The 288,358-nt window shown below is 42.5% G+C and overlaps 3 protein-coding genes and 3 long non-coding RNA genes across 21 annotated transcripts in view; 2 read left to right on the top strand and 4 right to left on the bottom strand.

Annotated features, from left to right (window-relative positions):
• The window catches only part of LRBA (LPS responsive beige-like anchor protein), a 424,097-nt gene extending 406,549 nt beyond the window's left edge, over window positions 1–17,548 (bottom strand). For all 6 annotated transcript variants that reach the window (XM_074867473.1, XM_074867476.1, XM_074867474.1 and 3 more), the window contains exons 1-2: window positions 17,301–17,548; window positions 16,455–16,954 (exon numbers count right to left, since the gene is read on the bottom strand). In XM_074867473.1, the coding sequence (XP_074723574.1) occupies window positions 16,455–16,685 (231 nt within the window). In that variant the 5' untranslated portion in view covers window positions 16,686–16,954; window positions 17,301–17,548. The remainder of the gene's footprint in view (window positions 1–16,454; window positions 16,955–17,300) is intronic.
• Window positions 17,549–40,691: 23,143 nt separating this feature from the next.
• LOC141943029 (uncharacterized) lies at window positions 40,692–47,829 on the bottom strand. 2 transcript variants are annotated; one of them, XR_012628815.1, is made up of 5 exons: window positions 46,189–47,829; window positions 45,096–45,590; window positions 43,082–43,686; window positions 42,320–42,778; window positions 40,692–41,306 (listed from the first exon to the last, which is right to left on the bottom strand). It is a non-coding gene; the product is annotated as an uncharacterized LOC141943029 (long non-coding RNA). The 2 variants fall into 2 exon arrangements; XR_012628814.1 differs by lacking the exons at window positions 40,692–41,306; window positions 42,320–42,778 and having other exon boundaries at window positions 43,016–43,686.
• On the top strand, window positions 43,105–45,632 carry LOC141943030 (uncharacterized). Of its 2 annotated transcripts, XR_012628816.1 has the most exons (4): window positions 43,105–43,227; window positions 43,837–43,913; window positions 44,092–44,163; window positions 44,969–45,632. It is a non-coding gene; the product is annotated as an uncharacterized LOC141943030 (long non-coding RNA). The 2 variants fall into 2 exon arrangements; XR_012628817.1 differs by lacking the exon at window positions 44,092–44,163.
• An 11-nt stretch (window positions 47,830–47,840) lies between the features above and the next one.
• On the bottom strand, window positions 47,841–56,298 carry LOC141943031 (uncharacterized). 2 transcript variants are annotated; one of them, XR_012628818.1, is made up of 3 exons: window positions 56,133–56,298; window positions 55,179–55,289; window positions 47,841–47,965 (listed from the first exon to the last, which is right to left on the bottom strand). It is a non-coding gene; the product is annotated as an uncharacterized LOC141943031 (long non-coding RNA). The 2 variants fall into 2 exon arrangements; XR_012628819.1 differs by lacking the exon at window positions 56,133–56,298 and adding an exon at window positions 56,013–56,107.
• Window positions 56,299–56,566: 268 nt separating this feature from the next.
• On the top strand, window positions 56,567–81,205 carry PPM1K (protein phosphatase, Mg2+/Mn2+ dependent 1K). Its single transcript, XM_074867468.1, has 7 exons — window positions 56,567–56,634; window positions 59,974–60,501; window positions 61,085–61,185; window positions 68,626–68,791; window positions 69,333–69,477; window positions 70,535–70,669; window positions 71,243–81,205. The coding sequence occupies exons 2-7, from the start codon at window positions 60,062–60,064 to the stop codon at window positions 71,372–71,374; spliced, it is 1,119 nt and encodes a 372-aa protein (XP_074723569.1). The 5' UTR covers window positions 56,567–56,634; window positions 59,974–60,061; the 3' UTR covers window positions 71,375–81,205.
• Window positions 81,206–85,728: 4,523 nt separating this feature from the next.
• On the bottom strand, window positions 85,729–270,833 carry WDFY3 (WD repeat and FYVE domain containing 3). 8 transcript variants are annotated; one of them, XM_074867445.1, is made up of 68 exons: window positions 270,708–270,779; window positions 250,341–250,401; window positions 234,550–234,638; window positions 213,246–213,456; window positions 206,955–207,078; window positions 197,966–198,075; window positions 196,801–196,962; window positions 194,752–194,944; window positions 191,136–191,322; window positions 188,099–188,265; window positions 184,768–185,235; window positions 183,236–183,334; window positions 179,479–179,672; window positions 176,862–177,319; window positions 174,706–174,789; window positions 169,180–169,357; window positions 167,210–167,424; window positions 165,480–165,592; window positions 163,177–163,408; window positions 160,404–160,504; window positions 159,125–159,343; window positions 155,328–155,509; window positions 153,610–153,841; window positions 150,464–150,624; window positions 149,290–149,401; window positions 148,694–148,884; window positions 147,065–147,217; window positions 141,765–141,838; window positions 141,501–141,662; window positions 140,032–140,126; window positions 138,208–138,328; window positions 136,448–136,665; window positions 133,570–133,805; window positions 132,167–132,301; window positions 130,109–130,288; window positions 127,200–127,433; window positions 125,143–125,242; window positions 123,081–123,241; window positions 122,274–122,503; window positions 121,299–121,408; window positions 120,250–120,432; window positions 118,173–118,330; window positions 116,685–116,762; window positions 115,431–115,658; window positions 114,516–114,569; window positions 112,056–112,224; window positions 111,676–111,839; window positions 110,770–110,918; window positions 110,376–110,496; window positions 109,916–110,001; window positions 109,474–109,554; window positions 108,888–108,942; window positions 108,415–108,534; window positions 107,487–107,604; window positions 106,216–106,322; window positions 105,279–105,432; window positions 102,651–102,742; window positions 102,106–102,318; window positions 99,251–99,398; window positions 98,027–98,181; window positions 97,426–97,584; window positions 95,709–95,888; window positions 94,412–94,594; window positions 93,387–93,483; window positions 92,047–92,376; window positions 90,873–90,984; window positions 90,331–90,528; window positions 85,729–89,524 (listed from the first exon to the last, which is right to left on the bottom strand). In XM_074867445.1, the coding sequence occupies exons 4-68, from the start codon at window positions 213,423–213,425 to the stop codon at window positions 89,404–89,406; spliced, it is 10,584 nt and encodes a 3,527-aa protein (XP_074723546.1). In that variant the 5' UTR covers window positions 213,426–213,456; window positions 234,550–234,638; window positions 250,341–250,401; window positions 270,708–270,779; the 3' UTR covers window positions 85,729–89,403. The 8 variants fall into 8 exon arrangements, 7 of the variants coding, with proteins under 7 accessions (XP_074723546.1, XP_074723547.1, XP_074723545.1 ...); XM_074867446.1 differs by lacking the exon at window positions 270,708–270,779 and adding an exon at window positions 251,980–252,147; XM_074867444.1 differs by lacking the exon at window positions 250,341–250,401 and having other exon boundaries at window positions 234,550–234,644; window positions 270,708–270,833.
• Between the last annotated feature and the right edge of the window lie 17,525 nt (window positions 270,834–288,358).

Raw genomic sequence — 288,358 nt, 5'->3', positions numbered from 1 at the left:
GAGTCACAACAAATACAATTAGAGCCTTAATTCAACATCAGCCCCCAAATTCAGAATGGTACCAGCAGAACTAGTTTATTGTTCTCTTTCAAAAAAAAGATAAAGACTGACACTACTCTTCTTGGGACTTCTAATTAGGATAATTTTTATGCTACTATATCTTCTGGTGAAACTCAGGAAGATCAGTTTACTAGGGCAAGTGCATTGAAAAACTAAAAAGATTGTTTTCTCAAAAATTAAATTAGTCTTTGTAACGCATAACTGACACCACTTTCAGCTGTCTCCTGAAAGAAGAGGTTGTTTCCAAGGAAGGTTGACCAGTTCCTTCTCTCAAGCTTCCAAAACTAAAATGAAAGATGAGGATTACCTCATTCATTAAACATTTCAAATTACCAAGATATTTTCAGGTCTCGGCACATACAGTGAGGATGAAGAGTCCAGTTCCCTAAAAAGGGCATTCTCCCTGTCTAAGAAAAGTTGCCTTTTGCAGTACTATTTGGAACAACAAAGAATACTCTGCTGAAGCAATACGAAATGAAGACAGTAGCAGAAGGCACACAGAGGCTACTATTGACTCACGGAAACAATAAAGCTATCAAAATTTTGAAAAATATGACAGGACTTTGGAGAAAAACTTAAGTCAGAGTTTGAACCCTTTAAGTGCCACTGGAGTTACAGAAACAAGCACCCCAGCAGGTAACAGGACAAAGATAACAGCCCAGGTATCACTGGGATCAGACTATCTCATGGGAGGCCCTGCCTCCCTCTCTCTTCTCAGGACTTGAGGCAACTGCAGAAGGAGGGAAGAGAAACGTTAATAGAGCTACACACTATCCCATGAAGACGGCTGTAAGACGCACAAATTGGATAGGATTTCCCTTCTTCCTTTTAAAGGCAAAAGGAGTTCAGGCTTCACATAAAAACACATAGTAAGGCAGCTTTAGAGCCAGGTACTAAACAGTCTTAACCCTCCTTGGTGCTGAGTAGGAAGCATAGTATATATAACCTGGCGGGCTGAGAAGGGGGAAGCCCAATACAATTGTCCTCCTTTCTGAGCTCCCAACTCCACTTCCTAAGCACCTGACTCCACCCAGCAGAACACACACATTTGCTGCTGCTTTGAAAGGAGCAAGACTCTGTGCATTAGAAGAGTTTATCTGAACAAAGGCTGAACCCACACGTGTCTCTGGGGCAGTATCACACAGCAGCTGCAAAAAATGAGTAGAGCTTCAGAGAAAATCCTTGAAGATTGCTTAAAATGGAAGACATCGGGTCATCTTAGTGTATGAATCACTGACTCTTGAGAACAACTTTTCAATTATTTTAACATCTTTTCTAGTTTTCATTTTAAAATCCTGAAATTCCATCTTGAGGAACCAAACTGATTCTTCCTCATTTTCAGAGTTTAATCCTGAAGATTTGAAGATTTAACCTATGTGATGCAGTCCAGTAGAAGATGCCATTGACTCACATCTGGACCAGTTCACAGGGAGAAGAAAATGGACATAAACTTTCCAGATGTTTCTGCTAAATAGTTTATTTATGAACTCATAAAAGCTTTTCAAGCTCAAGCTTTTTACTGCCAACACCAAATCCACATTTTGGATTGTAAGAACAAATGATACAAAAATGCAAAGACAGAACTTCTCATTGACTTATGCTGCCATTAGAAGAAAGAAGCAACTGTGAAATCTCTTTTGATGGAGCAGCACAGAAAGTGCAGCCCTGGAGGAAGGTATCTTCCAACAGCAGTGACTGCTGCACACAGTTACCCTGAGGCGCTTTAGTTTGCAACACCTATCCAAAATTATTACTAGCTTCAGCTCTGCCAGTTCTGTGCAGTCCTATACATGAATGCTTCCACAGCAGGTGGCTCCTGTACAGAAGTAGCTTTTTCTAGTCCTTTGCTACTCTATGCATCCTTACAATCTTGCAGAAAAATCTGGACCTTCAGTCCTCTTCCTAACAAACTTAAATTTAACTAGATGTGCTGTATCAGTCATGACCACCTACCTACCTGGAGCAAGTAAGACTTGATTCAGTCTGCAGAAACTTTGTTGCACCTAATGGATGAAAAGGAAAGAGCCCAGCCTCGCTTTTAGGGGCTCTGCTATGTTTACAGAATTAGCAAATAAAAAGAACACTTTCTTCTCCTTGCCTTTATACCACCCATCTTTGCTATGGAAATCATTCAAGCAAGAGGCATGAATACATCTCAAAGAGGAGCACGCCTCTTCGTCATAACAAACGCAGTGACTGTACAGACACTTTACTGACTCACAGCACCAGAACATGGAACCACACCATCCAGAGATCATGACTACAGCATTACACATTACAAAGCACTGCCTGAAGAAAAAAAAAAAAAAAAGCATGCTTGGGTAACTAATATTTAATTAACATACTTGCCATACATACATTTCATTATTGTGTTTTCCTTAACTCCATAGTTAATTTAATCAGAAATGGTTAGCTTGCATGCTGGTAACTGACAAGAGCTCCTCTCAGCCAAACTGTTAACAAAGGCATCATGGCCTCCAAAATTCTGGATTAAGACAGAGGTCCACGCATCTTTTAATATAGGAATTTACACATACAATTACTGCAGTTGAGAAATCCTTTACTTTGCTTTGATCTCACTGTTATAGCGATCAATACCTGTTTTAAGAATCCATATATACTTTCAAGCATTTTTTTCCCAAAACACATGGTAATGTCACAGGCAAACAAACCCATTTAGAGGTATCCTTGATAAACAAAACTAAACAGAGTTGAGAAACAGAATTCTAACTATATCTCTAGCCTCGTAACTGTAAACAATAGATCTATAGCAAATATTAAAGCTGACTCTTGAAAGTTGTGAAATTGAGTACTCAAGTGGAAGAAGAATATAAATAAGCATTTAAAGCTGTTCACCTCCTTCCCCGTAGAACCTACCTTTAACAGGAAATTGAAGCATCAAGCTCACTTCTAATCACTGCCAACCCACAAAAGACACAGAGTAAGCATACTCCAAAACTGAAAAGCTATTCCACAAAATAGGTGTCACGCATGCCAAAAAATGGTCATTAAGCCTGTGCCTAACTAGTCCTATCGTCAGTAATGTGACATTGCTACACTGAAATGCATAGAAATATCCTGTTTAGGATGATACTGGGCTTCAGCTACCACAGTAGAAACGTTAATAGGAATGAGTCATGAAATTCTCATTAAAACCAACATGTCAGTTAGCAACAGCTACAGGACTAATACACAGTGTCACACTACAGAGCAAATGAAAACACAGATACTAAACAATACATGACAGAGACAGGACAAGTCAAAATCCACTGAAATAATTCTCCCTTCCCTTGCCTCCAAATGTATGTTTAGCTTAAACTTCTGGCACTCTTGTGTACTTCAAAGTGATTTTTCCCATAGAAATTAACAAAGAACCATAGAATCACAGAATGGTTTGGGTTGGAAGGGACCTTAAGTTTATCATCCAGTCCCAACACCTTCCACTAGACCAGGTTGCCCAAAGCCCCGTCCAACCTGGCCTTGAACCCTTCCAGGGAGGGGGCAGCCACAGCTTCTCTGGGCAACCTGTGCCAGGGCCTCACCACCCTCACAGGGAGGAATTTCTTCCTCAGATCTCATCTAAACCTGCCCTCTTTCAGTTTAAAACCATTACCCCTCATCCTATCTCTACACCCCTGATCAAGAGTCCCTCCCCACCTTTCCTGTAGCCCCTTTCAGTACTGGAAGGCCGCTCTAAGGTCTCCCCGGAGCCTTCTCTTCTCCAGCTGAACCCCCCAACTCTCTCAGCCTGTCCTCATAAGGGAGACGCTCCAGCCCCTTGACCATCTTTGTGGCCTCCTCTGACCCCGCTCGAGCAGGTCCGTGTCCTTCTGATGTTGGTGCCCCCAGGGCTGGACACAGCACTGCATGGGGGTCTCACAAGAGCAGAGCAGAGGTGGAGAATCCCCTCCCTCAACCTGCTGCTCATGCTTCTCTTGATGCAGCCCAGCACATGGTTGGCTTTCTGGGCTGTGAGCGCACATTGCTGGCTCACAGTCAGTTTTTCATTGAACTCCATGAGGTTTGCCCAGCCCCACCTCTCCAGCCTGTCCAGGTCCCTCTGGATGGCACATTCCTTCCCTCCAGCATGTCCCCACACCACACAGCTCGGTGCCGTCAGTGAACTTGCTGAAGGTGCCTCAATCCCACTGTCCATGTCCCCAACAAAGATGTTAAATAGCGCCAGTCCTAACACCAACGAATACCACTTGTCACTGCTCTCCACTTGGACATTGAGCTGTTGACCACAACTCTTTGAGTGTGACCATCCAGCCAATTCCTTATCCACCAAGGGGTCCATCCGTCAAATCCACGTCTCTCCCATTTAGAGATAAGGATGTTGTGTGGGACAGGTTCAGATGCTTTGCACAAGTCCAGGTAGATGATGTCAGTTGCTCTTCCCTTATCCACCAGCACTGTAACCCCATCATAGGTCACCAAATTCTTCAGGCACAATTTGCTCTTTGTGAAGCCATGTTGGCTGTCACCAATCACCTCCTTATTTTCCATGTGCCCCAGCAGAGTTCCCAGGAGGATCTGCTCCATGATCTTACGGGGCACAGAGGTGAGACTGACTGACCTGTAGTTCCCTGGGTCTTCTTTCCTTCCTTCCCTTTTTAAAAAGAGGGTTATGTTTCCCTTTTCACTGGTAACTTCTGCCACAACTTTTCTAACATGATGGACAGTGACAAGATATGACATTTAGATAGTCAGGATTTTATTTCAAAACTTTGAATTTGAAACTAATAGTTTATAACCAAGTTTTATTACAGCACAGTTACAGTGATTAAACTAGACTGTTCATTCGTGATGTTATTTTAAGACAATTTCTTTGGGCAGTCAGGTTGCTCCTCTAAAATTTTACCTCTACCTCTATTCATATGACTGGAATTGAAAGAGTTCCCAACAACTCTGCACAGATAGTTAAAAATCCCTACGGACACATCCATCCTTAAAGTGCTAAGAAGAACTGCAAAAGCATCAAGATTAAGTTAGCTCTCCAGTGAAATTTCAATTATTCCCCCCCCCCCCCAAACTTCCACTTTGTATCCAGTTTTCCAGACTTCTCAATTTGCCACATAAAACCTAGCTGAGGGAAAGCCTGGATGGACAAGTTTCCTCGTTACAGACATCTATATCATTTGGCAATGTGAAAATTATTTCTCCCCCACTTTTGGGGGGGGGGGGGTACACAGACAATACATGACACTAACTTGTATCTGGAAGTGTTACGTGATAGTTTTGCAGCTTTTTCATGGCTTCTCTCAAGACAGAACACAGAAGTACTAAGCACACCCCTAAAACAAGATCTAGTTGGAAATTAGGATGTCACTCATCTGCAAAATGACAGGACCATCCAGAAGCAAGAAACCCAAGCTACTGTCATCTAAATTCTATCTTTTTGAAATACGTCTAGCCAATTCTAGTAACCTTTCAGTCACCAGACAAACCCTTCCACCTGAAGATAATTCACCTTCCAGGAAGGGCTTCTGTACACCACAAAGAAAACTTCACTAAAGCCCTAATATGTGGGCAAGAAATCCACTGCCTTCCAGCTCCATATCTTCCTCTCATACACGAGTGACTGGAGAACCTTATTCAAACACCTTAATCACGAGGTCTGAGACTTGTTTCTTTCCATGCCTTCTCTCCAGACCCACAGATCTGGCACTCTTCAATGAATAGGAGCCTAGTCTTCACAGAAGAGGTGTTAGAAACATCCCCCTGCAAGTCACTCACGCCACCATCGCTATGCACTCCTGACAAATGGCAATTTGAATCTCTTCCTGTGAAAGACAGAAATCAGGGTGGCTTTCATTTTCTGCAGAGGTGAGACTTTACCAACCCAGCAAAATACCCAACGAGCAATATACGTTTCACTCTAAAAAGCAGTACACAGGAAGGGCAGGAGTCTTTAGTGCCAGGTCTCAGATGAGTCATGGACTAAACATCTCCCCAAAGGCAATACTCCTGCCAACTAGCTGATCCACAGCAACTGCAGCACACGGTGGCATTCGCAGCTGCCCAGCCCACTACGGAAGCCAGTGGGTGCACAGGATTCCCGTTTGCTGCCCAGGATGAAGGCAGGAGGTGGAGCACAGAAAGGACAAAGCAGAGTATCGTGGTGTGAGGTTAAACAGTAGATTATCTAGCAAGGTACAAGACTGGGACCTTACTTTTGAGGAGGAAACGAGCAAGAAAACAAGGCAAGCTTTTCCCCACGAGCATTTACTGATTTGCATAAAGATGGGAAGCTGCCCATATAGTTTCTGTGCCTCGGAACCCTTTTCACAGCACTTTATTGCAGAGTTGGGCACCGCTGCTACCTCGTTTAAATCAAGGAAGTCTGAAGTGTTAAGAACACCACAGCTTCAGAAGGTGACCCCTGCCTGTAGATTACAAAGTGGACGGAGAACCTTTTTAAATACCAACTGAAATATCCATTCCCAGCATCTCACTGTTCTCCCATTCTGTAACATCAGCAATATATTAAACACACATAGCCCCCCATCTCACATTAGCTATTTCAAAACACATTCTAAAAACACAGTCACAGTTACTCAGTTTCATACTCCATACCAGATACCTGAAAGTCAGGCATTACAGCACCTAAATTATACAATGGAACCAAATCATACAGTATAGCTAAGCTCCCATTACAGAAGGGAAAAAAAAAAAAAAGCTTGCAAGTTCTTTTCAATCAAGTTCACAACCAAAACTACAGACAAATCACATGCTTACTTTCAACAAAAACATTAGCAGGAGGCAGATGCTGACTGGACTGATAGTTTCCATTTGTTTATTTAACAGTCATGCACCATTACCAACATTAGTCATTTAGTTCCTACTCCCCCTGCCCCCCAGTTGCACTGTTTTAAGGTTTATCAGTAATTATACTTCTGTATCATTGGCCATTTTTTTTTTTTAACATGTCTATGATTCTGCATAAAGAACCTTTTTCGGGGTTTTTTGTCGGGATTTTTTTTTAAGCATTGCTTGATTCCAAGGTCCACCTGAATCATTAATAATCCTGCAAAAAACAACTGTCTTTAGGAATGCAGTTCTAATCCCAAGAAGGGCAAAGAGCATAAGTTAAAGACTTATATAAGACATATAATAATGGACTACTAGAACTTAAAAGTTGCAGGATCTTCAAAGCCTTTATTCAGCAATTCTACAGCAACAGACAGGGTTTACCTTATTCTACCAAACAGCTCCCCACTCACCCCCATCCCAGTCCTGGGAAAGCAACCAGTACAATCCCCACCCAAACCTTCACAGTTTAATAAAGGAACCCATTTGTGAGAGATTTATCTAGCAAACATTCAGCATCCTGGACTCCATAACCACATACTTCCCAGTCCACTGCAAAATACTACAGGTTCTCTTCCTGCTTTTTTACAAGAGAAATTGCTCTCCCACTGCAGTGACCATTTAACCTGCCACTTACTGGTGCCTCCAGCCTTTCAGCATTCCCATAAGAAAGAATAAATAAGCTACACGTCACCCTATGCACTGTTACAGTTACTGTTTTACAGGACTAGCCCAGTATATATATGGGTGTATATATATATATACACGAGAGATTTGGAGTATCTAAGTGGGGCAAACAGAATAGACTTCATTTCACTAATTTATTTCTGTAACTTCTGTCCACACAACAGAGAACAACTGCTGATGGCAAAGGGGAGAGGCGGCGGGGGTGAGGGGGTGTGACACGAACATGCATAACACACTTTCATAGAACAGATGATTCCTAAGTGATTACTCTGGTTTTGATTTTTCAGTTGCAAAGGAAAGCTAACCCAGTAGCTCTTTAAGTGTTGCCTTCTTCAGTTGCATCAACAAAATAGAATAGGTTTTTGCCTGAACAACTCACTTCCAGCTTTTCAGTCACACCAAAATAATCTGAATTTGCCGTGTAGTGCATATGAGATTTTTTTGCTAGATGTGTGTAGAAAAACATCAATAGAACTACTCATATGCAAGCTGCAGTAAAAAGACTTGCAGAGCACTTCACAGGAGGCAACAGAGCACATCCTATTCCCACTAGCCATCCTCATTTAAATATCATCTCAAGGCAGCTATTAACAAGAAAATCATGCCTGGGACAGAGCTGCTCCCAGCTCCCTAGTTATTACTAGAGGAATCCAGCGCAGTGGAAGGCATTAGGTTTTCTGCTCCACAAATTAGTTTCTATTTAGAAACTACTTATGCCTATTTGTGAAGCTTGGGAATCCAAAGCACTGCAAGCTCCTCACAAATTACAACAAGCTTCCGGTGTCAGCACAAAGACTACAGTGTCTCAGGAAAAGGTACAACTGCAACTCATGCAGCATCATTCTTTAGCAAATTTGATTACAGCAGTTGTGCAAGAACGCATCTCGATTGCTATCTGCTCTAAATATGGAACACTGCATACTGGAAACTACAGTCTCCACTGGCCACACGTGGTATTAAGAAAAGCAGGTGGCAACAGTATCCTGTTTTATGTAAATCAGTTAGAGCCCTCAGATTCCTGGCAAATGGCCAGAGCTCCCATACAAAGTCTGAAGGTTTCCCAGAGGGGGGAAAAAAAAAAAAAAAAAAAAACCCAAACTAGTTTTTTGGACAGGCAATAATATGCCCTAGCACGATACCAAGTCTAACAGAAAAATCCAGAATTAGTTAAAGCAGGAATGTAATCTAAATTAGGACATCAGTAATTAGGTCAAGTTAATACTAAAACCCATCATGCAAAATGTTATGAAGAGGCCAGCAAGGCCTCTAGGGGCTGGGGAAGACACTTGAATGGCAGAAAGTTAGCTAACTGTAATTAGTGATTATGAACAAAAACTTTCTTCCAGATTGACCCATTTAAAATAAATAGAAGTTCTTTAAAAAGATATGCATAAATTTAATGCATGCAAGACTGATTTTGACAGAAAAGATTCTTAGAGGGTTTTATACACAGAAACACCTAAGGTAGTAAGTAGCTATTTCACATCCAGTGACTGAACTGTAAAGCTTATTTAATCTCTGCAACAGATTAAGCTTCATCCTTAAGGTTCATAAAGAACTTCATGACCACATAAAGACAGAAGCTATAAATCCTTTAAGTTACCAACTTATCTAATTAAAAAAAAAAAGTCAGAACACCATGTCAAGTGGTATACAGTTCAGAATGACTGCAGGTTCCCCAAGAGATGGTAAAACAAATATACAGATAGTGATAGAAACCACAAAGAAAACTCATTTTTACCTTTCATGAGACTTGAAATCTTAACACACAAAACCAAAAAAAAAACCCCAAAAAAAACCAAAGTCACATGATGATTTTCAGAAGACTGGGACTTCTCAGCAAGCTTGTACATGCATCTGCATGTACAACTGACTAGCCACTGAGTACTGAACACCATACCAAACCAATACTGCCTTGAAAAAGAATTAAGCAAATACCTCATCTCTGATTTTCCTCAACCACCAGTATTCATCCAGTCCAGCCACTTCAAAAAACTTCTCTTTACTCACACTTCTCTTGAATCTGCACCCTTTGATGCATCCCTCCAATAATCTCTTTCAATGGACATGAATAATTATCTATTTTTATCCCACTCTGCAATGCCCAGCCTTCACAGCAACCTTAATGTGCCATCCACCTATTTCCCTGATGCTTTTGACTAATTTCATTCTATTCCCTAATCCGCAAATGTTTTTCCTGAGCCAGTCCATATGGCCACTCCGTTCCTGTGTTATCTGCACTACTGGGTCAGGCCGATGGTCCATCTAGCCCAGTATTGGCTGACAGAGGTGATACAAAATACTCCTGAGAGAGAGAGAGAGAGAGGGAGAGAGAGAGAGAAGCAACTACAACAGATACCTGACTCTCTCTGCTTTGTTACAGGACACCAACTAGAAAAATCTGTCATTGAACTGATGCATTCCCCTATAAAGGGGAATTCTAAGTATGCTGTGAACACACTGTAAACAGGCTTACTTGTGGACTGCTAATTAAAAATTGTCTATCAAGACAATTTTTTTAAGACATGTTATTAAGACATAATATACGTAAAGGCCTGCTTCAGCCTTGCTTTTTTAGCTTTATTTTAGGTTTGTACAGGATGCCAACACTTCTGGAAAACACAGAGCACGTCATTTACAGGCTTTCAGACACCTGAACCTTCAGATTGGTCATCAGAAGCTATAAAAATTGGCCAGTTAAAGGACAAGTGAGAGAATCTGAACATTTTCCTGGGCAGTCTTAAGATTTTGTCCTCAATATTTTGTCACCCTACAGCGCATTTTAAGTTGCAGTCGCAGAAGTTGATACCACAGCCAAAGTACAAATCAGCTGCTCTTCATAGTCTAGATTGTCAGCGTGTCTAATTCAAGACTGCGGTTACCACCTCACTTACTACATTCCATGCCTTTCTCAGCTGACCACAAAATTCCCCTAAATTCCTACACTTACTACACAGGGTGATACTTTCACTAACTACAAAGTAGTGTCCAAGTTGTGTGGGTACCTAAAAAAAACCAAATACACATTATTTCAACAGTAAGTGTATCCACACCTGCTCAGAATACACTGTAACAAGATGGAGGTCTGGAATTCTTATTTTAAGTGAAGGACAAGTGACTCCCATTATTCAATAATTCTGAACTAGGTAAAGTCTGGTGAAAGACATCTCTCGGCCTCATTTAGTCAGCTAAACTTACCAGAATAATCTTTTACCAGATCCCAAATTAGGCGTCTTCAAAACCATGAAGACGACTTGGAATCAAGGAGTCTGAATTCATTCCTCAAACTGGGCACAAGCCTCCCACTCTGAAGGGGCCAGCAAAAAGTAAGTTTGCATCTGATGTATTTTATAAAAAGGACATTGAGACAGATTTGGAAGCATTACAGACCTTTTGCTGAATTCCACTCATTCACCAAGAGTAAAACCACTAAGACAGCTGACTGTCCAGTTTACTATGACTTTCTTTTAAAAAAAACCTACAAGTTTGATGCAGCTAAAGCCACATACTTACCTTATCATCTATCCTGTGAATGGACAGAAGTGACTGAACTAGGATAACTGTAGCCAGAGGTGTACTTACTGGGAACCTACTATGGAAAACTGCCTATATTAAGAAATGCGCAACATTCACTGATGCTCTAGAAACCGTTTGGTTACTCTCGTTATCAGCATTTATAAATGTATATAGAAAATAAATCCTAGCATGCTCTAAAAGCATACAGTAAGGTAATTAAAACAATGCATTGTTATGAAGACATTTATGGTGCATTTTTACTACTGCGACACATTTAATTCTATCGGCATTAGCTTTGGGGGTTTTCTACAAGAAGGTACATGCAAAAAAAGTCTACGACCAGAGATTAAAAAGGGGGAATTTCTACTTCATAAAATCCACTGTGTTTCAGAAGCATTCATATCAAATTAGAAACCTAATCAGCAGGTGATGCCATTAGCTTTCAATATGAATAATGATAAAGAGTTTATAGTGCAGAAACCATAGCATTGGCATGACAAAACGAGCAGAGGGCACATGAGAAGGTGGTAAACTAGTGGCAGTCCTGACACTTACCTCAGATTTGTTCTATAAAACAAGCCAAGTGGGGTTGGGTGAGAAGGTTACTTTAAAAAGAAGAAACAAGGAAATAAACAGTAAGAATTTTTAAAAGTTATGTTGATTTTTGCCTGTGGTTTTTGTAAAGTCTGGCAGAAGTGAGAGAGTTGACAAGTTAAGTTGTTCAAGTACTTTTAGTCTTTGCTCCTCAGATCCCATTATTTTACCTCCAAAGGTGACAAAAACTAAGATTTCTTTATCATTTCCACTCCATCACTAGGGGACTCTTGGCGAGGACCTTATAATCCATGAACAGAATCAGAAGGAACAGCACATTCTCCTCACCAAAGAGACAGACAGAACATTAAAAAAAAGCCTTTGCAACACAGATCAAGGGGAAAAAAAGGAACCGAAACAAATAACTAAATCTATATTACAGTCAACAAAACAATTAGAAGTGTCAAAGCTTTTTAAAACAAAACTGGCTTAGAGCAAGGCACAGCATTTCTTTAGAGAAGAGCAGAAACTCTAGAATACCTGTTGTCTCCACGCACTAGTCGACTTGAGACCTCAGTAAATTCTACCACGAGGTCCCCAAACTGAATTATACCAACACCACAGAGAAAGACAATAGTTGTACAGTCATCTGCTTGAAGTATAGCAGAATTTTGCCAGAATATCCATTTCCCATTCAAGCCTAATAATGCAGCATTAGTTAACCCCAGCGCATACAGCATTCATTATGAACACACTTGTCAGTGAGAGCCCTTTACCTACTGAAAGACAAGGGTATCCAGTGACCTAAGCTTTATATATGAACAAGAAACTTGTAATAACTTGGAAACAAGACAACACTGACATATGATACAGGACAAGTCCGTTTAGAACGGAGTAGACCAGAAGCTCCACCCAGAATTTTAATCTGGAAAAGATTTTGCAGGACCTCTTATATATCTGATGGAGGTTGCACAGCCTTCAGAACTGAATTCGTTCTCTACACCTGAAAACTTCAGATCATAAAAATCTTCTCTGGCACTAGTAGCACAGTACTGTAATTAATTTTACATATATATACGGTTTTGAGTTTTGACAACTGCTGAATTATTTCTACTATTCTATCTGAAAGTTTCTTCATTAGTAGGAGGTTCTCTTTTACTATGAAAAACACATAGTTGTTTTAAGTTAGTAACAGATCCCACTGTAAATTATTTATTTTTCCAATCCATCATCTTCTCCTACCAGGAGGTTTTTTATTTTCATAAACTGGGAGGGGAGAGCAGGTATGAGGTAATGAACAGGAATTCACCTGATTTGTATACAGAGGAAATGCAAGGAGTTATTGCTGCCCAAAGTCAATTAAAAATATAATTCACAATGCATGAAAAATATATACCCATAGTTTAGCTTACTGTCTGTCAGAAAAGTAACAGAACAGATTAATGCTTGAACAAAAATGTGCTTTCAAAGCTTTCCACAGAATAATAAACTTCTTCAAAGTCAGTATTTTCCTTCTCTGTTTTAAGAAGTTCTGAAATACACACAGCCATATCTAACATGGGCTGGAAAACTAGGTTCTCAGAGAACCCTGACCAAAACAAAGCAGATCAATTTGAGTATTTCTAAGAGCAGAATTTCCAGAGACAATAAAATGAGACTACTAGGTTTTTGATGCATGCGCACTGTTATGCTGCTGGACAGAGAAGATGTTACAGGTGGTTCTCAGCTCCAAGATCCAACACTGCTGGACTGAACAAGTTATTTGCTCAAGTAACCAGGACTACAGAAGCTTAAATTTCTTTAATAAGGAGCGGGTCAATTACCGTGCACTTCAGATTTTTTGCCTTCTGAGTTTTTCCCATATAAAGCATGATCACCTCTTAAATCCTTAGAGATGATGAATATCACGACAGCATGTGGGATGTCTCTTGACTCTCCATCACAGACAAAGAAATTCACCATAACTTCCATATGCTACAGCAAGCTTGAAGAGCATAATTAAAAGCAACATGTTTGCTCAAGAAATAAAAATTAGGTCAGCTAACCTGCCTTTTTAAAAAAAATTAACTCTTTACATTTTGGGGTGGTTATGCTATGAAGAATAAGCATGTAAAAACACCTTTCAACACAGATTTGCCCAGCCCTCCTTCCACTCTGCTCTGAAGATGTCTCACTTTGGGGAACAAAAAATCCTCCAAATGCCGTCCATCTCCTCCTTTCAAAGTACAAGCAGTGAGCTAGCTGATTTCTGCTAATGCGACTGAGCTAGCGCAGTTATGAGTCACCAAACTGAATGAAACCCAATAGGAGGGGATATGTTGAGCTTAACCCCATTAGTAACTACAGATCACAGCATGACTGTCATACCGCCAACTGAACCTGCACACACATGAGTAAACTCGCTCCAAAAGCTACTCGGAAAGAAACCACCAGAAAAGCGATAGCTAAGAATCACTTTTTCATATAAAAGTTAAATCTTTTCCGTGTATGCGCACAGCAAAGTAGGTACACCATTGCTAACCAATACTTCACATGACTTAAATTATGATCAGTGTGATTTCAGAGGTATTAATCGCCAAAACGAAGAGGTCACAGCTAACAACTGAATGGAGGGAGAACTCAATGACAGATGAGTATTGCTTTGTAGGGAGACTTCATATCCCAGAAAGCTCTATTAAAAAGTCAGCTTAACAGTTTCTTTAAAAAAAAAAAAAAATCCAGAAAATAGATGCTTTCTGTAACAAAAACTATGAGTTTGTTGGCTGGTTTGATTTTTTTAAGCATTCCAGTTTTAATAAAAGCACAGAACATTGAGACATCTTCTCCTTCCAAATTAGCCACCAGTAGTTGATGTTTTCCCAGGACTCACAGAAACTGAGGGACCTATTTTTATATTTTTTTTTATATTACCCAAAAAGTTGCATTTTGTTCTCACGTAATCCAGGCAAAGTGTCCTTACTACCAAACTATTGATTGTTTCATGATAGCTATCAACTGATGACTACTGCTCTGATAAAACAACATGGTGCAGAAGCATGAACTTTAGCCTCCCACATCGTAGGCAGGTCTGCTGGACCAGCTGGGGAATCATCTTGCAGAGGTCAGGAAGGTTGTTTCACTTGCAGAAAAAGTGAAAACACAGTTTCAAAATTTTCCAGGGCCAGAAACTCTCCTCTACTTCAATTTGGAAAATGAAGATCCAGGAGAATGCAGTCCACAGGCCAAATTCTCCAGACCTCTTAAATCTAAAAGTCAAAGATTCTCTGAATCAAGCTGAATTTTTCGATCCTCTCTTGTCCAAAATGGAGCAGAAAAGGAATCCCAGGATCAAGGAGCCTCTACCTTTTTGATTTTTGATTATTCTGCTGAACCTCTTTCCACTGCTGCCGTAAAATACACCTCCAATACACCACTCAAAACACCATGCTAGAAACAGAGCAAAATATAACACACTCACGCACAATTTCCCCTCGCACAAGTGTCCTAAATCGTAAACTATTTACCAGAATTTCCTTTTGAACCTCATGGCCATATAATCTGAACACCGGATTTTGTCAAGGACAATTGTCAAGTGGACTCTAAGTAACTTAAATCACTTGAAGCATCCACAAAACCTCTGATCTGCACTTCATTTTTGCCAGTACTGCTATTCCTCTGTATTGAGACTTTCATCCAAACAATTTAGAGCATTACATTCTGTCAATATGAAAATATTCAAAAAATAAACATTTATCATAACCCAAGAAGATAACATCAAAAAAACATTAAACAGACATAGCACACACAAATATTTAGTGACCATTATAACTTGCAAGTAGCAAATACTACTAACAAAATAACCGAAATGCAAATAGCACTTAAAAACCAGTATGCTTTTTGTGTCAACTTTCCTTGTTACCGAGGTTTACACTATTACACACTCTCACTTCCTGGTTTGTCAGAAACCACGCTGCTTTAAAGTCAAAGGTGCTCACTAAAAGGAAGAAGGAGGAACGAAGAGTATTTTTAAGAGATGTTTTGAGATCTCTGATAATAGCAGAGTATCTTTGTAAACTTTAAGACAGTTTTTTCTCCTAATGTTTGGTCTCCTTCAGCAAGCAAACATTAACAACTAGCCTAATTGTTTTAAATGTAGCCCAAGAAGTTCAGGGTGTATATTATGTTTGCAGCTTCAACAGGAAAAGTTGTATCCTCAATTTTTAGTGAGATCTGTTACAAAGTATTAAATAAATCCATTCTGTATTCAGCAAATTGCAGCCCACTACCTAATTCATGAATAAAAAAAAAGGACATTGAAACCACATTCTACTCTTCCCACTAAGCAGAGTAAGTAAAGCACTTGAATGAACTGCTCCCCGACACCCCCAGTCCCTGTAGACCGAACGTGAAAGTTCTGACTACTTCCAAAGCAAACAGAAAGCAAAAAAGGGACATAAACAACTTCACAGGAAAAGTTGTTTTGGCTAAAAGCAACAACATGTGTGTTTTGATGACAGTTTGAGTTACTAAATCAACATTTAACTTTCTTGTTGAGTACACCTGTTGAATGTTTAAACATAACTATACACTTATCAGTTCTAAATAAAGCAACAATTTCTCTGAGGTAAACGAAGGAGTATGCTGTTTAGAGTTGTTTCAGGCTTAAATGTAAATATTGAGGCTCACATGCTTTATTTTCAGCTTTTGTGATCCATAAGCAAAAAGAAACTAGCTGAAATGTAGTATGGTGAAAGTGCCAACGTGTAAAAAATTACTGACAGAAAAATACCATCAAAAAAGCACGGGATTCTTCCGCACACATATGCTGATCCTTTCTCTCATGCCCAAAAAGGCAATCAACTTACCAGATTAAACACAGTTTCGACTATGTCTCTGTTGGAGACTTCACCAACTTCCACCAGTCCTGTCAGCACAGCAAATTTCATCTTGATGCCTCGAATGGGGACTCCTGGATTCAAAGGCTGCAGCACACTTCCCCCTTCGGCAGCATTTCCTTCTTTCCCCGCTCCTCCTCCATTACCTCCTCCTCCATCATCACCTGTTGGCTGAGCAACTTGTTTGTCTTCACTCGCCATGGCTAGTTCACTTCAGGTTACGACTCTCAACGCCAGTCGCCGCGAAGAAGGAGCGACTCGGGCTGCCGGGGAGGTAACCGGCGGCCCGTTCCTCCTCTCCTTCGGCTCCGGCTCCTGAGGAAACCCGCGGCCGGCGGGGGCGGCAGGCAGGGCGGCAGGCAGGCAGGCAGGGCGGCAGGCAGGCAGGACGCGCCCTCAGAGTCCCAGCTCCCTCCTCAGCAGGAGGCGTCTGTCAGCAGCTCTCTGCCCCAAGGCAGGTATTTACAGCCCTGAAGGACGACCCGAGAGTCGGTTTTTCCGATTCGCGGGGCGTCGGGCGCTCCCCACAAACCCGAGGCTCCCACCTCCAGCCAGCGGCCCCCGTCCCCTGCCCCGCACCGGAGAGGCGGCAGCGCCCGCGGAACTCCCCGCAGCCCCGCCGCACGGTGAGGGCCGCGCTCCGAACGCGGTCGTGAGGGGTTTAATCTTTTTTTATTATTATCATTATTATTAAATTTTTTTTGGAAAAGGGAATACGCTTCTCCTTCCCGCCCAGCTCCCTGTCCGCCGCCTCCTGCCCTCACACCGCCGGCCGGACAGGTGCAGCGACCCGCCGCCGCGCAAGTTCGCACTCACCGCTGCCTGCCCGGTGCCGCCGATGAGGGGACGCGGGCTGCCCTGACGCCCGGCTCCGGGAGGGCCGGGGGGCGGATGTTCCGCTCCGCTCTGCCCCACTCGCCGGCTGCACAGCACCCACCCCTCTCTCCGAAAGGCGCCTGAACTTTCAGCCGCCGCCGCTTCACGCCGCCGACGCCTCCATCAGCCCCGTCGCTTCCTGCCGCCCGCTGCCGCCATGACAGCGCGGAGCCCCCGGAGCGCCGCCGGCTGAGGGAACGCTGCGACTGCGCCTGCGCGGGGCGGGGCGTCAGGCGCGCGGGGCTGGCGCGCGGCGGCGGGGGCTCGCGCACGCCCAGGTGCGCCCAGGTGAGCGGCGCGCGCGCGCCCGCGCGGGAGCGGGACGGGGCGGGGCGGGGCGGAGCGGGGCGGTGCCCTCCCTCCTCGCGCCGTTCCCGCCTCAGCCGCGTCCCCTCAGGGGCGCCGCCGGTCCGGCCGCTCACCTGGGGCGGGGGCCGACTCGCCCTGAACTTTCTCGGGCTGTTCCGTAACTCTCGGAAGTCTGTCGTTGCTGAGAAGTTTTTATTTTGAAGGGAAGCTGCTACAAGTGTACTTGAAATTGCTAATGTACAGGGACCTGTAAAATTAGACATTTAGTTTTAACGTTAGATATCACTTGTGTTTTACTAGCTTTTATTTTTCCCGTATTTTACTGCAATGTATGTAATTTCATTTATACTTTTTCCTAACTACCCTCTGTAGTCACTACCCACTTGTAAGATGTTTTGAAACCTTTAACTCCTTGCCTAGTGAAGATAAGACAGACCTTGGACAGTCTGAAAAACTCCCTGAGTACATCCCTAATAGCACGAACCTAAGAAACAAGGGTCTAAGACGCCGCCAGTGTCAAGATAAGTGACTGGAAGCTGGTCTGAACTAACCTTCTTGGAACAAACAGGAGCTGAAGGACGGATGAGGTCACTCTATGACATATGGACACAAGAAACCTAAGGAAGGCTGTGTGGACCCCTAAGGAGGGGAGAAGACCCTCACTCTATTTTTACTACGCATGCTCAGGCTATGTAAATGAATTCGGAGAATCCATTAGCATAAGACTGCCTTTTCTAATAAATCTGGTGCATACGTATGCTTTTTGTGTATATTAGTCAGAGTTTTGTTAGTAAGCGCGGCACTTGTTGTGGGAGCGATCCCCAGTGCTGCCCAGCGCTGCGAATAAAGAATCCCTGCTGAACAGTTAGACTCAGTCCTGACTGATGAGTAAAGCTCTTTGTTTCAGGGCGAGTTTCGGTTTTGGTTTGGGGGGTTTTGAGGGGTTTTTTTAAATAATAAAAGCCACCATACGCGAACAGCGGAACCTCCTCCTCCAGGCGCTGCTACGGGCGACGGGGGATCTCCGGCCAAGCAGCGCTGGGCCGTCGGGAGGCAGCGGGCGGGCTACCTGGGGTGAGGCTGTGACTACCTGCGGGCGGCGGGGAAGGCAGGGCGGGTGGCCCCGCTGCTGCCCCCTCCAACCCGCCCTTGTCCCTGCGCCCCGCCTCTGCCGGGACCGGCTGTGGAGGTGAACTAGTCACAGCGATCGAAAGGCAGCCCAAGGCGAGCCGAATGCCCGCTGCCGGAGGAGGGGTGTCACATTTTTAAAGGTGGGGACCAGCCTCTGAAGGCAGGGACGGACCTGCCATCGCGTGCACGCGTTTGCACATGCGAATTGTTGCCTAAATATCCCATTGGTAACCTCCACGTAAAACCGCGGGTCCTGGCGGTTTTAAAGTACGAGAATTGGTGCCCTTTCTGCGCTTCCTTCTAAGGTGACGTGAGCAACAAATACGCGTCTGTGTTGACTCAAATGCAAAGAACCTTTTGTTCGACCTTCTAAACGAACCTCTTTGATATTAATCTGAATACCTGCTAATAAAGAATTAAGAGGGTCTGCTCCTCCGAACTTGTCATTCAAGGAGTCTTCAACTCTGCACTTTTATTCAGACCGCTTGTGTTAATAAGGAGTATACATCCTAAGAACCGCGGGATCTCCTACCAGCTGTTTAATAGACAGGCAAATGTATGAATTTTATTAACAAAGTATCACAGCAACATGACAGCATCAAAGATTTCCAAAGGAAGGATCATTTCAGGGATGTGGGTATAACTTGCAAATAGATAGATAGAGGGAAAAAAATATAAATGTATGTACATTTTAATGCTTCACAAATATGCTTAACATCCTCTGTGATATAAAAAGCTGTCATTTGTTTTTCTACAGAGGGAAAGGGAATGGATCTTTGAATCCGTAAAAATTTCTGTTTTGAAATCTGACTCTAGTGAAACTCCTAAGACAGCCAATGGGTGTTTTGCCTGGGAAATAAAAATTGCACCTTATTCTTGATATTGCACCATGTTCGGGACAGAATTGTTTGCATGTATGCCTCCCTGGCTGTGTTTACACAACAGAGGTACAAACAGAACCAAACCACAGGTTTTCTGGAAAATGGCTTTCTGAAGTGGCATGCAATGTTCCTGATAAGCATGCTAAAGAAGATTGTAAATATTAACTATTATTCTAACTGGATATATTAATATTAAATAATGTTTGAACTTGTCTGTGGCCTCATTTGGGAATGGCATAGGTTGTGTGTGCTGGTATCAAATTTCCTATGGTTTTGGGGTAAAAAATAAAAGACACTCCGGAACATTTTCATTCCCTTCTGACATAATTTTCTTACATTCTACAGATAAATGTAACAATGTATGTCAAGACTAGAATATTTCATAGCTGCTTTTCTGTTTGAATTTCCAAGTCCTAAGAAAGGAGTAAGCTCCTTTTTTTCTCTTTCTTTCGTCTCCCTTAGTTACATGCATGCATTATTAGGAAGAGATGATAATCTCTAATTCAAGTAGCAAACATCTGCAGTTTCTTCCTTAGAATTAGAAATCCTTAGAACTGTAATGCTGACACATTCAGTCTCTGTGAAGCTACAGTGAGCTTGTGTGGTTATACACATGCTGTGTAATCTTGACATTTTAATCTTAGAGTTTCCTGATGCCAGTGTTTTAGCTTTCTCACATCTATTGCTTGAGCTTCCCTGTCTTTCTGAGTCACCTGTAGTTTCCTAAAGTATCCCCTTCCCTCTTGTAAGTAAGAAAGAATTTCTATTTGAACCTTTAAACTGGCTAAGTACACATTTTTGCACATCAGTTTTACCTGCCTGCTTTTAAGTATTCCCTGTCTCCATGGTTGGCCTTTATCTTTAAGCTCTTCATCAGGCTATCCGCCACCAGGCAAAAGCAGCAATGAAATAATGTTTGGTCTTTTTTCTGCACCTAGTGAGTTGGAGTACAAGTTCTATTTGTGGCCCCTCCTGTTAGCTGCATAGAATGCAACATTTGTTGTTAATCTTTTTCTACTTTATTCTTTGTTTTAACACCACATTAGAAACAAATAAAATAAATTAATTGCTAAAATCCAGCTTAATGGATTTCAGATGTTTTCATCCAAACTGCGTATTCCAATAGCCAGCAAACCCCGTTTGCCAGTGAAGACAGCACTGTCACATTGAATCCTGTCAGACCTTCCTGTATTTTCTTACCGATAAATAAATACTTCTAGACTGGTCTTGATTGTTAAAGGCATCAGTCAAGGCAGGTAATGTTCAGCAGACTGCCAGTTTAGGATTCCAAAGACAATTGTTTTAATTTGATTTTTCATAGAATCATAGCATCATACAATGGTTTGGGTTGGAAGGGACCTTAAATTTATCATCCAGTCCCAACACCTTCCACTAGACCAGGTTGCCCAAAGCCCCGTCCAACCTGGCCTTGAACCCTTCCAGGGAGGGGGCAGCCACAGCTTCTCTGGGCAACCTGTGCCAGGGCCTCACCACCCTCACAGGGAAGAATTTCTTCCTTAGATCTCATCTAAACCTGCCCTCTTTCAGTTTAAAACCATTACCCCTCATCCTATCTCTACACCCCTGATCAAGAGTCCCTCCCCACCTTTCCTGTAGCCCCTTTCAGTCCTGGGAGGCTGCTCTAAGGTCTCCCCGGAGCCTTCTCTTCTCCAGCTGAACCCCCCCAACTCTCTCAGCCTGTCCTCACAGGGGAGGTGCTCCAGCCACCTGAGCATCTTCATGACCTCCTCTGGCCCCACTCGAGCAGGTCCGTGTCCTTCTGATGTTGGTGCCCCCAGAGCTGGACACAGCACTGCAGGGGGGTCTCACGAAAGCAGAGTAGAGAGGGAGAATCCCCTCCCTCAACCTGCTGGTCACGTTTCTCTTGATGCAGCCCAGCACACATTCTGGGCTGCGAGCGCACATTGCTGGCTCACAGTTAGTTTTCCATCCACTGATACCCCCAAGTCCTTCTCCTTGGGGCTGCTCTCCATCCACTCCTCGCCCAGCCTGGATTTGTGCTTGGGATTGCCCCCACCCATGGGCAGGACCTTGCCCTTGGCCTTGTTGAACTCCATGAGGTTTGCACAGGCCCACCCCTCTGGGTTTCACCCAGATACAACCTATGTTAAATTCTCCAGGTGATCTATTCTCCATTTGGACTGGTTTTATGTTCAAGCAACCATGGTAGTTGCCAAAAACCCACCACCCAAGATTTTGAGAAATAGACTACATTAGGTAAGTTATTTAAAGTATAGCTGAGAATTGGGAGTAAACCCTGTCTTAATCCTTTGCCCTGAGCTTCCCAAGTGTGGTTACAAGTCTAATGCTGGTTCTGCCTTCCACAATCAAACTGGAAGCTTTGAGCTAGGGAAGAAAAAATGACAGAAAGTCTTCTCTAAACCTTACAACCCAAAAGAAAATCACAAAGCATGTATTAAAAATTAACTTAAACCCCAGACTGGGAATGAACGCCGTAAGATTTTATGGAAAGTACCAGTAAAGTCTCTGAACCCGGTTTTAAGAACAATATACTTTCTGTTTAAATAACCTTTTAAAGTATTACCATGCACGCTGGTTTAGAAGCTCTGTTCAAATCCTCTGAACCCTCTCTTCAGCACCAGTCAGACCCCATCTGGGATGCTGTGGCCCATCTGGGCTGCCCAGTACAAGAGATGGGCATACTGGGGCAAGTCCCGTGACAGGCCACAGAGGTGGTAAAGAGACTCAAGCACCTGATGTGGGAGGAGAGGCTGCGAGAGCTGGGACTGTTCAGCCGGGGGAGAGAAGACTCGAGAATATCTTTCCAATGTGCATTAATAGCTAGTGGGGGTAGCGAAGGGTAGCAGCTAAGGAGCAGGCCCACTGACAGCTTCCTTGCGTCTGTTGCAAGAGGAATTTTTGGCAGCTGAAGTCATTAACCTTTTTAATTGCTGCAGCTAAATCTGAACAGTGCTCAGGGATCAGATCTTTTACATTAAAAAAAAAGGTTTAGTTCACACAGGATAAAAAAGCAAGCGTTCGTAATAACTCATAACTTCCTTCTGCTTACACACTCTAACTAAATTGATGTGTTCAGTTTTGTTGGGATTTTGGGGGGGGCTCATCCATCAATGTCAGGAAAAGTTTTGAATTAGATACATTTTAGCAATAAAATACTCTGCCTTTAAGCAAAATGAGGGAAAAGAAATAACATAATTTTACAACTTTTTATGACAAAATGGTCCTTGATCTTGAGTATTGGATGAGAAGTAATGGCCTCAAGTTGCACCAGGGGAGGTTTAGAATGGATATGAGGAAAAATTTCTTCACCAAAAGGGTTACCAAGCGTTGGCACAGGCTGCCCAGGGGAGTGGCTGAGTCACCCTCCCGGGAGGGCACTTAGGGACATGGCAGTGTTAGGTTAACGGTTGGACTTGATGATCTTAAAGGTCTTTTTTAAAAGCAGCTTTTTTAAAGCTCTTTTTTAAAAGATGTTTCTAAAAGCACTGAATTAATAAATGAATGCTTAATGAGTCTCAGCGAGGTGACATTAGAAAATGCATTTCCATTCTCTAAGGAAATTACGCTGGTACTGAGCTGAAGAAGCTGCTTTAGCTCATTGCTTTAGTTCCTTTAGCTTAGAAAGGATCTTCAAAACGTCAGTGTAATTCCTTACACTATCAAAGCCATGTCAGGAAATACCTCATTTCCACCAAAGGAAATACGAACTTTTACCACAGCAAATTCTGAACAAACTTATGAAACAGCACATTGTGCACTATTTTTAATGAGCACTCCTTACTTTTCCTTTTGAATCATGCACCCTTATTTTGTTAGCCTTTTTTTCCACTCTCTCATTTGTACTAAAAGATGTCAGTGTTGTGAAAGTCCTCTTAAGAATCCAGTTCCTGGCAGCGCAGTAAGACGTTTACTTTGTTTTCTGCTTTGGTAGCAAATCCTATGCTGTGTTTGGGCAAAACAAGGATGTATGACATCAGCACACAGAAGACACCACAAATCATGTTTCTTCACAAAGGCCCCGATCACCGGAACCTGGGTTTAGACGCCATATTCATCAGCTACGGTATCTGTAAGCTTGCAGGATGTGCTGGAGGGAGCTGGCCTTGAGCCTGCGCTTACCTGCCTTGCTGGGCTGGACCCAAAGGATTCTGCGAGCTTGTGGAAGCACCTGCTCCCCACCTCCTCACACCCGGCTGGCGCTGCAGTCATTTCTCACATCCTGTTCGAACTACCCAGCCAAACCCGGTTTTGCTATTTAAAATGCAGAGTCCAAAAGAAGCAAAAAACCTAAATATAGCTCCATATTAGAGTTTGGAAAGGGATTATGAGATGTTTTCTGCGTAAAACTCTACTATGATCTCAGAGGATGTCTTGAAATCCCCAACAAATTGCTTCTCACAGAGGCTGGAGGCTGGATTAAGATCTGTGGAATAAATGCAGTTATGGGCCTGTGCTACATCATAGAAATAAATTAATAACAAAAACTTGATGGTTTATTATTATCACTTATTGTTGTTGTTGTTATTATTGAAACAGCTCACTCTTGGTATGTACCGTGATGCTTCAGTCTTTCAGCTCTATTGTATAGTTACAACTGCAAAGATTAGAGATGCTCCTGTAATAAACACATAAACTATATAATCTCACTCTGGCTTTTAGTACTTCTCTGGATCACAATGCTGAAGTAAAAACAGTACGAAGAGAACAGACAAGCCTGAGGATTTGGGCTAAGTCATTGTTTCCCAGGTACAGCAACTGGTGGCTACACAAGAAGAAAAGAAAATGAAGGGGTGGGAGTATGGGGCTGGGGGGGGGGAGGGGGGGGGCTGGTGTCTCTGAGAATTAACGCTGTGTTTGTTTTTCTTCTTTTTGAAAAGCTTTTATACATTTTGGATACTGTATTAATTTTAGCTCACCTGAAACTTTTATATTATAACTACTAATTAACTTTTAATCTGTCACACATTTTTTTATTATCTCATTTTCTTTTCAATATAACTCCCCCTGAGGAGATACTTGTGTGGGATTCAGAGGGACGAGGCTCTGTTGGAGGGAGAAAATTTCATAGGGCTCTATGTAGGAGGATGAGCAGGACAGGGAAGAGGAGGTGATCTTGGTGTTTTGAAAGGAAGGACAGGGACTGTATCAAAATAGTGAGGTGACTTAGAGAAGAGCGGAAAGTGAAAGGACTGTTCTAACAGAAACAGGGATCAATGGTAAGGGGGTGTACAGGGAGACAGTCCATGCAGAGCACCAAAGAATCAAGGGAATTGGTGTTACAGGAACGTAATGAAAACAGAAAGATTTAGAAGATTGCAGCATTTATCAGGCTCTTCCAAACTTAGGTGTCTTTCATTAGAATATTATAATAGCCGTGTACAGAGGAACAGTCTTTTAAGTATTTACTTATTTTAAGAAATCACAATAAACTAAAGTGATCGAGGATTGTCTGCATAGATTAGCTGTGGCATTTTGCACATCGAGGCACTCAAACTTGACTACTTTGCAAGGCAGCCAGGTGCTGGAAGACAGTAGTTTACGGTTAAGCATCAGGCACTGTGGAAGTCAGTATTCCCTGAAGATACAAATCTTTTGCATAATCCTTTCTATATTATCCCCTACATCCTATCCCCGCTGCATTTATGAAACCGGAGATCCACCACTGATCCGATTACTCCAGTTAGCACCAACTGATAACAAAAAAAAAAAAAAAAATCATACCTCCACCTCAGACTGCTGTGAGCGTCTAGCTAACTCTTGGGGGAAATAGGAGCTCCGGAGAAAATCTGGAATCTGGCAGCAGGGGCTGCCTGTGGCATTAGGATACGGCAAAATGTTGACTGAACTTAAGATATTAATTGAGCAAAGGTAGATCTAAACCATTTCTATGGCATTATGTCCATCCTGGTTTGGTAACACCTGACCAGTTGTAATACATTGGTAAGTGGTGCTGCTGATGTTACAGCAAGTTGGAAATGCCAGCAGGGAGCACAAAGCCAGTCACGGCTGTTACCTAGATGAATACTCACTGAGAAATTTATTTTCTTTATGTTAATAAGAGGTGAACTGTGGGACAAGTCAATTGAGTTGTGTAGTGACTTAAAGATGTCAAATTGTCACCCCAAACTGTTGATTACAATGTTACTAGTGAGAGCTTGACCACTATGTCTCTGCAGCTGCCAGCCACCTACTCACCTACCTAAGTGATAAGCTGATCTGTTTCTGTTAATGAGGATTAGCCACCGTTATGGAAACTACTAATTTGCATATGTACAGATAAATTAAATTAAACTTGTGATATGCTACTGTATTTTATTTAAAAAATCAGCAGTATGCTAGCACTTGGAAAGCTTGCAAAAATTCTGAGCCAGACTCTTGATATGGTGCAGCCACGTTGTCCTGATGGAGTATCTAGAATTATTTTTCATTACTGCTATCTACTGCAGAGTTTCACATACCTACTTAAGGACTGTTTCACTGCGCTGGTACTACAATCCTGATAAATGCAAAAAGGCCCCAAAATCCACATTTTTTTTCAAAACTTAGTCTAGTGCTTCTCATAAATCCTTAATTCACACAGAGAAAACCTTCCTGGGAGACTTTGGTTTTCAAATTCACGTCTGGAAGGCTAGAGAGGTGTTCAATAGGATTGTTTTAATCAAGGATCTGCATCAGATGAAGAAGCTGTACACTTCAGTGAAAAATGTCAAAGGAGGAGGACAAAAGAGTAGGGGGTTAGCAATGCACATCTTATTTTCTTTATTTCTGGTCTATTTAGGAATGGTCATTTTTCACATGGGAGAAGAAGCGATTCCCTAACAGCAGAGTAGGCACCGGAAATCTTTAGCCAGAGCTTCACAAACCGTGGCCCATGCCAGTGCCGGCACACAGCCCATTGCCAAGCAGCGTGCCGTCCAGGAAAGAGCCAGGAGCTGCTTTCAACAGCAACTTCAGCCATTGCTCTCCCTCCTGGTCAGGCCTGGCCAGGTCGCCAGCGCGCACTGCCGGAGGTCTTGGTATTGGAATTTAGGGAATCCACCTTCAGTTAACACTGTACATGTGATCCACTGCCAGATGCCTCATATATTGGAGGGAAGATTAACAGTCTAGGCTACTCCACATTCTGCACTTTGATAACTCCGAGGTAAAACCATTATGTCCAAGGTAGATTTTTTTTCAAGTGTAGGTAATGTTGCACTATAATAATATTTTTTATTATTCTTAATTAAGACTCTTGCCTTTTTTGAATTCCAGTTTTTTAATTACCCTGTCAAATTCACCACTAATGGGTTCCCTTTATCCTAAAAAAGCTAGCTTTCCTCTTCGTGTTTCCATCCCTTTGTTATGTTCCTATGAGCTTGCAAATCTGTAAGCACTTTCCTCCATTTGCAGGCCAATGCGGGGAGGTCAGGATGTTTATAAGGACCTGGAATTCCAAAAAATTCATTTTGTATTTTAGTTTTGATGATTGCCACTTAAGCATAATGACAACATGCATCCAGTTAAAAGTTTGGTTTCATTGGAAATTGCTTTTTTTTTCCAGTGAACCACTGCTAATCAAAAATGTATGAGCAATGCTTTCATAAGTAAAAAACTAGTAAAATAGTCTCATAAGTAAAATAAAGTAAAAAATGGAGAGTGAACAACTTTCTGTTCTAACATGGCCATCTGTCATTTATAAAGACATCACCCCATTAACCTGTCTAATCAACTCCATTCTTTTTTCAAAGTTGGTTAAGTAAGTTTATGAGGAGACGTAGATGTTCTCTTGATTAAATCTGTTGTAAAAGGGCCTCCCCCATGTTCTGCTTTGTGTGTATTTACACGTTTAAAGGTAATTACAAGTACATATCACTACTGTAAATTCCATGCTTGTCATACTACAGTACATGACATTTTCATTTCCTCCTGGTGAAAATGAAGCCTGATATTTTCTGTTCAAGCAATAATGACCAATTAGAATTTGTTATTATTAATGTTTGTCCTAAAGTGCTCCAAGTCATAAGGTGGTTTCCTCCTAAGCAGTTGAATTTATAATGTGGAAAAAAGGGGTTTGACATGTTGCTATACCACCTTCAACCATTCCTTCTCAAGACTGGTTATTCTTTCAACAAACTGAGAGATCCCTGTGGAGAACCCACAATGTAGGGAAGAATATTACTGAGTTCAGGTTTCAAGTGGAGAGTTGAAATAACTGATTCTCCTCAGGAGAAATTTCTGAAGTCTGTCTCTGACCTTTCCTCCCTGACATTTTGCTTTTATCACAGGGTTGTTTTGCTGATTAAGGATACCAACTGAACTCGGACACCAGAGTGAAAAGAGCAGGCGTATTTTACTGGGGATAACTAAATAATGTAACAGAGTAATACAGAAAACATGCAGTAAGAAAAGGCAGAATAATGCACTTAAAGCAAACGAACAGGGAAATACAGGGTAATGCATCAAATCATTACTACGTGAGAGAGAGAATAGCGATGAAGAAAGATCCCTCACCACTTGCACCCGTTACCATCATCCAGACCCGCAGGCGCTGGGCAGCCCCGGTTACAGCGAGGATTTGCAGAGCCTGTCCCGGCAAGTGGGAAACCCTACACAGTGCCTCCACCCATAGCTGAGGCATCCGAAGTCACTGTGAGCGGGTCCAGCCTTATATACCAAAAATCAGCAAGCCAGAATAGCTGGCACCTTTGTTTTGAGCAGAAAATCTCTGGTTTCATTCTCCTGTTGGATTCCACCCAAAGCCTGGCCAGGGCTCGGGGGGGAAAACCAAGGGAGTTTCTAACAAGGCCAAACACTTGGGCTCTCAGCCTTGAACAAGGCTAAATCGGGAAGTTGGATACATTCTCTCAGCATTTCATCCTCACTACTGATTATATTCTGTCCAAGCTGCATCTTTCATTAACGAGCATACGTATTCCACTAATGATTACATACTAAGTCAGCAGCTTCGGCTCGGGGCCTGTTGTTCAGGCTTCAATACTTCACCACTTCAGCACTTTTTACATCAGCAGAGGTGGTTTGTTATAACCCAGCACAAGCCCTACTAGCACAGTGGTTATCGGCTATAAAATGTACAGGATTCATCTACAGGTCAGCTCTTGGGCCTGTTGCCCAAGCCTTGGCACTTCAAGGGTCCAGAGTCTCTTGCAAGTGAACGCAGCTCTGCAGAAGTCAGCCAGTTAAGTTGCATCAGTTCTGATGCAATGTGGTCAGCTATCTTCAACGGGATTTCTCCAGTGCCCTCAGATTCTACCAGTAATGGGGAAACTATTGAAAACTGACCCTTCTTCTTTAAGAACTGCCCAAGGAATGAATTCAAATAACTCTGCTACGCCTGGGAAACACAACAGGAAGGCTTCTACAATACGCAGACAAAGTTTATGTAAACAGCTGAAACACTGAAAACATTTTAAATGCTTTACTACTCACTTAGATAAATTCCAAATAGGTTATATTTGATTAAATGACAGTTTTATCACTGCCATTTTCAGCATTTGGATAATTTTTTTAATACCTGATTCTTCTTTTGTTTAAAATAAAATGTGTCCTCAAATCCTGAGATGAGTAGATTTAAGCATATGAAGAATTTTTTGTAAAGACCCTGTAACAGTTATGGAAAGCATGCTTATTTTTAGAGCACTGACCACTTGGTTTGAGAAGCAAATCTCTTTACATTATATATGACATCTTCCCTCTAGAACATTTCCTCTCTAGAGATAACTGGAGAGACAGGCGACACACAAACCCACAGCGAAGAGAGGAGAGAAGACAATTCTATATCATCTGGGGGGGAGAGAGGGTTAAAAAAGAGCAAGCAGTTGGAATTATGTTGTGACAGGTCACACTATGGAAAGCAGATGACAACTTTTGGGGTGCTCCATTTGGAAGATGGAAATGGATCTGCTCTACCCTCACTGAAATGCCGTGGAAGAGGTTGGTAAAGCATCGGCTGGGGAGTGTTACAAATCAGGCAGTGGCCAGCATGTCTCTTGACAGATCTCACAGTATTAGAAACTCAAAGGCAGCTTAAAAATATTCAGACAAAAAACAAATACCCATAACCTTAAGCACAGAGCCAGAAGAATGGAGAATTTCTTTCTGAATCTGGCTGACCACGTTTTTTCATAAGCACATGTTGCATAGTCACAGACATAAAGTGGCAACTTTTTCATCACTTTTTTCTTTCCCTGAAGAAAAGAGACACTTTGAAAAAGAAGGAGTAAGCTTATGCCACCTTTACAGTCTGAAGGCAACTGGTTGTAATACCAAGCAGCAGCTAAAATTCTAATCCAATGTTGGCAATTTTTAAAATTGAGTGGTTTTGCGCAGTCTGAGATCTCCTTTACTGGCTCTTGCCTTCCAAATTTTTTTTCCTCAAAAGCGAAGGGAGCTACTAGTAGCAGTAACAAAGCGTAGAAGCAGCAGTGGCAGACTAAAAACTTTGAACTTGTTCGGGCAGCTAGCAGACAGGATCTCAGGGGAGGGTGCTCCAAGGGGCAAAGGGCCACCGAGAGCTGGTCGGTCTTCGAGGAGCACAAAAGGACGGTCCCTCCTGTACTGCAGGAAAGTGGGTGACCATAGCAGGTGACCTAATTTAAACTTAATCCTTACTGTTTCATTTCTGGCAGTCTTTCTTTTCAAATTGTGTGAAATTTCTGTACCACTATGTGGGTTTCTTCTCTGGAGGGGTTGTCAGTTTTCAAAGCAGAATCTGCATTGTCATGAGGACTTTAAAGATGGAAACTATTAACAGACTGATTTAATGTAGGCCAAAATTGTTTTTCTAAAGAAATGCAGACCAGAGGCTACCTTTCAGTTGTTTCTTTCTATGTATATAGGCAGTTTATAAAAGGATAATGTGATAGTTTAAAATGAGAGGGATTTTATAAATACCAATTATAACATTGGTAGTTATAAAAAAAGAGGTTTACAAATATTTTTTGATACCCAGTCACATGTGCTGGGTTTGTGTGTGTGGTGGGGTTTTTGGTAGCAGAGGAGGGGGCTACAGTGGTGGCCCCTGTGAGAAGCTTCTCAAAGCTCCCCTGGCTCTGAGTCGGACCCACCTCTGGCCAAGACCGAGCCAATTAGCAACGGTGGCTGCGCCTCTGTGATAACGTATTTAAGAAGGGGAACCTGGGAGCAGGAGTTGGAGTGGTGAGGAGAACATCTGTGGGAACACCGAGGTCAGCAGAAGAAGGGAAGAGGAAGGCGGGGGGGTGCACTGGAGCAGAGACCCTCCCGCAGCCCGTGGGGAGAGGGCAGGGCCACCCCCTGCACCTATGGAGGTCACCAGGGGAGCAGATGCCACCTGCAGCCCGTCAGGACCCCACGACAGCACCTGGAGAAGGCCGGGACTCTGAGGGAAGAAGCCCCCACTGTTGTAGTTCAGCACTGGGAGGACTGCAACACGCGGGAGTAACCCACACCTGAGCAGCCTGGGAAGAGCTACAGCCCGTGGGAGGGACTCAAGTCAGGGAAAGTTCATGGAGGACTGTGTCCTGTGAGAGGGGAATCACACTAGAGCAGGGGAAGAATGTGAGGAGTCCTCCTCCTGAGGGGGAAGAAGCAGCGAGACTGACTGTACCCCCCCATCCCCTGACCCCCTGTGCCACTGAGAGAGAGGAATTAGAGAAATCAGGAGCAGAGCTGAGCCCAGGAAGAAGGGAGGGGTGGGGGAAGGTGCTTTTAAGATGTGGTAATGCTTCTCACTGCCCTACTCTGTCTGTTAAGTGTTGCTGTTACTGCTTGAACTAAATTGATGTTCTTTTTCTTCCGCTAACGAGTCTGTCTTTTGCCCGTAACCATAATGGGTGAGTCATCCTTCTGTGTCCTTGTCTCAATCCCTGAGCCTTTTGCTTTATTTTCTCCTTCCCATCCCTGAGGGGAAAGGGGTGAGCGAGCAGCTGCATGGTGCTCAGTTGTCTCCTGGGTTTAAATCCACGACACGCATCAGAGGGAAAAAAAGCCCCTGTGTGTTAACATAATCAAAAATACACAATTTTCTGCAACATTCACTGCCCTCTATTCAACAAGTTATATAAATGGGTCTAAAAATATTTATAGTAGGGAAGTGGACTAGATGACTTCTTGATGGCACTTCCTGTAAGAATTTCTGTAATTTCTTTGTCAGGATGTCACATTGTTACCGACTGGAGCCCAGGGTTGAGAAGTCTTTCTGCATAAGCCCATGCCTGTTGAAATGTACTGAGGCATCTTTAGTTAGAGCATCATAATTATCTGAAAGAGATCCAAAAAAGAAGGGCTAGGTGCAGAAATGAAGGTTTACATGTTCCCGTACTGCAGCTGGACTGGATTTGATGACAATGCCACGGGTGGTTTTTTCCCCCCTCTTTTCAAGTACACTTCCAGTAGAACGGCAAGGGGATTTATCCATTTCAGAAGGATCTCTCTTTTTTCAACTTAAGTTTGTATCTTAAAAGGACACAAAATTAAAATAGGTGCTATCATTTAGTTGCATACAACCTCACTCTGTGATTTTATAAATATTGCAAAATGGACTCTTGCTTAAAGAAAGGAGCAGAAAATTGAATAAAGGGTGTGGGATTCAGCTGTAGAAAATAACCATAAGTATCCACACATTTTTAGAGGCTTGAATCCCAGTGTTACAAGAGCGTGAATGTCATTGGGGACTGGATATAGTATTATTCTAGTGATAAGTCTATTTTCTGCTTTTTTGAAAAAGGATTTTCCACTAAGATTATGCCTGCCAGATTTCCTACACCATTGGCTACCCTCAAATATTTTGGAGGCTCCCATCAACTCAATACAAGTTGTAAAAGGGATGATTTGGCCCTGGACCGTGTACATGCCAGTTACTATTGCCACTTCCGACAGCTGGTAGTCTGAAGATCACAATTTGAAAACCCTCATGTGAGCAAATAGCCATGTTCTCCACTTACTAAATTAATTTAACTAGCCACATTGTAAAATTATACTGCAAGCCATCCATGATCCTTGAGATGAAACATGTTACTCTTCAAATAATGCTTCACAGTAGAATATTTATTCCTTGAAGGGGAAAAAAAAAATCACAGAAATATCTTAACTGTGGTATCTGACCTTTCATATTTCTAACATAACCATCCAGTACAACTGATGATTGGTTAAATAGATATTCAGCCATATGCTTTTCAGAGAAAAACTTTTAAAGTCATATTGTCTTAATTTGAAGTGGGTGATGGATAAAATGCACGAGGAATGTCAGATTTTTTCTGCCAGCTACAGCGTAGTGGAAATCTTCTTGCATAATGAAGTGTTAACTAAGTCATGCTTTTGCAGAATGATTTAAAGTGTGATTCCACCACCAAGAGACTGTAAAAAAAAGCAGGGCTCCATGGTGTCTCAGTAATTTCAGCATAAGATATGCTGAGTTTGCAAGGAAAAAAGGTGGGAATGTTTGGTTTGGGAATTTTTCCCCTTCTAATTTCCAGTCCCCCAAACTCCTTCTTTGGGCTTTTTACATCTCATGCATCATTAACTGCAATAAATTATCATCAGACTAAATCGCATGATTAACGATAGCTGAGTTGGCAGTACCCAACCATACCCGCTGACCGATGCCCGAGCAGCGATCCGCCCCTCCCGGCCCCCTCCTCCAGTTTCTGTGTCCCTTGTGATATGGAATAGCCCTCGGGCTAGTTCGGGTCAGCTCTCCCGGCCATGCTCCCTCCCAGCTTCTTGTGCACCTCCTCCCTGGCAGAGCACGGGAAAATGAAAAATCCTTAACCTAGGATAAGGGCTACTTAGCAGTAAATAAAACATCAGTGTGTTTTCAACATTATTCTCACACCAAATTCAAAACACAGCACCAGCTACCAGGAAGAACATTAACTCTATCCCAGCTGAAACCAAGACACCTCACTAGGGCACTTTTATAAAATAATCTTCTATAGAGGAATCCGAGCTTTAAGAAAAGCGTAATAATGAGATAAAGCAAGCTTGTATAAAAAGATGCATGATATCCCAGTTTCGGGAAAACTCACTACAGTCAGAAAATTACCAGTTTTATGGATAAATTTCAGACTGTTCTAGAAAATACCAGGGAAAAAAATATGGGAGAACTGAGAAACACACAGATAATTAAAAAAAGTAGAGAGAACAGATTTTTTGCAATGCACAGAAATGTCCTAAACAGGTAAATCTGAATAATCCACTGAAGTGTAATCTAAAAGGGTAGAAGATTATAGAGCACAGGAACTATCTGCCCCTCAACCCCTTTAATTTGCAGAAGTAAGAAATGAAGAGGCAGCGTATAACATCTGGTCTCTATTCCCCACAGAGGGAATTTAATTGCTCTTCTAGAAAGACCATGATTTTTGTCTAAACAGCTTTCTGCTCTATAAAAAACCTCCAACCTTAGTACTCTTCTTATCTTGGCTCTGCCTGCACAGAATCTCTCCAACCCACCCTCCAGAGCAGCAGCAGCAGCAGGAGGAGATGACTGGTGATTTTCTGGGGGGCGGGCAGCCATGGCCCCTTGACACCCCCCTTCCCTGCCCCTTCCCCACTGCTGGGGCAGGGGCAGAGCCACGGCCAAAGGCTGCGACCACAGCAACTAAGGCAAGAGGTGAGAGGGGCTGGAAATGCAGCGTGCTACCCTCTTATTATGAATGCCAGCAGCAGTTTTTTCTTCATAATTTATGTGCTATGCCATTGCTACTGTGGGATTCAAACTATTCAAAGTATTTTTCACTAACGAGGACCCACAAAGGAAGAAAGCTCTGTTTGTACAAGGAAATAGGACAACACGGAGGTTCTCATGTGAGCCAGGCTTCTAAAGAAAAAATTGTCACTGAGGGATAACGCTGCCTGCATCAAGACTTACACTGTGGTGTAAATACTTAGAGCTAGCTAAATAACGTAAATTTGAAGCAAAATAAAAAGCAGAACATTAACCAGGCTATAGCAGTGCTCTGAAAAAGCAGATGCCCACCAACTGCCTGGGAAAGCGCTCAGAGCCTGATTTTTTTCTGCCGAAATTACACCTGAACTGTTGGCTAATGTTACTGCAAATGAAATTCGGGTTTGATTAATCTATTCCTTAATATCTGATCGTTGTAGGAAAAAGTAAACAGTTATACAGAAGGAACCTAAATATTTTCCCTGAATTAGAGGGTTTTATGTGTAAAGTTAATTTGCCATGGAAGCAGGTAGCGTGCTGTGCAGGGATACAGTCAGTTTTGCTTTTTTGCTATGCAAGTTATTTCTGTAGATTTACCTCGTCTATAAAATTTGCTAAACTGGAAGTGCAAAAACAGTTGCAGGAGTTACCTAAGAACAGGAGAGGGGAATTTAAAACAAAGAGCTTGTGTTTTACTTTGCTTGTAAGGTAGAAGCAAAGGGAAATTTGGGGATAGTGCGCATTATGTACGCTTTATGACAACTAAAATAAAAGGGAAGATTGCTTTTTTACATCTAGAAAGAATACTTTTCCTGATTTAGATATTAAGTAAACCGATGATAATTCCTTCCTCAAACATCAGTACATAAATAAGTTATACCGGAATACTTATTTTGTTATGCAGTATATTCACAAATATTAGACAGAAAAAAAAAATCTCAGTTACAGAAAGCAACAAAAGCTAGTGAGGTCTCTTGAGTTTTCCTTTTATTAAAATAAATCAGTAGTCTCGCTTCAATTCTTAAAGATAATTTATGTCCAGAAGTTAAACATGTTTAAACAAATTGACTGCATAGATCTTCCTAAGAAAGAAAGGCCCAATACTACAGTCAGATTTTTGGAGAAAGTTTCCTGGTTTTATTCTGGTAGGCTAAAAAGTATATGTTAAATAAAGCATGGTTTCTGCGGATTACTTGATAATAGTTTGTATGATCTCTGCATAAAAAAAAAAAAATAAATGCTGGTTTCTATAAAAGAGTCTGTTTTGGTAGGAACTGCTAGTTTTCACTGGTGGTTTAAAAAAATAAAAAAAGGTACCGCAAGGTTAAATTTCTTTGGAACACTTTAAAAAAAACCTTTGCCACATGTAGCAAGAAGAAAGTGTTATTAAAAGGATGATCATTTAAACAGAATTAATAGAAATCCATTTTGTTTAGACTGGAAACCTGAAAGGACAAGACCTAACACTACTCTCATGCTCCTATTTTTTTAAAAAAACCAAACAGTCATCCCCTGAAGTGTTGGCTGAGCTGTATACTGTTAGCTCTTTAAAGGTGCCCTTCACTTCATCTGCACTGTGTGATAAGGATAGTGACTTCTCCTTTCTTCTAACCTCTAGAAAGATCCTTGGGACAGATTTGATTTAGGGAAGCTGAGAACGGGGGAGTTTCTGATACACTCTCCTTATCTCATGTAACAATTAGTAGAAAAGGGTACTACAGAACCTCTTCATGCTGAGGAAACTGCAAAGGCCAGTAATGCTGGGTGATAGAGACAAAATTGTAAAGTGGTTAAGCAGTTTCATGGGAAATGAAGAAAGCTAAAGGAGAAGACAGGACATGTTGCTTCCTTTCCAAAGATTTAATGTAATGTAAAATGTCCTGGCTTCTCAATTATGACACCACATTTATTCCTAGGTGGAGGTTGCAACCCCTTCCAATGAAGCAAATGCCCCCCTTTCCCACAAAGTCTTCCTGCTACAAACAGAGGTGCTAGACCTTCATAATTAAGGTGAGAACTTCTTTCCACTTTATCTTTCAAACCCAGTTCTAGTATGACTTTCATAACCAGTTCTGGCCATAGGAAATTATTTCATTTTATAAGGTGGATATAAAAACCATGTCGCAGAGCTCACCTCCTCTTCTGTCTACTGCCAGTTGCCACGCATCTCCCCCATGGGCCAGTCTGATGAGCCAGTGGACAGGAGCACCTCTGCTTCTCACAGGCTCCGGTGGAAACACCTTGTGTGGGGCAGTAGCGAAGTCTAATGATCCTTCCCCTCAGCACTGGTGAGGCCACACCTGGAGAACTGTGGCCTGGATTTGGCCAGCAGCAGGTCCTTCTTGTAGCCAGCTGGACCTGGCTCCGTCCACCATGGGGGCAGCTCCTGGTGTCTTCTCACAGAAGACACCCCTGAAGCACCACTTCTACCAAAAGCTTGAGACATAAACCCAATACAGAAACATAGAAAGAGAATTTAAAAAGCGAGAGGGTACAAGAAACACAGGCAAGAATTAAAAAATAGGGACATTGAACACGTAGAGGGAGATGTTGAAAGAAAATTTTAAAAGTGATAGGCAACGATACATAGGAGGGGGAATTCACTGATGATCTGGACGAGGGGATCGAGTGCCCCCTCAGTCAGTTTGCAGACAACACCAAGTTGGGTGGGAGTGTTGATCTGCTCAAGGGTAGGGAGGCTCTGCAGAGAGATCTGGACAGGCTGGAGCGATGGGCTGAGGACAACTGTATGAGGTTCAATAAGGCCAAATGCCGGGTGCTGCACTTGGGTCACAACAACCCCCAGCAGTGCTACAGGCTTGGGGAGGAGTGGCTGGAGAGCTGCCCGGTGGGAAAGGACCTGGGGTGTTGGTCAACAGCCACCTGAATATGGCCCAGGTGTCCAAGAAGGCAATGGCATCCTGGCTTGTATCAGCAATAGCGTGGCCAGCAGGGACAGGGAAGGGATCTTACCCCTGTGCTCGGCACTGGTGAGGCCGCACCTCAATGACTGGGTTCAGTTTTGGGCCCCTCACTCCAAAAAGGCCATTGAATGACTCGAGCGTGTCCAGAGAAGGGCAACAAAGCTGGTGCAGGGTCTGGAGCACAGGTCTGATGGGGAGCGGCTGAGGGAACTGGGGGGGTTTAGTCTGGAGAAGAGGAGGCTGAGGGGAGACCTCATCGCCCTCTACAACTGCCCGAGAGAGGCTGTAGCGAGGTGGGGGTCAGTCACTTTGCCCAAGTAACAAGCGATAGGACAAGAGGAAATGGCCTCAAGCTGCGCCAGGGGAGGTTTAGATTGGATATTAGGAAAAATTTCTCCACTGAAAGTGTTGTCAAGCATTGGCACAGGCTGCCCAGGGGAGTGGCTGAGTCACCATCCCAGGAGGTATTTAAAAGACGTGTGGGTGTGGCGCTTGGGGACATGGGTTAGTGGCGGACTTGGCCGTGCGGGGTCGGCGGCTGGACTCGATCATCGCCTAAAGGCCTCCGCGGTTCCGTGAATCAAGGGGCGGGCGGGAGCTGCGGAGGGCACCGCCCCCACCGCTGCCATTCCGCCACCAGGCGGCGGCAGCGCGGCCGGCAGCGCCCCCTTGCGGCCACCAGGCGGCGGCGGCAGGGAGCGGGCGGCGCTTCCCCCGGCGGTGGCACCGGCGCTGCCGCTCCGCCCTCCGGCAGCGAGCAGCTGCCCACACCCCGCGCCCGGGCCGCCGGCGCCCCTTCCTTAACCGGGAGACAGCAACGAGGGCGGCGGGTACCGCGGTCCGGCGCTGCCGGTACCGGCGGACGGCCACGGGGAGGCCCGGCGGCGGCGCCTTTGCGCATGCGCAGCGCCAGGCCCCCACAGTGCGGCCTAGGCCGCGGCGGCGGGGCGGAACGGCTGCGCTGCTTTACCGGGAATAAACGACTGCTCCCGGCGTGCCCCGGGGCTGCGGCTCTCGGTAGGCCGCGGGCCGCAGCCTTCCGTGCCCGCCCGCCCCCTCCCCCAGCCTCCGCGGGGCCTTCCCACCGGTGGGTGGCGCGATCCCCGGGAGGGCCCGGGGAGCAGAAACGCGTCGGGAACAGCAACAGCAACAGCTCAAACCGCAGCAGCTTCTGGGTTGTCCTGCGCTAACCTTACCGGGAGGAGGGCGTTCCGTTGAGAGCTGGCCCCCGGAGCTCCTTCCCGCGCCCCGCCACACGACATTAAACATCCACTGGTGCTGCTTCATCACCTCCTCCGGGCGGGGAGAACTTCCCAGACCCCAGGGCCGAGAGGGGAGACAGAGGAATGAAGTGATTGACAGGTTTGGCAGCTGTCACGCAGCTCGAGGACGCGGCAGGTAGTTCTGCTGGACAGCATTAAGGGACATAAATACAACCTGGTCTCTCAGAAAGATGCTGCGTTTCACCCGATGTTAGCAAATTCCTGACACAGCTTGCTCTGGCATCCCAGCACCGCACTGCAGAAGTGCAGCGCCACAACTACTTCTTTTTTCCTCCAGAACAGGCAAGGCAGATGAGTGTTACCATGCTCAAGACAGTTCTTACACAGTAATTACTCTAAGATACTTAAATCCCCATTCCCAAGGCGCTGAAAAATTCCTGTTTCTACTAGAATATCCTCAAGTGCTTTATTATTTTTCCGCTGCTTGCTACAGGAGCACTGCAGCATTGTTTCCGCCCTCTCACTTTACTCGCTGGGGAGTTCAGTTCTCCACCTTCTCTCTGTAAAGCGAGCAGTGCAAGATGTGCCATCCAAGCAACTTTTTGGGGCTTAACCACAGCTTTCTCGTGTCCTGGTGAGCCAGCTGTGTGGGGATGACCCTCCGCGTGCCTCGCACAGACCAGGCAGCCTGCACGCAGAGCCCCGACCTTCAGGCAGCTGCATCCCGGGCGATGCAGTGTCTTGGGCTCACCTGGCCTTAGACTGGTAGTCCTGGGCACACCATGGGGATCTTCTGGCTCAGACATACGTCTCCAGGGGTTGGCACAGTGTTCCAGCTGCCTCACACCTGTGAGGATGGTTTTGGGTCTGCAGTCCAGAGAAGGAAACCTTTTTCAATCTAATCTGGTAGAAAATAACTACAGGTGGTAGGTACCAGTAGTACTGGTATTACTTGATATTCTTGGTATTACTTGATATTCTTAAAATAAAAACGGCTGGTAGTGGTGTAGTAATGACCCCAGTAGTCCATCTCGGCACATTATGTAGTGAAACACCTCATTTCTTCAAGCCAGGAAATCTTTTTAGTCTCAAAATGAAGACCTAAGCCCGGTCCACCTGTATGGAGACGTTCCTCTGGAGGCGTGATGGCAGAATCACAGAATCATCAAGGTTGGAAAAGACCTTGAAGATCATCCAGTCCAACCATTATGGCGTCGGCACGTCTTTCTCCTGGGCTGTGTTCTCCAGGATGAGCGTGATCTGCTCAGCAACCACCAGCCGACACACAACCCTCCCCTTCCTCAGCGGGTCCATTTCACAACCACGTGCCGTCGGCCTACATCAGTCTTGGAGGCTCTGGCAGGGAAGCACCGGGCTGCTGGCTCGCCAGTTCAGAGCCCACGCGGCACAGAAACGCCCAGGCAGCCCACCCCACTTTGTAGACAGCTTGACTGATGTTTATTTGCCCAGCCAGGCTGAAAGGGCTGCTTGATTCAACATCAGCGTGCCACTTCCCAGCACGGTAGTTTGTATTTCTAGCCAGAAAGCAGTACTTTTCTTCACAGGGCGCGGCACAGTGCCGAGCTCAGTGACTTAAGCTCGTTTGGCTTAACGCAGGGTGTGCGACCTCATGTTGGAAACGCAGCAAGATGTAGAGACCAGGAGGAAGTTTCCTACTTCAGAAGCAAAAGGGCTTCCGAAGAAGAAAAGAGTGTGGCGAGTGCTCTCTTCCTCCTTTGTTACGGAGTTGTAGTACAACTGAAGCCTCTGTTGGAGTAGGAAACGGGCTCCCTCTCCAGCTATCTGTGCGTTGTTCGACATGGACTCAAAAAAATCTGCACAATACAGGCCACAGGTTTGAACTGTTTGCCCCCTGTAGTGAATGCAGTGTTTTCCATTTGATTAAAATGTCTCTTCAAAAAAAGACATCCAATTTCTCTGTGAAGAGGCAGAGAAAAACTGCCATGAACCTGTAATTTGTGAAACAAAAAACAAGAAGCATGGGAGCGTGTAACACGATGCACCATCTCAGCACACACGAGTAACACACCCCTTCCTTCCCAACCTCTCTGCCAGAGAGATTTTAGTATTAAAAGCTCATTACTGCTACAATTAGCAGTACTTAGGTTTGTTATTATGGATTCTGTGACTTTTAACAGTTGGAATTTTTATAGAGTGTCAAAAAATGCTAGTTTACTACCAAAGCCAGGATTTTATTTCAAACCTTTTGGTGGAAGTCATTGTCAGCTGGGCTTTTTGCATGCATGTTCCATGAAAATGCAAGAATTCACAAGTGATCACCTAGTGGTGGTTGCTTTTTTTAAAAAAAAAAGTTCAAGTTATTAGAGTAGGAAATGAAATGGCCTATGAGATAGTTTTACCTCTATAACATTTTTTAAACGAGTTTGAGTAATTGCTTCTTTAAGAGATGAAGCAGAAATACCACAAGTTACAGACTTTTCCCTCTTGTGGTTTTGCAGCGGGCAACTATGCTGAGGAGAAATCATGGTCTGTCTCACCTCAGGGAGGACTTGCACCACCTCCAGCTGCTCTGAAGGAGGGAACAATACAGGACTTCTACAACACCAAACGTTTACATCAAAATATCCCAGAGAAGAATCTTGGTTTTGAGCACAAGCAATCATCTTTCATGAGAACCCAAACCCAAAGGCAAATGACTCCCTGACTGGGCTGGGACTTACCCAGGCAGTGGTCTGAGGCTCTGGTGCCACCAAAAAGTGCTGCTGCTGAACGTCGGATGTTTCTGCTGCGCTTGAAAAGCAGCAGGTGCAGGTCAATGCACAATACCGCTTCTCCCCAGGCTTCCAAAACTGATCACGAAAAGAATCACAGAACCATCTCAGTTGGAAAAGCCCTTGAAGATCCTCCAGTCCAACCATTAACCTCACACTGACCGTTCCCAACTCCACCAGATCCCTCAGTGCTGGGTCAACCCGACTCTTCGACCCCTCCAGGGATGGGGACTCCCCCCCTGCCCTGGGCAGCCCATTCCAACACCCAACAACCCCTTCTGGGAAGAAATACTTCCTAGTGGCCAGTCTAACCCTGCCCTGGCGCAGCTTGAGGCCATTCCTTCTTGTCCTGACGCTTGTTCCTTGGGTCAAGAGACCCATCCCCCCTCTCTGCACCCTCCTTTCAGGGAGTTGTAGAGGGCGATGAGGTCTCCCCTCAGCCTCCTCTTCTCCAGACTAAACCCCCCCAGTTCCCTCAGCCGCTCCCCATCAGACCTGTGCTCCAGACCCTGCACCAGCTTCGTTGCCCTTTTCTGGACACGCTCGAGTCATTCAATGGCCTTTTTGGAGTGAGGGGCCCAAAGCTAAACACAGTCATCGAGGTGCGGCCCCACCAGTGCCAAGGACAGGGGCAAGATCCCTTCCCTGTCCCTGCTGGCCACGCTATTGCTGATACAAGCCAGGATACCATTGGCCTTCCTGGCCACCTGGGCACACTGCTGGCTCCTGTTCAGCTGGCTGTCAATCACCCCCCCAGGTCCCTCTCTGACTAGCAGCTTCCCAGGCAATCCTGGTTCAGTGAAGCAGCATCCAGCAGTGTCAGCAAACACCGGACACCTTCCCTTTGCACAGGAAACCCAAACCAAGTAAAAACATGTTGGAGTGCCTCAAAAAAATCAACTGGTGCAGGTAAGAGCAAACAGGCAGTCTCTGAGTCCCTGAGGTCTGTACGCTGCTCTCTGAGGGATCCCTTTTGGACCTGGGAGTTCTCAGCAAGCCTCAGGTGTTCTGCTACCTGGCTTGGTCTGGCTGTCCCCACAGGGTGAAGCGGCCCCCCTACTGTATTTGGGTGCCCCAGCGCACAGGAATACCTCCGCTTCTTAGTCTCGGGGGAAGCCACCTCGCTTGGGGCTGTAGCACAGTCTCATGATTGTCCCTGCATGGGTGGAGACCTGAAGCAAGGGTTTTGGTGAGGCAGAGTTGTCCTAGAGCAGGAGATGCGGGGAACGCAGGTACCTGAGCTACTGCCTGTGGGCAGTGCTGCTCCAGCACCGCCCTGGGGGGTTTCCTCAGACACCAAACTGGAGCAGAGAATTTAAAAAGGGGTTTTCCAACCGTTGGCTTCTGTGGTGCTGGATAGCTGAGCCCTGTGAGAGCTGCTGGTGAGGGGAAACCACAGCCCTTGCAAGGCACCGGACGCAACAGCAAAGATCCTGTCTGTCACCCACGGGCTGCAGAGAATCTCAGCAGGACTGGGCTGGTACTCATGCATTGGGCTCTTCTTTATGGAGTTTGCACTTGCAGAGTCTTTTCAATAAAAAGATATAAAACTGAAATTAAAATAAAACTAAAATTACAAAATTAAAACAAAAATTAAAACTAAAATTAAAACTAATGAAAACTAAAAAACCCCTAAAATTTAAAAAGCTAAAATTAAAAAACTAAAACAAATTAAGACTTAAAAATAAAATTAAAACAAAATGAAATTTTAAAATAAAATTTAAAATAAAATTAAAAATAAAAAAAATTAAAATTTAAAATAAAAATTCCAATATGAATCAGTGCCATAGAAATTGCAATGCGATTTATTTAACTGACATGCAGGTCTCAGGTTACATGGTTTATTTCTGTACCAGAGTCTGAGGTTATATTTAATGTGCCCTTTGGATTCTTGCTCGCAACGAGGAAAGCAGATGAGCAAAGATGCATCTCAGAAGAACCGCTGTTTTCAGAGCTGGTCGTGATTACTAGCAGCAAGAACATGACAGGAATTTTGTCAGTGAGTCATGCCTTTGCAAAAATACTGCGTTTCCAGGGGAGCAGGCAATGACTCCCCTGTACAGACCAGGGCACGAGGGAGGGGAGCTCTGTGGGGAGACAGATTTTTGCCCGTGTTATAATTCAGGGAAGGTGCATTACAATAACTTGGCAGCCCCTGCGCCACCTCACCGCCAGCTTTTGCTACTGGCCAAGGTGTGTATGAGCTGCAAATACCCCGATACCCCTTAGTTTGGCTTTCTTCCTTATCAAGGCACTTTTGTCTTCAGTCCTCCCATAAAATACTTCCCATAACTGTGATTTTGATCGCAGCACATTGAAGGGCGTGGGCATCGAGCTGGTGGTGTCCAAAGGCGTGAAGCTGTAGTGCTGCTTTGCCCCCAGGCTGCAGGTAAAGCCGCAGGCTCATTTTGGTGAAGTGCCAGTGACCCAACCAGCCTTCAGAGTAGCCAGGGAGCACCTGTGAACGTGATGAAAAGCTGACTGGATGCCATCGTGGTCTTGCATTTGTAATTCTATGCCTGGTTCTGTGAAAGTCCCTAGTTTTTGAGAAGAAGGTGCAAGGAGGTCCCCTAACTGCAACTTCTTAACCAAACCTACTCCCCTTTAGCACCCAAGAAGAGAAACAGTGTGAGAACTGAAAGGCAACGTCTTCACCCATCAAGCCTGCAAAAAAACCCCAAATGGGTAAGTTACCTGAAAATCTCCACAGTGATCATTCCAGGTAAATGCCTGCACAGCACAACAGACAGGTTTTCACGGTGCTGGGCAATTAAATCTCTATCAAGGTATAAATTAAACCACCAGATTACAAATCATCACAAAACATTGCCAGAGGTTATGTTTCCCTGTTTCTTTTCTACAGTTTACCAACCTGGATTTTTCTGGAATGTGCTCCTTTAGATGTGCCAGAGAGTAAGTCAGAAATTGAATTCAGGTATATAGATGAGTCTTAAAATTTTGAAAATAGTATTGTGAACATTTGTTGAGGCTACTTGTGCTTTCATTGGTTGGATATTATACCCGCTTGAATCTGTTTTGTATTATTCTGCGGATGTATGCACAGACATAAAGCTGTCAGATGGGTGACAGCTACTCGTTGTGTTTGCTTTCGAGACGTCTAAAGGTCTGTCCTGTCAGCTGGATCGTCCACCTGCAACTGATACCACCCCCCTCCCTGATTTATACATGTTGGGAAAGTGCCCAACGAGGAGCTGGGCCATCTGCAACAGCTGTCTCACGTCTCGATTTCTTACTGTCATATGCTGAGGTCTGTGACATTCAACTTTGCTGCACTACAGAATTACTTAAGTGCATTACCTTGCCCTTTGAGACAAACTAATTAAATTTGCTACTGATGATGTATATTGTGTTGTACTGGGCACACTGCCTTCTCTTTATTCCAGCCCTACGACATCAAAGCATTCATGGAAAGAAGATGGTATCATACTGTCTGCATTAAATGACATTTCACTGTGCGGGTCACACTGGAGTCCTATTAATTTCCATCTTCCTTATGTTGTTTCTAGTCAGAAGTTTTAGAAATTTCAGTCAGAAATATTTTGTATGGCTTTGTCAAATATTTTGAATGTCGTTTGTGCAAAGGTCAGGTGTCCCTGTGTGGTCAAGAAGTGCGAAGCAACATTTAATAACGTGCCATTTAAAAAGAGTTACTTAAAAGACAGTCTAAAAGTGCTGCTTTTCCAAAGGCTCACACAATAATACACTGAATCCCGAAACAGGTACATTGTGACAGCTGTGGGAAGTGGAGGCCTCAGACAGCGCAGAGGCCAAGCAAAAAGAGACAAGAGGCACCTGTGGAGAAGAGGAGGTATAAATCTTGCAGAAACAGCAGCCAACTCCCCTTACCTTGAATAGGGTATTAATGGTGACCCTAACAGCTGGTCTGCTGGTCTTGGCTGCCCCGAAATGAAGATCCAGTGTCCACGTCTCCTGTGTGCCTGCAGTACTGGTTATCAGCCCCTGTAGAGGTGTCCTGGGGAACGGCCGGGTCTCCTTCTCAGCTGCCCAGAGTCTGCCCAGGGACGTGGAAACGAGAGGAAAGGAAAGGATCCTCCGCTCCACTCTGCAGTTTCAGCCCAGCCCTAAAGCAGCATATCGGAATAGATGTGCTCTAGCTTCTCATTCCCTGTTCACACAGTGATTTAGGTTTGACAGCTGTTAAGACTGAAGCAGTGGGTGTAGATGTTTCTGTTTGTTGCGAGGGTGTTTAAAAACAGACCTTGTAAAGCCTCGAATGACGGGGGTGATGGCAGGGTGCGGCCGCAACGCATCTCTGTGTGAGATGCAATTCTGTCCAACCGTAGCGGGAGTGTGATGATGGCAGGGAGGAGAGAAATGGGGCTGGAGAGGGGAGAGGTTTAATAAAAGTTAAATGTACCTTCATGGAGCATCTTGGCTGGTTCTGTTCTACAGTAAAAAACTATTGGTGTCAATAAGAAAATTCCTGTTGATTTGATTGCTATGAGATGACCTCCCCTCCCCCCCCCCCCAAAAAAAAGTTCTATAAAAAAACAGGAGGGTTTTTTTAAATGACTGAGCATCACTAATTCCCCATGGAAGTACATTGTTGAAGAAGCATCATGGCTTGTGGCCTCGAGTGCTAAATAAAAGCACTGCACTTAGAGCTGAGAAAGGTACACAGGATGTGCCTGATAGTACTGTGTTTTGCTAAAGAATGGTTGCACTTCCATACGTCCTGTGCCTCTCCAAAACCCTACCTGACTGTGGGCCGACCCATTCATGCATTTCCTTATATGTGGCACCAAGCATAAAACATGGTTTTGCTTATTTCAATCCATGGATCAAGCCAGATTAGAAAATCAGTTGTTTCATGGTGGCGTAGAAAAAGATGAGATCTTAAATACAGGCTGGGGACAACCCGAAACCCCAAATGAAAGAGTGTAATCACGCGCAGATGCAGCTGCACAAAATGACTCACCTGGAAGGTGAAGACAGACAGGGCGAACAGCTCCCAGGGGTCTCCAGGAGCAGAGACCCGAGGTGTGTGGAGTTAGGACCTGTGAGACCCCATGAGGGAACACTTCTGTTAACGCAGGTTTTCCCAGCTGACTGAATAACCTCCAGCGTTTTGGTATTCACCCAGGACAACATCTGGGCCAGGCTTGCCCAGAGTTAGAACGCAATAGGTGACAGACTGAATCAGAATGTGCTGACCTCCTTGAAATGAGAATTCCCTTAGCTAGATGCAAAAAAACAGGTGAACTCTGCCACCTCTTGTCACAGTAGAGCCAAGAATTAAGGGGCTGTTCTTCATTTTTTTGTCATCAATACTGTCGTATGTGCCAGTCTTCAAAACTGGCTTCTGAATTACCCTCCACTTGGTCTTGAAAATATTCAAATAATATTCCTAACTATTATCCCAGATAGTTTATCCTGCTCAGCTGAATAGATGCAAGAGGAGTAAGCACAGCCTGACATTTAACCATGTCACCCCCACTCCTTGAACAAAGCCAAACACAAATACTATCTTTCCTCTTCCTGTATTGTGTCACCCTGAAAACTAAACAGGCCTTTTCCTTCAAATGCTGAAAATATCATTCATTTCTTTGTGCTGAAGAGATCAGGTGAAAAGGCAGAAGCAGGATTTATTTACCGCTGCGGTAAGGGGGTGGAGTCCTGTTGATTTCAACGGAGCTGTGTGCACTCTTCCATCAGTGGGGAATTTGAACCTGAAGCTGCAAAAGCATTTTTGAAGATGAAACTGATCTTCTGAAAACAGTGAAATGTTTCCATAGAAAAGTAACTAACTGCAGGGAGCTTGATGACTTGGCCGAGCCATCAGCAAATCCTTCCAGCTTCAAAACATTTTCAGGATTTTTTTTCGCCCATAAACAATCATTGTTGCTTACTACCACAATTACTGTGAAGACCTGGGAGACCGTTGTCTTCTGCACTGCACCGAAGGCCACTTGGAATAAACCCCAAGCTAATGTCTGCTCACTGTCATCCATCAGGATGAGACTAGCTCGTTTTTCCCATGTGACACTACGCCTTTCTAACGTGAAAGGGTCATCTGTCTGGCAGTGGCTGGAGAACGCTGGGATGGTTTTGTGTCAGCAGGCACCAGGGAGGGATCAGCACAAATTCTGGTGCTCCAGGCAGCCCAGAGGCCGTACATGTTAGACAGGGTGCTCCAAAAGTCCTCCTCAGTTCTTGAAGGAAATCAACAGTGGCAAGGAAGGTGCCCCGCCATTTCCGCAAAGCCTCATATCAGCTATGCACAACGGTGACAAGATATGGAGATACATGCAATGCAGTAACGAGCTGGCTGCTCAACCTCACGCTGCTCAGGGACCGGTACCTTCCTCGACAACTAGCCCAGGAGCTAGTCCAGCCTCTGCTGAGCTCATCACCAACGCTCCTGTGATCACCCTCAATGCAGAGAAGTCTTTTTGCTCCCACTTTGCAGATGAGAAGCGGAGATAAAGCCATGACTATGAAGTAAAACAAGGACTTGGCCACAGGCTTAGATCTTCTCGCTTTTAATTAATGCTTCACACCTCTGATATCTGAGAAAAAGAGATGATCATTGCAGCTGAACTGACAAAATAACCAGTTTATGCATCTTACCTATTAAGAATCACAGAATCATCTCAGTTGGAAAAGCCCTTGAAGATCCCTCGATACGCTCGAGTCATTCAATGGCCTTTTTGGAGTGAGGGGCCCAAAACTGAACACAGTCATCGAGGTGCGGCCTAAGGTAAAAAGTAAATCCAGTAAAAATTGCAATTCCCCATAAAAATTGTCTCAGCGGTAGACTCAGTTCTGGTTGTTCTCAGCATCCTTTCTCCATGTGTCTCCAGCTGTTTGTCTCTACCATCCACCTCGTCCCCCAGGAATAATCATCCGATTCCTGCACTAAACTGATCTGACTTTTAAAATAACCAAAAATGGCAGAAGATGTCAGCAGCAGATAGTCTGTAAGTGCAGAATCACAGCAACTACGCCGCACCCCAGATTTCCACTAACTGTAATGGGCCCACACAGAAGGCAGATGGCAAAGTAGGCAAAGGTTGGGCATCCAAAGCAGCAGGATGCTGCTTACACACAGTATTGCCACGGGACTTGAAGATTACACACTGCTGAAGTGCCGGATGTGATTTTGAACCCATCCATCTTCCTGTGGACCCAACACAGCCCATGCTAAGTCAACATGAGGATTCTTAGAAGTTTCTGTCTGCTTTGGGTCAGACACTGTAAGCTGACAGGTTCACCTGTAAACATGAGATTTTGTGAAATTGTCTACAAAATGATGCTACAGGATTTCATTTTGCATGCGGGCCCTGTGCTTTTGTTTTTTTACAAACGCATATTTTAACTCGAATACTGCGTTAAGTTTTTGTCGTATAGAAGAGGCATGGAATCTAACGCTGAATGCCTATTATCCTATTTTTCCTATTTGCTCTTAGGATGAAGTAGTAACCCTTTCTGTAATAGCAGGCAGTGGTTGTATTAACAACAACTAAGCAAAGATGAGTACAGCATCAACAGGAAGTAAAAACTACTATTAAGTACAATAGTATCACAAACTGGGTCACACGTGAGCTGACTTCTGCATGTTTCTACCTTCAGAATTTTCTGCTGATTTCTGCCTTCAAAACCATGAATACAAAATAGCAACCACTGTCAAAAAGCACTCTCTTTTCCTGTGGAAGTTCTAGAAATGCCTTTCTCTTGAGAGTTACAGAAAGAAAGCATGGCCAAGCAAGAAGATATTCCTACAGAGCAGGCTTACCTAGAGAAACCAAGTATCAGAATACTCTTACTTTTAAGGAGGCGTGTCAGGAATTACTTCACTTTACCACCCTATTTTCCAAGTCGCCTGAAAAAGGCCACCACAGCCCGGCTCTGAAGCTCAAGAGACGTGGGCTATTTCAGACCAACAACGCAGTGAGTGTCAGAGACGCGGGCACTGGCAGTCCCTTCTCGGATATCTACTCCGATTTTAGCTCAGGCACAGAAGCCATTGAAGCTGCCTGTCTCTCAAAACAACATCCTGATTAATTCACATAGGAATTTACTGGTAGGACTTGGCATTTCCCACCGCATGTAGAAACTCAGACCTCCTGGGTGCCAGGGTAGAGTAAAAGAAGCCACCGTGCTCAGCTCTGTACACGCTGAGGGCACGGCGGGCAGCTTGCACGTGCTACACTAGGTCTGCCCCTGCACCTTGGAACAGCTTTAGAAAGAAGCCTCACACTGAGCCTTTGCGGCAACCAAATCCCAAGATAACAAAGGCCCAAAGTGAAACGGCATCAGGAGAAAAGGACTCTTACTCCTTCTTATTCTGTAGCAGCAGGAACAAGCTCTGACCTTCCAGCCAGAAACAGATATCTGCCCCCCAGAGCCCCCAGCACTGCTGGGGCATCCAGTCAGGCTCTCACAGGGCTGATGACAAACCCAAGGTGAATGCCCTCCATTAGGATCACTGTTAAACACATTTCCTCTGAGGAGCATTTGTTTTCTTTAAGATTCCCAGGTCAGTTCTGCTAAAGCTGCCTTAAATCCCAGCTGTCCATAGCAAATAGGGAAGGCCATCCAAATCAGAATAAATAACTGTAAAGCTTAGGAGGAGAGCAGAAAGAGGGGCTTCTTTATGTAATGACACCTCCTGGATTCTCCGCCGTTAACCCTGCTTCCCATTCCTGTTGATCATGAACACTGAATATGGGATCAAAGGGAAAATTATCTGATGCCCCAGACACTGGAGTTAAAAGACACAAAAAAAAAAAAAAAAAAGAATACGAGCTGTGCTCAGTTAAGAGCGGTGGTTGATACCTCTTTAAAAGGGAGGGAATCACAAGCATTTTCCTGGGCGTGGTGGGTGGAGGGGTGGATGAATGAGAAATAATCCCGCCCCCCAATTCTCACAGTTGCTGGATGAGAGAGCAGCCAATAGTGAGTGGGGCCAGCTCCTCCACCCGTCGGGGCGCCTATGCTAGCTCAGCACCGAGAGGCGTGTCCTTGCACGGCTGGAAAAAAGTCTGGCAGGCAGCAAACTTCCCGCTATGCTCCGGGGCTGTGGGACGGCAAGGAACTGCGCATGACCTGGCAGTGTTTTAAACAAACGTCTTTAATATTGCCAAGCTGATCTGAACCCGGCGTGACACTTCATAGCGTCTCTGAGGAAGAGTGGTTGCTAAGGAAACCACTTAAAAGCCTACCTTAAAATAGTTGCAACATATTCCAAAACCAGAATAGTTTCCTGCTGTCAGATTACAACAGCTCTTCAAAGGTCATTAGGAATATTCTTTAATTGTTAAAATAGAAATATGCTTGTGGTTCTTCTCGGCAGACAGACAGCTGAATTCTGATCTGGGATATTACCTTTGTAAAACTGAAGTCACGTCACTGGGAGGTCACAAAATCAGCTGTGCTACTGCGCAGCCATTCCAGAGATCATGTTTTTCAGCTACATATTTCTAATACAAAGTTACCGTGTCTGACATGCAAACCTTCTGATGTATCACAACTTCTGATACTTCACAATGGTTCAAGGACAAATTCAATTTGCACAGCTAAAATGTTATAAATGGAGGATGTGAAAGGCACGATATGAAGGACTAGGAACATTCTGTTCTAGCTCACTTTTTCCTGCATTTGAGAGAGCAGATTCTTCACTAAGGGCAAAAAAGCTCAGCAAAACCCTTTTTTTTCTCTTTCCAAAAAAACTGCCTGAATACTCAAAAGCCATTTAAAGTTTCAGGATAAACAAGATAAAAAAAAAAAAAAATTTTTTTTTACTTTCAGAAAACATGGTGTCCTGAGTCTGGCTGGGATGTAGTCAACTTTCCCCATAGTAGCCCTCCCAGTGCCGTGGGTTGTGTTTGTAGCTGGAGTGGTGTTGAAAACGCACCAGTGTGTTGGCTGCTGCTGAGCAGAGCTGGCACTGCTCACTGAGGAGGGGGAGTGACACAGCAGCTTGGTGGGCACCTGGTGGCCAGCCAAGATTAACCCACCACAGCCAGGATCACTAAGTACAGAAGCCGGACTTTTGTTTTAATCACATCTAATCACAGAATCCCAGAATCATCTCAGTTGGAAAAGCCCTTGAAGCTCCTCCAGTCCAACCATGAACCTCACACTGACCGTTCCCAACTCCACCAGATCCCTCAGCGCTGGGTCAACCCGACTCTTCAACCCCTCCAGGGATGGGGACTCCCCCCCTGCCCTGGGCAGCCCATTCCAACGCCCAACAACCCCTTCTGCAAAGAAATACTTCCTAAGAGCCAGTCTAACCCTGCCCTGGCGCAGCTTGAGGCCATTCCCTCTTGTCCTGGCGCTTGTTCCTTGGGTCAAGAGACTCATCCCCCCTCTCTGCACCCTCCTTTCAGGGAGTTGTAGAGGGTGATGAGGTCTCCCCTCAGCCTCCTCTTCTCCAGACTAAACCCCCCCAGTTCCCTCAGCTGCTCCCCATCAGACCTGTGCTCCAGACCCTGCACCAGCTCCGTTGCCCTTCTCTGGACACGGCTCGAGTCATTCAATGGCCTTTTTGTAGTGAGGGGCCCAAAACTGAACCCAGACATCGAGGGGCAGCCTCACCAGTGCATGCTTTTGATCTGACCTTCCCAGAAAGTGTACAGTGTTTAGATACAGGAGTTTATTTTCCATCTTTACCGGGACAGAAGCAAACCATGTCAACTGAATTGAGAGAGTCCTGTGGCAACAGATGTGCAGCTGACTCCTGTCTTTCCTAGGACTGAGAACTGGTTCAGAGCCAGCAGTTTGATGTGGGTGCTCCTGTGAATCTGCTCAACTTGCACCATAAATGCCCTGTTTCAGAATGCCTTCTGGCTCTGTTTAAGTCACGGGTCCCACATGAGACAGAAACTTGTTGAGTAAGATAACCAGAGCAAACAAGACTATCATATCCTAAACACACAGGGGATGTCACATCGCCCATAAAACTATAGATCGTGAGTTTGAGAAGTGGGCATCACACATTATTTGAACAGTGCCAACAATAATATGGTTTCACTTTTCTATTTCTTGTTTCCAGTCAGAACACTTATTAGATTTCTTATTATTATTTGTGCAAGGGCAATACCTGGCAAGAGTGCCAAAAAGCACATTTCCCCACAAGAAGGAAGACACTTTTTGCCCACCCCCTGAGGACTGTGTGCAGTCCTTGTCAGCAAGGAGAAGCCTGGGCAGGCAAGCTGGGGCAGGCTCGACGAGGCAGGCAGGGACCTCACTGACAGCCCCACGGCACCCCAAAAGGAGAGCCAGGCCAGCTGGTGACAGCAACAGGGGTCAGCCACAGTCCAAGGAGCACCAAACCTGACCATAGAGACAAGACAGGTTCAAGGTCAAGCCAGGAAGTTACATCAGCAGGAAGTAACATCACAGGACCAGCACTGTACGCAGCCAGGCACGGGCATACCTACAACATAGTTTGGGCAAGGGCCCGAGCTTCAATTCAGCTACTGAGCCAAGGGACAGAGATCCCCAATAAGGTTTCCTGCAGCTCCTTTCCCAGCACCAAGGTCTGCGCTGGCCACGAGCACAGGCAGCCCACAGCAAGGGTAGAGCCTGTGGGGCTTCTCACAGAATCACAGAATCATCTAGGTTGGAAAGGACCTTGAAGATCCTCCAGTCCAACCATTAACCTAGCACTGACAGTTCCCAACTACACCATGTCCCTAAGCGCTATGTTGACCTGACTCTTAAACACCTCCAGGGATGGGGACTCCACCCCTGCCCTGGGCAGTCCATTCCAACACCCAACAACCCCTTCTGGAAAGAAATGCTTCCTAATATCTAGTCTAAACCTCCCCTGGTGCAACTTGAGGCCATTCCCTCTCCGCGTGCTTCGGGTCTGACAGCAGCCACACACGCCTTTCTCACATTAGCTCACCCGATTTTGAAGTGCCACTTTTCAAAAGTGCCGTGAAAAATGATAGCTATTGCCAATTATTTGAAGGTCAGTGTTAAGAGGGTGGCTACTTCCCTTCACTACAGCCACGGGGTGTTTTATGGTCTCTTCTGATCTGTTAGCAAACCTAGAGAGCACAGACTGATACTTAGCTAGGAGAGTAGCGTAGGGAATAATTTTTCACTTACAAGGATAGAAAGCATGGTGAAAAAGTAAGTTCTCCCACTTGTGATTCAGGCATTGCAGAGCACATCGTGCTGGTGAGAAAAGCACAGTGTTCAGAACCAGTTTGCTCTGCATTTCTAGCCTGAGCTGAGATCCAACACATGGAGTTTGCAACGGACATTTCTTTTCCACCCACCCAAGAATCACAGCTGCTGTGTGTCCACTCACAACGCTGGGCAGCGTGCTAGCACACTGGCAAACAACCTCCCCCCGCCCCAGGTAGTTTGGTTTGTTTTCCAGCTACATGAGACAGTCAATTAAGGTTTTAGAATCTGAAGATGAAAAGAAGAATGAGTGAAAAAGGGAAGAGAGGTAGCAGGAGGGAAAAAAATCACAGCAAAATCTGTGCAAATTGTGAAGGAAAAGGAGAACAAAATAAAGCAGAACGAGCAGTGGGGTAGGGAAAGGTCAGGAACATGATGGAGAAGCAAAACCAGAGGCAGTAAGACAGAAAAGAGTGAGAAAGATAATCTTGCAGGAGCGGAAATTCCTTGTTAGGAGAGCTGGAATCTAGAAAACTCAACTCATCCTTTAGGGAAAAAAAATGCAAGGGGAAAGTCCAAATTAACTGCTTGCAGTCGAAAACAAATGTTGCATAGTACAAGTTTCTGCTCTTACTGTTTCTGAAATTTTTTGCCTCGTGTCCTCCAAGTGACATCAGAGGCCCCTCAAGGTACCAAGTGCTGCACCGCAGCCCACCTCCCCGCCCCACACCCCCACCTATTCCCCTGCTGCCTCCTTTTTCCTGCCACCTCAAATTCCTGGTGCTGCCTCTTCAGCTGCCTCCCGCTTCCCTTTCAAAACTCTGTCAGTGTAAGAGTAGTTCCTCTTCACATAAAGGCTCAGCATGAAACATATATAATTTCCGTGCTGGCCTTCACCGCACACTATCAAGGGCAGAAATTGTCTCTCAGCACTTGTGCCTAATAGCATAGAGGTCCCTGACGCTTCGGGGAAGCCCCTGCTGGTACCTGGAAAGAGCAATACTTGTTTTACAGGGTAGGTACTCTTTTCATTCTCGAAAAATCACTGCGCTAGTTTGGATACACCCCTGTACGGATCACTTCTGCTCAGGAGAACTGCCACTCTTTGCCTGATGCCAGGAGACCGGGTTTCCACAGTGTATTGTTTTAATTTAGTCTGACTGAGGACAGACGGGAACCAGGGAACAACCTGCAGTGACTGATGACAGTGTTGCCATCCCCGAAAGACTCGCAGCGTCAAATTTCATTCCAAATGCGGAGTGGGACACCACACGTCTGGAAACCAGAACAATCTTGGTAGGTGCTACCATGCTTACCTAACCCCTTCTTCTACAAGTAGACAGTGAGAGCTCTGAGGGGTTTTCCTGCTGCTTTTCTGGCCAGAAGCCGAAGGATTTTGCAGTCGAGGCACATCGTGCAGCGGGCACTAGGACTGCTTAGCTGGCCCTTACCGAATACAGAAGGGAAACAGCTGACATCAGGCATTCTTCAGGACACAGTAAAGATGATATTGCAGTGGATGATAAATATTAATGGCAGCTTTGACAGGTTAAGGATGCCACCTAATAACAGCACTAGATAGAGATACATAGGTCCAAGTTTTTAGCAATCTGTTTTCATAACCTGGACACCTTGGTATCCTGAAATACTGGTACCATTGTGAGGTCCCTAGTTGGGAAATTGAAATGGTCACCCTGTAAACCTATAGGTCCAGTGTCACATTTTAAAGGGCATTTTATAAGGTAATGTCAAAATCAATCACGAAGTTAGAGGAGATAAAGCTCTTGAAATTTAAAAAGAAAAAAAACGCAGAAAATTTCTTACCTCATGAATATCTGGGGTAAATTTGACAGTGACCTCCTTAAGCTCCTACGGAAACTGTGTCGGCTCGCGTTTTTCTCTTCAGGTTTCTGTTTTCATGCACGCTTGTCTCTGCTGGAGAGCGTGAGGTCAGTGGGAAGGTGTGCTTCAAAGGTTTTTGTAATTAGAGTAATCCGATTTGCCAAGTTGCGTCAAAGGTCACAGACTGTGCCAGTAGCACAGCGCCCTGCAAATGATCTCTTTAAACAGCCATTTGGACACGGGTCAAATAAGAAGGAGGCGGCAGGGTTTTTTCCAAGAAACAGCAGCCTTGGAGCAGCACACTCAACCATATTTTAAATCTATTGCTGTGTTTTTCCTTAACGCCACAAATGCTTTTTTCTAAGGCCCCCCACGCGTGGTAGGTACAGACCTGTGTGTCCTTGCAGTCACAGAATCCCAGAATCATCTCGGTTGGAAAAGCCCCTGAAGCTCCTCCAGTCCAACCATGAACCTCACACTGACCGTTCCCAACTCCACCAGATCCCTCAGCGCTGGGTCAACCCGACTCTTCAACCCCTCCAGCGATGGGGACTCCCCCCCTGCCCTGGGCAGCCCATTCCAACGCCCAACAACCCCTTCTGCAAAGAAATACTTCCTAAGAGCCAGTCTAACCCTGCCCTGGCACAGCTTGAGGCCATTCCCTCTTGTCCTGGTGCTTGTTCCTTGGGTCAAGAGACTCATCCCCCCTCTCTGCACCCTCCTTTCAGGGAGTTGTAGAGGGTGATGAGGTCTCCCCTCAGCCTCCTCTTCTCCAGACTAAACCCCCCCAGTTCCCTCAGCCGCTCCCCATCAGACCTGTGCTCCAGACCCTGCACCAGCTCCGTTGCCCTTCTCTGGACACGGCTCGAGTCATTCAATGGCCTTTTTGGAGTGAGGGGCCCAAAACTGAACCCAGTCATCGAGGTGCGGCCTCACCAGTGCCAAGTACAGGGGTAAGATCCCTTCCCTGTCCCTGGGCTGTCTGCCCGAGGCTTCGCGGGGCGAGGAAGCCAGGGGGAGGACGGAGTCAAGCGAGAGCTTGAAAAGCTGGCTAGAAAGGCGAGAAGGCAGGCGAGGGACCGCCACAACGCCTCAGGGCCCTGCTGCCCCCTCGGCCCGCCGGCTGCCGCCCGCCCCCCGCGCCCCCGGGCTGCCACCGCCTCTGGGCGGCCCCTCACGGCCGCGGGCCGGGCGCGCGGCGGGGCGGGGCGGGAGGCTCGGCCGCGGCGGCGGTCGCTATTGGTGAACACGGGGGGCAGGGCTGCGGCGGGACGGCCCCCGCCGCCATTCGATTGGTCCGCCCGGCCGGCGGGGCGGGGCCCGGGGAAAAGCCAGCGGGGCGGCCGCGGGGCCCGCGCTCGGCAGCTCGGCCGGGGGAGGCGCCGCTCTCGCAGCGCTGGGGCGCAGCTGGCGGGCGGCGGTCCGGGCGCGGGAGGAGGTAAGGGCCGCCGCGCCCCCGGGGCAGCCCCTGCACGGCCGCAGCCCGCCCGGCGGCCTGGGGTGGGGGTAAGGGAGGGGGAACCGGCCGCCGCTGCGGCGAGCGAGTACGGGGCTCGGAAGCTTCTCCCTCCGCTCGCCCGTTTCGGCGAGGCTGGGCGGCGCGGGGCTCCGGGCAGTGCCTGGGGCCGGGCCTGCCCCGGGGGAGGAGGGAGCCGTGCTCCGCTCCCGCTTACCGGCACCGCTTCTGCGGCGGCGGCAGGTGCTCTCCCGAGCCTCGGGCGGGGGAGGGCCGGGAAACCGGTGGCGACCATCGGCGCCTCTGGGCGAGCGGCCGCAGGGGTGGGGCGGTCACTCGCCTTCCTCAGGTCTCTGCGGTCCCTTCTCCTCCGCCTGCGGCCGCTGCGCGGGGCTCGGCTCTGCCCGCCCGGCCCGCTGAGGCAGCCGCGGCTGGGGCCCGGCCCGCGCCGTTAGGCCGCAGCCCGGTCCTGCACGGAGCCGGGGTGTGTGTGTGTGGGGGGGGTGCGTATGTGAGGCTCGGTGCTGCCCTCACGGCGCTGCCGGCCCCTGCCCCGAGCCGGGGGGAGAGGCTGGAGCGGGGACGGGGACGCGGGCTGGTTCCATCAGGCTTTCCTCAGGCTGCCCACCGTAACTGCGGGGCTTGGGGCTACACGAATAAACCCGCCCGGGCTGTCAGGGGCCGTGCGCTAATTCGTAATTAGCAAATCGCAGCGCAAACCTCGTTAAATTGCTGCTGCCTGTGCGGTTTATTATCCAGGCAGGGGGTGAGATTATATTGTCACAGATTTAAAAAAAACCCTCTGATTTGAGACAGGCTTAACCTACAGAAGCATACAGTACTGCCCACAGCTGTGGGGTCTGCCAGGCAAGTGCGCTTACAGGCGTTCAGAGTTTCAAATTCCTTTTTAAATACGTTTAATCCCCTGGGGCAGCAGGCATGCCTTCTGCCTTCTCTTTCTTCCGGGTTTCTTTTTTTTTTCCCCCTTCTTGCAATCTGGAAAATTTCCATCTGCCAAGAAGCAGCCAGCCTGTAAAAGGGGCACCACGCGCGTTCAACTGCCATTTAATCACTCACTTCATTCACTTTAAGCATTGTATTTCTGGGTCTGTCTGCAGAAACTGTTTCTTTAAATTAGATGTGTACAGATTAACAGGATCAGAATGAGCACCTCAGAACAGATTTCCATCAATAACTGCCTGTCTTGGACTTTGGCTTTAATGCCAGTGCCCCCCTTTTCAATACCTCAGTCTTGTTTTGCCCAGCGTTTGCAAACATACCAGTTAGGAGAGCCCAGGCTGTTTGTTACATGTCCAACTGAAAGCGTAACTATTGACTTCACAGAAACTAAAGATCAGGTTCCTACTCCTGACTTGCAGAGACACTTGAAAAGCAAAACTGTCATCAGTACTTGCCTGGAGAAAAAAAAAGGCCTTTTGAGAGTTGAATTTGATAGGGAACAAACAAATTAATTAGCTGGGGATTTTGGATTAATCCTTTGATTCATGCTGTGGATCCTGGGAATCTAAGTATAGCTAACATTTCACGTTCTCCTTTCAAGCTGACAGAAGTGAAACTGAGTGTGGGTTTTTTTAATTGGCTGGCTTTCAATTTGGTCGTGCTGTGTTTCACAGGAGGAAGTTAACATACTGTTGTTATGAGTCAAGGGTAACAGAAAAGAAAAAGCAACTCGAGGAAGGAAATCCGTTTTTAAATACCTGTAGGTATACTGAAAGAAGGATGTGATGTTGCTGTCACCCCACAATAAAATGGAAAACCTTAAAATTCCAAGTGGTCGGTCCCATTCACCTGGGGCCTAGTCCACATTTGTCTGGTGCAACAACAGTGATTCCTGGCGCGTTCGGCCTTTTATCAAGTTGACAGTTACTCCCTAAGCGCTGAGTAAAGAAACCTTTCATCTAAGAACTGCATGAGAGGTAAACCAAGAGCATATAGAGCAACATGCTTTGAGCTGTGAGTGACAAGTTGGATGGAGGCCTCCAGAAAGTGCATGTCACGGCCGTTGTCTACTAAAGCAACCGCTTATTAAATTACCTTTGCCTGCGTGTTTTTGCAAGCACCTGGATTTTCTCTAGTAATTAAAAAAAAAAATAGTTTTAACAGATATTTCAGATCTACAGATGCCATTGTGATTGACATGGGGAAAGTACAGTGGCAAGGCACTCCAGCCCAGAATTACAGCGTCTCTGGGGTACGTGTGTTGCTCTTTGCTGCTCTATTGTGTCAGACCACCCTGCCATCTTTTTTACTTTTTGGCATTCACCGTGAGCCTGCGTATTTTTAACTCCTTTGTTATGGCATATAATACCTTTCTCTCATAATTTTTCTCTCAGCAAACTTCGAGCAATTAAGTTAGAAATCCCTCACTTAAAATTTAGCGTGGTTAGTTACAGCCATCCAGTTTAAATTACTACTGTGCAACAACATGGACTTACTACAGACTGCATCCCAGCCTGTTGGACTTTGATCAGGTTGGGTGATACTCTACAAAAGGTTGCATAAGCCAATCTTTCTACATTTTTCAGTACGCTAGATGAATCATCGTTAGTGAATTTTTTATCTGTGCTGAGCCAAGTGGTGTGTTTAATTTATCTGGGTTGGAAAAGACATCTGAGAAGCCAGTAGAAGATCGTGCTTGCCTGCATTAGCCCAGGAAGCCCATTTTGGGGTTAGGTGGCAGAGAACTTCAGGCCAGACAAAACAGCAAAGAGACGCACAGGGTTTTCTGGGGGGAAGTTTGTGTGGGCAATTGTGTATGTCCATGGGTACACTCTTAGTGGTCTTTTTTAGGCAGCCTAAGAAAATCACAGTTTACTTCACTGTGTTGAAAAGTATTTTTCAAGTCCTCAGTAAGCGTGACAGAACTGAATGTCACATGCAGATGACAAAACTCTAAAATCTAAGCAAATATGTTTCTCCTGCCTTTGCACCCTGGGAGCCACACTGTGGATGTTTGAAGAGCGTGCACTCTAAGCTCATTTTCATGACCTCACCTCATATTTTTGCTGACACGGAGCAAAGTCATTATCACTCTCATTTGCTCCGTCACAACCTCTTCAACCTGTGAAAATTCAGGATATAATGTGGGCAGCCAGCAGAAATGCTTTACCTTGATCTGTCTCCCCGTTAGATGCGGGCCGGTCTGGGTAGGATTGTTTCTCTGTGAGTCATGCAGCTTGCTCTGTAGTTTTTTTTAGGCAGTGCTGTGCTATGCGTGATTAACGGGCTCCAAGAGTGACATTGTTTCCTGAATGATGTAACTGAAAATTCCCTTTCCTGTGCTTCTTGTTTCCTGATCAGTTTTCTCTTTGTTCCCGAAGACATTCCAGCAGCCTCGCATCTTTTATCCCTGATCTTTTATTCCCACAAATCTCTGTGAAGACAAGTTATGTCAACAGCTACTTTAATTAATTTGGTACGAAACGGAGGGTATCAAGTCAGAAGGAGAGCTCTGCTGACGTCCCGCCTCTTGCAAGAGGAGAAGCGTCCGACAGCCGCCTGCTACAGCTCCACCTCCGAGCGCCGCGCTTCCCGCTTCGATCCAGACGGCAGCGGGCGACCTACCACATGGGACACCTTCGGCATCTGGGACAACCGCATTGACGAACCTATTCTCCTTCCACCCAGCATAAAGTATGGGAAGCCGATTCCCAAAGTCAGCCTGGCCAACGTGGGCTGCACCAGCCATATCGGGAAGCGTAAGGAGAACGAAGACCGGTTTGATTATGCTCAGCTGACGGAGGACGTCCTGTACTTCGCAGTGTACGATGGGCATGGCGGGGCAGCAGCAGCAGACTTCTGTCACAAGTACATGGAAAAATATATTAAGTAAGTGGGCGTTGAGTGAACACGAAGCGAATTGCAGGGGAGTGGTGGGTCACATGTTGTTGCTAATCCTGCTAGGTCATCTAGGCACCCTCGCCCAAGGGGACAGCAGGAACACTGGACTAAGGGGACAGTCCATTACAACAGATGTGCTGTGAACGACTTATTCTGTAGGGTTCTGCCTACAGAACAGTGCAGATATATTCTGCCCCATTGAGCAAGCCCGCAAAGACAAGAGAGGAAAATACGATTGTACTCACCTTCCAGGAAAGGATTGGGAACACAGAGAGAGTGTGAACTGGCTGTTTTCAGATGGGGTCACTGTGATGGCTGACCTGCAGCTTGCTTACACTCTTCTCTATCTCTGTGTCACATCCCTAGGAGTTGGAAGAGGAATTTTACCTAATTGCAAAATTACAGGATTATGCTTCCAGTGCAGGTCATTAGTACAATCATACTACCTTTTCACTGAAATCCAGCATTATTCAATGTACGCAGGGAGGAGATAAGGCTGTGGAAGAGATTGATCAAGATATATCTTTCTGGGAAAGAAGTTTAATTTTTTTGTTTGCCTGTTTGTTTCCAGAGAATTTCTTGCTGAGGAGGAGAACTTGGAAAATGTTTTGAACAAAGCTTTTCTAGAAATAAACAAAGCCTATGAAAGGCATGCTCATCTGTCTGCTGACGGTAGGTAAAAAAATATTCAACTTGTATGGGTGTGGAGAATAAGGTTTTTCTTACTTGCTCAGTAGTTTTGTAGTAAAATGTCCAGAAAAATGCTGGAAAACAGTTTTACTTAACATAGGATTTTGCACTGATCACTTACTGCAAATGAAACAATTATCCTTTACCTTCTTAAAATGAAAAAGCTATAAAAAGTCCAAATCAGATTTACTGGGGAAGTTATTAATCTGAATGTTAGCATAATTGTCAATGAATTTCTCTTAACGTGATTCTGCCAAGGAAAGTGTTGGTCAAATTAGCAAAGAGTGGTTTAGATTTGCAAGGAGCATAACTTTACCGTGCAAGAAACCTTGAGGGGGGGTGGGTTTGAAATTTTTTTTTTGTGGTTTGGATTTTTTTTTATTTGTTTGTTGGGGGGGGGGGGGGGGGGTGTGTGTTAAAGCTGTCATCAAATGTTCCCCTTTCTAACTTGGCTGCTGCACCTGAGGAGGAACGTAAGCCAAAATTAATACAATTGATATTGCTTCTGCACAAACAGAATCACAGAAGTAGCTGTGTGTGAAAGGGAAAAAAGCAGTGAAGAGGAATACAAGGTTGGCTGTGGTAAGGCTGTGGTAAAGCTGGCACCAGCCCTTTTAGACTCCTTAGTCCTGGCTGTTAATCAAGTTCTTTGTATGTATGTCTAGAGACTAAGCACATCTGAAGTTCCAGCAAGTGGAGCTTATAGAGAGTAACCTGGGGAGATAGAGGTCCTTGTCCCAGTTCTGTCACAGGAGTTTCCTCAAGTGTGAGATACAATTTTAAGAGTCAGTTTAGCCAGTCTTAAAAAACCAAAACAAACCCAATTAAAAAAAAAAAAAACCCACAACAACAAACCAAACAAAAAACCTGTCCCAGTGCTGGTGCAGGTGCTGGCAAAATGAGTGAGGTAATTTCAAAAGAACAGAAACTGTAGAAGTTTCCTCTCCAAGAAAGACTTGAAACCAACAAACTGAAGTGATACTGTATTCTCTCAAGCTACCTTTTTAAAACAATGAATCAAGTCATCAAGTAACGGAGTGGCTTCCTGCACTTTAACTGCTAGATGAATCTAGGTAGACTCAAGCAGGACCAGAAGCCCGACTGTTGCAGCACTGTGAGGCACACCTTTCCTCTTACCTGGTACCAGCTAATGTATCAGGGGTATCAGGAAAAAAGCCTTAAATCTTGAAATGCAGCCCTTAAAAAAGGGGGATTAAATCTATAAAGCTTATTTCCCCATTATATGCCATTTTATTTTTTTATATTGAAATCCTTTAAAAAAAAAAAAGTCCAGAGTCACTTTTGACCTGTGGGATGAGTTCTAACTGAGCTCATGAGACACACATCAGTAGAGCAGATATGCTTTTTATCTAAGAGCCTCCTTGCAAATACTTTTTTTTAAAAGCCCAAATTCAAGAAAGCATCTGAGTACAGGCTTATGTGCTTCCCTGGGTCAGTACCTTTCATCTTCACTAACATGAAGATCTGTCACATTTGTCCCCCCCTGCCCACCCCTCTGTTAGTAGGACAGCTCTTGGTTTGGCTCATTCTAGTGACCTCTGTTAAGTGCCAGAGCAGCTCCTCGAGGAGAGGGATTGGGAACTGCACTTGGTATATTATTCTGTTATTCTTAAAACGTTTTCTGATTATAGCATTTCGTACATGAGACTAACGGAACTGGGTAACAACAATATTTGACAGACAAGTTGGGCAGCAAGCTGAGCATTTTGGAACTGCTTGTAGGGGTTTTTTCATATCATTTAACTGACTGGTGCTGCTTAATGAATATAATGCAAATGCCAGCAAATTTACATAACAGTTACCAAGGTACTGGACAAACCCTCTTCATTAAAAAAGCTTGAGGTCAAGCAAAATAGAGGGCAAAAGCATTGTCAAACGTCCACAGGGCCCACGCTCTGGCAAGCACTCAGTGTTTCTCAGGTAGGCTGAGCACCTGCAAGCTCTTGCAGGAGCCAGTGGGATCTAAAAGTGCCCAGACTGGTTGCCCAGCTGAAAATCAAACTATAAGGCAAAGAGTGGAGTAACAGGGTGCAAAGACAAGTGCGGATTTCTGAACAAATTAAACTTTTTGCATATCTGTTGTTAAAATAGTTCAATACTATGTTGACTGCTTGGTGTGGATATTTTTGTTGTTGCTGCTGTTTTCAAAGTTGCTTAAAATTTCAATGCTTGGCATGTATCCTTGTTAGAAGCCTACTTCCAAGCTGATTCAGTTTGCCAGCAAAATTTCTGATGAATTGTGGCTATTCTAGAGGTGACAGTCAAGACTGTTGCTGAAGTATCTTGAAAATGGTGGCTGGTTGTGTAACACCGGGTATCTGGGATACACTGGATGCTCCCCAAGACTGACCTCCTTTTGAAACCTGGCCATAGCTGACGAAGTGGAAAGTAATAGCTTAGTCTTGTTCCAGGAGGTGACCCTGCCAGGGTTCACTCCTTTCACTGTATCTGCAAAAAAAACCGCAGTGCACGTTCAGAATGTCCAGGTCTTTACTAACACATGACCGGCTTTGAAAGTGTGTGCCTGGGCGTTGGAAGGAACGTAAGTCCTGAGACAAATCCCTGCAGCCAAAATTGCATGGATTTTGCTTGACGCATTGTTTATAGTACTATTTAAGAGGTTAAAACCTCACATACATACAAATTTAACAAGACTGGAGATGTGCCTTGTTGCAGCGCCTTGCTATGTCTTCAAGGGCACGGCCCTTTGTAGATTGCTTTACAATTACAGAATATTTGAAATTATAGATGGATGGCATAATAGTCTCTGTGAGCTTTCAATTAAAAAAAAAAAAAAGGTATATGTATGTGTTCCAGGTACTGCTACTGTGTCTGACATGCAGTTCACTAGTGCTGTACTGGCCCGCTGGGGACTGGTCCAGTATCCCCTCTGACAGTGATCTGTTGTTTCACACAAAAGCATAAGAAACTTGCTGTAGGCAGATCTGGGATAATCTGTCCTCCACCTAAATCCTTTCTAATCATTGACAGTTTAGAGATATGCCTGAGCTCTGAAGCGTGGTGTTTGATATCTCTTCAAAAATGCGTTTTCTTTCACTTCCATGCATTTAAATATATCCAGTCACTTCTAAATCATTGCTAAATATAGGTATAGGACACAGTAAAGGAAGCTCACGTCCAACAGATATGTCATTATCCATGGGACAACTGTTAACACAGATGGACAGAATTTTCTGATCTTTTTGACCAGCCATAAAAAACTGAAATGTCAAGGCTGCATAGCTTTGCTCAGCAAGGACAGAAATGAGGAAGTGAATCATGTGCTTGAGGAAATTTGAGCATCTCTCTGGAGAAATGTCAGACAAACCCTCTCCTGGCCTAGTGCAGTTCTACAAGGTACTGCTACTGCTTCTGTTCACTGCGATCCACTACTCAGAGAAAACAACGGGGAGTCTTCCCATCAACCTCCACGTTCAGTGCATCCAATTCTAATCACACTGGGCGCTCACTTCTGGAATAGCCATCTTATTAAAACACAGCCAGGTATTAACTGATGTCTCTATGTTTGAAAGGCATTCCTGGAATCTTACTGTGCTGAGCAAACAGCAAAAGTTATTTAAAAATAACTAAATTTAAAAAGCAGTGGGGTTTGGTTTTGTTTTTTTAAGTTACCATTCAAACATACAATTTTTATTTCTTTGAATATGTTAACCTGCAACACTGAGGAAAAGGGAGAGCTGCAGAAATTGTACTTAAGTATTTCATAAATCCACCAACATTACAAAGGCAGCCTTTTTATCCAAGGGTCCTGATTATTACCTGATCAAGTTAGAAGATACTAATTACAGTGTTAAAGGGGTGTTTATTTTGCATATTTTCCCATGGATCAGAACAATTCGTATACTTCTATTCAGTGCCTTTAAGATGGCCCCATTTTACTTGGCACCAGTTTGAACTCCTTGTTTTTGTGTTGTATGTAAATATATATATACAAATAAATTACCTTGAGGAAACAGATTGGGCCATATTCTGTACCAAAGATGTTCTTCAGAGTGGCCGCTCTTGCCATATATGAGACAGCTGGCCCTCTAAAATAAAATTCTTTGGTTGATTTGTTGTTTGGTTACTTACGTTCACAGGAAAAAAAAAAAAGAAAAAAAAAGCTTTTATCTTGGCTGAATTTAAACTGGTTTTGTCACACAGTTTTAGCGAGAAGGCAGGAACGGTGGCAATTCCCCAGAAATACCAAGGCTGATTTATCTGTGGCCAAAGATGCGTGTGTAAGCTTCAAGTACTTCCTATACGACCTGCAAACCATGGTGCAGGCAAACCCAAAGAGTGACGGCTTCCCCTGTTCTGCAGCCCTTGTTCTTTCATCTCCAGTGTTGCAGGATATTTTGTTTGCACAAAGTCCCTGGGTGAATTTCCTCTTTGCCTCTGTGTGCGTGTTATTTGTGGCAGACACTGTACCTGGTCAGCAGCTCTAGAACTGGAGGCCCTGGACACTATATGCTGGGCTTCAGTGGAAAGAGCAATCTGCTTAATTTTGTCCCAGGTGAAGGAGTCCGGCGGTTCCTAGCCTGGACTACTGGAAGGTTCCCACATCCTCTTTGTCCCATTAGTTGAGATGACTTGCAGTAGAAGTTGTCCAGTGAGTGTTAAGAACCTATTGAAAGATCTTAGTTTTATAGTGATATTGTTAGGAAAACAATTTAAACTCTTTAATTGTTAAAACCAATGTATTTGCTGATGCAACGTATTTTGATATTATTAAATAACTGTACAGCAGTTGTAGTAAAGCCTTAGAAATGTTATCCCATCATCATTCCTGTGTTTTTGAGCTGTGCTAGAAATCCCATAATGCTTGTAGTCTAGCTACACCCATGGGCTGGCACCCCTACCCAGATCATGAACTGGTCCCAAGGTAGAGAGCATGAGCAGCATTTATTTTTCTGGGAGTGCTATTTAACCAATAAACGTATCTAAATCTCAAGTCACTATGTCCATTAGCACAATTCTGGACAATATCTTGACTTGTTATTTAGCACCATCTCTTGATTTTGCAATAGTAGCTCTTTTTCTTTGAGAGTTTGCACTTGAAAGATACAGATTCACCTGAACGTCCAACTGCATCCCATCATTTAAGAATTAAAGACTACGGATCTTAACTTTTTCAGAAACTGCTTATGTTTGTCAGCAGAGTTCCAAAACCAAGGAATGAAATGGGAGAGTAGCAGCAGTTCTGCATTAATTTTAACATCTAAATAGAATGTATTTTCTGTAAAATAAAAAGGTAGTTTTACATAGGTTCTCCATTTCACATCTTTTAACTGTTGGCTAAAACAGGTATTTTACTGGTTCTACTAAAATTTCTAACCGCACTGGTACTTGTTAGCATCTTACTTTCATAATGTGCCTTAAAGTGAGCCTGCACTGGACTAGTCCTTGCTTCAAATCAGAAACAGGATGTCAGTGCTTACCTGAATAGTCAGAAGCTACCAGCATCTAAATAGTTTTGAATATCGTGGCCTGCGTGGCAGCCATAGTCCAAGGTTTGACCTAGGTCACCATGGTTGATCTTCACGATTGATGTGTTGGTTAAGTGTATAGCTAAACCAAGTCCTCACTGCAGTAATAATACCTGTTTTAAAGAATAACACAAGCTGAGTTTTGTGAGGTGTTTTTTTTTTTTTTTTTTTTGATTCATCAACTCACTGCTTCTTTTGCTGCACAACAAGGCTCAATGCATCTTTCAGGGCTTTGTGCACTTCAATTTACTCCCAACCCTCTTTTACTTACGGGGTGCTGAGACCTCACAGGGTCGGGGAAAGAGGTCACCAAGATCCCAGAGCACTCGCGTTTCTGTTGCTGCCGTACGCAGGCGGTCGTCATGTGTGTTACGCCGTTTGCTGGTCAGAGGTGGGGCTGGCTGGCATTGCTCGGGCTCAAACACGCCATCCTGCCTCAGGTCCATCCCACCTCCTGGGCTCAGGGCTGCAGGGCCAGGGGTAGGAGTGCATGGAATTATAGCTGAGCTCTGCAGGAGTGGTGGTGGAAAGGTCTTTAACTGTTAGTCACCTGAAAACAGGAATATAACTGGGGATTCTCATTCCTAAATTAGCCCCTCTCAAATTGTCTTGCCTTTAAAACCTGGAAAAACTGGAAAATCCCAGGATGCAGGAGGGCCTTTCAAGGGGATTTTTACTGGCTGTGAATGCAAATGAGTTACAGGCAATAGCTTTTCCTGGCCAGATGCTTTACTGTAATCATTCCAGTCAGCAGGAGTTGCCGCTTTCCAGACACTTCTCACTGGGTTACCTGTGTATAATTTGCAAGAAGGGAACATACTTAACTGTAAAATGAGACTGCTCCTTTCAAAAAGCAAACAAAAAAGGAAACCTGGACAGCTCTTCTGGCATTTTCTTCACCACAGATAAAACGGCAGACCTTTTCTGAAATAGTCAGACTCGCATTTCTCCTGTTCAAACACTTCTTTTTTTTCCAGAGCATTGTAGAAATTGAAATGAGAAGCCCTTACATTTACTTGCACCAGTTAATTCAGCCAGGTCCCTGAACACAGTCAGTGAGCTCAGCTCACTCCCTTACCCTGTAAGAGAAGGAGGACAGCACGGAGACCTTTGTTTTGCCCTCTGGGCAGTCCCCTGTCAAGCCAGCCCAGTGCTGCCCAGGGCAGACTGCCCGCAGAGCCACTGCCAGCCTCTGCCAGCGTTGGTTTGCAGGCACAAGGCAAGGCAGAATCCAGCTTCATCTTTGCGTTGGGACTTCCAGCAAGTTGACAGGGTCTGAAGGGAGCAGCATCCCTTTCTGAAAAAAGCCAGCGGCCTGCTGGCTGAACCCTTCGTCTCTTGGCGAGGCTGGGGGAAGCAGAGGGAGATGGTAACAACTCCGACAGCAACAGGAGGATGCCACAGACTGGTGTAAAGGTGCGATCTAGGGTTTCTCTTCTGGTGAACTATGTGGAGCTACAATTACTCAACTGCCCACTTCATCACCTAACAGAAGGCAAGAGCCATCAGCTTTATGGTGGGCTACCCGTGCAGTCACTGTGCCCGAGGATAAGGACAATAACCTTGTAATTTAAGGTGAACTAGTGGGACAGAAAAACTCCCAGCTACAAGCTGAAAGGAAGCCACCATACCTGGTACCGCTTTTATTCCACTTGCCCTCTTTGCATGGAGCCATGTTGTTGCACAGAAATACTTATCCTTTCCACTTCCTCTCTCTCCCCTGAGTCCTACATGCATGCGTGTTTGCTGTATTTTTTGTTTTATATGTAGATTTAGTTTAAACTTAAAAGCAGTTACTGGTAATGTAGAGCACAAGTTGTCTTTATTTTACCAACTGAAACTGTTGCTGTTATAAATGGTCCCACACTTCGAGGCAGTGCTAAAACCTCTCTCTTTGATATGATGTTTATAGCAACTCTGATGAACTCTGGGACCACTGCAACAGTGGCTCTGCTCCGGGATGGTATTGAGCTGGTTGTGGCAAGTGTGGGAGACAGTCGTGCTCTGCTGTGTCGAAAGGGAAAGGCCATGAAACTCACCATTGACCATACTCCGGAGAGAAAAGAGGAGAAGGAAAGGTACCTCTCGGCTGATGATGTGGCTTCCTGGGGCATGGCCTCGGTCAGGATGTGTTTGTGTTCTGCTGCCCGGTTGGGCCTGAAAGAAAGCAGAGAGTTGAACGTAATGCCCCGAGACCACCTCTGAGCTGTCAGAAAGCGGCACAGCTCCAGTGAATCCATTTGGTTCTGTTTAGAGGACTGGGGATGTGGAAAGCCCTGCGTGAGCATAAACTGTCTCAGCAGTAAGATCGGCGTAGCTAGGACTTGGTACACAGCTCTGACCACATGGGTTAGACTTGTCCAAGACTGCCAAGTTCAAGCCAAGGCCTGAGGCAATGCACTATGGTTCCTAGGTCAGGACTGAGCCTGCCAAGCCACATCCCTTCTGTGGAGCCCTTCAAACAGCAAAAGCCAACCCTCAGAACCCTCAGTCTCCCAGCTGAGATCCTCTGTACCTCATTCCCCATCAGTAGCTAGTGACAGAAATTGCAGATAGAGACAGGGGTAATGGTGTGAAGCAGTAACTCATATTTGCTTTTTCTTTTGTGCCTCTGGACAGGATTAGGAAGTGCGGTGGCTTCGTTGCCTGGAACAGTTTGGGACAACCTCATGTGAATGGTAGACTTGCAATGACGCGGAGCATAGGAGATTTGGATCTTAAAAACAGTGGTGTCATAGCCCAGCCAGAAACAAAAAGGGTTCAGGTAAAGGAAGGCCTGGTTAACGGGGAGAGCAACATTCGGCCTAAGGGGCATCATAGGAATTTGATGCAGGTGGTGGTACCCAGGTGAAGCCTGATGGCCAAGCGTTGCTTTTTATTTGTGGTGAAGTAATTGGAGACCAATTCTAATTAAGCCATTTCAGATTAACACTAACAGGACAGAAAAAAATCTGGCCCCGATACTAAAGTCAACCAGCTCAACTTCTAAACCCCATTTATCGCAGTACGATATAGGATGGGGGAAGAAAGATAACATGTGATATCCATTACTGAAACACAGAGGGGTTAGTCTGTCTGGGGCTTGTGGTCAAATGAATGATTTTGATGTTAATGCTGATACAAAACCATCACTGAGAACTAGGTGGGATATGGATGGGCTGTCATCAAAAAGAGTAGAATACAGAGAGGTTTGCACACCTGGGAGGAAGGGAGGAGGAAAGGGCAACTGCATGCATCTTACCATAGCTCTGTAGTTGTCCAGAAAAGAAATTAAGCACCCAAAAGGCATTCGGCACAGCTGCCTTCGCTTTTGCAGGAAGGCTTTCCTCTCAGCTCATGTTCTGTTTGTTACTTTTCCCCAGTGTACCTCCCGGGGCCCAGGGAACTTATATTCCTTTGGTGCTAATTAAACACTACCCATTAGGCCTGAGGGGTTTAGGGAGGTGACCACAGTGCTATCATGTCTTCCTTGAAATCCTCAGTTTAAGGAAGCGTTTTCTTTACTGGGTAACATATGGATCTGGTCTTTTACTTCAGTGTATTCAGAGGGCTGCTTCCTAGAACTGGAAGCACCTTAAAATGTTCTCCTCCAGTACAGGGAACAGTCTGTGTGACTGATGGATGTGCTGGAGGATTCAAGGGGCAGCCTTTGGCTAGCTGAGGGTTTGGGGGTTCCAGTTAGTCCTTGCACAGAAAGCAGGAGAGCACGTGGCACCCCCAGAAAAAAGTGCTTTGCAACAGAGAGTAAAAAAAACGAAGGCAGTTAATCTGCCTTGCAGCACTTGCCCCATCGTTGTGTTTACTGTGTGCCTTTATTGCAGTTGCATCATGCAGATGACAGCTTCCTGGTCCTTACTACGGACGGTATTAACTTCATGGTGAACAGTCAGGAGATCTGTGACTTCATTAAACAGTGCCATGATCCTGCTGAGGCTGCCCACGTTGTTACTGAGCAGGTAATGCCAGGGCTTCTCTTGGCATCAGATGCTCATTGCTGGTTTTGGGTTGGTTTTGTTTTAAAAAAACCAAGTATGTCACCACACATCCCAGTGAACTGAACTGTGCTGGTTGAGACATTCATAGCGCTGAGGGATCTGGTGGAGTTGAGAACGGTCCGTGTGAGGTTCATGGTTGGACTGGAGGAGCTTCAAGGGCTTTTCCAACCTAGGTGATTGTGTGATTCCCTGGTGCTGCCAGCTAGCCTTTTCCTTACCCTGGGTCTTGCCACATCATTGCTGGGCATCATTTCAATTAACTTCCTTCGCTCACGATCCGCCGAACTGCCTGGGAGTGTAACTGCAGTTTATTCCTGTGCTGAATATGTCATCAGCAGAGACAGGAATGGCTGGTTTCTCACCGGGGTTCTGGATGGTGACACATCCTATGGAAAGCTGGGGACATACCGGAATGCAGTGTCAGGGCTGGGAAGGGGCAAAAAAAATCTTGGGCGTGCTGTCCCACGTGGAGCTGGGCACTTGTTTCCTTTTCCAAGCAAGACGATGATGCTGACAATTTGTTTCTTCTCTCAGGCGATACAGTTTGGCACTGAAGACAACAGCACTGTTGTCATAGTGCCGTTTGGAGCGTGGGGAAAGTACAAAAACAGTGAGATCAACTTCTCCTTCAGCCGCAGTTTTGCTTCCAGCGGGAGGTGGGCGTGAAGACCTGCCACAGCCATCTTTTCCTGCCATAATCTGGACACAGCGTGCGACAGGAGAACACATCCATCTGTTCATAGGTTGACTCGGTGTCTTGTCCATCTCCTCCGTTCCCAGTGTTGTAGAAGATGCCACTGCTCCCTCGGTGCGTAATGCCCCATCGTCGCTTATGGGTGATCGCATTTTGCTGCGTTTATTTATTCCAGTCGGCGTTGAGGCAGCTATTTCTTTGGGTTTGTAGTCCCGTCAGCTCTGCACATCCCTTTGTTCATGTAGATGAGGCTCTGGGCTTTCACCTGAGGCTGGAGGCGTTGCACAATTGTTTCATACCTGCTTGTATTACTCAGCAGTTACCTGGCAGCTGTGTAAGTCTGAGTCTCTGAGCCACACGCTGGCTTCTTTGTACGTTAATACATGGGGGAACAAAGGCACAGTGTTCTTTTAGGTAGACAAAAAGCGGGTTTGTTGTCTTTCTCTGCTGTGCAGCCACCCAAAACTCCCCTGTGCTTCGGGAGAAGCAGGTGAAAAGCAAGGGAGAAGTTTCAGAAGCGTTAAGTTCTGATCCCAGTGGCATTTGGCGCAGCTGAACAGCTTCCTGAGACGGCTGCTTTGCGGGGCTTTATGTTCTCACTGCCATCATCCACGATCCTCTCGCTCCAAGGAGACGGAGCAGGCTGGAGCCACGTGCCCTTGGACAGATGGGAACATTTCTCCACTGGGTCCAAAGCCTGTATGGTCTCTGAGGACCACGCAGCAGCCCCGTGCACTCTCTTCTCTTTGGTGTGCCTGTGCCTGACAGGAGCACAGAGGAGGGAAAAAGCTGCACATTTTTGCTATCCAGAGACTCTCATCAACTTGAATTTTTTTTTTTTCTTAAAAAAACCCCCAGCTGATTTAAGAGTTTACTAATCAAGATGTGTAAGACGGGGGAGTTTATTTCTTCATAATATATGAGGATTTTCCCACCCTGTGCTGAAGGCTTCTTTCAGTTAGTCATGATCTCCCATCTCTCTTCATGGTGTACAGGGAGCTGTGAAATGCCCAAAGGAAGCAAGCTAGAGAAAGGAGAGAACATTACAATAACATAAGGGAATTTTTGTAAGTTTTGGGTATTGTTTCTAGCAGGTGTCAGATATTCAGACACCAGAAGGTAGTTTTATACTTCAAGGAAGGAGTTCCACTTCCCTTTCTGGAGGGAGTCTGCATCCAGTGAGGCATGGGGGGGGGCAGAACTCTGAGTCAGCTGTGACTCGGGCTGCAGGGGATGTGTTGGCAGACAGTGAAGGTCTGTCCCCTCATTCAGGCCTCCTCCTTCCTCCGCTCCACATCAGGTGTGCAGCTCCTCCGGCCTGCCAGTCACCCTGTCGCGATGAAATACAGGCAGAGAGGAACTGGGCTCTTCTCGGGCTTGCTGCAATATTTTTCATTCTGTGGATGTTTCAAACAGCACACTTGTAAAAACAAAACAAAAAAAGTGAAAGAAGTTGCCTGATACTAAATCACCTTGAGATAAGGAAAAGTATTTCTGAGATGCCTGGCCTGATTTCTCATTTTCCAGTGTGAGGTACTAATCTTCATTACTTTTAGCCCTTTCCTTTCATTCCACGTTTTTCCTTGCCTCTGGTTGAAGGCCTGGCAGCACCCAGCAGAGCACAGTGTCGTACTGACAGCATTAAGTGTTTAGAGAGTATGCTGTTTTCATCTGATTACCTGGTGTATATAATGTGTATATTTGGTTTATAAGTACAAAGAGCTTGTGAGTCAGTGTATGTAAATCTCTGCTGCCCAGGCCTCCATAACGAGCGCATTGTTGGTTTACAACAATAATCCATTCTCTCTCCTCAGATTTTCCCCCGGGCTGGGGTTCAATCTTCACCTGAGGTCAGAATGTTTGCTGGTCCTGGTCCTGGGCTCAGCCTTGCTTACCTGAGGCAGAGGGGCACTTTTAGTTGTTACCAGTGACAGCAGGTTCTCAGTCTGTGGCAAATTTGAAGATTCCCATAATGCATTTGTGGCAAAAAAGGCAAAACGCAGCCTCTCCCGAGCACTTGAGCAGAGGTCACACCTGAGAGAGGGTCGGAGAGCTGCTCTGGGAATGTGGTTAGGACTGGTTTGCGCTGCAGCATGAACAGCTGACAGCTTTTTTCCTGCCAAAGCAGTGACCTGCTGAAACAGAATTCTTCTAGTTCCTAGCAAAGGGTTAACCACAGCCCACAGCAGCCTTAGAGTCAAGCTCTGGAGAGGGAGTTGCTTTAGTATCAAGTGTCAGACAGGCCTGAGTGGTGCTGCAGGGATTTGGACAAGCTCCATCGACACTGTCCTGTTCCAGATGCTGCTCGTTTCTGTTTGGCCAGCCGTGGATTTTTTGGAGCAGTGCTGGATACTTGCCAAGCTGAAGACACAGTATTGAACGCAGGCTGCTAATGGAAAACACTGCAAATGAAGAGCAGGTGCTCTGAGGAATGACCTGGCAGTTAGTTAAAGGAGCTTCTAAACACTGACCCAGATGTAACATAAAATCACAGTTTTTCTTCTCTTTAGAGGTTTTGGGGCATTTTTTGTTTTATCCCTATCTGGGTGCCTGATACAAACAAGTGGTTGGGGGCTTTTATTTCTTCTAACAGTGGTTATCCTCTCAGAGGAAAGATCCATCCATAGCTTTTAAATTTTATGAAAGAACAGATAAGACAAAGCTTTGCAAAATCAAAGATGATTAGATAAAGGTGTCTTGGCGGTTGCTATTACTGCCTTTATACAATCACAGAAAAACTTAGATTGGAAAGGACTTCTGGGTGTCATCAAGCATAGCCTCCTGCTCAAAGCAGGGCTAAATTAAGAATTGTGTGCTGCAGTGAAGGGATGTCTCCTGACATGGAAATGCAGCGCCTGAAAATGGGTGGGAGAAAGAATTTAGCCTGCAGTGGGGTTTACCTGCGGAACCACTTAACATACAGTTAGGAAGTTGAAAACTTACCAGTATTTAGCAGGCACTTTGTATAGCTACCAACAAATTTCTCAAATAAATTAGCACATACATAAAACTAAGATCTGAGCCATTTTGCTCTAAGCAAAAGTGAATTGATAACTGACAGGAGATTACAGAGGTGCATTTCTTACGCAGGGGTTATTCCCTGCCTGTTCACTCTAGTTTTATGCATCTCATTCTGAAGTAAATGAGCTACTGATGAAGATGAAATGCTTTGCCAAGTGGCCCCTGTTTCTCCTCCCATTCAGAACAGAGGTACCTTCGCACTGGTTTGGGTGGATTCCTTACTTCATGCTGCACATGGCAAGACTCTGAGGGCCAGCTTGAAAAGTGCAACATTTTTGTAGAAACACGCCATTACCAAGACCATTGCTCTCTGCCTCTGAATCACAATACTGCTTTTTCCTACCAAGATGACAGTGAACTTCCCTAAGATTTAGTGGCAACTGCACCAAACCTTGTTTTTCTCCAAGAAGTTGGGGGAAAAAAACCTGCAGTTTCCTGGGTGATGGATTGTCCATCATTTGACAGTTCTCACTGAAGAGTCATGAGAACAAGTCCCTGCCCTTGCATTTCAGTTTTGGGGCTGTTTTGACACTGATACCGCGTTGGCAGAGTGAACTTTGCCAACACGTTTATGTGTGGAGTGGGACGTAAGTGGGTGGCACTGAATTTGCAGTGCACAGACTCTGGAGCCGGTGTATCAAAGCCACATTAAGGAAAATGGAAGTGGTTTGTTGTAGCTACCAGGGAATCAAATTAGCAGTGCCCTGGTAACATCTGGCCAGCAAACCTCTTGGCATAGGGTTTTCCACCAGAGCTAGGGACTACTGTGCTGTGAGGAAGCTGTACTTTGTGGTGGGTTGACCTTGGCTGGATGTCGGGTGCCTGCCAAGCTGCTCCATCGCCCCCCTCCTCAGCAGGACAGCACGGGGAGAAAATAAGACGGAAAACCACTCGTGGGTCACGTTAAAGGCAGTTTAATAAAGCAAAAGCAAAGGCTGCGTGTGGAAGCAAAGGAAAACAAAAATTTTATTTGCCACTTCCTGGGAAGTAGGGTTTCAGCACACGTAGCGGTTGCGCTGGAAGACAAATGTCATAATAACTAATGTTCCCCACCCCCACCCCACCCCAGCTCCTCCTTTCCCTTAGCTTTTATCGTGGAGCAGACGTCGTGTGGTGTGGAATACCCCAGTTTGGGAGGGGAGGCAATGTGTCCTCCCCCGCCCCAGCCCACTGGTGCTGAGGGAGAGATCATGGGTGTGTTATCCACAGCGCTCTAGTAACCGGTACCTGGAGCAGCGCTGTGAGGGCTGCTGTGGAGAAAATAACAACAGCCATTGCAGCCAGCCCCAATCTCCACCCCTTATTCCATACCATTTGCATCATGCTCAGGTCCCACATAATGTAATGCATCTCTCTCTCTCTTCTAAGCATCCCATTGTATTTAATTCTCATTACTGAAATCCCTTCTTACCAACACTTACAACTTAGGCTACGTACTTAAACCAGCTTTCTGCCCAATGTACAGATTTCTACATTCTCATTAACTACTATCCCCTGTCCTTTAACAGATAGATATTACTCTCCCATTCCACGGGCTTCCTCCACTCCTCCAGATGTTCACAAGCAGGCTATGACTTGGGTCCTCTCTGCCAAGATGGGTGCTCAGGACTGGAGAAGCAGTATGCTCAACTGTTCGGCTTGGTTTGGGTCATCATTGCACTCGCCCAGTTCCTTGGGAAACTCACTCGTTGTCGGTGCAGGTTATTCCTGTTACATCCTACAACATACAACTCACATCACAGATAAATTTTCTCCCAAAGGTTAAATCTCCTCTAGGAACACACCGGATCTCCCCATCCTTCCCCATTACCCACCAAGTAGACCCATGTCCTTGGGCGAAGACAATCCCACGAACGGGTTTGCCTCTTTCCATGAGAGGAGAAATCCACACCGCCCTCCCTAGCTGCTTCCCGGTGTGCACTACAGGGACCTTCTCTCTTTTGTCTGGGCAGGACCAGGATGGTTCGCAGATCCTCTGGTGTTAACCAGCCAAGCGGCTTCTGCTAAATTTGTATCCCGTTGCCCAATGCCCTCAACAGTCTTTAACGGTCAATTATAGCTTTCAATCTTTCCAGAGGCTTGTGGGTGATAGAGGGTGTGATCCACCCACTCACTGTGTTTCTTTGCCCAGGAGTTACGAGATTATTTTGGAAATCAGTCCCACTGTCTGATTCAGTTGTTTCTGGGGTACCATGGTTGCCACAGAATTTGCCTTTCAAGGCCTAAGGTGGTTCGGGCAGTGGCGTGGTTTATGGGGCACGTTTCTAGCCAACCAGTAGATGCTTCCACCGTGATGAGTGTGTAGCGCTTGCCTTGGCGTGTTCATGGCAGTGATCCAATAAAGTCAATTTGCCAGGCTTCGCTGTATCGAAAACCCAGCCACCCTCTGTTCCAGGGAGATTTTACTTGTGTGACTCGGGTGATTGTGGCAGACATTTCACATTCATGAGTGACCTGTGTGATGGCCTTTGTGGTCAGGTCCACCCTTCAGTCACAAGCCCATCTGTATGTTTCATCTCTCCCCAGATGTCCTGTGGGCCCATCGAGCTACAAATAAGCTCACCCTTATGCTCCCAGGCCAGGCCCAACTGAGCTACTTCAATTTGGGCAGCCTCATCTACCTATTCATTGTTTCAGTGTTCAGAGGTGCAGCTTTTGGGCACGTGAGCATCTACATGACGTATCTTTAAAGCCATGTTTTCTGCCCGGGCAGCGATGTCCTGCCACGATGCAGCAGCCCAGATGGATTTGCCCCTGTGCTGCCAGCTGGTGGCCTTCCACTGCTGTAGCCACCTCCGTGGGGCATTAGCCACCATCCAGGAGTCAGTGTAGAGATCGAGCACTGGCCAGTTTTCTCGTTCAGCAATCTTTAGGGCTAGTTGGATGGCTTTCACTTCTGCAAACTGACTTGACTCACCTTCTTCAGTGGCTTCAACAACTTGTCATGGGGGACTCCACACAGCAGCTTTCCACTTCCGATGGGTTCCCTACTACACAACAGGATCCATCAGTAAACAGAGCATAACACCTTTCATCTTCTGATAACTCATTTTATGGTGGAGCCACCTCCTCAGGCAATGCTCCAAAATCTCTGCCTTCTGGTCAGCCCGTGATCTCTTCCAGGATTCCTGGGTGCTTGGGCTCCCCTGGTTGAGCTCGTTGCTTGATCAACGCTACCCACTTACTCCATGTAGCACTGGTTGTGTGATGTGTAGAGGGGACGTTTCCTTTGAACATCCAGTGTAACACAGGCAGTCATGGTGCCAGGAGGAGATATGCCTCTGTGCCAAGAACTTCTGAAGCAGCTCAAACTCCCTCATATGCTGCTAGTATCTCTTTTTCAGTTGGGGTGTAGTGGGCTTCTGATCCTCAATACCCTCTACTCCAAAACCCTAATTGTCAACCTCAGGTTTCTCCTGGTGGTTTCTGCCAGAGGTCCCAGGTGAGACCATGCTCCCCAGCTGCAGTATAGAGCACATTTTGCACAGCTGGTCCTGTCCGGACAGGCCCAAAAGCTATCACACGAGCTATTTCCTGTTTGATCTGCTCAAAGGCTTCTTGTTGCTCAAGGGCCCACTCAAAATGGTTCTTCTTTCAGGTTACTTGACAGAGAGGGCTCACAAGTTGACTGTAACCTGGAATATACATTCTCTAGAATCCCACAAGGCTTAGGAGAGCTTGTGTTTCCTTCTTGTTAGCTGGTGGAGACATAGCTGCTATCTTGTTGACCACATCCATAGGCACATGACGACATCCATACTGCCATTTGATTCCTAAGAACTCCTGTGCCGGTCCCTTGACGTTGCTTTTTTTTTTTTTTTTTGGTGGTGAAACCATCTTTCAGAAGAATCTGAGCTACTCTTTTTCCCTTCTCAAACACTTTTTCTGCCTCATTGCCTGACACAATGTCATCAATGTATCGGGCATCACCCTTTTCCGGTGCAGTTTGGATTAGAATGGTGGGGCCGTGTTTCCACCCATGGAGCAGTCGATTCCAGGTGCCCCTCCACGTGAAAGCAACCTGTGGCCTGCTCTCTGCTGCCAAAGGCGTTGGAAAAAAAACCCCGTTGGCACGTGGCTGCCTTCGACTCCACAATAAGGGGTGGAGACTGTCCTGGTTTCAGCATCCTCCCCCTGGTCATGTGGGAAGAACTGGAGCGTGCCACACAGCGTGTGCCCGGCCCTCCCTCTCCCCCTGACCAGGGCGGGAGGGGACTGATTTCTTGGGACACCCCTGACAGCCAACATGCCGGCCTATAGGTACAAAGGTTTTCTTCAAAGTTTTGGAGCCGAGAAGATGCTCCTCTCCACAGTGGGTGTATCCATATCTGGGCGATGCGTCGCTGCCAAGCTGTTAGAATATGACACTGGGGCACTTTGAATCACCTTCCTCCACGTGGCCGGCGTGCACAGGACATCCTCTGGGTCTTTGAGACCTCATCATTGTCTAGATCATGTAGAGGGCTTCCAGCACCGCTCATTCCCTCGGGTACTGGATGCCTTCATCTGCAGAGGTCCACTTTCCTGGGGAGTTCACAAGATCTTCCCTGAATGGATCTCTTGCCCTCACACTTGAGAGGAGCCGTCCAAATAGCTGCCTCTTTTCCAATTCCTCTCTCAATTCCCCAGTTTCTAACAAGGGATCCCAGCTGTTGGGCTTCACTACCTTCCAACTCCTGACCATCAGCCCCATCACCCCAGCGCCGGAGCGGCTGGGCAGCAACCCGCTGCCGCCTGTGATCTTTCTGCATGTCTCAAAGTTCCGATGAGGGCAGGGATCGGGTAGTTTCTGCTTCCTGTCAGAATTCTCTCACTCCTTCCTCCAATTTCTTTGTCGAAGGACCGGCTTCTTGAAGAAACCTTTCCTCTTCTTCCTCCTCCCTTATTAATGGGTGATACGGACCCGTTGTTTTCCTTGTCCACTGTTTCATTTTCACTACTAGGGCAATTATGGAAAATAAGACGGAAAAAAATGTCATGACTCAAAATAAAGACAACTTAATAAAGGCTTCAGTTCGCATAGTGGTTGCTCTGAAAGACAAATGTAATAACAAATACCCCCCCACTCCTTCTGCTTAGCTTTTATCACTGAGCAGATGCCATAGGGTATGGAATACCCCTTTGGGCAGTTTGGGTCAGCTGTCCTGGAGATGTCCCCCCCCCCAGCCCACTGGTGAGGGGGGATGTTGGCGAGACAGCGACCGGTACCCGGAGCAGCACTGTGAGGGCTGCTGTGGGGAAAATAACTCACTTCTAAGTTTTCTTCTATCTAGTCAAGAAGCCTCCTGCTGCCTGTAGCAGCTCTGCAAGCAAACAGCTTTACACCCCAGGGACCAGCAAAATTCTCTTGCCTAGCAGAGAGCTCCTTCCAACTCGAGGACAAAGAGCAAATTTGTCCTAACAGCAGCAGTTGTCTATCAGAGAGGTTTATTGAAGGATCACTAGAGGTATCTTACACTTCGAATGAAATGAAACAGAATCTCAGTTTGCTCTCTAGTTCCCTGTGCATCTGCTGTTTCAATGAAAAGAGTATTTTTTGTTTATTATAAACTGAACTGAACATTAAGGGTGACCTACTGAGCAAACCGTAACAAGCATGTGCTTTTTTCCTGAATTTTAGGGATGGATTCTGACCTCTGCTGCATCTGATAAGGGTATTTCCTTGCCTGCGTGCTCCCCTGGGAGCAGTGGTATTTCTCACTGTACAGGCACTGCAGGAGGGTGGGCTGTGGGTGCAGAAAGGCCAAAAATGCTGCCCAGCGAGATACTCATTTGTACTGTGAGGATATGGAAGGTACGGGGGAGCCCTTGTGCGGCTGGAGGATTTTCTAGGAGAGGTGTCAAGACTGCAAGCTGGAGTTCCAGCTCAGTCTCCCCACCACCTGGAAAGGGACGTTTCATGCTTTGGAGAGGGAACTTGCTAAAATGGCATTTGCAGCCTTAGATTGAGGAGAGCTGGTCTCGCTGGAAGGGGAGCGTGGTGCAAGAGGCTGCAGAGGGGATGAGATCCAACAGTCCGTTTGATACAGGGTCCTCAATGCAATCAGTCCTTTTTGCTTGAAAAGCTCAGGGTTGGAAAATAATCCTGGAGCAGAGTTTGAGGTTGAGAACGGGTGTGGGGAGAGAAATCAGCACTATTACTGCTTTTTACATACTGGGGGAAAATGAAAACTGTGACGAGCTTAGACTGACCGCAGGGTTTCTGTTGACTTCCACAGGATCAGGGTTACCAGATCCCCTTTTCTGTCTCAGCAGGTGCATGTGCCATCTTCAAAGGCATTGGGATTTCTAGCTAAGGGAGAAGCACAAAACAACAAATACCAGTGAAACTGGTTTAACATTAATTTTTCTTAGAGAAATTCAGCCAGGCGCTGCTAGGCCCATTGGGCACTCACCCAACAAGCTGAACACTCCAGGTATTCCTTGGTTCCAAAGCTGCTGTGCTCAACACAGAGACACCCAGCAGGGTGTCCCCTTGACCCAGGGTAGGGAGTGCCTGGGCAGCGGCGTTTCTCATCACTTTCTACAGACTGAAGTGCAATTGTGTACATTTGTTACATAGTTTGCCTTAGGACTGCGTATAATTCCTGTGGTTTGATGTTTATGTTTGGTGTAATCAGCATCCTTAATTCATCTACTACTTAATTTTATAGAGGTGTCCATCTTGCCTTTTTTTTTTTTTTAAAAAAAATGTTTGTCTTCATCAACTCAAAGCTACAGTAGAGCAGATAATTCTGTACTGAAATGCTCAAAAGATCTTTTAATAAAAATTGGCTTCTAGAGTTGCGTCACTACAAATGGATTTTTCTTCTTCCACCGCATTACAAACTACCAGAAAAACTTCTGCATGTCAAGCCGTGTTGTGACTGTCCGGTGAGCCCTGGGCCTCAGTCCCTGCCATAAAAAGCTTCTGATAACTGAGGCTTTGCCTACAAAAACATTCACCCAGTGATACCCAGCGCAAAGCACCTCCTATCTCTGAGCTCCGTCAGTGTCCATGGGCTTTTCTGCATCAGGGCAACATATTCTAACTTGCTATTTTTGTCTTTTATATTTTGATATATTACAATACCGAGAAACCAGAAAGCCCTCTCTCGAAAACAAGTCAGTCTTAAAAAAAATAGCCATTTTGTGAAGCAGGAAAGCACCCTGCATAGTTGTCACGGTGAGTGATGGCATCCTGTGACACAGTGGAAGGAAACAATCTGGGTCTCCTCAATAAAAGAATGTATTTAGTTGACTTTTTAGTTGAAAGAACTAAGATAAGGAGAACATAACAGCTGAGGGTTTTAACTCATCCACAGAAGTAACCCTGAGATCACTGTTATTTTGAATTATTACTGCTTTTACAGCTGAAGTCAAACCTACTTTTACCCTCTCTCCTTTGAAAGGAGCAGCCTTGAGTTCAGTGAAGTCCTCGCAGTTCCCTACAGCTGAGCCCCAGCCCTTCCTTTTAGGTCTGAAGGGAGTCCTTTTTGGTTGCCCTTTGTTGTCAGTCCTCTTCCCAGCTCAGTTTGGAGCTGATCAGCTCTTGGACACGTGCACATACACCCCATGGCGGTAAGCCCTCTTGCAGGAGCTGAGAAACGGCTCCCGGGTTCCTCTGCAGTGGGAGCGTTTGTCCTGTGACCAGCATCTCCGTGAGCTGCTGGTTCCCTGCCTGACCTCACCAGGATGGTGCTGGGAGGAGCCGCTGAGCTTGACAAGAGCTGGAAGCTTCTCCCAGAGCTGATGGCAGCTTGTGTCAACACCCACCACCGTCTCCCTGCACAGGGCTGGTTACACAAAGTTTTCATCACTGTTGTTGGGCAAGAGCCTTGCCCTGTGTGTGTGCACACGCACAAACCACGGATCAGTATTTACATTTGCAACAGCCTCTTGCCCAGAGGCCATCTTGGCTCTTGCTCAGCGCTTTCAGCTCCCGGCAGCTCTGCCCAGCAAAGCCGAGCAGGCAGCACAGGCCACAGCGGCACCGAAAAGCAGGGAGGGAGCAGCCCCTCCTCCTGGGGGAAGGTGCTGGTAGGACAGCCAAAGCCCAGCACCTGGAAAACGGGCTGGATTTGAGCTACCACTGGCCCTCGGCGGCCTGGTTCTACCTTTCATTTATTTACAGAATCACAGAACCATCTCGGTTGGAAAAGCCCTTGAAGCTCCTCCAGTCCAACCATGAACCTCACACTGACCGTTCCCAACTCCACCAGATCCCTCAGCGCTGGGTCAACCCGACTCTTCAACCCCTCCAGGGATGGGGACTCCACCCCTGCCCTGGGCAGCCCATTCCAACGCCCAACAACCCCTTCTGCAAAGAAATACTTCCTAAGAGCCAGTCTAACCCTGCCCTGGTGCAGCTCGAGGCCATTCCCTCTTGTCCTGGCGCTTGTTCCTTGGGTCAAGAGACTCATCCCCCCTCTCTGCACCCTCCTTTCAGGGAGTTGTAGAGGGCAACGAGGTCTCCCCTCAGCCTCCTCTTCTCCAGACTAACCCCTCCCCATTCCCTCAGCCACTTCCCATAAGACACGTGCTGCAGACATTTGATGTGGTTGCTGAATATTTTGGTCATTCCCCTCCATGCAATAACGACTTCACAGCTTTTCCTGTACGCTCACAGTTAGAAAAACTATGTCATGTCTCCTGCTGGCCCTGCAGGCACGATTACGCTGATGTTCATCAGTGGCCGTGTTCAAGTTTTGGTCCCATTTCTTACAAACTCCCCTTTTTTGGGGCCAGTTGTGCATCCAACACAACATCACTCAGGTGCCCCAGGGAGGCCGGGCAGGATTTGGCTCCCAACACATCAGCCCCATCTCCGTGCTCACTTACCCCATCCCCCTCTCCGCGTTGCGTGGCACACCGACCTCACGGGTGAATCGACAGCATATCCTGACATGGAGACGGGCACGTTCCACTGCCAGTAATTCTTTAAAAATACATCTGCAATTTTTATAATGGCACAGAGCATGAAAGACTTCAAGCCTAGACAGCAGGCTCCAAACCTCACCTTTCTGAACTGGGAAAATCATCACAACCGTGATGAAAGACAATTTGGTCACAGCAAATCGGCCTCAAACGTGGTAAAACAGAGCTGGCTGTGGCGCTATCACAGAATGAACTGCTGCAGTTTTTAGTTCCTAACAGCTCCCCCTCCCAAAACCAGGTACAGACCTTCCGTGAACAACAGACACACCCAGCAGACATGTTGGAAGGCCTGGCCAGTTGTTTTAGCTGCTAAATTGAACACCTGGCCCCAGGGAGGTGCTTCTGCCTGGCGGGAGCTGTGGTGCAGCTCGAGGTGAAGGCTGCTGCGCTTTTGGTGAGCTGCCCTGCCACTCACCGACTGAAGTGCCAAGGCTTGGGCAACAGGCCCAAGAGCTGACCTGTAGATGAATCCTGTACATTTTATAGCCGATAACCACTGTGCTAGTAGGGCTTGTGCTGGGTTATAACAAACCACCTCTGCTGATGTAAAAAGTGCTGAAGTGGTGAAGTATTGAAGCCTGAACAACAGGCCCCGAGCCGAAGCTGCTGACTTAGTCTGTAATCATTAGTGGAATACGTATGCTCGTTAATGAAAGATGCAGCTTGGACAGAATATAATCAGTAGTGAGGATGAAATGCTGAGAGAATGTATCCAACTTCCCGATTTAGCCTTGTTCAAGGCTGAGAGCCCAAGTGTTTGGCCTTGTTAGAAACTCCCTTGGTTTTCCCCGCCGAGCCCTGGCCAGGCTTTGGGTGGAATCCAACAGGAGAATGAAACCAGAGATTTTCTGCTCAAAACAAAGGTGCCAGCTATTCTGGCTTGCTGATTTTTGGTATATAAGGCTGGACCCGCTCACAGTGACTTCGGATGCCTCAGCTATGGGTGGAGGCACTGTGTAGGGTTTCCCACTTGCCGGGACAGGCTCTGCAAATCCTCGCTGTAACCGGGGCTGCCCAGCGCCTGCGGGTCTGGATGATGGTAACGGGTGCAAGTGGTGAGGGATCTTTCTTCATCGCTATTCTCTCTCTCACGTAGTAATGATTTGATGCATTACCCTGTATTTCCCTATTCGTTTGCTTTAAGTGCATTATTCTGCCTTTTCTTACTGCATGTTTTCTGTATTACTCTGTTACATTATTTAGTTATCCCCAGTAAAACACGCCTGCTCTTTTCACTCTGGTGTCCGAGTTCAGTTGGTATCCTTAATCAGCAAAACAGCAGCTAACTCTTTTTTTTGCCTGTGGGAAAATGAGGTTGAAGTAGCACACACCGAACCCTCCGGCTGCACAGAGCGGCCAGGAACTGCTGCGAGGAGGGCGTCTGTCCCCGCAGAGAGTGGGCAGCCGTGACAGCCCTCGCCCCCCACACTCCGCAGGGTTTACTGCCTCCAAAATGCTTTGGTGAAGCTCGTTTGTGACCTGCTCCGTGGCAGCCGAAGAGCACGCTGGGCTGCAGCTGTCAAGTGTGCTGAGAAAGACAGTAATTCCCCTACAACTTTTTTTTTTGAAGTGTATGAAAAGATCTACAATATGGAAATTCCTGAGTGAGAAATAGCTGAACCTATGAGAAGTGGACATAAATGATGCTGTAAAACCAAGATATGGCTTAGGAAAGCCATGAAAATTGCTTCTATAACTACTGCTTGAAAGCACACTCCAACGTACCAAAAAACCCTAAAGAGTTCGTGGTAGGCATCAATGTTAAATGCACAGACAATTAAGTTCATCAGTAGAAGTTCCTTTTTTTTTTACAACCAAAGAAATCACTTACTGTCGAACACCAAGAACGCAATGCCTGGTGCTCCTCAGCCAAGAACACGGTAGGTCCCACTGCATCAAAGCCTGGTTTTCAGTTAAGAGAAAAACTGTTAGCCACCAGCGTTGGTACGTAATTAACTGCCAACATGAAAACCCCCAGCCTTTAGCACTACCATCTTAGGAAAAAGTATAAAAAAAAGGATTGAAGAATTGGTAAAATATTTCAACATTTGGGGATCTTAGGCTGTTTCTCAGCGGGTAAGGACAAGTTCTGCTCTAGCTGTCATCCTCTCCTTGGGGAAGACAATTCCTCCTCTTCCACCATCCCTACCCAGCATGACTTAAATCATTCTTTTCTGAATGCTTTCTCTATTTTGGTACAGCCTATTCTACACACTATCAAATTCTGCTGGCTTCACACTCTACAGTGACACTTATAAAGCAAAAAAAGTAACCAAAGACACATGATCTCACACTGCATCATGGTGGATGACTGTCCTTGCATTCAGAAACTGTAACGAGTAATAGAAATTTACTCCTCAGGACGATACAGAAACATGTTACTCATGAGTTACCACTCCCATGTTAAAAACGTTTATTCAGCTGCAAATGTTGCATCTTTCCAACAAATGCAAAACAGCTTTTTGGTGGTAAATAGCAGGTATTTATTTGAAATGAAAAAAATACTTCAGTACCTGAACTATTGCATTTAATCATGTATTGTTGTAATTGTGTTACTCTACCCTTTTGCATTGGAGACAAATATACAATGAACATTCAGATATCACAGATTGCACACTAGATAGTAAATCGTCAGGCCTTTTACGTAACCACCAAAAAACAGATATTGGATTCTGCAATATAGTACAAAATTCCACACTCCAGTCTTAGCCAGTTATCTTCAATTTACTCCTGATGCTGTACAAATAAATGGCCATTTAACTAGGGCTTACAAGTTAATAACAGGACAAAAAAAATATACATTGCACTGACACAAAAAGTCAGCTGTGTTAATAGTCATGCAACAAGTAACCAAACTTGCTGAAATTAAAAATACTTTCTAAAAACAGTTTTAACTGCATAAGTATTTATACACAGTTCATTTACTGAAACAAAAGGAGTCTTTAAATGATACAAAGCAAATATAAGTTTCTACCAATTTTATACATAAGAAAGTGCAAAATAACTTATCTAAAGTGTTTTGCTATCGAACTGATGAACGTCGGCTGGAGGCAGCCAACCCCCTCTCCTAAGCATGACGTTACAGTTGCACACTACATACGAATGTTAAGAATACATGAGTAAGTATACTACAAAGAACAAGGCAGGAGAAGACATGTGAGGTACTTGCAGAGAATACAGTCTACTAATGTTAGTGTACGTGAGTATAGTTTTGCTCAACAGATTTTTACATGGAAAACAAAGCAAGCTTGAAAGAAATGGAAAAAAAAAAAAACCCACTCCCAAGTGAACAAAACAGTTGCCCACAGCACCAGCTGCCAGAGGAAATACGAGCAGGTGTGTTTTTTCCCCTCCACCTCCTACAAGCAAGAACGTGGGTTTTGGAACAGCGCAACCGAAGAATTAAGTCAGAGGGCTGTGGTGATTTGTTTGCAAAACGTAAATCGGGACTAACCTCTACACTACAGAATCTGTAAAGAATAATGACCTTGGTTTTTTTAGTATGCTGCCCGACATCAGAAGATGATGTTTGGCAGCGTACTAAAAGCAGCATTGAAAGAACACCCCCTGTACAACGTGCTCACGTAGCTGAGTGCAGTCAACTACCTCTTCGCTGACACCTTCACGACCCCGCGTTAGTACTATATGCCAACTGCTTGCTTCAGTGGTTAGATCACATCGGTGTTACTGTCGTAAACCTTGTTTGGATTAGGGTTTAATTACGTGGCTGTACAAGTTCCAGTCCCTAGAAAAGAAGACTTCCTTAAATTTGGTTTTGGTTTAAAATCTGGAGGCAAGGGGAAGAAAACTCTGTGGACTCAAAGGCATTTAAAAGTTGTCAAAAGAGCCTTTTCTTCCAACTGAAAGGGTTAAGGCCACGAGCCTGTCTGCTGAACTATGCTGGTTTCGCATCATTTTGGGAAGGGTGAAGGCAACGTTAGAGAGAACAGCTGAACACAGAAATTCCAGTGCTCTGCACATGCTTACTGAGGACCTCTTCTTGCTTTTCGGGACAAATCTGTCAGGCAGCCCTGCAGCGTGGCTACGTGGCCATCGCTCTTTGGATCCAAAGGGATCTATTTGGGTCAGCTAATCTCAACAAACCTGCATTTACTCAACAGTGTGCAAGGGCTCTAGAGAAGCCTTCCTGTTCATTTGGGGACCTAGTATACATACCAAAACAGGAATAGATCTCATTTTACAGACCAGCACATACATAATAAACAAACATGTATTAAAATACATATTTAACCTTCAGTGCATAAACATGGGATACCAGGGTAAATAGCAAGTGGTCAGGATTAACAAATTATTCACCACTAGAAGCTCAAATCAAGAGAAGACGGGTGTGCCCCCGCAGTGCTCAGCACCCTCTGGAAGGAGCTCAGGCCACCACAGAGGGTCTGGCATTTCCTGTGGGGTGATGCCAACACCAGTGCTGGATTTAACCACTGGCTGTTCCAGGGCTAGAGCCTGCCCAAACCATTCCGAGTGAGATGATGAGATTATCCTTCGAGTGAAGACACTCACGGAAGTACTGGCAGAGCAAAAGCAGGGCCACCTGTCTTCTGTTGGTTTGGGTCGTATCCTTACCGCTATGTAAAAGAATCCATTGTGAATATACCTAGATCTAGATCAGTTTGTCACCCATTTACAAAATATATACACATATGTTAAAAAACAAAACCAAACTGAACACCAGCCTGCCCCCTGCCCTCCCAGCCCCCCACCCCGCTCCCCACCCAACCAAAAACCCACTGGCAAGACCTCATTCAGAAATTAAGTCCATGGCCCTACCCGATGCACGTGTTCCAATCCCAGTGGATATCAGTGTCTCTACTTCATCCCACATGTAGTGCAAAATAAATGACAGAGTAGTAAAAAAATACTGCAATTAAATTCATATTGGAACTTAAAAACCATCATGGAAATCTACTGCCGTCCTCAAGTTGATGCCATGTGCCGAAACACGAAGATAGCTTCCAAGCATTTCTGACATGACTAATATCACCCTGTTTTAGAGTAATGCCTGTTGTTCCAAAAAGTTTTTTTGCAAACAAGCTACAGGACAACAGCGGTTAAATTTTACGCACAAGGAATTCATTCTGTACCTATAAAGCAAGCCAATTGCTATTGACTAAAGAAGGTAAAAGCTGGTTCTTGCACTGCATGAATCAGCTGCTAATGAACATTAGGTAATTAACAAAACTGCAGCTCTGACATATGTATAAAAGAGGCCTTATTAAATATGAACAACACTGAGGTGGTAAATAGTTTGGTATAAAATGCAACACAAGTGTACAATTTAGTTCCTGGTTATCTTACAGCTAGAATAAAATACTCCAAGTCCTATTCTCAAAAATGTTTTCTTTTGAAAAAATCCATGTAATTCTATGAATAGCCTTACTTAAATTAAGATACTGTGGGCAACTGAAAGAACAAACATGCACAGACTGGATTTTTAACAGAAATACGCATAATGCCTTTGAGTTTTTGATTTTTTTTTTTAAACATTCGTATTTAAATTGATAGATGAGATAAAGATGCCACACAAAGTATAGTGGTTAATCTGAAGTCCCATGTAACAAGCAGTTAAGTTCATATTTAGATAAAAAGGCCATTATACCTATTTACAATATACACAGTTGCTTGCGAAGAAGGCAGATTTACAACTATCTTCTAAAAAGCCTTCCCCACCCCCTCCCCCCAATAAAGATGACTAGCTCTACAAAAACAAGACAAGAATGGGTGTTTAGGATAAGTGAGGATTTTCTCGATAGCCATGTCAACACAGGTCTAGGGGTTGACAGTTCCATTGGATTTGTGGTTATTAATCACGTCCTCCTGGGCCTTGCTCTTCACTTCATTATACTCTTAGCCTCATTTACCTTCTGTCAACACCAATCAATTCAATGATCCCTTTTCACTTTTAGTGCTTAAAACTCAGTATAAACTTAAGTGTAAACAGACAATATTCTAATCCCTTCCAATCACTGCACCATACTCTCACTAGTTCTTGGAGCGACGGCAGGGCTGGACGGGGTCTCCGTTGGCCAGGGCCCCATCAGTTTCTGGGCCCCTCCTCTGAACCCCGCTCATGCTGCAGGTTGTAGAAGCAGTTCTGGCAGACTCTGACTGGGGAGGAAATCTTCAGACGCTTGATTTCGGACTGAAACCTGCTGCACCTGTAGAGGAAAACAAACATTGCTGTGAACACTGGGGCCTCTCCCAACCCGGCCATTTTCTGTCCGGGTGTGGACATTCTCATCGTGACTTCAAATACCAGAAACCCGTCCAAACTTATCTTGACAAAAAAAATGCAACGCAGCGGCAGAAGTAGACTTTAACTTGTGCGATCACCACAGATTCAGTGCAATGACTCTGAGTGAGAGGTGGCTTAAAAACAGCTGTTGTCACCAGTTTAGACTCAAAGTATAACTACAGAGATGAGACTAGAGATGCCGTCTCTGACCCAGTGGACCAGAGGAGAGACTCCCACCTCAGCTCCTGGGTAAGGGGAGCTCACGTACATCCTCTGTGTCACACACTGTCCTGTCTGAGGCCGCATCATCCTTACAGTCCTGCACACAGTTTACATTTTGACCAGGTTGCTTGTAGACTGACAAGAACAACTAGTTGCTGCAAAAGGAGTTATGGGTGGTGGATTTTTTTCTGTTTGTTTGGTTTTTTTCTTTGCTAAGCTCACTTGTCTAGAGTTTTTCTCAGATGGGCGACAGGAAGGTTTTCAAAGCTGCAAGCAGATTTCATTCTCTCCCAGTACCTGTCTATTAACTGGATTTATAAAGGGGCTGGTTTGTCTTTTCTAATCCCCCCCTGAAATTTTTGAGAGTTTTGATGTTTTTTCTTCATCAGTTCCGGTTTGGTAAGGGAAACCTCAGCCTTTCAGCAGAGTTCCATGCTATGCAACAGCTTTGCCCAGCCTAAAATTCTGTAGGGAAAAGAGCCCGAAGGAGACTGTTGGCTGGCTTACTTCTGGCAGAAGAGCTGTCCACAGTTCCTGCAGTGGTGACGCCTCTCCGTGAGTGAAAAACGGACTGCGCAGCCTGAGCAGCTGTCTCCCCCCTCGTCCTTCACCCAGTGATCAGCTGCAGAGCGGCCAGGCTGATCGCTTACGGACCAGCTGAACACTCTGCCTCGACCATCCCCGATCAGAATTCTGCTGTGATCCCTGCGAGAAAAGAGCAAAAGCATTTCTGCAACAACTCTGGCACAGTAACACGCAGACACTGATGACGGATTTTACATGTCAGAGTATGTAAAACGTTCAACTACTGGCACAGTAACTAAATTAGCCTGGTCTGACTGACAAGCAGAGCTGTAACAACACTCTATGTAACATAACGCAGCTGAATAAGTCTACTTATTTTAGTACTTTTTTTTAAGTCAGTCCTTGAACAAGGCTGCTCTAAACAGAAGCACCATAGAACACGTTACTGAAGAACAATGGCTGGTTCATACCACCTCCCGCTGACAACACCCAAAAAATGTTTTCAAGCACTTGGAGCTACTCACTTAGAGATGCCAAGTGCAGTGATTTCTGCTGGATGTGCGTTGTCTTTGCGATCAAATGCTGTGTGCATAGTTAGTTTGCTTCTAAACACCAACTGACGCTCCCATCTGTATCCTGGAAAGGAGTGAGAAGTAGGAGGGGAAAAAGCAAATTTGCTTGTTCTTGTTTTTGTTCCCTCCTTCCCCAACTTACCTGTACGTGTGACTTTGCAGAAAGAAAAAAAAATCTCCCCCCAGAGATAACTCTCTATGACTTAAGTTTCACTCAGGGAAAACTCATTTTTCAACTGCTTCCCAATGCATGTAAGAAAGGAGAGGTTACAAAACAATGCACAGAGCCTCGGAGCTGCAGAGAATGGTGACATGACACAGAGAAACCCTGTACCAAAGCCTGACACGACAGGACTGTGATAACTTAATTTTTTATTTTTTTTTAAATGATTTTATTTTTGAAGTCAAGACTCAGATTTGCAAATGTCATTAATCTTCTTCATAAAAGCTCAAATGATGCTGTGTTTGGTGTGACTAAAATAATTTTGATGACATACAGTGTTTTGGCTGTTATTCAGCAGTACTTGCAGAGTGTCAAGGTTCTCTCTTTTTCCCCACTTTGCCCTCCACCCCCCGTCAGGAGTCTGGAGGTGTGCAATAAGCTGGGAGGGGACAGAAGCTGGAGAGCTGACTCCAACTGACCGAAGGGATATTCCACACTGTGTAAGATCATGCTCAGCAATAAAACTGAGAGGAAGGGTTTTGGGGAAGGCAGCCATTTGCTCAGAGGCTGGCTGGTCATCGTTCTGCTTGCGGGACGTGGTGAGTGATTGTCTTTGCATCACTTGTTTTGTCTTCCTCTCTCCTTCACTTGTTAGACTATCCTTACCTCAACTCGCGAGTTCCCTTGCTTTTTTAATTTCTCTTCTCCCCACCATCCCACTGCAGGGGGTTGTGGTGGTGGTGGTGGCAAGGGAGCAGCTTAGCTGCTGGCCAGGGTAAACTGACCACAGCTTCTCAGGAAAAGCTTGAACAACATGCAACCTTTCACACGCCAATTTTTCTCTTCACCGGACATTTTGGAATTTGTCAGCCAACCCTGCTCAAAGCTGCACACAGAGCTCTTAGACTGCCTTATGGGTCAGCACGTTTATCTGACAGAGGAAGCGTGCCCAATTTCTTTTACCTGGTTTAAGCTTGCTGTAGTGCCGTGCTTCAGCGTAGCTGGGGTGTGGGTGGTTAACCTGAGTGTGGGGATGCATTTTTGCTTGTCCCTCTGAATAATTCACAAAGATAAAGCCATCTTTCTCATCCAAGCTGAGCTGGTCTGACCAACGCCTGGAGTCGTCAGAGCCGCTGTCTGCTGACCACGCTGCTGCTGCTCGGTTTGATGACGACCTCGGCCTGTGGCTGGTGCTGCTCGGTTGACTCTGGCTCTCCTGCAGCTTTGTGTCTTGGCCTATACATGGCTCATCCGCCTCGGAGTCACTGCTGTCCTCTTCATGGGCTTCCTGCCCTGGATTCACCCAACGGGAGAGAAGATGTTGTTAGCAGGGCTGTTTATAGCCTCCACTTTTTCCCCTAATCTGCTAATCTGCTGCTGCGCTACCTACAACTCAACAGGTACCACCACAGCACGACCAGAGGGAAACTGCACGCAGGTGTTTCAAAGCTCCTGCCAGGAATCCCACTACTCATCTTTTTTGCACTGGTCTGTCAGAAAACAGCACTCCTTAGCTGAAGCTATTTCCTATGATAGTCTAAGGTAGGCTATGATAGACACAATGAGTAAATTTTCAAAAAAATGCTCAAGTTAACAAAACCAAATCAGCAGAACTTACACGAGTAAGCACAGTCAGCTATGCTGAAACTCCACTTGACCCAGAAACACAATGCAGATTTGTTAATAACAGGTTTTTGTTAATGAAAAAAAAAGCAGCTGCCGAAGATATTGATATTCCTAGTGCCACTGAAAAAAGGAGCTGTATTTATATAATAATTACTGAGTATCATGCAATCCAGATCCAAATCCAGATCATATCTTCAATATGAAGAAGGCAATAGGAAGATGAGACGGCTAAAAGAAACGCCCATCAAACACAGGCCAAAACTGTCCGACAAGGGAAAATGATATGGCCAGCATTGCTTGTCTAAACAGCATACTGATCCATCAGTAGATGCTGTTATGCTATAAATCCATTTGGGGAAAAAAAAAAAAAAATCTAGCTTTTGGACAACGGTAGTATCCATTGAGTTCACTGATAGCAGAACCACACAGAGAAAAGTTCAATCTTCACAGAAAAAAAGCTATGACAGGCATGACTTTTTCTTACTCCTAGCAGTATGAAACTACCATAAGCAAGGTGGTGAGCAAAGATGTTTTATTTATTATGCCCACCGGATGTCTATTGTCTTTTGAGACAAAACCCCAATCCTCCATTCTGCACTGCATAACCACAGGGCTTTGCCTACGTATAGCGAAGAATAGATAAAAGGCAAATACAAAGCACTTGTCAGGAGACATACCTATTTGTGCTTCCTGACAATCCTCTTGCATTTCCAGCATCTCCACAGGCTCTGGAGCTGGTGTTTCTGGTACTTGCAAAAACTCCATTCGCCAGAACTGGAGGGACAGGGGATAAGCAAAGTGGCATTGTACTGAACTCTCAGCTTTCTTCTGAGCTACTTATAGAGTTAAGATGGCTTATTAGAATGGTGTGTTTGCACTGGTAGCAGGAGAGGCAGGTCACATCTCCATACTAACCCCTGGTTTTGGGGGCTAGACACGTAAGAGGACATCTGTGTTCATGTCTGAATCACAAGAGAACATGTCTTGGGCTGTTATTTAACATTTTAGCTGTTTAACTAAGATGTTAACTAACAGCACAAGAAACTGTTATTAAACTACTAGCAGCTAATAAACTGTAACAACACCCACTCACATAGCAATCTGACCAGCAGACTTTGGTTAAGGCAGACCCCAGGACTGCACACAGCAATGTACTGGAAGTCGGGTCAGACTCACAGTGATCAGAGATGCCACAAAGTTCCTCTTTCCTTTCTACACAGCAAAATGAATTGTCTCGAGGTGTGTAGAACAAAAACGGTGAACAAAAACTACAATCTCCAGGCATGAAAGCTGGTGACCAAAATAAAGCAGGAAGGGAAATGGGTGTTGCTGACTATTGCTAGTTCCCACATCACAACGGGTGCATCGAAAAGGAGAAAGAAAACAGAGAGACTGCACAGGAATGACAGCTCACTGAAGGAGTTTTCCATGAATCTTCAATGTCCCTCTAACATGCGGACAGGATACAGTGCACCACCCTGTGCAGGAACGGCACAGCTGGTTCCAGAACCAAAAGCAGCCTGCACCGTCCACCCAGGCTGGATTCCCTCCTTCCTGCAGGACTCACTGTTCCGGTGGAGCACCCGAGCACAGCAGGACGGCTTTCGGTACCAGCCAGGGCACCGTGTTGGACAGACACGACTTCTCTAACTACTACTGAGGCATAATTTTATTTTTCCAAGCAGCGATTCCTGGTACTTACCCGGACAACTCCGTCCGAATGCCCCGTTACTATGACGTTCTGGGTATCCCACTCATTCATCTCTGACACAAAGCAACACATTATTTGCTGGCTTCGGCCAGTGAAAGTGTTTACACTTGCGGTGGGGCTGCCATTAATGCTCCATACGTGGATGTAAGTGCCAGCACATGATACGATATCCCCCTGCAAAGACAAACATGTCCATATTTCAAAACAAGTCTCAGGTTTTCTTCAGAAAAAATATAAGCTGGGTTCATTTATAAGCTAAGTTCAGACATCAAGGCTGGCAATTTTCAGGGAGTTCTATTCAAGCTGAGTTTGGCCACCTAAAGAAATCTTTAGGACGATATCCATTTTTTTAAAATAGTACATAGAAAACCAGACTTAGTAGCAACCTATTTGTTGTATTTACAGCATGAGTAGACCAATTCCTCCACTTTTCACAGTGTAACAATCCAACAGCATATTTTCAGTACTTTCCCTGAGAAGTTTTCAAAGACTCTGCTCATGCTGACTCCACGCTTTTTCACAATCATGTACCACCTCAAATTTAATTTGCTTCCTTATTGGGAAAAGAGCAAGAGATGGTCCAAACTAGTGCAGAGGGGAAACAGGAGCTGCAGTCTGAAACACTGGCAACACTACAACCGCTGGACTACTTACTAGCAGCTAATAAACTGTGCCTCTTGTACCCCCTCCCTCAATCACAGCCCTGTTTTGTCTCGATTTCAACCACTACATCTGCTCCAGTTGCAACATGGACCATCCAGCCCTGATGGACCAGCTACGTAAAGTTTTAACTCAGGCAAATTCTTTGACGTGCATGGATAAATGATGGAGCTGGATAAATGGCAGCCTGGAACTTATAGGAGCAGACGAGCTTTTAGGAGACGTCTGTTTCTGCTACAATCGTCACTGCGGCTTCATTCACAGTATTCTGTGCTTCCTTTAAATTAAGTGTAAGAGAATAGAAGACAACCAAGATCACATATCAAAATCTTTTCTTCGCTCCTGTGGCAGGTTTGACAACCCACTTTGAAGGCCACACTAGCCATACTGCTGTCAGCACTGTTAATAAGCCCTTCCGAGATCAAGATGCTGTGATGGAATAAGCCCATGTGCATCTCTGGACCAAAGATGCAAATTATTCCCTAAACCATCTAATTAGTTTTCAGCTGAGTTATACAAGTTTTGCCAAACTAACAGGAGAGCCTAGTTTGTTTTTCTTCAGTTTTAACAATTTCTGACTCTTGCTACTGTTCCCACTGCACGTTGGTGAATGGTATTTGCTTCTTACCGTTAATTCATTTATACAGAGTGCTGAAACTGGAGCCCTGTGACCTCGAAGCTGTGTTAGAAAAGAGAGTTTATTCAAATCCCAGATGATGCAGGTGCGATCCCGTGACCCACTCACAATTATGTGATAAGCTAGAGATGCTGTTAAGCACGTGACAGTGTCAGTATGACCCAGTAACGCCTGCAAAACAAAAGTCAGGAGGAACAAGCTGCAATCAGGAGAGATCACAAAAATTACTACATTAAACCCACTTATCTGAAAAGATTCAGATGATGTAAACATGAATATGTTTACATATCAGAAGATGCAACTGACCTACAAGTATTTAGTTGGCAACTATTTTCATAATTGAACATGATAGGAGTAACATTTGTTTCCATTTAAAAAGAACTCTCACAAAACCAAATTTCAAGGGTCTAACATTATAGAGCCTTCTATTGAAATAAAAACCCCAAAATAAATTTCCAACCCATTCTGCATCAGTAGCCTATTTATAGGTCCAGTGTGTGTTCCAGGCTGCAGGTGAAATTACATTCTGAAAACAGAAATTCTTCGTAAGTACAAAATGGCTCCTGTATAAACTTCTGTTCATGTTTGAGAAAAGATAAAAAAGAAAGAATTGCAACCAAAAAGGGAAAGTCAATTGGAAGGAGCAGAAAACGACAAGCATCTACTTGTATTAGACACTGCTTTTAAATTTTAGGCTTTACCTAACCATTGTAACAGGAGACTGGAATACAGTCAGATTACTGCAGCTTACTCAACTGCAAATCATTGGCTAAAGTACAGTAAAGTTTAATACGCTGCCCTGAAATTCAAGATGCAGTGTTTTATCTTGCACTGTTCCTAAGTAAAACACTTTGGAAACACAGCTTTGGACAGTTGTTGGAGACTGCGCAAGGGAAGCGATGAAATAATTCTCTGAATTTCTTCTCTTCAGTTTGAGTGTTATCTCTCCTCCAGAAAAAGTCCTGCTATTAAGATGCTAACAGGAACAGTAATGCTTAACAACCTAGCTACCTGTAACAATGATACAGAGCTTTTAGAATATTTTGAGTTAGTTGGGGTTTTTTGCTTTGATTGTAGGTGGATTTTTTTTTCCCCCTTTAGTAAACACACAAGACTTACTCTGCACTTAGCTGCAACTGACTTTAAAGCACAGGTGCTCGTTTGTTAAGATTAAAAGTTGGTGTTTTGAATTAACAAAGCAAGAACAACTTAAGGTGATCCTGAACAAGTATACTCTGCTCCACAAACACACCTGCCAGAAGAGCAAAGTTTTGCACAGAAGTGCAATTTAAATATATAATTATTTAAAGAAAAAAGTAATTAAAAAAATTAGAAAAGGAAAATGAACCTTTAAGCCGGTCTCCTTCACTGCCCTCCCTGACAGAGTTTTCAGATGGGGGTATTTTACATACAATGCTATAATAAAGCAGATGATTTCACAAAGCACACCTGTATCATTTTGTTAACATTGTTACCAAATTCCCCATCTCTCCAAAAAGCTCCTGGTGATTAACTATCATTAAAACCGATGGAATTTTAAAGACGCATTTTGCCCACTTTTAATGCAGATCAGTACCTCAACTATTCAGTTCTCCAAAGGCTGGCCGGACTCATGGTTTCACACCTTACTCTGTGAGCAATACCTCTTTCATAATTCCTTTGCTTTTGTAACACAGTTTACGTAAAAGGCAGACTTATTGTATTTTACCTGTTTTAGAGTGAGTGCTTTAGCTTTTTCTTTGGAGATGCCCATTTCCCACACGCACACCGCTGTGCTTGTTCCTCCAGTGATAACTAGTTTGGGGTTGGGGCAAATGGCACACAGTATCTGACCCCATTCTGACAAACATTCATAAACAATTACTGCCTAAAAATACAGAAAACAAAGAAGAATTACTTGCAAGAATTAGTGTTTGGTAGGGTAAAAATAAAAACCTGAGTGCCACCTTGCACGCTGGACCATTAGGTAACTAAGACACCCCTTATGGAGCTTTTCCTCAAACAGAAGCAATTCCAGCCTCTGCCATAAGATGCCTCCCGAGAGAACATGAGAGATGAGCTTTGGCTGCATAGATTTAATTCATTCATGTGTTGTATACCGGGTAAAAAATTATTATTATTATTAATCAGTTTATGTCATTCTGCTAGTGTTCTGATGAAGAGCACCAGATAGGGAGCAATAAAACACATGCAGTACAAGATTATTTCATTCACATGTGAAATATATTTCCATTGTTAAGATTTTTTCACTACTGAGTACTAATTGCTTTTGGTATATTCATCACTGAAACAAATTTCAGATTACAAACCTTGTCCGACTCGTAGGTACCCAGTCTACAGCTGAGGTCTGCATAGCCCCAGGCAAAAGTTTTATTCCACGTAGGTGGGATGAGAACCTTATTCTGTTCTACTGCCAGAATGCCTTTATCAGTACACACGATCTGTCCCACAGGCTCCTTGAGCTCTAGACAAGAAGATGGGGTTATATTTTATTGCTAGCACAGACAAATACTATCTCATCCTCTTAAATACCTGATGCTCTGCAAAAGCAGGATGCCTGTATTTATTTGCTATGTTATACAAATACCTGTTTCTGCAAGGCTACGCATCACCAGGAGCGGTGAGAATCTGATCCCTGAGGATCACAAATAGCTCCTCTCCCACCTGTGATGCTGCACAAGGTGTTCTTCAGACAAGATGTCTGTGGTCATTAAAAGTGATTGTACCGTTTCTGGCAAAAGTACAAGTAAGTTCTTGGTACCGATTCCAACTTCTTGGCCGAGCATTCCCAGAGGCCACATTCCTGACTACAGCCCATGGTGACCCACCTGTTTTTCCCCAAGCTTTGTAAGTATTTATCTAATGGTTGGACTGGATTATCTTCAAGGTCTTTTCCAACCTAGATGATTCTGTGATTCTGTGATATAGGTAAGTGCTTTCTAGTTTCCTGTTTTAGTGTAGCCCTGCTATGTCCTGGGTAGTAGTACGCCCTCCTCTCTTTAAAGCAGGCACAGACTCATTTAATCAACTAGGAAAGAAACCACTCTATATAGCATTTACCTGCCTCACAGGACAATTAACTTTTGTTCAGTCCAATGTCAGATATTAAGTCAAAAACTACCTTTTTTTGTCTCAGTGCAGCTACCAACACCACCCCTTCATGCCATTTCTCAGTATTTCTTGGCGCAATGATAAAGAATCCTTTTGCTATGAAAATCGCAAAAATTGAGGCCCAGAAGCAATGTACCCTGCATATTTACAATAAAACTTTAAAAAGGTGCTTCGGCCCAATTGTATCACTCTATTTTAAAAAAGGTATATTAAACTGGCACATATTTGGTGCTTCCCAAGTACACTAGAGTAGCTAAGAACATAATCTTACAGCATTAGGATACATTAAATTTGTCTTTCTCCCAAAAGTGCAGGCATTAAGAACATTAGAACTAAGCAAAATACGGGAAAGGACAATCTTCCTGAAACTCTGAACGTTCTGGCAAAGAAACAGGAATAATTACTGTTATTTTACAGTTTACCTTTCACTGGGGCAAGAGATGGCCGCAGGTTGTCCAAATGATGGAAAAAGATCTTGTCACTTGTGGAACCAGGGGGCAGAGAGGTTCCCACAACCTCTCCATTCAGTCGGCTTCTAACACGCTTTGGTGGGTGTGGCTTTTTAAAGAGCTGAAATTCATCAAGAAATTATCATCAAAAATCACAGGTTTACAAGAGCACAAGCTTAAAAAGATCTCCAGTACGTCCTATTAACCTTCTAAAAAACTGGCGGGTCAGCAAATGTTACTTAACTGTTCTCAACATTCACTAATAACTTAGGGAAACCATTTCAGCAAGACTTCAATAAATAACACGGAATCCAACAAGGATATAACGAGCAAAGTATTTTTAAAGCTACCACCAGTAAGTAAAGCAAGTAAGTATCTCAAAGTTGATGCCTCAGGCTCTATCAAATTCTAACCTATGACAAACTGAAAGCTAAATTTTGGCTTTGAAACAAACTGTGTCCCACAAACAGCAGCTAAAGCTACCGAAAAACAGAGTCACGGCATGGCTGGGCATGTCACTGGGCCACGTATGACAGTCATGCACAAGAAACACACTGAGAACCTGATTAACTTCTGCCTAGCTCTTCATTAATGAGTGATTGAATTTCCATTTCACTGCTTCACTGACCATTCCTGGTATGTCAGAGAGTATTAAACAAGCTGATCATTGCTTCTAATAAGTCACGATTATCAATGACACACACTAAGATTTATCATGTGATAAATTCATAATAAACATCTTAGATGGTAGATGCTATGTATTACAATATTGTAAATGACAAATATGAACATTGAGTGATATTTTGTAAGATTTCAATTACTCTTTCGCAGAGAGGCTATGAAAGGAGAACTGAAATTCCAAGGCTGAAAGTTATTTTCCTTACAGCCCTTTGAGATGTGTTATCTGTTTGCCTATCGAAAGTAGAGGGAAGATGCATAAACCTGAGGTAGCTGAGCTATGAGCTGAGCTATGAGCATGCTCACATGTTCCTACTGCTCACACCTACACTCTGGGTACCCGGGGTAACAACAGGCCTATGTGCCACAGCTCTCCCTGAACTACAGCATGCCTCCTGTCTGCTGGGCTATGAGAAGATGGAGAGAGAAGGCACATCATACAGTGTTCACAAGGACAACTGATCCCAAAATCCACCAGTTCTGGCAAGAAAAAATAACCCCCTCCTTTCTCCTTTGAGCGACCATTCCTCTTGGTTATTCATTCTGCTCTGCCCCGCCAGGGCTGTGGCATCTCAGGACCCTCTGTCCTGAGAGCCCTCTTCCAAATGCAGTGTCAGCTCTGGAATGTTCTGCAGCACAACTTTTAAAAATGGAAAACAGGGCTACCAGGGGTGTTGCTGTTGGAAGAGATGGGATAAAGAAGATGTAGTCCTCGTGTTACATCTGCATGCAGCAAAGGAGTGAAGAAGCACACAGCAGCCATGTCACTGAGATAGCCTGTCCTAATCCCCTCTGGAAAGTCACAGAGGGTGACAGCAAAACTCTACAGTTACCTAAAAATGTGCTCCAAGAGCACTCACCAACAAAAATGACTTAAGGAGTTTTGAGTTTCCCCGAGTTTCCTGCAGTCTAGCAAAGCGTCATGCCATTTCTGGTAGATCTCATCATACGTTTGTACCTAAAAGGCGTCTGAAGATTGAGGCAGACCTTTGGACTGAGCTGCAGTGCTCTTCCATTGCCCTGCTCTCAGCCCCAGTCTTATCTGTTCATCTGCCTTGAGCTGGGCCGTGTCTGATTATCACCACAACCCAGTGACCGGTTATCACTCAACAGGAGAAAGCCCCACAGCCTCTACCTGTCTAGATTATTGAGAGAGAGTGAGGAAGGAAAAGGAGAAAAGCAGCTACAGAAGACAGATGAGCAGTTTTTAGCCTTCCTTCCAAGCAATGAGACACAGCCAGCCATTAGTGGGTCCCCACAGGAAATATCCTGTGGCTGTCCTGAAACATTAGGTGCTGCTCTAGCCTCGAGTTCTCAACACATGGATTGGGTTCCCAGTGAATTGCTGAAGGTATCTGTGGTTTCCACCAGATCTAGGATTGGAAAAATTCACCAATGACATTTAGAAGTTTCACTAGACAGCAAAGACATCCTGAAGAAATGTCTAATTATTAAAAAAAGAGAGAGAGAAACACTCAACCCCCCAAAAAACGTAAAAACCCACACAGTAAAACTTTAGATTTCATATTACATTTCATAATTTAATGTAATCTCTTAAAGAGAATACAAACTTTAAATCTGCACCAAAAATGTGTCTATATAGCTCCTTAACTACAGCTGTCCTACAAGAGTCAATCTACTTAATTTAAATTTTGATGTTTCTTTCAACAGATTCTTCAAATAAAATATGTGGCCGAGCCCTACAGAACTCCAAGAGACTGGTGTAAAAAAAAAAAAAAAGAAAGCATAAGTTGTTATAGCAATTACTTTAATACAGGATAATTTAAAATACCTGAACGCTAGGCATTACTTTGAAGTTGCACTTACATTGCTCCCTTGTGACTCAGCAGCAGAACAAACTTTTTTTTTTGGATGCTGAATTGTAGAGTGGAGCCATAATTCATTTAGCCTTTATTTTAAGGGTACAAAGGGTCAAAAAAAAAGACATTTCTAATCTCACAAGCAAAGCCCAAAGTTGATCTTCGTTGTGTTTATGATGGAAATGTAAATGATTTCACATCACTGGAAGAATATTTATGGAAAAACACTCCTAGGAAGTTCCACTCCTAAAACACTTTCCCATTCTCTGTTAATGCATTTCAATTTGAGTGTTATCTGGCAAATAAGAATTCTACGAAGGGTATATATACCTGCTTTGGTATCTGTCCAAAGTTATTAATGAATCCTATAGTAGCTGTCTCTTTTAATGGATCATTGATGTTATATATGTCCACTTGTCCCTCATAGAAGAGATGGTGAAAGACATTTACAGCTTCCACTGCAGCAGGGCCTTGCTGTTTATAGCCAAAGATCAAGTCAATCCACTCATGCAGATGTGCACTCACAAAGTCACATTCCAGAGCCTGAAATTCAAAGGGCGTGCATTAAAACTAGTCGTATCAGTCACTGGTCGAGTCTACTACACCCGCCACAAAGAAAAATGCAGAATATATTTTGACATATTCCCGTTACGTTTTGATAAAGCTTTTCATTGAAAAGTTCATTTTCAATGTACTCTTTAGGCAAAAATGAAGGGGAAGAAACGCCGGTTCTACAGATCTTTGCAACAATTAGCCAACAGCCCAGAACTGACAGACTGGCTAGTAGCTGTAACTGCACAAATCGAGCTGAGATTAATACGCAGTGGAAAGGCCCAACGGATGTTTTCTACTGTCATTATTAAAATGCAAATTACCTCCCGATGAACTCTGATAAATTCACGAGGATCTCCTTTTGCCCATGGGGGGAGTATTACATCACCAAGTTTAGTGCCATTTTGTTTGCAACCTATTAAAAAAAAAAAAAAAAAGGGAAAATTTGGAGAGAAGTGCTGCAACTGCAGTGTAACAGCAATGGTGAAAAAAAAATATTAAAAAAAATTGAATTCTAACACCTTTCCTTCATAAAGCAAGCCATTTCAGTCTTTTCTTTAAAACGATGTCATTTTTAAATGTCAGACAATAAAACATGAAAAATTCTGCTTCAGTTGTTCATGTAAGGTTGCTCGCAGGGGGAAGAATTCAAATATTCCTTGTTAAGACTTTTGAAGATGATGACAGAGCTTCAGCACACTCTCTTCAAAACAAACATTACCGTTCTAGCTAGAGGTGTTGATTAGATTACTCCTCCTCAGTCTTCACAACTTCATAATACAGAGTCTGAACTCAAAACCTTTATGTTTCCCCATCAAGTGCTCTTGGAACATGATTATTTTTGAATTTTTTGATATTATTTGATTATTTTGTCTTTATTTTTCTATTTAAGTAAATTTCTGCTTTTCTCTCCCCGTCATGGGAAAGACCCATTTGCAGTACATCAAAGTTAATGAAAACAGCCAATAAAATAGCCTTCTGCAATCATGCACAACCAGAAACTTGTTATGTCAGTTTAGCTTGCACCTAAGCAGCCAACCCTGCTACCAGGAACTGGTACCACAGCAGCTGTCCATTTTGCACCCAGAGGAATCAGCACAGCAAGGTTCATTTTCTTACCTTTTTTCAACTTCCTTGCTCTTATTCTATGAGGAAAACTGGAATAAGTGTGCTAGCCCCAATTTAAGAGAGGACATAATTTCCTGTATTTGGCATCTGTTTAGCATGCATATAGCAATGGCATGTCAGTGGAGTATATTTTGAAGAAAATAAATCCCAGCATGAGACAGTGTAACAGTGAAGTGTACTGAGAAGCCTTGGTGGAACAGTATTTCATCCCAGGATTTTTTTTTTTTCACAATACAAACATTCTGTATCAAAGAATGGAATTACTGTTTTACCCATGAGAACAGCTACACCTCACAGGGGTACAGGCTAAATATTCATTTCCTACCAGGGAACAGCTAACTGGTATCCCCCCCAAGCTTCACACCCAAGGACATTGGTGATTCCTCTGGGCATGGTCTGGCCACATACATTGATCTGGGTCCCAGATAGCCCCCTTCCCTCTCTGAAGATTAAATGGTGGCATGTTGTGATTACTAAAAATGTATTTGTTAAGATCTCCCAGTTATATTCTCATTTTGTCGCTTGTTTCCAAAAGACAATTCCACATTTCCTCTTAGCTGAGAGGAACACCCAACAAATTCCCAAGTTTACAGGGGTACACAAGTACTAAGTACATAGCTCCAACAGAAACATTGCTTGCATCAGCAGACTTTGAATCTTCCTCTCTTTTTATCTGGGGGGAAGGGGAGCAGGATTGCTTCGAATTTGCACAACCAAAAGTATCACACAGTGTTTGACAGCTGTTCCTAACAAAACCTTTTTTACTCTTGTTCCAAATGGTCAATGAAGAATTTCTAGGACTCTGATGGTCACAGTCCAAAATTATCAGATACAGAGCTGAGCAGACAAGACCTCCACATTTTTCCAGTAATGGCCATACCCTTCTGTGTGATATATACCTGGGAGAGGTTTTGCAGGGTGTTCTTTTGGCTTTGTTTATGTTTTTGTAAGGTTGTGCTTCCAATCTCTTACAATACATTTTGAAGAAAGCATTTTAGGCCATTAAAACCTACGATTTGATTAATCTTTATTATTGCTATTAGATTCACAGCACAGAGCTCAGAAAATAAGAGCTTAATGCCACTGTTAAGAGTGACATACATACCAAGAAACATGTATCTCCTATGGCCAACAGGTGTGAAATTTGACTCCTGTTGAATAATCACCCTCACAAAACCTAACTGCGACATTTCGTCTTAAAGTATTCCTAAAGGTTTTGTTGAAGTCCTAGAAGTGAAGACTGTCAAACAGATTTTGCAAAGCTTAAAAAAATATGCAAAAAAAGATGCTGAACACCATCACAGAGTAGCAAGTTATACAGAGGAAAATGCAAACCAGAGAAACACCACGTAAAAGATGATTATCTGTGCATTTTGAACTGGTAAAAAAATCACAAAAATCAACTAAGCCACGCCGCTTCAAACAAAAATAATTTTTGGGTAGTTCAGTGTCTTGTTCAGCAATTCTCAGAACAAACTTTGCATTAACTGCTTAAAATGAACACTCAGTGCTTGAGAAAATATCTTAAGTCTGCCAAATCTGAAAAAATAAACCTGAGGTGTCACAGAGGAAGTAACAATTCCTGCTGCACTCTTCCTGATAAAACAATGAGTTCTAAATCATTCAGACTTTCAAATATAATACTGAATAAACATGTAGTATCAGGAAATACCAGAAGTAGTCCTGCTTATGCTTTCATGTCAAAATGTGCAAGTCGTGTATCATTGTCTCATGCAGTTAAACTGATCTTTTTCTGCCCGTATTATAACACTTTCCTCATGTTGGACTGTCTGGCCCAGCTCTCACAAGCCCCTTCTGCCTACCTAGGTCAAAATTGTTGGAATTGAGCAGAAACTCGGGGAGGTAGAAGAACTCTGGGATGAGCTCCTTCACGTCTGCCATGTTGTGCTTTGAGGCTGAATACCAAGCCTCCCGGACGCTGTGAAACATTCGGTCAGCCAGGTCAAAGTGACCGCCCTGCGGGACAGAGCAAGAAGCACGTCAGAATCGGAGTACCTCAGCACAGCAGATTTTGACAAGGCAGCAAATCAGAATATCCTCTGCCTAATACAGGCACTACAGAACGTAGCACGTTTCTTCCTCTAACGCAACAGATTTAAACAACTGCATTACTTTTTGGTACACACCAATAGCAAACATAAAGCACTGAGATACAGATATACAGAATTTTAAGAAAGGAGTCATCTAGTCCTATTTCAAAGTTTAGTCTCTTCCAGAGAAACACAAATCTTTTTCTCTGATGGCTTCTGTCTAGGAAAATAGTTGACGCGTAATGTTACAAACCCCACTACCCATCAAACTGGCAAACACTTCCAGGCTCTGCAAACATTTGTTTATTTTAACACAGTACTAAAATAGCTCTCAGACACAGTGTTTTAAAATAACAATCTTTCAACACCTCCAGCACAGAACTAAACAACTGGCATATGATTCTTTCAACAACAGACAAATAAAGCATGACGAGCGAAGTATTTTTCACAATAAAACTTGCTTTGTTTTTTGTCTGCTGATATTTTGTTCTGCATACTTTTAGAAAAACGTTCAAAATACAAGAGAGAAATGTGAATTCCATTACATCTTTTACAAAGAAACATCAAAAACCTCCCAGGCAACAATAACTCTGCTAAAAATATTTATTCTACCATATTTGATGAAAACAAAGCCAATTAATTGACTTTTCACTTAGGTCTCAAATGTACAGCAGGATAGAAACACAAGGTGAGGTGATGCAATTTTTACCTGTAACCGTAAGAAAATCTGAGTAAAAGGCTCCATCCGGACAAGATAGGAAGCCACTATCATGGCCGATGAATAGTGGGTCCCATAGTGATAAGCTGGGGTTTCCCCTGCAGAAGATTAAAAATCATAAATACAGAACAAATAAAGCAGTTAGGTGACAGAATCAGTACTAACTGAAAAAAAAAAATAGTGCTGCATTTTAATTACTCTGTGACCTTCGACACATTTAAAATTGGAATTTGTAATTTTCATTCTTGAGAATCTGAAAGCTTTATGTTTTGTCACGGCCACCACTTGAGTTTTGGCTGCAGTCCAGTAGCTCTAATTCAATGGGCTTCTGCAGAGCAATACTGAATGGTTAGTCATTTTTTATTTTAACTAATTGAAATGTTGCAGCGCAGCTATGGTGATTTCTACTGAAGAAACAGTTTAGGTTTTTTTACCTTTAGCCTTATTGGTTACTGTGGAATTAAAGGCTTGGTCAGAAATACATCTCAGAATTGTTGGCTACAGATTTTGTACAGCTTTTACTTCCTTAATTTCCTGGCAAAAACTCTGCATAAATACACTTAGAACATACTGATTCACTTGTAGAAATGAACATCTTTGCCACCTGCTGTTGTTTGATACAGAACAGCACCACAGTAGTTAAACAGGGTTGTGTCTTCAATAAAAGCACATGAGAAGAAATGTATCATATAATAGCTGCCTTGCCAAACACACAAGTTTTATTTTCAATATATAAGGAAGCTCTAAAATCAAGAATATGTAACTGAATTGCATCTCATTCTGAGGTTTTTTTTAGCTAAGAAAATGCCTTTTTCCTTAGCAAAAAACCGATGTATTAAGATAAGAAATGGAAAAGCTGGAGTACTGCTAATGCAGAAGTATTCCCATGCCTTTGTACAACTTATTTTCTTGCAGCAGCACTCAAGCTGTTTTAGCAGAGTCAGCTGGTTGTGCACTTCACATGCCTGCCCATTCCAGCCTTTAGACAATGTCAAACTGTTCTGAATGTGCAACCCTTTTGTCTTTATTTTTACATATAAACAAGAGCTGTCATTTGGATTTAAAACAAGCAATGCAGCAAGAAAACCAACACCCCTTTGCTCTAATTTAGTATTTGTGGGAGAGTCCCTAAAAGCCAGGGTAGAGTTCTGCATATCCACATCCAGACCTCTTGACCTGTAATAGAAAAATCTGTGAGTTGCTCCCATCCTGTAGCAGGCACCTGTCCCTCTGCTCTTCCTGCAGGATGTGTCATTACTTACCATTGGGGTCTTCCCAGTCTTTGTATCGTTTCTTGTACTGGGCTAACCTGTCTTCTGTTTGAGCTCCCATGGGCTTGGCTAGGTTTCTGAATGTCTTGGGATTTGTAAGATCCAGTTCCTTTAAAAATAAAACAGACACCAATTTTATAAAAAAAGTCCAAAACCCAAACAAACCCTTTCAACACTGCCGATTACCATATTTAATATCGCATACCTCCTAGGCCTGTCATCTTTGTTTTCTACACGCACAGCAGGTGCAGTGTTGGATATGCTTAAAACAGTCCTCCAGTCTGATCTAAGAGAGTGAGTGGTTTTTATTTTAAGTCACATCTGGACTCCTGATAATTTTTGCCCTGTTCGCCTCATCCTGTTCCCCAGTTGCCCCTTAATTCTGTTCCTGAATACTTGACATGCACCCTAACAATATTGTATGTTATGGTCTGGCTGGTAGCAACAGCTGCCCACAAAAGCATTAATAGGATGTTTTATCTTTTTCAAAAGCAAATTCTTCACTGTGAGGCCAGATTTCATAGTAGCCCCTACCAGTCTTCTGGACAAGCATGCCTTCTCTGTGGGTGTAACATCTTTCAGGATAGTCAGTAGAAAGCTAATGCAAAGACTTATAGGAACTCCTGCAACACGGAGAGGCAACTGCCTTAGAACAGGCTACGTATCCTGGCCCTCACCTGTGCAGAGTCCAACAACATCCATCAAATCTGCACAGGCAAGGACCTGCCTGCATGGGACAGCCAAGAATCTCCAATATCCAACCTGCTGTGAAGTGGGAGGAACATTACAAAATAGGTGGAATCCAACAACTGGAGATGAAACCTCGGTTTTACCAAAGCAGTATGAGCCAGGTGTAATATTTGCAAAACCTCCAACATATAAAAAATTACTGACAAGAGTGACGAGATATTTTACTTACCTCTGAATCATAGTCTGCGAGGATCCAGGGAAAGACAGGGTACTGCATGAGATCATTGTAGGATCTGCCCGCCAGAGTGTTTAAGTGCATCAGGTACTGGAAGTTACTGATTTCTCCTCTCTTAAGGAAGACAGATAACAGCACTGTAAAGTGTTCACCTTACAACAACCAAACGTCTAAGCTGCCAGACTGTCAGTGTTCAGCTCTCCCCCAACATATGAAACTTAACTTCAATGTTACGATGCTCACTCTACTACAGTCCCTCCCCCTGTATCTTCAATGGTAGAACCATTTCCTATTTGATGATCATATGATGAAATACTACATACTAAAATGCTGAGATACACTTTCTATAGTATTATATTCCATCCATTCAGGTAAGAGGATGCAACTTATGTGCACTGACTTATTACGTATCACTACAAAACATGAAATTTAATTAAAAAAAAACACCCCGAAATTTTCATACTTACTTCCCATCTTTGAGTAACAGATTTTTCTCCCACTAAAGTGCTAAGCAAGCCAGACCTAATGGGAAGAAGGAAGCGCATGTTCTGAGTCACATTTTCACAAGACAATCCAAAGTTTTAAGATTAAAACTTGTAAATTGTTACAATTAGAAAAACAGAGCTTTGTTCCTTTTTGCTTTAGCAGTGCCTTTTTTTTATTTCTAAACACATACTGTTAAAATTATGCACATTAATTATGCAATTCAGTGCAATCACAAACATATCTAACAGGCTGCCCATGAGGAAAATATCTTTGACAACTTGGACAAATCTAATGGCTTTGGCACTCCAAATCCTTTCAGAACACACCTGTATACCAGTCACATTAATCCTGATAGCATATATTAATTAGTAAGAAGATAAACCAATGCTGCCAATGATATTAGTACATTTCAGATAAAGGGAGCACAACATCACCAGTTACGTATTTTGGTAATGCCCAATTTTAAATTGAGGTTGCAGTACTCTCCAGTGAATCCTAACCTTAACGCAAGCAGCATTTATTTGAAACTGATGAGCTACAGAGCTTGTGAGGAACAGAATCACCTACCCTTGCTCTACGCTGGTGTTTGGTCTCTGCCCAGACACTGACTCCGAACTGTCCGTTAGGGATGGCACCACAGCCAAAAACCTGCACCAGCAGTTAAAAGGAGATTAAGATTAGTGTTTCTGTCCTTGGTATGTCTTCTCCTTAGAAACAGAGTGCATTTAGCACAGTTAGAGACTTCATTTTGAGCAGCTACGTAACATCTTTAACAAAAACCAGAATGACTTTTCTCACTGAAGGCATCCCGCAGGTTTTGCACGTGGGCATTAGTGCTTCCTGGTGGCTTTTTCGGGCAGCACTAAGTTGCTCTCAGGTTATCTGCTGCCTAACACCCATCAGTCTCACAATCTGCGTCTGGTTGTTAGGTCACTGGAGGCTCAAATACGGCTCAACAAAAAATATTTGCAAATATTCAGATTAAATGCTCTAACTTATTTTACAATACCTTTGATAAACTTTGTTTCTAATCCCTTTCTGGAAAGCTAGAAGATAGTTCCGTCCGTCTCCTGAGAAAACTTCAATTGCAATTGGCTGAAAACGAAGAGGACAAAGCCATGTCAACACTAACACATTTGCTCATCACCTCTGAAGGTCAGGTGTGCACCAGTTAAGTCATACTGTACTACATTTGATACCAAATTATGGTGAAGCAGACTTTGCTTAGCGCGGTCAGATGTTTTATTTTCAAAACACTAAAATGGACTAATACACCCAATAAACTAAACTGTGGTAAGCCAAATGTTCAAACGAGGATGCCCAATTTAAGTACTTCAATTTCAACACAGTGAATAGCTTCACTTTTTGAACACTATTCAGTTAAGGATTTATTTTACTTTTAAAAAATGACAACATTGTCTAAAAATTGCAAAGTTGGCTCCTCGATCCAAATACAGCATCCAGGTTACCTGCAAAAGGTATCTCCTTTTATGTACTTCCTTGATATCTTCATATGCAAATATGCTGCATGTTCTTTTGAGTTGACTCGGACCTTGCCTTGCTCCCCTAGGTATGATTGGCTCATGCATCCTGTAAATGAGCATAAACAGGCAAGAGAGAAGTGATTAAAAAGAAGATACATTAAAAGAACGATTCTCTTCATTCATATGAGAGACCAGTTACAGAAACAGGTGATTTTCACAACATACCATACTACATTGAGCAATTTGTGAGCACAAAGGAAACTGCTCCTGAGGTCTTTCTTAATCTGACATTATTTTGGAGTTGTCTCCTCAAAAATCTCATTAAATACTTCTTGTTCAGCTATTAAAGCCTGAGGAAACTCTCTATTAATCTACTCACTTTGGAGGCAGTGTCTCAATATCCCGTATTTCTCTGGTGGCTGTCATGGTAAATCCATCGATGACATAGAAGTGCTCCTTCCCGAAGAGGAGCAGCCCTTCGCTGGTGTCGAGGCCCTGAACCCGAGCGCAGCGGTACATGTGCTGGATCTGTAATGAAAAGCAGACACTTAGCAAAAGCAGGTTAACGAGATCAGGCTCAGACCCTTGCTTTGTTAGAACAAGCCCCAGACACTGCTTTAACACTTTGCGGATACCACAAAAATTCTGCTATTTTCCCCCTTAATGAGAGATATACCTAATGGCTGCAATTAGCAATTGGGAAGGGAGTTAAATAAAGCCTCCTCTATATGATATAGATTTATATAGTTACCAACTTATCCACTCGCACCATGCCTCTTGAGCATATTTTAGACCCTGTAGCCCACTCGACTATGATCACAAACATATTTACTGGTATACTTCAGATGGACAAAGCCTGAGATACCAAATACGCAGCACGGTCGTTCAACACTGTTCTTGTGGATAAAATGCTAGTTATCATGGTTTTTCATTCTAATTAAGGGAATAATTAAGTTCATTATTTATATTTTCAACATGTATTTTTGTCTGGACTCATTACGCTGACAGGATAACAATCCAAGCATGGGATAGCTCATTTCAGGACAGGTTCTTCTTTCCCTATCAGGCAGGAGGAAAGAGAAAGAACGTTTCCAGTACAGAGTTTTCAGCTCAGGATCTCTTTGAACCAGAGCACGCATTTGGTTTCAAGGAAGAAGCCGATGAAATATCAAGCAAATTCAGCTGCAGATCAGAGAAGGTACTGAGGACGTTTACTCACGCTTGCAACATGTAATGAAGAAATTCCAATACAGTAAGTGCTTAGTGTATCTGAAGTACATGGTACCTTCTCTCCTTCTTCAAGAAGTCGAAGCAAAGTTGTATTGTCAGTCTTCTCATCTTCATCAATTGAGCTCCCCTCAACAATTTGATCCTGCGATTGGTCCTGGTTCTCATCATCTCCTCCGTCAGGAGCAGAGCGAGAGCGTTTCAAGGGAGGCTTCACCAGGCCTGGAAAAGAAGAACAGAGATAGATAAATAAAAACCTGACACACAAAAATTTCACTTTGCAAAACCTACCGAACATTGAAATGCTTGATATGATGCTAAGACCGAAAAACAAGAGTTCTACATGAACCTTATGCTTATCTTAATGTAAATGCATGAGAAGATACAAAGGCAGATAAATTCAAAGAAAACAGTTCAGGACAGAACAAATGATCTCACCTTTGACTCTTGCAATAGTGTCCTCCCCGTGTTCTGGCTCCTGCTGAGTTGTTTCACCCACCGTGTTCTCTTCTATAGCATCCTGAAAGACCGCAGGGTTTCCAGAAGCCAGGCGCATGTAGTACTCCTTACTGTCATAACTTATAGCCCTTCGGTAACGAGCAGGTTTCTTAGAAATAATTGAAGAAATTGCTTCGTCAGTCAAGTCCTCACTCACTTCAGCGAATGTGTTTCAGGAATACTGTGTGCATGCCCATCAAGTGTTTTGTACGTGCTCAGTCATTCACCAACACATACAGAAACAGAGACTCCTCAGTAGATCTAATCTGTCAGATAATTTGCCACTCACGTAACAATGGAGTTGCAGAAATGCCGGCAGTTAGACCTACAACACGGGCAATAAGAAGTGCGGCCACTATGTTATGAACTGTCACAACAGGCTGCGATACTTGTGCTTAAGATCGATAGATCAGATGGCCATTTTATCATCTTTTGTAACTCCCTCCAATATGTGCAGCTTATTCGTTAACCAGCTGACTTCTTTGTTAGGCAAACTGCCTCAAGGAAAGATACAGATATGTGGAAGTTGATATGAACTAAAAGCAGTCAGGGACCAGCTTTAAGGCTCAGAAATTCTTCATTAATTCAATTGTTTCTTTTTTAGTAAAGATTCTGATAGTTTCTGGGCAGAAGACTGGCACAAGCGCATCCATTTAACTAAAGTAATTCTTCAAGCACTGTTTTTACCTTTGGGTGACAACAACAGATTATGATACATTTCACTGTGGTGGTGTGGTGGTTTTTTGGTTTTGGGGTTTTTGGTTTGGGTTGGTTTTGTTGAGGGTTTTTTTTGTGGGTTTTTTTGGTTGGTTCTTTTTTTAATGTCCGTCCTATCCCCCACCCCAGGCTAATTCTTACGTTCCTCACTTGATTAGAGGTAACATTCAAAATAGAAGTAAGAACTAAATGAGGACAATAAATATGTCAGAACGACCACAGGAGATACAGGTGAAGATAGAAGAGGTATTAAAGTGCCAAGAGACTTTCCAAAATTAAAACACACTGATGCACATGGATGGATGAAAACCCATTGATTTTTACTGCAGTTGAAAATTTTCTTCCCCAACTACTGTTGAACTCCACCCTCAAACTCTAGAAAGCTTTGTGAATGTGTTCAGTTCTCCACCACAAATAATTTTTTTTTTTGTTTGGTAGCATTATTTCCCATGAATTTTGAAATTAGTTTTGGATAATTACAAAATATTATTATTATAAATTCAGTCCAATGCTTTACATTATGTAGAATTGTAGAATACCACTGACATTTCAGCCAAGACTTTCCCTTGTCCACTTTTATATTAGTAACTAGAAATACATAAAATGTGGTAACTTTCTGGGGGGAGTTCATCTGTATGATAGTATAGCGGGAAACTAAATGACCCATAAAATCAAACTAGCTTTATTACAAGTGGATGCTCGGGATGATGAAGAGATTAAATGAGTAACACAGAGATTTATTATTTCAGGTTAAAATGGCCGCCCCCAAAATAAAAAATTGAAGGCACTTGCTCACTTATGTGCAACTAAGTCTTCACTCCTTTATCACCACAAAAATGTCACTTAAATGATGCTGAAAACCTCTGTGGAAACAACTTATGTATGGCCTAAAAAGAGAAATCCTAACTAGCACTGCTAACATGAAGAAAGGAAAACAGTAACAATTTCTATTAGGTATTCTGTATAATAGAATTACTTTTGTTTATATGAATTAGTTTATTGTTGAATGTAATTCAAAATGAGTGACGGCACATTACACATTGTACTTAGTGATGGGCAAGACAAAATGTAAGTAACAGAGAAGCAGCGTCATACTGAAATGCTTGCAGAGCAGCCACTTCCAAACAAGTCTGTTACCTTCAAGGCAGGATTCGTATTTTTTAAACAAATGTGTGTATTTCACTAATAGTAAAAATGAGAAGTCACCTAAGACAAAATTAATCTGGGCTCCTACAAACGTAGGCCTGTTACAGCCCATTACAGTCAAAAAGGAGAAAAACTGCTCACCAGATCCTCTCTTAGAAATAAACACTTACTGTCCCAGTAAGTGCTTCCAAGTGATCATGTTGCCCATTACTAAACATGTTCCACTGACCATTAGTTCAGATCCCAAAGCCACAACACTTCACACAGTGAGAACAGTGATAGCACAGCCCAACAAAGCCTGTTAGTGTGCAGCAAAGAAGGGAAGATCTACAGAAAGTTTTATTAGGTGAAGGTTGAGGAGAGCACAGTAACATCATCTAACATGATTACTGAAAAAACCTTTAGGCCTGGAAATATTTACTGACAGAGCAAGTTGAAAGCCAAACGTAGAAGCCTTGTTAAGATTGCCTAACATGCAGGAGGAAAAAAAGTTGTATTTATTTTACATTCTTTCAGTCAGCGTACTTGTTTCTTTACCTTTTGAGGAATGGTATCATCAGATGTCTCAGGAAGTCTACTTGAGAAGTCAGACTGAAAACAGGGCATCAATTATATAAGCATCAGAGAAAGAACACTTTTGAGAACAATGTATGATGGCATGTTCTCCACTTTGTGTGAATTAGACCATTGCTACAGCTATTGTGTGTCAGACTGCAAGCAGACAAACATACCTAACGGTTCAAAACTGGTTGAATGTTACTTTTTGTTTGCTTGTTTTAAGTACTTTGACACTCGTGCTTAATTTAAGGAAAAAAAAGTCCTGCATGCATACACGCATGCTTAAAAAGAAACAATAAAGACTGCTCCATTTCTTAAAAACGGTGTTCCAAAATGAACAGGAACTAACTGCCAAGCTTTCAAAGGCCATGTGCATTTTTGCTACACAGCCCACGTTCATATTTGTGGATAGGTGAAAGTACATTTCACAAATGCACCCAAACCAAGGTCTGCAGCCTGTTTGGTTTTTCCCCCCCCCCTTTTTTTTTTTTTTCTTTTCTTTTTTCCTTTCCCCAGACCACTGGTTACCACATAGCATAAAGCTAAGAACTCAGACTGAAACCTCCCATAGTTCTGGTACTTCTCAGCCTCTAAAGGCTCGTGAAGATGCCTCTGCTGCTCACTGGCATGATCACTTAGCTGATGCAAGCACACTTCATCTTATGTTGCAATTGCTAGTATTTGAGTTCACCTAGTTTTGAGTAGAGTGATTCAGTCCCTTCCTTAAATATATTATGAGGAACAACTGAACCTTACCCACCATTTAGGACGTACCAACAGAATACCACATAATACCAACAGAGTAAAACATGTTTCTTAAGAAAATATTATGGAAAAAATAGGGATTTTACAACAGGGGATAAAATCACTCATCGCAAAATCTTGAACACTTACCAGCAAGTTCGTTTCTTGCTCAGCTTCAGGCATGTAGGGATACTGAATATAAAACATGTCATTTCGCACCATCTTTTTCCTCATTCTGCAGGGACCCTCAGTCATCTCCAACATCCACTTGTCAAGATGGGAGCCAATGGGGGGCCCCCACAGCCCTCGCTCTCGTAGCAACTCGTATTCAATCTGAGACCACTCTTCTGTCACATATTTTAATGCATTCTGCTGACGCTGAATACAAAGACATTTGTATATGCATCAGGACTGATGCTTTTAAGTCTATCTCATGTGAGCAGAGACATTTTCACTACGTTACTGAAAAACACGTAATAATTCATAATTCTAGTAGCATCTTCTAGTACGCCTTAAAGAGATTTCTGGTGTCAGTTACTAATAAAGTGGGGTTCATACTGTAATCTCAACAAAATAGAAAAAAAAGAAGGTAAAAGCTCTGCTTTTTGTTTGTATTATTAATTGAATGTCTTTCAAAATGGCAAATATGAAAGAAATGTAACACTAATCCACTGATTTTGAAAAAGGATTTTAAGAATGGAAACAAAAATTGTTTTGGAGGCCTTCCCTGCCTGTACTTACACTGGAGAGAGAAGTTAAATGAAGCAAAGTTTGGTGGCTGCTTTTTTTAACTAATTGCTTCCAGTGACTTGTTTCTCTCAGAAGCTGATTTCTTAAGATTTATAGCACGCAGCTCAGCAACTAGTCTGAACCAAAGGTCTTCGGGGGATGTTTGGAAGAAGCCACAGGGTGCAATGATTTCATTCCGGAAGCACAGAGCAGCCACTATCTACTGCTGCATGATTTGAGAAAGGTACCATAAAATTTTCTTGGAGTTACTATAGAAGTAGTGCTTGTACACAATGCGACTCCACATCTTCTCTTAACTTTCTGTACAATGTTTTAGAAAGACAGCATAGTCTAGCATATTTCCAATTTATCTTTTTTTTTTCTTTTTTTTTTTTATGCTTCTAAGGAAAGACTACTTAAGCTTCTTGAAAAAGCTAAGTTTTAATGTGTAATATTGATACAAGAGTTTTCATCTACAACCAGATCAAAATGAGTTTTCTGATTTGTTTATTTGATTGCATTTAAAAAAGAATAACTTAAAAATAACAACTGTAAACATTTAAACATTTCATGAATGACAACTGAATATATTACAAGCCCCATACTGAGAAATGGGATCGGTATAACCTAACAGGTCAAAATATCAGTGTCAGGTAATTAATCCCCTGAACATACCTCCTGATACTCCTTATACTGCATATCAACCAGGTCCCGAACCACTGCAATGTGAGTAAACATCCACTGGGAAATTTCCTAATACAAAGGTAAGAGGACAGACAGAATGACACTCTATAAAAGAAGATTTTGTTTGAATGAAAGCCTATGAATACATCACCTTGATAATCTTTTTCACAAAGGATAGTTTCTTAAAGAAAAATTACTTAGATGATGAATTTCAAACTACGACATGCAACAATATTTAAGGTTTGGTGGTGTTTGGTGTTTTCTTCTTTTTTTTTCTTTTTTTTTTTTTTTTTAATAGGAATATCCTTTAAAAGAAACTGGCAAACGTTTGGAAAATATTCCAAACACATGACTAACAGTTCAGAACATTCCCAAATAGCCAAAGATTGTCACTGACAAATATAACTACTTTTCCCTATTTCCTTTTAAGTAATATTTTGTGGATGCTGTCTAGCTTGTTGGAAATTCTCACAACTCTCCGTACCACAATCTACCTGTTTCCACACATTGCTCCCTCTACTGATACAGCCAGCAATGGTTCCTGTCAGCTCAGTTGGTGAGTTTATTCCTTTTCATTTTAATGTGTATGCCTGCTCACCAGGAGAAGGACTGAGAGAGAGCACTGAGAATTCTTTATTTTATCAAAGCCACTAAATAATCTTCAGATCAGAAAAAGAACTGGCAATGTATTTTTTTTCACAAGACACAAACTCCTGATTAGGTCAACAGAAGTTACGCTGTGCCAGGAATACAGCTGCCCCCCTCAACCCAACAAGTCCCCAGTGTTTCAAGTGCTAAATACAGTAAGAACTCAATCCTCCAAAACTTTCAAACCCCTCCCTTTCCTTTGTTTCCAATGCCTCAAATACTTCATACTAACTCTTTGCAATGCCCACCAGGTACTGTCCTACTGAACACACCACTGCTGTGCTACTCTGGTCTAACTTTTTAAAAAAATTGTATTTTTTTTTTAAGCAAGCAGGTTTGTAAAGCAAATGTCCAGTTCTACCATCACATACTGCCTTGCTGAACTCTCCCTGTAGTACAATGAAAAAAGTGCAAAGCAGCATTTGCTTAGTCATGATACATACACACTTGTACAGGGATTTTCCTAAACCACATCATCTTGGGGGCAGGATGGAAAAAAGGACAAGCACCTATCTCACAGCTTCCATTTCAGAGCAATACTGCAAATTGAATTTAAGATGCAGACTAGCAAAGCAATAAGGTGTGTATGTAACCAGAAGCAGCTAAGCAGCCCCATCAGCAATAAACAGTTTTAACTCTTGGCTTAATGTTACAGATACGCAGATGCACCTACTAGATTAGGACAGACAGAAGCAAGATTTCCAGTCTGGAGATTCAAAAAAAGGGGAAAGAAAACCAAGCACCAGATACCCCTTCCCCCTGTGCAGGATTCCTTACATTGGGGTATTTACCACAAACCCTGAACGTACATTAATAATTGATAGAAATTACCTGTGTAGAGAGGTTGTGCTTATTGAGTCCACTCTCCTTGCGGTTTCTCCTGGAACCAGTTAGTTTAGAGAGGCCGAACCCACTGCTAACTCGTGAAAGTTTGGACTGTGTGGTTGGAACCAAAGCCTCCCCTCTACTGATGCATTTCTTCTCATGAGCTGAAAAACAAAGTATTGGGAACACTTTTTAAGTGTTTGGTTTTTATTCCCCTCCTCCCATTATAGTTGTTCTTTTTAAAACAGAATAACCTATTCTCCTGCTTTAAAAAGGTGGGTGTTTGGAGGATTAGGGGGGGGTTTGTGTGGTTTCTTTGTTTGTTTGGGGTTTTTTGTTGTTATTTGTTTGTTTTAAGAGTGCCCAGCAGCACTCACATTCATGTCAAACATTCATGACTTGTACGAGGAAAGATCCCCAGGTGAAATCTGTGAATTACTTGCATTTTGAAATGAAACATGACAGATTTGTTAACTTCTTTTACCAACTGTCAAAATCGGGGTCCATGAGCTATGAATTCTGTCCTCATCTAAAGAGCTGAAAATCACCTATGTAATAACAAAATCATCACCTAGCCTCCCTCTACCCCCCACCAACTTTAATTTTGCTGATCTACATCCCTTAAAGAACAAGTGGCCATTCCAAAGAAGGGAGACAGCATCTGGAGAAATGTTTTTTTTTCTCAGAACAGTTACAAAGACTTGTATCATTTAAACAGTAGATACTAGTGAAAAAAAACGCAGCTGAGCACTGTATCCCTAACCAAAAAGGAGCTACAACATGACTCCACTAACCAATCTGGCAGCAAAATATGCTGTATTGAGCTGAGAAGCTAGGTGGGCCTACTGCACCTTTTTGTGCACACACAGCCATCCCAGTTGATAGTCAAGTCCACACGACTGTTGTGCTTACTTTAAAACTGAAGATAAAAAAAAAAAAAAAAAAAAAAAAAAAATCACAGCTTAGTTCAACTCTCTCAACAGTTTAACGTTCTCCCAATATTCCGATAGTGGATTGTACTACATATCAGATTTAGAAAGTACATGCTCACGTTCCTCACTGTTTTCTTTGATTTATTCCACCTGTGAGCTTTTTCTTCTTTTAAAACCACTACTACTCGGTTATAGCAATAATTTTTCCAAAGATCCTTTCCTTCACTCCAGTCAAAACATTTCTGCAAATGTACTAACTATCAGGAAGATACTGGAAACTTGAGCAACCATCAGCCAGGGACAAAGCACATCTAGAAATAGAGAGACCACAAAAACAAGTATTCCAAATTTCCAGAAATGCTTTCTGTACATCCAGATTAACCTCAATTACTTCAGAGTCACATAATCATCAAAGGAATCACAGAATCACAGAACCATCTGGGTTGGAAAAGCCCTTGAAGCTCCTCCAGTCCAACCATGAACCTCACACTGACCGTTCCCAACTCCACCAGATCCCTCAGCGCTGGGTCAACCCGACTCTTCAACCCCTCCAGGGATGGGGACTCCACCCCTGCCCCGGGCAGCCCATTCCAACGCCAAAAAGTTGGAATCACGTCTGAAGTTGGAGTCATGTCTATGGAATTCTATTACCTGCTGTCTAAACTCTTGCTAATTCAGTTCAGCAACAGTTGGCTTTCTTTATTACACTGGTGCAGAGATAACTTGTGCTTAACGTGTTGTCCATCAGGATTCCCAGGTCTTTCTCCTGCAAAGTTGCTTCCTACACTGAACAGATTTCCCAGCCAAGAAGGAGAAGTCACAGTATCACTGCTGCCAGAGGAGGACTGCTCAGTCACACATTTCCAACCGTATCACCAGACCGAGAATTTGCAGGCTGCACCCAGACATTCTCAAGAGGGGTCCCCCTCCCTGCCCGGCACTGACAGTGTGAGATGAAGGCCCTGGGTGCAGCATAGTGTCAGGGTATTCTTATACACTGTACAGTTTCTGGATAAGAGATGTTAAACCGTGACAGTTTAGAGTACTTACTGCTACACAAAAGCTAAGCCCATATTAAAAACATCCAGTGCCTACAGTTCACTTAAGGGAAATTTACCATCCGGGACAGATAAATCCTCAGTTACACTTACCCAAATGATTTTGCCAACACTTTAAACTCGCTTCTTCAATAAAAGGTCTTGCAACAGTTATATCTACTTGGCCACGATCATTGACAGGTAGCGTCACTTTAAAAACTTCTTCTAAAACCTGTTTTTTACTATGGATCAGCTCCGTCCACACTCTGTTTATGGCTTTTAAAAGAAGCTGGCGACCTGCATAGGTACAAGATCACAAACAGCAAGCTCTCCACCATGCTTACAGAATTGGTATTTTTACAGTAGTAAACCGAATAATTTCGTTAACTATACTCTAGTTTCTTCCCCTCTGGCATGACTTGTGAAATGCCTTTGACCAGACTGTTTTTTTGCCATTTATATGCTATCATAAAGTATCTAACAGTTAATTTTGGCATTTTTTTCTCTGTGAACCTGAAACCCAGCTCTGATTAGTTGCAATTCTTCTCCCACATCCATCTACTAACAAAATGAGATTCAAAAAAATCTTATAGAAGTTTATGTCTATAAACACATGTAGAATTCCATACATACATTACGCTTCAATATTTTTACATAAGACTGTGTGCATAAGCACACACCTGCATAAATATTAAATATAGACAGGCAAGAAAAGAAAATCTAAAAATCACTGAATCCTTTCTTCCACAGTTAGTTCATAAATTTCCTTTGAGTGAGAGATCCTGAGGATGCCACTGAATAATAATTTTACAGCTTATACCAATTATTTCTTACCTATGCTCATGTAAGATCCAGCTGATACAAAACCATGGTGCACACTTAAAATAACCCATTTCTGTTGCATTCAACTCAGTGCGTATAAAACAGTATTTCTAATTCTGGTGCATGTCCAGAAAACAATGAAGTGCTCTTGCTATTTTAAAAAAACAGTAACTTATCCTGGATATTTCTCTTTGTATTTCTAAATGTTTTTTCATCTATTTTTTAGATATTTTTACACACACTCCCCCTCCAGTCCTAAGAGTAGCTGGGGTAAAAGATCAGTGATGATAATACAGAAGTGGCATTAACAGACATCTGTGGCTTTGTCACTCTCAGATTACCTTCGCTGACATCTTGATTGTAGACTCCATCTGGTTCTATATCAGAGGGGATCATAATGTGCCAAGTTGTCATCCTGGCTTCTGCTTCCAATCCAAACCCATCAACGTTGCTACAAATACACAACGAATTAACAATAGCCGGAAAAAAAAAACAACCCACAAGTTAAAGCATTTGATTCCCTGGGACAGTGTCACCAAGATCAGTACGTGCTACTGCAGCAACTTATCTTCATTCTGTCCACTTGAGGTCTGATAATCTGCGGTCACAAGCTGAACTGCAGGTTTATGAAAAATGACATGCCATGGACACTGATCTTGCTAGAGAAAGATGGTTGTGTTTGAAGAAACGAAAAACAGACAAGGCCACAAATGGAGAACATTAGGGTTTTTGCTGCTGATGCTTCCCAAGTGTCTTTGGATGACACACAAGTTGTACATCTTTTAGGAAAGAAAAAAGGAAAATGCCAGGCAGACATTTGCAGCAATGCAGAACAGGGGGTGTCTACAGCATTTATCACGGGCATCTGATTTAATGCCTGACTGGACTTGTTCAACGCTATACATCCAAGTACTAAGATAGCTAATTTGCATGAAATGATTCAACAGACAATAAATCTAGTGACAGATCCCTTTGACTGTTAATTACTCAGCACCAGTGTTTCTTTCCACCTTGAAAACATTTCAAATTATCAAAACATAACAACAAAATGGTTAGATAAGCACTTGTGTCTGTATTTTAAAATACTTCTGTAAAAGGAGGTGTGAATGCTCTCTATACCTGGACTCTTCAAACCTAATTTTATTTCAAAATGAATCACTTAAGCTTGCTTGCACTTCACTGGCTGGAAAGTTATAAACAGTTATCCAGAATTTGCCGACTTATTCGCAAGGTGAGTGTCACTGCTGAGAGATAACAGGTCATTTTAATACTTCACAGCCCCGGTTCCAGAATGAACTTCTGTCTGAGATATTTACCTTCCCACATGCAGATTAATCAAGCAGTGAGCTAGGCAGCTGATGAACTCTTGATCATGATTTCCAGGTCCCAAAATTAAGTTTCTGTTCACAGTAAGGACCCTTAGGGAATCAAGGAGAGCCACTTGCTGAGGAACAGTTTTGTGCGCCCTTGAGAACTGATACAAGATGGTCCTGTTCAGGCAGTGATAAATAGCATCCAGCGATAGTCCCTGAGATCTTCTTTTTGACTGATGTGAAGTAAAAAACTATGATCAGATAGTAGCAGAAAATCAATTTACTGGCACACAATCTTCCCCTGAATTCACCCACGCTCGTTTTTCAAAATCAGTGTTTTACCAGAAGCGTCAATTCTATGAATTTCAAGGACCAAAATGACATTAATACATGGTGATATACTTATAATGTTAACATCTATAAACTGGCTGCTGATTTCTAACAGTAAAAGTCTTCTAACAATCTCCAATAAAAGTGCATGAGGAAGCTTCCCAAAAATGTCAAAGTAAGTTTAAGATGCTTCCCAAAATTCATGTGAGGTAAATTCTGTTGCTTATTTTGGGGGATTTCTAAAAAATAATGCCATCTGAAAGCATTTTTTACTCAATTGCCCCATATTAAAGCACTCCACACTGACAAGATTTGCTAGAAAGCTCAGTAAAGAGAGAGAAAGCCTGGGGAAGAAAAGCCTACTTCTTATGCTGACCTGATATGTGTCACTACCAGGTTGCTTAGTGACATCACTACATGGATTTTAATATAACCTGCAAAAATGTTTTTGCAAGCAGGCTAACAGAATAAAACTCCTACCTGTGCAATGAGCTGGATTATGAAGTCCACAAGAAGTTTGGATTCTTTGTTGAACATGCCCTGCCAAAGCTTATCTACCACACGCTGTGTAAAATAAAACACATTGTTCACCAGCACTTGGTAGCTTCCTCCACTCGTTATAGGCAGAGATGCATCTTCACCTAGGTAATAAAAAATGCAAAGTTTTCTTCATTTATCAAAAAACCCACATCTCCATAAATCCATTCACATTAGTCTGTGCTTTCTGGACTTCTGTAAAAGAGAAAAAGACTCAGTCAAAGAAAAAGCTGGAACCTCGTGGCTTCCCTAAAATGATCTTTGATGGTAAGCGAACGTTTGAAATCAACAGTGGCAAAGACCAAAAAAGGCAGGGCTGGGGCAGAAATTGTCCAGAAGAAATGGTACTCCTGTGATCCTGAGGCATCACATTTATGTACAGCTCTCCTTCTCAACTGGAGCTGCACGTGTGCAGAATCACCTGTGGCTTTTTAAAATGATACTTCTGCTTTTTCAAAAAGAAAACCTTTTTAAGACACCTTGAGATGACACGTGGTTATCAGCTGGCATCACTTCTCCCTCACTGTGCTTTGCTCAATAAAACAGGGTCAAAGGACATCAGCTGCACGTGTCTGCGTGTGTGTAAATGTCAGTTCAGTTATATTAAGAGAAGCCTGGAAAGCGCAAGTGCTTCCATAAAAAAATATAATAAAAATCCATCGGTGGTATTGATGTTGCTGGACGTTCGCCTACATTTATTCACTTGTTGCCTCATCTGCACATAAAGCAACTGAGAGCATCGCACCCGGAGGAAGCTGGCAAAACCTCGAAGAAGGAACACCTGGGGAAACCCAAGTCCTGCTCGCAGGCTGCACAGAAGTACTTGTAAGGGCAGGAGACTCTTCTGAGAACCTGACCCAAAGCTTCATGTGACACTTCTGGATTTATTTTATTAATGCACTGCACCCAGAGAAAGACAAATCATTGCTGTGGCAAGAAAGGGGGAGCCTTACAAGCACTTTTGAACAGAAACACATGCTGCCCCATGACATCTAGGATGGAGATAGAGCAGACCGAGACCTCCTGGGAAGTCCAGCAGGCTACTGTGAAATATGACTGGGCACCTGAGCAGCCATATTCCTACAGGCCACTTCACGATCACCTGGTGGGACAGCCTACCCTACTGACATCCAAGCTACAAGCTTCTAATTATCTTCCATTTACTAACTGGATCAATTGAGTGTTAATTCCAGAGATTTTTTATGCGGTGCTGCATTCATAACAGAACTGCAGTAGGAGGAAATGGAAACAAAGCTAACTTTTAAAAAACAAAGTCCCATCCATGATAGATTGAGAAAGGCTCCAGATCCTCTACCAAGGCAAGAAAGACAAGAGAGATGATGCAAGATACAGTTTCAATTCTTTTCGATGTGATTGCAATTTGTCTGGCTTACATATCGAAAAGATTGATGCCATTTTAGTCTGGAGAAGAGGAGGCTGAGGGGAGACCTCATCGCCCTCTACAACTCCCTGAAAGGAGGGTGCAGAGAGGGGGGATGAGTCTCTTGACCCAAGGAACAAGCACCAGGACAAGAGGGAATGGCCTCAAGCTGCGCCAGGGCAGGGTTAGACTGGCTCTTAGGAAGTATTTCTTTGCAGAAGGGGTTGTTGGGCGTTGGAATGGGCTGCCCAGGGCAGGGGGGGAGTCCCCATCCCTGGAGGGGTTGAAGAGTCGGGTTGACCCAGCGCTGAGGGATCTGGTGGAGTTGGGAACGGTCAGTGTGAGGTTAATGGTTGGACTGGAGGAGCTTCAAGGGCTTTTCCAACCCAGGTGATTCTGTGATTCCTATAGTTTTTCTGAATAACCCATTTTACAACGTTGGCACAATCAAGTGTCGGAACATGCAGTCACAGCAACACCATTTTCACATCAAAGGAAAGGAGGGGGCAGGGGAAAAAAATAAAGACAAGTTGTAACAAAACAGGACACTAATAAAGAAGAAGTAAAATAATCAAAACCTTGTGCTCAAATCAATAGATTGATAACTAAACTTTGCTATATTACCCAGTAAAACATCAGCTGCAAGTAAGTGGTCCATCACTCCATCCAAAACATATGTCTGAAACTCCTTCTGCTGCGTTCGTGTTGACCTTTCAGGGGAAGCCTGATAAAAGAAATACAACGTTAAGATAATGAGTATCTCTGAAGGAGCAAAAACAGGGAGGAGGAGCATGTTCTAGGTGAATTTCTCTTTTTTCAGCTCTCGTGAGCTATGTTTTTTTTTCCTTAACATTCTGTCTCAAGTAAAAAGTCTCGGCATTATCTAAAAATTTAAGAATGCACATCAAGTATACATTGGCTGTATGCAGTCTTACAGAGTAGGCATTATTCCTATTTAAATCCAGTAAATTTATCTTCTCTGGAAAAGAACACATTCCGAAAACGTGTAAAAACCTCTAACTAAACACATGGTTAAACTGAGATCTTAGTTCTCAGAATCACCTCTTTTGGTAAAAAACAAGTAAATGGGACAGATCAAATATGTAGGTTAATCATTACTTGGGGGGGCGGGGGGGGCGGGGGTGTCTGCATATTACTACAGCAGCCTTGGTATAGTCATATAATAGATGGACACGTTAAACCTTTCTAATTTCCTAATGATAAAACCACTTTATCACCTTGAGTTGTTCAATGGATCATACCTAACTGAATGATCCACTTAACCAGCCCTAGAAAGCAATACAGCATTAAGTCAACCTGCTTTGTCTTGCCCCGTAACAGTTTAGCAGTGTGTACAAACCCAGTTCTCTGTTTATGCGAAGGGGACAGTAACATTGGAGAATGTTAACACATTAAAACAACCAGATTAAAGCAACAGATTAAAGAAACTGCAACGAATTGAACGTAGCCTCAAATACGCTTCCTGATGTTTGCGTATAACTGCGTCTCTTGACAACTCATTTTTTGCTTTGTCACAGCAGAAGATGCCCTGCTGCCCCAGGAAAATTGTTAGGAATTACACAAGCATAGTCCAAAACTGCAGCTATCAAAAAAAAAAAAAAAAATCAGAGAGACTCAGCCACACATAAATGAGGTAACAAATAGGTCAAGAGAGAATGTGAATTGACATGAACCGAACATTTCAAAATACAGTCTGAAGAAGGTGTGGGCAGTTAAAACAGTAACAACTCCTCATTCCCTGCCTCACCATTGACAGAAGGATGTTTTCTGCAGGTATCACGAACTTTAAAAGATAATTTACAGGAAGATAACGCAGTTTTTTGTGAATTTTTATAGCATATGGCTCCATATGTCCTGCCACTTCTTTTTATCTAATATGAATAAAACAGAAACCTTAATATTTCTGCAGGGATTTGCAGAGATTTTATATTTTCAACAAAGCCAGTACAGCTGTCATGATCTGACAGGTGTTTAACAAATGAATCCTATTCCACAAAAACTTAAAGCTACAACTTCTCATGCTGCAGTGCTGAACATCTGGTGTTGTGATCCACTACGTGTGTTTCCAGACAAAAGGAGGTACTGGCTAAAATGACAAAACAAGATTATGGCTGCTCTAAAGTGAGGACAAAATAGAAATAAACATTGACACGGTGTGCTCAGCAACTAAGACAGCCATTTGACTGGTCAAATGAAAGTTAAGGAGCCCACGAACAGAAGTGGTAGTAGGGCTGTAGTGTGGAGGGGAGGACAGAGCACAGCAAGAAGCCAGCCAGGTAACCAGCACACAGACTGTCAGCTCAAGCACCCGAGATGGTCACCAGTACACAAAAATGCTGGGGGGTGCAGGGAGGAGAAGTCCAGAAAACATTCAAAAAGAGAGGCTGAGATAAACCCTCTGCATTGTTTTCTTAGATTTTTCCAAGCTGTTAAAGAAAAGTGAGCAAACTGCTATTTAATAAGACACTAGTGTTCCTTCCCCACCCCCCTCTTATTTCATGACAATTTACAGGATTCTGCTGAATCATCAGTAGTCATCACTCCTGAAAGGTAATCACTTACCTTGAAAGGTAAGTAGAGGAAAACATTTTAGGGAATAAAGTGTCACAATAAGTTCAAATAATAAAAACAAGCCACCAAAAAACCCAAACAAACTGTACCTCTAGCAGAAGATCTACCAGAGGAGTCTGTTTGCTGGCTGGTGTGAGACATAAATTATCAATTATCAGCACACGCATGAAGTCAAACACAAACTTCTTGGCAGGATGGTTGGTTAGGTATGTCTTGGTGCCAACATTGCAGTATTCTGATTGGCTCCTGTTCATGCCAGAATCAGCTGCAAAGGCTTTAAACTCTTCAGCTGGGGACCCAACTTCATCGTCAAGATCGGTGACCTGTGAAAAACAGCGTGTTAAAACTCTAGAGATCAGCAACTTAACAGTAGTCTTTTCACTACTCTATTCTTTACTTGTCTTTCTAAGGCTATTCACATTTTGCTTCTTAAGGAGACTTTTTACAATATTATTATGTTCAGGATCAGTTCCCTAATACAGAGCAGGAGAAACATCCAAATTCTAGTTGCAGATTCCCAAGGCAAACAATGATCAGTGAAGACTGGCATGAGTTACGTGAACTAGAGATCACATTTCACATTCACTTACCAACGTGGAAATACTTGCGCAATTTCTAGACACTTTGCAAAAATAAATTTTCTCATTGCAAAAAAGAAAAGTTTTGAAAAGTTTATTAACTAAAGCAGTTAAAATCAAGACAGAAGCAACTAAAAAAGGCTATCAAGCTTACATGACAGGAAACAAAAAGGAACGGAGCCTTTTCTTTTTTTAATATATGATACCTTCATCAGAATGCAGTTATGGGTAAGCCCGTTTCCCAAATTCTCTAAAAAAAAAAAGTCTCTACAGCTTTCCTGTTTCTGATGAACAAGAACCTTTTGAGGGGCTAGCTCTTAAAGAGGACTGTAACAAACACACAAACAGTAATGAAAGCTGTCAAATCCAAAAGACTGACTGTTTTTATGTAACGCCCTCCTCCAAATGCAGGAGGAGACAATATGATTTCCCTCAACAGGCTTATCGCATCACCAGCTTACATGTGAAGTAACCAAATGTTTTGAACATTTGGTCTGTTTCAGTAGGAATTTTCCCAAGAAATTAATAGAAGCCCAAATGTCTACTCTTTCTGGTTTTAATGGCAATCTCAGAAAGGCTGAAAAATCAGTTAAGAATTTTCTCTCAAGGCTGAATTTCACAGAATCACTCAGGTTGGAAAAGACCCTTGGGATCATCGAGTCCAACCATCAGCCCGACTCTACAAAGTTCTCCCCTACACCACATCCCCCAACATCTCATCCAAACGACCCTTAAACACATCCAGGGATGGTGACTCCACCCCCTCCCTGGGCAGCCTATTCCACTGTCTGACCACTCTTTCTGGGAAACACTTTTCCCTAATGTCCAGTCTGAACCTCCCCTGTTGCAGTTTAAAGCCATTCCCTCTTGTTCTGTCACTAATCACCTGTGAGAAGAGACCAGCACCAACCTCTCTACAATGTCCTTGCAGGTAGCTGCAGAGAGTGATGAGGTCTCCCCTCAGCCTTCTCCTCCTCACACTAAACAGTCCCAGCTCCTTCAATCTCTCCTCACAGGATTTATTCTCCAGGCCCTTTCCCAGCTTCGTTGCCCTCCTCTGCACTCGCTCCAGCACCTCGAGATCTCTCTCGTATTGAGGTGCCCAAAACTGGACACAATACTCCAGGTGTGGCCTCACCAGTGCAGAGCACAGGGGGACTATCACCTCCCTACTTCTGCTGGTCACACTATTTCTAATACAAGCCAGGATGCCGTTGGCTTTCTTGGCCACCTGGGCACACTGCCGGCTCATGTTCAGCTGCTTGTCAATTAGAACCTCCAGATGCTTTTCTTCCAGAGAGCTCCCCAGCTGGGTTATAGTGTTTTGTTGTGGGAACCTGGCTGTTATTCATCTATTTCACAAGGGATTGATTAGTTCTACACGTTCGGGCAGAGGGAAATGCTGGAGGAAGTAAACCACTTTGAGTCAAGACAGCCTTCAAACAGCGAAGTGCTCAAGTTGTCAGGCAGCTACACAGAGTTTCAAGGGACCTCGTAGCTAAAGTAAAACCTGCTCAGAGACACAAGGCTCCTCTAAAAACTCTATACATGTGAATGCTAAATCAGCATTACCAGTTTATAAGTGGCACTTTTTTTTTTTGAGAGACAGCTCCTAGAATCTACTTCAAGTGCAAGTTTAACTTCAAAATAAACTGTCTTGATGAGAGACTCATTAGCACTCACCTTTAAAAATGATCTTCCACTTTTATTGACAACAGAAAGATAGCATGCCACCAGTAAGTATTTCCTGAAGTACTCTCTAGTTCTAGCATTTGCCACCCTGTAACCTAACTATCCTTCCATGTTCTTGGTAAAATTACTTTTAGTTGTTGGCTAACAATAACTGTTTGTTTCCATTCCATTCCATTCATATTCTAGAAATAGTATCATTTGTAAATGACACTAAGCTCAAAGAATACTTCAGGCAGCAATGCAAGCAAAGTTGAATTCACACCCTCTCCTGGCTTGAACTCAGTAGTTCCAGGTAATACAAAAACACTGTTTTGTGGTTAAGCCACAAAAGAAGAAATGGGAAGTGGGAGGAAAAAGAAGTTTTAGATTTTATCACATCCTCCAGAGCAGAGGACTGAAAGCATAGGCTGACTCAATCTCTTCTGCTTTTGTAAACCTGAGCTAACATTGTTCATACGATTGAAAATAACAGTCCAGTAGAAAATGAACCGTGTACATTCCCCCTAAAACGCAGTTTCAGATGTCACTGCACTGCAACTGCCCTTCAGCTGAACATGCACTTCTCTCAGTTCCAAAACCCAAGCACGCAATGTCCAGCCCAGCCTTTACAACGACCTCTTTCCACAGGGCAAGTAGACCTTTATCTTTGTATGACTCTATCAACTGATAAATCCTCAAAAGCAACATTCAGGAGAAAAACAAAACAGCTAACTAGTTGGATTTCCTACCATCTCAGAGTAAGGTCGTATGTTGAAAGGAAATACTGTTGCTGCCAGTGCACACAGGAACTCCGGACTCATCCACAAGGAAACAAGGTCTGGCACATTGTGATACAAATATCGAAAGAACTGCATCAAGGTGACTGGATATTCTCGAAGCCAAGAGCCTTCTTCCTCTGACTGCCAAGGCTGGGTTGAAAAACAAACAGCACATTAGCACAGATGGCATTAATTGAAGAATGCTCATTTCAGAGAGAAGCTGCAGGAAGAGGAGCTGTAGGGTCAACTATGCAATCAAACACACTGTCAAACTTGCAATGAAACACGTGGTCATGACACGTGATCAAAGTGGGGCCAAATGCAATCAATCACTTGGAGAGGCACTTGTTCAAGCAGAGCAGAAATAAGTGACTGAAATGTGGCTAAGCACATGACCAAGTGTGAAAAACACATCCAGAATATGTCAAATATGTGTTGGAGCACTTGTCAGAACGCATGACCAAAGACATGTCTAGAACACGTGACTGAAGATGCAGTGTCTGAACACGTGACTTAATATCTGATCAAACAGGTGACAGAAAATATGTTTGAGGGCATCACCAACATGTGACAAACCTGACAATGTGACAGAACATGTGTCTGAGCATGTCACATACACCTGACCAAACACACATGGCTAATCTTGCCTCCAGAACGTGTGACAATTGAACAAGCCACCAACTCCTAACAAACACATAAACCACATGTTCAAACCATGTGCCTCCAACAGGGTACAACAGAACACGTGATGAGAGAACATGTGTCTAAGTCATCACAAACATGTGACTGAACACACAGCAGCGTGTCACCGTATCATAAATGCATGAGAAACACTTGGCTGAACATGACAAACATTACAACAGGACATGTCATGATAAAACAGGTGGGAACAAGTTGCAAACACCTGATGAAACGTAACCAGACACATGACTGAACGTGTGATAAACCCACAGCAATAACAGATGGCGGCCTAACACATGACAGCAACGTAGGCCTGAGCATGTGTTCGAACACGTCACGTACAGGAGACTGACCGTAAGACAAAACATGTCTCCTAACACGTAATGATTCAGATCACGTTGGTAAACACAACCTGACTTATGTCAACCCAAAATGTGATGGCACATCTGAACATACACCTGATGACACAGCACAAAATGCCAGGGCAAGAGACAGCACATGTCTCTGAGTATGTCACAAACGTGGCCAAACAGGTGAGGACCAAACACAGGACAGAACAGGTCACCAGTAAGAGACAGAACACGGGACAACAGGTCACGAACACATAACCAGCACACACTTCCAGAAGACACTTCTGGACATGTTAACATGGGAGAGACATGCAAGCAATGCCTCTCAGAGCGTATCACAAACACATGACAACCAAACAGGCGACAACCGAACAGGTGCTGCTTTTCAAACACTTCATGAGATAATTTTCAGCAGATAACACACTCTGCTCCAAGGAAATACAAAATTTTCCCACTGAGAAACCAACTTTCACTACTCTTGACATTAGATTCAAAGATGAGAAGACGACACATTTTTCTGGCAGCAAATTCGTTTCTTCCAGCATGTGGCTATTAATAGTCAGGGGCCTTCTCTGCATGTGGAAGGTTCATGCACGAAATCTGCAACTCACATAGCTCTGAGCAGATGGGATATAGAATCTCAAACATTCCCTCATGACGTTAATCAGGAAAGAAATTCAATAATCTCTGCCAAGGGCATTTTATCCTTCTGCTTTCCTGTTTTGTTTTAATCGCAGCAAAACACAAAGCCCAGCCTTTTTGTGAAAAAGGCAGCATTAATTTTGTGGCTACTAATATTTCTACAGATACTGAAAAATAAAGTAATATAGAATAACCCACTGACAATGATGATTTTCACCAGAGTATTATGAGCCTCACTCACATGGCTTTGTTGTGACACTAACAAAACCTCAACTTTTCTAATTTGGCTTTTGACCACATGGCAAACTTGAACAATTCTGTATATTCAAATACGAGCAAAATTTTTTATGCTTACGGAATTCAGCATGCTCCTCAGCATTCCCAATAGCAAGAAGGCAGCTTCTGTGCAAACGCTGTGGATTGAAGAGGTAACGGTGCCACAGGAGGCAGGAACTCCAAATATGAATGTCCAAATAGAGTCTAAATCAAACTGTAAGAGGTGAAAGAGAAGAAAGAAGACATTAAATCATCCCTTTCTCCTGTGCAATTTGATACTGATTTTTATTATACCTACAATAAAGCTCATTTGGCAGTATCTTAAAAAATGAATTGTTTCACGTCCTCCAAACTTTATCCCCAAAAGCTTCATATGAAGGTCATGCGTCACTGAAGAAAATTCATTGTAACCACGGGCTAAGGCAACTGCAACTCTCACCTCAAAGTATTTAAGCGTTTTGAAATGAGAAGAGACCTGTCAGTGCAAGTGCTGCAGTCACCTCAGTTTACTTCACTCACATCTAGCTGTAAAACCCACATGGTATCCCACAGAAAACAGCAAACAAACAAACAAAATCCAAAACAAACAAACCAAGTTGTATCTTCCAGCAAGTCCAAACAATTAAATCAATTAGAAAATAAAAAAGGACAAAGTGCCCACCTCTAGCATTAAGAGTGCCACTGCTAAATATTTTAAGTAGTTGAATTTAGTTTTGATTTAACAGTGTTGTACTTCAACACTGTAAACTAGAGTTGAGCTACATGACTCTACTTCACTGTAGCACAATGCTGAATATGCTGTCAAGTGTTCCTCTGGAGAAAACAGGCAGGCAGAATACCTTTTTACTTTCCAGTTTCCACTTGTAAATAAATGTTAGCACTGCATCCATTCTAAGCAGGCACCTTGGCTATCTGGAGTGTGGATTTTCTCCACAAAGCACTATACTAAGGCTTCCTAGGACCCCATTTTAGACCATGTAGTATCTACTCATTTACATACAATTAAAACAAGTCCAAAATCAACCTGTTCAGAATAAGAACAATAAATGTTTTCCACAAACAACTGAGATGCCTCCCTACAAAACCACAGAGACTTTCTGAAATAAAAGCTACCTTGTTTTGTCTGTAACCTAGTGAACTCTCACACAGCACAACTCTTAAAAAACAAACAAAACCCAAAACAAAAAAACCACCGACAAAGAAAGCAAGCAAAAAAATTGTGCCCCCTTCAATGCCTATGCCATGCCAGCTCAAACCAGGGATCTGCTTCTCATTTGACCCCTAATCAGACCAGAAAGGCACCAGCGACAGCTCTGCTGTAACAGGCTGGCTTCCACGTCCTCCCACCCCAAACACCTCAGCACTAAACACCACATCATGACTGTGAGTCAGCTGCAGAGAAGAAGGAGGGGGCCTGGTTAATCCATTATTTTCTTTCATGACAGACAGAATTACATTTATGTTTTACTAGATAATCCCTACCTGGCAACCCTGATTACATTGGCTGCTGCTGACAGGCGCACTGACCTGCAGGTTTTCAGGCAGTTCAGTGACTGGCTGCTGCAGGAAAAGGGCCATGAGGAGGAAATAGAGTGCAGGTACGTTAGTGTGCTTCGGGAGAAGGGACTGCAGAACGGGAAAGCCTGGGAAGTGACAAGCATCCCGGTTAATCTCCCGGACCGTTGATCTGCCACCAGCGCTCCTGCCAACATTGAACCCTAAGGTGAAAAAAAAATATAAAAAGCCAACCATGTTAATAGGGAGATGCCTGTGAAGCTCACTCTTCCTCAAGTAGTGAACTCAAGAGGGTACCTCCTCAGAAATTAACTCTGTAAAAAATGAATGTGTGCACACAGACGATCACACACATATTACGCAATTTTGCTTCAGAGGTCTTATTCTTTCAATCAATTAAAAAAAAGGAAACAATTGCCTTCCAGCACTACACAGATGACACTGCTCCATACAGACTGCCTAATGCTACTGCATACACACAGAGATCCATTTTCTGACCTTGACCACAATTTCAGACTTTTAAAACACCCAAGCTTCTGAGAAAAGATACTTCGCTGGCTGAGAGGGAAGTATCACCTTAATCTCAGTTACAGATTTATACTACCAAGCAGCAATCCCATGGCCCATTTAACATTTAAGTCAATGGGTGGCTAATCTGTTTCCAAAGATGTCTCAGGGGCATCTTGTTTCAGCTGCTTTGTTACTGATTAATCAGTTGGTATGAAGCATTAAATGCTCTTATTTTATCTTAAGTGCTGGCAGAGGCACAAAACTCACCTTTTGTGACACTGCTTCTACCTAGGTATTTGATTTTCCTAATAAAAAAGTAAAATACACTGGGACAGAAGAAGAGCTTATTTTCAAGTGAGGAAAGAGGTAGGAAGACAGTTCGGTCTCCACACCAGCACAAGACAGTGAGCCATTCTTCTGACACTGCCAGAGCTCAGGTTGTTTTTCTGAGGCTCTAATACAGACATTCTTTCCACCAGAAACTGACTTTTTAAAGACTATGCATCTACCAGGAATCAGATTGATGAACTCTTTGCTGCAAAGTTGCAGGAATTCCACCAGTAATCTGGAACAAAAAATGGCTCCTATTTGGTTTCAGGAGAAGTCTTGGAGTCAATATGTTGTAATTTATTAAAAATCAGGGTATGAAAATTAAGATAACCTACCGCTATCATTTGATGAGGCACAAGTTTAAAAATATCTGTTTGGTCACAGTCTAGCTTGGATTCAATTAAAGTGATACTGTAATAAGAAAAAAAGGAAAACTCTCCAAATGTGATTGCAAATGAAAATCTTATTTAGAAAGATTTTGTAACTGAAGAAAATTTTTATGTTATTGGACATTTAAAGTGGATACCGAAGAAAAAACAGTCAATACCCTAAAATATCAATGGTTTTCAAATTTGAAAAATTGTTTCTTAAAACACAGAACTTTAATCAGAATTAGCCAAACAACAGATGCCATAGTATGTAAAAACAAATGTTTGCACATGTAATACGGTTTCAGAAAAACTGTTTCCCTTAACCTTCCTAATTCATTAATAAGGTAAAGAACCACCCTATGTTCCTAGTTGAATATCCTGAGGGATACGTTATGGGAAACCACTGTAATAGGCAGACTTAATAGATGGTTTTATTTATGCAAAAAATAACAAGGTAGCGTAAGGTACTCTGACAGATTTCAAAGTGACAAAGCAGAAAAAAAATGGACTTTATATTTTCATTTCAGAAAAAGCCCTCTTCCTGAAGTAAGATCACTTCAACAAGACTTCACAATCATTTCCTTATAATGAACCAATTTCAAAAAATCTTTAGCACAGAAACAGATCATATACTGTTCCAACACAGAGAGGTGGCTCCTTCTACAGTCATTTTAGGAACAACAATTAAGTACTATTAATACCACTGCCATGATCTAAAGCCTACTCAAGCTCATGAAAGACTCCCATTTAGTGTCAATGGGTTTACATCAGGGTCTGAATGGACATCCATCTGAAAATTGCAATTGTATTTTGACTAAAAAACCAGGTCCATGGGAAATTGCCACTACACCTGTCTACAGAGAATTGATATCAGTTATTTCAGGCAGCTTAGAGATGCTCAAAATGGGTCCTGTAGCTCTAAAGCCTTATTCACTGAATTCTAGCTCACACAGGGTAACGGAAGGTCTGATAACCTGAATAAATGAGGCTTTAAGATCCTGCAAAGAAAGTCTTTAATAAGAGAGAGAGTGCAAGTGTGCATGTGTGCAGAAGGAAAGAGAGGGAGAGGAAAAGAAAGGCTGAGACAATGCTGTGAACACAGAAATTCCCAAGACAGCAAAAACCCAAACAGGTAAATCTAATTGGCACAGAACTCACTAGACAAAGCAGCTCAGGTATAACACTGCATGATGCTCTAACTAATAAAGAGTAAACAAACAAGTAAATTTTATTGAATCTTTAATAGCTGTGTACATAAGATACTACTATGCTACCTTTGCATCTAGCTCGGATGTGCCTGCCCAAGGGACATACTTAACCTTATCGTGATGGTAACAAAAACCCAATTAGCTACACAGGCTTCATGCAGATGAGGAGGTAATACTGAACTACAATGAACTCTGTGTAATGTCAACTGAAGGGCAGTTTTGCAAAACTGCTCCCTTTGGCCTAGGAAATCTAACTGTTAGTTGTAAGAAAAATAAAATGCAGAGGCATCTGATTGCAGCCCAGACAGCAGTAACAGATAGGATGCATCTGCCAGACAGCATTCATACAGTAACCCCCACCTCGGACACACACGCCCGTGTGCTCCCACGCAACCCTGGAGTGAGGAGGGGGCTGAGACGCCGTACCTAGCACAGTACCGATCTTATTGGTCAAGACAGAATCCGTCTGATCGAGCCAGCCTCCACCACTGAGACCCTCCTTAAATTTGAGAAGGATGGACTGATTACTCAACAGGACCACCAGAATTCGCATGGCTGCTGTGACCGTGGTGGAATGCAGATGTTCTTCCATAAACATCATAATCCAATCAAAACCCAGTGTCTTGACCAGTTCTTCACAAGCCCTAATTAAAGAGGGAAGAGAAAAAAAAAAAAAAAAAGAGCAGTCACGTTTTACACTATTTAGTTTCCTACCAGATATCAAAAATCACTGTCCTCCTCTACAGGGGAGATCTTCAAGATCAGAGAAAATTCAGATCTATGAAAGAGTTCACTGAGTTCTTTGCTACACAACAAGAAATGTTGCTCACCAAATCTTGTTAAGTGGAACACATAAAGTGTGTTTGTTTAGCAGAAAGGGAAGACTAAATACAGCTCCTGGCACTATTCCATTGCATGAGATTTCTCCAATTGCTGCTTTTCATAACAAATGTGGAATGCTGAACTGGAAAAATTTGTCCACAAATGTAATTTCCAAATGCTTTTTGTTAGGCCATACATAGGCAGAGAGTTTTCAGAAGCCTTTTGAATAAAATGGTATTAAAAAACAAAGGTTATTTGGTTTTTTTTATTAAGGAAAGAGTTGCTTGGGAATGTCTGAAAGAATATGTTCTTTTAGTTTTTTTTAAAAGCAGTATTACTGAAAAGCTGAAACAGGTTTGGGCTGTGTATCAACCAATGCTCAGTCAGTCACCACATAATCCACATATGCCATACATCCACAAAATGCCTCCAGCAGACAGTACAGCCTACCGGGCAGGTGCTTGGAAGTTATATTTTGTCAAGGCCTAACTTGACAGTGTTCAAAGGCTCTTCTCCAACTCACCATATGATTCTAGTGCCTCATTAAACTATAGTATCATCTTCCCTCACATGCAATTTTAAGGAACTAAGGGGCATTCTAGGGTCAATGATCCTAACGATAACCCCTACTGAAGCCATTTGATCTCAACCAAATGAGAAGCTGACTATCCCGCTTCTCTAAAAATGCAAGTTTTTCTCTTTCAACAGATTTTATTTTCTCTATAGCCACGCATGAAGTTATGAGAAAACAGCACCAAGAAGTACGTGAGGCAAGCAGAGGGTTAAAGAACTGGCCCTTCAGACAACAAAACTTAAAAAAATCAAAGTGGCCAGACATCCACACTTGTTCCCACTGCATCCTACTCGCTTGTGACCCTCTGTCGCTCAGTTTTAAAATCAACAATTTTACACATGCTATTTTTCTTCTATGAAGCAACAATAAGCACCAAGCAATCTTCCCCTAAATCTACTACGTATTTTCCTCTCCTGCTGATACTTACTTCTGTTGTTCCTAACTTGAAGCGTAAGTTTCTACTAGTGCTGTCAATCACAGGCTTAAAATTTTTTTAAAGATTTGAAACAAAACCCAGCTAATGCAATAGCTGAAAGAACTAATATTAGTTACACCAGCATCTGCTTAGTAGTATCATTCCTGCTACCACAACTGACAGAGTACAACTCAATCATGCATTCCATTTCTGCTAGCATATCCAAAGCTAATTCAGTGATGTCTGCATAAATCGTTCAATAGTTCCTATAAAATTATACAATTCAACTAGTGAATTGAATGGGGGCTGTGTAATTCTCCCCCTTGAAATAAAAAAAAAAAATCCTTTCTCTTCCTCAAGTTTTTTTGTACTTACTGCAAATTAACAGTTGTCTTTTCTTTAGATGTATAGAGAAGTTTCAGAAGGATATCTAAAAGCCTGTTCCGCAGTAGAATAAGATTAGCTGAAACAAGTCCTCCAAAATCATCCTCTGTTCCTAAACATTTAAAAAAAAAAAAAAAAGCGAAATTAGGCTTTTGGAATTCAGATATTTTAAAGGCTATTTGTAAGCAAATGCAACCTGATCCCCCTCAGGTTGTGAGGAAGCCATGCTAAAGCGCAGGCAGCCTGCCAGACGCTGCTGAGGAATGCTTGATGTCCCGTTATCATCATCACCACAAAGAGTTTGGTCAGTTTGAAGAATGTGTAAAAGGGAATTGCAGCCTCTCAGACAATAATCTAAACTGAGGTGGCCCAAATCAGCTAAGGTAGTCACTCCTGACAGGTAAAAAACCGCCAGAACCCCACCTAGTTAGATAAACACTTTGCATTAAGCAATCGGGAGGGGAGGCAGGTGGGATCCCAAGAAAAAAAGCTGCTATGTCCCAACTCCCTCCAAATCTAAGAAACGGGGAAAAATATTGGTTTCCTTTTCTTTCAACAGATCCCCAAATTCATCATCAGTTTTAAAACACACTTACTGCAAAGCAAGCCCATACATGCAGCTCAGGACTAGCTTTACAGTTCTTTTGTGAACCCCTCTTACTGCACCTTATGCTGTCAAAGAAGGACCATGTTTTTACATTATTTAAAAAAACAGAAAATCACAACAGAGGCAATGCGTGCAAGACAGATAAATGGACACTTTCTGGGCCAAGGTTTTGTGCACAAGTCACAGACACAAACACAAAGCATCTTCTATGGTAGAAATACAGCAGAACTGGTGAAGACCAGCAATGTGAAAATCTCCTGTTCTTTGCCTCAAAAGCTTCTTTCTCCATTCCTGCCACAGCCTAAATTTCTCCCCAAGGTTCTTCAGTCCCCCAGGTAGGCAAAAAGCACCGAAGGCTGTGGTTAGCCTGGGAAAATCCATGGCTGGCCTGTAGCGAGAACATCACTTTGTATCTCTCTCCAATATCCACTCCCTCTTTTTTACTAAAAAGCTCAAATTTAATGATCTTTGAGACCACAATAAGCAAAAGTATTCAGAAGGAACAGGAGATGCACAGGGGGATAATGATGAATGTGCAGGCTGTCTAAACCTTGTTCTTGAGGAAACGAGGCCAATAAAGCTAACTGTAAAGTAGGAACACTTCTCTCTCACTTGTCCCTGTGCACCAGGATTTTCCCAAGAGATGCAGAAACAGGATCTTTGGGGACTCCCAGTTATTTGAGTGACATCCACTGCAGGGCTAAAACATTTCTATTCAGGGAGACTGATCAAACCCACAATTGCATAAGCCTTTTTTCTTTAGGAAAACAAGGATAGAAATGGTCTCAAAACAATTCAATATAAGCATTCCTGAAGGACTGTAAAACTTATTTTTTGGCCTAACAAAATAACTAGGCTCTCTTAGTTAATTCTTTCACTTCCCCCACACCCGGAGGGCAGATGCACCTAGTAATCCATTTTTGTCTTTTTTCCGTCCCCAGAAAAAAGCAGAGATGCACAGCTGATCGGAAGGAGTGAGTGGAGGAAACAGAACAAAACCATGCAATGTTAAATGAAAGAAACCAAAAGGAGAGTACATGGGTTTTGCACTGCTTTGCACCCAATACTGAAAACTGAAGTACCAAACTAACGGGCAGGCAGGTCATCACAAAATTACAATATTGCTAATGACACTATTTCTACACTTTACGTATTTAAGCACAGATCACAAAGTATTTCTCTTCTGCTGCTTCTAAGCCATCACTTACCACTGTCAAGCTTTTCTTCATTGTTTATTTCCATGACTACAAACTTCTCACAGACTGCAAATGTAGGTAAAGTGGAAGAGATGAACTGTCCAAACCTTGATGTATACAGAAAAAACATCATTCATTGATATGACAGATGTGCTCTCATCTATCAGTAATTCACTTCCAATATAAAACCAACACTAGTGAGAGGGAGATACCCAAAAGAGTTAACTTTCTTGCATCTGAAGACTGAGGAAAATGGTCTCCATCTAAAGTTACTAGCCAAAACAAACTAACGTGTAGTAATTAATGGAATCTTTGCAGACAAGTCTGCAGGTAAAGGACTCTGAAAATGCTAGGATTCAAGAAAGGAAACTGGAAGATACCACCAAGTCCTAGTAAAAGGAACACCACAAGTTAAAGAAAGGAGAACAAAACACTATTCTCAAACCATTACAGCTGAACAAGTGTTACATCAAACACAGCAATCACTTGACTCTGGTATAACACTTCATGCCTATAGCTTGAGGTGATGTAACACAAGGTCATGGTTTTTCAAGATAAGATGATGATGTGCTTCTCAAAGAAAGGAAATGCAGTATATTCCTCTTTCCTCTGGAACTAACCTGAAATGGTCCCTAGCTAGTGTAACTTTCCCTAGTTATACAATATTTTTCATTTTTATTTCCAGGAAGGAGAACACAGAACGCTTAGACAGGCATTCTACAATTTGCTCTGTAACCATTTAAGCATGAAATCAATGGTTTTACTCTTGAATAATTTTTTTTTGTCCTGTACAATTAAAACAAAGACGGGTAGGATGTTCAGGTTGATGCTTCTGATAACTCTAATTGTACTTAAAGTGAGAAGCTGAAAACATGACCACTCATATGCGAAGAACTCCCAAGCCCTGCAATATTTTATCCATTTCCATTATAATGAAATGGGAGATGAGCAAAATTAAGTTATCAAGGAGCTGAACTTGTTTAAAAGCATTTCAAATACTCCTGTATGTATGAATTGCAATTATTTCTGTAACTTTCAGTCAGAATTAATAGTACTACACCTGTCAGCCTTAAAACAATTTTTTACACAGTGATGATTAAGGAAAAAATCTTGAACTAAACCTTTCATACAGGAGAGTAATCAAAGCTGCATTTTAACCAGAAGTATTGTTATAGTCCATCTCAAGTAATATTCAATGGATTTAAGAGAAGTGCTCAGTGCTTCACATGAACAACAGAGCTGCAATACAGCACCTTCACTTTACGCCTGCAGAACATTAAGCCAGTTTAATCATTCATAACCAGTCATACCTTTTCAGATACAAACTGAATTTAATATGCAAATCAAGGCATTAACAAAACTATTGCCTGTGTCTAGTTCAGTCTAGTTCTTAGAGAAAAAATTCAGTACATGAGCATTTCATGTTACTCCACAGCAGTATGAAAACCAAGAAAAACAGAATTATCACAGGTGTGGGCTACCTGAGCAAGTCATAGCTGCTAGGGAAGCCTTGAAGCAAAAAGCTCAGCACGTTACTAATCGCAGCAATAGTAGGCTGGGACAGAGACATATCTCGAAGAGTCAGGAGCAGTCTTGGGATGAGTTGGAATTCCCTCATTAACTTGGCGTTCTTTGCCGCTTCGCTGGAAGAAGGGAAGAAAGGAGGCGGCAATTTAAAATCGGAGCATCCTCTCCGTATTACCTAATCCTGCAAGTCTCATTACTAGGCTGGCATCGCCTCATACCTCGACTCTGTAAGAAGTTCGATGAAGTGCTCAAATAATGACAGATGAAGCTCATAGGGTGCATGAAGCCAGACCTGAAATACAGAATAAACAATGTCACGTACACAAATCCACTTTAAGATTAGGAACTGACGTTAATATACCAAAGGTTATGAAAGCTTGACGAGATTCAAACTGTTTGTCTACATGACTATGTACCTGGCTGTTGTGCTCAAAAGCTCAACTGTTTATTCTTCAACTTCAGGGAAGTATTCAATATACTTACTAAGACTAAAGAAATGCACACTGGTACCAAACATATTCTCTGTAAGCGTATCATGCTGAAAACTTTTAGGAAGAGTTCTAGACAAAAAAGTTACACACTATCTGGAATTTCTCTTTAAACAGATGGTGCAATGACTCCAAAGAAGTCACTGGGGTTTACAAGGCTGATGAGAAATGCCATGTTAAGTTTGTCTTTGGCTTAAGTGAAGATTTTCTCTTTGTAAAATTAACTTACTGTCTTCTGCCAAGATTAAACTCAATGTCTTCCCTGACTTCGATTTTTTAAAAAATTTTATTTTTACCCAGCTTTTCCTGCACACCATTTTAAATGATTTAGATCCTCTACAACAAAAAGATAAATCAATTGTTCAATCAATAGGAGTAATAAAAGATGTAAAAGCCAGAAAACTCACAGTTATAGCTGCAAATCTTAAAATTCACTTGCTAATGAACAAAGCATAATTAATACTTGTACTCGGGTGTATAAAACTGGCTTAAATAAAAAGCTTTCTAGCTTTTGCTTTTCTTCTAATCTTATCATCTCAAATGATCACAACAAATCTTTCCATTTCCCTGTTTAGCATAAAAACGGCTAATTTATCCAATTTAAGTGAAATGTTTGGGTCACTGATTTCTGAATACAGAAATAAAATATATAATTAAAAAAAAAAAAAAAGACCAAAGCTAAAAACTAAGGCTTTTGGAAAGTTTATTCTTGGTGAGTCACAGACCTATTACTTGCACATTTTTTATTTTTTAAGTTTCTTAAGTGTATTTGTTCTCCAGCTGTTCTTGGTCTTCAGGGGAAAAAAAGACAGACATGAACGAAACAATATGAAACTGGATCATCTGTACAGTACTTGCTGCCTGAGTGACTTATACAACATTGATGAAATTTTTCAGCTGGTTCCTTTATGGGGAAAAGGAAAAAGAAGAAAAAAAGAAGATAAAAAAGGAAGGGAGAAGGAAAGAGGGAAGAGAGGGAAAAGTGTGTGGGGGGGAAAGTGTGTGGGGGGGAAAGTGTGTGGGGGGGAAAGTGTGTGGGTGAAAAAGTGTGTGGGTGAAAAAGTGTGTGGGTGAAAAAGTGTGGGGGGAAAAAGTGTGGGGGGAAAAAGTGTGGGGGGAAAAAGTGTGGGGGGAAAAAGTGTGGGGGGAAAAAGTGTGGGGGGAAAAAGTGTGGGGGGAAAAAGTGTGGGGGGAAAAAGTGTGGGGGGAAAAGTGTGTGGGGGGAAAAGTGTGTGGGGGGAAAAGTGTGTGGGGGGAAAAGTGTGTGGGGGGAAAAGTGTGTGGGGGGAAAAGTGTGTGGGGGGAAAAGTGTGTGGGGGGAAAAGTGTGTGGGGGGAAAAGTGTGTGGGGGGAAAAGTGTGGGGGGGGAAAAGTGTGGGGGGGAAAAAGTGTGGGGGAGAAAAAGTGTGGGGGGAGAAAAAGTGTGGGGGGAGAAAAAGTGTGGGGGGAGAAAAAGTGTGGGGGGAGAAAAAGTGTGGGGGGAGAAAAGTGTGGGGGGAGAAAAGTGTGGGGGGAGAAAAGTGTGGGGGGAAAAAAGTGTGGGGGGAAAAAAGTGTGGGGGGAAAAAAGTGTGGGGGGAAAAAGTGTGGGGGGGAAAAAGTGTGGGGGGGAAAAAGTGTGGGGGGGAAAAAGTGTGGGGGGGAAAAAGTGTGGGGGGGGAAAAAGTGTGGGGGGGGAAAAAGTGTGGGGGGGGAAAAAGTGTGGGGGGGGAAAAAGTGTGGGGGGGGAAAAAGTGTGGGGGGGGAAAAAGTGTGGGGGGGGAAAAAGTGTGGGGGGGGAAAAAGTGTGGGGGGGGAAAAAGTGGGGGGGGGGAAAAGTGGGGGGGGGGAAAAGTGGGGGGGGGGAAAAGTGGGGGGGGGGAAAAGTGTGGGGGGGGAAAAGTGTGGGGGGGGAAAAGTGTGGGGGGGGAAAAGTGTGGGGGGGGAAAAGTGTGGGGGGGGAAAAGTGTGGGGGGGGAAAAGTGTGGGGGGGGAAAGTGTGGGGGGGAAAAGTGTGGGGGGGGGAAAAGTGTGGGGGGGGAAAAGTGTGGGGGGGGGAAAGTGTGGGGGGGGAAAGTGTGGGGGGGAAAAGTGTGGGGGGAAAAAGTGTGGGGGGTGAAAAGTGTGGGGTGAAAAGTGTGGGGGTGAAAAGTGTGGGGGTGAAAAGTGTGGGGGTGAAAAGTGTGGGGGGGGGAAAGTGTGGGGGGGGGAAAGTGTGGGGGGGAAGTGTGTGGTGAAAAAGTGTGGGGGTGAAAAAGTGTGGGGTGAAAAAGTGTGGGGGGGAAAAGTGTGGGGGGGAAAAAGTGTGGGGGGGAAAAAGTGTGTGGGGGGAAAGTGTGGGGGGGGAAAAGTGTGGGGGGGGAAAGTGTGGGGGGGGAAAAGTGTGGGGGGGGAAAAGTGTGGGGGGGGAAAAGTGTGGGGGGGGAAAGTGTGGGGGGGGAAAGTGTGGGGGGGGAAAGTGTGGGGGGGGGAAAGTGTGGGGGGGGAAAGTGTGGGGGGGAAAGTGTGGGGGTGAAAAGTGTGGGGGGGGAAAGTGTGGGGGGGGAAAAGTGTGGGGGGGAAAAGTGTGGGGGGGGAAAGTGTGGGGGGGGAAAGTGTGGGGGGGGAAAAGTGTGGGGTGGGAAAAGTGGGGGGGGGGAAAAGTGTGGGGGGGGAAAAGTGTGGGGGGGGAAAGTGTGGGGGGGGAAAGTGTGGGGGGGGAAAGTGTGGGGGGGGAAAGTGTGGGGGGGGAAAGTGTGGGGGGGGAAAAGTGTGGGGGGGGAAAGTGTGGGGGGGGAAAGTGTGGGGGGGGAAAGTGTGGGGGGGGAAAGTGTGGGGGGGGGAAAGTGTGGGGGGGGGAAAGTGGGGGGGGGGAAAGTGTGGGGGGGAAAGTGTGGGGGGGGAAAGTGTGGGGGGGGAAAGTGTGGGGGGGAAAAGTGTGGGGGGGGAAAAGTGTGGGGGGGGAAAGTGTGGGGGGGGAAAAGTGTGGGGGGGGAAAAGTGTGGGGGGGGAAAAGTGTGGGGGGGGAAAAGTGTGGGGGGGGAAAAGTGTGGGGGGGGAAAAGTGTGGGGGGGGAAAAGTGTGGGGGGGGAAAGTGTGGGGGGGGAAAAGTGTGGGGGGGGGAAGTGTGGGGGGGAAAAAGTGTGGGGGGGAAAAAGTGTGGGGGGGAAGGGGGAAGGGGGGAAAAAGGGGGGGGGATGGGGTGGAAAGGGGTGGTAAAGGGGGGGGAAAAGGGGGGGAAAGGGGGGGAAAAGGGGGGGAAAGGGGGGGAAAAGGGGGGGAAAAGGGGGGGAAAAGGGGGGGAAAAGGGGGGGAAAGGGGGGGAAAAGGGGGGGAAAAGGGGGGGAAAAGGGGGGGAAAAGGGGGGGAAAAGGGGGTAAGAGTATTTTTCATCAGAATTCATGGCTGCCCACTAAAGGAGCTGGGCAGAGTGTTCTCTCTGCTGAGCAGTTCATCTGCCTTAAGAGCTCTACCACAAACATCACCTCCTGTAGATGTAGCAACTCCTATTAAATCCGTGTTTAATTTTGTGTGAGCACAAAGGGAGCATCATTGTAATTTAAAAATCTTGTTAAAGAATAACTCGTTACACGATACTGAAGAATTTGTTTAGGCATGGCACAAACTTAATTTCTAGTTTTAACATTACACCTCGAAAAAAAGAGGAAACTTTGGTGTGTGACAAATTAGAACCCCACTAAAATAAAAGAAATAACCAAAGGTTCAGGTCTGCCTTCTTCATTTCCTCTTTCTTTGTGCCATAATTATAGTGTATCGTTGATCTTGGCTGGGGGTTTGTGAGAGCATTAAAGACCTTTAAGCTCTCAAAATCCAGTTAAAACCAACTGGCCTTGTTATTAAAATAAAGGCTATAGTAAGCAGCAAGAAAAAATGAGCTTTTTCATATACAAGACCCTTAAATAAAGTTTCCAGGAGTGCTCTGAAGGAAATGGATAACTCCATAAAGCCATTTGTGCAAGACGGACTTGTGCTATTAAGTCAGTATCTTACAGATGGATTAGTGGTGGCAGTAGTATTTCTATTTATTTATTTATTTTCGTCTACGAGAATCAGGATACTTCTACTCAGTCTGTGTCAGGTACAGATCACGTCAAAGGAGCAAACACTAAATGATGAGTTCTGTACATCATTTATCAGCCCCTAACACATTGGCATTTCTTTTGAACTTCTCTACTTTCCTTAGTTTAACAAAACGACCCTTCAATATTTCACAGATTGTGCAAGCATAATTTGAAATGCCTTACTATTAACTTTGCAGGACACAGAATCCCAGAATCATTCAGGTTGGAAAAGACCCTTGGGATCATTGAGTCCAACCATCAGCCCTACTCCACAAAGTTCTCCCCTACACCATATCCCCCAACATCTCATCCAAACGACCCTTAAACACATCCAGGGATGGTGACTCCACCCCCTCCCTGGGCAGCCTATTCCACTGTCTGACCACTCTTTCTGGGAAACATTTTTCCCTAATGTCCAGTCTGAACCTCCCCTGTTGCAGTTTAAAGCCATTCCCTCTTGTTCTGTCACTAATCACCTGTGAGAAGAGACCAGCACCAACCTCTCTACAATGTCCTTCCAGGGAGCTGTAGAGAGTGATGAGGTCTCCCCTCAGCCTTCTCCTCACACTAAACAGTCCCAGCTCCCTCAATCGCTCCTCACAGGATTTGTTCTCCAGGCCCTTCACCAGCTTCGCTGCCCTCCTCTGCACTCGCTCCAGCACCTCGAGATCTCTCTGGTATTGATGATGAAGTGATTGCTACGTGCTATGTTTAAAGTTTACCTCCTCCTGTTATTTTCAGTAAGTCTTTCATGCCTCAACACATGTACTGCAGTAGAACACCCAGGTTAAAAGAAATTCAAGCCATTTCAGCAGGAAAAGTTACCGATAATCTTGCTGCTCGGCTGCTCCACTATACTACACCTTTGAAATACTAAGTTCTCAGGATAACAACCTAGTTTGCTGCTGTTCAGTATTTAAGGCATGCTATCAGCATCTGACTTAATCACTACCCAGCATCATCATTCATTTTTCTGTGCAGCTTTACATACTTCAAAATCACAGAGCAGGTCCTGGAAGGCAGCAGAATTTGGAATAATGGAAGTCTCATGCCCGCTATCGACAGTTCCCACCAAGGAGAAGGTCAGATGGAGTATGTGGCTGTTCAGAAGGGATCGTTTCTTCTTTAACAGCATTGCCAGCAACTTGAACAAGTAAACAGAAAATGAATTAGTATCCTACGAACACACAGCAACACTGTCTAAGCACAAAGAAGCACGGATGAAATGACTGTGTCCCTTCTGAGAAGGCCCTTACGGCATGTCTGATAGTTGACGCTCTTGATGAAAAACCTTGGAAGTGGCATTATGGTTGATCAGAAAAGGATGCCCTACAGCTCCGAAAACATCTGTTTTACACTTCAGGCAGTATCTAGGCCCTGAGGATTAGGCACACACCCCCCCCACGCCCTGAGCTCTCGGTAGACAGTCACAGTTTAAGACAGCACATGACACATTCTCAGAGAGTTGTGTTCCTGGACAGCACCCGTGGACATGGCAGACTTAACTAGAGCACCCCTAGAGTACTGCACACAAGAATGAGAGGTATTCTGGCACCAGGAAAAGGTAGCCTTGACAACATAAATCTGAATAAGCCTGAGTTTCTTTTTTCTTGCTACCCTTTGTTGCCCTAGGCATGACCAAAGATGTCATCCTTTCAGTCCTCATTTCTGCTCTAACTTCTTATAGTCTGGGTTGGGAAAGAACAAATTGCCAGATGTACTATTACTGTTACTTGTCTTCTGATGCAAACTTGTTAAAGTCTCAACATACTGGCCTGTTTAGCTTCACCATCCTCCTTGAAACATTACTAAAGGAACACAGATTTCTGGGAATCCCTCTCAAACCATGCCATTTGCTGACATCAATACAAGTGGAATGTAGGGTCACATGTGATGATTTGCTGACTGCTTATGGTGCAAGTAAGCCGAGGTCTGTAACAGGCTACATGATAATATGTTTTGAGGTAACTCCACTAGCCACTAGCATTACAAGGTTTGCAAATACACCACCCAAATCACAGCATGAACTTTCCGTTTCAGTAAAGCAGTCTTCGTGAGAAACGTAAAAGGCACTGGTCACATGAAGATCTTTTCGAGTCAGTCAACCAATCCTTTTGCATAACTGTTTGCATTTTCCCCATCCCGATGGAGAATTAAGAAGTCTTCAGCTTGAAAGCAAACAGCATCACTAACTATAAAGTCTGTGCAAGTCTCCTCAAAATAATGATTCTAGGAACCCACTTGTTTGGTTTTCATCATGTGTCCCTGTCCTCCTCTCTCGCTGGCAGATCAGAGACAGAAGCTCCCAGGCTTGCAGGGGTGGGTTCACAATCGCAGGAAAAGATTCATCTAAGTGCCATAGTTGTGCTCTTCCTTGCTATTAATGAAGGCTCAGTTTCAGCAAAGCAGCTGAACGTGCACAACTGCTTAGCAAAACCTGCCACACTCTCCTGTAAAAGCCATCCTAAATAACTCATTTATGCTATTTAGCCAAGAGCTCAGTAAACTTAAGAGCAGAAACTCAGGTTACCACAATACAACAAGGATTTTCCACAGGAACTGCTAGGACAGACAGTGAAATTCAATCAGCCTGCTCCGTTTTAAGACATTTCTTACATACCTGATAACCTCTGATTCTTTCCATTTCTTTGCTGGCTAGTGGATTGCTCTTTACCACACAGACCAAGGCCTTCACAGCTGCGTACAACCCTTCTACATCTGATGCCATGGCTACAAGTCCCAGAATAGCAGCAGCTCCACCAATGTACTGCAGTGTAGTGGCAACAGGCTTGGGGACAAATGTTCTTACACCTGAGCATAGACAAGAGAAAATAAAATCAACTCTAATTCTTGTAGGAAATCATTGTGAATACTTGCAAGTAATTTGCATTCTAGTATTGCTTGAATTATGAAAAGAGTATCACTAGAAGAACTGTGACACCTCAGAAGAGAATGAGAATGAAATATTGCACTGGAAAATAGTTTATGACCTAAGGTAAAATATATTTTCATAATGATAACTCATATGAACTGAAACGAGCATCCCATGTTAGTAAAAAAGATAATAGTATGTCCTTAAAATAGAAAAATGTCAATTAAATTTAACAATGTATGATTAACATCCATCAGTTACATGATTTACCTTCTAGACCTAAGTTCTTATTGACAAGTAATTAATCATTTTTAAACATAATAATTTTCAAGTACTCAACTCACCCAAATATCCTATCAAAGCTGCACCAATGGAGCGCGCTGGTCCATTCAAATGCCCTGCTGAGTTATGTAGCAGCTTCACAGGTGTGGCATTTTCATGAGAAGAAATCACCAGCTGAACAAAACAAGAAAAAAAGCAGGAGATAGAGGGAAGAGGTTTTTTTGCACAAGCCTGTACATAACCTGTGTATTTTCCTCCTGTGATAAAGAGTAACATATAACAAAACAGAACTTTGCCAGAGTCATTAAGACATTCTCTAAAGTAAAGAGAAATCTCCAGTCTCTGAAGTTTAAGGAAGATGAATCTAATTTTAAAAATAATCCCACTGGATCACAGAATGGTTTGGGTTGAAAGGAACCTTTAAAGATCACCTAGCTTAATCCCCCTCTTGTGGGCAGGGACATCTTCCGCTAAATCAGTTTGCTCAAGGCACCATTCAACCTGACCCCCAACACTTCCAGAAATGGGGCATTCACAGCTTCTCTAGGCAACCTCTTCCCGTGTCTCACCACCCTCATCATAAAAAGTTTCATCCTGATACCCACTAAATCCACCTTCTTTCAGTTTAAAACCATTACACCTTGTCCTGTCCCTACACGCCCTGGTAAAAAGTCTCTCTCCGTTGTTCGTAAAAGCTCCCTGTATGTACTGTAAGGCTGCAATAAGGTCTCCTCAGAGCCCTCTCTTCTTCAGGCTGAACAGCCCCAACTCTCTCAGTCTTTCTTCACACATGGTCCTTTGAATAAATAATTCACTGACTTTTAATGCACTTTGAAGAAAAATGTAAAGCAATATTCTTGTTTCCAAATCTAAATCACAGTCAGAGGACTAAGCTATCAGCTTTGTTCATATGCAGCAGTAGAAATGCTGTTCAATGATATAATCTTAACTGTTTTTCAACAGGATTAAAACTGCCATCTACATTAAAAAGCCAAAATACCTCCAACAGGTGCTAAGATACATAGCCACTAGCAATTTCAAGAATATGAATAAAATCTAGGAGTACAATCTCCCTCAACTTTTGAAATTTTTTTTTAAAACATGAAAGTGATTATGGGCAACTCTTCTGACAAGTACATTATTGTTCCTGGTTGCATTGAGCAAATTGGCTTGAAAGAAGTTAAAAGAAAAGAACAAACAAGTAGTACACATTAAGCAACTCATTTCCCAGCGTACCTGTTTGGCAATAGCTTTACTGTCCAACTTGTTGTAAATTTTCCTTATTTTTGCCACTGTAAATGAAGAAACCGACAGCGCATAGAGACCAAAAGAGACCTTCTCTTCTGGTACCAAAGATACTGGAGACGGGTTGATTCCTTCAGACTTTGAATCTTTGCCTTAAAGACAAAATAAAAGTTCGTTTAAGTAATAGCACTGTTTTTCATTCCAGTTTCAAAAGTAAAATCTTAAGCAAATGATACTGCAGAATATGTACAGAAGAAAGGTTTCACAAGTAGCTGAGATGTGATATTGTCTTTGCGTACTTGCTTGCTCTACCAAAGAGTAGTTTGATAGCATATGGAGTTGTGGAATAAATCTGCTATTTAAGATAAAAGGGCAGCACACAGCAAACGTTTCCTTTCAAGGAGGTCTACAATACAGCAGCTGGCAGCCTGTGGCTTGGCCAAGCAATAGAATACGCAGTGCTTCCTCATCTAAATTTCTGGAAGGCAACATTATGCCTGTACTCAATTTGGATACAGCCTAAGGGCTGTTCACTTCCCTTCCAACCCGAAGAAAAACAAAGTAATCAAAAACCAGAGAAATATTTGGTACGTCTGCATCTTTGCCTATGACAACAGGCTTTTTACAATGGTTTGCTAGGAAAAACGCCTTAGAGAATGGTACAAGAGATGCAAGACTGAATAAAGACCAAAAGGCCCAGGCATCAAAGAGAATATATAACTGTATCTTCACTATTTTGTATCCACTGCTCCAAAAATGGATGCTTCATGCAAGGCACTGCCAACACTATGATTGACAGCTGTCTACAATGCTCAGAGGAAGCATACAAAACTCAGCACCTGAAGTCTCAACACAGAAACTCATTTCTGTGTCTTCATTCCAGGTCAAAAGGTGTCTGCAACTCCAGTGAAACACATAAACGGAATTTAAAAAGCATGAAGACTCCTCACCTGACACTGAAATGAGTGAGAAGCTGGGTGTCTACATAATTTGTTGAACTAGGGTTAAGTTCCTGTCGAGTCTCACTTAAGAAGTCTTGCTTTCCCCATAAATTAAATCCTCATCGAATTCTCTGCTCACACGGATGCCCCAAGAACATTCCTCCATTTCAGCAAACAGACAAAGGAATTCCTTCTCCTGAACTAGTAACTGTTCTCTGAGAGGTCTTTCCAAGACTTAAAGAGTATCAAGTTTTTAATTTTGTTTAAACACAGTACAAATTCCCAGGAAATAGCAATCTTGGTCACTGAAAACAGGGACAAAACTTCCGAAAGAAGCACTGCATGGGCAAATGGCAAGTCAGACACAATTTCCCTGTGAAGGACAACAGCGGAAGACTACAGGGGCTCTTCTCCAGGATTTCCACAAATAATCATCGCATTAAGGAAGAACAAGCATTTTGGAAAGAGGGGCCAAGATAAAATGGTAAGATACAGAGCTCATACTGCACCCCTTATTAAACTCATGCACAATGCACGTGACACGAACAGAAGCTTAGCCCCATATAGAAAACATGCCCTTTGTCCTGGTGCAGTCTGCTCCTGAAATACAACAAACTGAGCAAAGCTTGTGCGGGAGAAATACACCACCACACTGGGAAAAGTCAACAAGTTAAGAAATTAAGAATTTTTTTAAGTTACTGTGGGATTCCTGGTGAACGTGGCCTTAGCATAAAGGCATGAAGAACTTTAATTTTCTGAAGTGAATGAACAAATTCACATTCATGGAATTTGCTTTGGCTAATTCGGTACTTAAAGTTGAACACCACCAGTCAAAACGCCTTCCAGGAGAAATTTTAACTGCCTAGCAGAGACCTAAATCCTGAGTTGCTTGCCAGGTTTGTCTAGCTGTCAAAAAAAGCAAGTATGTGACACAGATCTGTACATGACAAAATTCAATTCCCTAAAGTTTTTCACTCTAGACGGGCAAGGAAAGCTACCTTCTTTTTCATGATACCTCATTCTTTCACAGCCCAATCATCATCTACATTTGGGGGGGTGCCGGGGGGTGTCTGCTGCCACTCTAGGGTACGATTTCACCATGAAAAGTAAGACTGGGCACTCTCTGTACATACTTTTGTTTTCCTAGCACCCTCAGCACTCACTGCCTCCTTCCTTGAGATGGTGACAGTCTCTCTCCAGAAGAGCTGGAGAGCATTATGGTCCTCATGGGGAAAGACAATGGAAGGACAAGACGACTTGATACATTTTCTATTTTTATTTACGTCTCACTGAAAAGCCCTGTGATGGCCAGGTAAAGCAAACAGCATCTTCTGACATAATACTGATGCTAGTGAGGACATGCTCTAACTGGACGGGAAGACAGGGAGCTCTACAGAACAGGAAAATCTGGCTAGTGACAGTGCACCTTACCAGAGCTAATGAAGAATCCGTTGTCTGAATATTTAAAAACAGGGCTCTGGGCACACATTTCTAACAAGGTTATTCACATCTGTTTGTGTTGTACTCCCCTCAATTTCAAACAAGAACCCTTTAAAAATGTAATAGAATTGCCCATATTTGTTTGCATTGAATGCTTAAAGACTGTCTGATGCACCACAATCCCTTCCTGTTTGAATTTTTTATCCGTTGACCTATTTAGGCCCTATAAACAACGACGTTTCAAGACAGCTACGTTTAAAGTACAGAATACATTGCAGATTTGCAAATGAGTGCTATCAGTAGAAGCTGACAAGTTAAAACACCTTTCCAACTTCACTTTCTACAGATAAATATAATGCACAGTATGAATAATGACAGCTTTAAGCATTTCTAACTTGTTTAAAACTGAAGTGAGGAATACAAGCACTTCTGTATCTCAGTACAAGAACTACCAGAAGTACATTAAAATTTGGATTTCACGGAATCACAGAATCATCTAGGTTGGAAAAGACCTTGAAGATCATCCAGTCCAAACATTAACCTCACACTGACTGTTCTCAACTACATCTTATCCCTAAACGCTGTGTCAACCCAACATTCTCTTCAATAACAGCTACTAATCTTCTTCCTACGAAGAGCTACCCTTTCCTTGCTGCTACCACATACTCTACCTTCTCACCTCTTCTGCCAACACACACACAAAAGATTCCACTACAGCCAGGCCAAGTTACTAGCTGCCACGTGAATTGTACTTACATGGTACGTATACTGCTTGAAAGCTTCCGACGTAATTTGGTCCCAGCTCATAAATGGTGCTAATACCTGGGGCAGGCAAAACTTCCTCCAGAAAATGCGTAGGGCCCAAGCGCCACACTAACGAAGAGGGCTGGCGCTGTGCGGGTGGCGTGCCAATATAGGCATAAACAGTGCTGACTACAGGTGGATTGGCAGAACCAGACCCACTAGGACTACTGTGAATATAGTGAAGCTGCAAGGGAGAAAAACACAGTGAAGTTATTGAGAGAGCATTGGTACCCTGAAAAGAAAATAGGGAGATCAGAAATTTGGGAAAGCGTTCTGCAAACCAGGGAACGTACCGAACGATTGCTACGTAACACATGGTATTCTGATACCATACAGATACAAAAGTCAGTAAAGAACATTAAACAGAAGGTAAATGAAGAGATCAGAAGTGGCTTTCAAAAGATGAAAGTGTGTGTGGAAACGCAGGATGAGAACAGGCAAGTTCAGTGCTTTAAAACACTAAAGAACGAGGCTGTATCTTGATTCTAAAAACACGGTGCTCTATGACGGTCATTATTTTTTGCAAAAGCAGTAAGACAATCTCATAAATTCGCATTCTTTTTCCTCTTTTTTCAACCAGTGAAAACATGCCTTTGGTAATTATACTGCTTCAAGCTAAAGTGCAAACGTGATGAACTCAATCTGATAAGATTTTCAGACAGCAACAGAACAAATACACGAGTAAGATGTTGGCCCGTATATGACAATAACAATCCCACGGGCATTTTCTATCTACCTTGTAAAAATTCTATTACCAGCTACTGAATGTAGTCACGTATGGCCAGACAGATGGCCAGATACATGCTCATGTATTACAGCTATTAGCATAACAAGTAAAGTTACTATAGTCGTATTCCTGCAAAAGGAATACTGAAAGGTAAACTTTGAAAGTCAAAACATTGTTTTACCTATAGCAGTACAGCTAATTTACAGCTCACACCAGGTTTAGGTTACCCCCTTAAGGCCCAGACCTGCCAGGTGTCAAATGCTCTGTAGTTATCGGTTACAGGTCAGGAATACTTTGTGCTCAGTGGACAGGTCCACAGTGCTTTTCACTACTCTCTGCTTTTGGCCTCCCAGTTTCTTCCACCTAGCAACAAAATTTTGACCTTTACAAGTAAATGTGTTTCATCTACAATTGATTAATAACAACACTGGACATCTCAGTGGCTATCACTGACACGGGGATGGTATTTCTGGGGTGGCAAGAGGGTTGGGAAAGGAACAACCTGAATAAATTAGCAAAGCTGTCTTACACTGTAATTTCCCTATTATTCAAAGTTAGATCTGGTACACGGCCTTGGGATAATTCTTTAGCTGTTTATGATCCTTCTAATTAATCTAGTCAGCAGCACAGTCGTGTCACACACTTGCCTCACATTCAACGCAACACATCCACTTCACTTCAGTGTTACTATTGCTCATGCTTGAGAAAGCATTCATTATCTTCTCCTCTTAATAGGAGCAGAGCTGGCTCGGAGCTGTGTAGTGAGCAAAGATCCCTTTTAGCAAGGCTCCTCATTTGTGTTTTTTTGTTTGCTTGTTTCGTTTTCTTGTCGTTTTTAGGGGGAAGGAGCGCGTTGGTTTGTTTTGTGTAGATTTTTGTGCACGTGCACGGAGAGAGAAATCACTCCAACCAGTAATGATGAGGATTTAAACACTTATTTTACCTTAACAGTGTTAACAAGCTGTCCATCAAGGTAGAGCGCAGCTGTGCTGTTCTTGAGCATGCCTTTACTCATGACCAGAACTAGGTGATGCCACTGGCCTTCCACAATGAGGTCACCGCAGCGGAAACGGGCACAACAGGGAAGAATTTCATAAAATGATGATTCCTCACTGAAGTCATCAACTAAAGGAAAAGTACCAGTTAGTGGCACCAGTAGGAATGTTATAAGAAGCTTAAAACATGAAAATGTCATTAGACTTTACACAAAACAATCTACAGCAATACATTAAAGCCAAATTTTTAGAAAGCACATAGTTAACAAAAAGACAATTAACAAGATATGAATAAAGTCAAACAGTTAACAAGAATAACTTTAGGTCTTTAATTACAAGAACTGAAAGAATGCAATCAGATTTGAAAAAGTATTCAGATCAAATTGTCACAGTGACAGGCTGAACGCCCTTAAATACTTGCACATTAACAAACTAGTACAAGTTTTGGTAGTCTCAGTGACAGGTCTCTTCTTCTTTTGCTTTAATTCTTCTTTAAGAAAATTCTCGGGATACTTTTAGACTTTTGATAATTACATTTTACTTCTCCCCTCCCTTTGAAATTTTAGCTAAAATGACCAGTTTGCTCAAGTTTTGACTTTCTCGTGCTACCATGCAAGTCACAGAAGGATCTTTTGTTGTTTTTCTAAGAAGGTTTTTCCAGCAGTAGTCAGCAAGAAATAATAAGAGGTCTCTCCAAACCTACAGAGCTATTTTTTTCACTTTTCTCACACTGTGGAGAGAAAGATACCCATACTTCCCAGACATTCTCCTTACACTTTTCCCTGTTCCTCCGTGGTCTCCTCCACAGGCCCCACTACCTGCTCTGGTGTGGTCTTCTCCAGGGGCCACAAGGGATCTCTGCTCTGGCGCCTGGAGTGCACCTTCTTCTTCTCTGCTCTCACCTACATGCCCTCGGGGCATTTTCTCTCACCTTTTTTCCCCCTTACTCCTCACTGCATGCAGTGTTTCACTGTCTCTTATGTGTGCCTTCTCAGAGGTGCCACCAGCCTAACTGCTGGGCTCAGCTGTGTCCCACAGAAGGGGGGCTGCTGCAGAGCTGGCCAGAACTGGCCCTGTTTGGCATGTGGCAGCCCCAGGCTCTTCCCACAGAAGCCCCCTATTGCCCTGACAGCACCTGGCCACAGACACTCACTATAAGCTTGCCACTATCTTGCTTAAACAGTTAGGTCACACATAAAAGAAGGTACAAGTACAGATTGCCTTTCAAAGCATCTGCATCAGAATCATGCTAAATCACAAAGCATAAGTGAAATTAAAGATGAGGTTGAAAGCCTGAGACTTTTTTTCCTTGATAAAAGCCACAAATACGATGGCTGGCTAGTGACACACGCATCAAGCACAGACCGGGGTACTTGTAACTCAAGCCTCAGCATGGTGGCTTCTCTTCTTCCCTTTTTGCAGTTCTAAGGAAAATTAAACTCAGGGCTGAGACGTTTCTGCCCAAGTCAAAACGAGGACTTCACAATGTCTCATCCGTTCCACTTCAGTACCGAGTCGCCCTTGCCTTCCCTTCAGCGTACCCGCAGGGGAGCTGGGTCATAAGGCTGCTGAGCTGGCGCGAGCACCCGCTGCCGTGGGGTGGGGAGAGCTGCACCCGTGGCTCCATCGGCTGCCCTTGCACCAACGGTGAGAGGAGTCGGAGACGGATGCCTGCCTTCCAGACACTGGGCCAGAGGAACTCACTCCCTGCCTCTCTGCAGGGGCTGCAAACCACAAGCTGCTGACCACGTCTCCCCAATTCACCCACCTATACTCTTCAAGCGTTTCCCAGGTCTTTTTTCACTAATGGGTGCTGAATGCTCCTCTCCTGGATGTTAAAATACACTTCAGTTCTCAGCACACGATTTCTTCATTTCTCTAGAAGGCATCCTTTGGCTACATACCAGAGGGCATGATCAGTTTTCGCAGGCGCGTTAGCTCCTCCATCACAAAGCAGAATGACCCACACTCTACTTGAAAGCCTGTCCCTGCCCCCCACCCCCAAAAGAAAAAAAGACAAAGCTCGAAAATGTTCCACCGGTGAACGCTTCCACAGAAAACAGGAGCTTTTCAGATCTTTCTTCATTCTTTCATATTGAAGGAAAAGAAAACCACTAATCCTCTTACCTCAACAGCCAGCTGCACTGGGAGAACACTCATTTCTTTAGAAACAGCACAAGGAAAATGATAAAAGCAGAGTACTTGGAACTTGTAAGGTTCAGATACAAAAATAATCTCAAGTTCTTTTTCTCAGCCAGACACCTTTGAGAGCAATTCTCGTTCACAAGAAGGATCCTTAAATCACCCCATTTATTCTTACAACAGACTGTCAGCACTTCCAGTCCCCGTGCTGGTGGGCCTGTCACCTCAGTTCTTCAGGTTCTTCACCTGCTCACCACCAATTACGACTTAGCCATGACAGGGTGGCACTCCAGTAAAGCAAAAGTATCCCGTTCAATTAAAAAACAGTCTTCGTAGTCAGAGACCTTCAGATCTTCTCTGACAAAGCCTCTTCAAATCCAATCTCTTTTAAAGAATTAGATAACAGAGGCTTACAAACTAAAAAACATACAATCGATAGCTCCAGTGCAGGCTAAAGCAATTAATATGAAGATAAACTCACTTAATTCTCTCTTTTAAGAATTCAGTCTTCTAAGAAAGAAAATGCTGTCAATATCTTTGTAATTTAAGAGGTTTAGCTCCTCCCTTATACTATGGGTCTTCAGCTCCCAGGTTTTAGGTTTTGAACCTGACTTCTACTAAGAGAAACTACTGCAGTTAGTGATGTGAAGGTCCATTTATCATGAAAATAAGGAATATTCTATAACAGTCTACTTTGTTGTCTGTTTTTTTAAAAAATAGTAACAGCTGTATAAATTCTTTATTAGTGCCTGCTACTCAAAAGGAAAGAACAGAAGCAGGAACAGGTTTTTGATAAGCAGTTGTAAGCCAGTGTGTTGGTCTGGTAAAGAGCTAAGCCTGAAACATGTGCAGAAGGCTGCCCTGCTCCTCTCAGCATCTCCACGGCCACTGTGCATAAACGGCTTGTCAAAACTGACCATTTTTGGAGGCTTTGATGGAGGACAAGGCAGGAGACGGGAGATGGCTAAGCCTGAAGCCCCCGGCCACACTGATAGTGCTCTCTAGCAAATTCACTGGCCTCACCAACTTCACTTCGATCTTCCTTGCACCTCCTGTAATTCCACCTCTGATCACAGATACTGAATGAAGCTACAAACTCTTCCTGAGAACTGATCACAGTATTAAAACATGAAGTGAATGACTGATCGCCTTCAAATAGGCCTCTAGCACTGAGACCACCCAGATTGAAAAAGCCTTCACAACCTATTAGTTTACAATTTCCAAACCTCAAAGCAAAGATAGTTAACATTTGCACCTCAAGAGATGATGTCTAAAATGAATAATACAAGATAAATAAAAGGCAAAAAACTTCCAAAACCAATGATGGAATCCCTCCTTTAAATCTGTAATACTTGGGGTATTGACAGAAATTTTTCCTTATATGCAGATATCAAATCTTCTTTAGAAATTATAAAAGCTCCTTAATTTTACATGAATGTTTACATTTTGCATTTTTCCATTGTCAAAACCCATTAGGAGCTGGTGAAGCTGCAACTAAAGTTCCATCACACACAATTCTTCTAGATACTGGGTTCAAAATACACTTGCTGTTGTATCCCTGTAACATTGTCAGGATTAGGCGATGACACGATACAATTCTTACCATAATTTTGAAGCAATTCTTCTTTAGTTGAAACAATCAGTGATCGGTCTTTTGCTGAGAGGACAATGGCAAGGCATACATAATGCTGCTCTGAGGAGTTTGCACGCCGCACCACAGTAAGAAGTCTCACAGGATGGTTATTAGGAGGCGTACTAAAATGTTCAATACAAAACCAAGTTGAGTAGCTTAAACCAGATGGCGGTGGGAAAAATCTTTCACCTAAAAACAAAAAATGAAAGCCCATTATACAGCTGCAGTAGCTAGTACTTAAGGATACTGACTTGTTCCTGTTCCTTTTCCACACCAGCTGTGCTTTCTCAAACTTTTCCGTCATGGACTTCAATGTTACTTCTTTCATTTTTGACTCAAGCTTGGAGGAAAAGCCACATAAAGCTAGCTCAGAGGGGTTTCTTTCAGAACAAAGCAAGAATTGCACACTATTCCCTCCTATTCCAAAACCAAAAATCAACTCCGAAGCTGTGCTTGTTCAGAACAACTCAGTTTCAGTTCCCTAGACAGAGTAAGTGGAAGTGGATCAGGCCCTCCAAAACCACTAATGTAATGATGAGATGCTTCTTCCATTGGTGCGAGTTGCTGAAGAAGCCTTTGTTGAAGAAGATCTCTCCACCACATACACCTGACTCCATTTCATCTCCTGGGGTGCTCCCACAGAACAAAGAGCTCACAGACTTCAAGTACCGTCTAACACGAATTCTGTCTTACTGCAGTAAACCTTCAACTTAGTTTTTAGACTTAACACTTTAACTAAGTGATCATGTTCAATTAGCCCCGCAGCACGCCAGATTCCTGTAGGGTGAACAGCCTACAGTGAACAATATAAGGGATAGCAAACAATTTAGACGGAGTTTTTGTGATTATGTGTGTAACTGCACCTGTAATAAATTCAGTCAAGAATTCAGCAGAACAAAGCCACAAGCACAGCATTACAATTCATTCCACGTTTCTTATGTTCTTCACACTACTACCTCAATTTGTACTTAATGCATCCAGGTTCATTATTCATCCGCTTCTCTTGATTACAGTTTAATCTTCTGCTGAAAGCCTTGTATTTTACAGCAATCACACATTTGTATTTTATATTGCTTTTCACCGACTTGGGGGCAAAAAGAAACACGCACACAAGAAAAGACGCAAGAAGTTCTCAATGATGAGTGTACAACATCCAACACCATACTATCACTTCAAGACTAACAAAGAAATATAAGACAAGTAAACATCAGATACAGAACGCTGCTGACAGTCATACTCGAGTACTTACCAGTTCCAATTCCACTGACAACTGCACCGTCAATAAGTCCTGTTGTAACAGCATTATTTGTAGGTGCATTATGAGGAGCCAAACTTGGCAAGAACAGGCAGCTGTTAAACAGAAGACCAGTAAAACACAAGAGTTTATAAAAGTCAGTATAACTGGGAGTTGAATACAAACAAAATATAGCCTAGGAAAATATACCATAAGCACACCATCACTCTCCTTGACTGTACATATTAATTTAAAGTAGAAATGAATTCTCACAATTTCTCCCTGTGAGGCTAAATTATCTCCAGTGCAAAGAGCTCTGGCAAGCATACATCTTTGGTGCAAAGGTGCAGAGACATGCCTATGTGGCTCCACAGCATCAGATGCTCCCTTGTGGGCAACCATAACTCACTGCATCCTTTGAGATGTTCTGGACCCTCAGAGAGACTGGATTAGCTAAAATATTCAAAGGATCTGGTAATTGCATACTATGGTGTTCTTACTTTAAGTATGTACACTCTCACAGCAACGTCATTTCACCAAAGTAGCTACATTTGGTCCTTACAAGAGCCACTGGTGCTGTGGACATAGTGGAAACAGGTATGAGCAGTACCTCCCCCCAGGTACTGAAAGATTTTAAGAGCCCCGATGGTTTCAGTGACCAGCCTATCCGAGGTGGAGTGAATCCCCACAGGAGTTCAGCTTCCAGTTTGTATAGATTGTCCTACTGGAGGCAAAATGATGGCTCTTCCACTTGCTGAAGAATTTTCTTGACGTTACACTTGAGCAGGCCAGTTTAAGTAAACTGTAGCTGAGCTGCCTGACAGAGCTAGGAGTTATTTTGTTCTCACATAAACCATAAAGAGTTAACTCAACCACCCATCTTGAAAGCAACAGCAGTCCATGGTTCTGGTCACTGCTATCTTTCTTTTGATTATAATTTTCCTTACATACTTCTTCCTCCCTCTTGGAAAATATTCTTCTCTGGGTGAATCCCCAATGGTCAATGGTGTTACAAGCATGTTCTCTCTAAGCAGGTAACATGTACGGGTCTACCAACTGTTAAATTCATGAAACACCCTGGCACTTGAAAAGAGACCAAAAAGTTTTAAATTTTTTTTTTATTGATTACAGCAGCTTTCTTAGGTGACTTGCTGAAATTACAAGAAGTCATAGCTGCATTATGTGGATTACTTTTGGACACATTACCAGCACCTACAAATCTCCTGGAGCAACCACAGCGACAATTCATTTTGCTAGGCTATTTCAAGTTCTCCTTAGATCCAAAACATTTTCTTTTCTCTTATGAAGGATGTAGAACAGAGCTTTGAGCACCATTTGTTTTCAAAGAAAAGTCTGTCCCTGACTACATTGGATATGAAGGCTAGATGCAAAATGGGTGCTGCATCCTGGCTTTGCGAAGCTGAAAAGAGAACACAGAACAGCAGAGCTCCCACATATCCAGGCTGGACTCTGCTCTCAGACCAGTCATCCCAAATAAACTGGAACAAGCACACTAAGATGCAGGTGGCTCTGTTGAAGGCCACCTCAGAACAGAAAGAGATTTAAGAAACACAGTAGCATAAATATTAGGTCTGGAAAGAAAAAGACAAGATCAACGATTCTGTCAGGTGGAGCTGTTTCGGGTTTTATGAAACTGTGATACAGCTCTGGAGAACAGATCATTTCTACCTCTTCTCACAATTCTTTTTAAAAAGAGAGTGAAAAAAAACCATCATAGAAGAATCTGTCAGTCTTTTGGGCTTCACAGCAGTTCTCCTTTTTGGTGGTTTGTGTCACTGAAAACCTTTTAATAAAGCTTCTAGTCAAAGTTTTTAAGGTTTTAACCAAGCTTCTGGGAAATTCTGAACATTTACTTATCATCTGAGGTGTTATTCACAATTGTCTGACTTGCACGTACCTCACCACACTGTCCTCTTTGAGACAGTGCCTTTCAGCCTACTTGCAAGCCTCTGCCTGTGGACCAGTCCGCAGGCAGTTAAGGAATACCTTACACAATTTTTACAGCGATTTTTGAGATATTTACCCCTTAGCACAGAACAAAATGAGCATTTTGAGGTTTATTTCATTTTTATAACCAAAAAGACAAAACATTTTCCTTAAGCAGATGCTGAGAATGGTGTCATGTTTTCATCTTCTGAACAGTCAAGTTAAATCATATTACATGATCCTCATAAAGTGCCTCACTCAGCAGGTGTTTAATTAGAGAGATAAAAACAGTAAGTGAAGATGATACTGTGTGCTAAAAGAAAAAATTAGTTAAGCATTCTATTCAGGCTACAACTCCCGTTAATAATAATTTTTTCCAGTTATTTGGACTCAACATAGCTGCCTTCTCTGCTTTACCTGTATTTCTGATTTGCCCACTTCCACATTTCCGGGTTGTTCAGCAATTTTAAGTGGGTTTCAGAGCATTTGAGCCATCCAAATGTTGCACATAAGTCCTAGCAACTAATGCATTTCTGCAAGGGTATGTTGGCGTTCCTTCGTTTTAAAAGGCAGGTGAAATCCAGAACTGAGAAGGTACTATTAGCATTTAGAACATACCTACTTCTACTTTCAGACATGGCAAGCAAGCATTTGGTTTCAAGGCATTAATAAATGGCAGAGTGGAAATTTATGTGGCTTGCAGTATTCCTTTCTTTAAAAAATTAATTTGTTTCTGGTTTGCTAACAGTCCATTAAAAATTACAAGTATTTCTCTAAAAGAAGAAAGTAAGAAAACGTTGTGCTGTGCCCCGTGTGATTTGAGAGCACCGTAAGACCTTACCCAAACCCTTCGAGAGAGGTGTCAAACTCAATGAATGCTGGTGTAACCGATGATCCGTGAAGCCTGATATCATGTGGGGTTGTCATGGAGACCAAACACTTCACTCTCGTCAGGGGTACTGTGCTCCCTTCTGCTGGCTTGAGCAGGCTCTTGCTTATCCGATAGTGGCTGTCTTCATGCAAACTGAAGACGCTGTCAGAACCCAGACCTTCCATTGAGGTAACCATGCTATCTACAGTAGAAGCCGAGAAACAACACAGCATTGCAAAAGGGAGGCATTTTCAGGCTATTTATTTGGACTTTTCAAGCACTGCTTCCAATGCAATAGCTGAACTGCCAATTATCATCGACTTGTTCAGCCTCTCAGTTAGAAGACTATGAGTTGGAAAGTACTGCTCTCATTATAAAAATGTTCAACTGAGGCAGAAAGACGAGCATCTTGTGCAAGGTATTACAGAAAGTCTGTGGTAAAGCCAAAAAAAAAGAGCCAAGAGGCCATCCCATTACCTAACATTGGGAAAGTGTCCATTTTGCAGAGGCTCCATTTCAGATGCACTCCTGCTACCTGACTTAACAGGCAGGAAAAACTCTGCTTCGTGTTTTTCAGATGCAGTAACTCTGAGCTAAGCCTCAGAGCTCCTAATAAGAAGAAAGGCTTGGTAAACTTAGCTTAGGAAATTTAATATAATTTGCTGTATTCAGAAGTTAGCTTTGCCTTCTCTTTCCTAGGTTAAAAACTCTTCAGACTCACATTTTCACAATTTTCATTGTTTACTTTGCCCTGTGATAACACCCTATTAAAAATAAATGGCCAAGAGATAAGTTGAATCTTTCCTTCCCTCCGCTTTCAAAGTGTACTGAACCTGATGACATAACATGAATGCAGTTATTTTATTTCATTATTTAATGCTTGCAATTCAGTACCATTCAGAATACTTTCTAGCGCCTTTTAAATAATTCAAACATTTCAACTATTTTTAACTATGTGTTACAACTGGCCATACAACAACTGAATTGACACATAGAAATAAATATCACATGCTTTGAAAACATATCCATAATTTCTTTGTATTACCATTTCCTGAGACTCTCCTATACTACACGACCAGTTATTCCTTAGCTCTACAACTCATGGACAATAATAGGAAAGAGCACATGTGGAACAGAGGTTCACAACGGCTGGAGAAATCCACTGCTTACAGATATTCAGTGCAATTATCAGACCGACTCACTGAAAGGCTGGAAAACAGATGTAACTGTGAAAATCAGAGCTGATGTGTAATTGCTGATTGAATATGAAGTATTCTATCAAATGGATGAACTTCCATGAGAGAATACCAAACAAAGGTATCATGAAAATTTCCACTGCATACGCGTATCAAAATATATCAAAATACACTGCGAATACTTTCCCACAGTGTTAATTCCAGGACTAAAACTGAAACTATGTTGTCGTGGTGTCCCTTCCACCACTCTTTTTTTTTTTTTTTAAAGCTGATGTAAGTCTGTCCTTTTTCTTGAAAATTTTTAAGTTACTATGTGCTCATAATTCAATACATGCTTACCACATACTATTAAAGATTTCAATTTTAATATACTAGGAAAGTAAACTTATTGAAAGTGAGCAATGAGTAAAACCATTGTAAATATTTACCACGAAAAATTAATGAATGGTTAAAAGTAGACTGCTGAACTTTAAATAACTGAGTGAGTGTTCCAACTCCAAACTGTACCTCTTTATAGGAGAAATGATTATTAGATTGAGGTTCTGCCAGATTAGATAAACTGTGGGGGGGTTTTTTAATTCTTTCTACTTCTTTCTTATTACTAGCAATGCTAACAATGAGCCAGGTTCTTGAGTCTAGCTGAAATTATGCTTACGTGTAGTAATTTCAGTAATTTTATCTGACACCTTACTGAACCCATGAGAGACACTACATAGGTTTAATGGCAAGTGATGTGCACATGAAAGCATCTGAGAAAACTATTTTTCCTTTTACTGTTAAGTAACTACAAACTCAGGATCTACTCAAGACTTAAAAGCAAAACTATCATATTTAATAGTCACTGTTCTTAAAATAAAAAATAATTACCTCACTGGATATATATTAAATAAAAATACTACATTCCCTCTGCTTTTAAGACTTTTTCCAATCCCACTGTTCTTACGATTTCACATTCATACAAAGCCAGGGCAAAGTTAGGTTTTTACGGATGCTTGTCTACAAATTTTATGTAAGTATGCAATTGGGGGATGTCAGTGAAGCATTCTTTACACAAATTTCTAGCACTTCAGCACCTACTTCTCATTTCCGGTTCAAAGCTCAGCGAGCTGGGTTTGTGAACACGGTACTGCTTCAACAGCTTTTTGTCCCAAGCTCCGCAATTCAAAGGGTTTCCCAAGCGCAAAAATTCCCTAAGAAAGAGAATAAAAAGTTTACAAATAATTTTGTCTATTTCCCTAGAGTGGCACCAAATCTATACCATTTTTAAAAAATACAGTAATTACTTGTAATAAACATAACTTTTAAACAAAAACCCAAACAAACTAATGCGTAATTACAAGAAACACATTTGATCCATTCAAAACTATTTAAGTTTCAAACACATGCTCTCAAAAGTTGACATTTTGATAAAGCTCCCAGTTCCCTTCTCTTCATTCCAAAGACTTGGCAGAAGGCTGCTGAATCCTGTAGGACATCAGGACGCTCACTGATGCATGTTCAGCAAGCTGAACTCATCTGGAAAGGCAGACCACAGGCTGAAGTAAGTGACCTCAGCTTTGTTTTATCCGTGTGTTCTATTTGGCTGGGGGACTGTTTCACAGCTATCAACATCTGTATCTACAGATACTATAGTATCTATATCTACAGCTCCCTAGGCTATCAGTATCTATGCTCAGGGAAGCTTAAGTCTCTGTAAAGTGACCACCACCAAGCATGTTCCTTGCAGAATCATTTCTGACACAGCTACCTGCCACTGAAGTGAACTGAGCAGCTGTCCTGGCTGTATTCTATTATTGTATTATTAGGAGATAATACAATTAAGTTCCTTATTCCAGCTGAGATTACAGAACAACAGGCTGGTTTGGGTCAGAAGGGACCTTTAAAGATCATCTAAGTCTAACCTCTCTGCTGTGGGTTGGGACACCTTTCCCTGTATTGGGTTGCTCAAAGCCCCGTCCAACCTGACCTTGAACACTTCCAGTGATGGGGTATCCATCCTCCTCACCACCCTCATTGTAAAAAATGTCTTCCTTATGTCCAGTCTAAATCCGCCCTCTCTCAGTTTAAACCCTTGCCCCTGGTTCAGTCGCTACAGGCCCTGGTCAAAAGTCTTTCTTTGTCGTTCTTGTCAGCCCCTTTTTCTGCTGAAAGGCCGCAAGATGGTCTCCCCAGAATCTAGCAAGCAATCCAAACCATCATACAGCTGTGTAGCTATTTAACAAATGGCTCAAAATATGCTCATAAATTTTTTAAGCTTGCTTTTCTAGTACTAGCATAAATATACAAACCTACTTGCATTAATATGCAGAAAGATAACCTTTGTTAAGCTGTGCAGCCCCAGATTTTTCTAGACATCTCTTGTATCACCTTCCTGCATTTCCTTCACACAAACTAAAGTGCTAAATGAAACTGCTGGCCTGAAGCTTTTCCAGTCTGATGTATTAACACTGCACATAAAGTCAAAGAATCCATCCTCATTGTTTTCTCTCCCTGAGCACCTAGCCAGGAATGGCATTTTTGGTAGCCTCTCAAAATTTGCAGAAGGAAGCAAGCACTTCGGTACAATCTCTGTGAAAAACACCAAAACACTTTCCCCACTCCACACTTCAACCCTGCCCTCCAATTCCCAGTGTCTCCAGGGTTAAATGCTGATAAACAGAAGCAAGACAGCCTATTTGACGAGAAATAAAACATGATCACTAGCACACACAAGGTCGCTTATGCTCTCTACCAATCCGTGCCATTTACAGCCAGCCAGTGACAGCGCAGGGCTCAGCTCAGCTGGACTTCAATGTTATTTTTCTGACCTCAACACCATCGGCTGCAGTGCCTGGGAGGCCAGTCTTTCAAACATCCTTTGGAGCGGTGGATGCAGCGAGTGGTCCTCATCAGCCAGAGCAGCGCTGCACCTTTGTAGAAGTCGTGCGTGGAGCCCAGCTTCGCACATGACTTGCTGGTTTCTCTCTGTGTGCACTAGAGATTGAAGGATATTGGCCACTGCCAGCTGGAGATCCAGTGCATGCTGAAAAAATGAAAAGCACGCAACTTGAGAAGATGCAAAGTGTGAAGGCAAATAAAAGAAAGCCCTTATGCATAATAATGAAAAGGAAACTACCATTAGCAATAAATATACAAAACACCCTATACTTAATGTGCATGCGTGTGTGTGTTGGGGGTTGGTGCACATCTGTGTGTGAAGAGACACTTCCATCTCTTTATGAAAAAGGATAATAAGTTATATGAAGGATTGCCACCACCATTGTAAAGAAAAACAATTCAGGTAGGGATGGTTAAACTAACCTCTCATTTTCACCAGCAGAAGTGAGTCAGTTTACAAGTTCTATGTGCTTAGAGTGTACTAAGAACTTTTATTTTTGTGACTGCTAAGCTATTCCTAGCAACTTAACACAGAGTCATAGAATTATTTAGGTTGGAAAAGACCTTTAAGATCAAGTCCACCTGTTCACCTAACACTGCCAAGTCCACCACTAAACCATGTCCACCACTAAACCATGTCCACCACTCCTGGCCCGGTCATCCAGACAGATTTTAACCCAGTGAAGAGTGCACCCGTCCAAGCCATAAGCAGCCAGTTTCTCCAGGAGAATGCTGTGGAAAATGGTGTCAAAGGCTTTACTAAAGTCAAGGTAAACAACATCCATTGTCATAGAGGAAGTATAAGGTTAGTCAAGCAGGACCCGCCTTTCACAAACCCCTGCTGACTGGGCCTGGCCAACTGGTTGTCCTGCAGGTGCCGTGTGATGGCACTCGAGATGATCTGCTCCATAACCTTCCCTGGCACCAAGGTCAGACTGACAGGCCTGTAGTTTCCCAGATCCTCCTTCTGGCCCTTCTTGTAGTTGGGTGTCACATTTACTAACCTCCAGTCAACGGGGAGCTCCCCAGTTAGCCAGGACTGCTGATAAATGACGGAAAGTGGCTTGGAGAGCACTTCCACCAGCTCCCCCAGTACCCTTGGGTGGGTCCCATCCGGCCTCATGGACTTGTTTGTGTCTAAGTGGTGTAGCAGGGTGCTAACCATTTCCCCTTGGATTATGGGGGCTCCATTCTGCTCCCCATCAACAACATCATCTCCACAAAATTTAAGATATATGAAACATAATTGCCAAATTAATGCACTGAATACATAAAGTTGCCACACCCATCACCAGTAGACGACAAGAAAGGGGAATCAAGTCTAGTAATTCCCGTAAGCTTTCGGAACTTTTTTTTTTTAAATAAACAGTGTTCTTCAGGGAAGACATCTCAAACAAAAAATACTTCAGCAACTTCAAAAAATGTCCAACAAATCCTTTATATACAAACCATCAGCAGATGCTTTGGTTTGGTAATCATACAAAGCAGGCAGTACAATTCTGGAACTAGAACATATTCCAGCTATTTCAAACAGCACGTATACACCGAGCTATAGTGTCCAAATTCTGTGTCCTCCTCGTAGTATGCTTTAACACCTGATACCTCAGGGAAAACATGAATTAATCACAGTGCTTGGAAACTTATCTGATGGCCACTTCAGACATTTCTTTAAATTTACATTGTTGCCAGAATTTTGAAAGAGACCAACAAGACAAAGCCTATGAAATAAACCAATTTCCATCAGACCTCTAAGTCTCCAGTTACTCAACTCAGCCAGTCTGTGAAACGTATTAGTTTCCCAGTACAGAATGAGAGGACATCATAGGTTTTCTTATTCCCCATAGCCATCCTTTTTCCCAGCCACTCTCAAAGCTGAAGACGGCAGAATTTTTTCCCCTACCTCTGGGTGTGTAGCTGATCCAACAGAGGCCAGAAGATCTAGCATCGCAAGCATAGCACCAGGGTGGATGATGACCGCATCAGAGCTTTGTACAGATGTGGGTCCTGTTTGGAGTTTCACATCAGCTATGTTTTTCTGAGGGCAAACAGGAGGTGTTGAAACAGAATGATACGCATGCCTGCAGGACAGAAAACATCCCATGGTTACAACACCCATCTGTTACGAGCTTTGCATTTTTCAAACACCTGTAAAGTTGAACTGGCCTACAGACGTTACTGCCCTCTCCTTTCTCTTTCTTCAGTTAAACAGACCAAGTGCTTTCCTCTTCTCAAACCTGTTGGACATGTTTCCCCAAAGAAAACCTGGAAGGGTTTTAATTTCTTGACTATGCTTGAACTCAGAAGTCTTTTCCTCAGGTGCCACGCAGTTTAAAGAACTTAAAGGTTGTCTTTATTGCTTCCCTCCTCCTTCTAGCTGCAGTGGCAGCACACAGCAACAGCAGATGCAAGCTACCACTGCTCCTGTTCTGGGGAACAAATTCAGCTTTGGATATGTTTCTCCCCATTTGCTTTTCATTAACAACTGATCATAAAACACACGATCACAAAACCCTCGGCAATCTTTAACTAGCCCACAGGAACAGAAAGTTGGTCTCGTACACTTGTGCCAGCAGTCCACATATTCTCAGTATCTTCACGACTGCTATGGCAATTTAGTTTTACATTAAGCTACTTTAGTCTGATCCAGGCAAAAGAGGCTCTGACACACTGGCTTAGCAGCAATCACTTGTGCTGAGAGCTATAGACATGTTTCTCACTGAAACTCTCAGAGGTATCAGCTTGATGCCATACTTCTTGCAGCACAAATTCAACACACAAACAGCATGAGCAGCTTACTGATTATGTTTTCAAGATGGTGCTTTAGAAACAAAAGTAGCTTGAAAGGCTCATGCTCACCACAAAACCACAAAAAATAAACAAAAAACAAAAAAACCCCAAAAACCAAAAAGACCCCAACCAACCCCACCCATATTCTCACAGTATTTATTATATACGCTTATTTGTAAGAAGAAAGAAAACAAACTCTACGTAAGAATTTTTCTTGAAGATCAAATATTGCCTTCTGTTTTACAAGAAGTGAATCCAGCTAAAAATGGGTCTCTTCCTAACAAATCACTTGAACAAGGCATTTCCTCTCTCCTGTTCTCAGTGACAGAGATTTACCTAACCTCTAATGCTAACAGAAATAACACTCATGGACTACTGAGGCTCACCCATTAGCACTTCCAGCTAGGAGATCTTTTCTCCTGGTAAAAACAGGACATAGGTGAGAGATGACAAAGGCTGCAAGTGCAATTCTGTCCTAAACACTTTGAAGGCAGCACCTCGAACACACATCCCCACACACCCCAGCCAAAACCATCATTTTTGGGGGGAGGCTGAGGCAATGGGTTATTTAGTCTAAGACAGGACACAGGGAAGTACAGCACAATCTTCTTGTGCTGGCTGGAAAGTGGGCTGGATAAATAATGTTCTGACAAAAGTGCTCCTATTGAAAAGGCTCATGGCAGGTCAACAACTTGGCATCTAAACAATCCAAGAGCACTTTTAAAAAAGGGAGTTTTTGAAGAAAGATGAAATTACTGATGCTTTACTCACTCAGCTAATACTTACAGCAAACATGAAATAGTATGGCAAGTCTACTGTAACCAAACACTAAGAAGAAAATCTGCCCAAATCAATTTTTCTAGTGTTTTCAGAAATTCTCTAACCAACAATTTCCTAAACTTCTCTAACAGATTCACGGATTGAAACATCTGGCAGGTCGAGGAAGGCTTTGCTTTAAATGGAATTGAGAACAGCACAACAACTAGTAATACTATCATAGAGAGGTGTTATCTCAAACCTTTTCTCTGTCTTAATGCAGAGATTGAAACATGGACAATTCTTTCTCATACATCCTTCATGCATCTTCATCTGAAGAAGAAAACTGCTACCTCCTTTCAGTGTCACCTTGACTGTCTCAATGTAAGTTTTACAGGATACAGTTTAAAAATGAAATATCCATTTGTATTTATGAATGCTCTTCAGTCTAGCAAAATTCCACTCCCCAAGACATTCCTGAAGATCAAGCTTCCGTCCACTTTTAGGCACAAATTTTACTTCTAAGCATCCTGATCTTCACTATCTCATTCACCTCATTAGGTAAACTGTGAGGTTGTAACACTAATACAGGGAGACCCTAATAAAAGCCTGAGCCATTGCTCAGTCTGAGCCACAGACAAGCATGTGATCCTGGCCTCAGACAGCCTAGACTTCAACATTATGTACAACAAACTGAAAAGGGGATACAATCAAGACCAGGCAATTCACTTTTCTGTTAGCAATCTAAATAAAAGTGATGTCCTTAAAGCATACATTATCGAAAGTTTTCCACCTCATTTTAAAATATCTTCTATATTTAGTTTTTCCATATAAGGAGTACTTTTATCAAAACAATGAAAAAAAAAAAACAGTTCAAAAAGATTTCTCTAGGCAGGGAAAATAAAATAGATCCTACAAAATCCTGCCAAAGTATTCACTGAATGTTACGGGTCTATGGGTCAGTGCAGAACCTGCAGTAAATTAGTTTAGCCACGCTTATATGTTTTTATATGATTCCTTTAAGGGAGAAGAAAGGAAGAAATGGACAATGGAAAAAGGCAGTGTACTGAAGATGACACATAGATCTGTCTAATCCAATAAAAAAAAAAACTGAAGAAAAATTCAAACTTATAATTAAGTACAACTCGATGAGAACTGTAAAATCATTTCATCTGGAAAGAAATAAGTACTATTTATTGTAGACAAACCCTCTGCCTATCATTCCCCAAGAGTGATCGCCCTCCAAACTTTGTAAAAATAATGGCTAAAAGTATTTTAAAGTCAAAGCTACACTGTATTCTCTACTTCACCCTGTCAGGCCCAAGGAGATCTCTCTCAAAGAAAGATGAGAACGCCCTGTCGAGATTAAGTTTTTTCTGCCAAGACTTACAGCAATGAAACAACTGGCAAAGCTGTAGTTCTTGATTAAAATGACACAGGAAGGGTGGAAGAACAACGCATTCCAAGTAAGGGGGAGCACAGCCGTGTACCGCCGTCCCACCACATGTGGTGGAGGAGTCCTACCTGCTCTGTTTACAGAAAGGATAACACTTGGAGGGCACCACTCCTCCGGGAAATACAGCTTTGAGAAGTGGCAGACATGTCAGAGAGAATATTGGCATATCTGCGTAACCAGAACTGTTATAGACTGCGTGCCTCAAAACCAGAACTGTCCTATTGTTGTTGGTAAGAATGATATGTGTGCACAGTGCCTGCTTACTCTTTTAGCCAAACTACACAGGACATTCCCTCAGGCACCTGTCTTATGAGTCAAAAGGCAGAAAGCCAGGCCACAGCAACAAGGGAGATCCTGGGGAAGCAAAATAAAGGAGACACAAAACAATAAGAGAAAAGCAAACACATCTCTTGGAACAGTCAACTTCGACAGACCGTAATTGACATTTAGCAAGAGAAAAAAAGAAAATCAAATAATATTGGACTACAAAACTCAAGCTGCTTATTTTTCAAAGTAGGAAGATTGCAGCTACTGGCACTGAATTCACTAGGAATGACAAACATGATGCTGAACAACCGTGAGAAAGCAGACAGCTGCTCAAACAGACTTTTTGAAAAGCCTAGCCCTGTCTATTTTTCTACTTGAATACATGGTTTTACAGAAAGGATCTGAAAAGTCACCCAGGCTAGCATGATCATTCTTTCTGTCCACTTTTGCTTTGAGTCTTACACAAGTTGCCATCACCCAAAGGCCTTTTTTGTTTGTCAACACCCATGTCAAGCCACTCCTTTACCTCAGCAAGTACCCACATTACTACACTGGTGGTTACCTGAATTGCCCAAAGCACCCCACAGGGATACTGACTTTTTAAACTATCCAATCTTTATCTCGCCTTATACCACACAGTTTCACATAACTGCTTGCATTATCAGTACAACAAAAAACAAACAAAGGAAGTCTGGCATATCTCTTCATATATAGATATATTTATATTTTAATTACCAGGCTGTGTCAACTACCCACCTGGCGCTCTTTTATCATTACAACCTGTAATCAGCTCCTGTTTGGCAGGCATTGCATGTATTCTGGTGCAAGCCTTCACATACCTGTTTGTTTGAGTAATTCAGTGAACCTGAGCAGCCACGCCAGGGAGAACAGCAAAATGTAGTAAAGGAAAGGGCAATCCATCATGCTAGAGGGTTAACGTCAGGATCGAAGCTGTAAAAAGCCTCCACATGAAACACTGTTTTCTTTCAAGTTTCTTAAGAGTAAAGGAGAGGGAAAAGAGTTTGGCAGCTAAGATTTTTCTCTGTGAACTGCAACTGCTGTGTTTGTTCCTAAATGCCTCAGTGTTAGAAAAGAAAGGAAATGACCGTCTAAGAGGTTCTGGATTACCAGGAAAGCAGCCTTGTCCAAGCCAGTCCCTGCAGAACACCCAGGTAAGACTTGGGTAACATCACTCAGCAAGACAGAAAAAGGCTTCTCTTTACTAACTTGCTCGAGCACAAACAGCTCCTTTCAAAGCAGTTTCCAAAAGCAGCTTTGGTTGCTCTCCTTTGCAAAATATTTTACATTCCAAACATGAAACTTGATGGCATATTTTAAGCCGTACACCAAGCAAGAATAACCTTATTTTCCTCACATGGCACCTGCACCTCAGATAACCCACAGTCTATCCGATGTCTTTTTAGCCTTCAAAAGCAAAATTCTGCCTAACCTGCACCATCAGTTAACGAACAGCTGTCCCCTTCTCTGGGGGCTCCGGGAAAAATCTCCTTTTCATCATTTGCATAGGCCTGTAAGTCACACTATTGTTGAATCTGTAAATTATTTCCTTTTTAAAGAAAAAATAAGCCACCAGACACTAGTAGCTTGGGAGGGGAAGCGGGGACTAGGATTTCTGAATTGTGCCATTCGTGCTTTCTTTCCAAACCTTTTAATTTTGCGTACCTCTATATCATTTGGTAGTCAAGTACTGACAGGTTTATTATTTTTTATTCTGTGCAATGACTAACAAATGAGCACCTTAACGAGCCATCCACCTTCCTACTGAAAGTACCTTTTCTTGAAAAATTAGTCAAGAAAAAAGTAATCCTGCCATATTAATTGATCTACTAGCATAGTCTGAACTTTGAACAGCTCCTGAGAGTGCAATTTATACCTCCCTCAGATCATTCCTTATACTAGATCTTATTTATTTTTGAATCACAACTTTAAGTAACTCTAACCTCATCTATTAGCATCACTACATAGGACTTACTATGAAACATACCTTTACATTTATTTTCTCCAGTAAACACAGAAGCAAAAATGCACACCTCGGAGAAAAATAGAAACTTGAGAGAAACCCACGCCCCCCCAACTAAGAAACACAACAGTGAGAGAGAAATCAGAAGTGAGAGCAACTTCTCTTTGAAGGGTCGGTACCTTTTCCTGGACAAAGCTGGCGTACCCCAGGGAGAAGGGAGAGAAGTCTCATTTGTCAGGCAAGGAGGGATCTGTTCTGCACGACTACAGACAAAACAGACAGGGGGTAGGACAGAGAGGTTAGAGAAGAAACCAGAGGCCATAAGCTTGTTAGTTCTACAAAAGCGCCAATGAAATTGTTACTAGGATCCATTCTTCAGAAACCACGCAGACGACAAAGGTAAACACGAACATGCAAAGTGTGTACTTGTTTTATGGCATGACTCTGCAGTGCTTCTTCATTATTTCACAGAAGTTTATTGATATGACCACACCACCAAAACAGAACATCTTCCAATGTTAACCAGTGGAAATTGAGAGGAAAAAGTAAAGCCTCAGTAAATGAAGTATAACCAACAGGGGTAAGAAATGAAATCAACATAAGCTTTACAAAGAATGATGATCAGAAAATTTAATAGAGAAGGAAGAATGCAGTCACTGAAGATGACGCCAAAAAAAGAAGCAACTTAATGAGCTAGCTTATGCAACAACACTATGAGGTATACTTACCCCATTGATTCCTCACAGTTTACTGTTAGGCAGTGCTATAACTTCTACAGTACATGCGACACATTCTTAATACACATTTTCCTCCCCCTATCTGAATGCTTTAACAGTACTTTAAAATGAGATTAAGTAAATTGGTTTCTGTACTTGGCTTTTGGTTTTTTTGGTTTTTTGTTTACTTCTTGGTTTGTTGTTGGTTTTTATCAAAAAAAACCCCAAAAAACAAGAGAACAGCATTAAAGATTTGCTGCTTTGGAGGCAAAATGTTCGTTAACAAAAACATGAAGTTTGTACTTTAGCAGTCACCTACTTTAAGAAAGTCTGACCAACTGGCAACTCTATTTAATATCTCAAAATACACAGCCACATCTTCAACACTTGGAAAATAAGACCCTGTGTTTGACTAACTAGGTGGCCTGTCTTATTAAAACAAGGTCATATGCATCAAACAGACAGGGTGCAGGAGCAACAAGGTCCCAGATACGAAGCTTAGGCCTGTGTTTTACTTCTTGCCCATAATTTAAGGTACCAAAAACTACTTTAAGACAAGCCAATCTTCAAAACATGCTTTGGTAAGTTTTGCTGTCATTTTGAATCAACTTTAAGATACACACTACTGTTCCATTTCAAATCTCAAGTATAATATAAATATTAGTTGCTTAAATCTGGGAGTGTCTCCCAAGTTAAAGAACAATCATCTACAGACTAGCTAGAACTTTAAATAACATGCCAATCCATCTAAAACAAGATGTCTAGTCTAGATGTGTTTAGTAAGGAGAAAAGGAGGCTGAGGGGAGCTCCTATCACTCTCTACAACTACGTGAAAGGAGGTTGTAGTGAGGTGAGTGTCAGTCTCTTTTTCCAAGTGACAAGAGATGACAGGAAACAGCCTCAAGTTGCACCAGGGGAGGTTTAGACTGGATATTAGGAAAAATTTCTTCACCAAAAGTGTTACCAAGCATTGGCACAGGCTGCCCAGGGAAGTGGCTGAGTCACCACCCCGGTAGATATTTAAAAGACATGTAGATGTGGCACTTGGGGACACGGTTTAGCGGTGGTGTTAGGTTTACAGCTGGACTCAATGATCTTAAAGAGTTTTTTTCAAACTCAATGATTCCATGATTCTAAATTTGTCATGATATTATCTAGTTATTACTATAAAGTCCCGTATCAAAGGAAACGTGAAGTTAAGGTGTGATGTTCAACAACCAATTTTTCATTTGACTTAATAAAAGCATAAAAATGTAGTAGTTCTGTATGATAAAACAACCAGACAGTCTGCCTATGAACCAGCAGGTTGCTTCAACACATCAAATAAACTGACATCTATATCTTAATTGCTCCCATGACAAAAACATTCAACATCAGAGAGAATGCTGCGTACCCTGAAAAATACCAGCAACCTAAGTCAATATTTGGTCAGATGTTGACACCTTATATTCCTCCCACTGGAGTGAAGGATCAAAGAAATAGATTAAACTGGAAATCTAAAAGCTTGCAATGAACGTATTTGAAGAAAACTATTTTGGGGAACGTCGGGGGGGGGGGGGGGGGGGCAGGTAGGGAGGGAAGAGAAAACAAAGAAGAAAAAAAAAAGGCAAAGTTCATACCTGTCAAAAGAATCTGTTGCTACCTTGTACAGGTAAATAAAAAGTTTGCTGCAGTGTCTTAGCGTAGGTGACACAGAATCCAGGGATATTAGGTCATCCTCCAAAAGCCTTTGAAATAGTTGTGTATTTGAAGGGAAGACATTCAAGGGACTTATTTTTCTCAAGTCTGAGAAGCAGCCAAGTAATCGAACAGCATCTGCCAGTTTTTCATACTGGATCTCTGTTTTGAAGAAATGAGAGTTGGCTGGCTCATAGCGCATTGCTGCAGTCAATGTGCAGAACACAGTGTGAAGCAGTTCAAACACTTGATTCTGGTTTACTTTCTCCCAGCCATTCTTAGGTGGCGAGCACAAAGATCTTTCCATAGCAACGAGTAAAGATGTGACATACACAAATCCACCAACTTTTCTAAAAACAGTTCTTGTGCGGTGACTTTCTCTCAGCACTGAGAGTAGGGCCTATGGACAAAACAAACAATCAAAACAAAGAAGAAAAAAAAAGCAGCAGCATTACAAACAGCTTGGAAAAGGTAGGAACATTTTTATTTGATATGCTAGCAAATTCCTCATGTCGTTTGTCAGAATTTGGTAATGCCAGAAGTCTCCAAAGAGTAACTTTGTACTGCAGGAGTCCCCATCCTCAAGAGCTTACACAATAAAAAGAGAAAGAGTGGGGAAAAAAGTAAAGCATGGCCCCTAATTTAGATATAAGAAATTAAGGAGGTAAATAAAACTGCCAACAGAAAACACTTGACCAAGCCTAGAATGGAACCCAAAATCCCCACGTAATTCCCTTAGTGACAAGGCAGAGCACACAGCTATTGGAAAGGAATCTACTCTGCCATCATACTTCACAATTTCAAACAAGAGTGGGCAAATGGCTGCCTGTAGCAATGAGAAAGCTAAGCCTTGGAGCATCCAAACACAGGTCTTCCAGAGATCTACAATGCATAAGCACCTGGCAGCTTCAAAGCTACAACAGCACTCAAAGATAACCGCAGCAGCAAAGAATGAGCCTGAAAACCCCACTCAGTTTTAGCCTTCCTCTGTAATGAAACCCATAAATCTCTGAATGGAGGAAAATTTTAAGAATTGCTGTTCAAAAATAAGCCTGAGAGAGAGAAACAAAAATGGATAAAACCTTACTCACTGAACAAATACAAAGCCAAAGCCACAGTATAAACAGCAGAAACTACATGAATCTAGGTACTAGAGAATAATAATCATTTATCTGTGAAATCGGGAGGTAGGGAAGCCCATCCACCCAACCAAAACCAAACAAAAAAACCAGATGTCATGGGGAGGTTGACCCACATGTGAATATGGAATATAGAAGAAAAAGTCTCTACACAAAGCATCAGAACCAACAGAAAAACAATACTGATACAGAAAAATAGGCTAGGGGGGCGGGGGAAATCTTTCATGACCAAGAGTCTACTTCTTCAGAATCACGCCTTTTTTTTTTTTTTTTTTTTTTTCAAGCGCTCAGAAGATGGGTAGTGAAATAGTTGGACTGTCCTTCCTTTGAAGGCAGTATCTCATTTCCTGCCAAACCTGGATAAAGAGTAGGAGACACATCACTGCACCATTCTGGGCTGTCAGTTCCATAACCAAACTTTCTGAAAACAGCACCAACGTAAGACAAATACAACAGGTCAGAGGAAGGAGAGAAACCCTGACTTCGGATGTTAAATCCGCTGGGGAACTGCAATATCCATTCTCTCCCCTTAAGTATCGTGAATGAGACATGCTCGAAAATGACTGAAGACCTTGACAGACAAAACATGTCAAATGACTCATTTTATTACTAACTTTCCTTTCTGTCTTTTGCAGTAATATGAAGCTGCTCATCTGCCAGAGAAATATTACAGTTCCTTTTAACAGAGACGAACCTAGATGTCTCAGAGTTCTCTCTGGTAAGACTCATTTACTTATTACTTGCCTCAGCTTTTCTACCCTAAAATAACAGTATTATGTCAATTTACAAAAATAACACTAGCTATTCTGAGAAGAAATTGTGGGTCTAGATTAGCAGCCAAAAAACCTAATATGACAGAAACCAAATGAGAGTCTTCTCTCTTCCTCCTCCACTCGCAGCCTTACTTTCCTACCTTTCCATGATTTTCCTTAAACAAGCAAGTTCTTTGGCTTTATCTTCTACTATCATCTCTACGATTTACATTTATATGAATTAATTCAGCATTTATAACTAACAATATGGTAAAATAAAGTCTGCCAGAGGAAAACACAAGCCAGCGCTGAAAATAAACATGTCTTACATGCTTGCTTTTTTGCCCCCCATGTATTCTCAATATTTTTAATTCCTCCAGGGAAGTTTATTGTAACTGTAGAACCTCACTTCCTATCCACTGAGGCTGATTACAAGTCATGATGCTAAAAACACATACTCACTCACTAGCCTTCATCTCTGATTCTGAAACCTGCCATGGACAGATGGAAGAAAATAAAAACCATGCATCAAATGTACACATTTCAACTCCAGAGACAATCCACATTCAGTAGCTCAGTACCATCCATCTGATTCAATCCCCTTCTCAGAGTTTTGTTTTTTAAAACAGTGGCTTAGAAGCAAGAGGCCTGAGCAGTACTTCATTTACCCTTAAGATGTCCGTTTTCAGCTGCAGTTCTGTAGGTGGAGCCGAGTGCATCAGTCCCAACAAAGTGCCCATATCATCTTCTCCACTAGGTGATAACACCAGCTGCTGGATGATCATCAGGGCATGCTGTCGGCACTGCGGATACTTTACTATGTTGTGCACGCATCTCGCACCACCAAACTCCCTGAAAATACCTACTCAGAAAGGGGGGGGTGGGGATAAGCGCATAAGGAGTATGAAAAATACAATCAGTAACAAATAATGACAACAACAGAACATGAAAGGTGTTTATTTTCATTTCTACAGATTGAATGGCAGGGTTTTAGCCCTATGGGTGTTTAATGACTTACTACTGGTTTTCCTCTCCTACCACAAATAAAAATAGAACTTGAACGATATTCTTCTGACAATATTTTTCACTAAAGGTGTTGAGTACAAGGATGCAGGGCAGTTCTAAGAATTTCCTCAATAATTCTGTTATTCCAACAGTAGTTATTCTTTTCATGCTAGAGCTCAAAGAGTCACAGGATGAAACAAAGAAAAAATTACAGCAAACCCTCCATCTTTAGTGAAGACTATATACAGTTTGGTTAAGGATAGCCTCTATCTTACATTTTGTTCATTGCCAAAAATATAACTAGGCTGCTTCTAGACAAGACAGGCAAACTAGGAGCACTGGCTGAGAAGTGATTCGGTCTATCCACAAGATCTGGAGGATTCTACAGAAGTTTTCTTGTGGCAAGACCTATCTCTGTAGAGCTAAAGCTGAAGTCAAATAACGGTTCTCAAGCTTACTGCATACTCAGAAGAACACATGTGCAATGTTAACTGAAAATTAAATGAAAACTGATTCTGAAAACATCATAAAAACCAAACTGGAATATATATAGCACACATAATGTGTGTTTAGTACAGCGTCAGCACCTAGAGTACTGCCCTATGTTAATTACTGAAGATGAAAACAGATCAGTGCTACATTACTGCATCAAACGGGCACATTCTCCTGTGACCGTCAACTAAAAAGAGGAGTTTAAATAACCAAGTTCAGGATTAACAAGCTAAGTCAGGACAGTGTTTATTCCCTTTAATGTACACATAAAAACCTTAGTCCCACTACCCGTTTCTGATTTCCTGCCTTCTGCTCTCTGTGACGTTCTTAGGATGAGATACGGACTTGGACAAGGCAAAAGGAGAGGCCTCAGGCCCTAAGACGGGTTGGTTGCATCCCTTTACAGGCAAAGTGCATCTCCTCAGGGGTCAGGTCTCTTGTTTTCAGAGAGACTGAGGTAACACTGCATACTTTTCCCACTCTCCATCTACATTCTCAATTCTTCAGTGAATCTGTCTGGGTCTGGACATGCAAATTTCTTGTTTGAAATTTGGTTCAGTTAGGCAATATTCAGGAAAGCTTACCAGAGGTACTGGTTTAAGATCAGAAACCAAGCTTTGAGTGTTGTATGAAGCACTGGAAAGCTGCATAATGCCTATTTATGCCTCTCTGTGATGAGCTAAAACCTCTGCTGGCCTCTGGATACAGTGCCACCGGGCTCACATCCCAGTCCCGCTGCACAGACAGCAGCCACAACTCGTTTGAGAAATGCTTTCTTAACTCCTGTACAGCTCTGTCACACTCCTGAACTTGGAGAGCAACTGAAAAAATGAGACCCTTGAACCCTCCAGGAGTCCTCAGAAACAACATCTGTGGCATCACCCCACGGTCCTGATGCGTTTTATGCTACCCTCTGTGTTTCTCTGGTGGATGCTCAGAGACTAACTCTGTACTCAGAAGTAGCAATGAGGTACTGATGGCTGCTTCAAGCTCCCTAGGTGAGGTCAGGAACACTGTTTAACAGCAGCCAAGGACTTGTCACGAGTCAGGTGGAGGCTACCATGACCGTACCTCACAGGAGCAAGGCTCAGGTACCACAGACCCTGACGTGACACAGGTACATACAGTCTGGTCCTGTGAGCCAAAACCTCCCACTTCTAAAATATGAGGCACTTCCAGTCCTTCAGAGATGTTATCATCGCATACTTACATCACCTTCTCTCATTCATCCATAGAAATCAAACAATCCTGAGTTTTTTTGGTTTGGGGTTTGTTTGTTGTTTTTTTTTTCCCCAATTTCTCCTTATATGGAAGCCTCCACATATACCTTTGTGCCACTCCTTTCTGACTCGTTTCTAATTCTGTTTTTTCTTACATGGCGAAACCAAAGCTGATAGATAAATGTACAAGTGTGTAATTGACTCATGCAATTCATCTGTAATCTATACCAATTCCTCTCTAAAGCCTCCTTATTTCAGCCTAATTCACTTGCTTCTTGGTTCATCATTGAACAGATTCATCTAGTAAATTAAAGATCAAGGTTTTTTCCTTTCCATTGACAGCAGAGGTAGCTTGGACAAAACAGAAGTGGCAGAGGAGACACATCTCAACTTCAGCAAAGCTTCTGGCAGCATCATCCACAGCTTTCTCATAGGCAACCCAACAAAACAGTCTAAACACAATCACCACAGACTGAATATAACTAATTGAAACATCAGCGTGGAGGAACCTCTGCTCTTCTGCAATGTCGCTGCCCGGACTAAGGGCATGCAACTGGGGTTTATCTCGAGTGCCATGAATAATGCCTTTCCTGATGGAATGAAGAACTTACTTATCAAGTAGGTGGACAAAGCCAAGATGGCAGATGCTGTAAATGCTCAACAGGCAGAATTCAAAAGCCATCTTTGAAAGTGGTTTGAAACTACAAGCTGAAATCCAACAGAACTTGAAAACAAGCACAACACTGAAATGGCATAGACAACACTGGAGGTTACTCCAACACTGGGCTGAAATTTAAATGAAAAAATTTGTCCAGGCAAAAGCAGGAAAGAAACAAGTCACAACTTTTACATCATTAGCCCAGGAACTAATGTTTAAACAGTGAGCTGTCAACCAAGCTGGACAATTTCCAGGATTTCATCCTTAAGCATTTGTCACAGGTTGTAGTCTCTCCTACTTAAACGAAAACAAAAACAAAACCAGAAGTGAGAAAACACCAGTCAGAATTGAGAAAAAGGAAAAAAAAATCCTGGTTTCTCAGGGTGGTGTCTGCTTCACCTCACCTGCTCATTTTCTTCGTTGTCTAATAGAACAGACAAAGAGGATTTAAAAATCCTTTCTCAATCTGTTATTTCAAGCTCTCAGAGACAGCTTTTACTAATATGAGATACACATACTGTCTATTGAGAAGTCACTATGTCTTGGCACAATATAAACCTGCCTGATTTAGAAAAGGACACTCATAACAGAGCCCTATTTATACATACCAACTGGGAATATGCCTTTAAAAATGAAAAGCCATGTTTCAGTGAAGACGCAAGCATTATTAATCACATTTAAACAGAAGTGACACTGTCAACAGCAAACTACATGTCTAATTATATGCTTAAATTTTTCAATACACAATCTGTGTTACAAGCCCTACTACAAATTATAGTATTGTCGGAGAGTAATGGGGTGTGGCAGTTGCTTTCAGGTAAACAATAGCAAAGAAACTCAAGAAGAAACACTATCTTGTACTTCTTTATTTTATGCACTCTAGTTTATGATGCCTATTCTCTTTTCTGGAAAAACCTGGCAAGAGAAGAAGTATACTTCAGTGTGTTTGATTACTTGCCTAAAGATAGAAAGTCAAGACTACTTTGTTTTCAGGCATGATTTTCTGAGTTACTTCTTTATAAATATTTTGACAGCAGTCTCTCTACTTACCTGCATTTGTGTTTGATCCTTGTAGTAGCACTGTCAAGGTCTCCATAACCAATAAAGCCAGCTGCTTTTGGTCCTCAAATGAACTGTTTCTTGAATCCCCTAAAAATAATTTCAGAAGCCAAAGTCATAGTAAAAAAATCACTCAGAATCTAAGATGCTTCTTAATACTTCCACCAACACTTTTATTTTCTTTGCTTCTCCAGAGAACATGCAGCCTAATCATATTCCAAAGCAAATTAAGATTTAGTCTACACATGCATTCCTGGGGAAGTTTAACTATGAATCATCTGAAAAGTTAATTTATAAAGACAAGAATTTAAACAGAATCTTCTGAGCACTCTAAGCTCAGTGGCTGACACTGCAGCTCTATGTGTAGTTTCATATCCCCAACTGTTGTTCCTTGAAGCTACAAAACCATACCATAGCTGGAGACTTAACAGGTTCTGCTCTTGTTCAGTATCCAGTACTTGAAAAGAGAGATTCCACACAAAAGCACAAAACTACATTCACATAATTACAGTAAATGTGCTGCTGATTCTGCAGGTGTAACAGACAAACCAACACTGCAAGTGGCATTTTAAACAGAGTAACACCCCAGAAAAAAACCCTTTTTTTTTCAAATGGCTCTAATAAGAAGCAAGGCACATAGCATGTGCATGTGCACCCAGGTAGCACCCTAATCAGAGGACAGTTTGGTCTATTTATTTACAAGAATGTGAGAAATGATGTGTTTTTCCATGAAGTTGCTGGCCACAAAGCTTTCTAACTCTAATTAGCTGCTACCGCTGACTAACGAAGCTTCAGACAATAAACCTAGGTGAAACGACCCACAATTATGATTAAAAAATGTCAGTGACACACACTAACTTGATTGCAGTTTGAATAAGGAATGTCAAAAAAATTCTGTGTGTGTATGTATGCAGATACAGCACTTGGAAGCACCTGCTTTGCAGGCTAAGCAGCTATGTAGCTTATCTCTGAGATGTTCAATTCTGGAGATGAGAGAACTCTTTTTAAATTTATCTTTTTTTTAAAAAAAAAAAAAAGTCTTAGAAAAATGTAGACCCAACTTATAAAAAGGACTGCAAACTTGAATACATACTCCTGTTCAGAGCTCAGATATGTGCTCCATAGTATTTTTTCAAAGCTGGGGCTAAACACAATGAAATGCACAAGTACCCTTTGTGAGGAAGCGTAGAGATACTGTGTATTGCTCCTCCACTCGCCCTTTTCATGTTAAGTAACAAGCATTAAACAAACACATCAAAAAAAGATTTGAAAAGGAAAATATGAACTCCTACTATTTTGCATTCATACAGCATCCTTCATTAAAGCTTGCCTCAAGCTTCTCACGGGACGTTAAGAGAAAAGCAATTGCAATGAGCTTTTAAGATGGCACAGCAGCCCCCGGCAGAACTCAGCCCTTGAGGTACTGTGTTCAGACTTTATTGTTCCTCCTCTTAAGTGCTAGCCTCCACCCGTTCCCAGCCACAAAAAGACATGTATTAGTAAAACAGAAGGGCACACACTACCTTGATCATTCAGTGCCTGAGTGGGATCTTTCAGAAGGGCTGCATATTTATGAAGAAGATTTACCATCACCTCCAGAAGTCCCACTTCCCTGAAGACATCCTTAAAGATGCAGTCATGACGGGTGAACTTAAGGAGTGTCTTCATGGCAATGATGCTACACTGAAAAGAAGTGCTGGATTTTAAAAGGATGCTCACACTGATCAGTTCTTTACAGGGTATGTAATTCAAGCTGAAGACAACGAATTCCAGCATCTCAAAGTATTTGGTCTGCACTTCTGGAAGTTTAGGAATTTTCTCTGCAAACTGAGACAATGTGTGCTGCGATTCCAAAATGAAGTAGTTGGCATTGTCCGCCATATAAATATTTGTGATGGCATCAAGGATGATTTGTGCTAGATAGTTGGTTTTTGCTCTCAAAAAAGCATTCTGGAGGACTGAAAATGCTTGAATATTCCTCACACTGTGACCTAAATCAGGAAACAAAAGTGGGATGGGAGGAAAAAGGAAAGAGAAAGTTCTTAATCATCATAAACAATGAGCACACTTAATAATGATCTGTGCATTTTAATAAGCGTGAATAAAATAACAGCGTATGTCACATGCAATACAATTTTTTATTAAAAATAACTCTTCAAAAAAGCCTCTGCACGATCACTTACATTGCAAATCCTACAATCTACTGGTCATTAAGATGGCATCTTCATCTTTAAAGGTGTTTACATAAGCAGCTAAATGAAAGATCATTTCTTTAAAATAGGTACGTAAGCTGACCTACTGTTAAAATGTGCAACGGGACACAGCTCTAGAGACAAAACAAAGCCTGCCTGTCATCTACCCAGGCCACAAGAAAGCTCATTACAGCAACAGTAACGCTCTGTATTCCATAATGCAGAACACAACTCTGCAAGTATTTAGCAGGCTAAGTTTAGAGTAACAGCCATCCGTATCCCCTCACTCATCAGAGCAATAAGCAAACAAATCCCCGCCAAGCTGGGTTCAAAGCTAGACAACATGCATGGCCTCCAAATTATCCTCTTGCTTCCCCTCTTTGGCGATCGCCTGCGAGAAGATGACAGCTATGTGTAGAGAAACTCCACAGGCCAGCGTAAGGTCAGCAGCTGCCTTCCTTCCATGGAGAGGCTGCTCCTTCTCAGGCCTGGATTAACTGGTGTGAACGACCATACCGCTATCACAAAGTGGCATGGGCCTGGCTTTGGTAATCAGGCCTGGGAATAAGAAAGCTTTGGAAAGGTCCCGTACTGTTAACGATTAGGGAATTAAAACAAAGGGAAATAGTTGTAGAGTATAAGGTAACTATAATACGAGCACACAAAGGCCTCACATCTTTAAAAGCTCTGTCAAATTTCTTCTAATAAGTATCTTCGAATTGAATAAAATCTCATTCATTTAGCCAAAGAATGCATCATTTATGAGTGCTCCCTGTAGCCCCCAGAATTTTCTATGGGTAGATATTATTCTTATTCTACTAAAAAGATGCCTCAAAGCCAACTTTTTAACCTTCTGTAGGAACAGTACACAGTGGATAAATCCCATGATACAGAAAACAACTAATGGCAAAAACAATTTAAAAAGATAAACAATCAAGAGTGAAAACTTGTAACACATTCTGAACGAAGCGTTTAGGATGCTCTAACAATAAAATCTTATTTTCAAACAAGCTATAAGCAAACCATTAACCTGATTTACAAACCCTTTCATAAACAAAGAATCTTGATTTATTACACATGCTCTGTGGAATGCTACTCTCTTCATTGTTTATAAACTAAGTTGCCCAATTTAAAAGTAAATTCAATTATATCTTCATGTCCAGTCTCGCTACCTTCCCTGCCAGTATTTCTCCAGAAGGCAACAGGAAACTTCCTTGAAAACTGACACGGAACAATTTCACATACTGGAAGAATATTACTCTTACATTGTAAGTCACACTCACTTGTTTCTGAAAGGACATTTTTTTTACATGCTTTCTTTACAATGAAAAATGTTGAAAGGGGGATTTAGAGTTTATTAAATGTGACAGGAACATAGGTGGTGACAGATTATACTATTTATATTCTAATTTAGTATCAACAGTTGTTCCAGGCAATCAAGCAGATTAATCTTTGATTATTACGAGGACCCCTGAAGAAACCAAATCTTAACCAGCTCTTCAGAGTTCAAGAACTAATAGGATTTAAATAGAAGCAATTAAGAAAATGAGCTAATATGGTCTTCATAAAAAGACAACTTGCCAACGTAATAAAAAGCAGGTAAAAGGAACTGAGAGATATCGTGACAAATACCAGAAAATTAAATAAAAGAATTAATTTGGAGATTGCAATAGGCCATGGTTCTCTCATGCTATTGTAACGGAAAAGCTGATTAACTTAAGCAAAAATTAATATGTTATTATCAAAACATGGAGAAATTAAGCTCTGAGTGTGACTACCACCTTCTTTCTCAATTTAGTGCAAAGGGAAACAATTCCCATGAACAATGAACTCTCTCAATACCAGAAAAAGGAAGTCATTGTCCAAGGAACCTAGATATACAAGAGAAACAGGGAAAGTAAATCCATTAGCCTACAAATCTATAAATGTAACCCTATCACAAAAATTTTTCTTGTATCCCTGGTATTACTAAATACCATAAAATGCCCAAGTAACAAACTAGCTCCACGGTTACTATTAAATTCCAAACTCCTTAGTTACATACAAGACTTAGTAGAAATTTAAGTTTACACACAGGATGCAAAAAATAAGGGGTTTTTTATAAAACACTTTCTCCCCTTAGACTTCCTCAACCTTATCTCCGTATCATAATTGACTGCGGTTGCAAACACACCACAGATTTCACCACTCCTTGAACACTGGTGATGAAACAAGAGATTTCATCTTACAAATTACACTTGCCCAAGCTGACAAAAGCCAACAGAAAGCAAATTTGGGGGGGGGGGGGGGGGGGGGGGGAAGTCAAACCAGCACATCAGCCTTTCATATCAGTTTAGTAAGAGCAGCTTAAAACACCGTAAGTCAGATCAGCGAATCTCTCCATTACAATAATCTCTTAAAATGTCCACGTAGAAACTGTCAGCTTTGCAGTGAAAGACCTTAGATTCAGCCTTTAGTCCTCAAAGACTAAACTTCCTTCTTTGGGTACCAACCCCAAAATAGAAACGCTGAGATCAACAGAACTAAGTTCTTATAATCTTAGTAAAAGAACCTAGACTCAGCTGTAAATGGTTTGTGTAGTATACAGCTTCTCTGTATTTTGTTGTTTACATTTAAAACAAACAAACAAAAAAAACAAGAGGGAGAAAGAATGCAGACTCACCTTTGCCTGCAGGCTGTGGGACTGCAAATCCAGGCAGTAGGAAAGGTACTCCGGTGGTAACACCAGCTGGCTTTAATTCATTGACACCGTACGTTGTTAAGGAAGTTATCAAATTAACCAAGTCCTTCAAAGCATCCTTAGATTCAGCCTCTTTTGCCTGTTCTAATCTAAAGAAAACACAATAGATCAAGTTAGCAGCCCTAGTTTACTTCAACTCAAATCACTTTAATAAGACATCTCTTCCATTTTACTCTATTAATTTAGAGGCCACAATTCTACTGCCCTGTTCCTGCAGTATTTTATACGTTCTCTGTTCATATTTCATACCATTAAGTCAGTCAAACATTATTGGATTTATGAGAGCATACATTTATTTGCCATAGAACTTCACCTCATAAATCTTTCTTTGAACTCAGTCTGCTGAAAATCAGCACAGACACGAAAATTACTTTTGAAATCCTCTTACAAACATGAAGTTATTGGATAGGAAAATACCTATACAGTTTAAATTAATTAAATAAATCCATAATTAACTTGCTAGATTATATCTGCCACTTTAAGAGTTAATATTTTATGCTATTGAAATGGTATCTTAGTAGAACCTTAACACTTAGAAGCACAGGATGAAGCATCTTCATTAGAACTACAGACCTTTGAATGCAAGAGGATGGAAATTCCAACATTCCATTCCAACCATTGTCTCCTGCCAGCAACACACCATCAGATCAAACCCTAAAAACTGACTCTGAACCCCAGAACAATCCTCATTTTCCTTTTACCTCACCAAAAATTAAACCACATTTAATTACTTTCTAAGTCTACAGTCTCTATAGATCTCGGGAGGAAGCTGGGGACCACAATCACCTATTCGCTCACACAATATGAGCTATATTTTTCTTCTTGCTGACAAGTGACCATGGGAGCCCTCAGAAGCAGCTCGTTCTGCATCCTCCATCTTCTTCTCAGTCAGATATGTGGCTGAACCTCCTTCAAACAGCCGTTACAGAAGCACTTAGCTCTCCTACTGCCATTCTACTAACCCTCCACACGCCCTACCCTTCCACGTCATCGAGATGAAATTACATACTTTGGTCCTCACGGACCTCCTGCATTATTATTAAGTCACCTTCTCCACATATCCATCTGCATTACCAGCTCCAAAGCCTTTCTTCTCTGCAGCCTGACATCCAGTGTCCAGATTTCATACCCCCACAGGACAGTCGTCTTCACAATAGTGCCACAGAGCTGAACTCTGTAGGTTTGAGCCAAAATATTTCCAGGAAAAACACGTTACTGTTGTTCACCACTGACCAATACATAGGCTTGTCCAAGACGATAATTTTTTGAAAGAAACTATGTTTTGATTTGAAGATCAAATAAACTAAATCTTACAAGAAACAGCAAGAGATACAGTCATCAAAACAACAGTTGTATTTTCAACCATCTTACATCTCTTCTACAATACACTAATCGCTAACAAACACACCACAAGTTGATGTGCACTGTTCACCTTATCCCAGGCGTTTCTGCAAGAATCTTAGCATGTTTTCTAGAGCCACACTGGGAAGAAGTCAGGATAATGTACACTTTTAACCTTTACTGATGTCAACTGAAGAACCCAGGTGCTCTCCTTCTCCAATCCGACATGCAAACCTCTAGTCTTCCTATACCTCTGTCAGGGTTCCCCCACTCTTTGATTTAAAGGATGAGCAAGCTCAGAAGAGACTTTGTTTAAAACACTTGATCTACAGAGGATCATTTTTGTACCTGAAAATGAAATCACTAGTGACAGCATGTTCCCCTCAAATTCTACCTAATTCCAGTTTCTGGAAAAACGCTGGGTTTGAATTACACTGCTTTGGATTAATGGGTTAGTAAATATATTCAAAACCACCATTTATACTACAAGAACAGTAACAATTCCTTAACATGTTTCAGCTTTTGTGACACCAAAGATAATTTATGAATAATTTTAACCGTGATTAAGAATTTCAAATGCTGTCTATGTCTGGCATTCATTTAAAAAAAACAACCAAACAAAAAACCCCAAAACATACTATGTAGTAGAAAATTCATTTCAAATATTTGGGTGCCAAAACCTAGCATCCTAGCACCCAAAATGAATGGCTTGAAACAGGGAGGTAACAACATTAACACTTCTCATTAAGGTCATTACAGCACTGTTCCTGAGCATCTTTGACCTGAGTATACTTCGTAAGGTGTACACTCATAAGACATAATTCCCCAGTTTCTGTCATGGATTTGTAAAAGACATACATATTTCAACAGCTAAGCATGCTTCTTCAGAACTTCATATCCAAACAAAGCAACACAGACTGACCATAAATTTTACACAAATAATGCAGCAGACACTAATTTGCTGACTGAGAAAGAAAAGAATGAAGTTTCTTTCACAGAAAGAAATATAAACATGGATGGATCATACATCCAAGTTTTGCTTGAGCAGGCATTTTCATTACCATGTTTTGTGATGCATTAGCAGGTTAGCAGTACCTTTAATGAAAATTACAAATTAAAAAAACACCAAACATATATAGACTGATTCCCTTCATAACATGAGGGTTCTCTCCAGCACTCTGGTATTAGAGTTTACGTACAAAGATGTCTCTTCAATGCTAAGTAGCATGTCTTCAATACTTAATAGCATGCACCACAATTATGTACATGATTTTTCATTACAAAAGTATGCTAAACCAAAACCAAACCAAACCCCCAAATCAGTCAAAATTTTATTTTCTGAGTTCTTTCTAAATTTTTTGTAATGGTTGTTTTTAGGCAGCTGCTTTCTTAGCACATACAGAAACATTCAGTAATAAACCAGTACCGATGAACAGAAAGTTAAACCATGTAGTTTCATAAAGAGAGAGAAGCACGTAATTTCATGTTTTGGTCCTAATACCTTCATTTCATAAGCACCAATAATCACTTATTTGTTCAAATCTATTCTTTATTAAGAAATCTTTTCAGAAAAATGTTGCAGTGATCTGTCTGCGTTCCTTCAAGCACTTTTGCATACCTGAGGAGGAGGTCACAGAGGAAGTTGTATCCTTGCCATATCCTAAAATCATCCAACAACGTCTGGGATACATCACTGGAGTCTTTGAGAAAACAAGAAAGTCCAGCAAACATCTCAACTATTTCTAGGGGAGAAAGGTCATCAGACTGCTGCATGTTCTGAACACACGTGGACAAACATTCCTTTTCTGAAAAGAATTGCAATTAAGAAATTTAGGATTTTACTGACATTAATCATGGCAAGAAGCATAACTAGTACAAGAATCATAGCAGTCAGATAAGTGTTAGTTAACTATCTCTTATCGCATAACATTTAATATCACAGAGCACTTGAAGACAAGTAGCCTTTGGACCTGAACCCTAACTCCTTTTTGCCAACCCCTTCCTCCCTTTTATAATCTTTACTTGTAAGGAGGAGACTGTAGACAAATACTGTTTTTTCACGTAAAAAGTTTGACCTCATAACTCAGCAGAATAAAAAGACAAATACAGCAACTGTAAATAATTCTAAAACATCTTTTTCTTTTAAAACAAAAAGTTATACAAAGCACCGACTTAAACTGTTACTGATGCTAGGTAAAACCCTACACATAACCCTTTACACCACGTCATATTATTGCTACTCTGGTTAGCATTTCTTTGGCTGGCATATTTGCTTGCCCAATAAATCCTGATCAAGGAGAGACAGCTTCTCTCATTCCGCATACCTCTCACACGCCATCGGTTCACTGGTCAGCTGCAAAAAGCTTTCCCAAATCTGTAGTCAGATTTTAGGTTGCAATCCTGTTTTAAAGATGCTCCCTTCAATTATCTGCTATTTTAACTTCACAGCGTGCACGAGACAAGTGCAAATCTTTCTAGCTAGACTGGTAACAAAATTTCCCAGAGATCAAATCAAAGCACGAGACAAAGGATGCTCCTTTGCATATGATAAAACATGTTAACGTTTTTCCTGAATGTGAGATGAGCCTCTTGACAGACGTTATCTCTTAAGTCAGGTTCATTTTTTTTATCAACAAGCAAGAGGGAATGACAACTTTTAAATATTTTATTTCACTTTTTAAAGAACTTAAAACATGTTTTGATACACCAGCCTCACTCCTTTGTGGATCAAGCCCGTAGAGAAGCGATAGTGGTAGGAGCTGCAATATGTCACATGACACAGTCAAAACTCAACTATTTTCTTTGTTACACTTCATAACATCTTCACATATACATATACACCTTCTACACTCATCGAAAACCCACCAGAAAGCTGTTACAGATGCATGCCAAATACCTATCACCTTTTAAGTCCTATTTAACTGATGACTATTCTGTGCTTCCAAGTGATACTGTACAGTCACATCTTTCTGACTGGAACTGGAAACACACTGCTAGCACAAGAGAGAACACAGACTGAAATTTTCTGTGAAGTATATGGGAGCAGGATGACATATTTCATAAACTCAAAATGGTTTTGTGGAGCCTTGTAACTAATTGCTTTCCAGGGTATGAGGAAGCTGTGGATTTCTTTTTTTCCAGTAGGTGTACACTGCTAAAATGTATGATAATGATGTTAGTTCATTTCAGCAGTTGTTCCAATTTAAAAATTACAAATGCTTTTATGTGATCCTTCAGTCTAAAAGCCTTAAATGTAATATTAGAAACATATATTCTACCAAATTTCCAACCTCAAATCCTATATAACTAAACACCCATTGAGTTTTAAAATAATGCAACATGAGTATTTCATATGCAAAGCTGCTCTCAGGTAATATCCTCTCCAACACTGGTTCTCATCTCTCTTTCCTCTCACAGATTTTTTGTCATGAACTACCTTGGCAGCTGCCCTTGCTAAGCAGACCGCAACCAGTTCCTTGTAAAGTTGCACAGTGAATAAAGTACTTCTTATATTAACTATCAAAATCCATAACCAGCTACAGAAATACCCTTGTGTGCTACAGTTGCCATGCCTGAAACAGTTAGGATGCTATTTGTCTCAAAAAAGGACAGGAGAGAAAATGGAATGATTCTGGCTGCCTCAGTCATGTGGTGGCTCACAGGCTGGATTAAGCCCACAAGATGATTTTATTTTGGCCTTCAGGATACACAAAACCTTCAATCTGTAAGCTGAATGGCAAGGTGGGGAAGCCAAGGGCCCGGCAGAAGAAACACAGGCTGGATGATCAGTCCACCATCTATTCACTCGGCCAACAGGAAAAACATAGGGGCTGCAAACTCATCCAGCAGCGTCCCAAGATCTCTGCACCTGGTTGTGACACAGGCTTTAAGCTTTCTGGGAGTACCAGTACTGAGAGACCGTCTCCTTCGGGCACAGGTGTGGGGGTCTCAGCCAAATGCAGGAGAGTCTCCCCGGGCCAGGCCCTAGAGGCAACATCCTTGGGTTGGGGACCCCGCAGGGAAGCTGGGCCGGACCACAGGGAAGGAAGCCAGTCGGCTGTCCCATCACTCAGCACCTGGAGGTTTGCACTCAAATGTTTCTGTGCCCACACACCATGGTCCCTCGAGTATTTCCTAGCACCTGTATCACAAAGGTTTTGCTGTTATCAGAGCATGCCACCCCCAGTGTCCTGGATAATGGAGAGCACATGGCAAATCAGTGGTGGGTATAACAGTCTCACCCAGCCTCTTCCCACAAAAACAAGATCACAGAATCACAGAATCATTTCGGTTGGAAAAGACCTTGAAGATCCTCCAGTCCAACCATGAACCTCACACTGACCGTTCCCAACTCCACCAGATCCCTCAGCGCTGGGTCAACCCGACTCAGCAACCCCTCCAGGGATGGGGACTCCACCCCTGCCCTGGGCAGCCCATTCCAACGCCCAACAACCCCTTCTGCAAAGAAATACTTCCTAAGAGCCAGTCTAACCCTGCCCTGGCGCAGCTTGAGGCCATTCCCTCCTGTCCTGGCGCTTGTTCCTTGGGTCAAGAGACTCATTCCCATGAAGATGTCAGGGAGAAAGAATCTTCTGCCAGCTTACCCAAATTAGCTCTCCCTGGTTTGTGTAATGCACTACTACTTACTACTTACACAGGGAAGCAGCTTTCATGGGCTTCTAACAGCTCAAACTGCATCAGCAGAACACACGGAGCTGGTTTCTCTTCCTGCGGCTTCCTCGGATGGCTCTAAACTTTTACTGTCAGCTTGAGCAGTACCCAGACAAGCAGCTGTAAACAGGGCACTGCTAGCTTGCCTCGCACCTCTACAAGGGGCCAGTTTAAATGCAGAACTGAAAACAACTAACTCCCATTAAGAATTATGCTCACAGCAAAAATGACAAACTTCTGCATCTTTCCAGTGAGTATTTTTCAATAGAGGCAGTTACTGAAGTTACCAAAAGCCTTTCCTTTTGCTCATCATAAACTGTACACCAAAACACGAGGGGATACTCTATCCCCCAATGTTAAATTGAAATGTGGATGAGGCAGACTCAGGACAAAACACAAGCGCTCTGAAATTTTACCTGTATGTAAACACTTTCACATGCAAACAAAAAGCCAGCCTGGAAGCTTTCCCTGATCTATTATTTTCATGCCTATTTCCTAACTAAGAAAACTATGAAAGAAGAACAGAATAAAACCAATAAATAATATTGGATAAAGACACGTACCATGAATGTATTTGACTACGTTGACACTAAGGCCATGACGCGATATGGTCATCAGTACTTCCCCTGCACTCTTCCTCCAAGGCAGGTTATAGGGAGGGCACCATGAGGTTATTGCACTGAATAGAAGCTGGAGATCATCCTTTTGAGCCAGTTCTTCCGCCGGGGACACAAAACTGCACAATTTTACTAGGATCTGAAATAATAAGTCATTAAACATCTAGCGTTAATACCCTGATCATTGCTATTTTTGCCTAGACTTAGTAAAAGGCAAAACAGTCTTGCATTTAGCATAGACATTAAAAAAAGTAACACGCTGTTTTCCCTTTGTGGGTTGTTTCTGTAATTTGAAGATAAAGTTATTCAACACATGGTTATTTCAAGTCTCAGTTCAGTTTGAAATGACTAGCAAAAGATTAGCAGCAGAGTTTAAGTCTCTTAGGCTGACACAGCATACTTGTATGGAAACCAGGTTATTCCATTCCTGAAGAATCTGCTAGTTACCTAATTTACAGGTCTAAATGCTGCAGTAGGGCAGAGGGTCTGCCAAGCAAACCGTTATATCTCTTCCTAATGCAGGAAGAAGGCTATCAATGGGGTGTTGGCAGAGCAGCATCCATAACATCTTGGCCAAATGAAAACAGTGTGGCAGGAAAGGCTACAGCAACATATATGGATAACTGGCACCTGGATCTGAATTTTCAGGTTACCATAAGCAAGACAAAATGCAGCCATGCAACCAAAGTTACTACATTGCACTCCCTTTTCTGGATGTCCGTTTTGTGTCTTGTACAGGAAAAGCCGACGCTGCCTCTCAGAAAATTGGAGGAAAACTTTGCAAGGCTGCGTCCGGAAGAGGAGATTTGGAAGCTATCTGAAATCTCACTCATTCCAGACAGCTCATTTGAGAGCACCACTTCATGGCTCTTGAAGAGGGACAGAAGAGAGTTGAGCAGTAGTATATTGGGGAGGACCCTATGTGGTAACATTGATAATTTATTAACTCTGCTGACTGAAACACAGCAAAGCAATTTCTAAAACATAGCTCAGAACACATCATGATTTCTGCTCTGGAAGACAGCCAGTAGTATTAAGAAGAACATACCCATTTGCCTCTTTTTTTTTTTTTTTTTTTTTTAAATACTACTGGCTGTCTTCCAGAGCAGAAATCATGATGTGTTCTGAGCTATGCCCTGTTACTGGGCAGACACTGGGGCTAATTGTGGAAATAAGGTTAATCTTTATTTCTGTGGTGCAGGTACCAAAATGTCTCTCAAATGTTACACTTACAAATCTTAGCACTGCCTTCAAATCCCTGAAGGATGTGATTGCTGCTAGACCCATATGGTTTTGCATACATGGCTACAATAACCCTACAGAGAGATGCATCCAATTTGCACGTGGAAACTGGCAGTATGACCACTGATCCTTTCTAACAGTAACTGTCAGCTCCTTCTAAAAGTTTCATCAGGAGAACGTATGGGAATTTCTTTGCAAGATCTCCAACTGAAACTTCAGAAAGCAGGAGCAAATCAGTTGGAGTCCCTGGTGTCCCTAGGAATTCTGGGGGATAATTGTAATAGTAACTGCAAGCTCAGATGGTTCCCATATTTAAATTATTAGTTTCCATATTCATGGTTTATTTCCATAATTAAAGGGAAAATAGCGTATGCTAAGTTAACTCATAGATTATTATCAATACTAATGGTTTTTACTATGTCTACTTGAATCAGTAATGGTCAAAGATACCAAAGACTAGGACCAGTTAGATTAAAACAGAGTAACAGTCAACATGTTGCTCCTTTTAAGCAGCTGCATGGAGCAGTTGCATGCATTTTTGTGGAGGAGATATTTGCCAAGGACAAAAACCACAGGGAGAGTGGAAATTTAACCTCAACTGTGCTTGCAGGACAATCCGTCTTACTCTGAGCCATCAGTTTGTGAAGAATCAAGAAAGAGCAAAACCTGGTTCAAGTGAGAAGTTTCTGGACTTTTCTCACATGAAGCATTTCCATTTCTCTGGAATTCCATGACCTATTTTACCTTTCTTACCTGTACAAAGACTTTCTGTAGTAGCGCTCGGCGCTCTGCGAGAGGTAGTTCATTCTGTGCTCCTCCAACTACCTCAGGCACATGTGGAAGGTCAAAAAACAGATACAGACATTTAACAAGTGTGGAAGGCACCGACATTGTAGTCATGCAGTCCACAGTTTTCTGAGGAAAAAGAAAACAGAGCAAAAACACAGTTCAGCATATTACTATATGCAAAAAGTCACGCTCCTATAACGCAGCTGACTCAAATGCTGGTTCTTGGTGAGGTGTCCACACAGCAGTACAGATTCACCATCTATTCTTGAACGCCTACCTAAACAGTAGCCTTAAAAATGGGATCATAATTTATTTACATGACAACAGCTTTTAACAGCCACAGTTCGGAGCAGTCACTGCACGAGACAGAAACAAAAACTGACAGTCTCTGCCAACAGCTTACAAGTTAATTACAAGACCTTCAGCCAAGCCCTCATTAGCTATCTATTCTTTGTAGCAGTAGAAATGGGAGTGGGAAGAGGGCTTTTCAATTTATGCTCTCACTTGGCAAGAAGGTATAAGCAGGCATGAGGAGCAAGGTAGTAAAAACAAGAAAGCATCAGTGGGAAGAAAAGGCAAACTGGGTGGAGGGTGGTGACATACTAAACAGAGAGAAGATGATGTGCTGAATTCTAAAGGCAGATTAGAGCAAAAAGAGCAAACCACGCAGCTGTCCAGAGATCAGCTCTCTGATGGAGGGCAGCATCAAAAGCAGAGGCAGTAAAGATTCCCGATACCACCCGCTCATCACTGCAGCTGCTGTTGCCCTCCTTGAATGGGGAGCCCAAGTTCAAAGCCTGAGTGATTTAGGTGCTGTACGTGACATGCATCTCACGGGGCACTGAGCAGCAGCATGCGAGAGAGGCCTTTGGGGAACAGTAAAATTTGTGTGTGTAATTCAAAAGAACATTACAAATTAAAGTTACAAAACAATGATTTTTTTAGGCAACTGAAACCACAAGGAGCTAAAGCAGAAGTTCTGTGGCAGTATAACAAAAAAAAGATCTTAACATATAAAGCAGAATACAGTTACAACATCCTTTAGTAAACATTCACGCAGTTCATTATTTTATTGCTTTTGTCTCTCCCACCCCACAATGTATTTTTAGACTTGCTGTTAAAGACTAACCTGTCCTGATGAAGCTAGTAAATTGATTGTGGTGAGCAGCATCCAACCTCTACTTGCTTCTTCACTTTGATTGACCTCCAGAAACTGGACTATGGCACGACTTGCAGCCTCTGTAGGGGGGGGCAGTTAAAAAAATGCACTAAGAATTCAGTCTGATAGTCTGCAGAAGGGAACATGTCCCCTCAGCAGTCCCGAGCGCTGAGCATGAATTCACCTCTGCAGCACCACTTGCAAAAAAGGACTAGGCTTAGGCCTACACTCCCCAGACACAAATTCCAGTCTTCCACATGTACTTGGCTTTAACACGCTTTAGCAAGGCTGCAAAAAGTACATTTTTAGGTCATGCATCACCCTTTAAACCAGCACACAGACTTCAGTAACATGCAGCAACTTTTGCTTGAGTATTTTTGCTTTATCAAATACAACATACTCTTCTCCAGAGACATGAAGACACCATCACTTAGTGCTCTCAGCAGGAAAAGCTGATATTCAGTTTATTTAAAAAAAAAAAGCCCACTGCACACTGCAACAGTACAGAGGATAATGGGAAAAGATCGGAGGGAAGGAGAGGTGCAGAAAGACAAAAGGAACAAAAAACAGGAACAAAAAGTAAAATTAAGACTAAAATCAGCAACTACTACATCCCCATCCTACATTTTTTGGAAAATGAAAACGCTAACAACTTATGGCTAATTCTTATGACTACTTCTGGGATCAGATGCTCTTGTGTATCAGTCAGAGCCAAAGATAAATATTCAGACTAGTAAACAAGTTATCAGCCTCAACAAGTAAATCAACAGAAAATGCAATCCTATTTCACTGCTGTCTGAATACACACTTATGTTAAGAAACCTATAATACCAGTCATGATGACTGCCCATTACCCCTAAGGGAAACCTATAACCATTTTTCATTAGTAACTGCATATCAGTCATCTTCAGTGCTTTTAGTGTCAACTAGGACAGAAAAGGAAGGTGCCTAATACTGCTTAAAAAAGGAACTAATGGAGGAATAAGTCAGCAACTGAGGAAAAATCCAATCTTGGTTTGTTTGCTTCATCTGCTGTCAAGATTCCCCAGCACATACCTGTGAAGGAGTTTGTTCTAAAGTAAACACATTTTATATGGCAAAGTACTTATCAAACTTCTAGCACTGACTACACTGAAAAGATAATTTTCTGGAGCACCAGCCTGTAAGCAGAGCTGGACTAGTAAACCTGCAAAGTAGATGATTCTAGAAGATGTCTACAGTAGTTTGCTTTACACTCCTACCATTAACTTTTCCCAAGAGATACTACCACCATACAGAGTCAAAGCCATCAGCCACTGGCGAATCCACGTAACAGAAGTCAAGAAACACTTTTATCAACAGGAAGACAACTGATAGATGAAGTGATTGCCCCCTTCTGCATAACACTCGTTAGATCACACACGGAATGCTGCATCCAGTTTCCATCCCAACGCAATACAAGGAAGACAATTATCAACAGGAATCACAGAATCATATGGGTTGGAAAAGCCCTTGAAGCTCCTCCAGTCCAACCATGAACCTCACACTGACCGTTCTCAACTCCACCAGATCCCTCAGCGCTGGCTCAACCCAACTCGTCAACCCCTCCAGGGATGGGGACTCCACCCCTGCCCTGGAGCTCAGCTGAAGGCCACCAAGATGTTTGCGGGTTGGAGCAGCAACCCTGTGAGAGGCTGAGGAACCAGGGCTTGCTCAGCTGGGAGAGGGGACAGCCTCAGGGGCACCCAGTAGCAGCCTCAGCGCCCGTGGTGGGGGGAGCTATCACTGGACTCTTTGCAGCACGGCATGGCGGGAGGACGAGAGACAACAGGCTTAAATCAAGAGAGGTTCAGACTGCATATATGGAGAAATTTCCTCCCATCCTAAGGACAGAGATGCACTGAAATGGGGCCCAGAGGGGCTGTGCTGTCTCCAGTCTTGGAGGTCTTCAAGACACAACAGGATCAGCTGGTTTGGCTGTGAGCAGGAGGTCAGACAAGAGACCTCTCCTATTCTACAATTTTCTCTCATACTGAAAAAGGTCTATTCGATATCTCACTCGTTACCCATGGATTGCACGTCACCCATGGATTTCACATCACCCATGCTGGTGTCAGTTTCACTCCCTTCCAGTACAAGGAGGATGTATTTTTCTCTAAAGCCCAGAAACACTTTTATAGTCATAATCCTAGAAAAAATATAAAGAAAGAGGGAGATATTTAAGGTCAAAACCCGGATTTGGTTCATTTGTGCAATGGCTATTTTACTATGTTTTTGTTTTGCAGCCTTATTCCCGTAACAGGTTTTTGTTCAAATCACTGGCTTTCCCAATTCCGGTGCTGAAGTAAGGAGAAGCACCTACCAAATCCCTGCATGAGACTGACCAAGATAAAACAAAGCTTGAAATACCAAGGTGAAAGGTAAGGCAATTTTTAAAAGTCACACAAACAGAGACATACCACAACTCCCCAGCATGCTGACCTGAAGTACCTGGTGGGCACTTTCGTCTTCCAAAACCATTGACTGGATGGTTGGGTGTATGAGCAGACCATTTTAGAAAGCACAGCAGCCTTGCCACAGCCACAGATCCTACGCTAGAGGCACACACAAAATGCCAGAATTCCCGGAAAAAGCCCCTTTCCTAAATTCTGAGTGCCAAGCATGTCTAAAGCACACGCCGTTTCCACAGTGCCTCACCAGCCCAGCATTAGGTGCAATTTAATAGGCCTGTTCCCCTTGTCTTTGACCACAGAGCTGGGCAATCAGTCTCTGACTGTAAGCAGGTATGACTGGTACCAAACAGGCTGTGCGCAGACTCCTTCAGGCATAGTCTCCAAAAGCCACCTATGGAACTTGGGCTCTTTTAAGTCGTCTTTGAAAGTGAGACTCAGGGGTTAAGCAGATGCTCCTGAAAAAGTTGTCATGCTGCTGGCATCCTAAATGGCATAGCAGTTGAACACTATAAATAACAGTTTCAAAACTGTCAGTCTTAATTAAGCACTACCTAAAACACAGACAGCATTTTAAGTGCAGGAAGAAGTTCTCCTGTCATCTGCTCTGAGCAAATTTGATAGGACTATCATTTAAGATTAATTTCTATCATCAGCACTAATCTTAATTTATTTCTTGTACCTTTCCCCTGGTTTTGAAGTGCTCAAGTCATCTTTTTAATATAACATCCTCTACGTGCCCCACCCAGATGTCCTTAGCCCTTCAGCTTCTGCAGAACAAACCATAAAATCTAGGATTGGGATATGCTAGCTAGTAAAACAGCAGAAGAGCAGAGAGGAAAACCTATAAAATATTATGTAAGTATTTATATCTTGACAACTGTGCAAGCACGTACGCATAAATATCACCACGATTATGTGGTTACATGTAGTCAGATTTTTCAGCATGGATTCAGTACGTATGGGATAGAGCCTTGGTAGAATAAAACACCAGAATTTGCCTCATACGTAAGAGATGCCATGGGTGCTTTGCATCCTGGACTTCAGAAAAGCAGCAGATGGAGAGCAATGGAATTAGACCCATTTGGATTGCTAGCAAAAAGCAGCACTGCATTACAAACAACGTTATTGCCTATAGCAACAGCACTAAGGACTAATTCAGTATGTGAAGCTTTCAGTTAGATGCTCTAGTACGATGAACAGCATATAATAATGTCATCAGGCTTTTGTATAGTTTCTTCTTATCCTAGAGTGGAGTATTAGTGAAAAAATATCTGTGCATACGCCCAAGGGGGAGGTGGGCAGAGTGGGAGATATGGGTGGGTGCCCCAGGGGGGTGCTGGGGAGCAAGTTGAAGTCAGGCACCCCTTTTCTAATCAAGCCTTCAAGAAGTCTCTAGTACTTCTCATGGGAAATGCCTGGAAACACAGTCAGATACTTAAGAGTTAATATGAATCGTTCCAACTGCCTAGATAGTGAGAGAGAAGTATCAGCCCAAACGAAAACTGGGATGGCAAAAAGTCTTCTTTCAATCATCAGGAACAGTGCAGTGCTGTCGTCACAAGCCACAGATATGAAGTAGCTGATGCCTTTGTAGTGTGCAGAAACGGAGAGCTGCTCATCCAAAGATAAACTCAACTGTGCCAGCATTTAGCCTCACTAACCCAGCTGAAAAAAAAGAAAAACGGGCTTTCTAGGATCTCTTGGAAGGGCACTACATTGCACTACACTTGCCTTGCATAAGATCTGGTAAAGAGCATCAAAACTAAATTGAAGGTTAATGAAAAGTAACAAGATATAGTAGTCGTTGATCAGAACCGCCTCCTGATGAGTAGCTGATAGGACACTGCTTCCCTTTCAGAGCATTTTCAGTAAATTCAAAACAGAATCACCTCGCAAAGCAAAGTCACCCACAGGACAGGAAAAACACATACGTGTAATGAAAAAAACAAGACATGTGTAGTCACAGCATGTAAGATCATTTCCAACAATACTCTTTTTCTCAACAGAAGAAGTTAACTAACGTACCAAAAAAGTCTGAAAGGAGTCCCTAAGTCCACTTATTTTAGCAAGAAAGATCCTCAACTCCTCCAAGAGTAGACACCACAAAGTAACACTATCAGGAAAACTTCAGACTACAGTATGGGAGGAACCTGAAAGGCTACTTAGTAGTAGAAGATAAGAAGCTTCCTTTAACTGCCATCAGTAACTTATACAAAATGTGAGATAACAAATAACACTAACTCTTGTGTATTTAAGACAAACATAAAATTAGTTCTGCTGATGAGACAGAGGTAAACTGCAGTAAAAATGAACAATAAAAACAGAGTCTGCAGACCAATGGAATTTTAAAAAGAATAAAAGTAGTCATTGTCAGAGGCCAAATACAAACCACTTATGTGGTTTTCTGCAATGGTTAAACATTATGATGATGAATGTTTATCAATTTGGTCTCCCAAAGTGGTTTGAAGATGAGATAATGATAGTCTTTTAGCAGATCTGTTAAAGAAATGCCTGAAGAGATTAAAAGAATTTTCACTGGTGAAACAGTTTGAATAAATCGGTGAAATTAAGAGGGAGAGAAAGAAAGCGGGGGGGAAAAAACCAAAAAACTCAGCCAAACAAAAAAAATGTGTAAAACCAAATCATCACAACATTCAGAGGTTATAAACAGTAACTGAAAACGTTGGTTTTGGAGGTAGAAGTGATTAGCTGAACAGTCTAGAGGTATGGTAAAATAAATTTGGCATTAAATAGTACATAATGAGACAAATACATACAGAGACCGTGGCAAATATGGAATGAAACGACTGAAATCAATGAAGCAAGACACAACTAAATTGATTTTAAAAGGTGCATAAAACAGTGATGTACACAGACTATTACACATGAGATCATAAAAAAAAAAAATCCCCAATTTTGAAACTGACCTTGAAAGGAGGTTAAAATACTCCAGCCCTGTGATGAACTGTTTTTCTTTCTCATTCTTCAACTTTCTATGCTTCTGAAGAGTTTTCACGGATTTTCCCCACAACCCCTTATTCATATTCTGACTGGGGAAGGCCCTTCCACATTGCAGGATTTTCCATCACTAAGGGAATCATTCTGAACCTCCATGTGATATCAAATGTTTATATATTCTCATACATTAAATAACAGGAGCTGTCAGTATGTCATTTGGTGTGCTTGAGGTGCAGACAATGTAAGTTAGAAGCCAACTTCAGTAAACATGGAATAATCACTACAAGATATAAGGTTTCCACACCCTCAACTGCTGAAAATATGAAAAGCTGCTAAGAGTGAAAGAGAACGGTGTACTCTGTACTTGCCCTGTTTCTTGCTTTCTGTTTGTTAGTGAGCACCGTCAGGAACCCACCCCTCAGTTACGTGGGTTCACAGTTTGATGAGGGGAGGCCAGCTTTATGCACTTACCTTTAAGTTTGCAACGTGAACCTATTTCTCATGTATGAGGTACAGGTACTTACTGAAATAATAAACCAAAAGGCCCCAGGCTATTCAGCTCATGACACCTGTGGCACGGAGAGAGAAGCTCTCCTGCCTACCTGCACACCAGCCACCTCCACGGAGGGGACTTTGGGGACCACACTCCACCATCTGCCAGCCCGGCTAGACACCCTGAAACAATACCCAAGTCCTGCTGGCCGTACCAGAGGAATTGTCTGAACTAACCTACCCTGCTGTAAGCTTATCTTTGCAGTGGGTCAAAATTATGATGATGTGCCAAACACTCTAGGACAAGCAGTGGAAATATTTGCAAAATCACGGAGGAAAGAGTTGCATCCAGCATATGTGTTTTGAAAAATGAAATAAAAGTGTTGCTTCCCCTCCAGCAGCAATAGCCAACGTAGCCATTAGTAGCCAGATTTATTCCACCAAGATTCCAGCTCTCCCTGTCCCTTAAGAAGTCTTTTTCAGCCCTGAGCCAGATGCACTTGCTCCCAAAGAAAGGTTTATTTCAGAATTGAAACTACGCTTGAAATAGATGCTTGAACATATAGTTTAGCATAGTACCACCAAAACTTTTTGATCAATTCAGACACAAAACTGGATTTATTTGTGGAAAATTTGGCAGCTACAAATCTCAGATGTATACAGCTATCTCAACCACAGCCCTACCACCTTCAAAAACAGAATAGATACAGCAGCAAACCATGCACTAATCCTCACAGATACGGCTATTGCTGTCACCTGCAAACTGTCACTGTTGTACAGCAAAGAGTGAGACATACAAGATAATTTAACTCGATCGTAACTGCTTCATTTTTCTTACTCCAAGGTTACATCCATACTAGAGAAATAAGTTGAAACTGTAGTTGAACATGTAACTACAACGGCAACGTTCAGAGACTACTTAAGATAGGGCACTGGCACAGCTACTACTGAATCATTAAATGCTGTTCTAGAGTAGTAGAAAACTACTACAATCTGCCAAGAATAACTGAGATATGCCTCCACGACGGCAGGCATTACTCACATAGCTATTAGCATAAATATTCAAAGGCCTGATGAAAAAAATTGCCCTGTGCTCCATTATGAGATGGGGAGCGGAGAGAACCAGCCAAAAAATCCCAACACACCAACAGGTAAGATTTAATCATATCACATTCCCAACTCTAAAATACTGCCAATGCATTTGTCTCTTATAGGTAGAAAGCAAGTTCTTGTAGAATTTCTTGCCTTTCGTTAACTATCTACAGTTGACTTTTGATAACATTTGTACAGAAAGCTTGTCTCTAACACAAGCTCAGCAATTTTGTTGACATTACACCATCAGGAATCTGTGCTGAACATTACCAGAGACACTTCCTGCATATAGTTGTTACTGAACTTTTTCACTTTTAAAAACATGCTAGGGGATATAATTATCTGTTAATAGCTATTAAGATAATGCTGTATCTTTTTGTTTGGTACACAAAAAGAATGGAAGTTTTTTTAAAAAAAAAGCAAGAACCTTCACAATCCATAGACACCATATTATACCTTTAATATAAAGTATATTCTAAAAAGCCAAAAATTTCCATTATTGTTTTCAGTATTGCAGGAAACGTGTATCTAGCTCAAACAAAGAAGTCTGCAAACTGTAAGTTTTAACAGCTTGTTAATTGGTCATTCTTGGAGAGCAAACTGCAACGTCCTGGTCCCACCAAGAGTCACAATGCAACTGCAGAACATGGACCTATCAGGCCTTCTTACATGAGGTCTGAAAAGTAATAGTAATCTTGGTAACTGAGGAAAAATGACTGTTTTAATAAAGACATTGGTACTTGTTACATTAAAGCTTAGAAAGTACCAAACTGTCTTTTAAGTCATTGTGGTTAAGCTTCCAAGTGGAGTAGAAAACAAGAAAACCCCAAAACCCACCAACAACAAAAAAATCTGTCTCTGACTTGTGAGGTTTCAGGGATGACAACTGGATGATCTCGGAGCAACAAGCAGAGGTATGGCTTAAGTAATAAACACACAAAAATGGCCATTCTTAGCAGAATCCAACTGACTAGCAGGCATAACAGATGTTCCCCATAAAAAAGGTCAAATGAGCACCACCATTCTGCCAGCACGGCTGTTGGACATTCATTTCCCCTAAATAACCAAAGAAAAGACGTTTTGCGCCTGTTTACCCATAGGGAACAGGTTTTGTCTATGATATCTGTTTAGCCATCTGGAATGTTTCTCTGTTAGTCACTCTACTTAAAATGGAAAGAAATTGTAATTGGCACAGTTTGTGACTCCTGACTTCATGCGTAATAATTTGCACAGCCTTTTCCAGCCTGCTATTTCCTTATTTACCACTAAATCCAAACTGAGAAGCCAGTAGAGATCTTAAAATTATCTAGTAAACAAAAACTTGATACTTCTCAGAAGTGCTCCTCTACAGAAGAGGAAATCAAAGAGGAAAGCTAATGAAACATGCCTTCTTGGTACATTGTTCTCAGTTATGCAAATCCCAATATGTGATCAGCTTCTGACACATCCAGGGTTCAACAGAACCAAATCTCACCCTGACATTTAATAAACAGAGCAAAAGAGGGGTCCACTAACGTTTTTCTAGAGCTAGCGGTGTTGTTCCGAATGTGGGACTTGCTGTACTTTCACACCTTATTAGCTTCCAGGCCAACAGCTAATCTAAAATGCATGTTTTTGGAATGTTAACATATCCAAGGGACAAAACACACCACCAACACTCGCCTCAGGCAAGATAGAGCAGCTGTGCACATGCATGTTTTTGGTCTCCTTCTACTAGCAGGTGATGCAACTTAGCTCACTCCTCTCTCTTTGATGTGTTCTCAATTTGTGGAATTCAGTTTTCTCCATAACCCGGAGAGGAAAACTCTAGCCTCCTCCTCCTCTCTCTCTCAGCCCAAAGAAAGGTAAGGCCACACATTTTTGCTGTGAAGACTTCAATTTCTGAGCCTGCACAGCTGCTCTGGATGGTAGCTCATAGTATTCTGACTGATCTGAAATTCACGATGCACATCTCACAAAGCCCAAGCTTGTGCCCCATGCAATACCTGTGGACTTATTCGATGCTCTCCGTCGAATTTCAGTCACCATCAGTCGTGACACTTGAGTAGTAAACTGCAGGAGGTCAGAAAATTTTTCTGTCATTGTACTTGGAGGAGCATTTCCAAACACCTAAAACAAGAGAAAAACGGATGCATCAAAAAGTAATTCAGCTTACAAGGATCACTACGAACTACCACCTTCCTTTGCAAAGAAGGAGTATTACTATGGAGATTACACGTTTTTGTTTTCCTGCTGCAGTATTCATCACTGTACTGGTTTTCACAACGCATGCTCTAAGATATATTCATAGCTGAAATTAAGTCATCGTTCAGGGAGGCAGGATGTGACAAATGAAGAGGAAAATGGAAATCGCAAGTTTTCTTGCAAGATGAAAACCCCACAGAGCCCCGAAAGACTGAGATTGCACATAATGGGGTAAAGACGAGATACCAGAGCAAGTTCTCTAACAAGAGTTCTGCTTTTAGGACCGACTCCTTTACTATCTGCTGCACCTAAACATCCCACAGGGGTGAACAGCACGTACAGAACGATGTGTGTAAAATCTAGAAGGGACTAGGAAGTAGAACTGCCCTGTTAAACCTTCCCTCGATAAACTGACGATACCAGGAAGCCTTCCACGTTGCTCGCATTCCAAGGCCTTACTCTCCTCTCTTGAGATCCTCCTGAACACAACAGCAGTAGTTACTAGGGATTTTTTTTTTTCATAAATTGTCACTTAAGCATTAATTTGGTTATTAAATCGTTTACTGAAACACATTTAACAGGGAGAAATGCATTAACTCTGCAGTATTGCACTAAACTATAGAACGTGACATTATCTCAAAATGGATTAGCTAGTTATTGAGGCAATCTACTTTTCATTCAAGACTGCACATAAAAACGAATCTCCATCCACACTTCTGATACAAACCTTGCAGTAAAACGGTCACAGTAAAACCACAATGTTCATTATCAAATAAAGCATGCAATCCAAATTCTGGTATCATCACTTGTGTCAGTGCTGAAAAAACAGAATAGCCTGCTAAACACCTGAAGTCTCAATACCTCTCTGCTCACTTACATTTTTCTCCCTCCCAGCTAACCTCCAGGAGTTTTCACCGATGAGCCAGGAAGCATAAAAGATTACAGTACTTTTCTAACAGAACTTTAGTTCAACATGTTATATTCACCTCTCAGAAAGAGGACACGATCTACAGCAGTACAACTGATTTGGACTCAACAGCTGCTTCACCCTCGTCTTCTTTCCCTGGGTGACCCAGTTACACCATTACAGGTGGGCTGCTGACATACTTGACTGAGGTAACTCTTACATCCAGGGACACCCAGCGAAATCTACAATATTACAGCCAACAAGGATGCAATATAATTGCGGTACCAACATACCTCAGAACCCCAAATTTACTGAAGAAAACTTAAAAGGCAGGAGACAGAATAACCTTTGTCTAAGTTTGACTTCTTACTCCCCTTAGTATCAATTGCTCTGGCACATTACAGAACAGTCAAAAATATTTTTCCTGTCTACTCGCATTGCAAAGTCATGATGAAACAGAGCCAGAAATACCAACGTTGAAATTGAACACTCAGTTTCCTTACAACAAAAATATTTTTCACCAAAAACACTTAAGCATTTCTCATACAGAAAGCAAACACCAGCCCAGACATTAAAGGCAGACAACTTTTTTCAACAGACCAAGAAAAACGCCCCTCATTTGGATTACAGAGTACGCAACACTCCCAGTACTGACAATCCAAATTTCTCCAAACCTTTTACAAGACCTCCTTTTGCAGTTATCTCCATCAGCACCCAGTTCATCGAGAGCCTTTAACTTCCACAAAGCTGTAAGAAGGGAAGAGGGCCTCGAGGCTTGAGTGTTCACTGATATAACCTAAGCAAGATTCTCTAGACTAGAATGCACGTTGGCAGAGCATCTTGCCATCATTAACTGTTTAAAGTTCTCTCACTCAGACCAAGGGAAGAGGAAAAAAATCTAATAGCCCTGGTACCTGTCCTGAGCTTGCCTAGAGTTTTCAGCAGATCCCATGAAATGCAGAGAGCTCGCAGTTACAGTAAAAGGTTGACTGAGGTGAACTGGTTTTCAATTAGTTACCCCATAACCAAGTTTGCACTACGTAGAACAAAGCACCTGCATTGGATATTGATATACTCTTTGATTAATGGTGGAAGCAAAAAACAGGAATAGGATATGAAACATTTTACCAGTAAATCATCTTTTTAATAAGGAAAAGCAAGGCTCCTTCAAGAAAATGTAAACAATGTACCACTTATTCAAAACCAGCCTCTTCATCATTCCATGCACTTTCTCACATACTGCAAAAGCATTACTACTGCGCTGGTAGAGCGATGCTTCTGCGAACGCACTGAACTCTGAAAGGAGCCTTTTGAGTACTCTTCCAGAGGGCCAATCTTTTGTTAATTATGCACCGATTTAGCTTTTCATTACTATGTGATTCATCATTTCATAAGCCTCCCTGAACAATGAGGAAACAGAAATGGTCTGTAAACCCAGTTGTTACCAGAACTAGCAAGATGTTTAAACTACAGCGTGTTTGAGACGTGCTGTATCTATAAAACCAAAGTTAAGAATGCTTTAGCTCTTCTGGATTTACTGATTAATAAACCTCAAAATGTCAGGAAGAAAATGGAACTGCATTTCACACAAAACTTTGAATACCTCTGAAGAGAAGAAAAAAACAATCAAAACCCCAAAACTCATACACAGTTAAGCAAGAAAGCCTTGAAAGAGCTCCTGGATACTCTGGTTATTTAACTGGCTGCCTGTTGCTGGCCACTTGGACGCCCATGGGAAACAGACTTACCTTCCTCACTCTACATCTGTGCGTTCGGTAAAAATCATGCTTCTTCCAGAACTATTTCCTGGATTTCTCTCTCTCTCACACACACACACTCCCAGCTTCCAGCCAAACATATGCAGCTTCCACTTCCAAAAGCTCACAACTCTGTACCAGAGACATTCTGAAGTACACATCGAGGCGTGGTACAGAAGTCTTGATCTGAGCTCCATAATTTATTTGGGGTTTTCTCCTAACACAGACATCCCAATCTTGCAACAGATAATGCTTCCACGGTACACCATTATGGACTTTGCTTAAGGCAGTAACACAAAAAGTACTCAATCTCACTTAAACCTGTTCAATACAGATAACTACGTAAAGTAACTGAGGGATTCAGAGTCTGAATCTGAATCAAGTTATTAACTGATAGCTTAAAACCTTTGCAGCTAAGGACTATGTTTGAGAAACGAGGACATTTTTAAAAAGGGACTTCTAGCAATGTTTTAGCGTTTCCTGTCAGTAAAAGTAGCTCTCAGAGGAAAGTCATCTCAGCATTTCGAGTGAACCAAGATCTACCATATCTCTCACTGAAAATCTCATATAAGGCTCTTCGGAAAATGAAATATTTCTCCTGCTCTATTTTTTTATTCCAATCAATGTCAGAGTTTGTCTTACTCTGACTCGCAGAGTTACCAAGCTAGCCGGATGGCTCCAAAATAAGCTGTACAACAGACAGTTGATACTCCGGAAGACACAAAACTAGGTAAGCCAAGGAAGCCACAGAAAACTCATATTATGTAAGCCCCAAAAGAAGAAGGTGGCATTGATCAGGAACCTAAAAAGGTAAACTGTGGAAGCAGAAAGAAACAGACGACATCACAACTGCTCAGCCTCTTGAACGCAGGAAGAACACATTTATATGAAATGCAAGGAAAAAAATCCCCCTGTAATAGGGTCAGATGAGACCTGATTGACCAAGAGAAATTAGCTTTGTTTGTGCTACACTAACAGTTCATTGACGACTGATAATCATTATCAGGGACTGCAAGAAAGGAAGCGAAAGGGCACAAACAATACATGCTTCCTACAATGTGCCAGACTAAAAGTCAATTTTACAGAGGCTGGAAACTGAAGTGACAACATCCAGCAACAGCCTGTATTTGTGGCAAGAAGGACAACTCCAAGAAGGTCACAGATTAAAAACTGCCAGAGTTTGAGAATACTGATGTGAAAACCAAACAAGGAAACAAGAGGAAAGAGGAAGAGACACAACCACAGGTAGGATCCAAAAGCAAAACATTCGGCCAGCACAGAAGAATACATGTCTTCAGTATCACATTCACCTCAGTAAAGAACAGAACAAAAGAATCGCTAGGATTTAAGGAAGGGGGAAGAGCCCATCCACAAAATTAGATGGACTCTGTAAAGAACAGAAAAGAGACATGGGGACCCTGGGGAAGGAAAAACCTATGATAAGGGAAAAACTGGAATCTAGAAGAAAAGAGTAGCCAACATGTATTTGTACAGATGGAAAGCGCAGAAACCATCAATCTTTTCACAAAATCTAAATGGTACCTGAGACTAGTTAGGCAAGAGCTGATTTTGACAGAGTAAGAAGAAAACTTGAGACTATTGATTCATTTTTCAGAATGCTTCAGTACACGAGCTGAATGAAGGACAATGAGAGAGAAAAAACGGTGCAAAGACATAAGGCAACTACAACTAAGCTTCAACATAGTCAAGTGGAGGGACAGAGAATTAGGACAAAGGCAAACTGTGTAAAGGAGAAAAAAAAAAATGTGTTAAGAAAGGGGGAAAAGAGAAAAGGGAAAAACCACAAATAAATTTAATTTTTTTTTCATCTCTGAAGTCTAATCGAAGTATTTCTTTAGACTGCTCTACAGATATAGGACATGCATTGCTGAACTAGTTTTTCTTAAATCCAGTTACATCACCAGTTGCCATTTCCATAGATACAACACTACTGCAAGTAACTACCACAAGGGCTAGGAAAAAACTTCTTCTCCACCCGCAGATTACAACTAAGTGCTGAAGCAGCTACAATGGGTACGTTCCCTTTCTCAGAAGCATCAGCCACCTGTAACCACCAGAGGGAGATTTCTAAGCATAACTGCATCAAAATAATCTTCACGGGCTCAAGCCAAGATTAAGATTCCATTGTGCTAATTTGTAAAAACAAATTAAGAAAGTCCATAACTGAAGGGCATACAATCCAAGCAGATAAATTAAAGAGGAAGCAGATGAACAGAGCTTACTTCTCCCAAACTCACACAACAGGTTACCAGTAGAACTAGGAGTACGACCTAGGGCAACAGCACGTTTAGGGGATCTATCCACTAAAGCATGCTACCTAGTAGACTTAAAATCCTATTAATACTATGCCTACTAGACTAGGATTAATTTTTCTACACAGCATGTAAGGAGTTCAATATCTAACACCATCATAAGCCACACTTTAAACAAAACATCAATCTAAACAAAGAGAAAGCCGAGTTGATTTTCCTATCAACTTCTTGCATTTTAGTTTTTGGACTATTCCAGTTCTCCATGGTAGCATATACAAGCACAAATCCCCATCACCCAAGAAGAGCTTCAGGAGCAAGGGTTCAGGTCATAGCAGGAAAAAAAAAAAAAAAAAGGAAAGCTAGATCTGTACCTACTGCTCTTTCAAGACCCGAAAACTACCATCAAACTTATTATTCACAGTGAAGTGGCAGAATAACTGAGTGACACAGGACATCAGGAGGATTTAGCTCCTATTAATTCCAGTGACAGCCATAACAGTCCTGGCTTCAAACAAAATCTCAGTGCCTGAGCACAAGGGAGTGGTGAAATATGAACAGCACTGTACGAGTGGCTATTAAATCTTCCCTACAGATTGCTTGTTCAAAATCCCCCTTGTCCAAGAAGAGGCATTCAGACTCAATACATAGGGAAAGGCCTACAAGGGTGATGAGAATACAGAGAAGTTCTCACAAGAGGAGATTAAAATTGTTCAGCTCGTGTAGCCTAGCAAAACCAACTCTGTCAGGAGATATTATGATTGTTATCTCTAAATATGCATCACTACAATAAATGTGAAGAAGGGAGAAGAGTTATTTAGACTCAAGGACGCTGCTGTCACACAAACATGTGGGTATAAACTTACTACAAGTAAGTTTAGGTTGGAAATCGGATGACTCTGTAATAACAGCAAGCTCTGCAGAAAATCTCTGTGACTGTCTACATGCAACTATGGACCTGTACTTCAGAAAAAGCGGTAATAGAAGGAAATCTCTAATGGTTTATCCACTAACATGACGCTATGCAAGGAGAAGGGGAAAACTGAAGGGATGCCAACAGAAGTAAAGCTCTCGTGCTAGAATCAAAGGCCTTGGGAATACAAAATATGAGCAGACAATTCAAATAAAAAAACATCTCTTGCAGATTCTCTAGCTTACCCTGTTAAACACTGGCAACATCATGTAAAGTTTTTCTTCTTGTTCTTTCTGGGTCATGTGCCGTGGAGGATGACAGAGCTCTGTGAAGAGGCGACGCAGATGCATCAAGCCCAGCGCGTTATCCTGGGGACTACACTCCTCCTGCCGGGGCCGGCCCATGATCCTCTTCACCATATTCATCTTGACTGACTTCTGGAAGCTCCCTTGTATCCTGTTCAGAAAGGATAATGAACTTACTGAGTACAAGAGATTGAGGCATTAGTCCATCAAAGCCTTTCAATATATAGCACCCTCTCTCACAGTAAGTACCACACTGCAGTTAAGAGCATCAGCTAATTTTATATGCTAGGCATTGATCAGTACGTGCCCTGAGGATTTAAAGCCAACAACGGGAACCAGGAAAACACCCGATACTCTTCTGCACAAAGCACAACTGACCAGGCTTTGAATACCACAAAACACTTTGGTACCTTTTATTAGATGATTTTTATGATTCTTTGGTGCTCATTCCACAGAATTTACAGAGTGTTATCTACCTAATGCAAAGTATTCTCAAAACTCTCTCAGATACTGGCTTTATCATACAGAGGCATGCTTAAATTTTTTCCTGACTTTCCTGTGGCAAATAGACAAGGCTACCCAATGGAGCTATTGCTCATCTCACACCTCAGCTGTCGGGTCTGCAGAACATCACCTCAGGCTTCTCCCTCCTGAAGCACAAGAAACTTGTTTTAGAATCGTAGAATAGTTTGGGTTGGAATGGACCTTTAAAAATCATCTTTTCCAGCAGCTGTCAGAGTGGCTGAAGTCCCCTAGCAGAATCAAAGCGTGCAAGCATGATGCCTCCTGTAGTTGAAGTAAGAACACTTCACCAACATCCTCCCTTTGATACATGGTCTGTAGTAAACACCAGCCACGAGGTTTCCTTTGTTGGCTTGGTCTCTAATTTTCACTCATAAGCTCTTGACCTGTGCATTGCTATTTCAAGAAAAGCACTGTGCAATCAATTCATTTTTTAATGTGGCATCTTTCCTTCCCTGCTTGTTCCCCCTGAGCAGTTTTTAGTCATCAACTGCAGCGCTCCAATCCTGTGATTCATCCCACCAAGTTTCAGTGGTAGCAGTCAGATGACAGCTTTCCAGCTCCTCCTGGTTGTTGTTACCCACGCTGCTTGCATTGGGATAGAAGCATGTCAGTTTGACTGTCAACTCTTATCTTTTTGGAGAGTTGGGGCACATTCATTACTGCTCTGCTAGGTTCACTCATCCACCCTCTTGCGAGTACACAAGCTTTAGATCCCATCCCTCAAGGTCATTAGTTTAAAGTGTGATTCACTAAGTCAACCCATTCGTCAGCAAAGATTCTCTTTCCTCTTCTAGGTATGTGGATGCCATCTCTCCCCAGTAATCTGTATTTGTCAAAATAAATGTCCTGTGATCACAGAAGCTAAAGCCCTGGTGTGCTGGGTTTGTGTGGCGGGGTTTTGGTAGCAGAGGAGGGGGGCTAACAGCAGTGGCCCCTGTGAGAAGCTTCTCAAACCTCCTCCGACTCTGAGTCGGACCCGCCTCTGGCCAAGGCCGAGCCAATCAGCGACGGTGGCTGCGCCTCTGTGATAACGTATTTAAGGGGAACTGGAGAGGAGAAGGAGTTGTGAGGGAAATATCTATGCAAACACCGAGGACAGTGGAAGAAAGGAGGAGGACATGGAGGTGCATGGAACAGAGACCCCCCCCGCAGCCCGTGGGGAGAGGGCAGGCTGTGCCCCTGCACCCACGGGGGTCACCAGGGGAGCAGATGCCACCTGCAGCCCGTGGAGGACCCCACGCCGGAGCAGGGGACTGCGCCCGGAGTACACCAGGACTCTGAGGGAAAAAGCCCCCGCTGGAGCAGTTTGTTGCTGGGAGGATTGCAACACGCAGGAGGGCCCCACGCTGGAGCAGTTTGTGAAGAGCTGCAGCCTGTGGGAGGGACTCATGTCAGAGAATTTGTGTAGGACTGTCTCCCATAAGAAAGACCCCACACTGGAGCAGGGGAAGAGTGCGAGGAGTCCTCCCCCTGAGGAGGAAGGAGCAGCAGAAACAACGGGTGATGAACTGACCACAACCCCTATTCCCCGGCCCCCTGCACTGTTGGAGGGGAGGAGGGAGAGAAATCAGGAGCAAAGCTGAGCCCGGGAAGAAGGGAGGGGTGGGGGGAAGGTGTTTTTAAGATGTGGTTGTATTGCTCACTGTCCTACTCTGATTGTTAAATTAAGTGGTGGTGGTGTTCAAATTCAAATTAAATTTTTCCTCCCCAATCAAGTCTGCCTTTTGCCTGAGACCATAATGGGTGAGTCATCCCTCTCTGTCCTTGTTTCAATCCCTGAGCCTTTTATTTTAATTTCTCCTCCCCATCCCTCAGGGAGAAGGAGTGAGGGAGCAGCTGCGTGGTGCTCAGTTGTCTCCTGTGCTTAAACCACACCACCACGCAACGACACAAGCCACAAAGCCAAGTGTTGATGTGTTGATCTCTGCCTGCACCCCCATCTCTGACTGGCAAGATAAAGTAGAAGATCACTTGGGCCCTGTCCCCTTCACTCATGACCCCAGGGCTCTTAAGTCCTGCTCAGTTGACCTTGCCCAGGTTCTGCTTTACCATGTCACTGGTGCCCACATTTTAAAATATCTCACAGATATGACAGTCTGTATTTAGTCTTCAAAACAACATGGACCAAATCTTCTGAACATGAGACTGAAGCCTACCAAGTAGGACCCTGCACAAAAGTTGACAGGGACAGAGCAGACAAATCCCTCAACCGATGCAGACAATTGGACACTGTGGCAAAAGGGAGTTTTCTCACAACTACATTCAAGTAAGGCAAGGAGTAAGGGGGGAACAGGGAAACTGTTTCAGCTCCATATATGAAGTTAAGGAGACCAACAATGAAATACTCCACAGAATTGTGATGTCTACCTCTCATCGCTTAAAGGTGGTTGGAAAAATGGAAGTTCAGTAACAGCTATAAAAAATATTTAAGGGCGTTTCCTCCAGAAACCCACACCTTTTCCCAAAGTCTTCAGTTTGGGAACTCTTCTCTCGCTGTAATAACATGTAAACTAACACAATACCACATCTGAGCTCAAAGAGCCAAAACTTCACTGTCTAAGCAGCAGGAAAAAGTCTGTATTTTCTTTTTTGTAAAATCTTTTAAAGATAGTATTTTAAATTCCTTTTTATGATTCACAAAATGCTGACAACTCTAAATCCAGCACTGAGAACACATGTTGCCATTGCATCCACCACTGCTGTAGACTTCTGCTAGCGCAGCCAATTTTTCTTTTAATTCCTGTTGCTTTACTGAGCCTAAGCACACACCTAGAACAGGAACTTGCACTGGCTCAGCCACACAGTTGTAGTTCTAGATCTGACAATTTTCTTATAGCGAGAGAAGTCCAAATGCATGTTACGCACTATTATCTCAGTGTAATGGGGACTGCTTCTCCCAGATGCAATCGTTTACCTTCCCTGGAGCAGTTTTAACCCAGAAGAATGACAAATGCAGAAAACAATTAAAGTAGTCCTCACTTTCACAACACAGTCATCGTCCCTCCTGCCTATGCGCCAGTACAATCACATACTCAACCTCAATGTAAGAGGTGGGGCAGAGAGGAGGGGAGAATGGATGTAACATAGCAAACTGGGCTAGTGGAAGGTGTCCCTGCCCAAGGCAGGGAGGGGTTGGAACTAGATGATCTTTAAGGTCCTTTCCAACCCAAAATTCTATGATTCTACGAACATAGTGTAAATAACATCCAAATTAATTTCATTTTGGGTTTTTTCCAAAAGTAACCAAAAGACACTACAAAATTGATATATTGTGTACTTAATTGTTGGAACTCCAACCCTAAAAAAAACCCCACAACAACCAACAACAACAACAAAAAAAACCCCAACCACAAAAAAATCCCCACCCAAACACCATACCAAACACCTAAATACCCAAAGACACTCCTGCAGTGCTCAAGAAAATCTTTCTAGAAGACACTGCTTTGGGAATATCCTTTATTATAAAGTATTCGCGTCCTTGATGCTTTTCACAGGTACGTAGTCCCTGTCACACTGTACAAAGTGAAGACAGGGGTAGCAACGCTGACATTTACAGACAGAGATCTTTGCAGTATATGCTGCTTTTTTCCGACAATATTATCTGCCCTCTGGATCAGCTTTTTCTGGCAGTATTTTTTGCTCATTCTCAGTCTTCAGAATCATGTAAAAGCTACCTTCAATTCCACTGCAGATCAACTCAAATGTATGCAACATATTCATTTCAAGCAGAGTAGTTATTACTTGTGGAATTATTCCAGAGTTGAGTCCTACTGTGTTTCTGTCTTATTAGAAAAAAGGCTAGCATGGGCTCCATTTATTTTTGCCAGTCCAAATCCAGTGATATTTCTTCTGATTACCACAGCACAGATTATCTATGGAAATACAAGGAAGATAGCTGTGGGCTCTGGGAGCTCCAACATGAGGCCCAAATCTTAGACATGAGAGAACGATTATTCATGCTTTACAGCAGGCAAAAGCTTTCCCATTGTGAATCTCAGTAGCAGAACTTACTTATCCTAAGAAAACATTTGAGATGTTTAAGCTCATCTAAAATAAAAATTTTAAAAACAAACAACTCGAATTTTCAGAGGAATGATACATTAGAAATACTACACCAGAACATCACACACATTTGCTGAGTGAAAGGACAGGGGTATGTTGCTGCTAAGTCTTGTATAAATATTTTGACTGAGGTTTCTTTGTTTAGGCTTAGGCCTGCAAAGAGAAAGCAGTACACCTAAACCTTTTACTACAAACAAAACAATATCTAGAAGAAAGGACCTTCCTATTCTATTAAGTAAAAGCAACTCCACAGTCTTCACAGTCAGATGTAACCACCTTGATTTGAGTTCAGCGTTAAGGCCTGGCAGTCTCCTTAACACCAAAAATGAAAGGATTTCAGTATTTTCAGTAACAGTCACCTGTTCACGGCTACTTGCTTACATACAGCACATGATAATCAAGCATCATGCACAGCATAAGCCTACAGGAAAAGAACCTTAAGAGAAGCAAACTCACAAGTTAGGTAACACCTGTCTTGTAGTTGCTTGTAGAGCTTGAGTTTGGTCTGCCTCTGCGCAGGCATCACCGTACAGTCTTAAATTGCATACTTACTTCCTAGAGCCCCCCAGAAGGCCACCTGACTCTCTCAGTAGAAAGACTGGACACAGCCCTCATGAGCAGCTGCTCAGTATTTTGTTACTTCATCCCTCCAACAATGATGCTACACCTTGGTTACTGCTACCCGGACGGAAAGCCTGCTCTGCACAGACAGTGGTGCAGTTCCTCATGGGTTCCTCTGTTCCGCTCATCACTGCCAGATCAGAATGCCTCACAGCTATTAAATCAACTTATTTTCACAAATCTGCCCCATAGCACAGGCATGTTAACAGCCTCAATATACACACAATGACCAGACACACACACACCTTACACTAAAATTGGTGGTGTCTAATAATCTGGATATCTAGTGTAAGAAACTTTGGAGAGTAGCTAATCCTACGTGGCATCTCGTAACGCCTGAATCTTTCTGCTTGCTTGTGTTGTATGCCTTAGAGATCAGCTGATGTCCTTCTCCCTGTCAGTTTGTGATCTCAAAGCTAGACGCCCAGTACACAATTAGAAAGCAACTTCAAAAACCTCCTGAGGAGTTTTGTGGAAGGGGCAAGGACAGAAGCTGGTTCTCAGGAGAGGAGGCTCTTCCCTGCCTTGCATCCCCTCTTCCAGCACATACAGCCTGGTGCAGCCACACATTCTTTATTCCATGGCCCTGATGAGTTACTTCCCCAGCAGGTCCAAGCAGGCACACTTCTCACAGGGAACCGTTGAGTTGGACGGTGCAGCTGTTGAGTCTTTGGTTTTTTTAAGCTGAGTAAGAAGTCAGAAGTTATTTTGAAAGAGCAAACTAAGCAAGCGGAAGCTCTATTAATGCAGCCTCACAGTGACAGGCACATGAGGAGGGTTGAAGCAGTTTGACCCACTGCACCCATCTTCTGCTACTTGAGCTTCAAAGGTGAATTAATGGCAGCTGTGTATCATCTTGCCCTGTATGGACCAAAACTAAAATAAGACACTTGATGAGTAGATTTCAAAGATGCACAAAGACAGCAACAATAACAACACTGCTCTTGTAAAACACATTGCTGTTTTCTCCTACTGGTAGAAGTAGAAAAATCTCCATGTGAAGAGAAATGAAGCAAGCTGTGAAGGCACAGCATGAGCATCTTTACTTAAACAACCCCTTTGTTTTCTTCCACTGGCTGTCAGATGGCTGCACATTCACCCATGAGCATACGTGAGGCTGACCCATGTGAGCAGCTCTGATATAAACCCATTCAACAAGTTCTTGACTTTTCTGTTAAATTTATATAGGAATCCTACAGGATGAACCCACGATATTCTCGAGAAGTCTCACTGGAGCTGGTGCAAGAGGTAACTTCTACCCTTTAACATAGTATTTTAAAGTGTTTTCTATTGTTAGTGGAAGCTGTTGGACAAACGATCATAAATTACATTACATAAAATACCAACAACTTACAAAGCTCTAAGACAGACACTGTAAGAAAAACATAACACACAAAATCATTAACACAAATTAGAGCATGATAATATAAGGGTAATATTACTAGAGCTATCAAAACATCTGTGAAGGAAAAAAAGTAGACAGAAGCTGCACAAGACACTCTTATTTTCACAATAGCTATTACAGGTCCAAGCTGTGCATCTAGTTCCAAAAGGGTGTTATTTAAATAAGCAGCTAGGTAATTATCTGCTTCATAATTACAGTCACAAGTGTTTCTCCAGGCACTATATTGGTATTACATCAGCAGCTTGGCAGTGAAATAGGAATCAGTTTCTTCCTTTGCAGATTATAATGGGACACCAGTGCACAGCTCCACCCCAACTATCTCAGGAAAATGAAACTTAAGGTCAGTCTTGTTGCTACAATGAATCACAGAAGCCCATCACGGTCAGTAAATTCCACACCTGTTATTTCCCTCCACACCACCTCTGTTTTAAGATTTCCTACCCGTGTAATTAACACTAACATTCTGAAGATGATCATCAACATGCACTATTAAAAAGGACGTTTTCTGTCTTTCAAAAGAAACAATGAAGAGCTGTTAGTGGCTAGATACACATCCATTTGTCCTTAGAACTGTATAAAAATAATAAATTCTCTTTGTAGGCAAAAACAGCAGCAGGAGGGGAAGTGAGGAACACAACTACTTCCTCCCATCCCCTCCCCCAGGAAAACACAGCTACTTACACAGAAAGAAAATCATGCACAAGGAAGCTGTGTTGCTGAAAGGAAGCCATCAGCTCTCCCTGACGGACTGAACTAGCACGTGCTTATTTGGGGAATATCGCCTTGTCCCTGTAAGACAGGGCCTGGAGCAAAGCCAGCGTGCCGACTCAGTAAGAAAAGTGCCTATTCCTGTACTAAGTTTTCCTCTTGTTAAACAGCTAGTCATCTGGTTAAAACAGGAACTATTTCATTGAGAAATCCTCCCAACAGGAAAACACCATCAACTCCCACTCCAATTTTTGTACTGTAAACTATTATTAAAGGTGTGCAGGCAAGGATTTGCAAGGTTGCACTATTATTTCAGGGTTGTGGCTTTTCCATGTTTTGGGGTTTTTTTTCCTTTGCATTGAAATATTTTTAAACTTATCTCAAGGAACCTTATGTTATCACCTGAAAGCTTAACCTTCCCTTTTTTTAGATGAATATAAGTGAGGAGGCCAACCTAGTGAAATACTGCTTTGTTTCTACAGGTTGAAGAGATGCTTACAGAGGTGTCTCTTTCAGTTCACAGTTAGTGTCCAAACCAGAGAATTCAATGCAGTTATTTTTTGCTTTAACATCTCAAAAGGAAAGGTAAAAGAAAAAAAAGAAAGGCTTGCTATCCTAATTTGGGACATGTCCTTCCTGTTCTCTGAACTCAAATCAGATGAGTATTTAAAGATACAATTTCTTTGTTACTTGCAACATTAGAAATGCTGTTCTTACAGTCAGTCTGACCTTAATGCCTTGACATCACTGCAAACAAAAATTCTTAATACTTTAACAAATATGAAGAACTTAAGTAACTGATTAGCGAGGAAAATACAGATATAAAACACAGACTATCAGTCTTCTTTCTAGGTCCATTTCCCACAAATTATTCATGATAATGACACATAATAGCAAGTGCTGATAGAGTAGATTTCCTGTGGTTTGGACCTTCTTGAAGGTTAATGTTTTATATTCAGTAAAAAAGAAGGGCAACAATTAAATAACAGTGATACTTTTGACCTATGTTGCAGGCACGGAGGAAAGCTGTCTTGCTAAAGAATAACAATGCATGTATTTCTTATTAAGTATTAACTTAACTTAAAATGAACTTCAGTTATATCGGTTGTGCACTTCATTTTGTTCAAATAAGACAATAAAGTACTGCTTTTCACTTCTGCATATTGCCTTTTTTTTTCCTGACTTACTAGTGCATAGCTTACATCTAGAAGATAACCCTATCACCGCATGTTCTAATTCTTTAATAACCACTAAATCTTATTTCCCAAAATTGCTTCCAGTACTTTAATAAAATATTTCCAAGCTACAAACATTTCTTCCACTACCTCCAAAACATAAAGCCCATAAAACAAAGTATTAAATCCTACCACAGCTGAAAAGAATATATAGTACTTCTCCAAACCACAGTTCAAGTTGCATCAATTTTCTTCACTTCTATTTCTGTACACGAAAAGCACGGACAACTTTTTAAGATCTCAAGTGCAGACCCACCATCCATTACGCCCTTGCAACCAAAAAGCCTGCTTCAACTTTATTTTTTAGTGCAATAGCACAGAACAACAGTTACCTAGCATGAAGGACTACCAACACACAAGAGGAGGTAAAGGATGTGATTAAAATCGTTGTTCCTAAGTATTTAGGGATGGTGCTCTAAACTCCAAGCTTGATCAAAGAGGAAGGAGCTACAAGTCAGTTTTACAGAGAGCAAAGAAGAGACAGCGCACGAGTAGGCAGGCACGTGCACCGCCTTTTCCTAGCAGGAGCAAAACTGTCCACTAGCATCTAGAATGTGATTTTTGGCTGGATGTTGACAAAAATCAATTCTACATCTTTATTTAGCATGCATTAGGATCTGTCACCAGCACGAATACAATTCTCAGTATTGCTCAGTAATAAACTGATAATCAAGCTAAAGAATGGCAAATGGCCACAAAGCAAACTGCCAGAAAGCTCAAATACAGCCTATTTAGACTGACCACACATATCCATTAAAGGTTTCTGCCTTTGCATTTTTCACTCTGCATCTTTTTCAACTAAAATCAAATTCTCGTTTCATCTTGAACTACCACACACTACCCCAAGAACCAAAAAGTAATTCTGCTTTTGTAACCACTGGAATAGATACATCCACGGCTTGTTCAAAAGTGGCTTTTGAAAAAGGTCAGGGAAATTTCACAAGTCATTTTCACATTCCAGAAACTAAATAACATGTAACAAATACCTCATGGACATCCGACTAAGAGGTGCAGAAAACCTCATCTTTGAGGTTACCTGTAACAGTATAGACCCTCCTTCACAAAACACCACCAAGAAATACACTCCAACCCTAAGGCTACCTGAAACCCACGTCTGACTGCTGGGTTCTTCGCCACTTCTTCTATGAATTTCAATGCAAAGTCTTCAATCACCTCATCTGCATATAAACACAGATCTGATCTCCAAAAACCAGTTGGGATTTGCTAGCCATGAAGGAAGTCTGAAATTCCATACTGCAGACTGTTTGCTGCATGACATCTCCTTAGACTGGACAAAAAAAGGGTAATATTTATACCAGAAGGTTTTAAATCATTTGTGCAAGGCAAAATGTATTGCCATTGCACGGCTGAGGACCAAATAAAACTCTTCGTGTGTAAAAGAAGCCCTTCTGCTTTAGGAGATGAGGAAAGGTCACTCCAGGAAGAAAAAAATAAAAAAAAAAAAAAATCTTACCATGTTTCATTAACCCTAATAATCAGTTACAGTAAAGATCAAAGTAGTGGCTCTATATAGGGATTATGTTAGAAAGGAGAGACCTGCATTAGCACGTTCAGGTGGTTCATTCATAGACATTCAGGCTCCGCGAAACTATTTGCTCGTGCTTGTGCAACCATACCACTTCGGCATTTTTTCCACTCCTTTGACCTGTTCCAATGTGGTCTCAAGCTGGCAATCCAGCCCTGACTGCAATTAAGCCTGAACTAGTTCTGGGCATACAATTCCTTCTCTCCTTCAAGGAGCGTAAAAGACACTATTTACCAGAGAAATGCGGTAACTGAAGAGACAAAAATGCGTGCAATGCAAAAATCCTGACAGGAAGAAGGGAAGTCCAAGGTGGCTGGAGCACAGACACAAAAGATAACGAGAAAAATAGGAGAAGTTTCTCCACTGACATGTATTTTTGGAACACTCATTTACAGGAAAATTGTGCCTAGTAAGTTAACCAGTTTCAGACTGAGAGAATAAAGTTCTGGTTTTCAGTGTTCTCAGTTTGCATACATTATAAACATATCAAATTACTTTTGGAAACTAAAATTTACCAGGTTACTGTTAAACTGGAAATTTGTAACTGGACACTCTTGCAGGTGTGAATGATCCCCATTCACACCCGCTAGCTGGCAAGACAACAGAAAAGCCAACTCAAATTATCATGCAAACTTCGGTACTGCTATTAACATTTACAGCTGAAAAACACTGGAGGAAAGCAAGCACTGAAACATTGTTCTGGTTTTGAACATACACTGAAAGAATTGAAATAGCCCAAAAACATTTGCACCTCAGCAAAATCATCTGAAATGAAGGAATCGGTAGATTATTCAAAATCAGAACATGACACCAAAAACTCATAAAACAATCTGTGGAGTGTCAGGAAAAGTTTGCTGAATACTATAAAGATAGGTAACAACTGTTTAAAAAAACCAAAACAGAACAGGGTACTTACTTCCTCAATATTTTTGGAAAGCAAATTCTAATTAATGAGTTCTTGCTATGTTCTGCGGTAAAATATCTTGAGCATCTTTGAATGCCGTTTTTCTTGGGTTTTTTGTTTTCAAAAGGCCTGAATAATCTGATTTGCATTAATTGGACAAACAGAATGCCAGTTACAGCCTGCTGGGAATAGAGCAGAACTGAAATTTTACTTTGCCAACCTGAACTGCATGGCAATGACTAAACCATGCCATTCAGGAGAGAAAATGCTGCTAAGAAGCCCCAGGGAAAAAAAAAAAATAATAAAGGGGGGGGGGGGGGCGAGGTGGCAGCGGGCCAGACACAAAATAACAAACAAACAAAAAAAGGCAAAATAATCTGGGATCTGAAGAGGTAAGTGTGTGCTTGGTTGGCATGCAGACACCAGCAAAGGCATAGGGAAAAAAAATACTGTTCCAGAGGGTGGCTCTTGCATTAGCAGTTAGCAAGGGAAGTAGAAAAGCCTTCCTAGAAAAGTTATTCTGCTAGAATAAACAATGAAACAATGAGCCGTTATTAGGAATGGGGAAGAGTGCTTCGGTCTGTTTGCCTTTCCAAGTAAGGGTGGGGGGGTAAAACGGGGAAGGAAACCCATGAGCTTGGAACAGGGGACAGGTTGTTACATCTAAGCAATAAGACCCGGCACCAAACACCGCAGCGTGTTCAGTAATGACAAGAGTGATGACGACAGTGAGTCTAAGTACATGTCTGATAGTCAGCCAGAAAAGCCACCAGATTTTTTTAAGAGGATCATGGTATAAGGCAAAGTGGGTGCCCATTCGTTGTTGTGGTGGTAGTGTTTCTTCTTCCCAAGAGCAATCTGCAGCATGAACTTCAACCAGCTATGTAACACAGCCATTCATATACCCAAAAGAAGAACATTTCTTCTGCCTTTCGGAAGTTTACATATGGAAGAGCAGTAAGTAGAAGCCCGTTACCTGTAGACTTTGTCTCCACAGAGCTGCCCTTGTTTCTAACAACCTGAATAAGAAAAACAACAAAATGATCCTACCAGCACATGCCTGGCTGATGTAATAAAATTCCTCTCTCTGCTACCATCTAGTCAGAAAGAGGGCAAGCGAAACAGCAGTGCACCAGCATTAAAATCAGCATTAAACCCCAGGCACAAATACTTATTTCTGAAGCAACAGGAAGTAAATCAGGGTGAACAATCAGATCTTTTAAGTTGCATGTTCACAGTATACCTAAGTGCAAAATAAAATGAAACAGCCCAAGACCTTAAAATCGGCCATTCAGACCAGATATGTATAGAAAAGCAGTAGAAATACTTGGATACACATCACTACTGCCTTTTAGACAGTAACTGATCTCTTCCAACTACTGCATTATTCCACTGTCTGTTTGCTGAACTTGACCCCCTACACATCCCCAGGCAAAGGCTCCTCTACAAATGGCATTTAATGGACTACTCTTGAACTGACTTTTCTTAGAGAGGGTTCCCCTACACTGAAACTAGGATGGTCCAAAGACATTCACTGAGCTCCAGTGGAAGCAAATGCTGCATAACATACAGCACAGAATCATAGAATCATTCAGGTCAGAAAAGACTCTTGAGATCATCAACTTCAACTGTAAACCTAACACTGCCAAGTCCGCCACTAAACCATGTCCCCAAGCACCACATCTACATGTCTTTTAAATACCTCCAGGGATGGTGACTCAGCCACTTCCCTGGGCATCCTGTGCTTGGTAACCCTTTTGGTGAAGAAATTTTTCCCAATAGCCAGTCTAAACCTTCCCTGGCATGACTTCAGGCCATTTCCTCATGTCCTATCGCTTGTTACTTGGAAGAACAGATCAACCCCCACCTTGCTACAGCCTCCTTTCAGGGAGTTGTAGAGAGATAAGGTCTCCCCTCAGCCTCCTTTTCTCCAGGCTAAACAATCCCAGTTCCCTCAGCTGCTCCTCACAGGACTTGTTCTCCAGACCCTTCACCAGCTTTGTTACTCCAGCAGACGCATTGCCACCGGGAGAAACAGTAAAGATTCCTATGTTTGATGTAACTAAGCAAGCACTGTAATGATGGGGTAAAAGCACTGACTTTTTTCCTCACCTTCCTTTTCTTCTGCTCCTCATTCTCTCCACCCCCTCTCTGTTGGGTAGCAGAAGATCCTCTGGGGATGAGAGTCACAGATGGCAGATAAAAGCAACTCGACCCTTCTCAAGTTTCATCTTCAGCCTTCAAACACCACCCTGTGCCTTAAGGACTTTAGGCAGAGCTAGACTTCGCCTTGGGCTCCCAGCCCTGGCTTTGGAAACAGCCTCCCCACACTGCACATAGAGACTCTTTCTCAGAGCCTCGAACAGAGCAAAGAGTAAAGACAAAAATCTCTCTCCTTACAGGAAACAGCTCTAGCTCCCCACTAACATGCAGGAGATGCTGCTGCTCCCAGATGACCAGCTAGAGTCTGTCAAGAGGGCTGCCAGGCTTACAGAGGAAGACTGGGACAGAACCATGGCAGGATACAGCTCTTCTAAATCAGAAGCAGCCCATCAGATCCACAAGGTTTCTGTCCCCCAACACGTGTCAGATAAAAAGATTAAACAGAAAAAAAGAAAAACCAACAAAAACACCCCACAAACCCCAAACCAAAAAACCACAAACACAAACCTACAAAGCAGATTAAAACTGCAGACCTTTAAAGCAATATTAATTGCTCAAGTGAATGCATTCTTCCAGTTCTCCCCAGCTCTTCAATCAACTATTTAACACTGCTGAAATTTTTTTCTTGTGTTCCCTAGCACACTTATTAAATGACCACCAAGAATATCTCACATTCTTGGACATTAAAGTTGGTATCTCTCAGAGGGACAAAGCTGCAACATTTTCAAAAATCCATGCTTATTTAGCTTACTTTTTATTGCTAGTAATGGCGTTGGTGTATGTATTATTTACCATAACTACTTTCAAAACTATTTTTGTTTTCTGCTCCATTACCCATGTTCTACTCCTGTTTGGCAATAATGCCAAAATGGAAGTTATATTTCACAGTGAATAAATGCTTTCTCGACAGAATTTTATGCAATATACTGCAAGATTAAATAGGACAGCTAGAAATCCCCCAAGAAGTGAGCTTTCTCTTATTCAACGAGAAAAAATGAAGCCTATAGCACAGAGAGATAGCCAAATTACTATTTTAATATGATGGGTTCTTCTCCAACTTTGTTGTATTAGACAATGTTCTTGGCAATGTAAGTTGATAACAAGTTTGCTCCACAGCAGAACTACCGCACTGGGAAACAGCCTGGTATTACTGCAGTTTGAAAACTACGCACACGACAAACTAAAATCAATTATTTTCTTCCTTAGGTAGAATGATAAATGTAATCCACCTATTTTTCACTTATTTCTGTACAGCCAACATCCTAGACACAGAAAATTATGCACACTTACATTACGTACTTTATTCCAAGTATCACTGTATTTTGACTAAATCTCAGCTTGTCATTTGGTTCAGTTTCTCTTTGTAACAGCAAGTACAACTTCAGAGGAGTCTGACAAGAAGTACAACTTTGCAGAAGCTAGCCGTGTAATTAAATGTTAGTCTAGGGGGCAAAAAGTATCAATGCAAAGAAATATGAGTAGTTTGCATTCATTTAGGTCTCATCCTACCTCGAATTCTTGAAGTTCAGCGCAAGCATCTTAGTTTTCAAATCCTCTCCTTGTAAGATACTACTGATAGGAGACGGCAAGTTCCTCTGCCTACAAGCCAGTGCCAGCCCATGGTCAGTAAACATCCTTCTGGCAGTCAGGCGGCCCTCCCGAGCTTTGCGCCACCACCCCCCAGCGCCGGCTGTACCAGCACCCAGGCTGCTTTGATTGTGGAGCGCAGCTGGTCCCTCCCGGCAGCGAGGACAGGCATGCGGGAAGGGCAAAGGGAAGGGATTCCTCCTTCTGCCTTACAGCACCCAGGCCACAGTAACCCATAAAGCTGCTTTACAAAAATAAATCAAAATCACACAAGCAGAGAACGAGACAAAAAACTACTCGAGTTAAAAAAAAAAAGATGTCTGGTCTGCAACGCAGGCACTGAGAACGAGAACAATGCATCACAGCTTACAAGTGAATTTGGAAGATGACATTTCTTCCTGCTTTTCTTATCTCCTAGAAAGTAGATGTGTTTAAATTTCACAATACAACTAATTATTCTTGAAAAATAAAAGGAGTACAAGAGACACATCTTACTAGTATCTAAATCAGATGTAATGTGTGTTTTCCTAACTTTAAATTTTCTGTGGTTTTTTGGTTTGGGTGGTGGTGTTTTTCTTTTTCTAACAGTGTTTACTATTCTAGCTTGCAATGCTATTTTCATGCACAGCACCATACAACATAGAACAGCTGGTTCAGCTCAACACTGCCAGGAGTTTTGTTTTGTTTTAATAACAACAACTATTTAGAAGTGGTAGGATTTCCCAAAGAAATTCATTATTCGTAACTACAGTTACTCACATGTTATGTCTCACCACTGTATTAGCCCCTTTCTCCAGTAATGACCAAAGGTATAGAAAACAAATTAGGATTGAAGCTGCAGCTCTCTGAAAAAAAATTCTCCCAGTGCCACAGAAGGATGCTTAAATGACTACAGTGGTCACTGCCTTCTGACTAAACTTATCGCAGAAAAGACCCCAAAAACCCACATAGTAAAAGCACAACTACTGAAGCAGAGTTTATTCCCATTCTCCCCTTGGGTTCATCTATATACAGGCACACACTACGGAAATATCCTTTCTCACTGGAGGAAAAAACAACATCAACAAGACAAATATCCAAAAAAAAAAAAAGACAGTAATTGTACATCAGATGCACTGCAATGTCATTTACAGCTACAGAAATTATTTACTAGTTATTTATGACAAGTCCTGGCTTCTGCAGCACATCTGTGAAAGTGTATGGACTCACCTGGACATCCTGCACAGTGCCTGGCCATTTCTGGATGCACAGAACCCAAGGTCAGCACTTGCTTTCCACAAGTGAGAAGACCCAGCTTTTTCAACACTATCCCTTTTCTCTAGTTTTATGTCTCTTTTGACAGGAAGCAGTGCACAGAATGAGGATAACTATTCCTGTCTGGTTTTAAGACAAACACGATGCAATAACAGAGTGAAACCCAGCAATATGTTGCCAAACAAAAACACATTATAAAATCAGGTAAATAAATGCTCAATGCTAGTATTTAATTGCAACAATAGTACCACAGCAAAGGCTTCTTCTCTTATACATCCATATATATTCCTTTACATTTTTACCATACATTGCTTTTCTTAATTTGATTTTACTTCTCTGTCAAGAATTTGCAGATGTTCCCTCAAGTATGAACTCCAGGTTGCTCAATCTGGGAACAAGGAGTGAGAGCAAGAGGAAGGCGTTTGGGCTTTTTACATCAACTTGTTTGATAATAGCTGTTATTTGAACAAAGAAAGGATGCTCTAAAAGCTGAGTAATTAATGCAGAGGTCAGATGGGTACCTGAAGTAAAGGGATTTAGTCAAGCAGCATTACATATTGCATAAAATGCATGTGAAAACACACGTTCCCACAACCCATCCAGATAACAAGAGCCTTTGGCACAGGAGTGCATCCTGCACGCTGAAAAGTAAACGCCCAGTCACGATGCCAACTGCACTCTTGTTACCAAGTTCAAGAGATGGCTTCATTCAAAAGAGTGACTGGTTCAACTCTGCCAAATTGCACAGAAGGAAGAAAGTCAACTTACTAGCAAAGACACACGTTGGTGTAAGGTACAGTGCCTTTCACAGTAGCTGTACATTCCCTACTAGAGGAAGTATTTGTGCAAGATTTTCATTTTGGAGGACTAAATAGAAGATGTAGTAAGATATCCATCTCTACCACAGGAAAAAGTTTCATCATCCTGAACCACAGAGCAAAGCAGAGAATAGTAGCCTCTTGATAAAACTCCTCTCATGCAGGTATTACATGGGTGACTTTTTTGTCTTCCTTTTTAAAAAAAAAACCAAACAAACCAAAAACTAGAAAGGTGACCCTTTAGCGACACTGAAGAGTAAACCATATTTCCAATAAACTCTCGCTGCAATACAGCCAGATGGCAGCCCACTTCTCCATTGTTATTTCCTCACTTACAAAAATTGCTGCACATCAGAGTTTCATCTTCCAGCACTTCGGACAGTTATTCCTGCAGCTACAGGAACATGCTTTGAGATTGCTCCCAGGCAGCTTCTTGAAGTTGTAATCAAACAAGAGAAAGCTCTAAAACTAGGTTTACTGTGCCTCCAGTTTGTTTCAATTCATGGTACCTAGTCTTTCCATGGTACTGCCTAAGGCTTGCCTTTCACAGGCTATCACTTATCAGTAGTAGCTCTTCCAATACCCTCTATTTGGGACAGAAGATTGGGCATGAAACATTCACAGCATTCTTGCTATTCCAATTACACCACTGGTGCACCAGGTCTCTGCTACTAAGCTGTATCTACTATCAGCTTCATTTGTATTTTTGTTAAAAAAACATTTGCTAGGACACCAAAGAGCAAGAGCCATACTCCAAGAAGTCAAGAGCACAGCAGTAGGGATTACAGAACCAGAGAGCAGAGTCTCCACAGAATTAACCTCAGAGATATTTTTTCCCCTCACTATGTTTCTCATCCATAAGAGACTACAGCATCACCAACAGACAGGAACGTGGCAAAGGGAGTTTCAGGCGTTAATCTATCGCTAGCAAAAATTATTGACCCAGTGTCAAATATTGGTGCTTATCTCTAAGGGAGCCAGCAAATTAATCTTTCACAACAGCCTGACAGCTCTGGGAGGTGCACTGTATATGCAAAAGCACGTCATGCAAACATCCCTTTCAATCACAGAGAGCTTAAAACAAAGCAGTGCGTCAGACTTCTCTAACACCATCCCAGACAATTATTTCCACATTTCATATCTTATTCTACAAAAACTCTTAAAAAATATGGTCACTCCTCCCTACTCATACATTTTCTCTCTGTGGCAGACTAAAGGAACTATTACAAATAAACATTAGGGCAAAGTCCTGCAAGGAAAAAGACCTGAGGTGCTGAGGAAAGCGCTGGTAACTCCTCCAGCAACCTAGCAAAAAGGATACAGAAGTTATTCTTCCCTCACGTACGCCTTCAACAAGCCAAACAATAATCCACACCTCAAGCACTGCTACTCCCCACCCTCCACCCCTCCATCCTTCCTGAACCTCAGCCAGTAGCATACGTTTTGGACCACACACACAGAAATGCCCGAAGAGAGGAGGGACTGCGGGAGCAGCTTTCAAGAGTCCAGACAAGCTGCTTTAGCTGCATTATGGAGACCAAACAGAGAGAGGCAGCCCTGGTGTTCGCTGCCTAACTGGATCTGTTGCTATGTCTTGGGTGGAAAGGCAGGGAAGTGGCACTGCTAGAAGCCTGCCAGAGCAGCTGCCTACTCCACACCTTCTGCTCCCCTCCAGCACAAGAGAAAATCCTGGGACTTTCCAAGAGTGTTGTTTACCTTCCACATGTATAACTCAGCTGTGTCCCAAGACCTCAAATCCAGATACACCATTTTTTAAGGTAACAACCACTTCCATTCAAGTACTAGGTTTCAGTGCTGTAATTTTACTAAAGGATAGAAAAGCACCACAAACAAAAGAGAGTGTTGGAAGAGGCCATCCAACTCAGCAAGCTCAACATACTTAGGTTATATACACTGACTGAGTTACTGTGGTATAACAAATAACACTGGGTGAGTCAGGTCAAACAAACACACACAAACACTTAGCTTAGCCCAATTACAAAGTCAAACACCTTAATATAAGCCCTTTGTGGTGCCCATACCGTCTACTCCCAAACTGACATCATCTACACATTTTGTAAATAGACTCTACTTCATCATCTAAATCACAGATGCCATTACTGACAAATCCAGGCATGGAAAGCTAGTAAGGAAGCCTACTTCAAATGTCTTTCCAGGTGTCTTTCCCTAATCCCTGTTGACTGCTCCACTGAACCATTTTTAATAAATTTTGCTCCTGCGGTATGGTGAGTTAAGGAAGATCCCATTTAAAAAAAAAATAAAAATATCACTATATGTACTACATTCAAAAGAACATCCTTCAAAACTTATACACTGCAAGTTGTATCACTCCTATCCCTTCTCTCCCTTATGCATCCAATTCATCTGTCAAGGAAGCAAACTAATCAACTTGATATAATTTTCTCCCTGACAAATCCATGTTGGTTGGCTGCCTTCCCTTATCTCATTATCTTCTAGGTGTTTATAAACTGCGTCACGACTTTTACTATTATCCATGTAGCTGCAGGTAAGTCATGCCATAGCTGGAAAGAAACTCATCGTGGCCCCACAGAGCCCAACCGAATCAAATATAGCAGGCTCAGGTCTGAAAGGAATATAACCACAGAAGCACTAAGTGCAAGCTAATAAGTTCTGCCAGTTCTTGCATGTCCTCGGAACTGGAAGAACAGGCTGCATGAAGCGCCAAGGAAGTATTTCCTACATAAGTATCTGAACAGCAGATCACGATACTAATAAGACAGTCTTCGCAGATTCACAAAAAGTCTGCATTCAACAGTCTGCTTGAAACGAACTGCTTTCCCTAAGTCAAGAGGGAGACTAACAAGAGAGGAGATGAGCCTTTCATCTTTTTTTATTCTTCATAAAATCTAAACACAAAAGGTTGAAGGGAGCAAGGTATTTTCTATGAAAGAAAAAAAAATATGAAAGTAAAAAAAAGCCATGAGAACCCCTTGGGGACAGATTTCTTTTTCTCGTTAATGAATAAAACATTGGAGCCTAAAGCAGCAGCACAGAGCTAGAATGAAAGCATTGATGCTGGAATGCAGGATTTCATATGGAAGGATGTGTTTTGGGGTTTTTGTCTTTCTGTGCGCTTTTGTTAAATTAGAAGTGATACCTCCCCCTTGAACATTTTACAAGTCCCAGTTTTATACTAGATAAGATAAAGATTGTAAGAACATATGAATAACTAAAGCTCTCTGTAAGAAATAGCACCACTTAAAAGAAGAGCTGTTAAGCTCCACACACCTCAGAGTGACACCAACTAGCATCTCCTTGTACTAACAGGTCTTTTACCACTGGGTCACCTCTTCACTTTCTGTATCTGTGACGTGCTGCCGCATTTTTTTCCACTGTTTTTTTTTTCCCTTTTTGCTCCAAAAGGGTCTATAAGTTAAAGGGTGTCCTAGCAAAGCTTGGACATTATTCTTCAGCAGACATTTATGCTTTTAAAAAAAGCTAACAAAGATTAGAAATCCTTTACAGTAACCAGGCAGGTTTAATAGATTTTAACTCAACTGCTCCTATGAAATTCACTTCTTGTTTCTTTGTTTAGGAGCACTTCAACATGTCTACCTCTTCCCCCACTCGCTTCATCAGATTTTACTTGCTACATTCATCTTCATCAGCAAAACAAGGCATTACTCAATCTGATAGTTATACGAGCTTTTTTGACTTCACTAGTTAAGAAGAAATCCATCCAGTGATAAATCCACTTAATCCTCTTTAGCTTTACAAAAAATGTGAAAGTAAACTAGATTGAATATTCTACTTGAAAGAGGAAGCTTCTTGTAGGCCATAATATTTGTGGTAGGACTATATAGCTATTGGGAAAAACACTCGCAGCAAGCAGTCTATCCAGCTTGTACATAATCCAAAGAAACTAGGATATAAAGCTGAAATACAAGTCACTCGAGGCAAAAGTAGAGATAACATTACCTTCGTGTGGATAGAGAATGGACCTCTCCCAGCCTGTCATTCTACTGAACAGCAGGAGTATCCTTCTCTCAAAGTAAAAATGAGAGACTTGAAAGACTCAAAAAATAATCATGTATTATGGTCTCACATATTATGATCAATCTCACCTTTTTTTTTTAAACCTATCAATTAAAACCTCCAAATTTAATGCAGCTTGACTCCGAGCATGCATCACACCACGCAATTTTCTGTGACCACCCAGCTATGTGTTTCTACAGCATCTACATAGATAAACAAAACCCTAAATTTTGTCTGGATAGAGTAATTATAAACTGACCATGTTCTGACAGTGCCTGAATTAACACTCTTTCTGTGACAGGCAAATGAACTGCTTCACACAAAATTTATTGAAGAGGGAGCTGATTACAAATCAAAAGGCAATTTCTATAAAAGCTCTTAAGCGTCCACATCACTAACCTCTACAGCATTCCTGGGATCAGGGCAAACAGCTTCAAGAAAACAGGGCCCATTCCTTTCCAAGGTTCCTCTTCAACACCAAAGCTGTTCTTTCACTAGGTAAAGTAAAAGGGGAAAAGGTTAGAATATAAATGTGACAATAAAATCACAGAGCTCTGCCATTTTGAAATGGAAGAGCAGTCATTCCTAAGACAACTGGACTTTCACAAAACTAAGAAATCTTTTAAATGGCTCCTGGAAAAGGAACTGTAGCAAACTAGAACTTGACACACAGCATTAAGCTTAAACAAGCATTGTCTTCCCAATTAAATAATACTCACTGAGAGCACAGGAACTGCTAGAAGAGTTACTATAAAGTCCAAGCCCAATAATTAATGCACTGACAGCCTGTGATCAGCAAAAGCATCCCTCCGAGGAGCTAAGTGATTTCTCATCATTACAGCAGGGGAATAAGAACGAAGTTGCATTGACCCCAGCCCAGCTGAGCAACTGTGAAGCTACTCAATGCACCTAACTTTCCCTGCCTCTCCACTAGTTTTTCTGCCTCTTTTTTTGGAGTTATAAAATGCTCATCTTAGAATTTGCAAGTGGACACACAAAAGCCAACAAGGGGCACTGAGTCTGAGCTCGCTTCAGCATGACTCCATCACAACGAGATTCTCCAGCTAACTCAAGGCAGGTGGCAGAGGCAGCAAAACCAGCACTATTCACTGCTGGACCTGGCAGACAATTAGGTACCTCGGTGAAATGCTGCACCTTGGTTAATTAGCCATGAGATGGCAGACCATTATTTTACCTCTGATTCCCAGTCAGCCCCATTCAGCACTAGTTCAGGTGTTCCTATACTACTACGGTGCACTACACAGTACCTAAAGCAACTGGGAAAACTTTGTAATACAATTCATATCGTTTATTAGTTTATTATTCTGTACATTAAAAGGAGCAGGGAAGATTGGGGGGAGGGGGGGGAGGAATTGACACAGGTCAAAAAAAAGCTGCACAGTATCAGGTACCTTAGGCTTTGTGAGAGAGACAGCACTAATGTGACAAACTTGCTCAGAGAGACGTTGCAGCGCTTAATAACAATAAAACATTTTGTCACAACGTTGTTGTATGCACTAAAAAGACACTTTCTGGCAAGTGCAAGAGTCAGCATTAACAGCTAAAGCAAAAGTCCTCTTCTAACTCCATCCTCCATGACTGTAAAACCCCCTGCTGCTCCTAGGACAGGGAAGGGAAGTAACAAAGTATACCATTTGAGACTCTCACAGTTTTTAAACTGTGTTTATTTCGTTCTAAGACTAAGGGCCCTTGCTTGCTGAGTGAAGCCTGCTTTTAGAAAGAATATTATTTTTATCTAGGAAATTGGTAAATGCATCCAAGCAACAAACTACAAAAATATACCAACACCCCCCAGCACACAGTACGACCAGCTAACCAGTTCAATTTCCAGAGGGATCCATCCACTCAGGCACTTCATGCACTCACCCCACTAGCATTCTCAACAGCATCTCCACTACTTCAGCTCACCTACCTCCTACCCACAGGCCACACAGCATCCACTCACAATTATTTTCTCAGGAGATTAGCTCCAGCAACCCACCTGCAGCAGTGACCATGACTAAACTAAACTAGATAAACTCAGACCAGCAGATATCCTAGAATCCAGCCTCACGTGTGTCGCCGCATCCACGCCCATGATTTATGTGGTATCTTAAGATGCTTCTTTGCCAGTGCTAAAGTCTAGTGTCACACCAGGCCTGGGCAACATACCACAGGCCCATGTTGCCACACAGAATCATTCAAGCCCAGAGAACCACCCTACAGTATCCTCGTCTTATTCAACGTGACAAGCCGCAGAAAGCCTTCATCCTCCCCTTCTACCTGTCTTGTCTCCCCTCACTTTCACCTCATCGTCATGCAACTGTTTGTGGGGAAAAATAAGGAGTCAGCAGCCGGCACCAAATACTGCATGTGTGCACAGCATGTGAAACAGTAGAAACTGGACTGCAGATCTCAGAAATGCAACAAGTAGGGTGAGCACTTTCATTTTTACTTCTACAGAAGCAAGTGAATATTTAAACTAAGAGGATAAACAAATGATCCTTTTGTCATAGGAACAGTTACTAGGACTAGCTTGGCAGTAAACATCAATACAAGTAGGGAATTGTAGTTTCTGCCACCTTCAACTGCATTTCACTCTGTTAAGAACTTTATTATATCACCAACAACCTCTCAGGTTCAAAACAATAGATTATTATTTTTAAATACAGACAATGGAAGTCTCAGGTAGGGTCTCCAAATCAGATCAAACTATGATTAAGCCAAGATTAATTAACACCTACTGTATTTGCAAAACTCAAATGACCAGTTACACTACAAGTACTCAAAACGCACAAGCTCACTTGAGCAGAAATCAAAGGGTAGTATCAGCATCTTCTCCAGCTAAAGCTGTAAAAACCATGATTAGAAAGTGAAACCCTGAAGACAGCTTGCAACCCTCTTTCATAGGTGTTATTTATTTGGTCTAACAGAAACTAGGTGCAGTAAAAAGAATAAATGTTGTGGGAGCACCAAGGAACCACGCCTCCAGCCAGGTCTTTTGGGACCTGAACCATCTAGCTTATCTCTATTCCCACAGTATACTTGGAATGCCTCGTCTCTAAACCTTGATTCCCTCACATTTATCCTACTTTCATATTTTAAGTTTGTTAGGGTCACAATGGCTTCAGAAATCAAAAGCATCTGCACAAAATGAGTTGTTTTGACTTGCAGTCTCAAAACCAATTAACGGGGGCGGGGGGGGGGGGGAGGGGGGGGCAGGAGGTGCTGTTTAAACATAGTTAACAAGAACTAAATGCCTGCCTTGGTGCCAAAAATAATCCACTCCTGTTTTACTTACATCAACCAATCTTTAGTACTGCCCAAGCTTAAATTCTCCCTGTGATCATCAGCTGAGTTACCTAAAGTGGCTGCAAAGCCAACAGCACACCCTATTTATACTACAGTAATGAGAAAAAAGATGGCGTTTTCAACCTTGAATATCCCAAAAGACTGACATCCTCCAAAGAAATATAACTAAACTAAGTAACAAAACAGTTTAGTTTAAAACACACTGTCACAAACAGCAAAACTCTGGAAGCACCCAAGACAGTTCAAGCGACATGAGTCTCCTCACATCCCCCACCAGCACCCCAGGCAGAAGTGGCAGCTAGTGTACGTCCTCCAACTACACTACACTCGGACAAAAACCCTGCTGCAAGTTCTGAGAAAGGAGAACCGTTTCTGGTCAGTGCCAAGAGGGCGGCATAGCTTGGTTCCCTCCCGCTTAATCAAGTCTCCGCTGTAAAGGAGAAACGCCTCTGGGAAATGGACTGGCATGTTAAATGCTGAAAACAAAACCCTTCCTCTTCATGCTTGAGGAAAAGATCTATGTTTTCCAAACAATCAAGACTCAAATTTACCTTTCCTAGAAGATGTCTTAGGTCATTCACTCTCTCTCCATCCAAACTAGGTTCCTGACCCTCCAGAGGGACAGCGGAGCTCCTGCTGGCACGCAGGCACATAAGGGACTCCGTGCTGCACTGCCTACAGGCCTCCTCGCCCATCTCTGTCCACTGAAAGGGTGCACAAAAATAAAAGTTCACCCTGAATCAGATTGCACCTTTCCAGACACACGGTGAGAAGACGTGGCACCTTGCTCTCTGGCTAATGGCTTTCCCATTTGCAGATCCCATGCTACCCAGAGGCTGCTGAAACCCAGAATGAAAGAGAAGGGATTAAAAGGAACAGAAGAACCAAAGCAAAGAGCCAAACTACCTATCTCATATTAGGTGTATTCTCACGACCATTTCCAAAACACATCAAGTGGCAATTACCTCATGAAAAAGTACATGACAAGTAACAAACACAACAGAGAGCTGCCATGTTTCCTCCTGCTGTGCAAAATAAATACCTTCATCATTTCTCATCCACCAGAACACATCTGCACTGCCATACGTACGGGCGGCATGTGATCCAGCAGACACCAGCACAACTGAGAAGCCATGCTGCCAGCTCCCAGCTCTGAGTCACTTCATTTTCATGACCCACCACTGAACTCTGGCAGCAGCCACATCTATTATTTTCCAGAAATCAAGTGTCATTCAGAAAACAAGTTCCAGTCACCAAAAACACCCCCACCCATGGCTTACATAAAGCTCCCTGCTGCACTGAAGGGTTTCTTTTGGTTCAAAGAGTTAGAACATGTAATTTGCAACTATTTTTTCAAAACATAATATTAGGGTGGCCAGCTTGAGCATGACCAATAAAAATGTAAGTGACACTTCACAGCAATTACCATCCAGTTTAAGTGACATTTTCTTTCTCAGACAAGTCCCAAACTACAGACATTTCCTGAAGAGTTTATTTATGAAGTTTGTATCACAAAATATTTTTCCATTAGATGAATAAAAGCTTTTTTTTTTAAACTGCACAATACATTGGGTCAGCATATATTTTACAATAAATGCACTTTTTTATTATAAACAACTTTTTGTTAAGATAAAGGATATAGTCAACAGAACTTTGACTACTGCTTATCCAAATGTTCTTCTTCAGAATTGATGCTGCTAAGTTTAAATCCATTTCTAATAATATGTATATATGATTTGAATAATTTCTCTTAGCTGCCATTACTTCTTTGTCCTTGTCATTTAGCTTGCTCGCTGAAACATAAAACATTTGCACTCCTGCATGCCACTAGGTATTCCACCAGGAATTTTAGTTAGGTCTCTATTTTTATTTCAACTGAGTATCTCAGTACTTCTAGGCACCGTTTCTAGAGTTTAACAAATCAAATAGAATTTGAGTGCTACCCCCACCAGACACCCCACAAAAAGTACTGAATAACAAATCTTGGTGATCATAAACCACTTGGTTCCTGCAAAGAAGCAAATTGATAAAGTAACACCATCAAATCTGCTTTTTTGTATGTCTCATTTCTGAAAAAGAAATACAAATGCTATGCAGGCTTCCAACTTCACTGTGTTCCCCTCATTTAAGATATTTTGCAAGTATTCCCCTGTGGGTAAACTGTGTTTATCAAGTTTACACATACCACACTGGTGCCATCAGAATATAAAAAAATGAAAGCACTAAACCAGCACCAGGTTTCTTCTGTGCTACACACCACAGGTATTCAACAGAAACCTATTCAGACCTAACCAGTCATCTTCCTACCTGTTTCTATGTTTTGCAAAGCTACAAAATTCACGTTATATCAGAGAGAAGTCAAGGAAGATATTCCATACAAACAAAACGCACATCAGTGGGAGCTGAACAGGGCATTGATGTTGAAGCCCAAAACAGTTGTTGCTAGAAATTACAGTAATTGAGTGCTAGTACTTACTCCATGTCTGATAGAGAGAAAATCCTACTTCTAAGTGAAAAAAATCAACGGGATCATAAACATTACATGACCCAAGTCTAATTTCTGCCTTTTCTAGTAGAGATGCGTGCTTAGCATGCATTCTCTACACCACTTGTGCACTTCCAGATGCACTACAAAGGACATGAAGACAAAGCCCATCTTTAACCAGATGAGGCAAGAGGTCAGGAGCATATACCAGCAGCAGCCGGTATCTGAATTCACACTGTCCACAATGATTGGAAATAAGTTCGGTAACATTTCTGCTGTACACAGAATTTGAGAGAAGGAATACAAATGGGGTAAATACCTTGATTAAGTACCTCCAGCTATTTTAACAGTAGGATCAGGTTGAAAGAGCCCGATGTTTTCCTCTGACAAACAAAAAAACCTTAAAAACCTTTAGTTTCTGGCTCCCTCCAAAGTCCTCTTTACTAGTAGTTTCTTACTTGCTACTTCTACTAAACCAAGCCCTAGCTCTGTAAACCTGAATGCAGGGACAAGAAAAGCCACCACCTCTGTTTTCTTCAGTACAGTTCACAACTCCAACAACCTGGGTACTTTCTTCTCCTCACAGGTATTACTGGATTCTTTTGCTTTTTGTTTCTTAAATTCAACTATTGGCATTCTTGTCATAGTTCCAAATGAATGCATACTTCTAAGCAAAGACTCCATTAACCTCCTCATGCTCAAAAAAGATGAAGAAAGAAATGCATTAAGGCACACACTTCACCTTCTCGTAGGTCAACCCTGGAGGTTCACAGTAGAAAACAGTAAAAATGACCCACACAAGTCTACTGACACTTGTCACCACAGACTGCTTAAAAAATTTTCACCGTTACTCCATCCATCTTCAACTTAAAACAGAATACGACCATCCATAATTCGGTATTCTTGCTGTCCCCAAGAGCAAGTGTAACACAGCTTGGAAAGCAAGCAACACTAGGAAGATGATACCAGCTGGGGGTGGGGAGGGAACACCATCACACCTTAAACACAACTTTCTGGAGGTGGAGGGGGAAGATCTTATATGTAGTGATCTAAATTACAAATGGCTCCGCTTTACAACTAAGAAATTACGATTCAGGGCACAGAATTCTGCACAGATGATGGCCTGTCTCCAAGCTCCAGAAATGCGTGCAAGAACAGATAAGCACTGTAACCAGGTGAAACCTCTACTTCTCACACAAAATGACAGTTTGAGCAGGCAATCCTGATTATAACCATGCTAAAACAATATGAATGCTTTAGCTTATATTCCCAAGACTTATCATGTTTAAAGAAGACAAAAAAAAAGGCGGGGGGGGGGAAGATACCCTCACTCTGTGAGACAACATGCCAAGCCCCATGCCAACCCTCAAAATGTAGATGTTTTCACACTCCACAGCAAAGGGGAGGACCCTTATGAAAGGGGTCATGGTGACAGATCATTACAGCTACCTCATTAGATACTACTCTTAAATCTTGCTCCTTCCCACTGAAGTCATCCTAGAACTAAAAGCAACCAAACTACGGAACCCTTGACAGATGATATCGCAGGCACCTGCACTCCTACACCTTTCAGACAATAGTCCCTTCCTACCTGAAAAATTCTCATCTTCAGTGGGTTGCATTTCAGCCAGATTCTTGCCAACATAGCAAAGTGCTGAGAAGATGCATATATGCAAAGTGCCAACCAGGTACAGTAAAAGGAGACAACACCCTAAAGAAACTGCTCGAGCTGCAGCTGCTTTCACATCTCCTCCAGAAGCACCATATACACAGAGGCAGAACAGCACAAAAGAACTTCAACAACTTGGCAGTGGGTAGAATTTAAAAGGAAGGGAAGTTTAATTCCAACAACCCAAGCTTTTTTAAAGCAAGACAATGAAAGTCAAGGAAATAAATCCAGTCTCATTTACCACAGGCAGGCTCCGTTGGACAGCCCAAGTCTTGCCTCAGTGTTACCGCAGTCATCTGGAAGAGTCAGGAAGACTTGATGCAACCCCTGATTTCTATGCCACTGGAAAGAAGAAGTGCTCCGTAAACTGTGCATTTATGTAAAGTCAAGGACAAAATTAGACTGAAAAAAGAAAATTGTCGCACATGCTTGATGTTACTTTGCTCTTTAATTACTTCCTAATTAAATTTGCATGCTTTGATAATATCTACTATTATAAGTTGATGCTCCAAATGGAAATAGATGCTAATTCCCCCTCTAAATGAACCATCAAAACCATGTACATTTAAATAGATTAGTAAAATTTATTTCAAGTTGTCTTCAGAATATTCTCATCTACTGTACTCAATCCTCAATTTACAAAAGTCTTTGCCAAGGATGCATGAATCCACAATCACCCGGTAAACAGTCTTCTGCTCTTTACAGCAAAGAAACGCGCTTCTTGTAGAAATAAATCTCAATCTGTCAGCGTTAAACTCAAGATGCTCCCTATATAGATATGCTGAACTGACTTGCAGGTCACCTGTGACAAAATTTGATTAATTAAATTGCTTGATAAGAAGCATTATTCTTTTACATAGAGGTTTTCAAATTAAATAATTGGGTCTATGATTCCTATCATAGAAATACTGGATGCTGTTTACCTGTAAGTACAGAACGATAGAGGCCTAACCTCTGCTCAGCACAGGGTCAGCTTAGCTCAGGTTGCTCAGAGGTCTAGGTGAGTTCTGAGCATCTCCAAGGGTAGAAATCCCATTATGTCTTTGAGAAACCAACTCCAGTGTTTGCCTACCTTCATGGTGTAAATTTTTATCCTAGTTGTAATTTACCTTGTTGCTGCTTGTGTCCAGTGCCCTCATCTTATCCCTGTGCATCTCCAAGAGGATAAGGACAGCCAAGCTTTCCTGAGTGGTCATCTCTTCTAAAACAAAGATTAGTGACCATGTACATACTTTATAAGTTGATCAAATATCAAAAGGCAGGGCCCTTAATCAGATCAGTCAAATACACATTCAAATAGTGAGTCTGTATTGTTTATACAAGCTATTATTTTACTTATGAAAGAACAAAATAAACCTTCACGAACACACATAACATTTTGCTTCATCAAATCAGAACTAGGATAACAGAGAGGGATTCTCTGTTTATTTCAGGAAGCTAGTGCCTTGCTAGTCCTTTAGCTCTCCACAGGAATGAATAAAACCCTCTGGATACAGAGACAAGCCCTGATTATCTAAATCACTGGTATCTAAAATTCTGAAATCCAAAGGTCAGACACCTCCCCAGAGGACAGATGCTCTGGCACCCCTAAGCTACCTTGATTATATTTGGAGGCTTGCAACATGATTTTAAGTACTATGTTCCATTTTCTCAGCCGTGAGGGGACAGTTATTTGTTTCTTTTATGAAGTGTGTAACGTTGTTCCAAATAATACACTCAAAAGTAAAGATTTTTCCCTCTTAATTAGTGTCTACATGCTAGGTTGTTCAATATAGCTACGTGCACTGATGTTATATTGCATAATGTAATCAATAGATCACTATGCTATCCCTGTCATTAATTCCAAGCTCATACTCATTTTTACTTACTTTAATTAATCACAAAGTTACAGTTTCCTAACAAGGACCGAAGGCTGACCTATATTAAAAGGTGCCACAGGCTATAGGCAAACCAAAGATAAAGCCAGGCTTTTCACAGCACTGCATGGCAGGAGGACGAGAGACAACAGGCATAAATTGATACAAGAGAGGTTCAGACTGCATATGAAAAGAAGCTTTTTTCCCCCACCGAGAACAGAGGCACTGGAATGGGGCCCAGAGAGGCTATGCTGTCTCCAGCCTTGGAGGTTTTCAAGAAACAACAGGATCAAACCCACTGCAACTTGGTCCCATCTCACAGCTGGTCCAGCTGTGAGCAGGAGGTTGGACTACAGGTCTGCTGAGGTTTCTGTCAACCTGAGACATCTTGAGAAGTTCTCTTCCCCGCTGTCTCATATGTAGTGTGTCTCAATCACAGAGTTCCATTCTAACATTTAACATGCAAAGTCAGTTGTCTTGCTGCTCTGGTTTCCCAAATCTCTCAACTGTATGGATCCTTTTAACTCTAACCAACAGCCTTCAGCTTCCTGCCTATTCTGCTACTTTACAACAGGGAAGGTAACCTTTCCACCAGTGGACATAATTTTCTTTCCGGGCATCTGCTTGGGGGCCAGAATAATCATCATTAAGTCTGCAGTAAATAAAAAAGGGAGGAAAAGAACAGAAAGCAGACATATTATAGGACATGCTGGGCTGAGGACAGGCCCTCCCAAGCATACAAAAGATTCTGCTAGTCAGGAGGTCTGTATTTGGCTCAAATCCAGCTCTAGAAGATCCAAGCAGGTTCCTCAAGAACCATCCCAGCTGCCATGTCCTGCAGCACACAAGTCCTGTGACAGGTTTTTCTCCAGCATCCCCCAGCGTGGGGGCAACATTTTGACCTACGGTAACAATCCTTCCTTAATAAGGATCACAGAGAACCACAGCATGGCAATATTTCAGTAGTCCCACTTGCAGTCAAGTCATGGGTATTGCCCAAAAGCAGCTGCTCCGGTGAGTTGCCTTTGACAACAGCACAGCTATCTGCCTGATGCTGTACTTCAGATTCACATTTTCATAAAGGCAAGAACGGACCTTACATCAAGTTAGCTCTTGCATATCTGAATCTGTGGTTTTTGTCCATCTGCGACACAGAGAAACTGCCCCACGGATCATGGAGAGGTGGCTGTGCTTCCTGGCCAGCAGCTCTGGCCTACATGCATTCCCTCAACAACAGCATCCTCACCCAAAAGCCTAGAACAAGGCTTCACAACATGCACAGACAGCACCAAACCACTTGCTCAGTGCGTGTTGAAGGAAAGGAAAATTAGGGCAACAGGCAAAGAGGAAGCAGCCCTCCAGGTAACTGGCCAGCCAGGCTGCACACATTTCCCACCGCTCCTCCTGCCCTGGGATAAGCACACTGTTTTTAGGCTGTGTGTTGCACAGCCAGTGTCCAGGTATTCCCAGGGATCAGAACAAACAGATTTGCAGAGGAGGCTTAATTTCTGGGTTTCCAGCTAGCTATTTGTGTTCTACAATAACTCTTTTCTGGTCGGCGACCTTGGACTCAAAGCCTTCAAATGCATGTATTCCAAGATATTGTTTCCTCTCTGCTAAATTAAATGTTACTGTCCTCAGAAGGTCTCTGGGTCATGATTCTTTTTTCTAGAGAATTTTGCCAGCTCAGACAGAGTTAAGGCAAGCCTGACCACCAAAAGTATATATTTAAATGTTTATGAATATCCTAAAGGTTCTGTTCAACGCGCAACTGAACAAGTTGAAGGTGATGATATACATAAATCCTAATAATAAAGGTTTACTTATTTATTCTATCATACACTACACCAGGAATCTTCAGCTCCAACAGTCTATTGCCACATAACATGTACAGCTATAAAACATTTCTGCAGCTGTTGTGGTGCTAGCCATCTCACCACGATTTGCCAGCCATCACCTCTCAGAAGAGTGCTGCAGAATTCTGATTCTCATCTTGCAGAAGTCTTTTTACTGAGCTCCTCGAACCCCCACCTCTAACCAGTGTTTGTGAATTTGCAAGGCTAGCATATACTCAGACAGGTCTCTCCAAGTCCCAAGTAATTTCTAGCTTAACTGAAGTAACAAGGCATGTTGGAAAAGGAACACTAAGACAATGATTTCCATAAATGTCTATTTTACTGCAGAGTTTACCAGCTTCTGATGGTAAACAAGATGATGCCTTATTCCAGTAGCTACCTGGAAGTAACAAAATCCACTGAACTACTAACACCACCCTGACAGGAGAGGGACCTTCTCAATGTTGTCCAAGACTATTTACCATGTTCCTCAGAGAGCCTGTTCTGCAGACTGCATGCAAAGTCCTCACAGCTTTGGGTTCTGCCTTCTTGGCAGCTACCACTCATTTTGAATCAAACTTTTCCTGTCTTGACCGGCTTAATACAACTGTTGGAAATAAAATTGTAAAAAATCCCAACAAACACCAACAGACTAAACCAATACTGAATATCCCCAATAACTGTTTCAGCCTGCGATGTGAAATCAAAGAGTGTCCTAAGTAAAAAGTCATCTTTTCATTTAGTGATCCCCAAGTTGAACAGATGACTAGCTCCCACAGCCATTTGGGGGGTCAGACCTCCCCATGCAGCTCATCACTGGCACTTGATATACTAAGCTAATTGATTTTTCCTTTTTCTTGAACCAAAGGGAAACTAAGGTACTGCAGATCAAGTCTTAAAAAGAAGTAAGTGTCTAAATGGAGTCACTCTTAAAGTCATCTGCAAAAATGATGACCACGTACTATTTTCTCCTTTTCCAGAAAGTAGCATTCAGCACTTGAATACAGCACATGCTAGTCTAAATTTCTCAAAAGGACTTTGCTTTGCAACTGTGAGAGCTCAACAGAACGCTCAGCTCATGGGCTTTAATTTGTTCAGGCACCACAGCTAAATTTTCATTGCGTGCATATTTGAAATATTTCCACACAGCGGACCTCATGCTGTTAAATTCATATTCAAAATTCAAAGTAAGTTTCCTCAGTGTCTCCCCAGATAAGATTGCTTTCTTCTTCCCTTTCTTCTGAGATGCTAGATCCAAGAGAGAGCTCACAGGCCAAAGATATCTCATAATACACACTTCTGATCATTATTAACTTGAATCAGATTCAGACCACTAAATAATACCCATTTTTATCCTCCAATTAACAGTATAACTTGATGTATTGCCTAGCAATCCAAAGAAGTTGAAAGTGGAAGAACACAGATAACAGATTTAGTTTTCCATGTTTTCTGTCCGTCTCTCTGTGTATTCCACACAAAGAGAACTTGTCCTGCCAAGACTTCAGATAAGAAGTCTTTACACAAAAAAACATGGGTGAATTAAAGCTTTCCCTTCGAAGCGCAAGATCTGTAAAAAGACTCAGTAGGAAGTAAGTTTCAGATCCAGACCATTCCAAATGTGTTTTAACACAAAGGAACAAAAAATATTAAAGACACTGAATGACTTAAGTTGAGGAAATGTCACTTGCCAACATGAAACTGCAATGTCTCTTCAGTCATCCAGTAACCTCAGTATTTGTATGGTCAACCATGAAGAAATATCTTAAGAGAAAAGTATCAACAGATCATAATTTTAACTCATTTTCCACAGTTATCCAGTTCTCCCTGTTACCACAGGCACAGAACCACATCTTTATTAGTAAATATTTCTAACAGATTTGTAGTTATTGGGTTTGCCTATGCGTGAATTTTAAGTTTCCATCTGGACTTTTGTCTTGGTTTGGGGGGGGAGGGTGTTGCTTGGTTCAGGCCTGGTTTTTTGCTGATGGTGGGAGAGAGGACAACATTTAGGAAGAGGAATATAGCAGCTACTTGATGATACAGCTTGATACTTCCTTCCCCTTAACACATTCTTACTCAACTTGCTCCAAATATAATTTAAGAATCTCTTCTTCCTCTGCCTGTGAGCCAGCAACAATATCATTCTTTTACAATTTCTTCCTCTACTATCAGTCTGGAGTATTTACCAAATGAAAAAAATCCTACTCATCTTATACTAAATGCAATCTAAGTTGTTCACAATTATTATTCCTATTGCAAAATTAAAACTCCTTGAAAATTCTGCACTAGAAATATCAGAGTGTCAGAAAAACCATGATTCTGGCTAAAATTATTTGTGCCATAACCAAAGCATACAAAAAAAGTCCATAATGAAAAAAAAAAAGAAAAAACAACCAAAACCCCAACCCAATACCATAAAATTTCATTACCACTCTACTACATAAGAAATTAGTGAACATGAAGTAAAAAGAGAGCTAAAAACTGGTGAGGTATAAAAGCTGTCTGTTAACACTATTTAAACTGTTGTTTATTTCTGTTTGGATTTATTTTTCAGGGGAAAAAAAAGTGTCCTTTAGTTTGAAAAACATTATTAAAGACACCAGCTAATCGTAATTTGATGACTCTAGATTCCTACCATTCTGTAAAGAAATGTCACATTTGGCTTGCTGCCCACATCATTAAAATAATCATAATAAACCAAACTTCACATGGTATTATTTTGAAGGAATCAGGCTTTTCCCAACACAATCAGAAGTCTTTAGGTTTGCTACGATGAAATAAGGAGCGCTGCTGAACACTGCAAGGCACCAGAATAATCATGTTTACAAACTGAGATTTATTTGAACAGAGCTCAAGAAAGGTATCACAGAATCAAGAAATACCATACAAGACAAGTCATTAAGCTTATTGATGCCACCACCTTCCTCATTTATAGGGACTTCCCTCCCCCCCCCCCCCCGCCCCGACCTTTAAAGCTTAACCAAGATACTAGACTTGCATGTTTTTCAACTTCCAAACACCACTGATTTTCATATTGCAACCCAGGTCTGTCAGGAGATCTCAAGTTGGAATTAGTTTCTTTAAAGAGACCAATTTGGAAGAAAAACCACCAGATTTTAAAAGGGGGAAAAAAGCCAACCAAACAAAAAAAATATTTTCTCCAAACCAGCAAAGAAACATCTTCCTCCTAAACTGTTCAATTTCTAAGATTTCTAGTTTAACTGCTCACTATTTTGGAAACCAGTAGTAAGAAAAAAAGCCTTTTAAGTTACTAATCCATACCAGACCTTGTCAAACTCACCGCTACAACCAGAGTCACACGCTAAGTTATGCACGTATTCATTGAAACTGCTAAAGAGTGGTTAAATCCTTCTTGAGGATCCTATTGCTTAACGCTAGATGAATCAACTGCAAGAACCACAGGTACAAAGCAGATACACAGAGGCAAACAATAAACACTCCAGGAACATACTGATTCAAACAATCACCTTTTTTTCCTGCAGCACTCAGGACAGACATAGATTCCTTACCAGTCATTCCACTGTATGATTTTAAAGAATCACTATTATTTTGGAATTCAAATAAGTTCTTGGGCAAATTCCTGAACTAACAGGTTTGTGTTTCAAAAAAATATCTGACATACTTCTCAAGTCCAGGTTAAACCACGTATATTGGCTTCCATTTCACTGTTCTTCAAGTGTTTGTTTTGGTACCTGGAAATACTACAGACACAAACATGCTTTATGTAGGGTCCTAACCTGATGTTTTCCAAAGTGTTTTTAGGCAGGTCTTCTCTGACCTTTACAAGTTAGCTAGTAAGTTACAGACTGATTTCCAAATTCCTTCCATTACTTTATTAAAACAAACAGAAAAAAACTCCAAAATACCAACTACACCCATTTCATGGCCAGAGGTGACAGTTCCCAAAAGCCACAGAAATCCAGCTTGAAGAAGTTACGAGGTCACTGAGAAGAATTCTAGGATTAGGTCCACAGAACACCTCAGCCAAGAAGGTCTGAAGAGCAATTTCAAAATTCTCAAGGAAGTTATGGACCCTACACAAGCATTACTTTTGGGAACTCTTTCATTAGACCAGAGCATCCCCACCACCATGGTGACAAAGAGCTAGCCATGTTATCCAGCTGTTTTGTTGGCTTGGGGGTATTTTTCCAGAAAAATCTTTGCAGTCTTTCCCTCCTCATCCTTACTTTCTGGGCTTCCCCATTATCAGGAGCTCTGATAAAGTACAACTGCATTCGTAGTGCCAGAACTGCGGGGCTGAGGTATGAACTCTAGCGGAGCCTTCACCAACACTGGAAATAATCAAGTAACTCAGTGACAAACATGTCTATCAAAAATGGATTGAACACGCATAGTTGCGCAAGGCCATACTTGAGGAACACAGTATCTTCTAAGCCAGAACTGCCATAAGAAATTCAGGTGGCAGAGGTATGAGTAGACAGGATTAAAGTATACACGTTACACACCCAGTTTTTCAGTTGCAAAAGAGAACATCTTCTGTATGACTGGTCTATCTAAAGCAGACTGAGACATATTGTCACTGAAGGAAAAGAAATTCCAACAAAAATAGCTCAGACCAAAAGGACTACAATTTCTTACAAATGACAGCACTTTTACAAATCCTAAGACAACCTGCCATCTCCCCAAATACCTGATCCACAGTACAGACACCGTAAGCAAGAAAATGCATCCTTTGCATTCCCCCTGTAACTTGTTTAGCGTAAGACTGACAAACTAAATAAGACCTTAAATGCTTATCTCCAATTTATTTTTATATATAGAGAGAACACTAAGCATTAGAGCCTATTTATGACTGATAGAGATCACATTTGATGTGGAAACACAAGCCGTGTGGCAAACAGCGTGGTATCCCAGATCAACTATTAATTCTCCTCTACTGGGATGTGTACATTGCATACTCGGTTCATCTGTAAGCAGAGAACAGCCTTGCAGTCTAGAAGTCTACCATGGCTTGTCCCATCACCCAGTATTGTACAGGCGGGTTTCCGAACACTTATCACGGATCAAAACAGCCTGTCTACTGTCACTTAAGCTCATGGGAAGCCACGTGACCTGAAATGGAAACAGCACAACATAAAACTGAACTGAAAATGAAGTGTTAATAGGGTAAGATGTACAGCATTTTTACAATACAATTTTTACAGCCTTTATTACACTGTAATGAGATCACTTGGCTGTAAAAGCATGAGATTTACAACTACCTCATTTTATACACAGGAGTACTGTATTTTACTTGGTGATCCCTGGGGGAGCGGGGGAAGAAAATTGAAATTTCCTTCAGGCCCACCCTTTGAAGGAAGAAGAAAAACCCACAAACAGCTTTTTACATGCTTCTGATATCATGAGAACATGAACTCATAACTTTTGACCTTAGCTTCAAAGGACATTTGCAATAACATTTCATTTAGATTCAAGCAAATGCCTTTTCTTATATACCCATAAAGCATCAAGCAACTCTACTTCTCATGAAATATTTCATTTCTCTATACATTTCACACTTCGTGTGATATACAATGGCAGTTTGATTTTGAAGCATACTGAATTGAAGAATAAACCCAAATGAGCCACTGTCTCACTGGCATTGGAAAGAGAAGGAAACAGCAACACAGGAAAGAAAATAACTTGTTCACAAATGAAGTGGGGAGGCAGGGGGGAAGAAAGAAAAGGGGGAAAAAAAAAAGCAGCAACCAGAACACAAGCAGCTGGCGCTCAGGGACTGGGAAGGACTTCGGCTCCACAACAACAGGATCAGTTGCATAATCGCTGCTGCCTGAGAAGTTATACAATGTCCGCCCTTCTCCTCATCAGGAAAACAAATAAGCAACAAAAAAGTCCTTTTAGTGCACAGCAGTTAATAAATGAAATATCACGTGCGAAATCCTACTAAAGAGAAGGTCCTCTGTAGTTTCAAACATTACTACTTAGCTTACTGGAACATAAAACATTAAATTCTATGTTAACCCTTACTAAAAACATCTTATTTCCCCTAAAAGCAACATGTCATAACACTGGTGCCAAGCCACAAGAATTTAACACCTGGCTTTTCCAGCCCTGTTCTCAGAAGACATGTTTGCACTGGAGAAAGCTGTCTCTAAGGTTAAATTGCATGAAACGTGACCTCTCCTGTTGCTGCAGAACTTTGTGAATTCTGTGGCTATCACGACATTTGAACCGGAATCATAAACTACCAAAAAATCCCGAACACTAACACAATTCTAATTCTATAATTGGCTATTTTGCAGATACTTACAACAGAACTGGCAAAATATTCATAAGAGAAACAAAGATCAACCTACGAGGAACAACACATCACTGATGAACGAGCAGGAAAGAGGTTTTCCTGAGTGGTTATGCGTTGTGCAGACCTGTACGCTGTGGCATTGCACAAAGAGTGAAAGTGAGGTTTGACTCAAGCGCGAAAGACCGCAAAGATGCTGCGTGCTGATTAAGAGGCAGCAGAATTTCAGCTTGCCAGCACGGAATCCATAAAGATAATTCTAGCCTAATTATAGCCCTCTCATTAAGGACTTGGACCAAATGAACAGAAGTTTTATCTCCTCATCTAAAATTTGCATTTCTCTGTGATTATCTCTTTTCTGCTGTAAGTCTTGTCCATTTGGTTCTTCTTACCTCTGGGTCAGAAGGTTTATATCTTCCCACCGTGGTTTGGGCTCACAGCCCAAATGCTGCTGCATTGCAGAGTCAGCAAAGACATGATGCAGCAATATTCCTGAATTTCTTTGGATGTGGAAGTACCTGCCATTGTTGCCAAACTCTGAAAGCCATCCAGATAAGTCAGAGGCCCCATGGCACTTCAGAAAAAAAAAAAAAAAAAAAAAAGGACAATGACGCTAAGATGACCGTCTTGGCCATTTTATGCCCTGTTGTTATTTTCTAGCTAAGGTCCAGAATACTGCAAAATTCACTGATTGCACGAAGACAGAACAAACATTCACTCTTCTGCTCACCCCTACAACGCCAAGCATTCCTCGCTGTGCTCAGCGCAGACCACTTCCAGCAACAATTGCAGGAATCAGCAGCTCCCCTTGAAGAGAAGCAGAAATACCAGGATCCATATGCAGTGGAAGCACTGATCAATTTAAGAAGAAAGGGAGATGCCTAACCTATATTGCTCATAAGCCATCACTCCAGCCTGCCAGCTCCTGGGTAAGTAGACAGATGAGAACAGAACCATCTCTAGGCAAGGCAAAGACAGAAGCTGCTAACCTGAAAGCCTGCGCAAATGAAGATGCTGGCCACAACACACACTGATTCTGTATATTCAAGACATTCAGAGACCAGCAATTACAGAAAGGCCCACCCTTCTCTGCTTAACTCACCAGCCCTCAACTTGCCTCAGGAAAATGATACAGATGCTATTTTGCCACACTAGGCTCTTGCTGTCAGCAGACGGTCTTGACCAGTTACAATTTCGGAACCAGTGGTCAGGTCACAGCAGCGTTTCACTAGCGACCACCATATCAGGAGACCAGCACATTTTAAACTCCACGTCTTTTTTTCATATTAGGGATTGCTGCAGATGGCAATAATCCAATCCTAAAAGCCCCTTATTGTGAATATGCTACAAAGCAGCATAGCTTTATCCATAATGCCTCAGCTCTGAATTAAATAAGCCACTTACCTTTCCTAATGCTTCTGCAACAACTCAATTTTGATTAATGACCTGCTCTGCACCAAGTGCCCCCTACACCAACTTCATCAGCAGTCCCCTCACTCCCCTCCCAGCTCTCTGGCTAACACTGGGAACAATTCTCATGTTCAGGACTCAGGCAGGAGTCAGGGGAGACATTTTACCTGTACAAAGAGTAAAACAACTCCAGCCCACTCTGAAAACACTACTGTACACTAATCCGAGTGCAACTGGAACAGCTGTTGTGGTTCAATAGTGTGATGCCCTTCCCTGTGGAGAAGACAAGAAGATGTGACAATTCCTCCCTCCCACCCCACCACTGGTTTTGGGTTTGGTGCTAAGGAAGGAGAAGGAGGAGAAAAGCCACAAGAGTAAAGTGCTCCAGGACTCCAACATGCAAAATCTGGCATTGTTCATAAATTTACTTACAAGACAGATACCTAAATGCTAAAAACTAAGCAAGTCAGAAAGCTCACCGCTAAGCTTCCAATGCTACTAACTGTGCTACCTACTTTCTAACACACGGGGAAATAGTTTACATAAAAGTGTGTGTCTTATTAGTAAATCTACACATCTAAAAGGTAACCAACTTAACTCATTTTTTAGATGTCTAGGGTTGCTCTACAGTTTATTTCTGATTAAACAGCCCTCTGAAAGTATGATCTTCAAACCAGCATCTAAGGTAACGGGAATCAAATACCACCAAAAGGCAATTATTTCCTCCCAAGGCTATAGGGCATCCTACACATCTATCTTGATTTTGGACAGCTAGGTCCACACACTTAGGAGAGGTGAACTCCACCCTCTGTGTGGCACAGTTGATGAGCAGTTTCTTTTAACTCAACCACCCACTATCAAATACTTCAAGTCTGTAACGACCTTTTTTTCCAATGAAGAGTGGACAACTAACTTAGACACTGCAAAACCCCTCCTAGGCCACTAGGCTTTTTACATCCAGGCAATTTGTCTTTGCAATTTTTACATCCAGGTAATTTGGCTTTGCAAATATAATTGAGACCAGTTCTGGGTCCTGAAAAATCTTCCCAATTAAATTTAAAATCTCTCTTTCTTCAAAGGGGGAAGAGAAAAAGGCACAAACTAGAAGGAAAGAAAAAGGGGGAAAAGGCAGTGTGATTATAAGCAAAGTAATTTTCAGTGACATGGAAAAATTAGGAAATTGAGCACGCAAGTTCTGGATGAGGGAGAAAAAAAAAGGAGATGCATCCAGAAGACACAAAGGAGATGCAAAATGAAAGACAGGCTACAGTTCTGTGGACACACAAGTCCTGAAAACCTATTTACTTAAACCACTAGAAGCTCAAATGCACATGTTCAAATCTGATTATTCCTGCTTTATAACCCTAAAGCTTAGTTTGGGAAGAGGTCAAAAAAATTAAAGCAGCAATAACATAAAGCAATGAAAATAATTGTCATTTGTTTTTCCCTTTAAACCATTAAAAGGCTTTTGCCTGCTTTGTCTGTAGCATACTCTAGAAAATCCCAAAGCTTACCGTGTTTTGGCCTAAAAAGAAAACAAACAGGAACATATCCTAAACATGTCAAGTAAGTATCAACAACTACTCCCCTGCCCAGCCTATCTTGTATAAAACAAGTTCTTTAACCCACTGATCATCAATCCTATGGACAAAAGGGAGTCCTAATCCAGATTCTCTGAGTCAGAAACAACTACGCTGATCCCAAATTACCTGTGCATGCATACACTGGAAGAAAAATAACAGCAAAAGATTGAAGTTTAAATAAAGCAACAATATTTGGAATGTCAACAATATCCTCGATGTAGATGAACTGAAATTACCAGAGGTAATTAAGGAAGACGGAAAAAAAAAAAAAAAAAAAACAACAAACCAAAACCTATTTAGTCTGCCTTTGATTTTTTTAGTGATAATTAACAAGATTTCTATTTTTTTATTTAAAAAAAAAGGGGGGGCGAGTTTTGAGAAGGGTCTGAGTGTAACAGCCCATGCTGCCATCTGTGGTTTCTCTCCTGCTCTGAAGAATTTCCAGGAGGACACTGGGGGAATTCTCAGTAGCAATCTTTTTCCAAGCAATATTTTGGCATAAACCCCAAAGCATTTGTTTTAAAACTGAAGCCCAGCAGACTGTATCAACAATGGACCCGTAGAAAGTCCACAAAACAGTTTTGAAAGAAGACTTTTCTTTCAAGGGCAGATCAGGAAGGACATACAATTGAGATTATGACACACAAAAAAAGACCCCCATAAAACCCCAAAACCAGCAAAAAGGATAAATGAATGTTCTGGCAAACGAGCACATGCACACACTCTCCCTTGCTCGCTCTCATGAGCGGAGCTTTTTGCAAGAGCAGAATATCAAAACAAACCAAAAAAGGAAATAGAAATAATGCATTTCTTTCATTTAAAGCACTCCCAGAAGCAACAGTAGCACATATGCCAGACTTACAGGAACAGATACTGCAAGAGAAACACTGTGAAACAGAGATGGGTCACTAACCTGGGTTCTCTTACTTGTGGCAAGCTGACACATTCCTTCCATCTGCCTGTCCAGACTTGTCAGCATACCACTTGGAAGCAGCTGAAAATCTTATAATGATGTTGATAATGTAGAACGTACATTCAGACAGCACCTCCTTCTCGATCACCCAGTGCTGACACACACAGGAAGAACAATTATTCTACCACCCAGCAAGAGGTGCCCCAAAGGGACTGGCAACAAGGGGGCAGGGCATCATTAACCACTGAGATGAAGGAAGGAAGGTAGGAAGGAAGGAAGGAAATGAAGAGTAGGAGTAAAAACTCAGGGTGTCTGAAGAGCAAACAGCATCAGAGATGGAAAATAAATATTCCCTCCTCAAACCCCCAAACTTTTTCCTCCAACTAAAGAGCAGGGACAAAAGCTCTGTCTACATCCAAGTGAGACTGACTACCGCTATTCCCTAAACTGAAAGAGTGTAAGAAAAAAAGTACAGTTTTCTTAGGCTTGCAGATCCACTAGGATAGTTTTCCTAGAAAGCTCAGAAGAGAAGTGGTCATCCAAGAACTACCACGGCACAAATGGCACTGCTTGTCTCCACCTCCACTTCCCTGTCCTGTTGACAACACAACCAGCATAGTGGAAGCCAAAGAGAAACAAACTTTTAGCACAGGGAGGACCTCATATTCTAACACCATGTGACATGCTTAAACTATTGGGGGGGGGGGGAAACACCTAACAACAAAACGCACCATCACAAAAAAAACTCCCGCATACCAAAACAACCAAAACCAAACCAAAAAACTCCCTCCAAACCCTCACCTACTAATGAAATTTCTACCATTTTGAGACTGAATTGTGACTACAATGTTGTTTAGACAAGCTATATTAGTTCAGATTTTCCAGCCATCTTTCTCAAAGACATTTATATTTGCTATCACATTATTAAATTGATCATTTTCAGATAAGCGTGGTCTCCTCACATGAATATACTTCTTCACTACCAAAGCTGGCATGTGCTGCTCAGCATCATTAAACTGATACCTTCAGCTCAGCAACTTCACTTTAATCACATTAAAGGTACACTGTCTAATACAACTGATATATTAACAGAAGCCAATAATTCATGCAACTGGATGAACACACAGGGGGGGATACATGGTAACTGCTGACTGATACCATTATTTGAATCTCTTGTAGACAAGGCACTTTCTAACCTCATCCATTTTAATACAGTTGAATGCATGGTTACATGCCAGAAATCAGAGTGGGAAGAAGGAATCAGAGTCCATAAAGCACAAATTCCGGAAGGACAACAAACAAGCCCACGGCAACATGAGTTACATAACCCTTGGATGCAGCAGAAGGCACCTCCGAGTTGGGGGAGATGGGTGGAGGAGGAGGGGAGGGTTTCAAAGCAGGCAAGAAATACTACTCCATACATCAGAATGCCAAGACATCTAAAGGTCACTCTTCTTAAAGCATCTTAAGCACAAGAGGGGAACTAGAATACAAATAATGACTACTAGTCACTTAAATATATTTTATTTATCACAGAAAGCTAAATTTATTATTGAAGGTTAGGAGAAAGTTAAAAAGAGACTGGGTCATCTTCTCTGTATGCAGATCATATTTACATAGCACAGGGCGCTCTGACCTAGCAGGTAATGGTATTACAACACACACTGGAAGGTAAGCAAACTCACTTTCAGTCTGGAAAAAAAAAACCCTTAGGAGAGTGGTAATTGGCCAGAACAGATTATTAACCATGTAAGATTTCCCCCTAACTCAGAGCCATTCATTACACGGGATATCTTCCTAAAAGAGACACTTCCATTCAACTAAAAGACGTTGCAACCAACGCAGTGACGTGTCCCTGCTTGTGTGGAAGGATAGGGATTTCTTACTTAAAAACCATTACAATCATCCAGAGATCACCACTGAAGCACCAGATTCTTCAAAAGACAGTTGTTTTTCACTAAGAAAGGACACCATAGAGGGTGAAAATATGTCAGGCACTGTAATTATACTGCCCCAGTACACAGGTTTTTCAGATCCTGCTCTGGAACGTCCATGTTCTCTCCTCCTCCTTTCCCATGCCTTTTTATTGAAAAAAATTTAACTTAGACTGAACTAGCTATTCTTCAAGATGAATCAACAGGACCATGCACAACAAACAGCAGAAAGTGAGAATAACCTATTAAGAGGTATAAATTTTGGGACAGTACTGTATTTTTAGTACAAGCCTCAGCTCACAATAAATTTTTGTCATCTTCTTCTTTCCCAGTCCTGTTCAAAATACTCTGTTAGGAAACCCACCTCAGGAACAGCCATTAAAAATGGTATAAGGAGTGAGAAGCTTACTTACTAACATCAAAATACTTAAGCATAGCAATGAAAAAAGAAAGGGAGGGTGAGAACACCACTTTCTTTCTGTGAAAGAGAAATAAGGAACAACATTAATGCAGTATGCATAAGCACATATGGAGCGTCCTGCCATGTATTGTCAGTTCATAAATAAGAGGGGAAGACACTGAAAATGGGAAGCAGAAAGCTGCAAGGATAAATTAGAAGGAACTCATGTAATGAAACTCACTACTGCTTTTACAGAGTTTGCTATAATTAAGAAAAAGCATTATTCCTCCATTGGACACAATGAACCTACTTCCAACGAATGGTGTTTTATAAATGCAACTACAAACCCCCACACATTGAGGACAGCAGTCCCTTAGGCAGCGGTTTCCCCTACGGACAAGTGATTTCAACTATCAGCTACAAAAACTGTCCTTCCTCCAGCCTGCTAATCTTCTGGGGCTGGCCAGCATCAAAATCACGGCTGCACAACAGGCTACAAACAGCAAGGTCTGTGCTCCACACACCACCCTATATTATTGTCCTAACACGCAAAGCCTAGAAACGTGTATTTCTGAGCCCTAAAGCAATCAAGTGCCATTCTTCTCTCTCAAAACCGTTCAGCCTAAGCATTATTCTAACAGTACCTGATGAGAGGGCTGGAGGGCACCAGAAAATTCATTTTTTATTCCAACACTCAGAGTCACGGTGAACTGGCCGAAACAAAATCCTCACGATTTGTTTGCCTGACTGGTTATTTGTTCTTTTGCTACTTAACTGTTGTTACTGAAGAAACTGGAGGAGGAGGGAAGGGGATCTATTTTGCTGGTTTTACTTTTTATTGGTAGATTTTACTTGTTAACTAGCAAACTGGCCATGGGCATATAAGTAGTCATTAACAAGAAGGGGAAAAGAAAAAGGCCAAGTATTCCTGGCAAAACGATTCTGTAAAATTCTTCAAGATATCTTCAGAAAAATACCTCTTGCCCAGTCTAAAGAAATAACAGCAATACTTGTATTAGTGAGAAAATAACAGACAAATAATAAAAGTCTTCATCGGGCCTCCATTTTCCATTCATGTAGACAAAGCTATCTTCCCAGAACAGTTACAAAGCTATCTTCCTGGAACAAAAATACCAAAAACTACTCAAGGAGAGTTTTCATACGTTAACAAGAAAATGCAACACTGTGCACCTACTAGGATTTTTTTTTTTCTTTAAATATCAAGATCACCCATTAATCCCAAGCAATGCAGTTCTTCTAAAAACCTGGGTTATTCAGAGACTTTTTTCCAAATATTATTAAAGAAAGTATGACTTCTGCCCAATGTTCTATGTTCCAAGTTAATACCAAATTTTAGTCAAGTGTTTCTGACAGAGCTCCTGCCCCCCTTTCCCTGATTAACTACAGGCTCATTTCCTTAAACATACACCCTGAGCAAAGTAAAAGGGTCAAAGGACACTTATTGTTTGTAATTAATTTGTTTAAATTCACAAAAGCAGTCCGCTTTCTCCTCAGCAGAGGTAAGCACCCTCCACTTGTTGGACCTCACAGGCTGCTGACAGCAGTCACTACTGCCCATCACTCCAAGAGCAAACACAGCAGAAGTCTAAGCAATAGAGCAGTTATTAAGCCCGAAGTGAAAAACAGTTATAGTAAAATATCCGCTACTTTCATTTCCCATCAAATAACATATGATCTTACTATCTTCAGTATCACATCAAAAAAAAGAAAAAGAAAAAAAAAAAAATCACCCTCTGCCTCTGCTTCACAGCGCACCTGAAAGATTCACGTCTTCATTTGCTGCTTAAAGCACATTAAAAGCTCACCACCCCATACCCACCACCTCTTATCTCTTCCTGTAAAAAGTTGGGCCTCCAAACCCCATGCTCCCAGCTAAAACACCCTAGCAAATATCCTGCCTCAAGCTGCACTAGATGTCCCTTCCAAACAAAATTTCTCTGATGTGTTCAAACCATCCTATGTGAACTTAATTTTAAGACAAGTCCTTCCTCCCAACACACAAAAAAGATCAGTATTCAAAGACAGCAGTGGTTAGTCTGCTGAACTCAAGTCTTGCCCTATCGTTAATGCCAGAATAAACCCTTCAACATGGTCCTGATACCCACAGACACTGGAGAGCCTTTCTCAGAGCATCAAAGAAAAGAATTTTAGAATACATGACAAAATAGGGCTGCTAAAAACATCTAGTTTTGCTGGGCATTTTGGACAAGGTCCGAGACATAAAATAATTTTAAAAAGCATTTTTGGAAGTGGCAAAAAATTCACCATGCCTCTTCAAGCACACTTTTAAGGATAAGTTTGCAAAAGCAGGCTGTGAAAGTAAAAAAACCTTACATTCACCCCTCTCTCCCTCTCCACACACATGCACACACACACCCCCCAGAACCATCTCAAGCCGAATCCTGTGTAATTTAGTACAACTATTCACAGAAATAGTTATAAAGACACCGTATTTCAAGAAAGCTCCTAGAAGTAACTTCTTATAAACAAGAGAGACCAAAAGACACCACACATTTTTGGACACAGAACATTTGGCCCTCCATCATGGAGATTTGCAGGCTGGTTAACTTCTCTGGTAACTTAATGTGGAGCGACTGGGAAATTCAGCAAAATCAAGAAATGTATTTCAATTGACCATGACCCTGCAGTATTTGAGGTGCTCCACTTTCTACCTCAAAGGCAGCATTGAGAGGAGTACTACAGAAGGCAGAAAACAAGCAGCTCTCCTAAGGATCTCCACTTCACCAGCACAACCCTTGGTTTAAGGGAACAAGACAGACCTGAACTGAACGCCACACAACGCGAACACCTTCTTACGATGGTATCTTTATTTTTTTTAAACTATTTAGATAAGCTTATTATTGTGCGTTGTGCTATTACATTTTCATTTCAAATGTTCATCCTTACTCAGGCTGCAAGTTCAACTTGATTCCCCAAACGATGATGGTAAAGAGAATGGGCAGGAAAGAGGAGGTAAGTTTTCATCTTTCAGATTTATTCTGTCTGTGCCAAAGGAAGCTAAACCCTCACCTTGGTACATTCCGTACTCAATCAGAGCTACCTCAGAGAAACATGAACTATACTGATCCCATTTTATAAAGAAAGATTGCAATTTCAAGACACTTACAGCGTACATTATTTGCAATACACACACACCTCCTCTGCTTCCATTTATTAAAGAAAAAAAACCAACACACAAGCAAACCAAAAACCAAACATTCAGATCATCATGTGTATTTGAAGCACATATATACACGTACATGCTTTACTGAAATAAAACAGGTTATAGCTTTAGGTAGTTTAACTGATCAGTAGGCTATTCCAATTCACACCAAAAAACTGTACAAGTAACTAGGCAAAAAAAAAAAAACCAAAAAAAAAATACAGCTACTAATATAGCATATCCAGATTTCTGCCTCCCTACGTACAGGGACACCACCAGTGAAATAGCAAGGGGTTTCAAACAAAGAACAAGGAAGCTATCCCCCCACCATTCAACACTGCTAGAAACAAGGTTATGTTCCTGCTAAGAAACTGAAAGCAAAATATTTCTGTCTCCAGAAGTTACTACAGTCAAAGTAAGAAGTAGTGCTACTGTGCCTTTATGCTCTCTAATAACGAAAAGCTTGGGGAGATACTCCCCGGTTACTTCATAACCCACTCAAAACCTGAATTAAATATTCTTCACTAGCTTATCCTCAAGTGCTCAGAACTGTGAAAACCAAACTTTTGCAAACCTAATTAACAAGCAAATTAGCATCCTCTTAGATCATATCCACAAAAGTTTGTTTTTACATTTCTATTGTGGCTCACTGCTCAACTGCTACCGACTCAAGTATTAGCATTTAATTTGTGATGCAATACCAAAACTGTTTCTATGCCTATTCCACATGACTGCTTATAAAGAATGTTTACTTCTGCCTGTTCAGAGATGCTTCCTTTCTTCTGCAAGTATAAAGAAACTCCGGAATAAAATGAATTTCACTCCTCTTCAGTCACTTCATCACAGGAAACCAGTGATGACAAGAGTATTGCCAGCTCTTGCCACATCCTTCTCAATGTCACCATATTCATGTCAGCCCAACTCCGAGCATTTTGCCATGTGAAGACTCCAAAAATGTTGTAGCCCTCACAGTCGTGGGGAAAATTTGACAACTGCATGCTCAAGACTGAAAAATCAAAAAGGAAATCCATTTATTTCATCCTTTTAATGCTTTAAAAGCCGTAACTTGAGTCAATCTCACAATGGAGGACCTGCACCATGACATTTCAACTCTTAGGTTAGCAACCCTCACAACATCAAAAGGTTCAACTTTTACATTAAGAAGCTCATTATCTGCTTTGTCCGTCATTTTACCATGCGATACACTCTGTACTCTGTGTACTCACACAAATACAAAGCAAGGCCTTGATCTCATCCCCAGCTCTCACATGAAGACCCAAGGACCTCCGTAAAACCCCATTAGAAGTAAATAAGCCTTGGCAAGAAAGCAACCGCAGAGACTAGTCCTAAGACCATCAGCAGCACTCTCAATGCTACGGAGGCGGTGAATCTTTGCGCCAAAACAGCAGATAGAGGTCCTATTATCATCAGCCTGCAGCGAAAGCACTCTTCTCTCCTGTTCCAAAGTCAGAGCACTAAACCCTACCTTCTCCCCTTCAATGGGGATTCAAAAGCTTCTGGCATTAAAGCAAACACTCAAGGGAAAGCCCAAAGTCCTGTAAGTTTCTTCCACTGTCATAACAGTAAGGCCCTGGTTCTATGACGAGATAACTAACAGACACACGGGCTTACAGCATTAAACCTGAAGGAGCTGGGAATTTCCAGCTCTTAATTCCCATTACTCCTTTGGCTGTCCTCAGGCAACTGCTTTATTTCTTTTTTTCAAAAATTAAGGATAATTTCTGAGCTTGCTGCAGTAATTCCATACAACACTTGGCCCCTGCTCTCCACAGTTTGGGTGCAGGAACTGCTCAAACTAGTACTGCCACTGAAGCCTCCATATCATCCAGCCCAAGAAAAAAAAAGAAAAAAAAAAAGATTCCACTAGTACAGTCCACCTACTATGAACAACTCAAAGGCCAATACTCCACACCAGTCTAATAAACCTCAGACAAAAGCTGAGGCTGATTATTCCAAGTGCACTTCTATCTGATTAACCTTCTTAAAGATCTTTACCCTCCCTAAGGCTTTCTGAACAGTCTTTTTCCCTTTCGGGATTGTCCATCATCCAAGCACTTGAAAACTTTTAGAAGTTTTGTTACGAAGTCAAGTTGATATTTTGACATATTTTTAATGGAAAAATCACATGCATTCTGTGTGGGTTTGGTTTGTTTTTTTTTTTTTTTTAACATCGTACATGAAGGCCAATGGCTTGTATCAGAAATAGCTTGGCCAGCAGGGACAGGGAAGGGATCTTACCTCACTGGTGAGGCTGCCCCTCAATGACTGGGTTCGGTTTTGGGCCCCTCACTCCAAAAAGGCCGTTGAATGATTCGAGCGTGTCCAGAGAAGGGCAACAAAGCTGGTGCAGGGTCTGGAGCACAGGTCTGATGGGGAGCAGCTGAGGGAACTGGGGGGGTTTAGTCTGGAGAAGAGGAGGCTGAGGGGAGACCTCATCGCCCTCTACAACTCCCTAAAAGGAGGGTGCAGAGAGGGGGGATGAGTCTCTTGACCCAAGGAACAAGTGCCAGGACAAGAGGGAATGGCCTCAAGTTGCACCAGGGAAGGTTTAGACTAGATATTAGGAAGCATTTCTTTACAGAAGGGGCTGTTAGGCATTGGAATGGGCTGCCCAGGGCAGGGGTGGAGTCCCCATCCCTGGAGGTGTTTAAGAGTCGGGTTGACCCAGCGCTGAGGGATCTGGTGGAGTTGGGAACTGTCAGTGCTAGGTTAACGGTTGGACTAGATGATCTACAAGGTCCTTTCCAACCTAGATGATTCTGTGACACCCTAAGCATTTTCCAAGCCCTGCAGTTTCTCTTTCTATTGCCCTAATCTCAAATTCTACAGAAAAGGATATACTTACAGTGCCAAGTAACCAAACACAAACTTTAGGAAGTCCCTGGTGTACAAACCCCCTCTTTCTATTGCATCTCACCTGGGAGTTAAGATTTTGGTTCTCAGCAAGAGCTAGGGCTAGCAAGCAACACTACTTAGCACTATGGCATTCAAACACAGTCCACTTTCTGAAGTAACATCCCATCAGCTACTAGTTTACACAAATCACAGCACCCTGCTTTGAATTATACTGAGATTTTTACCATGCCTTCATTTGAAAATAATAAATCATCTGGTAACATAAGAACATAAAACATGGCTCACTTACACCCACACTCCACCTGGCAGAATGATACTGAGAAAAGTAATCCAGGTAGAGCTACCCTCTAATACCCAACGCATGGTGATACCTCTGACAAAACCAGTAGTGACACAGAAAGCCAGATGAACAAGGAGCTCTCAAGAGCTCCTGATCCACACTCTCACTGAAGCCACACCGTTCCAAAAATGAAGCACCCCAAAATACATGTCAGGAACACGCGTGAATATCTTCCCTTTCTAGCAATGCGTCTATCTCATCACTACCAAACTGTCAGCTCTGAAGGTTTTGCTTTTCTCCATTTGTTTGTCACAGCTGTTTAAAGTTAAGCATCGATTTTGGTAACTCCCCCCCTTACTCTGAGACCCTTTGCTAGAAAACTTCAAATGCACATGCAAAACCAAAACTGGCATGACCAGAAAGAAAATGGGTGATTCAAGAGGGAGTAACTTTTTTCACCAACTAGGAAGTTCATTGAAAATGTTGCTGGAAAAAACGTAGGCAAAGGCCAACTATAAAGGGTCTGACTTCTCTAAAATAGGTATCTTAGAACTGGAACAAGAAGCCTAAGTTCAGCATGTAACTGATGAGTACCCACCCAACCTAAAAAAGGACGAGTTTAAGTCTTACATACTTTCAGTGTAATATGCAATTTCTCTAAAGCAACAAAGAAAGGGATTAAATAAACTGTCTGGAAAATCCACTTCTTCCATGTGTTTTCACATTTATTATTGTCCGTACACTACGTTAGTAAACCTGCTCAAGGTTTCTTCCTTGTGGTATTGTAATAAATGCATGACATGTAAATAACAGTATTTGTGAAGGTAAAAGAACTAAATTATTTTAATGCATAGCTGGTTGTTATAATTCAGATGCATCCATCTTAACTTTCTCCTACATTTCTTAATGTTTACTCAAAAATATGAAGCTATGTGCCTTCATACCATTCAACACCCCTTACTGTTCATTTCTTCCACACAATTCACTCTTTTCTAGCATAACATTGTTCTATCACTTTCGAAATTTTAGAAAATACCTTTTTTACATGTGCTACAGTAAGTTCTGCAAATCTGTTCCTATTCTGCGATATGACAGAAGCACTAGAAGTCACATGTTTTAAGACAGGCAGAAATCCATCACAGGACACTGTTGAAACACCAAAACCAGCAAAGCAATCAAAACCTTTTTCCCCTCAAAAGGGAAAGATCCCAAAATATGACAAGTAGCTCTCACTGGAATAATCCAATTCCAAAGAAATGTCAAACAATTCTTCTTCCCAAATCTCAATACAGACAGTTCTACTTCCACACTCACAGCTTTGCTCAAGAGGTGGGGACAGAAAAAAGAAAAAAACACACCATAAGAAAGCCAGAAAGATTCCCTGCTGTTATTCAAAATTCCAAAACCATCAGCACAATTGTCAAAAACTATGTCAATTGCACGTTTCCACACAGAACAGAAATCAGAAAATTTTTCCCCAGAGCTGTTCAGGGAAAAAACTAAAAGATGTGTGTCATCTTCACTCAGAAAAGACTTAAAGAAAAAAAAAACACCTCCTGCACATTTAGAGCAAAGCAAACAGAAAAGGAACAAGACCTGTTCTTCCTTCTTTGCAGCTACTGGACAAAGCTGCACTTCACACCTCTTTTGAAAGCCTCGGTACTGGCCAAGAGCTCCTAGGAGGTGTAAGCCAGTTCCCCCAGCAGTGACTCCAGCACCTGGAGACTGAAGTCACGGGCTGTTCACCAGGCTGCTGCTATCTAGTCCTCACAGCAGTCACCAAGTCCTTTTTTGTATCAGCTTCGAGAGAGGGGAAGAAAAAGGTGCCCAATGTGTGAAACCCTGTTTCAGTTGAGTAACTAGCAATCTTTGGTACTTTCTGACTAACCCTCATGAAAAAGCAGGTACATTGAGTTGGACAAGGGGCACGGGGAACGACCAACAACTCCCTGATAGCCTCAGCTACCTTAAAGACAAGTAGAAAAGCCGAGTCCCTACAACCCTTACAGTTACCTACTTAAACGCTTCACAGGCATGGGTACTACAATCAAATTAGCTAAAGACTGTTCCCCCTTCACTATTCATACAAGAATTCCTTTTAATTACAGGTGACTATCAAATCATCATGGAGGGTTTAAACAAGTCACTGAGTCAGAAAATGCTACACAATACTAACCCAACAGTTTTATACGGTATTTTCTATTCCTCCTTCAACTGTTAAGCTCTGATACAGATAAAGACTGAGCAAGGTATGCAACAACCGTGCTACAGGTCATCTAACTTTGCTTAAATAATCATCCCCATCATCCAATAGGTGAACCAAGCACAAAGAGTCTGTAGGAAGCGTTATCTTTCACTGTCAAAAAAAGGAAGGTGCTGTATGCGCTTACCTGCAATATCACAGAAGAACAGGTGATGCGACCAGCAACGAAGAGCCTGCTTCACGAAACATGGGTTGCTTGACGAACAGATGCTCTCAAGGCTGGATCACCCATAATGAATATTCAGCCTTGCAAAGTCTGCAATGCTGTCGCCTGAGCTAAGATGCTGCTCTCACGTCCGCACCAATGACTTCAGTTAAAATGTTACAAGCCACCAGCAGAATTTTGTACATAACATCAGAAGCTTTGGCAGTGAGAGTGCAAACAGGAATGTAGGATATGGCGACACTTTCTATACTGTCTGCGGAATAGCTGGTTAAAACAAATGTGCACAGAGGCCTTATAATTATGTCCTGTCTTCTCTTACCCAGCCTGAACAGGGTGCAAACAGCCCAGCAGCAGGATGTAAAGTCTCCAGCAGAAGATAACAGGAGCTATATACAATAGTGAAACTGTTTATTACGAGATGAAAACTGTAAACTAAATTACAAAGTTAAAGCAGCAAGCTCTTCCAGGAGAAGCGACAATCTTACATCAGCACACCACAGTTCCTTCAACACTGAAGGGTGCGTCAAGGCTTACAGTTATAATTCCAGTTGTAGGTCCCTCAGGACACGAGTGACCAAAAAAAAAAAAAAGTATTTTTAAAAACAATCAGCATTGCCAATAACTCAAAGGAACTAAGAGTGTAAGTATTTGTCACAACTTAGGCTTTTTAAATGCTGCAATTATCAACACCACCACCAACAAAAGAATCAAGGATGAAACCAGTGAAGTTAAAAGCTTCAGTATTAAAGCCATGAAGAAACCATTTGTTTTCCCCCTACACACATACTCAAAAATTGTACTATGGACCAACAAAAGACTCTATTTCTCATTTCAAAATGCAAGTTTCATTCTGGTAATGTTATCATTAAGAATAGCCTTCCACAATTCTAATTATCAGAAAGGCAAGCACTAGGGGGTAAATTGTGACCAAGATGTATGGTTTCTCACAGTGTATCATATCCGCCCTCTCCAAAATCTGTTTATTTTGGACAAATGATACAACGCTTCCTTATAGCAGGAAGTCCTGCAAGTCAAAGGCCATTGCTGAAACACTATTTCCACTATTTTGCAATAGGAACTTAAAATCACTTACTAACATGAACAAAACTGCTAATCAACACTAGCAGATTTGTCCTTCAGCAGTTTAATCATCAGAGAGGGAACTACTGGCTTTTCTTTACGTTCTCAACTTAGCACATCTTCAGAAACCCAAGTAAATCCCCACAACCCAACCCTACAAAACAGTTAACATCTACATTTGGGAAGTGAAACATCATGTTCCAACACCAAAGTTTCCAAACAATCTCATGACAGTCCTGAACATCTCAAAGCGCAAGCAGAACATCTGCCCACACTCCCCCCATACTCTGCACATGAAGCATCCCAGAAGTTTTCCATAGGCTAAAAAACCCAACTTGCAGAAAACTATTAAATAGTTAAAGTAAGACTGGCAGATGAGAAACACGTTGCTGAATTCCTCTAACAGCAACACACATCAGTACATCCTGAAGACCTGCTCGCCTTGTACACTTCTTCTGGCAGTTCAGCCCCAGTAAACCAGAGCTAAATACCAAGGTTTTTTTCATACCTGCCCAGACGGCTGTTAGCATACCTGCAGATTCATGTAGCAAGATGCAACAAGATAATGTAGCCTTCCAAACTAAATTTGTTATTTCTGGGTTGAAAATATTAAGAATTATAATAATTTTGTTACTTAGCATCCTTCTGTTACTGTTTCGAAAGAAAGAAATGAGAGTTCCTTTCCCGTGGTACCGATACCAAACAATACTATCAAGTTGCTGATCTTGATGCCCTGAACTGCAAATAAACCATCAACTGGACATACTAACCCTTACTTAAACCTTGATATATAAATGTTGTAATACATTTTTAAATGGAGCTGAAGATACTAAAAAATCACAACAGCATTGTGCTTATCTTGCTTCAGTTCGAATCAAATAGATAATCAGCTGCTAAGAGCTGCAGTATAATTGTAACTGTATCACCCAAAACATACATTTCTATTACAAGTTTAGCAGCCTAAAACTGTCCAGCAAATTGGAAAAGCAAACAAACATGTCCAGTCCCTAGCAAACACACACCAAGCTGAAGAATACCATTCACTGATCTTTGGTCTACCACCACTGATACATGAGGCATTCTTCTACCCAAAACACGTTGCTGTCAACGGTGTTGACTATTCCAGAGCTGGCTCCAGTTGAGCCCAAGAAACCCACACCACATAGCGTGGAGATACCCACTCGTAGTCAAAATATGTAGTCAAAGTTAGATAACCAGCACTCCCTGACCAGGATCATGGAGCAAAGGCGCAATGCCGTATTCACATGGCCGCACGTTTCCAGCACCCACTGCACTCTGCTTCATAGACATGCCTGCCTACAACCCAAAAGCACAGAGAAGGATTTGGTTGGCTTACCCCAACTGAACAACTGACGTAGCAGTACGTTGTATATTTGCAACCGCTGCGAGTCTACCAACATTGCAAAAGCGAAATACTGCAAGAAACACCAGTTCACGCAAACTGTACAGTGTGTTCACAAAGTCTACTTCAAGGTACCGCTAGCTTGTCACCAAAATGTGCCAAGGATGCAATCGAGCTGGCTCTCTACAGAACCAGCCTGGATCCACGGGATGCTGTGAGCTCAGAACATCATACAGCTGTACAGCCATGACTGGGCAGAGGGGCACGCACAAGCACCAGGTAGCAACACACCTCTGGCACAGTTTATGACTTAGCTGATCATTTCTGTTTGCTACAACATGCAAAATTTACTTTTCTTGATAGGAAACCTAACACTTGTTCTCCACAATAAAACGTCGTGGTCCAATACATGGACAGACGCTGTCAGAAACCTATGCTGCCAAGTAACCAAAATTCAATCATGAAAATAAAGCCTGGACTTGCAGGTCTAGCACTGAAATCTTGGGAGTCACTCCAGTTCACCAGGAAATTACAGTTAGACTATTCATGAAACCACAGGTCAAAATACATACATGTAGTACTCTGCACTATTTCTTCCATAAGTCTCTCTCTATGCAGATATACATAAGCACAGCTAGAAATTACAGTCCTAATCTTTCAAGGTGAACATCACACGGCGTCTCAGCACCCAGCACTACAGACTGGCCTCTATCCAACCCTCTTCATCTATGCAGATCGCCTCCCAGAACTGCAGGGCAAAAAACACGTTAAAGACGAGCAGCAGGTACCTCAGCACCTCCGCAAATCCCCCCACACCATGCTCTGGACCCCCCAGGAGCCACAACCTCCCCGTCCCCAGGGAGAAACCCGCCGGGTACTTTAACTTGAACGTCCCTGCCGCACCACGGGGTCGATAGCTCCAAGACTGCCGCCAAAATAACTAACTACATAAACAAATAAAAATAAAATTAAGGGGGAAAAAGCGAAGCGCCTCCCCGCCTGCGAACTGGGCTCACTCCCGGCGCTGGCCCGGGGCAGCGGGCGGACCCCGCCGCGGCCCGGCCCTCCCGCACCCCCAAGGGCTGGGGCCGCCGGGCCCCCTCCCGCACCCCCGCCGGGGCTCCCGCGGGAAAACCGCCCTCCCCGGCCACAACAAAGGCCGCTGGAGCGGCCCAGCTAAGCCACAGCGCCCGCGGGGCTCCGCCGTCCCCTCCGGGCTTCGCTCGCCCCCCCCCCGCCAGGCCGGAATCCCGGCACAGCCCCTGCCCGCCCCCCCTCAGCCCGGCGGGGCCGAGCCAGCAGCCCTGCCCCGGGGACCGCAGCCAGAGAGCGGCCGCTGAAATAAAACATCAAAAAACGGGGGAGGAGGGGGGGTGCCCGTGCAGTGACAATGATCCATCACCCGAGGCACCTGCGCCGCCGCCCCCTCCTCCAACCCGGCGGCGGCGGAGGGAGGCGGCCGCCCGCCCGGCATCCCCGGGGAGTGGGGCGGCCGCCGCGGCCTGCGGCCGGGCCGAGCGGGGCCGACACCCCAGCAGGGTCGGGGGCCGCAGCCCGCCGCGCCGGGCCCGCGGGGCGGTGGCGGTGGGTCTCCCCGCGGCGCGGCCGGGCCCGGCGCCGGTGCAACAAAGCGCCGGGGCCCGGGGGCAGGGCCGCCAGACACTCACCGGGAGGCGGCGGGGGTCTCCGTCGGTGCCGCTGTGCCCGGCCCGGCCCGCCGGGCCGGAGAGGGGAGGGGGCAGCGGGCGGCTTCTTCTCTCGTCTCCTCTCTGCTCTCTCCGCGGGCACGGCTCGGCGGAGGGGGGGGGGTGTTACGCGACGGGGTGGCCGCGGCCGGGCGGTGCGGGCCGGGCCGGGAGGGCGGCTCCCCCGCTGCGGCCCGGGCGGGCTCCGGCGGGAGGTGCCGCCGCCGCTGCAGCGTCCGGGCGCTGGGGTCGTTCCGGCCCCATCAAGGCCGGGCCGGGCCGAGGGGGCCGCGCGAGGCGGGGCGGAGGGAGCGGGGCCGCTCCCCGCGGCGGCTGGTGGCCATCTTAGTCCTCCTCCTCCTCCGCGGCGCCGAGTGCCCCCTCCCCGCCCGGCTGCCGGCGCTGCCTCCTCCCTCTCTCCCTCTGCTCCTCCTTCTCCTCCTCCTCCTGGCTGGCTGCGGTCGCCGCCGCTCCCGCGGCCCGGCGAGGCCGCCTGAGGAGAGCCGGGCCGTAATGGCGGGCGGCGGGAGCAATCCCTCAGGCACCGGCCCGCCACCCCCTCCCCTCAGCGGGAAGGCAGCGCCCCGAGGGGCTCCTCTCCTCACCCAGACCGCGGCGGCTCGACTGACACCCAGGCCCCCTTCTTAGTTCTGGGGCTTTTCACAATTATCTTACTTTTTAGAGAGGTGGGTTTCCCGGGCAGACACTTGCTGGGTTTGGTTTCTCCCCATTCTCTGACAGAAACCCCGCTCCTCTAGCACTGGGAGCCGTTGTCCTCTCGGCTCTGTCGCCGCCACCAGCCCTGACAGCACAGGCCCGAGCAGCGGACATGCACGGAGAAGCTGTCCCAGCCCGGAGCCAGCATGGGGGATGAGGGGAAGGAAATCCAGGTCAACCTAGGAGCAAAGAAGCCACCTTCGTGTGGGGGTTGAGGTGCTTTCCCTCAGCTTTCCGTCCAGCGTACATCTAGGGAAAGTCCGCTGGATATCCCTGGTATCGACCACACACCCGTGCTGGCCAACCAATCTTATCCATACAATCCAAATATTAAGCACAGAAATAGTTACTCTTTTCCCAATTAAGCCAGAAATTTGGTTAAATTCCCAATGGCTGAAGGACTTCTTCTGTCAACCCGACAAAGCGTCCGTTTGGCCAAGCGCTGGGCACACAGCACAGAAGGTCACTGCAACCCCGGGGCCAGCTTATCCACACGGATACTCCTGGGGAACAGTGCAAAGGTGTGTCCGCGCGTGTGTGACCGGACACCCTTCTGCCTTTTTCCAGTCACTTATAAACTTACCTCCTTCAAGAAATCAGCTGCTAACAGCTGTTCAGCCCCGAGCGGTTTTGTTTGGGGTATTTTTCCATCTACAAAATCTGTTCTGAAGTCTTCGCTGGAAACACTGGATAGCGGTTTGGAGAATCTGGCTGCAGGGGTAAAAAAGCTGCAATAAGCAGTGCACAAACCATCTGAGACCTCTGTGTTTCACGGGCAAATTACCACAAGCACCAGGAACCAGAACCATTGCCTCTTGCCTCTGCTAGAGGGTTGTATTAAATGAAGCTGTGTACCCTGCTGTACTTGAGGACAAATGGAGTAAATGCTATTTATCCAGTCTTCCTTCTCTGGCCGTTAGCATCAAACATGTAAATCCACTTAATGTTTTTACCGACTGATGTACTGCTGTTCAGCTGGCAGTGAAAATCATCCCGTTCCCGTTTAGGTGGAGGAGGCCTCTGCTTAAGGCTCATGGGTATCTGGAGTGAGGCTAATTCTAATTCAGCTGCTAAGGAGCATTCACTGAAGACAAAACAATTCCAAACAAACAAACCCTACTTCTCCCCACTCAAAAACAAAATCAGCAAGGACCAGTTTATCACCTCCTTGCCTACACAACTCTGCCTTTCCTTGTTAAATGTGTCTTCAGACATCTCTAAATTTACTGTATTAACAGGAGCAAGATTCAGCCCGACTCAGGAGAACAGCCCAGACTATAGTCTGGGTTGGAGTGGGGCTGACCGGCCCTTTGCAATACCTGTATTTTTTTCTGTGCAGGATAATCAGTGAAGAATAGGCACTGGGAGAGAAATCACGCGCAGTATGTCAGCCATACTCCTATCACAGCAACTGTAATACAATCAGTGGCAGAAGCTCTTAAACGCTATTCTTGTGTCCCTGGAAAAAACCTTAAATTTTATGCCATGTATGTCTTGTTTTGTCCCTCCTAACTAAATGTCTAGTTTTGGACTTTTGGACACCGAGCATTTTAACCACCTCTTCCCCAACCACTTTCTCTCTACCTAACCACTCTTTGCAGCTTCCTCACATCATACGCTAACAGAAATAATGGTCACTGTCTGCTATGGCAAAAAAAGGCAGTTGTCTACAGCTAAGGCCATATGAGAAATGTTATAAGAATAGGAAAGGAAGATGAGGAGGGTCAAAATACAAAACTATAGAGTTGCTTCCGGGGATGCCTTTTGAGGGCGCTCACTGTGTTTTCTGTACATCATGGAGTAATATATATGCAGAAGTATGTGTGTTGAGTTACATTCTATCACATGCTAGGCTGAAATAATTTGCCCCTGGAGTGAAGTCTAAGCTGGAAGTTGGTGGAGAGTGTGTTTATGCTACAAAACAACCAAGGTCTGTATCTCAGTCAAAGCTAACACGCACATTTCTTTGCATGCCTGAATTTTTACGAGCACGTTCTCCTTAGTAAGCTGTACCAGTCTAGAAGCAAAAATGCGATGCATGCTACTAGGCAGAATTTGGCCCCCTTGGGTGTGTTTTCATTCTGGACTACAGCAAGGGGAAGCACTGATTTCATCAGCTCATTCCTACAGTTATTTCACTTACTGTGCAAGATGCAGTCTGTGAATGGTACATGGCAGTTACACTTCACAAAACAAACAAATCTCTCTGTAATTTATGTGTAGGAGGGTACTTGCATCTTTCATATGCAAAAGATTAACAAGATCTATCTTAGCCAGCTCTACCGAGTAAGAATCAAAACTTACAGAGATGGTGCTGTTCCTAATTCTTTATCGGTAGGGTAAACGTGGTGCGAAATCACAAAAACCCTCCAGGATGGCAGTGGGAGTTGCACGGGCAGATACAAGTTTTGCTGCGTGCCAAATTATATTGCTTTTTTCTTCTTGCACAGTTAATGCTCATTGCATTCCTATTTATAGGAATGTTTTGGTCAGTTGTCACAGTTCCAGAATAAATAATGGCAATCTGTAAACCATCCATATGAGTGACACCAGGCACTCTTTTTACCTTTTCAACATCTCTTCCTGTGCAGCTCATCACAGGTACCCGCTTATCTTTCTCAGAGAAGGTGCTAGTCAGTAAAGATTACAGTGCTATAGTTAGACAAAATAAAGTATTTACAGTTAATTTTTCTTCCTCTTTGCAAAGCAACTGCGCACAAGGGATTGCATCAATCATTAAAAACCATGGAGATATATTTAAAATTCTTTGCCTCCTTTATTAGAAGGTAAGACAAAACCAAGACAATTGTCTTTCGGGGGATGCAATGCTACTCAGCTTTCAGTTTGAGAATCATGCATACTTCCATTGCCTTTATTTCATACATCTTGGGCAGTAAAGTTACATCTGTCCTGTTTGCATATATTGGTTAATACCAAAGTTCAGGCAAATCCAGAACTGGAAAGAAATTGCCACAGAAAAAGAAAATAAGATTGATGGAATTTTAGCCTTTTGTTATTAGAACATTTTTTAACAGAAGAAAATAGCACTGTTTTCCAAATTACGCAGCCTAACGTTTTCATCATACAAGATTCTTATGATTTCCTTTGAGAAGTGCTCTTCCCTCCCTCCTTCCTGCTTGTTTATAGATAACTTTTGGTATTAAATAAGAGGAAGGGTGGAGTTGTGGAGGGACTAGTGTCCCTGTCCTGTGACACTCATGTCGAGTTTGGCTGAGATTTAAAAAAAAATTTTTAAAAATATATATCCCTGGTCACATATGTTCTTCAGAAAAATAATGGGCTGCTTGTCAGAAGTTAATAAGTTAAACAATCCACACATAGTCTACCACTGAGCTCATAACATTTGTAAAGCATTAACAGAGTCACCACAGCAGAAACACCAGCAATCCAATGGAGTAAGAGCCGAAGAACAGTGGCCAGGGCTACTCCTTCACCCTCCGGGGCCCAGCAATCCAGCCCCGTTTTGGATAAATAGCCTTTGTTCTGCTGTCTGTTGATGTTAGTCACATAGTTCATGTAAATAAACATTTGCATCCCAGTGCTGTAGATTCAGAGTTCAGAGGTGCATGATTTATAAATAGTTTGTTACAGTTGAGCATAATGTGGGTTTTTTTCTTCTATGACAAAACCACTGATAAGGCAGCTTGGATTTATAAGCAAGAACACGAGGATGACGGTGCGACAACAGAATTCCCGGCCCACAAAGCTTTAGGCCACATCTGTAACTGTAAACAAAACCACAGCTTGCAAAGTTAAATTCTCAAAATCCCTGCCTTGCCTCGGATTATTTGTGCAGAACAGAGCTCTTGCTACAGAGGTTACAAGCCTAGTCGCACATAACCAGTCATATATAACTGGTGTACAATGAAATATTATTACAAGATTCAAAGAATAAAGCACTTATAGAAAAGAACACACGCAAAACTCACGTGTAAACAAGAATTACATTGTGCATGCGTGTACATGGGGAAGAGCAGGCAGTTAAAAAGGAAAATCAAATAAACTGGATGCTACTTAATATTTAGAGAATATGGAGAATTTAGAGCTGGGAGCCATATTCACTGGGTCTACATTTTTACATGCCTGTCTGCTAATGATTCTTAAGCACTCTCAGACCTGCACAGACAAAAGGCAAACCACAATTTCAAGGGCCTGAATTGCGTTCAGGCCACCTGAATGTGACTCCACGCGTCCAAGGAAAGTGGGAAGAAGAGCCGGTGGCGACAGAGAAAGTGCAGTTCAGTTGAGGTCGTGGTGGTTTACGCAGCCTCAAAGCCTGATGATCCTCTCGGATTCACTGCTGGGATGAGATCACACTCGGAGCGAGGGAAAATGCTGCCATCTGGTGCCTCTGGAGAAATTAAAATAAATGAATAAATAAATAAATAAAGAGGGTTATCTTGGTGGTATACTTCTCCTTGCAGTGGTGCCAGTTCAGTCCTACAGACCTCGGGTTGTTATTTTATTGTTCAAAGGTGTTCCCGTTCTGCATGGCATATGAAAGGCTACAAACAGGCTGAGAAAGTGCATTTTACAGCGGTTTGCCCAGAAGAGAAATCTCCTTAAGTATTAATGTAGTCTTTAAGGCAGGTGATTTTAGGAAAGACTGTTTTAAACAAAGCCCCTTAGGTCTGAGAATAGCATACAACTAGTTTATTTTGATGAAGCTATGCATATTCACAGCAAGAGATTGCAAAATGCTCTTCTATCACAAATCCTGTATGTACATATTTTACTACTATGTATCAGAAGAAACCTGAAATCTGTACAGTACATCTGAAAAAGAACCAAGAAGCTGCTCTTTGCTGTTGGGTTTTGCAAAAAGATTTAACAGGAAAAGGATTCAATGCGTTTCTTTTGCAGAACTGACTTTGACCTTGACAGTCACCGCACAACCTCTAATGCCCACTCTTTTATCCTGTGAGCATTGTAGATTATACTTAGTCGGTACATGTCAGAAGCCTCAGAGGATACTGGACAAGACACTAAACACCGCTTATTTTTGTTTCGCCTTTTACAGCAGTCTATTTCTGATTGTTGTTGATACAGCCTCAGAGGATGTGCCAAATATGTACTGAGACACTCCATGGTGTTAGAATGAGGGAGTGTTATTTTCATCTAAGATACTTTTATTTTTACAGGCTTTCACAGAAAGCCATAATGGTAGCTTGGAGAGACTGAAATGACTGATCAAATAAAAACCCATACATTGCTCTATTTTAGATGTAACAGTAATAAAAATAGCTCTTTCTGTGAACTTAAACTTGTTTGTCCCTTGACCAAGGCATAGGAAAAATCTGAGGCCTGCAGGTCAGCTTCCCACTGGAAGAAAGTTGAGTAAAGTCGGTTACGTACCTTATTTATTTTTAAACACATCATTTTTGGAACAAAGTGGTCACAAAACCTCAGGCATGCAATCCAGTCTTGCAGATAAACGAACTCCCACACCACCATCAATTTCCCAGGAAGACAAGAACAGCTTCAAGCTCACAGAGTAATCTAAGGACCAGAGAGTCTTCCAAAGGGTTTCCTGTACAGCTCTGCAGAGCAAAGAGAAGGAACATGTTTACAAGCAAAGAAAAGGGATTTGTGAAGCTATAACTAAAAGGGCTTTCTCGTAACTGCCTTAACATGTACTTTTCCACTTCGACTAAAGTATCTGATTTATCAAGATGCAAATTCAGCGCTAACTTTCTCTCTTCCAGTAAGCAACTGATGCAACCGAACAAAACTTCTGCCACCGCGGGTTTCTGTTATGCATACATGCAGACAACCTGAGTCTGTCATGGCACAGACTTCAGTAAGTACAGAAAATCATGAGACCAAATAAATTTAGAACACCCTAATTTCCTAAATCACTAGGGGACTGCTTTTATTCCAGCCTTCAAAGAGTGGACAAGTAATTAACAAGGATCATGTTAGTTAAAAATATTTATTATTACTTACAGTTTATTATTATTTACCATGCCCTTTTAAAACAACAAGCCAGGTTAACCCTTTGGGTAAATTACTAAAGTTTTGTGGAAAAAAGGAAGAGTTACTAGATGAGTTATGTGAAGCTTGATGTCACTTCAGAAAGGCTGTTCCAAAACCCTACTGTTTCCATGGTAAGATACTTCTTCCATTTAATTCCTAGCCTTAAGGTATTTACAACCATGTTATACACATTTGTTCCTAAAAAAACCTACATTTTCATTCAGAACAGAGCTAGGTCCTCCTATGACTGATGTTGAACTGGAAGAACTTGGAGTCTCTTCCTCTTCAACGTCATCAGAATTGCTTGTGGGTACATGGAGGGAGTCTGGAGCTTTTAGATATGTACATAGCTTAATGTAGAGAAGGAATAATTTCTTTGACAGTCCCTTGCCCATGAACAAATCAGGCAACTTGAAGCCCTTCTCATATTATTAGCTTTGTCATGTAAAACTAGTTTTAAGAAACAGCAAAAACTCTTGTCAGTGCCTATCTGGTTAACAGCAACCTACATCATCAGTCTCCCTTCAAGTTACAGTCTAGGTAGAGCATTTAATTTCAAACATAAAAGCATTTTCCGTGCATCCTCCATCTCCAAGCAGAATAATTGTATCACATCCGCTAAGTGATCCAAAGGGATTTCTTATTAGCCAAACTTTTGACTATTCCAAAAGTAGATGATGGGAATATTCTGTAGTAGATTGCTAGGTGGCTAAGGGCTCCTTCTGAGCAAGCCATGTGAAACATGACTGGATAGAACCCATGCTTCATCAGCAGGCTTAAACCCAGTGTACAGAGTCCACATCCCCATTGGATCATTCTTTAGGAGTCTGCCTATTGAAAAAAGTGGAAGAACACCAAGGTAAACTGCATGACATCCAGCGTCCACAGAAGTGAAACTGTGGTGGAGATAAGCTACAGCCTTGGTATATTTGTGTTGTCTCGAGGATAACAAACCACAGTTCATCCTATCTATAATCAGAAGTTACCTGGTACTTTTCAAATGGCTGGATTTGTTAGTCTCTGCGCCCATGTTACCACAATACCATGCAATTTCCTTACAACCCCACTTAGTTTGCCAGTAGCTGTTGGCCTACAATCATTGCTCAGTGCACTGCTAACCCTCTATTGCAGTGTTAAGAAATAGATTTAATGTGTCTCAGCTTCTCATTGATTTATGCAGACTGGTACTGATAAGTATCTGTCAACAACATTGTCTATCTGTACATTAGCATATGCTACTTTAAACGTGTAAAAACGACACTTTACCTTGAGTCTCAAGAGGAAAGAAGCGACTCCTGGCTTTGTGTGGTTTCAACATTTTGGCCAACCAGCTTTTGCAGAAAAGTCTTTTTGTTAGGCAAAATGAATGCTTGACCAAAAGTTCTGGAAGAAGCCATTGTACGAATGTCCCGTGGCAAAACTAGCACCGGCTCATTCCTTGGGTGTCAGCTTCTTTATGCTCTTTATTTAAATTTTTCATACATAAATACTGCCTGAAAGAATGGGTTCTTGTCTCAACACCCAATTGCCACTATCAGATGTAAAATGTAGGCTTCTGAAAATGATCCGGAGCCCCAGCCGCAGAGACTCTAACTGTACCTGCTGAGGTAGAAGTGGTCGTGGCTTGACATTATCCACTGCTGAAGTTCAAGCCAGCCACATGGGTTGGTCAGACAGGACAGGGTTTGAACACTACCTTGCCAGATGTACATTCACCCCAACGGTGTTTGCAGCCAACACATGGATTTGTTTTACTGCTAATGGATACCATGTCTGAAAATAAGGCTTGGGTATGAAAGGCAGCAGTTTCCTGCATGATTTTAAGCTTACTTCATTTTTTTCCCCCTTAAATCAACTGATCAAAAAGCATACAAAGTAGCTCGCATATTTATTTTAATCCTCTCATCTATTGTCCTGCCTCCTTCTCCTCAAAACACCAGATAGTTTCATATGTTGTCAGCAGTAAGAAACCAAGTGCAGGACTCCGGAATTTGATGGGCCTCTAACAGAAGACAGTCCTGAGTGTTATTACACACTCTGAGCCACCCTCCTCTCTCAAAACACCCTATGAAGGTTTCTGGAAAACAATCCCTTCCCACAAACTCCTCCCGCTGGTGTTCCCTCATTTGGAGTGCAAATCTTTCTCAACAGATTAGCTTCCTCTCCCCATCATTTCCTCTTGTCCCCTCTGAGGAGATAAACTGCAAACCCTCTACCTGATTTTATTTCCACTTTCAGGCACCAGTCAGAAAGGTGTGGGGATACACCTGTCAAGTCATCAGCAGAAAACGCCAACTATCACAACTGAGCAAAAAGAGGGCAGTTCCTGCACAATCTGTGTTCTGGGAGCTGGCCAACAGAGCTTGAAAAACCTCTTAGCTGGTTAATAGGAATATTCACTACATCTGTGTAAAACATTACGTTTTCCAGCAGATGCTACAGGAAGTAACTCAAGGTAAAGGAGTGATATCTGTAAGGAAAATAATGGATGTCATACTCAATTGCTTCTAAATGTTACAGAGATGGAGCTGTGCAGACAACACTTCAGCTGTTCCTTCTCCATGTTACCTAATGAGAGACCATGCAAGGAGATTTTTCTTCCCTGTTTGAAGAAAAGCCACAGACCACCTTTTTAGGAGGACTGCCCTGCTTAGCTCTTCTTATCAAAGCCAAAGAGCTAAGAGGTAATACTTGCAGAAACAGTTGCTGCAGTAATTCCATTCTCCAGCATCTTCAAGAGGTGCCAGACTTTTGGCCACCCAAAGCCTCAGTTATCCCTCATAAGGAGGACTTCAATCTAGCCTTTTCCATGATTTGTGACACAATATTGAATTTGTGACACAATATTCTTACCAAAATTACTCGCCTTCCGTCAGAGGTAAGGACTGCAGGAGAAAACGTGCTGGACTTCAGCCTCTGAGATACACACTCACCAGTTACAGATATTTCTCATTCCCCTCACCCGGGAGTCACAGCTGGTTCTCAAACATACCTGTTACAGTTCTGAGGATAAGACTCCCATGGAAGTGGTCTTTGGTCCAGATTCTACTAGAACAACAAGTGCAAAGGAAAAATGAAGAAAATTTAAACAAATAGCAGGACTAAAGCATAGAACATCCTAAGTTCACAGCACAATTCATACTGAGAACCAAATTTGTGGTAGACTGGCAGTGCTGGATTAATTTGGGGGACTTTAACCTTTATAAATGATGCAACCTCAAACAGGAAATATTAATTGGGAAAAATAATCAATATAATTTTAAGTTACAGGATTTGGTTTTTCCTCCGTGACTGTCTAAAGACTGGAGGAAGACAAGACAAAACAAAACCCTTAAATTATGTTGGCTCACATACCTCCTAATACTCTGAGAAAGGAAACGCATTTCTGTGACAATTTTCCAGTAGTAAAATAGCTTCTAAATTCAAGCTGAAATTTCTTTGTTGACGGAGCTCGATGGTATGGTTGTACCTGCTGTAGAGGATTGTATTACATGACCCATTTCTCTGTTGCACAAACTGCCCATCAGATTTACCTAAAATTGAAAGGTGACTCAATCTCCCTATCCAGAAATAACATTGATATTTTTTGCATGAGTGTAAGCTCTAGCTCGCACTGTGATGATGAACTCCTTCCTGAGACACCCAGGGAAGATCTTTACCATGTAGGAGTTTCCATGACCGTTCCTAGAGGCTTACTGAGCAATTCACATGCTTCCCACGTACCACATTTCCACCATCTGCAGCTTTCACGTGGTTTCCAGATGTCCTATTGCCACGAGCAGCCGTTTGTAATGCAGCCTCCAGAGCAGGGCTTTCTCACTGTTTCCAGGGCAATGCCAACACGGCCACATCATAGTCCCAACACACCAAAGCACCACGTCCAGCCTAGGCAGCATCTCAGCACCATCTCACCACCAGCCAGAAGGCTAAACTCAGGCCAGACTCATCTTGCTTTAGCTGCACCAAGCTGCTTGGTTTCTGATTTACAGTGACACACTGCTTTTCTGGCTTTTGCCGGTCCATTTGGCAAATTCAGCCTTTCCCAGCACCCTACCTGGATTTTCAGAGCTGAGTCTGCCCCTCCCTGGAGACACTCCCTAATGGCCCTCCTGCAGGTGCTATAGGGGTGGAAAGGCCCTGCTGCTGCTCACCCACTCCAACTTATGGTTCTTTCTGCACAGGAGCAGTGATTTGGAGCAAGAGGAAGCATGTCTAACAGGCTGCAGAGGAGATTTTTTTGGAGGTAGATTGCAAAGGGAAAGAGCTGCTTGAAAGAGTTAGGTGCAGGGAAGGTCACAGAGCTTTTTGGTGAGGGGAATGTTTTATAAGTTCAGAAAAAAAAAGGAGATGGCCTGAAGAGCATCATTTGTGTGCTTGAATAGGTCCAACTGGGCTAGCCAGCTTCAGCTGGGAACTGTTATGTATTCCTTCCCGAGGCCAGACACGTGTATTCCTTCCCGAGGCCGGACACGGCACGCTGGTGCATGTGAGCAGCATAGATCAGGGGAACAGATCTCTGAGTCGGCTGTTTTGCACAACTGCTTTCATTTTGGGTCATTGTGAGGGTTTAGCCCCAGCCAGCAACTAAGCACTGCGCAACCACTCGCTCACTCCTCCCCACAGTGGGATGGGGAGGGATATTGGAAAAAAGAAAGCAAAACTTTTGGGTTGAGATAAGAACAGTTTAATAACTAAAATAAAATATAATAATAATAGTAATGAAAATGAATATAGCAAAAAGAGAGATAAATAAAACCTAAGGAAAGACAATGCAATTGCTCACCACCCACTGACCGATGCCTGAGCAGCAATCCGCCCCTCCCGGCCCCCTCCTCCAGTTTCTGTGTCCCTTGTGGTATGGAATAGCCCTCGGGCTAGTTCGGGTCAGCTCTCCCGGCCATGCTCCCTCCCAGCTTCTTGTGCACCTCCTCCCTGGCAGAGCACGGGAAAATGAAAAATCCTTAACCTAGGATAAGGGCTACTTAGCAGCAAATAAAACATCAGTGTGTTATCAACATTATTCTCACACCAAATCCAAAACCTAGGAAGAAAATTAACTCTATCCCAAGACCAAGCCAAGACAGTCATCTCAATCCATATAGAAAAACATTTATCTGCTTATTCCTTCTCCGCCTTCCCAAAATAAAGAACTATATTTTTTGTCTCACTGAGCAGGTGAGAAGCAGAAGTGGTGAATTCGGAAAGATGGTCTGCCCAAAATTGTAGGAGACATTTGCATGCTGTTGTGAAAAAGATGTGGCACCTGGATAGATTACTTTTATTTTCAAGTTCTTGCACCTAGACAAGTCGTAAGTTAGAAATTTAGTGTTTTAAATAGCTAATTCTGGAGAAGTGTCATCTTTCCCTCAGGTTTGGGTTTTGGGTCTGTGGAAACAGCTAACTTAGGCATTACACTTCAGTCTCTTGACTGGGTGTGTCTTGGATCAGGTGTTCATGGCTCTGAGACCACCAGGCAGCTGGAACCTGAGAGTGGCACTTTTGGCACTGAACATCCTAAAAAAAAGAAAAGATACAGACATTTTCGAGATAGTGGCTCTACTTTGAGGCATATTTTTTTTTGCAAAGCCTTGCAGAGGAGATGCCTGGCACAATCTGTGCTTCACAACTGCACAGGTGGATCCTGGGCTACAGGCTGTGGTTTGCAAGGGGGGAGCTGACTGCACATCGGAGGAGGGAATTGGTATCAGCTCTGAAACTGCAAACAGCTTCTTCTGGAGGCAGCTACACAACCAAACTCCCTCCTTTCCTCTCTTCTTGTACTTAAAAAATCAGGCAGCGTTCCAAAAAACTAGCCTGGGTTTTGCGGAAGGGCGGGCTACACTCTAAAGACATTGGGAGGAGGTATAGCATCTAGCTTGGTCCTTCCAGTCAGACAAAAGGAGATCGGTTTCATTTGAACTGCGAAAATATATTCTAATTTGTTAGTCCTAGGCAAAAGTACTGGTTTTCAAAATATTGCGTTCAGCTGTCAGTCTCTCAGGATCCATGTGGGTGCACTTCATTTCTAAGTTTCTCCTTAACTTGTCTCTCAAAAGCCTCACTGAGGGGATTTTTGCTTCAGTGTTTTTTGTGTCTTTTTTTGATAAAAATAATTTTAAAATCCCCAACAGACAGCTATCTTTACATCCTATCTGAAAAGGCATACAAGTATAAAATAACCCATTTACTGGTTGTTAGAGAACAAAGCCTAGTGCTGATAAGGTTGATTTATAATGCCTTTTTCCAAAAAAGTTACTGAAACAAGAATGTGAGAACCAAGCATAAGCAATGGAGAAGTTGCACAGCATTTATGAAAATAAGTTGCTATATTAATCCTCAGTAAAACAATAATTTAGTCCTTCTCCAGTCTAAAATTGTATTAGAACTACAGCCTGAGCAAACGTATTATTATTAACCCAACTGTATTCTCACTTAGGTCAAGTTTAATTAAGACTTGCCTTAACTCAGACAGTAATATCGCATCCCTGATAAAGAGCAAGTTAAAACCCCCCTTGCATTGAACACCATCATGTTCCCAAGAGTTTCAGTATTAGCTCAAGCTAATTATGTTTAAATTATTTCCTTTGGTGTACTGATGTAAAGATCACCATCTGACCCCTTAGAACAAGAGCAGCAAATTAAAGCTTTCTGCCACTTACAGCAAAGCCTGTCTTGCCATTGCACCCTCGTGGTGGAGTCTGCCTGCCTTAAATTTTAACACTGAAGGACTACATCATTAAAAAAATCATTGCTTAGTTACATTGCTTGGCCTGCTACCTCTTAAAGTTCTTCCAGGGTGGTTTTCAAAGTCCTCACCTTCCAAATACCTTTGTCTGGCAATGGCATGAACACAAAAATCACTGCAGCCTTCCTTTATGCTTTCGCTCACGGCTCGTCACACTGAACTTACAAGACACTGCAAGTCCTCAAGCTTTTCAATCTAGAAAACCCGTTAACGGTGTGGCTGGTTTTCACCACGACGTTGGTGATTTGCAGTCACTGCTTACTTGAACTTACTAGTGTAACAGCAGCAAGCTTAAAGTCAGTAGCAAAGGGGGTCAGCTGCTTTTCCTCGCTGCCTTGATGGACATAAACGCATCTGGGTCTCCAGTGAGCAGTCACACTTGGGCACCTCAACTACAATGGAGCATAAATGCTCGTCTGTGGAAGTTTTCAAGCATAGTGGAAGTAATTGGCCCCTCACTCCAAAAAGGACCTTGAATGACTCGAGCGTGTCCAGAGAAGGGCAACGGAGCTGGTGCAGGGTCTGGAGCACAGGTCTGATGGGGAGCAGCTGAGGGAACTGGGGGGGTTTAGTCTGGAGAAGAGGAGGCTGAGGGGAGACCTCATCGCCCTCTACAGCTACCTGAAAGGAGGGTGCAGAGAGGGGGGATGAGTCTCTTGACCCAAGGAACAAGCGCCAGGACAAGAGGGAATGGCCTCAAGCTGCGCCAGGGCAGGGTTAGACTGGCTCTTAGGAAGTATTTCTTTGCAGAAGGGGTTGTTGGGCGTTGGAATGGGCTGCCCAGGGCAGGGGGGGAGTCCCCATCCCTGGAGGGGTTGAAGAGTCGGGTTGACCCAGCGCTGAGGGATCTGGTGGAGTTGAGAATGATCAGTGTGAGGTTCATGGTTGGACTGGAGGATCTTCAACATCTTTTCCAACCGAGATGGTTCTGTGATTCTGTGATTTCTGACTACAGCGCAGTTAAAGATGTACAGCTTCCAAGTGAAGCAATTAGGAAAACACCCTGCATTTCTTGGGCAGCATTCTTGTTTGTTTATTTGTTTTTAAATGAGCCCTTCAAAAAGGGAAGGAGCAGGAGTGGAAGAAACTGGACAAAATTGCTCTCGATTAAAGCTGTCTTACAAGGAAATCTTCAAAGTTTTTAGCCTAGGAGCATTCAAATTATCAGGCAGTAGTGACCTTTTCCACATACTGGGGTTACACAGATGCTCCAGCCACAAAACCGAACCAAACAACCATGAACCAGGAGAACTTGTCTGAAGTTAGTGTTATTGAGCCACTGTGAATAAATCACATGCCAAATCTCCACACAAATTAAAAAGCAACCATGAAGTACACAAAGGGACCTTATCTGATTCTAGAACAAATGCTCTCTTCTGAACTTCCGCAGTATGTGAGTTTCTACAGACTGTAAATAAATGTAAAAAAAACCCCAAACAAAACACATTTAAAGCTTTCTCCTAGAGATTTACAGTTTGTGATCTGGTGGCTAGAAATGATGCCACCTGCAGCAGACAGGCTGTTCTGTTGTCCTACTGTACGTGAGTCTTCTGGGGAAAAAGCTCATAAGCAGCAGAAGTCTACAAGCTACTTTTTTCTGTCTTACAGCCTCTGTTCAAAGGGGTGGTATTACATTTGCTGTATACCACATGAGGGAAATATAATAACCTCAACGCTGACAAATTATTTATAAGAAAGTAGAAGACAAATACTGTGTTGTTTTCTAGCCAAAGTTTCGGAGGACATCATCCTCAGTTTGAAGTGAGGCCAAGTACACCAATGCCTACAGAGTAGCACTCCTGCTGATGCCACCTAGCAGAAGCAGGGTTATCTACTGAGTCTTATGGTGATTTATTAGATTAACAAAAGTCTTTTGATTTAATGGTTAGTTCAGTGAAGGCTTGTGTCCCCACTCAGGTGACATTCTTGGCCCTAAGAGCTACAATGAATGTCTGTCCCTGGGCTTCTTTTATAGCTATGCCTTCTGTTTCTCTTTGGATAAGAAATGTTTGCAAACATGTATTGCTGCAATGTGAAATGTGGTTGCATAATGACTGAAAAAATGTCAGTTTACAACAGAGCAGGCTAAGGTCAAATTTACATTCTGCTTTTCAAAGTACATCTGGCATTGGAAGAGGCGAGGATGCTGCAAGCTGAAGGAAAAGCTTCCCCTTACCTCCATTCACTTTGCTAAGTGGCCTCCCGAGTTTTTGTCTGAGGTTGAAATTAGCTAGCTTGAGACTGGTTTGGAAATGTGTGTTTGCTGGAGAGAGGAAGGTCATTCAAGTGTGGGAAAAGCTGTTTGATAACAAGGCATCAGATTGCTTTGAGCCCAAGTTGAAAACCTAAATTTTTCCTTTCTATTTACTCAGTGTATTTAGTCTTGAAGTACTACTTATTGCATGAGGGCAATTTGGTCACTTTGCTCAAGTGTCTGGGTATAAAAGCCCTGAGGAGAAAATCCATCAAGGTAAACCGAAGGCTTTCAGATCAACATGATGTGTTTTGATTAAGCCTAGTCCAGTTAATGTGAAAGCTAGAGTTAGCAGCCTTTGATGCATGTTTGGGAAGCCATATTCTCAAAATACATTTGAAGTTACTTTTTGTTCAGACAAACAGAAAGGTTATGGGGGATTTAAATACTCAAATCCAGATTTGTGCTCTGCAGGATTCCTGCTCAGCTGCTAACTAACCTGAAGGTTTTTGAAAATGTTAATGCCTACACGCTTTCAAATTAAAGTTCCCCACGTTCACCAACTTCTGCTTCTGGGACTACTCAAAACATGGGTCTCCTTCTGCAGATCCATGCTTACCCTGAAGATACTAAGCCTGCATACACGGCCTTCCATGGCCTCTACTCTGGAGGTGTTTGACATGCAGCATCTGCCAATGCCAACTTTTTCCAGTATGTTTTCTTCCCTGCACAGAAACAGCACTGGGAGCTGGGTCTGAGACCTGCAGCTTTGGAGGTGAATGCCTTCCCCTTCAGGCTAATGAAACATGCATTTTCCTTCTCAGACAAACTCCGCATCAAAGATTTCTGCCACCATGGGAGATAAGGAGGGTCTCTTTCCTGACATGGCGCAGAGGTGCTCCCAAAGACAGCAAGGATACCGAACCCTGAGCTGGGCAACTCTTCCACTGCTGTATGCTGGAGTAGACATGGAGGGGTGATAGCTGCAGCCCTGCCCCTCTCCTGGGTGTGGGGAGAATGATAGTCGTTCCTTGGCTCTCAAGAGAAAAGAATTTGTTCTCTCTTTTCAGCAGAAAGTACCTCACTATAAATCACAGTAGCAAAAGACGCTCTATTCTGACCAGAAATTTAAGGGTCTCCAGGATGTAAAGAAACTGCCCATCACACAAAGGCTTATATCCCTGACAGGAAATTGAACTAATTTTTCCCTCTGCCCAAACATCTGGCTTCAAGATTTTGAGCATTAAGAAAAAAATTGACATGAAGCCTACTTTGTTCATGTTTGCATGCGTTCCACATCAGGTCTGGGAATAAAATTAATAGCATATAATGGAGCCAGCCACAAGTTTTGTAAAGCATTTCATCCGATGCAGGAGGGTTAAACACGCTCTTGGAAGTACAGTAAAAGACTGGTCTTCAACCTGAGTTTCCGCTAGCTTCAAATTCCACCATACTCAATGTTTTGAAATTCTAGCAGGTGGAGTTCCTGAAGCAAGCCCTTCTAGCCCTGAAAGACTGATGTGTTAGCACCTCCCCTCCCAGACAAACACAGGGGATAGGGAAGCTTCTCTTTTAGAGCACAGCTCAGGTGCTTTTTGCTGCTCACATCAATGAAGTAAAACCCAGTGGTCACCTAACAAACAACAAACGTGCCTCAGGTGGAGACCATCCAAGGTCTTCTGTGAAGGAGCTCAGCCTTGGATATTTATTCAACTCCATATGCGTGTCCTCTGTGCGGAAAGAACTGTTTCTTCACGTTTGGTTTGGAAAACTGCCTCACAAAAAATAAATCATTATAAGCAACTGCGTAGTAAAGCTACTTGCTGATAGAGGGTTTAAGAACGAGCCACCTCATGCACACAGCACCCACAGCACTCAGAGCAGGCTTGCTGATGAGGAGCAGTGCCTCCCACATTTAACCAAGGCACAAACTGAACGCTCCAAAGAGCTTAAAACTCTTCAAAAATTATAAGTAATTTA

Source organism: Strix uralensis, chromosome 4 (assembly GCF_047716275.1).
Source record: "Strix uralensis isolate ZFMK-TIS-50842 chromosome 4, bStrUra1, whole genome shotgun sequence".
Lineage (NCBI taxonomy): Eukaryota > Metazoa > Chordata > Aves > Strigiformes > Strigidae > Strix > Strix uralensis.
Note: the sequence above shows the minus strand (reverse complement) of the source record. Positions and strands in the feature narration are given on the sequence as shown.

Bases quoted from the DNA above. Each gene is read 5' to 3' on its own strand.
- WDFY3 (XM_074867444.1), bottom strand. From the start codon at position 213,425: ATGAATATGGTGAAGAGGATCATGGGCCGGCCCCGGCAGGAGGAGTGT. The intron at 110,919-111,675 runs GTACCATGTACT...TTTTCATTACAG, and splicing joins TTCTTGAAGAAGGAGAGAAG to ATCCAGCACATGTACCGCTG. The intron at 102,319-102,650 runs GTAATTTGCATT...TTTGAATTTCAG, and splicing joins TTATCAGAGTTCATCGGGAG to GCTCTGGAATGTGACTTTGT.
- PPM1K (XM_074867468.1), top strand. From the start codon at position 60,062: ATGTCAACAGCTACTTTAATTAATTTGGTACGAAACGGAGGGTATCAA. The intron at 69,478-70,534 runs GTAAAGGAAGGC...CCTTTATTGCAG, and splicing joins CAGAAACAAAAAGGGTTCAG to TTGCATCATGCAGATGACAG. The intron at 70,670-71,242 runs GTAATGCCAGGG...TTCTTCTCTCAG, and splicing joins CCCACGTTGTTACTGAGCAG to GCGATACAGTTTGGCACTGA.